The sequence below is a fragment of the Xenia sp. Carnegie-2017 genome, unplaced genomic scaffold (assembly GCF_021976095.1).
Source record: "Xenia sp. Carnegie-2017 unplaced genomic scaffold, XeniaSp_v1 HiC_scaffold_25, whole genome shotgun sequence".
NCBI classification, from domain to species: domain Eukaryota; kingdom Metazoa; phylum Cnidaria; class Anthozoa; order Malacalcyonacea; family Xeniidae; genus Xenia; species Xenia sp. Carnegie-2017.
Window position 1 is genome coordinate 1,281,774 of NW_025813488.1, and position 267,267 is coordinate 1,549,040.

Below are 267,267 nucleotides of genomic sequence, written 5' to 3' on the forward strand. Positions count from 1 at the left end.
TTTGCTTCTTTTCATGCAATGGGCAATGGCTTTTTTCGCCACAATTGTAGGATTTTTACTTGTTTCTTTAAAAAAGTACATATTAAATCTCTGGATATTTTCGGATTTTCTGTAATTGAGTTTCATATAAAATTTCAAAAAGACTCAAGTCTGCATAGGTTTGGTAAATGAAAAAAAACAATATTGTATCGAAATTACTTTAAGTAACCTTTTTGTGATGTTCTGAAGTGACACTACATCAAGTACTTGTAAAGTTGTAGCACATTTTGATTTTGTTGTATTAATATATATGAATTGGGCAAAATGCAAATAATCATCAAAACACTTATGCTTCCAATGGTGTTTATAATTCATTTGTAGTTTTAATACTTCTACCTTTCTTTTTCACTTTGTTTTGTTTTTCCTATATTTGCAATAAAAGTGCACTATAATTTGAATGATTAACACAGTTTTCACCTCAATAATCAATTTCATAAGCAGTTGGTAGTGCATTTTGTTCTCTGAGTATCCACATCTGGTGTTTTGTTCATACAAGAATGATGAAGTGCAAGTAGATATGTCATAGCAAGTATAGTGTACTCGTATCCTAGAAGCTTAAAAGCATTTTAGAAATTAGAAATTTATTGGATTATAGAGAATTATCATCAATCTATATAGAAAATCCTTTGATGGTATTACGTTCTGTAGACGAATAATATAACAACATTATAGGCTAGGAAACTGTATAGTAAGACTATGTAAAAGTAGACTTCCTCATTTCAAAGGTAATTACATATTTTATGCTACCATCATCTGCAATTGAGCATTACCATGCGTGTTTTCATTGAAACATTAAAATCAAAATAAATTAGTCAACGGCATTCATTAACAAAAAAACCCCAATTTTTTCATAAAGCTCATAACACTTTCATTACGCAAGGTTCACTCATCTGTAAGCTTGAAAATCTACAGTGGCCCGGGGCTCTTGCAAATTAGCGGCCTTGATAACTATACATCCCCCTTTGAAACTCTGCACCCTTCCTGTCAAATGAGTATTGACCCTCCCCTGAACTGAATACGAAAAAATTCAGTTGTTGATAAAAGGGAACTGATCGATTTATTGAGTATGAAATATTTATTAAGGGGAAGGTGCGTTTTTGTTTCCTTGTGACGTCAAGGGAGCCATGTTTGTGGATTACTTCTAATGTCTGATTGTGAACAGATGATGAAAATAATACTAACTAAATCTTTTCACTCTACGAATTTTTCTAAGAAAATGATGGACAGTGTAAATACTCCATTGACCGATATACCTATTTTTTGTCTAGGGAGCTCACTCATGTATAATATCGATTGTTTATCAATGAAATTGAATCGTGTCAGTCATGTGTAGAGTTGTAGATTATATACATGAACAAAACTTACTTAGCTAATATACTTTACATTAGTGTCGAAGATCACGATGATTTGATGCCAATATTCGATGAACAAAGTGAAACTTTAATAAATTCTTACGGTAAGTAAACACATACTTACATCTTTTCTTACTTGTTACGTCATAAGAGCAAAACGTCTATGTCTTATATTTCTTTTTGCTCCAGTTTTTTTGCGATAAACTAGCTATTTAAAGCCGATATTGGAGACAACAGGAGATATAACTTTAACACGAATGTCTTGATGGATATATTATATAGTTTATTTCGCTTTATGCTGTCTCGTTTTTGAAATTTCGTTTTTCTTTTTCATAAATCTTTCTCTGTATTTTCCACGCGTTTTCTTTTCTTTTTTTAATAAAATATCATGACGACAACTTCTGTAATGGTTATTGTTTTTGAAAGAAGGTTTTAGCGCATTATCCGCTCTCTGAAAGCTTGCTCTTACACACTGGCTGAATGCAACAAAGAAGTTGCACTCCCGCTAGTTATTGGCAATCTCATTTGTCCATCAACGAGGGAGAACTTTCTCGTTTCATGACCTGTTTTTCAATACTTTGTCTTTTTTGTTATTATTTGCTCTAGTTATTATAGACCTCAATGGCCATAGCCCACAACTCGCTGTAATTCTTACCCAATGAACTCTACAACAACTGGAATGCTAACTTGGCCGCCATCTTTGAAGCCTGCATGATCGCCGCCATTGAGGGTATGGAGGCGAAATACATCACTTCAAAATTGCCGGATTTTTTGCACAAAACAGTGGTCATCGAGCCAGATTAATGTCTAAAAACCTTAAGCAATGTTTGGACTTTAATATAAAACAAGTTTGAACGACATTCGTACATGTTTAAGCTTCTTTTTAGAAGGATAAAAAGCGAACTTTGTTTTGGGACGTGAAAACATGCCTTATAACTTGAATACCAATCTGACAACCCTCTTTTTTATCATTAAAAGGATGTAAAATACACTTGTCTATCTTTATAATATTGTTTGAATCTTTGAAAATGAAGCTGTCAGGGCAAAAAACGCTGTTTTTCGGTGATTTTTGTGTTTCCCAGCAAAATTAGCTCGCCCCAGTCCTTTTTGAAAGTTCAGAGTGTAAACAAAAAGAAAAACACTTTGCAAAATATTTCAAAAAGTTGGCAAAAAAGATTTTGATTTTGTTTTAAAAAACTGTTATGCCATATTAGTGTGTTATTATTAATTGCACAATAGGTTCAATACCCACTTAAAAAAAAGACAAAAACACAAATGACACTCCATATTCATAACTTTTCAAAAACTTAAGTAAAAATTGTACTGTAATACAGGAATGAAAAAGATTATTAGTCTAATATTATGGAATCATCATATATTTTCACAAATATGACCAAACATTTTAAACACACATCCTAAAATTTAATATATTACATATACATTTATCATCATCTGTATTACAAGAAAAAATCTAATTTTACAATCAATATGATATACTATAAAATTTTGATGCATGATATAGCTTAGCTTTTTAAAACCCTGGTTCAAACCACTGAGGATGAGGGTTGCTTTTTGGCATTTATATAGAGCAGGTTATATTTAGCAATACTTGTCATGTTGTACACTTGGCTATTTATTTAAAGGATGAACTTGCTTATAAAATGCTCAATACACAAATATGAATGCATGTCAAATCTTCCACCAGTTCTTAAGAAGTGGGAGAAGTAAATGATAAGAACCAACAATCACCCACAGTTCAAAATTTCAAATCATCACTTTCACACATTACAAGAGCATGTGAGTATCTTACAAAGCAAGTCTAACTTTAAAAGCAATAAAATTGTTATGAAACATGTTATATTAAGTTGATTGTGTGTATTTTGCACAGCATTCAAAGATACAGACTACCTGTTATCAGTTTTATCTTAAATTTTTGGCCTTTCGACGACAAATGAGAAATTCATATTTCGAAGCAAGTTCTCACTTTTATGTTTTATATAATACAGCGTTACGTATACAAAACATGTCTTGGAACGTCCACAATGCATCTTAACACATTAATACTCAAATTTTGCGAACGGTTTTGAAAGAAATAAAACATTTAGGCTAGCATTATATTTCCAAGTTAGCAGTTTTTGCGAAACAATCCGTCACGCAAAATAAACAGTCCATGCGACATACTTGCAAAGCGGCAAATCAGCTTCTAAGTCACTTCAGCAAAACTAGGCTTGTGTATATTGTGAGTTAGCCTTCCAGTTGTTGTAGAGTTTACTGTTCTTAACTCATAAACCATATATTTCCATATTACATGAAGTGGGCTCTATACTTTATAATTATGGCGGAACGCATAAGAAACTCTGATTGGGAAAATGATGAAGAGATGAGATATGATCTTGAAAAATATGTGCAGCGAAATTTCAAACGAAAAGAGATACTAGACTATATGTCTGCAGATTATCCCATATATGCATGGAGCATTCGCACTTTAAGTCGCAGGCTTCAACATTTTCATATTAAATACACATACTACGACATTGCATTGGAAGACGCTAAAACAGCTGTCAAAAAGGAATTGAACGGTCCTGGCGTTCTTCTAGGTTATCGAGCAATGCAGCAAAAGGTAAGAGAGGTGCATGGACTCAATGTTTCACTCGACTTAGTTTACGCTGTAATGGGAGAAGCTGACACAGAAGGACTGCAATCACGAGGTGGAATTGGAAAACAGAAACGACCACGTAGAACAAACGCGTTTGTTAGTCGAATAAGTCAGCAATCTTATTTTATTTGTGTTGCGATAAGTAAAATATCAATTGCTTTGTTTCAGAATATTCCCAGTATTTCTTTAAAACTATGCGGCTTTTTTGTAATGAAAATTTACATCATCTTAAGCTTTATTCTAAAAACCAGTATTGTGTTTCTACCATTTGATAAGTGCTGTAAGGAACAAGCTAAAAGAAATTTCTGTGCACAACAGTTTGCATTATGTGGGTGAAAAACTTGTAGTAAAAAATCACCATGCAAAGTGATTTTCAAAGTTTAAAGGAAGTGGGCATTTGAGGGTGGACAACAAAGTTTTATTGGGGCATGTATCTCCCCTTAGCAATGCCACGTCTGAAAACTGCTAGTTTGAACCTTCATTTTGTTAAATTATAACAGGGATCAAACTCTACAATGTCCTTGGATGGGCATGATAAGCTTTGTGGCTATCAGAAATCCTTGTTTTCTTTGTGCATCTATGGAGGGCTGTATTAGAATTATAATGTTTAAGTAACCATTTTAATATAACATAACCAAATACAACGTGCAGTGCAATAGAACAGAATAAGAATACAAATGAGATAGGATGTCAACAAGACAAAGAACTTAATATAAACATAAGTGTTAGTGCCAAAGTCCATGATCAATTATCCAATCATGTATCATCATTATAGATATAAAGTTCCGGTATCATATTACTCTAATAATACGTTTATATCCCAATAGGCTGGATGTATACAGTGGCAGGGTTAACTTTCTGAAAGTGTGGACAACTAACAGTAACCCATTGGTTATTGGACGATTCTATTTTGAATATCTGTTTAAGGCTAGGTGTAAGATATTTCGAATTTCAATTTTATATTGTTCACTTTTTTTATTCTATTTCACTCTATTTTACTTCATCTTTATCACACACATAAAAGTTATTCTTCATCCCATTTCTTTCTTTTGCCTTCAACTTCATAGCAACTACACTAATGCATCCCATGGGACTCCTGAGTCACCTGAAATAGTACCAAGTGTGGATTTTTGTAAGATGAAGAAATGCTAAACTAAAATTTAGCATGCACATAGTCATAAGCTTTACTTGAATAAAATGTACAATCTTAGGAGCAAGTCTTATCTTTATGTTATACAAAGCAGTTTTATATGTAGGTTTTAATGTATACATAAACTAGTTTACTGTAAAATGCATGAGCAGCATTTATAAGAGTGGCAGCATGAAGCAAACACTCCCCCATTATCTTTGTTTATAGTCTGGCAATAGTGTTATTCAATATTGTTGACAATGCATATGATATTACAACTCTATTCGTAACATTTTATCACATTTTTAGAAAAACAAGTCCTACTCTATTTGGGGGTAAACACGATTCATAGTAGGGGGGTTCGTTTGATACAGGTTATGTCTTCCCAAATATACGTTTCAAAATGAATTGGAATCTTTGCAGCATAAACAGTGTCTAAAAAAAATTAAGTAAACAAGAAAAATGTGTGGACAAACAAATCTTAGAAAAAAACTTAGTACTAAAAAAAGAGATGTTATCACACCTCAAGTATAGTAAAACATAGGAAAATAAACACTTTGAATTTTGAACGACAAATGATAATTGATAAGCCGATATCATAATTTTCTTGCACAACTTCGGCATCTGTATACCACATAAGTGTTTGCAGCATTTTTATTGGTGAAAGATTAAAAACGAGTTTGTAATAATAGTTTTTATAGAAAAAATTGGTGATCCAATATCAGGATTTTACATAATGCGGTCAAACTTTCACTGATATAATAAAAGTTCAATAAAATAAAATATTCTTTATAATCGTAGATGAAAGCTGGTTAAAAATCCGGAGGGAAGGAAAAGTTTTTAAATCACGAGCCTGTCGCCTTCTGCTGACATTTTCAATTAAAATGTGCCATATAAGGTACGGCGGCTTTCAAAATAATAAGATAATAACAATAGCTGACGTAGGTATATATTAGTGGTATAATATATGCATGTTTTAGCTGGTTATAAATTAAGTAGCTTTGGAGAAATAAAAGGGGGAAATATTTTTAAGTCACTTCTCGAATTATGAAATTATCCATTTGAAAATATGGTGGCAACCATTAAGTAGAAAGCCAAGAAAGAGTTGACAAGAGGTAAAGACAGGATCCGAGATCAGGAGATTCCACAAAGTGAGCATCACGTGAAGGAGTGATGCAATTGAAACCACCGTTACAGTTAGTTGGAAAGAAGAGATAGAATTGTGCATGGATTTGTCTATGGATGGCAAAAGCGAACAAATGAAGATAAAGGTATTTCTTTATCTTATAGGGAGCAAAGTGCGTGAAATCTTTGAGACTATGCAGTTTGAAACACCCACCGAAGAAAGAACTTTAGTGCAAATAACTGCTGCATTTGATAGTTATTGCAACCCAAAAAGAAATGAGACGGTTAAAAGATACAGATTCGTCTCTAGACTACAAGGAATAAACGAATCCTTCGAACAATTTTTAACCGATTTGAAGCTTAGGTCTTCATCTAAAATGATTCCCAGAAGCTTCTGGTGGGAAACCTGCTCTAACATATTGCCATTAATATGAACACACAATAATGTAGATGAATTTACCAGTTTCTTTGCAATTCTTTTCCAGTGATAAGCATAGTTTTGATTTTGTAGAGCTAAGCACCATTAAATTTTATTTGCCCATGAGTTCGAATTAGTTGTGTCCTCTTGTAATATGCGTTCAATAGGGAAACATCTGAATAATGATTAGATTTAACAAGAGTGGTATCATCAGCAAAAATATTCATTGAATGTTTTTATTGATTTAGGCAAATCGTTAATAAATATGATAAACAAAAGGGGCCCAAGACTGAACCCTGCGGTACACCACGATCAATAATAGTTGTAGCAGACGCCATTCACTGACACGTATTGATACCTGTTTGAAAATATGAGTTGAACCATTTAAGGGAATTAGTACTAAGACCACAGCTTTAAGTTTACCCAAAAGTAGTTTTTGATTCACCATATAAAATGCTTTTTTAAAATCACCAAACAGCAAGCCAATAGATTGTCATTATCAAAATCAGATAATATCTGATCAACAATTTTAATAAGAGCTGTTTCAGTAGAATAGCCATTTCTCAAGCCAGATTGAAGAACATAAAACATGTCGTTGGATTAAAATTCGAGAACCAAATAATTATAGACATGACGTTCAAGAACTTTGGAAATTATCGGTAGCGGAGAAATAGGTCGATAATTATCTGGATCTGTAGCATTTCCATTTTTAAACAGGCAACAAACATTAAATTTTACCATAGTCTGAGATCAAGACGAACTTAGTTGTAAGCTTGGAGTTATTGCTCGAGGAGAGATTAATAATCTCATCATCACTCAGGAAAGAGATGATTCAATGCATAGATTATGCTCATAGTGAGATCGTAAGTACGTTGGCAAAGCAAGAGAGTCCACATATTGGCCAGGTATCAGCAAGAAAGTTCGCCAGTTTATAGAACTATGTAATGTATGCAGATCGTTGGACTAACAGCAGCCGAAAGAAATTTTTGTCAACACGATATTCCTCATCGTCCGTTGACGAAGGTGGAACTGATCTTTTACCTATAATGAGTGTCAGTATCTTATTTGTGTCGATTACTATTCACCTTCTGGGAAGTTGATCTTTGAGAGAGCACGATCAAACCGTAATCAGGAAGTTAAAAGTACAGTCTGCACGGTATGGGATACCAAAGTAGTTATGTCGGACAATGGTCCTCTATTTTCTTTAAGAGATTTTAAGGAAGCTGCAAGAAATGGAATATTTAGCATTTAACGAGTTCAAATACATACCCAGGACAATGGGAAGATGGAAGCCATTGTCAAGTCGAAAGTTGTCAGCCACAAAGCAAAGCGCGCAAAAGATTTTCGCAGCCATTTTCTTGGTTGAATAAATACACAAACGTTGTATCAGTTCGTAATCCGGGATATTTATGCGTCTTTTGTGTATACGTATAAAAATTTGTGTCGCTTTTGGATCAAAAGTATTTTCAGAAGCTTGCCAGTAGTTTTTCATTTACGTATCTCTTTGGGTGGGCAAATAATTATTCAAAACTGTGACAAGCTTAACGATTGAAGAAAAGAAGACCAAAACTTGGTATTCATATAGAAACTTAGCATTTGGAATCAGACGCTTTTACCTATTGTGGAAGTTGTACGAAGAGTCTAAGAGAAAGTTCATCGTGTCACAGAACAAATTATCATAATTAACACGAACATAAACGAATAAGATCAGCGGGCGCGTTGTGTTGTGGTAGACAAAGATTCTTTAAATAGAACACAATATTACTAAAAGAAAGGGAAGATACTTAACCTAATCGAAAATGGAAAACTTTAATACTTCAATGGAAAACAATTGGCAACAGAATAACTCAAAACCAAAAAATATTTTGCGAAAAAACAAAAGCAGTGTTGTTATTTTTAAACCAGAAAAATATGATATTATATGTCTTTCAGATGAGGGTGACAACTAACCAGAGCATTTATTTTTATAACATCTCTAGCATTAGTTCCGGCAAAATTCTAGTGACGTTTTCAGTCAGCAACGCCAATTTCACATATTCTTGTACTAATTGGTCGGAAATTTAGCACAAAACATAAAATGTTTGACGCTGTCATAAAAACAACACAGTTTACACAGTTTTAACGCGTTAAATTATTTTTTTTGCATTATGTCGACACGACATTCATAGCTATATTTTGAAATAGAAACTACATCGTCAGTGGGAAAAGCTTCAATTAACATTTGCCATTAATAGATTATACAAAATAAAACCACGTAAAAGGACAAAGTATGTTAATGTTAACTGATAATTTTGGAAAAAAAAACAGAGAAAAATGAAATAAGTTTACCAAAATAAACGAGCACACAATGATTTTCAATGTAAAGATTAGAACCCAACAGATCGTAGCTTTTGCAAACGATCTGTTGTCTCTAATCCTTATAGTGCGAATTCGTTTCCTGCCTGGCACCTAACTGAGTTCACAATGATACAGCAGCGAAAAAGCAAACATTTACAGAGACACAGCTGTTACCTTGCGGTATGTTGAAGCGAAAGATAATATAAGTGAGTTAACGAACTATTATCGTCAAGCATTGTTGTCAAGATGCACATATATATATACTCGTTAATTACGTTTCCTCATTTTTCATTTTTCTCGTGGAATAGAAACAGCAATTTAGGACCACCTCAATGTATTTTCTTACTATATTGCCAATACATAAAGCGATATAAGTCTATATGAAAACGTCTTATCAAAATAAAAATCGTTTGACGTTCATCACAATGTTTGACAGAAAACAACAGGATGGCAACAAGATGTTGATGATTAGCATGACAATAGCTGACTGTACACTGTTAATATCTGATCGCTCATGTATATAAATAGGACGACACGACTTTAAAAGCCATCTAAAAGCACAAGAGCGTTTCACAGTAAATATACTCTTGCAAACATAAAGTGCAATGAAATACTTCTGGAGTTTCTTTTTTCTTGCTGTGTTGGTTTTTGAATGCAGGTTTACTCATGCAAAGGTAAAATGGCTGAAAGAGTATAAAGATATCACAAATCGTTGCTCGCCAACTGCAGTTAATCAAGTTGGATGCCAAAAAAATGGAAGGAGTATGAAAAGGAATAGACATATTTTTCAAGATTGGAAGAAGCGTTTCGATATCGAAGAAAAGCAAAAATAGCCACCGAACTGCCAAGCGCTTCATTGTTTCAAAAAATAAACTTAGAGTATGTAATTAATATCATGAATTATTGTTAAATTATGTGGCTTCATGTACAACAGAAATATACATTATATGAACAATAAAATTAAAATTTATGAGAGCGTCAGTAATGAAGAAAACTTAAGAAACACAACACCAACTCATCCGAGATTCATTATTGCCCAAAGAAATCTTGAATAAAACAAAACCTCACGAAATAGCATACTCTAAATCTACTCTACTTTAGCTTACTTCGATGGCTCTACATAAAGCTCTATGCTTTGTAAAACAATTGACAAACAAAATTTGATTCCACCTCAGCACTTTTCTTTCTACGATCTTACAGTCTATTTGAGTTTTCACGCTTTTGTATGAAAACAAAGCGCATGATAATTCGTTAATTGTGCTTGTTCATTCGTTCATAGCTACCAAATTTGAAAGCTTGATTTTTAAAGTCAAGTTTGAAAAAATAGCACTTTATCTTCTTCATATTCCAATTTAAATAAATTATCTTATCTCAATTTTGGCTTGTCTGTTTTCGTATGGAGGTAAACTTTTCAATGTGGGCTGCAGACCATTGCAATACAACAAATATTCATAGCTTTACTTTCTTCGCTCGTGGGTTTACTTAACAAGCTATCTCTACATCAATTAATCTTTCTTACACAATTCTCATACAATGCCACTAGCTAACAAGTAATAAAGCAAGATAAAGCAGATTCTCGAGCAGAAATGACATATGATGAAAAAATTGACAACTGCAAGCAAATTTGATGCAAAGGCGCCTAACCGAGTTAACAATGTTCCATTATCAAATGAAATTATACAACATTCAACTCAATTATACAACAATCCTTAAGGTTTTTAAACACCTCCACTACAAACAGCGTGGAAATTTTTTTTTAATGGAAATTAGTCAAAGGAATGGCCAATAGAAATTGTTTCGGGTAAATAGTGATCTCACAAATACTCTAAGACTAAAGGAGACAGTAATCCAAAGGCAGCAAAGGTTAAATTAGTAGGATGAGAAGGGCATGTTTGACAGGCATCGTCCAGGTTAGTAGAATCTTTAGAAGGAATGTTGTTGCTGGTTTTGTCGACAACTTTAGCGGCAGTCAACTTCAGAGTAAAGGAATCGAGCTTGACTCTAAAGATGAATAACGCTAAGATTATCGAAACGTCAGTCAACTTGTTTCTGAGGACATTACTAACGTGGACAATCTACATCTACAAACATGTAATGATATACTCCCAGGCTCAAACAATTCACTTTAAAGATATGCTTGTTTATGAAGCACATGCAATAGGGATATGCTTCACAACATTTGCGGTAATGAATTATAATCAACCCTACTCTCTGTTCCTTACGTCAACCTGATTTAACTGAAAGACGTGTCTCTGAATAAAAATTAGCATGAAGACCTAAAGCTTAATCATTCATCTTCACAATTATTGCGATTGATATTTCAAGGAAAACATCACATTGGCATATCAGTCAAGATTGCAATAACGCGGAGAAAAAATACCCATGCAATCAAATAAGACAACAAAAAGAACGTGATGGGTGCTTTTTAACAGTAACTTCAGAGCAAAGGTTAGCAGATGGTGTTCTCCACATGTATTTATTCCTGGTGTCCTACTTTCATATTTATGGAGATGGATTATTTCTTAATTTTATAACTTTAATTTGAATCAGCAGAATAGTCACAAAGGTTCTTTACCAAGGCTAATTTAGAAGCAGCATGGAATTGGACTAGACTGATCAAAAACTTTTACAACTTAAGCACGCATATTTTAAAACAATTAAAAGAAATGAAACATGAAAAATATTTGAACATCCGTTATTAGCAGACAATTTGAAAGGCAAAAAGAAAAATGCTCAATATTGAACTAAAATTAACGCAAAATTGAAATGAAACCAGTGTTTGAGAAAAGACTATTTTTACAGCATGCATGAACACGAAGCGATTTATGAGCAATGTAGTCTAATAGCGTGCTGTTTCTAAATCAGCGTCCTTTCATGTTTGCTCGAGCGCATGCATGCCGCTGAAATAGCTTTTAAAGGTAAAAGCTGCCGTTGTCATCCAACTGACTTATGGTAAAGTTCAATAAATAAATAATCCATTTCAAGGATGAAAACTTGAGGATAAAACACCTGCAGACCCTCTTGCTATAAAATGGTGATCATATTTCCTTGCCACACATCATAGTGTCGGTAAAAGAAGTATTTCAAGAGTCCGTGAAGAATCATGGTGTTGAATAAGAGCGCCAGTCTTATCCTACTGCTCTTTATTTTGAATGTTGGCATGAGTGTAGCAAAACCAAGATGGTTGTGGAATGTTGAGGATAAAGGAAACGAAAAAAATGAAATGAGAGATTTTGAGCAGCACAATAAACTTGTGTTCGATATGCACAAAAAAGTATAAGATTTGATTTGCAAAATCGACAATTACAAAAGAATTTGTAAAAAAAAAACTCGCAAATTAGCTAAGTCTTTTTTAAAAAATTAACGAACAAAAACGAAAATACTGCTTTAGCATGTGATTAGCATGGTAACGTTCACAAACGTTAAATGCCCTTTTCACCAGGGAAATGCCCGGACGTTTATGGCCTTCCCAACTTATATGTGTTTCCTATCATCCTGAGATTGCCTATATGATTTAAATTTTTAGCAAATCTTCTCCCCGGGATAAACAATAAGTGTAAAACTGTTTCGCCTGGCCTGGAGTAAATTTTCAGTTGAATATGTTTTTATCGCGCTCTTCTCGAGACTAAATGCATTGTCATCAACGAATTAGAAACTTTCAAGCTTCTATAATATGTAGAAAACCATTGGCACAACAAATTCACCTGATTGATAGGAAAGCATTGTCAACAACAAATGCAGCTGATTGAACCGATTTTTAAAGGTGGTTCTGACTACTGTCCATAATATCGAACATTTTAATTTCTTATTTGAATTGCAAACTGCTACCAGAACAAAACAGTAGTTATTTTTATTGATAACATACGATACTTTAAACAGTTATGGGTGTCTACTTTATTTCTCGTCAATTGCTTCAAAGGCGTAAGGAATATCCAATTTATATCAAAAATCCTTTACCTTTTTTCAATTCCTTTTGTTGATATAATTGATTTTTTTTATGTTTCTGGGTGAAAATTAGAGTGCAGTTGTAACGCATCTCTTTCATCCATGGGTCGAAGGGGATACACTGGCAAAATTAAAGGCTCGAAAAGAAATTTCTCACCTATAAAATAATGCAACTTATCATACGTAAAGAAATGAAAAGTTATTGAGATGTTTTACATCTATTCATGGTCTATTGTAGTCAGTGTTTGCTCAAGTAATGCACATGTTTTGAGGTTTTATCAAGATACTAAAAATAAAATTATTGCATCTATACGTTACTAGATATCACATCTTCAAGAGCTTAGAGTAATATTGTAATACACAAATTAAATCAATGAAATAAACCTAAACATATTCCTGCTATATATTTTCAGGTGGCATGTAATCCAACAACTCTGTCTTGCACAACAATTACAACTGCATCTTGAAATATGAAAGTTCAAACAAGAGATCAGCAAGAAATGAAAACGCTACCAATCATTTGGTGGTCTGTATGAAAGTTCAAACAAGAGATCAGCAAGAAATGAAAACGCTACCAATCATTTGGTGGTCTGTATGAAAGTTCAAACAAGAGATCAGCATGAAAATGCTACCAATCATTTGGTGGTCTGTATTCAGTATTGCCATTGCTTCAATTTCAAGATCTGCTTGCAAAATTCCATCTGGACCATGTGGAGTATTGCCAGTCTGTCCATTTTCAGATTAAGGCTCGTCGATATTGATTTAATTACAATGACTAAATACATGACCCATATAGCTCGAACTTGAGCTATGTATGTCATCGCCATCAGGAGTGGTCAACAAAACAGATATATCCAATGAAATATTTCAAAGAATTATGATTTCCCATCAATGAGATGTTAATAGCAGCTCTTCAGCTGGCACAAAGCCTTTACTATACATCATTAAGATGTCCAATTGCAACTCATCAATTGGCACAAAGCCTTTGGCTTACATCGATTGCCGTCCTCTTGATGAGAGGATTTAGAATTATTATTACATTAATGATGAGTGTATTTTACAGACTGAATACACTATTTGAACGAAAAACTTGCACGTTTGTGAAGTGCTTCTTTTCTTTTTTGTGAGAATGTAATATCTGCAGTGTCAATGAATTTAAAAATCACCTTAAAAAGAGAAATTGCCATGGTGAATGGACTGAAACCAAATAAAAACCACGAAACCCATGATAAAACCGAGTAAAAAACTAACCTGAGAAAACCAAGAAAAAATCAACAATTCTGAAAAGAGCTGTTTTAGAAATTTAAGACACTATGGCATATTGGCAAACAATTCGTCCGGTGCAGTGGCGCAGCCAGCCCGCAAATTTGGTTCTGTCATGTTCACTCACTGTAAAAACAACAGATTTCTAAAATTACATAACAAGACCAAAACTTGCAGGCTGCATGGCTACGTCACTGGTCAGGTGTCAACTCTGCTGTCTTTTAGAGTGAGTCAACTTGTATATTTATAATTAGTTTTATGATGACTCATCTAGTATGGAAGATGAGTCATCATCAAAATAAAGTAGTTATTTGTACAAGCGAATAATAGTTTTATTGCTTCCGCGAGTTATTTTGTAGTTTTATTGTAAATAGGAGATATGTTAATTCGGTAGGAAAAGAGAGGGTAGAAAAACTTTGTTAACATACAGAAAAGTACTGGGGACGTTTGTTATTATTTAGTTTATTTACTCAAAACAATTCGCGTGCTAAGGTCATTTCGAGTGCTAAGGTCATTAATTGCAGATGCTACAGGAGCAAAAGGGCTGTTTTCTACAATTAGTGTGTTCTGTTCACATGCACATAGTGTGATTCACTTGCACAGGGGATAGCATCATCGGTAATGCACAAACAAATCCCATGTCTTTCAGTAAGTGGCCATCGTTAAGTGTAGTTACACAAAAAAAATTCTCCCTTTCCTCCCTCCCTTTCTCTGTTGACTGTGCATGTACTGTCTTAGTCTTTTTTCTGTGGTGGCGTTTTTATGAGCACACCTTTTCTGTGGTAAACAGAAAAGCCTTGATCTTAAAGAATTTTATTAAATTGTGTAAAATAATTCCTGTAATTATTTCGTAATTTGTTATTTTATGGTATTAAACCGGCATGGGCTTTGACATATTGTCAATTTTTTATCCAAAAAAGAGTATTGATTCATACTACTTTATACGTCATGCATAAAGAAAACAGAGCACATCAGCTTCAGACCCCCCTTAGATCTTGATTTGCTATGATTGAGTGGAAGCGATACAGCCAATTTGAAAAACGAACTGCTTTTGTCAACAAAGGATCGTATCATTAAGCTTGATAAGGACTGCTTCCATTGTTTTGAGAGAAATACTTATACATTTGTGTAAGATACGAATTTTGGTATCTGTGTATGCATCAGCAAAGTTTGGTTGAAACAAGGATTAGTTTGCCACTATCAATACTTAAGTTTCGCAGTTCATCAAAAAAGGAAAAGGAATCTTTAAGAACTTTTGATGAAAACTTATTAAGAACCGGTTTAAGTAATATTGATAGTTAAAGAACTATGTTGTCAAAGAACTATGTTGAACTTATGTTGTGCAGATTTTATCATTCAGAGAATAGGACGCAGTGGTGGGCCCTGATTGTGTGTTTTTAGCAATCTGTAAGTTCTTGGTCGTTCTGATCGCATTGGGCGGACATTTTAGTAAAATTCTAGAGTGCTTTACTTTAATGCTTTTAAATAACACAGCAGTGTTTGTAAAGTTTATTTCTATTGAAGCTGTTCGATCATATGCTTCAATGTTTCGTATTAAGCAGAACTTATCCGTATCACTTGAAATTTTTATCATCTTAGGAAGAAGCGAAAACTTCAAAAGCAAAACTTAGCTACAAATTTTTTTAAGCGTTATAAGTCATTTTAGTTGTAGCTAATTTTCAAATCAAGCTAAATTATTTGTTTTCATTTTAAAGGTTTTGTGAATTTGCAAGGTCAGAGCATAGAGAAATTGCTAAAATACGTTTTTTTTGTAAAGTATTTAATCTTTTCCTTTTGCCAAAATGAACAACGCTTCGCTGAATCCCGGCTACTGGGCTCATGAGAACAGCAACATAGCATTATAATCAACTTTATGAAGAATCACAGCCCAAGATCCTTTGTCTGGTTTACAACTTACCATATCCTTATTTTTCCGTAAGTTTGCTAACGCGATGAGATGTTCCCTAGTCAATGAAAAGTCTCTACTATCTATTGGAGTGCCATTATATTCATGTGCAATATCAGAAAGTTTTGCTTTACAAGCTGCCATTGTCTCCTCGCTTTCAGAATTTACGTTTTGAAGATGTGACCACAGACAGGGACGGTGCTAAAACGGTAATTGAGGGGACGAGGTTTATTCAAATATTTAGTTGTAAGCGAGTGATTTATTTTGAAAGTGATTTGGTTTTCTAAAGAAGTCCGTCAGGCACATTAGTCTCCATATTTGACAGTTGGTACGAAGAAAGATTTGTAATGTGTGAATATGCGTATTCCATGCATATCTGCTTACTTGCAGTTTCTTCATTAATTCATGTTGTTCTTTAACTTGAGTTGTTGAGAAATTTGCTCTAAGTTGTTTTAACTAAAAAATTTATTTTATATCATGTGGAGAGATATGTGGCATATTCTCGGTTGCGAGGCATGTTGACTGCTTCTGGTAGACAAAGGATGGGAAGTTTTGGCAATGTATTTAGACTTATGTTGCACAAAACGGAATTGCTATACCACTGTACATTTAATGGAATAAGGGATAGGAACTTTTTTATAAGTATTGAAAGTATAAATATTATGTTGAGAGAAAAGCCTTGAGGTAAAAGTATTGAGTGGTGAGTCAACTGAACTATATGAAAAGGACACCAGAAAACAGAGATTTAAGGAGGGAATTGGTGTTATTATGAATACACCTGATGAGAAAAGGAATAACTTGAGAGAAAATTTAAAACAAGAATGCTTAACCGGGTAAAACGGTAAATGAAACAACGACATGAGGTCGATTAAACCAATTGTTAAGACAAAATATTTTACATTTAATTAACATATCTTAGCAAATGCAATATCAGGCTAACTCTTTTTTTGTAAAGTAGCTTGAGTCAATATGGGCAAAATGATCGGCTCAGGGGCGGATCTAGAGAATGTCAAATCGGTCGCGCGACTGATGTTTGAAATTCAAAAATTACCTATTCATATTAATTAAAAAATCACTAATTATTCTTACTTTATTATCGCATTTACTTCGTGATAAAAATCCAGCTTTATTTATTATTGAAAACTAATGACTAATGCAACGAATATCTCCTTGGTAACCAGATCAGTTGAATTTTAATTGACCTGGAATAACCGACTGATAAGCGGGGTGGCTTGACTGGTTCGACTTATAAAGGAGTCTATGAACGCCAGAAACGCTATTTTATTGGTCAATGGCCAGATCAGTGGACAGTCTGGAATAATCTCGACCGATAATAGGGGTGGCCGCACCTATAAGGGAGTCCAATTGCTATCTTACAATTGGGTTCATTTGAATTTTTGTCTTACTGTGATTGGTTTGACCGATTTCGACTGATAGCCAACTGAACTAAGATAGTCAAGCTCACTGTCTGAATTAAATGTTTGATCGTTTCATAGTAATTTTTATAAGCATGATAGAAACTAAACTACAATCAGATGGAATTTATGGAAATCTTTTACAAATTCATATGTTGACATGAATGCTGCTTTCCAAACTGGGAATTTTTCAAGAGGGTGAAAATTTATGGATAAATTGTAAATGCTTGGCAAAGACGATCTCGCGAGCGACATTTCAGTCATTGATGTTCAAAAGCAAGCCAACATTGTTTTGAGTTTTATCAGCAGAAATTTACATCGAAAATCGTAAGTAAAGGACAAGTGAAGTGTATGCATGAATGCAATATATCAAAGTCAATTTATGCGAGTGTGTGATGCGATTTATGTTAATATGGCGTATGGTAAGCAGATTGATGCTTCTAAAATTGTTGTTGCCGAAGGACTTTTAGCTATGATTTCTATAATGCTTGGGGAATCGTGGCCGTTATATGGCAGCGAAATCCTACATTTCTGCAAATATATTTCAATGGACAAAAAATCTGTAGCCATAAGGTGCCATACTATTATTTACTTTATCATAAACAAATGTTTGGGGCTTTTCAGTTTATGATCATTGATCATTCAATCATTGGACAGTTATACTACATATTGTTTAAGATTTGAGAAAACTAACATTGATTACATGAGAAGCTGTTTACTATAACCTGTGATTTTGAGTCTTATGATCCATGAAGCTTTTTATTTTGACAATTTGACTGGAATGGTATTAAACCTGAGTATTTCACATACATGAAATGTTGTCCCATGTCACATATTGTCTCCTTTTCTAACTGAACACCTCATGTAGAGATGTAAAGGTGTGTTAATCTACGGCTCATACCAGATTGTTTGCCATAAATTCCAAAGGGCTATTGATGTATGAATAGCATTTTCTATAAAGTAAAAATGTCTTCCAATGTATGCAGATAAACCTTGAAATTTGGCAAAACAGCAAAGTATTTTTCATGATCACTAGGTAATTTTTCTGATGATCAGTATAATTTCTAAACTAAATTATTTCAGATTTACATTTAAACGAGCTTTGATCATATGAAAAGATATTTATCATAACCAGTAAGCATGACACATGAACCAATTTTAACATTCATGTAATTATATAATTAAAGACATGTTGGTTACATTCTGTTTGTATTTGCAAATACAATGCTACTAGTGATTGCTATATAGCACACCTTGCATATACTTACAGAAGATAATAGTCTAGTGAAATGCCTAAGAAACATTTATGGCATTAAGCTGTCCTTAACTGCAATTTTTCACTTTGATGATTTTCTTAATCTTTGACAGAAAAAATTTTGAGTTTTTCTCAAAAGTGAATTTGCTGGCTCTGATGTGGAGATGGGTGAGGGTTACAATAAACTTGCATGGTTTGAAGTCTGAGCTTTTCTATATTTATGAACTGTCACTTGTAGTACCAAATTTCTAACTTAACTTATTACATAGAGGTTTGAATGGGGTCTCTAGGGGTCTATGCCTGACAACTTGGTAGAAATTTTAAAGACTATATCTGTTTTGAATAGCATTATTGTAAAATAAATTTTACGTTCCTAGACATGCTAATGAGCCATATATTTGGCATGATAATGAGCCTAATTATTTGGCAAAACATTCAAGTATTGTTCACTTACGTAAGCAAAATGTGTTGTTTTTACCGAAAAACGATGCCCACAAAATACATCTTGTATTGCTCTAAAACGCTGAAAATGGCATTTTAGAGGTTCTGAAATTCAAAATTTCTCAGGGGAGAATGCCTCAGACCCCCCCCCCGGCGCGGAGTGCCTCCGACGTTTTATGACTGATGTTTGAAAAATCCTAGATCCGCCTCTGGATCGGCTATATTCGATTCCCATTCTCTGAAATTTCTTATCTGATTTTTTAAAGGCATCAATTGACATTTTTCCCTTTTCTGCTTTTTCATAACCTTTCATTTTATTGTTTTCGTTTTCTCCATCGTCAACATTCCACAACCATCTTGGTTTCGCTGAAGTAAAGTCATCATTTAAAATCAGGACTAGAATAAAACGACTCTAACTTATTACGATGAATCTTTACAACTCATGAATTACTTCATATTACCGACTTCAAGATATGCTACAAGATATTTCACAAAACGTCCACTATTTCATAACTAAAGGTTTTCGCATGTGATTTTTCCATAATTTTTTTTTACGATAGAGGCATCCCTTTTGTGCTCATGGAGATGGATAGTTTATTTATTGAACGCTATTACAAGTCAGCTGGTTGATCACAACAGTCATTGTAACGTGCAACCAAAAAACAAATATGAAAGGACGCCAATTCAAAAAAAGCCTGATTTTTGGACTGCACGGATCATACAAGGTTTTATGCGCATGCATGCTCCAACTAAGCTTTCTTTGACCCACTTGTGATTTCATTTGTATCTTCAAATTAATAAGTATTCCAAGTCAAATACGCTTTCAAATTACTAGGAGTTGTTAACAGCTCTTTATGCATTCAGAACTCTACAGTTTGTCCTGCTTTGCTACAACGATTCTTAAAGGCACAACTCATTAGAATAAAAGTAAACCCACTCCGAAGACTAGGTACATATTGAACTCAATAACTAAGAAAAATACGCAAAGTCAAAAGAAGTTTTAAAAAGTTGTAATTCGAATTTATTGCAAATCCATCATTATTAGTCTTGTATGTGTTTCCTTAAATGTTGACTTCATTACTGATTCCATTAATATTTCCTAAATTCAGAACTATGTAGTTTTCAAAGATTAATGAAAGACAGAAGAAGTGCAATATAGATAATTCTTTCACTTAATATTTCTATAAAAATACTACCTTCGTAGCTATAAGTGTCAAGATCGCACTAACGCGGAGAAAAATTTACAATCAAATAAAGCAAAAAAAGAACGTAAAAGATGGTATTTAACTGTTATTTCCTAACAGATGGGGTTTAAAATATGTTTCTGCCTGGCATGGCTGTTTCAAATTTTTAAAGACTGATTGTTTCTTTCTACAACTTTTTATGAGTCAGGTAGATAACCACAAGAGCCTCGATATCTTTAACAGCCTTTTCAAATAACATAAATGAACGCTAATTTAGAAGCAGCACGTAATTGGACTACACGGATCTTGGGATGTTTCAAAACATAACCAAACACATTTTTTAGTATAATTGAATGAAGGGAAAGGTTGAAAAAGATTTAAGTATCCACTCCGAGCGAACAATTTCAAGTGCAAAAGGAAAAATTACTCAATATTGAACTAAATATTTAAGAAAACAGATGCATGACAATTGATGACAAATTTGCAATAAACTCACAAAAATTGTTTCTCAAATAATGAGACATATATGAAACTTTCGTTAAGAGTTTGTTTTAATCCAAATTAAACCTACTTTTAAAAATCGTTGTATAGTTACCACTTACCAGGATGAATTATACAGTGCATGAAAGAACATTTAATCACTCCCTCCTCCCCAATATTTAAACAGCATTTTAAAAGCTTATTTAACTTAAAAAACTAATTAACTTAGAAAGCTAAATAATTAACTTAGAAAGCTAAATATTTAACTTAAAAAACTAATTAATGACAACACTGAAATGAAGCAAGGGTTTGAAAAAGGTTATTTTGTTTTGACAGCATCCATATGCATACAAAGCGTTTAATTGTCCGTGTTGTCCAATACCATGCTGTTTCTAAACTAGCGTCCTTTAGTGATTGCTTGTGTGCATGTAATTTGAGAAAACCACCTGCAGAACCTCTTGCTATAAAATGGTGATCATAGCTTTTTTGTATCACATGTTCTTGTGCGTAATAAAAAGTATTTCAAGAGTCTGTGAAGAATCATGGTGTTGAATAAGAGCGTGAGTGTTCTTCTTTTGATCCTCATTTTGAATGTTGCCACGAGTTTGGCCAAACCAAAATGGTTCTGGAGTGTTGAGGATGAAGAAAACGAAAACAATGCAATGAGACGTCAATCGATGACTTTAAAAAAGAGTCCCCGACGAAGAGGAGACTGTGGTCGACTATATTGCCCACCTTGACACAAACTATTTCACAAAAAAGTACTTAGCTTGATATTTAACCAGTTGAAACGTGTCATTTAAACGCAAAGTGTCTTAATAAATGGTTTAGTTGTACTCATGATCATATCGTTATTTCTTCCTCTTTTCCAAATTCTCTCAAGTCGTTTGTTTTCTCAACATGTATGTATTTTATCAATTTCTTCCTTTGTGTTTTCTGGTTTCCTCTTCATGACTTGACTCGTCATCCCCAGTGTATTTTACCTCTGGGTGGTTTCGTATTAAATAACATGTTTTGAATTTCAAACGGTTTCTTTGATTTTTTGTTTATTTCACGTCTTCCTTCTGCCATACTATTGTCGCAACACATTTGTTGCTCTTTTTTTATATACCATCTTATTTTGTTATCTTTCTCCAGACTTATATCTCATGTCTCTTCATTGAATCATGTCCATATTTTAATCTACACACTCATACACTTCTTATCGCCGTTTTCAACGTTCCTCGCATTTCTCAATTAAAATTTTTCCTTGGACAGGTGAAACGTCGTAGTACTAAGAAAACATTTACAAGATTACTATATCACTAATGGTTTTCGCATGTGGTTTTCTCCATAACTTTTTTAGGAAGCCCTTTTGTGCCCATGGAGATGGGTGGTTTATTTATTAAATGCTATTATACAAGTGAGCTGGTTGATCACAACAGTCATTCTAAAGTGCAACCAAAAAACAAATATGAAAGGACGCCAATTCAAAAAGAGCCTGTTTTTTGGACTGCACGGATCATACAACGTTTCGTGTGCATGCATGCTCCAACTAAGCTTTCTCCGACCCACTGGCTTCAGTGATTTCATTTGCATCTTCAAATTAATTACTTGTCCAAGTCAAATACGTTTTCAAATTACTGGGAGTTATTAACAGTTCTTTATGCATTCAGCACTCTACAGTTTATCCTGCTATGCTACAACGATTTTTAAAAGAACAATTCATTGGAGTAAAAGGAAACACACTGCGAAGACCAGGTCAATATTGAACTGAATAGCTAAGAAAAACATGCAAAGACGAGAAAAGTTTTAAAAAGTTACAATTAGAATTAATTTGAAATTCATCATTATTAGTCTCGTATCTCTTTCCTCAAATGTCGAGTTCATTATTGATTCCAATAATATTTCTTAAATTTAGAACCATGCAGTTTTCAAAGATTAATGAAAGACAAGAAAAGTACAATATAGAAAATTCTTTCACTTTATATTTCTAAAAAAATATTTCCTTGGTAGCTTTAAGTGCCAAGATCGCGCTAACGCGGAGAAAAATTTAAAATCAAGTAAAGCAACAAAAAGAACGCAAAAGGTGGTATTTAACTGCTATTTCTTAACAGATGGTGTTCAAAAGGTGTTTCTGCCTGGCATGGCTGTTTCAAATTTTTAAAGATTGACTATTCCCTTTCACAACTTTCGTTTGAGTCAGCTGGATAACCACAAGAGCCTAGATATCTTTAACAGCCTTTTCAAATAACATAAATGAACGCTAATTTAGAAGCAGCACGTAATTGGACTACACGGATCTTGGGATGTTTCAAAACATAACCAAACACATTTTTGAATATAATTGAATGAAGAGAAAGGTTCAAAAGGATTTAAGTATCCACTACGAGCGAACAATTTAAAGTGCAAAAGGAAAAAATACTCAATATTGAACTAAATATTGAAGAAAACAGATGCATGTCAAATGATGACAAATTTTTAATAAACTCAAAAAAAATGTTTTCTCAAATAATGAAGACCAATATGAAACTTTCGTTAAGAGTTTGTTTTCATCCAAATTAAACCTACTTTTAAAAATCGTTGTATAGTTACCACTTACCAGGATGAATTATACAGTGCACGAAAGAACATTTAATCACTCCCTCCTCCCCAATATTTAAACAGCATTTTAAAAGCTTATTTAACTTAAAAAAACTAATTAACTTAGAAAGCTAAATAATTAACTTAGAAAGCTAAATATTTAACTTAAAAAACTAATTAATGACAACACTGAAATGAAGCAAGGGTTTGAAAAAGGTTATTTTGTTTTGACAGCATCCATATGCATACATAGCGTTTAATTGTCCGTGTTGTCCAATACCATGCTGTTTCTAAACTAGCGTCCTTTAGTGATTGCTTGTGTGCATGTAATTTGAGAAAACCACCTGCAGAACCTCTTGCTATAAAATGGTGATCATAGCTTTTTTTGTATCACATGTTCTTGTGCGTAATAAGAAGTATTTCAAGAGTCTGTGAAGAATCATGGTGTTGAATAAGAGCGTGAGTGTTCTTCTTCTGATCCTCATTTTGAATGTTGCCACGAGTTTGGCCAAACCAAAATGGTTCTGGAGTGTTGAGGATGAAGAAAACGAAAACAGTGCAATGAGAGGTTTTGAAAAAACAGACAAGAGAAAGACGTCAATCGATGACTTTAAAAAATGGGAAAAGAAAAGTCCCCGACGAAGAGGAGACTGTGGTCGACTATATTGCCCACCTTGACACAAACTATTTCACAAAAAAGTACTTAGCTTGATATTTAACCAGTTGAAACGTGTCATTTAAACGCAAAGTGTCTTAATAAATGGTTTAGTTGCACTCATGATCATATCGTTATTTCATCCTTTTTACCAAGTTCTCTCGAGTCGTTTGTTTTCTCAACATGTATGTATTTTTATCAATTTCTTCCTCTGTGTTTTCTGGTTTCCTCTTCATGACTTGACTCGTCATCCCCAGTGTATTTTACCTCTGGGTGTTTTCGTATTAAATAACATGTTTTGAATTTCAAACGGTTTCTTTGATTTTTTGTTTATTTCACGTCTTCCTTCCTGCCATACTATTGTCGCAACACATTTGTTGCTCTTTTTTTATATATCCATCTTATTTTGTTATCTTTCTCCAGACTTATATCTCATGTCTCTTCATTGAATCATGTCCATATTTTAATCTACACACTCATACACTTCTTATCGCCGTTTTCAACGTTCCTCGCATTTCTCAATTAAAATGTTTTCCTTGGACAGGTGAAACGTCGTAGTACTAAGAAAACATTTACAAGATTACTATATCACTAATGGTTTTCGCATGGTTTTCTCCATAACTTTTTTTTTAGGAAGCCCTTTTGTGCCCATGGAGATGGGTGGTTTATTTATTAAATGCTATTATACAAGTGAGCTGGTTGGTCACAACAGTCATTCTAAAGTGCAACCAAAAAACAAATATGAAAGGACGCCAATTCAAAAACAGCCTGTTTTTTGGACTGCACGGATCATACAACGTTTCGTGTGCATGCATGCTCCAACTAAGCTTTCTCCGACCCATTGGCTTCAGTGATTTCATTTGCATCTTCAAATTAATTACTTGTCCAAGTCAAATACGTTTTCAAATTACTGGGAGTTATTAACAGTTCTTTATGCATTCAGCACTCTACAGTTTATCCTGCTATGCTACAACGATTCTTAAAAGAACAATTCATTGGAGTAAAAGGAAACACACCGCGAAGACCAGGTCAGTATTGAACTCAATAGCTAAGAAAAACATGCAAAGACGAGAAAAGTTTTAAAAAGTTACAATTCGAATTAATTTGAAATTCATCATTATTAGTCTCGTATCTCTTTCTTCAAATGTCGAGTTCATTATTGATTCCAATAATATTTCCTAAATTTAGAACCATGCAGTTTTCAAAAATTAATGAAAGGCAAGAAAAGTACAATATAGAAAAATCTTTCACTTTATATTTCTAAAAAAATAATTCCTTGGTAGCTATAAGTGCCAAGATCGCGCTAACGCGGAGAAAAATTTAAAATTAAGTAAAGCAACAAAAAGAACGCAAAAGGTGGTATTTAACTGCTATTTCTTAACAGATGGTGTTCAAAAGGTGTTTCTGCCTGGCATGGCTGTTTCAAATTTTTAGAGATTGACTATTCCCTTTCACAACTTTCTTTTGAGTCAGCTGGATAACCACAAAAGCCTAGATATCTTTAACAGCCTTTTCAAATAACATAAATGAACGCTAATTTAGAAGCAGCACGTAATTGGACTACACGGATCTTGGGATGTTTCAAAACATAACCAAACACATTTTTGAATATAATTGAAAGAAAAGAAAGGTTCAAAAGGATTTAAGTATCCACTACGAGCGAACAATTTAAAGTGCAAAAGGAAAAAATACTCAATATTGAACTAAATATTGAAGAAAACAGATGCATGTCAAATGATGACAAATTTTCAATAAACTCAAAAAATGTTTTCTCAAATAATGAAGACGAATATGAAACTTTCGTTAAGAGTTTGTTTTCATCCAAATTAAACCTACTTTTAAAAATCGTTGTATAGTTACCACTTACCAGGATGAATTATACAGTGCACGAAAGAACATCTAATCACTCCCTCCTCCCCAATATTTAAACAGCATTTTAAAAGCTTATTTAACTTAAAAAACTAATTAACTTAGAAAGCTAAATAATTAACTTAGAAAGCTAAATATTTTTAAAAACTAATTAATGACAACACTGAAATGAAGCAAGGGTTTGAAAAAGGTTATTTTGTTTTGACAGCATCCATATGCATACATAGCGTTTAATTGTCCGTGTTGTCCAATACCATGCTGTTTCTAAACTAGCGTCCTTTAGTGATTGCTTGTGTGCATGTAATTTGAGAAAACCACCTGCAGAACCTCTTGCTATAAAATGGTGATCATAGCTTTTTTGTATCACATGTTCTTGTGCGTAATAAGAAGTATTTCAAGAGTCCGCGAAGAGTCATGGTGTTGAATAAGAGCGTGAGTGTTCTTCTTCTGATCCTCATTTTGAATGTTGCCACGAGTTTGGCCAAACCAAAATGGTTCTGGAGTGTTGAGGATGAAGAAAACGAAAACAATGCAATGAGAGGTTTTGAAAAAACAGACAAGAGAAAGACGTCAATCGATGACTTTAAAAAATGGGAAAAGAAAAGTCCCCGACAAGGAGGAGACTGTGGTCGACTACATTGCACATATTGACACAAACTATTTCACAAAATAAGTACTTAGCTTGATATTTAACCAGTTGAAACGTGTCATTTAAACGCAAAGTGACTTAATAAATGGTTTAGTTGTACTCATGATCATATCGTTATTTCTTCCTCTTTTCCAAATTCTCTCAAGTCGTTTGTTTTCTCAACATGTATGTATTTCTATCAATTTCTTCCTTTCTGTTTTCTGGTTTCCTCTTCATGACTTGACTCGTCATCCCCAGTGTATTTTACCTCTGGGTGTTTTCGTATTAAATAACATGCTTTTGAATTTCAAACGGTTTCTTTGATTTTTTGTTTATTTCACGTCTTCCTTCTGCCATACAATTGTTGCAACACATTTGTTGCTCTTTTTTTATATATCCATCTTATTTTGTTATCTTTCTCCAGACTTATATCTCATGTCTCTTCATTGAATCATGTCCATATTTTAATCTACACACTCATACACTTCTTATCGCCGTTTTTCAACGTTCCTCGCATTTCTCAATTAAAATGTTTTCCTTGGACAGGTGAAACGTCGTAGTACTAAGGAAACATTTACAAGATTACTATATCACTAATGGTTTTCGCATGTGGTTTTCTCCATAACTTGTGGTTTGGACTGCACGGATCATACAACGTTTCGTGTGTATGCATGCTCCAACTAAGCTTTATCCGACCCACTGGCTTCAGTGATTTCATTTGCATCTTCAAATTAATTAGTTGTCCGAGTTTAAATACGTTTCCAAATTACTGGGAGTTATTAACAGTTCTTTATGCATTCAGAACTCTACAGTTTATCCTGCTGTGCTACAACGATTCTTAAAAGCACAATTCATTAGAATAAAAGGAAACACACAGCGAAGACCTGGTCCATATTGAACTCAATAGCTAAGAAAAACATGCAAAGACGAGAAAAGTTTTAAAAAGTTACATTTCGAATTTATTTGAAATTCATCATTATTAGTCTCGTATCTCTTTCCTAAAATGTCGAGTTCATTATTGATTCCAATAATATTTCCTAAATTTAGAACCATGCAGTTTTCAAAGATTAATGAAAGACAAGAAAAGTACAATATAGAAAATTCTTTCACTTTATATTTCTAAAAAAATATTTCCTTGGTAGCTATAAGTGCCAAGATCGCGCTAACGCGGAGAAAAATTTAAAATCAAGTAAAGCAACAAAAAGAACGCAAAAGATGGTATTTAACTGTTATTTCTTAACAGATGGTGTTCAAAATATGTTTCTGCCTGGCATGGCTGTTATATATTTTTAAAGATTGACGATTTCTTTTTTACAACTTTCTTTTGAGTCAGCTGGATAACCACAAGAGCCTCGTTATCTTTAACAGCATTTTCAAACAACATAAAAGAACGCTAATTTAGAAGCAGCACGTAATTGGACTACACGGATCTTGGGATGTTTTACAACATAACCAAACACATTTTTGAGTATAATTGAATGAAGAGAAAGGTTCAAAAGGATTTAAGTATCCACTACGAGCGAACAATTTAAAGTGCAAAAGGAAAAAATACTCAATATTGAGCTATTATTTAAGAAAACAGATGCATGTCAAATGATGACGAATTTGCAATAAAATCGATAAAATTATTTTCTCAAATTATGAGAACAAGATGGAAAAAATCTTGTTCACGAAATTCACCATCAAGGAATCTACTGATGTCTTAAAGCAACTATTTAATTTTTGTTGGGGGCTAATTTTTGGGTTAATCCATTATATGTCTAAATTTTCGAGATGTACGTAACATATATATTAAAAACTGAATATTCATGGCAAACAGCATTCAATACCTTATACATAGGTAGAGCGTAGGATAAAATTCACAAGTTTTTACGACAGCAAAATTTTATATATATATATTTTTTTAAACTATATATAGTTCAGGAGTCGCCATTTTAATATGGTGATAGCCGGGAGGGCACATTGTATGCACACTTTGTATATTACGCTCACTGCGCGTGCGTAGTTTGAGCACTGTCGGATTGTGTAGAGAGTCTAATATGGAGACGTTCACCGTGTTCGCGATATGCAAAGCTCACCTTTATAGGTTTGAGCACTCTGGTGACTTTTCAATACAATCCATACAATGTGCAACCGTACGTCCTGTGTCCCAGTGTTGAAATCACCATTTTATTATGGTGATAGCCGGGAGGGCACATTGTATATACACTTTGTGTATTTTTTTAAACTATATATAAAACGGAAATTCAAGGGGTCACCATAGGGTGTTTTGTTTGTTGATTTTCCGTATAACAGTGCTTGATGCGTTAGAGCAGAGCGTAAATACTGTAGGAAATAAGAAAATTCACAAAAACTATATAGAAAAAAATTTTATAGACAAAAAGCATCGCCATCTACGAATACAAACGGCGTGTTACCTAAATTATGTAATTTCTCAGCTTCTACAATGTTTAGAAAATAATTTTCTGCAGCAAATCCCAATTGATTGTTAGCGTAAACACTTTAGTCGACCACTGTGCATGACATAAATTTAATTCGTGTTTTCTTTAACTAAAGGCAAACAACTACAAACACGATACTGCATGTAGGTCTTTTGAGTGCCAACATACGACACTCCACAGCGTGGTGGCACCTATATCTAAATCGACTTCTTTAAGAGCGCAAGGAAAATCCAATTTATATTGAAAATCTTGCATTTTATTTTTTCATTGCTCTTGTTGATGGAAGCAACAAGATATCCTAGAAATATCTTTACTTTTCTGAGTGTAGACACTGAATGGTAGAGTGCAGTTGTAACGCATCACCTTCACAAACCTGAAAGTTTTACTTTGACAAATAATAGAATCTTTTTGCCTCTTTCCTTGGGTTATAGACATATCCTGAATGTACGAGATGTAACATCGTACATTCAGGATGTGTCTATAACCCAAGGAAAGAGGCAAAAAAATTGTCATCGATAAAGAAATGCAATTGATCATAAAATAATGAATGCTTATCCAGATGATGACGTCATACCTACAGATATCGAGAATTATTTGCAGGTAGGTACCAATCAAAAGCAGCAAGGCTTAATAGGGAATAATAATATAAAATAACACATGTGTAATGCGTGCTCTAATTCCGTGTTTAAATAAGGCCATTCAAACACTAGCCTATAATTAGTATGGGTTTATGAGGTAGCTAGGCCATCTAAACACGAAAATTAAATTGCCATCGCAAAAATCTTAAACTTGTCTGAGATAAATAAATTTTTTTTTACAAAATAATGACTTAATGGTCTTCAAGAGGCGAGATCCACAAAAACTTGGAAATCTTGTTTAAGTTAAGAAAAGCGGTTCAAATTACCTGACATCCGCGCGTGGCTCACTCATTTTATTTAACTCACGCTTTATTCCCTTGGATCGGGCCATCCAAACTTTGACAATTTAATCACTTCTTTTGTGATTTTTTAATTGACGCAACTTTCTGACAAAAATCTTTTTAGCCTATACGCATTCAATTTCATCTGCATCATCTGGATCATCTTCCCATGTTAAGCTAAAGACTTGTCGTCATGGACATAATCATGTTGATAAAACACATGACTTATAGAGCGCCAACTTGTGGTTCACTCAGAATGGCATGATCGTCGGTGGATAACAAAACATATGTTTTCAATGAAATATTGCTCTCAACGGAGTAAGTTCCAGTTTATTTCAAGAATATCTATTTTAAGGATCTTTGCAGAAATAAAAGCTACAGAAAAAACGAAATAAAGAAAAAACTCAGGGAATTTGGCGATTCTATAGATAATATAAATCGATAGAAGACGCAAGTCGTGTTTTTATCTTATGACGTCGAAGGCATGACCATTTGAAAAGTTTGCGCATCGTGTCCTTACTCATCAATAAATGTAAACCAAACTCTACTAAATGGGAATAACTTGAATTTGCATAGATTGATTCGATAACTGTGAATTTTATTTTCGCATAAAGTAAAAATTCATTGCATATAAACACCAAGTAAAAGGCAAATAAATATTTAACAGGAACTCCGAGTGCGTAGTTGATGTAGTACCACTGTAGTCTGTCTAGTAGTCTATGTATTTTTAGGAAACGAGACTATAGCTATATACACACTCAGACAGCGCATTTTACAGCATTTGCCTTTAGACAAAGCTTGCAAATATGCATGCAGACTGACTCACGCAGAGGCTACAGGGACATTAAACACGAGAAAAAATACAGCCAAAAAAGACATAATCATGTAAGTGTACTTGTATTAAATGATTGTTTGGATACTGTCACTTTGGTATGATCTACATTCACGGCAGTTTAAACAGTTTTGCACACATTTAAAATATATCGAAGCTCGCATCTTTGTAACTGACTCTAGACTCTCGTTCGAATAGCTTAAACTGCAGCGATCATTTGGTATAAACCGTGCAATCACACCAGAATTTCGAACTGTTGGCTATCACATGAGCCCCCCACGTTGTGACAATTTAAAACACTTGAATATGTTAGTGAAGCTGCTGATTTATTCTCTGGAGCCATAGAAAAATGTTCCCGGAAGCTTTGAGCAAATGCGAATTCATAGAAAACACTAATTCAATACAATTGTTTGGAACATGATTTATTTTAATCGATATTTTGTGAGTATACAAATGATATGACAAAGGCGACCGTTTGTAAATCTGATATATTGAATATTCATAGCGCATCAGAAAATTATAGATCATGTTCTACTGGCACTATGACTAACACGCATGTATATATATGATCAAATTACGAATGTCCCTTAGAAATTTCATCATTTTAAAAAAATAACGTGTTCATTAATAAGAAAAACTGTTGACTGAATCAACGTCACACAATGTTCTATATCGTGATCGTTTTGATAACGCGAAGAACATTAATTTGTGCATAACGACGATCTTAGACTCTTTTCAAACGTTGCACTTTGATGCGCTGAACACAGTTAAAGACAAAAGAAAATGAGATAAAAATCCTCATTATCTCTTGTTTTAAATGCATTCAACTCATTTAAAATGCGACGTTTGAAACGATCCTTAATGTGCTACGCAAACTCATGACTTGAGTATGGATCGATTAATGATAAAATCGTGAAAATAAACAAAACAAAGTTGGCAAACGGAATTTTTTCTGCACACTTTTACCTTGATGTAATAGCTACTAATGAAATTTCTGCAAAAACTGCATGATGTCCATCATCTAAAACGATATATCAAATGATTGTTCACTGTCGAATAACTGTCCTGAAAATGCGGTCTTGAGAACACAGAAATTTCTAAAGTAATGGCCAAACTTCCACACGTTGTCACTCAATGACAATGGTTTCCGTTAAAAATCGCGACTAGTAGCAATATTTCTCAGTCAAATGCATGTTTTTTTAATATGAAGACATATGTAAACAAACAGGTTGTTGAATCATTTAGGTTTTTATTTTATTCATGACAGCTTTTCAAGCGAGCTATAGAAAAATCGTCAACGTTGATGTTAAGCGCTCATTCGTTTGCTTAACGCAATATATAGACGGTTTTCATGTCTTACGCAGTGGAACTTACTTGACTTCATTTGTAGAACGTTAAATTTCACTTCAAACTACACCCTCAATTTCTACTTATACGGGGGAGCGATTTAAAAAAAATTATCGTCATAGCCACAACAAAATATTTTTCATGATCTCAAATAAAGAATAATGATATGCAACGTCAAAATGTCTTCTCAAAATATAAAATCACGCTATGCTGTGTGCCGCACTATCTTTAAAACAATTAACAGCGATTTCAATAATTTCGGCTCCAGTTTGCGGATAGCATAAGAAGTTTAGTAAGCAATTTCTCATTGGCTGCATATAGGCCATACGTCACACGTATCAAACGTGTTTTCAAGTGCGAGAACATACAAAACGCAGATGTAGCAACGAATAAAAAAGTAACCTCATTGAAGTCATCGTAGCAAGCGTTACAAAAAGGTACATGATAAATGAACATGAAATCATTGAGCACTATTCTGTTATTCTTAGGCATTACCTTAATCAGAGGAGCCAACATGCCGACAAGAAACGCCACAAGTCCGATACGTAATGAATCTCAAATATTGAACAATGACAACGTTTCTATCAATGAAACAAACATCTCAACATCAAAGGTAAGCATATGGAGAAGTAAAAATATATGCGAGGATGTTTATATATATAACGGCAGTTGTTATTAATAAGCTGCGAGTCAAAAGAGAAGTATAGTTAGAAACTATAGTGTTGAGATTATTCTTGAAAGACGTAAAACTTGGAATAAGACATTCATTGTGAGATTTCATGAAAAAAACCTCGCCAGCCCTCAAAAATTAGGACGACGAAAGGACTCATATAGCCACATAAAATTTGACGAAATTTGAAATGCAACACTTTAATGAATTAATAATGTGAATCAACAAATGATGAATTAATAACGTGAACAATTTAGAAAGAAAACACTGAAATTAACGTGCAGCCGATGATTAGCATATTAGATAAAGAAAAATAGTATAGACAACAACGTATGTACGAAAACTGACTTTAGTGTATTTTTTCGTCTTTTCAAAAAGCAGACATAGCTTAATGCGAGTAGAAATTTGCGAAAGTCCTTATACTTCTTTTTCTTGCGGTGAAGCAATCATAAAGGGGTTTCGCAATTATATAGATATATGTAACTAAGAGCGATTGTATACTTAGTTAATTGATTTTCCAAAATTAATCTTTAAACTGGAAACGCCTCCTTTGGACTGAGAACAATGTTCAAAGAAGGCATCCCTTCTGTTCGCAAGTCAACTTTCTATGTACTTAAGGGCAATGTTATCAAGTTTTTGTATGGTTAATTCGTGCACTGGAATGTTATACGTACGATCGAGAAAATAGTATTGTAATAGATTACACAAATATAATTACACAACATGGTGCGCGCAAGAAAAGGATACAAATTATTCAGATAAGGGCAGCTAACTGATAGCTACGAACATTGCTAAGATAAGGGCAACTAATACTGACAAGTCACTTCAATTTTTGATTTTTAATAGAGCAAGGCTTTTGAAAAAGTGTTATTTCTTTCAACACAATAATTAAGTATTTTCTTTTCAAGAAAGAAGAATCCCGTTTTTTCAGCCACAGACAATTAACGATTCTACTGATCATCACTGTGTCGATTGCAGTACTCGGAGCTTTACTAAACTCAGCAGTTATTCTTGCTATGATATTTGACCCGTTAAAGATCTTGCGCAAGGGACCGTGGATTACAATATTAAACCTGGCTATTGCCGATCTCCTTTCGTGTGTTTTCTGCTTTCTAGATTGGACGAGTTTCCCCATTTTTAAAATCTTTTATTTATCTAACAGCGAAATAAAATTTGTCGCATTTGGCTGGTCCTTCAGTACAGGCGCCTCTTTTCTATTCTTGACGTTTTTTTCAGTTCAAATCTTTTTCCTTACGATGAACCCATTAAAAAGACGTTTTACGTTTACCACTTCCAAGGTCTTCTCAGCTTCAGTTGGGATATGGTTGTTCTCGATCCCAATTGGTTTTTGCTATGTCATAGATATCTTTCAGCCCGTCCACGATCAAGATCATAGCGAGCACATAAAGTTCTGGGTGATTCGCATAGCATTTCTTCACTTTCTCACGCTAGTTCAGCTTACCTTAAACATGCAAGTTGTCATTAAGATCATCCGCAGCCGCCGAAATACAGAAGATGATTGCATACAAAATAACAAACACAGAAACATCGCCAAAACGGTGGTCATTCTAACTGCAATTCTATTTATTACTACCTTTCCTTTTTTGTTACTAAAACAAATTGAATTTGTCAGCAGAATGAACAAAACGCATAAAAGTAAATTTATCGCAAAGCTAGGTAAAATTGTGTATTTATTTTATCCCGTTCTAATCATAAATTTTGTGGCGAATCCGATCTTGTACTCGCTGAGATTAAGAGACTTTAGACGGAGTTTACTCGCGTTGATTGGAAAGATTCGTGGTAACAACGCCCACATCCATACCAATAACATATCGTTTCGGCTTTCTAAAAGATCTTCAATGAACTCAAGCACCTCTCAGAAAAGCAAAGCTACGCAAGGGTTAATAAACAGCTCGTTACTTACTGCTACAACTCCTGTGTAAATTAGAGATTAAACCTGTAACTTTTAATTAATATAAAAATGACCTTTGTTTGAAATCATAGAAAAATCCTAATCGTTCTGTGCAACGTGTTTCCCATCATGGATTACTGCTGATAGAGTCAACAACAGGATTATAGCTGACTTAGTCCTGCAATACAAATTTTTCGTGTTCATAAACTGCACTAACAGTTAACTTTTACAAAAAAAAAACAGTTACATTTATTAGTAATTTATATGGGCGCCGTGCGTGACCGCGCGCTCGGCCCAATGTTTTTGCACCCCTTGCAATATGGCTGCGATAACCTTGAAAAGGTCTATTGTCATTATAAAGAAAATTAAAGTAATAAAAAAAAACACCTATTTCGAGCTTGCTGTATGGCGCACAGAACATATCTTTATTCAAATTACTTAAGATATCTAAATTTTCAATTAAAATTATTCTATATTGGATTAAAATATTCTATATTGGATTTAAAATATGCTATATGGTTAAAATATTCTTTATTCGCTTAAAGTATTCCAAATGGATTTACAATATTTGAAAGTCTCATTTCCCGCCAAAGTAAATCGTAAACAGGGAACGCTAACTGTCATGTGGTCTAGCATGGAAAACGTACGTCAACCATGGAGTTCTATAATATTTGGAGCGGCTATGTCAATCAAAAGCTTTAGATATTGGATGTTGTCAAAAAAATGGAGGAATTGAGCTATTTCCGCCATTATGGGGGGTAAAGAACCAACATGGCGGTTGTATAATTGCCATTGACTATTGCCTTGGTACAAATTTTTAACTGGTTTACTTAAGGAATTTTTAGTAATAGGGATTGAGAACCTCCTTGTGGTGACCATTTCGCACTAGCATGTTTGTGGGAAAAATATTGATAAGTTTTCTTGCTTATTTATAGCATAAATTTCTTACTTTGTCCATGTCGTTTGACTTTGTATCATCCACAACGTACTTGAGCAAACTTAATATTCTTTAAATTATCACGGACTCAAAATAAAGTAAAATTCTAAAGCATTGAGACTTGGACACTAAACAAACCACGATTTTTTATGAACTTGGTCAATGAAAGTCTATTCCATAAAACAATATTTTGTCATTGTATCAGTGTATTTTCTTCAATGGAAACTGAAAGCTTGTATGCTAACAATAGCCACCAAATATTTCTTGTGCAAAGTGAAACTTAAAATTGTATAATATTGTGTGTTTTAATACTCAAAATTCCCATCAAAATGCGTTATTGTATTGTAAATCTCGACTTAAATCAATCAACTAGTTACAAGTAATCAAATATTGTCTTGGTCAATTTCTGCAAGCAGATAAATATGTTCTCCCATGATCAAAGATATTTAAACTAATGTGATTAAACTCTACTGTATATTGCAAATACAAAAAAAAATTAAATTCTGGTAATCACAAATTGTCTAGTCAGATAAATTAACAACTCGTGCATACTGATACCAGAAAGAAGACTGTGCACAAAGGTAACTCATTCAAATTACTTTACTATAAATGCATCCTAGTGACAATGGTTCAAATAATCTCAGCTTTTAGACCCAATGTTAACCACAACAAGACGCTGTTGTCGAATGGTCATTGTGACGTTTTCAGCCTTGACCACCAAAACATCCACCTTGCGAAAAACCATTTAATAAAAATAGTAAGGATTTTTATAAGACCAAAGTATTAAAATTTCAAACTGTTTATTACTGGATATTAAATAAGTGTTATTACTATGATAAAACGGGAATGCATGGCATCAACACAGAACAAAGAAACCATTCTGTTCATGTATAATCTCATGCCAACAATGGGAAATTCATATCATAACAATGTTTCATCAATAATAAAAACTACAGTTCATTCAATGTTGAATGCCACATCAGTCAAATGAGTCAAGAGTTATCATTTTGTGAATGAAAGGGACAGGTCCTCCAAAGGTATGACAAAGTGAATTTGGTGGTAAAACTTGTTAAAGAATGATGTACTTCTGTCTCAAGCCACAAGAATTATATAAATGTGCATTCTAACTGTAGCTATATTTCTTGTCTTGTCTACATCAACAGAACCAGGTTAAACTTTTTCTTTCTGTCAGCATGAGCCATATATTGTTTAGCAAAAGTTTCTCAACCCAAAAGTGTAATAGATCTTCTCATTTGTCCAACTTCACTCGCAAAGCAAACTGCCCTTAGCACATTAAAGCCAGGTTCGTTAGGTTGTAACAATTTTCGTCAAGATTTCATCAATCATTGCATTCATCATACACATTGTATCTCTCGTCTATCTTGACATGGCTGAACAACACAACAATTAGTTTGCTAATCGTTTTCACCATTGTATTTAATGATTACAATAGACGATCCTCTTCTTTGCCGGCATAGAGAAGTACAAATTCCAGAGTGTAAATTTCGCTTTAAACACGATCGTTTTCGTGAGCATAGTGCGTTACGGCTTAAATCTCGGCAATGATCGTTCGAATTCGCAAGTCGCCACTTTACTTACTTTCAGATTACAAAATCCCCGTTTCTTTGTCGTATTTCCTTATGATTTGATGCATTTAACAAAAAGAATGGTTCTTTTGCTCATACCCTGTCGTTTGAATGGTTTAAAACCATGCAAATGATGCAATAAATTGAGAAAAAACTTAGTCGATGTAATAAACAGTAAATTGTATTACTGCACCACTTTTCACTCCCCCATACTGGCGGACAGTTAAATTTTGTGACGTAGTAGTGACGTCATTGCAAACCATTGAATTATAAATATTCTGGAATGATAACTCAGGGGGGGAAATTGAAGCCGTGTTTTGTAGGTAGTGCCAGTCCTTTGTAACCTTAGTTTTTCAAAATATACTCTTTTTATATCGCAAAATCCCACCCTTTTCTGTTTGTATAATACCTTCATTATTTAGCTTTGACTATAAAAGAGGCATTAAATTTTTCACTCAAGTAACTACATTGAACAAATCTCGTTTAGTTTCTGAAATATTATCTGACGAATACAAAAGTTGGCAAAAAACCGCGCAAAAATATTCGCTTTTTCTGAGCTATAAGAATTTCTAGACATGCCTACCTGTTTCTACTGCCAAAATATTGTAGTTCCCAAAATATTGTGGTTAAATACACAAACTAATAAAGTTTCCAAAATATTGAATAAACTAATAAAGAGAAAAATGTGTTTTTTAAGAGAAGCATCTTTCATATCACGAAAATACAAACATTGCAAGTACATATATATCTCAGTGTATCATAATGAAAAGTAAAGATTCTCGCAAAAAAAAACTATTTAAAAAGCCTTTTTCTTATCATTTATTAATGAAAATGGCATATTTCATGTAAACAATGTCCTATTTTTGTATGTTTTGTGTAAAAACCCAATAAAAAGGAAAACAAAACAAGCACATCGCATATCACAATTCACGAATAAGCTTGATGCGCAACATTAAAATATAAAGCCAAAAACGAAATAAACACAGGGAAACTGAAATATGTATCTTCTATTAAAAAGACCCAATGAACATTTTTTTAAACGTAAAAGACATCAATGATGCACGTAAAAGATGTATTTATAAAAAAGATGTGCATAATACTGAAAATATTCAAACAAAATGTTTTTATCTATTTTATTTTGCATTTTCTGTCTTGTAATAGTTTGTCGGATCAACCTCGATTCTTGTCGATTGTTTTTCCACGTGAATATCTCGCAAGGTATAGGCTAGGCATGGTACAATGCAGAAATATTGTCGAAAAAACGACAATAAATAAAATAACGTGATTGGATGGTCCACCCGTTAATCCAATTAGACGCTCTAAGCGTCTACAAATAAAAAACAACTGTTTATAACTTCCTATATCTTTCTGATGAAGGCTCGAAGCACCGAGTTGAAAGATCAATAAAATAATTTTAAACAATCCGGAGAAACTTTTATTTTTATACATTAAATATGCCTGGATTACCAATCTTTAAACTTATTAATAAATAAGTAGAAAAGTATATTCAACTTTATAACCAAAAACAGGAAAATATCAGCATATTTGGTACGCAAGTCAGTGTTTTTCAATACCGTCTTCCAGATTTTATGGCTTTTTTAGTGTAATTGCTTTTCAATCTTTGATGAAGAAACAAAATAAGCAAATATCTCACCAGTGAAAACAAGTGTTAGCATTGAAGAAATGCCAAAAAAGATCACGTGTATGTTTGTTTTTAAAAAATTCTATACAACTAACTATACCCACCAAGAGAAGGTCGAGAAAAATAGTTTTCTGCAAAGCGAACATTAAGCGGAAATAAGTCAATTGGTATCCATGTTTTTGACAACATCGTACCAGTCCACTTAGCCGCTCCTGTTATTATAACACTCAATGTCCTCATAAGCTGCACAAGCTCTGCTAACAATTCAAATTAGATCAGCTGAAGATCTTCATAGACTTGCTTCACCATCATCTTCAAATGTCCTGTTAAATGATAAGTCTTCAATGAGATCTGAGTTAGCTCAAAGATTCGCAAGTTATCGTACAAGCTCGGTTGAAATTACAGCAAGTCAGTCAAAGGCCCTTCTCGAAAAAGGCAAAGCATGTCAAAATCAACATCAAGGAATCCCTCGAAAAAGGGAAGACACTCCTCAACCATTGTTTAGAGACATCTCGTGAATATCCCTGATCAACATTACAAAAAAGTACCAACCCACAAAGCACGTTTGCCCGAAGAGAAAAATAAGCTCATTCTGTCTAGGTTTCCTTTCGATCGACCATGGAACAATGTTTCGCTTAGATCAAATATATGCAGACATCTCCCAAAACAGTATATGATGTTTGAGTTTGTAAAGGTAGATAACAAACATCCATTTTATGGTGGAAGGTGACTAATTTTCTTCTCATTCAACACATACAAAGTCATGATTTACAATTTTTATTGATATGCATTAAGACACGAAAACGTAAAGAACTAGGAGAATATTTATTGGAAAATATCTTATATTCTCTACCAGCTTTTGCCTCTTCTCTAATGTTTCATTGGAAATCTATTTTAATGGAATTTCACCTTACAAGACTAACTTTAAAGAAATAAGGCTATAGTCCATCACCTGAGATGGTTCCAATACTCATCTCAGGGAAGCAAACGAAATGGGTTGCGTATGAAAGCTCATCACTTAAGCTTTCAAAAAATGTCTTGGAGGACATTTGAAACGGTAGTTTTCATGTTGAATTTCGACTTTGAAATGACGCACTTTAATCCGTTAATGGTTGCCAATTTGTCCCTTAGAGAAAATCCCGCCTACGAATATTAAGTCATAAACAACCAAAGCAGTGATTAAAAGAGAATATATAATCTCAAAAATATTAAATGCATGTCCTATATATCTGTTATTACACTTATAACTACTAATTTAATTTTCGGATAACACTTATTTAAAGGTTTTAAAAATAAATATCTATTCGTCTTCTTCATCGTCGCTGTCGGTATAAAGAAATGTTTCACTGTCATCTAATGGCATATTTTCGCAATTCAATTTAAGCTGCACATCAAAGTGCATTTAATCCTGCTTTCATGCATCAGCATGTATCTTCTGTACACTTGGGTTTGCAAGTGCAACAAAGAGGCTGTAGCACCTCTCCAGGGGCAGGTTTGGAACTAAGCCACATAAATTCTAAGTTGGAAAAGTTTACGTTCCAGCCATGTACGTGCGGCGAGGGTATGTCAGGGCATGCTTCTGTAGCTCTCCTCCAAATAGCCGCCTGATAATTTGCACGAGACAAATGCAGCCTTAGTGATGACTGACATGGCGGCAATCCTTCAGGCGCGACCTTCCCTCCTTTCGCATAATGAAGCTCATATCGCAATGAATCCACATTCGTGCATTTCTTTCCATATAAATTACTTATGAACTCTCCAGCTGGGCTAAATGTATCCAGGCTTACATTCCAATCCTTGCCAATGTCTATCATTGTTTTCACGTAGGTATCATTCTTTGTAAGAATCTGCATTGGCCGATATTTTCACTTTGAAGAGAAGGCAGACACTGTGTCACAACCTGCTAATGCAAGTAGCCCGAGTAAAGCCTCGCAAGCTTCCAGCATAGGAATGCCATCAGCTAGCAGAGGCCGCAGAACCGGGGGGGGCATTGGGGGCAAGTGATCCCCACTTTTTGCAAAAGGGGAAAATGTGCCCTTTTTCATGGTATAGAAATGCCCTTTTTTTAGGTAAAATTGGACTGAAGAAGTTTTTCTTAGATACAAGTAGCCCCGAGAGTAGAACAAAGTCTGTCGGCATCATGCGAAATCAGCTATAGCTTAGTTTTTGATTTTGATTACCCAGATGGATCAAAAATCGCGTTTGTCGAGTGAGGTTGTCTTCGTTTGTCAACTGTTACTTGCATAAATGCCTTGAAGACAAACTTGCAGCGTCAACAAGACAAATTGCTCTTTGTTTTACGACCAAGTAGTTGCTTCAAGCAAGGCTATCAACTTTGCAGGCGATCCAACACAAACAAGACCGAAGAAAGTTCCGTGGCGACTTTAACACGGAGATGGCGAGCAACGCCCACCGTGCCCAGTATGTTGAGGCAATTGATGCGTGCTTGGCTTCACTACAGGAGCAACTTTCAGAAGTAAAAAAGGTGACATCAATTGAAACCATAACATCAATATTCTCAACCGAGGAAAATAACTCATCGCAGATTGTCATAACAATGTCTAATGTTGTCCGACTCTTGCAGATTTACCTTCTTGCTCCAATAAGCGCAGCCTCAGGAGAACGATCTTTTTCATGCCAGCGGCTTGTCAAGACACATCTCAGGAGCACAATGACGGCAGCACGCTACAATAATCTTATTGTTATGCATGTAAACAAGGCCAAACCTGACGAACTGGACTTACGTTTAATAGCTAAGGACTCTGTTCTGAAAAACGAACGTAGGGTTTGATTTTTTGGGAAATTTTAATGAGCTCGCATTACTTAATAAAATTGTTCATGTAGTCATCTTAGTTCAATTTGTTAGCACGCACGCCGAGCAGTAGAGAATACGCATAGCATTCTAAGAATGTCTACCAATATTTTGCAGACTTTGAAACTTAATCATGATTCATGAAACAATGCATATCTGTAATATACTAAAACAGTAAGCTGCAAACTCACATGCCCTTTTCGGTCGGTGCCCCCCCACTTTTGAGATACTTCCGCGGCCCCTGACAGCTAGCTTTCCTTCAAGTTTATGTGAAGTCTCGGATATTCACACAATTCTTGGCCTTGGTCCTTTACCTTTCTGCAGGTAACATTTGCCCAGGTTGTGGGCATGGTCAATCGAAAGTATCATGACATCTGTATCTTCTGAGTGGATGACGCACTTGCCACATGCATGCTTGGCGTGTAAAACCATGCAAGTATCAGCCTTTTCGTGGTTGCTTCTCAGTTTTGGTACCAGTCGGATATCGGAAGAGCAAATTTTCCAGCACATATTCTCCTCAGTTATGTAGAGTGTTTTGCTGAAAAGTCTGTCTCGACACTGTTTCTGTTTCCATTTAGCAACAAGGAACCACACTAGCTCAGTTTTGTTTGCTGAAACACTGAAGAATTTGCTCCAAGTCTTTACTTGGTGAACAGGCCAGCCAAGATATTTTGATAGGTAATCTCTGGTGTAGCAGCATGTTTCAGTTTTTCAGCATTCTTAATGGAGATATCTCAGCACACATCGAAAACAACGTCAGTTCGCTTGCTGGAGTTATTAGTTAAACTAAGAACAAACTTTCAGCTACAAATTCAAATGTATCTCCTGGCGGTGGTTTGAATTTTTGAAGCACAATCATTCTATCATATATACTTGTAGCATCATGTGGATAACAATCTTCAATGACAACTTGATTTTTAAGTAACAGAGCTAACTTAGCTTTGTTTGTTTTTCTTGGAAGACCATAAGGATCTGCTAGCGCCCAAGGTACTGGGCCAAGAGGATATGCAAACACCAGACGCATGTCTACTTTGCAAAACTGTCTTTTTTATGTCATCCTCGCAAATAATACTCGATCAAGTTTTATAGGTATAACTGCATCATTAGAACGAACCTTTCTTACAGTTTTGAGGTTCTTGAGATACTTAAGCTTACAATTTCTCAAAGGATCGAAAAAAGAAACAGTTCCATTAAAGAAAATCGTTCTTGCAAAAATTTTCTACATGCGCTTTTCCCTCTAAAATTAGCATTAGGTCATCTTTGACCTCTGGAGTAGCTGATAACCCAGTTGACAAGCTAATCAGGTTCACAGCATTTCTGCTCCATGGACTACAGAAAACATTTTTCAAAACGTCAATCACACTTGCAACAGCTTCCATGTCTGATTTTATACGTGAAGGTGTAAGTTCTTTATGGGGGTTGCTCTCAAGAGAAGCTAGTGATACATATTCCCGAAATAGTCGTCTGTATGAGTTGCATCTAGAATTAGTCAAGATTCACCTAGCTGCAAACTGGCACTGAAGCTGATGTAGCCGCCACTTGTCTTGCTGTGTCATCAGCTCTAAGCTCTTGAACACTATGCAGTTTCTCTTGTGTTTTGGTTCCTGGTTTGTATTTTGATTTTTTGAAAAATATAGACGTTTTTGGAAGCACTGCCGAATTGATTGCCGATTTATAAGCATCGCGACTGTCACCTTTAACCTGGCTCTGCTCTTCTCCTGTTTCGCTACTCTCTGTGGTTTTCTTTGATAGAGATTGAATTTTTTTCGGTTAACAAATTCTTTTCTACAAGACATACGACACTTTACAAGCGAACGAGGAAAATCATTTTTACTATTAGACAATTATAGATTTGGTGTAAATTGCCAAACTTCTGCTGCACAATACAACCTCGCCCAAGGTTCTGCCGTTTTACATTGTACCAAATTGCTATCTTTCTCGTCACTAGTACTGCAAATTATACAATTCTCCATTTTGAAGTTTTCGATCAAAAAAAATATAATAACAATTACTGATGTACTCGAAGCTTTTTTATAATAAGTTAGCCGTAGTTCATCATTTTAGTGCTGCTACACAACTACAAAGAATGAGTAAGCATTACAAAGCGCTGAAAAGGAATTTGAGTTATTCGATTGAAAATACTCCATTTAACTTTAGAATACTAACACGTGAAACAGCCAGCTTAGTAAGGATGAAAGAATGTTGTAAACTATGCGTATCTTAGTTAATACAGCTATATACACACTGGGCGTTTAATTTGCTAATATCAGCGATGTCTATTAAGGCAGAATGCCATTTTTTCGGTTATAATAAATGGCGATACGAGTCTAACAGTTGTGTCGCCGGACGTTCCAATTATACGCCAGTTTTAGAGTACGTACTACGTGTCTAATAAACAAAGAAGCAGTTCAAAGGTTTTCGCATTTCTTTCAACTTTCTGCAGCAGCGACAAGTAATAAATTATTCTGAATCTGACTCCAATTCTAATGAGGATTTTACATTAGCATCAATGAATTTAAATAAAACATATCTCTTTTGTTTCTGTAAATTTTGAATTCATCTACAAAAAATCTGTCAAAGGAAAATTTTCTGATATATTGTTTGAACTTGCTCACAAGGAAATTGCTCAAAGAACGAAGTATGTTGCGGATTGTTGGGAGCCCATTATCAAGTTAATGAAGATTCTTTTTCCTGCTAACAAATCACTTCTTGACAAGTATTAACACTTGAATCCTTCACCTGTTAAGGTGAGTCGTATGTTTGTTGCTACCCCAAGAACTCCTGCAAAAGCTGAATCAATGGTGTTTCTAAAAAGGTGGATAATGGGTTTGGACAACATTTCTTTACGCGAATTTTTGAGATTGGCTACTGGGGCTGATGTTCTCATTGGGAACTCTGTGCAAGTTACATTTACATCTGTACTTGGGTTTGGAAGAAGACCAGTATTCAATACATGTGGTTGTGTGCTTGAGCTTCCATCGTCGTATGAAGATTATTGTGATTTCCGGCATGAATTCAGCTGCATCATAAGTCAGAATGACGTGGAAAGGACACTTGTCTGAGCAGAAATGACAAGCATTTCTTCTAAGAACTTATTTTGGAATGTTGTGATTGTCATAGAGCACTTTTTTCAGAGCTGAATAACTATGCCTGATTTAGAGCATGTTTGTCTTTTTATAGTGTTAGAAGTTTTGCTATTTTTGAGAAACATTCATAAAACAGAAAATGTTTGTTGTTGCACTTTTGCTGTAAACTAGGTTAATGTTTGATCAAAAACTCTAGGATAATTATGCATGATACTTAATCCTATAAAAAGAAAACTAATCATTTTTAATGTAACATGTTTTCAATGATTTCTAGACATTGTTCATATTCGCTAACTCAGTAGTTTGAAATAGCGCTAATATTTGCAGCAATAAACTGTTCCTCATTGAACATGTGAAGAATTTCGAGAACTGTCACCTGGTTGTCAGACTCTTTAATACCATGCTCATTATAATCAATCCCTAAAACCTACTTCTCTCGACTATTGCTCAAAAAGTTGTCAATAGCAGTGTGATTTGAATTCAAGTTTCCATGCACTTCTTTCGTATGCAGTTGCATTGGTGAAAGATTATTTTCTGTTGACAAGGGGTAGTGTTGCCATTGCTGTAAAAATTCACGTAATGAATTGTTAATTTTTCGGTGTTAGATAAAATACAACACAAAACTACGTAGTTTATTTAAAGGATCAAGTTGTCCAGAATTTTCTAAACGATAAAATTGCTACCACGACCAGTACCTCGATGCTGTAGCATATAATTAGCCACACCAAAGTTTCCATCCCGTGGTCGGTTCGAACACTTGAAGGTAAACTAAATTGTGCTACTCCCTTTTTAAACAGATCAAGTACAGTTGAAATTTTATTGTTATTAGAACAATGTAGATAGATAAGTAAACGGGAGTAGCCATCTATGCAGCAATGTACAACGAATGGATACCGTATTAGTTTATGGTTTCCATCAATGTGACAAAGTGCATTTGGGAAAGACACTGAATACTTCCTCCTGTGTATTATAGGTTTCCATCGAAAAGCAACTCAATTAGGATCAAATCGCTTCAAACAATAACGTAGCTACTCTTCTTCGTTGAACACTGATCTTCCTCGAACGTAGAGCACTTAATACGTTCTCCAGTGTTAGGAGTTACCTCTTTAATTTCTTTAACTACATTATCTAATTTCGGATCAGTAATTAGGTTAGACATGGCGTTGTAAGCTCAGCCAGGTTTTTCCGGGGACTTGTCCTCAATTTCTTATATTAGTGCATGAGTCATTGAAATTTATCATTTTATTGCCTTAGTAGTAAATTCAATTCAGTGGGTTCGTCGAACAAAAAGTCGTTAATTTCACTCTTACAACTTTGATAATCACCATGGCTAAAATTGATGTATTTTTTCGGCTGTCATAGGTGAAACAAGTTTTTTGAGGCGACGACTTAAGACGTGTAGATATTTTTTTCATATTTGCAAATTATGCTCTAAATGCATCTTTTGATTCATCACAAAAAACATGTTATTCTGTGTCAGTCAAATAGAGTAGACGTAAGCAACGAGAAATTTAAAATATTGCCAGTTTATCAATCTTTGCTAGGACATTTAATGACGCCAAAAGCTACAGTCGGTACAGACAATTATCTACTGCTTTCTTTCACCCTAGCCTTGTTAAGCAACACAATAGATCGAGCATCTTGAAATAGTTTTTGGTAAATTTTGAAAGTATCAGACCTTTGTCGTAACTCTTCATCTATTCCATGTTGCTCTTCTTCGACTTTCCTCGTGTGCTCCCTTGCTTTTTGCACGATTTATTGCTGTTTTTCACACACTGACTTTTTTACAAGCGTTCGAGGTTGTTAAACTACATCAAAATTAATTTAAACAATTTGGACGAGGAACAGCTGACGCATAGAATTCCTCCCATTCAATAACCCTTTGACAATATTATCTAGCGTTTCCTTTACACCAGGGTCTGCTGATTTCAAGATTTCAGTCAATTTATTGACTAAACTCTTGTCAATAATTTTAGGATCATCTCCACGTAGCGTGGTTTTCAAAAAACCATTTTCAAAGTCAAATAAAGATCAAGACTATCACTTACTTGACAGTTGCTTCTCTTCAATTTCACTGTCCTTCTTTCTCGAAGTGTGAATGGTTTCTTTCAGAATTAGCCCAAATTCAAAGATCAATTTAAGAAGGAGAGATTTGCAGTAATTTGTTTCTTTATGACCTTATCCTCATAGTACTACTAGATGGGAAAAAGGCAAAGATTGTGTTAATGCGTTCATGACGACGAAATTTTATTACACAGCATTTAGATTACATTACAAGAACGTTAGAAATGACTTATATCTCATCTTCAATGAAATAATCATTTCTTGAAATATTTTGTACAAATTTGTATCTATCATTTTTATTATGTAAATATCATCACTATGACATTGCATAGCATAAAGCATCCCTTTTCACGTTAACACTGCATTATATATGGCCGGCGTCACTTGCGGAAAATATAGCGCGTTTTGATTGGTTCAGAAATATTTTTGACGGTTTACAACTTTTCCACAACGTAATTTCAAAAAAGTAAACAAATTTCCTGAAGTAAACAGACAAATCTTTAAAACAGTGAAATGAAAAGTCAAGTACGAATGCAAGTCGGAGAAAGAATACTTGGAAAATTGAGTTTATTGACCCGTCGTGACAATTTTATGGACGAAAAGCATAGGATCGAAAAAAACCCTTCAAAGCAGCAAGGACGAGAAAAGAAAAAAGAAAATTTTATGAAAATTTCCTAACATCTGCAACCAAAGAGAAACACGTTCATCCAATGCAGACATTTTTGTTTGACGTACAGAAATTTAAATGAATTGTCTAAAATAAACACATTCAAGTAGTAGTATGATTGATGATGATACCTAGTATGATCGTAGGATGATCGATGGTATGAGGGTATGAATATGACTCTCCCCTAATGATTGATCTTTCGAATGCCCTGCTTCTGAGGCATAAGAACGTTGCGCACACGGCTACTAGTTTGCTGTGTTTAGGCCATAGTGTTTTAAAACTTTTCTATAACTGACATTGCGTGGTCAATTTCAAAAATGATTTATACAATTATTACTCTTATTATTACTCTTAATAATTATTAATAATAAATAAGATGGTATCATGAGATGTTGAAACATGTTTACTTTAAAAAAGCTTGTCGTACTTATTGAATGCGCTTTATCAATAGTGCTTTTACGCAGTTACGGTAAAATACGTGGGTAATGTTTAATTTAAGACAGTAGATTTTGTAACAAGGCGAAACACAATAAAGACAAAAAAGATTCAACCTTCGCATACAATACAAAAATTAAATTAGCATAAAATCAAAGTCTTATTTAACGTAAAATATTCTCGAAAATACAATGGAAATATTTTTATTTGATTAAGTTTTTATAAGTCAAAAGAAGATTAATAATTTCTTTAATCAAGGTTGTTTTACAATTAAATATAGTTATGTTATTCACCGGCCATGTGATCCAGATAAAAAATATCTTCACGAGGTCTCAAACGTTTTTGAGACCGAGAGGAAATATTTTTCTATCCAGACCAACCTAAAAGGTAAATAAGGTATCTATTATTTCGCTTAAGGCAACAGTCTAATTAGACTGTGCAGTTAGATTCAACAATGACGGCAAAGCAAACAAACAAAAGTTTGCCATTCCTTTTACTTCAGAGAATTTTAAACTCAAGTAAAATAGATTATTTCAATCAATAGTTTGCTGGTAATTTCTTGTCTTTAACAACTTTCTTTTCAATAAGAATTAATAAAGCAACACAATGTACATAATGAAATACACTTATTGTGTTTAAATATATGCGCGCTTAACTGCATTGTCATTATAAATTAAAAAAATTGAAACACGTGCACTGATTGGTCGATAGGCGTATTAGTATTATCCTGAGCTCAACCAATTAATTAATCAATCAATCAAAGAAAATTTGCATCCCAATCATGAATACATGTTAAGGCCCGTTCACACGATCCGATTCTTCGGATCCTAAAAACAACTCATGTCACCGCATATAAAGTGAGCCTTCGACAGTCGGATCCATCAGTCTGAAACTCGGATGGAAATGGAACTTGCTCTATTTTCATCCGACAAGATCAAAGATTTGAAAGAGACTTGGAAGCAAGAACAAAAATACACAAAAGATATCGATATATGTTCTGAATAACATAAATAGCTGCTACAACAACTATAAATATTCAAACGAAAATAAATATCAACAAAATTATCAGACCGTCTGAACAAGCAACCAAAAGTCGGAACCGAAACAATCGGATCTTGTGAACGGGCCTTTAGAGGAAAAAAAAATTGTTTTAAATTTGCTGGTTTGCATTATTGTTAATTTAGAAAAGAAATACAAGATGCTCCCTGTATTGGCACTACCTTATGCAAACCTCGGAGATGCTTGTGAGACTTTCAAGCAGATGCAACCGTCGACGCTCGGTTGACTTTCGAGTTCTCCCAAAGGTCTCCTTGATTTTCATAAGCCTGTACAAACACAGTAAACATCTTTTGTTTCTTGTTTGTTAGTCGGTGCTAGAACGTTCTGAGTTGGCAGGTTGTCAATGAAGGCAATGTTTCGTAAAAATTTTCATATTAAATTCAAAATGTAAGTTATCGTATAGTTTTGCGTTCGTTCATTAAAAGCAGGCTATAAAACACAGTGAAAACGAAAAACTATGAATAAAGAAGTCTTTAAAAATAAAAGCGCACAGAATATAAGATCGGTGGAGCACACATTTAAAGACACACAGATGTAACCTTATGGTATGTCAAAACGAAAAATAATCTTAGTTAGCTCATTAGTGAAAAATAGTTATCAAGATGTACTCATTTACTTAACTCAATTTCATTTAGCATGATGTAAAACAAGAAACAACATTCCAGTATAATTGAGGACCTTTTCAAATAACTAAATAGCAATGATAAATTTGCTTAACAAACTGCAGTTCATAAACGTTTTGTCAGAGTTAAAATTGTTTTGCGTTCATCTCAATATGGGACAGCGAGCGGCTGGCAAACGACGAGATCATGATAATTGACAAGACGATCGTTGTCTTAACACCTTAGTCAAAATCTTATCACTCCTGTACAAATATATAGAATGACATAGTTTGTAAACCATCTAAAAGCACGAGTGCGTCTGAAAGCAAACAACATACATTCTTGCAAACATATAGTGCAGTGAAATACTCGTGGAGCTTTCTCTTTGTTGCTCTGTTGGTTCTCGAATGCAGCTTTACTCATGCAAAGGCAACATGGCTGAACGATCGTGGGGATCTCAGGAGATCAAGGAGAAATGACAAAATAAACATAGAAGAGTGCGGGCCACATTGCTTCAAAGACAACAGTCAAGACGAGGTACAACATATGAGAAACAAGATGAAAACAAATCGAGATATCTTTCAAGATAGGAAGAAAAGTTTCGACTTCAAAGATTTAAAAGTGTGGGCGAAAGAGGACGGCACGTGCAATCATTTCTTTAATTGCGGCTAGTGAAAAAATAAACATTACTGCCAGATTAGAAATATGTAGCTGAAATAAGTAGCTATCTTTATCAATGATTGATATGAACTAAACAGTAAAAAAGAGTTTCTGTCAACATAGTTCTGGTAACGAGTTTTCATTGTGAAGATACATTTTTAAAACATCAAAAAGAAAAAGAGTTTTAATACGACAAGCAGTCAAATTGAATTTAGCTAGGCATCCTTTTATCAAGAACATGTGAAGAGTTGTTCGAGATCAACTTTTTCCGAAAATTGCTTCAATAGGTAACATGCATATGAAAAAATTTAGGTCAATTGTTACGAGAATGGATGAAAAAAATGATAAGATCTAAAACAGGAGTTTCACAAGAACTAAAAATCGAAGAATAATGTTCACCAAAGGACAATATTTGTACATAAGTTTAAACTTCTAGAGCCACAGGTTTTTTGTCTTAAATAAGAAATCTTCTAAAACTGTCTTTAACCTTAATTTTAACATCAATCTTTGCAAGCTTACTACCCGAATTATTAAAGTTTCACTGACAAGTAGCTACAATGGATAATTTATGTTATGTCTTTACCTAATTTACACATCTTAAAATTAAGTTTTATCTCGTTGTTGCACAACAAACCTGCTTATATTTTATCAAAACTATTTTATTATTAAGTTACCTGATCAACTACACCTACTATAAAGCAAACAAATTGGCGAAAATAAATGCAAATAACGAATTTGTTAATCGTGAAACGACTGAACATCCATTGCTTAATTTATCTCAAAAACTTCAATAAATTGCAAAATAAGCAAGCATCTACACAATGATGTAAAAGAAAGTCCATTATACTTTTTAAAATCTTTTACTTAATTCAACAATTTTTTTTAAATACACCTTAACTTAACGCATCAAGAAGAAAAATAACACGTAAAAGAATGTGTCTTAACCAACAATAAAGCTTTTAAATAGCAAGATAATAAAATAATGAATGTTGTATCTTGTGAGCAAAAGAACCACTAGGAAGATTGTCAATGAGAAGAGTGTACCAAAAACGTACATTTACTAATAAATAAAAGAGACGTTCTCAACTAGCGAAGAAAAGTTTTTTAAAAGGTCTCAACGAATCTGTATAATTATTTTACATTTCACGATTACTTCTTGGACAGCTCCCCTTCCTTTCAAGATCGAAAACACGACTCGGATGACAAATGTTTATTTTGGTACACCATGTCCGGCCTTTTCGTGAATAACATGAATTAAACACCAGTTTTGTGTTGTGGTAATCATTGTACTATACTATAGGATGGCAGGCTCAAATGGAAGTTTACAAAAGTCAACATGGATACCATACATGCAGAAGCAAACACAAAAATATGAACTGTCAGTGAAAAAAATGGCACACAGCGTCACAAGAATGGAACACATGCACATGTTTCAAGACACAGATGTTACCTTGCGGTAAATTGAAACAAAAGATAACAATAGTTACTAAATAAAGTGTCCACGTCATGTTTGGTTATCGAGATGTGATAAGATAGTAATCGTTTCATCAAAGAAAAAATCGTTTTACATTCACCACAATATGGGACAAAAAGCGGCTGCATGCATGATAGCGATAAGATCTGGATACTTAGCATTATTATTTGCCTCAACATCTTGGTTGATAGCCAACTGCTTTTGTATAAATAGGATGACGCAAGTTTGTTAAAAATCTAAACGCACGAGTGCAATTGACAGGAAAGAAATATACTGTTTCAAACATAAATGGTGCAATGAAACACTCCTGGAGTTTCCTCTTTCTTGCTGTGTTGGTATTTGAATGCAGGTTTGCTTATGCAAAGGCAACATGGCTGGACGATGTTGAGGATCTCGGAAAATCAAGGAGAGGGAAAGAAATAAACATGAAAGAGTGCTGGCCAGATTGCTTCAAATACAACGGTAAAGTGAGAAACGAAGTCAAAACATATAGAGAAAACTTCCAAGATTGGAAGAAAAGTTTCGACTCCAAGGATTTAAAAGAAAACGATTATCGACGAAAGAAAACAACACATTGCCGCCGCCATTTCTGTCCTGAGGACTACTCAAGAAAATAAACAAAATAAAGTAATAAGCAATAAGTGTTGCATGATATGATTTGTTGAAATATGTAGCTTTCTTCATCAAAGATCGATATGAAATAAACAATTAAGAAGAGTTTCTGTCAAAATAACTTTTATAGGTGCTGCATGTCAGAATTTAGTAAAATGCTTAACTTTCTTCATCAATAAATTTGAGTTTTTGCTAACACAAACTTCGTCACGAGTTTTCATTATCAAATGTCAGCAAACGTCAGGAGTTGTTCAAGATTAGTTTTTTCCAAAGAAATAGCTAATTATCTTAAATAAAAAAATGCTTGCAAAAGATAAGAAGAACGGTTGACATAAATAATTTCCAAATCTTATCATGAAAATGGATGGAAGGCAATGATAATATCTAAGGACTTTAACGTGAATAAGAAACCCAAGAACAATGTTAACCAAACTCCAAAAGACAATCTCTTTAACACTTGTGTGTTTTAACTTTCAAGCAACACCGAGTTCCCTTTATATTTTTTCTTCTCCTCTGAACGCTTCAATTAAAAAGAAAACAACATGAAAAGAAAGAAAGTGTCTTAAGGCACAATAGACCTTTCAATTATGGACCTTGTGAATAAAAATAATTTGATATTGAAAGAGTAAAAGACATAACTATACCTCCAGTTAACTACCTACATTTCTGCATTCCCATGCGAAACTATATAATAAAACAAACATCCGCGAACTAGAAAATATGTTTGTATTTGTTGTTCATATTTAAGTGCGATTGAACAACTTCGCAGGATATAAATGTATAAATTTTCAATTTTCAAATTTCAAGACATGGATTTTCTCCCCAAGCCGGTTGGCAACATATATGACACTAGACATAGATTGCTAACGCATACGTAGCGCGCATGGAACCTGCATGAATAATAACATGGCGAAACAAGAGAGCAAAGGATGTGAAGATTATCCTACAAAAGTCAAGTTTTTCGTAGTTTTTACACTCATGTATCGTTTCGAAATTCATCTGATCGAGTTTTAAAAGAACGAGAAACATACATGCAGCAATCATTTTGACAATTTTGGGCGAATTTGATGAAAAAGTAAAATGTTCATTGTTTAGTTTCACAGCATTTTAATGCCAGAAATACTATGCTATCATAACATTTGGCCTCTTCAATAGTTTCCTGTACTTGGAAAAACATATTGAGTGTAGCTGTAATGCTACAAAGGATCGCAGTAACTGCTTTGCTTAAAAACTTCATTTTTGAGGAATCATCAATTATGGAGCAGACATTTTAATGTGTATATTAACTGGTGTGTTTAGTGCTCATTGTATACATTCTTTACTTTGTAATAATTGAATAAACTTTGACAGTTAATTAAAGTATCGTGCCTTTTGAAGAGTCCGAGGGGTGTAAACTATAAGCAACTGGTGACGCCCGCCTGGTTTTGACTGTTTTCTCTCGATATTTCGAATTTTTTCTCCCGACATTAAAATCACGCGATGCACAGCATGCTTTGATGTGAGAAGGGTTACGACGGTTGACGAGAAAAGCAATGCATGCAAAACAAACACCGCTCAATGAAATGTTCGTTCTTCAACTAATGGAGAAGTTTTTCTTATTAAAGGCGAGTGTCAGCGCATCAATGAAAAGTTTGAGCTACTCAGCTGTGCTCTTTCATCCAAGTGATCCGAAGTAATGCATTTTGCTGTAAGATCAGCAAGATTTTTATGCAAGAACGTGTCTCCCATTTCCTAAATTACTAAGTCATTGAACTTCCACCATTTTGTTGGCGCAAATATAGTTAAAAAAAGCACTTAAGATGAAACAGTTTTTGGTTAAGTTTGCAAGCATCAGATTCTTGTTGCAGGTCTTTACTTCTTAAGTTATTTTACGTGCCCTTCAACAATCCTCGTTTGCTTCCTTACTTCGTGCACAATTTCTTTTCGCTTTTCATTCATTGACTTTTTTTGCCCGAGAGTTTAGATGTTGGGCCAATACCTTTCAAGTATTTTTAATTTATTTAAACGAGAATTAGCTGCAGCTTGATAAAGTGCACTTATGGACAAGACAAAGTACATTTATGGACGAGTCGAAGTACACTTACATACAAGATAAAGTACACTTACGGACTAGATAAAGTACACTTACGGACTAGATAAAGTACACTTATGGACAAGTTGAAGTAGCTACACTTATGGACCAATGGAATAACACTTATCGATAAGTTGAAGTACATTTATGGAGAAGTTTATATAAATGGTCGAATATACACCATACAAGACAATAGAAGATAAAAGGGAAATGACAGTAGTAGATGAAGGAAAAAATGACAGCTGTATCTTTTGGTTAACAAAAAGGAGCTTTGATATTTTGCCACAGTTAACAATATACAATTCTTTACGTGAACACCAATTGTCAGACGACAATGATGAGTCGGTTATTACGATCTTTTCATGTATTCCACTTTGCATAAAGATGCAATTAAGCAATGCTAAAATAGGTTACAAAAGCTACATGTGTAATGTCTGACTTAAGCGGAAATACATAAAGACAAAGCTATAACAATAGCACTCAATGCGAATATTAAATTATCGATAAAGGTCTTCTTAACCCTTAAATATTGTGCAAAGTTATAATGAAAAGGCATGGAAACTTTCTTATTTGCTTACGTCTTTTTACATTAAAAGAAGATAAATATTTTATGAATCTAATTTAAAAAGTAAAAGTAACATAAATTTATGAGCATTTGACAAAAACTGAATCTTTTGCAACTTTCTAGTCATGCAATATATGTCTTATTTCATATAAGAATCAACAAAGCAGCGTATTTTTTTACAGCAAAGCAGCGTATTTATATAAATCGCTTTTCTTGTGTCTATAAATATACGCACTAATACCTGGATTGTTCATGTATGGTAGACGCGAGAGAGTTTCGAGTTTGCAGTTTGTTAATGAAGAAAAGGTTTCTTAATAATTTTGAAATCATATTTAATTCAAACGGAAATAGAAGTATATAACGTTAACACAGGTTTTCATGAAGCTCATGCATATGTTAAAGTTACAGATGTTGCCTTACGGTATGTTAAGACAAAAGATAGCATTAATTAGATAATAAAGTGTCCTCGTCATATTTATTCACCAAGATGTGATAAGTTATAGTAAATGTTTTATCACAGTGTAAAAATCGTTTTACGTTTATCACAGTATGAGAAGACAGCGGCTGGATAATAACAAGATCGTGATATGTAGCATGAAGATTGTTGCCTTAACATCTTAGCCAGTTGCTTTTGTATAAATATGATGACGCAATCTTGAAAGTCATCTAAGCACGTGAGCGTTTCACACACACAAAAATATATTCTTGCAAACATATATTGCAATTAAATAATTCTGGTTTTTCTTCCTTCTTGCTGTGTTGGTTTTTGCAAGCACGTTTGCTCAAGCAAAGGTAAGTAATGGCTGAACGATCTTAAGGATCTTGCGAGATCAAGAGACGAGGAAATAAGCAAGGAAGAGTGCAGTTCAACAATCAAGACTGGCTACAAAACATGAGAAACAAAATCAAAACGAATAGAGATACCTTCCAAGACTCGATCAAAAGTCTCGACTCTAAAGATATTAAAAATTGACTATCGACGACAAAAAACGACACAATGCAGCTATTTCTGTCCTTAAGGCAGAGAATAAACGAAATAAAGAAACAAAAAATATGTGTTTCATATAATATGTGTTAAGATTTGTTAAAATATGTAGCTTTCTTTATCAATGATTGATGAAAATAAACCATTCAGAGGCCGCACAAGCTCGATAATTGGGGAGGGGCGAATATTCATATATTCGCTTGTTTTAATCTTTGTTAATCCATAACCCAATTGATTTCAATAGAAGCTACTGAGGTAGAAAATGCATATATGAATAATTCTTCCACCAATTAGCGAGCTTGCTTAGCCTCTGACAATAATGGGAATTTCCGTTAAAATGCTTTTGCTCGCGAGTTTTCATTGTCAAGATACATGCTCAAAACATTTTATAAAGCAAGAAAGCAATTCTTAACCAAACAAGCATTTAAGTTGAATGAGCAAGCCTATTTTTTCCAAGAACAAGTCAAGACATGTATAAAATCAACTTTTTCCAGATCCCTATAATCACCTTAAATAGGAAAGATGCATGTCAAAGATGTGAAGAGATTGATCTATTTTATTTCTAAAACATATCATAAAACGAAGAAAACGAAATGCACGGTAATATCTAAAACAGGACTTCCACTTGACAGCTGAAAATCCAAGAAAAACGTTAACAAAAACAACATGCAATAATTCTTATGTGTTTTATAACTTCAACTGCTTCCAATAATATGGAACTCCTCTTATATTATCTCTTCTTCTCTTAACTTTACGTGTCAATCCAAAAAAGAAAGTGTCTTAACGAACAACAAATAGCAATATTATAAACACTTTGAATTGCGGATTTTGTGACCAAAAACGAGCGTGAGGAAAATTGTCGACCAGAAGAGCGTTTCGACACAAAATGTAGATTTACTCAGGTAGGGTTGATGGTAATATGTGCACACCCCTAAAGCCTTGGCTAAAAGGGGACAATATTTTGAACATTACCCTGCGAATACTATTAAAACAATTAATAAAGCAAAAGTTATTGTTGTTTGTGTTTAATGGAGCCCACTTCCAAAAATCTCCCATCGTAATAAAATGTTGCAAAATTTACTAAAATTTCTGACATGCTACGGAAGCACAAGGCCACCGAAATCTAATCACTACCAGAGCGCAACTCCAACAAAAATCCTGTATCAGTCCCTAGATTTACTAAGAACTTGAAAAAAGTTCTGATTGGGAAAATTGCGATGTTTGAAGGAATGTCGACGTACAAGTAAAAGATATGTACCGATCTAGTACAATATTCATAATAGAGGTTAATTAAGCCTTTAAGTGTTAAATTCACGCAGTGTTTTTATAAGTATTTTATCCTACTTTAAAATTTTTATCTGCAAATTTTCGAATCTGCGTTTATTGCAAGCTATACTCTTTGAGAAGTCCCTTATATAAATATTTTAAAACGCTCGAAGGCCATTTGTTTGATAGTATCAAAACATATCTATGTTTTACAGAGCTAGGCAGTTCGTTGCACCCATGCAGTGCAAATCGCTGGGTACTAAAATCTAAATTTTGGTTTACTAACGCAGATTTGCTAGCAACTGAATAACTCAACCTCATTCACGATCATATTTGCATGCGTATGGCATTTCGAGTGTAAAAACTACATATCCAAGTTCTATGACGGGTTGCTTCTCTTGTAGCTAATTTGTTGAAAATAATTGTATTTCTTGGAATGAAAATGTCAGTTCCACGTTTGATTTTGATAGGAACAACAATCACAATCGTTTCTCACATAACAGTGTAATCGTTCATACAAGTTATTATTGAGACTAGGAATGAAAGAAAGTGATGACTGCATGTATATGATTTCAACAACATCCAGTTTTCCCTTTTGTGGCATGACATAGATAGAACGTATTTCGCTTTTCAGTAAATCCGTGTGCTGGAAGAAGGCTCAATAGACTTGGGCGGAACGGGTTTAAGGCAGTGTACTAATAAATACTATATATCATACCTAGGCATTGCGTCCCATTGAATCAAATTGAGCATCTCCGCAAAAAAAAAGGCAACATTTCGTCATGGCTCATTCTCGTTTCGCAATTAATCCAGATTTTAATTCCATCGTCCATGGCTATGAAATATTAAAATATGGATTAGCTTTTTTTTAGATCTAGATCAATATGTAACTTGATTTATTTTTCTCAATTAAAAATAACAATAAAATTATGGGCAGGTAGTCAAAATATGGGTAGGATAAGGAACACGTCGCTAAAAACACCACAAGATATCACTATTCATAAAACACTAAATGCATCACATAGCTTCTCGATTCGTGAGTAACTGCTAATGCAATTCAAATTTGTAAGTTTTTTAAAAGATAGAAAAATAGACATGGACTTGCCATGTAAATTTTCCTGTGTTTACTAAGTGAGAAAACAATACATATCTAACAAAATGAGCAATTATAACGTAATGAAATTGATCAAGAAGTACTAAAACGTGACGGCTAAGTACGCTCAGATCTTTGTAAAACATCTCCGTGATGAAATATATATATAGCTATATAAAAATTACGGATTTCAACAAAAAGACGATAAGAACACACGTCCTGTTCTTCATCTTTAGTTTCAGCAAAACGGTTAAACGGAATGGTAAAGTAAAACGAATTGATAAACATGAAACAATGAGAGCACTTGAAAAAAGAAAACAAGAAGAAACGTTCGAATGGTAGAAATCCAACAGAGAAAACATGTATAAAACTGAGCCAGAGGCCTGATTTATTGTTAACGGAAGCGTCGCTAGAACGTCAATTAAGATGGGTAATTTTATTCATGTGAGTTCAAATGTTCCCGACTGCTTTCTTTCGAAAGTGAATTGGCTTTCAAAAATAATCAGTCGGGCATACCTCAATATATTATTACTCGCCCTAGTCCCTACTCCAATTAACACTCACATTACATTAGTTTAACGAAAACTTTGATACAAACACCCACGAACTAAAAAAAGACTTAATTAATATTTTTAGAACTTTTGTGTTGCCAACTGATAGTGCAACTCCAGAGGATAAAGAAAAACTTTCCAATCATTTCGCAGAAAGTATCAAGGTGCGCTAAGTTTAATATAGCCCGCTATGACTAGAGTCGAACTGTAGCGATCTTCATAGATATGTGATGAAGCCAAATGAGCAAAAAATTTAGATGAAAATATTGATAGTCTGATAATAAAATAGTAAATATTTATGAATTAGTGCCCCACTCTCGAGAAGTACAATTGATAGTCTTAAAAACAAGATAGCGAATGGTTAAGTAAACAGGCATGTAACAAACTCAAAAGAAAAGCTATAAAATGAAAATACATAAAGATGCACTTTGCATGAACTGGCCTCCTCCAATAATAACTGCTGAAGTAACGCATTACTTATCACCAATTACTTTTCGGGTAGTTAAGTTTTCAACATGTATGTTTTGCACGAAAGGAATTCCTACAACATTAAATTAATTTGACAGGTAACACGTCCATTTAACAAAAGTAATTTCCGTTACTTTTGGCTACATGCTAAGCATATTTCTTTTTGAAAAACAAGAGCAAAATTGACAATACACGCCTCCATGCAAATTTCTCACATGGTTCATAAAAATTTCGAACAATGAAAACGTGTTTAAGTGGTGTCAATTCAACACTCAAAACGCAACCCGAAAATAGAGCCATTCAAGCAAGGTGTTATTTTAGCATCTTATAGAAAAGATGTTAAACAAATAAGTTTTAATTTGCATATTTAAAATCAACAAGCCATCAAACGGTGTTAAATTAACACCAACATTGGCGCTAAAATATCACTTTTATTATAAAGCAATTGTCAGGTGTGAAATCGACACAAAAAGTATTACATTAAAACCGTGATATTAAAAGTGCGCACCTTATTCCTGACAAGTAAATTTGCAAAATAACAAAGTAAATATGATTAATTTTGCATAATGTTGTGTTGCTTTGCTTGTTGAAAAGAACATGTATAGAAATGAAATAATTGAAGTTACTGTCCAATGGGAGGAATTCAAGCATGTGAATCGAATGATATATGAAAGAAAAGCGGTACTGGCAAGGGCTCTAATTTTGCCAATGCGTTTTTAGCGTTCGGTCTTTCAGAAGATGAAATTAATTGCTTTTAACAGCATCCTATAATTGATGAAGCCGACCTCCATCTTCCCAACATATGTGCTACACACAATTTAGCTTGATTACCACAAAGAACGCGTATCGTGCTGAGTTGAATTATGCGAAAAAAAACTTATTCGTTGCACATTTACAAAATGAGAGTTGTTCTTCATAACGCTTGCATTTATAGCATAGTCAAAAAGTAATCATATTTTATCTAATGAGAAGCTACGCAGAACTCTTCTACCGTCCCACACACGACATGTAACTGACAGAGCATGTTTGTTTTTTATATAACGATGAATCGACTTTACTAACTGACTCCTATTTTTTCAAAGTTATGGTTCTCCAAAGGGAAAATCGCTTGGCAGATTCCTTTTCTTTATTCAGTTATTTGCAAGTAAATTTCCTAAGTTTCTCCGTAACGTATTCCAAATTCCTATATCATAACGACATTTGAGTTTTATATTTAAACTTACTGCCGTCTATTTTGCTCTTACAAACATTGCCTTGCCCTTATCATAACAGAGCATGAAAATGTATGTTAATAGAAGTGTAGTTCTAAAAAAACCTAAAATGCACATTTCTAAAAATTACGTTTTTGAAAAATATGTTGAATTACTCAAACGTAAAATTGTCAAAACATTCAATATTAATCATGATGATCTTGTTTATCTGTAAAACTAACTCAACAAGTTAAAAGGCCTTAATGTTTGAATATAATTAAATGAAGTAAAATTTGTACTTCAGACGAAAATAAAATTTGAGTTTCATTTAGTCGTCTTTATTTTTTGATTCTTTTCAGTTTGAAACCATTTTTTCTAAATAGTGTTCTTAAAACCATGAAAATGCCTTTTTGAAGGACTAGAATTTCATAAATTTCCACAGCCTTAATTTAATTCCAGTGCAAACACTAATCATGGACCTCCCTGGACGGACGACGTCGGATTGGGAACGTGGACAGATACACAATTCATAGGATAGCTCCTGGTTGAGAAGTTGTTTCGTGCGACGTGAAACAACATCTTTTTCCTAATAATCTTTTATAATCATGCGCTTATTTCGTAAATATCTACATCCACATAACTATAGCTAAAATAGCATTAAAAGTTATCCCTGATTTTGTTACATAGCTAAATTACGATAATGTAAATGTCACATTTTGTTTAGATAGTTTTTGATATCATTGTCTCCAAAATAAACAATATGTCAATATACTATTGATAGTGGACGAAGACGTAATTATTAGCAGGGAGCCAGGGCTGCAAAAATCTTACTCCGAAAAAGCGCCCTGTATATATAACATATTTCTAGTTAAACATACGTTGTAAGCAATATGAGATCGCAACTCAAATCAGGATACTCTACAAAATTCTATTTATGAAAATACATGAATCGTGGCTTAATGAAGTCGTTTGAAAATTATCGCTTCATCTTTTCATGCATCACTCATAACTATGAACATATGTCATTCACCTGCTGGTAAAGTGCATGGGTGACAAATGATAAAGAAAACGTGGCGGTACTTTTTCTATATATGTCATCAACAGGTGCACGATTACTCACAACTCAACTCCGTTTCACATAGAGCCACGAGGAGAACTTGTTTGATTTCACTTTACAAGAGAAAAATTTATAGCTTCGTGAAAACAATGAGCAATAGAAACCACGTGTTAGTGATTTTCCTCATAAGTTTGTGGTGTGGTTTTCAAAGTTCGCAAGGATCAAGCAATTCTACAGTCATACAGCAAAACGGCACGAAAGAAAACAGCACTGTTAACCATTCGCAGACAACAGAAACCAAGGTTCGTCACCAGATTATGCATATTTGTATGAAGTAAATGGTTTGAGTCCGGAAGTATAGTTAGCTACATTTTGTAGATGTAGATCGTCAAGTTAGTTGAGTCCTGAGAAGGACTGTTGGTGTTGATGTAGACTGGCGTTTCGACAACCTTAGCGGTAGCCATCTTCAGAGTCAAGTGATTCGCGTGTGATGTTCTTTATGCGATTTTTCGAAAATATCAACAAACGTTAAAATCTTTCGTGTAGCCACCATCGAACGCGCAACCCAACAACCAGAAAAAAATTGTCAAAGTTTATCGTGATGATTTCAACAAGTTAAATATTTTTCAACATGTCGACACGATTTTATCCAATGATATATACCCAATCCTCTAGATATCTAATAGCGTTGTCACGGTGAGGCAAAATAATTCACGGGCGCCATCTTGAAAGGTGACAAAAAGGCGAGACTCTTAATAAAGTCTAAGTAAAATGTAAGTTTTAAATGAAGAATTCTGTCAAAAATTTGGAAGCAAACCTATCACCTCCGCACTTATGTATAAACATAGGAGAAGCATGTTTTTGACCTAAATCTCGTCAGTTTTAATGAAACATGGTAAATCGTGCACAACCTATAATGAATGTACAACCTGGTAAGAAATTGATCATTATAACTACAGAATTTTGTTAATAAGCTTTTAAAGAGGCACATTAGTATGCATAGGCCTAAGATGAGTGTAAAAATTACAGAACAAAAATTTAGCAGCTTACAGCTATGTTACAAATGCCATAAAGTGCATGCCTTTCTGATTAACCTACTTTAAGTGATGCAAGGGCAAAAATAAAGTTTTAAAAGTATTGCTACCACGCTATTAGACTCACTAAACACATAAAATTGCTTTGATTCAATGTTTTGACCACTCTTTCCACAAGGTCACTCTACACAGGATGAGACATACATATTGCTCTTTACTTTGGAAGAGTAAAATTCTGAAATTTCTCTGTTTAAATATAGAACGACAACATTTTTCTGGTCTTGTAGAAGCTGCACAAAGCATTAAAGTGTTTGCTTACTTTCTTCTAACAGAGGAGCTTGTCTACATTAAATAACAATGTCCCAAAATCATCTTGAGTTACTTTTTGCATGCATTGATTATATAAAGAATGACTTCAAAAATAAATCAGATATTCTTTATTTTAAATCAACATTATAAACTTTATCAAAGGACACAGAGTAAATTAGTAGTTTAGTATGTACAGATCACTGAGATCAGAATCATCACTGGATTTGTTGTAGAGAAATGTAAATACAGGATCACTTTTTCAATCAATGTGCCAGAACTCTTTCACTCTCCTTTTCATGGTTAGACAAAGACAACTTTTATCTATGAAAGTCCTTGCTAATAAAATTTACAACAAAGTTTCAACTCAAGCGAATAACCTCAGCTTTCTGGCTTATGAAATGGCTCACAGAAAAATATTCTTTCTTGAACTGTAAAACATGATCTTGAGCATAAAGCTTTAACTGAAGATTTACAATCATCATAACCTATGAAAGAGATTGTTGAAAAATACAAAAATTTACCACTTCTGACATATTGTAAACAATTCGTAGCTACGTATGTTCTAAGAATCATATAACGTCCGATAAAAAAATCGGCCAAAACTTATAGTATGGCTGAAAAACGTTAAAGCAAAGACAAAAATTACCAAAAGTCCGCGCAATTTTTGTTACTTTTTCTGCAAGTTCCAGGCATACCAAACATTCAATCCACCAAAATATTGTAGTTCCATGTTAAATACACAATCCTACCAAGTTTGTAAAATTGAGCAATTTGCCGTTTTACGAGCAAATGTGAAAATCATAAATGTGTCAAAATATACACTATGTGTCTGTCCATAAATATATATAAAGAGAGAAAAAAATGAACACATTGCATATAATGGGGCGATAAACTGGGTATGGTATAAAAAATTGTTAAAAACCATCGTCCACGATTCTTGCCGATTATGTTTCTCCTCGAAATATTTTGCTGAGGCATACGCTAATTATGGTAGATGCGATTTTAAGGCACAAAATGTGTCGAAAAAAGAAAACAAATAATTTTTACACTCTTTTCAACTGCCAAAAAGCCAAAACAAACGTCAGTCGCCAAGAAAACATGCTTTGTTTCGGGGGGAGTTTGGCTTTAACCGATCATGAGAAAAACTATTGGATTTATCGTTCCAGTTGTTATTACAGTTCACTGGTTTATACTAATAAACATTGCAAAAATGGTCGTTAAAATTTTTGTATATGTATATCCACCACCTCCGTTTGATTATTTTGAAAAATCTCGTCCTAGAAATCGCTCTTGTAGCCCAGGCGCAACACAATGTTCGACATTGTAAAAAAGCTTTTCCAAATATATTAATTCTTACTGAAGGCAGAAGATTATAGTTGGGACATTTGACATTACGATTTAAACGATACTGCTATATAAATATAACATGATGTCAGTGTAATTAAAGTAAAATATTTCAAAATAGCAAATACCATGGTGAATGGTGATAATAACAATGTAATAGTTCTTAAAAGAACTGTTTTAACCAAAATACTAACCAAACAATTCAAAGGAACCGTTATTTACAGTTAGAAAGAGACACTATGCATTTCGGCAGACTACTCATCAGGTGTCAACGTCTGCTAAATGAGAACCTCCAAACCATGCTATATTTATAACGTTAGAAAAGGTCAATGTCATCCCTATTTTTAGAGATGACACTTAAAACAGAGACAGATTAAACACGTAATCCTTTTGTCGGCAAAGGACAGGATTAGTCAATTTAATTAATACCGACTCCATGACGCGTAGCTGGAATAACGAGCGACATTTTTTAAATAATTCTAAAGTTTTCATCAGAATAAGCATTGGCACAGCGAGTGTTGCTCAAAAGATGTTTTCCAAATCGCTGAATCACATAGAATCGGATTTTCACTTTTACACCCACGTTTTGGTAGTTGTCGTAAAGGAACAGTTTTATTCCTGACAGAAGCTGGTACATGCTGTTTTATTCTTTCACTCAACCTTTGAGAAGTCCTACCTACATAGCGACCGGTTTTGCGAATATTTTGTTGGCTATCATGAATGCAAAATGCTTGCATCTTCAGATTGTCCGGATGTGCTGTGGTATAAGCGTTATGTGGATGACACCTTTTCTTTGTTTCATAACGATTGAAATCGTGAACTTTTTCTTAATAAACTTTGCTCTCTTCACCCTGCACTAAATTTCACCTCTGAACTAGAGTCAAACAATCAATTAGCCTTTTTAGATGTTCTTGTACACAAACGCAATGGTCAGTTCTTAACAAGCATTCATCGCAAAGCAACTTTCACTGGTTTGTACACACACTTTGACTCTTTCTCTTCGCATAGAGAAAAGATTTCTTTAGTGAAGTGTTTGATAAAGCGAACGTATAGATTGTCCTCAAAAGAGTTTATTGATAGTGATCTTATCTCACTGAAGAATATTTTTGTGTTAAATAGATATCCGGAGAAGTTGCTAGACAAACTTTTCTTATCCACTAACAATGAACGGAATGAACTTTTCGGGCCGGCCAAGTGCCCTGTTTTCCTTAAACTTCCCTGGATGGGTAAGGCCTCTAATGACATCGAGAGGGAAACTAAAAATCTCACCGAGAGTTTGTTTTTTGCATGCAATGTGGTCTTTATATTCTCAAAAAGAACTATTCTTCCACCCACTCCCAAAGAGTCTCTCCCTGCACAAATATCAAGCAATGTAGTCTACGAGTTTAAATGTGAGTGTGATGCTCGCTATGTAGGTAGGACTTCTCAAAGGTTGAGTGAAAGAATAAAACAGCATGTACCAGCTTCTGTCAGGAATAAAACTGTTCCTTTACGACAACTACCAAAACGTGGGTGTAAAAGTGAAAATCCGATTCTATGTGATTCAGCGATTTGGAAAACATCTTTTGAGCAACACTCGCTGTGCCAATGCTTATTCTGATGAAAACTTTAGAATTATTAAAAAATGTCGCTCGTTATTCCAGCTACGCGTCATGGAGTCGGTATTAATTAAATTGACTAATCCTGTCCTTTGCCGACAAAAGGATTACGTGTTTAATCTGTCTCTGTTTTAAGTGTCATCTCTAAAAATAGGGATGACATTGACCTTTTCTAACGTTATAAATATAGCATGGTTTGGAGGTTCTCATTTAGCAGACGTTGACACCTGATGAGTAGTCTGCCGAAATGCATAGTGTCTCTTTCTAACTGTAAATAACGGTTCCTTTGAATTGTTTGGTTAGTATTTTGGTTAAAACAGTTCTTTTAAGAACTATTACATTGTTATTATCACCATTCACCATGGTATTTGCTATTTTGAAATCTATCTTTAAGTTTGTCACCACGACAAAGTCTCTGTTTCATTATTTAAGTAAAACATTATTGGCACAAACTAGAAGATTAGGTGTTAGTTTGGCGTTAACAGCAAAACGCAAAAAGTCGCGTGATCATGGCTTTTTTGGTTTGCGGCGCAGTTCGCTGTTCAGGTTTTCACTGCAAGAGGCCCTTCTAGAGGTGGGTGAAGTACTGCATGCTTTTTAGTACTTTCAATACAACCAAGTAACTTTTATGGCTGAATGGTGTATTTTTTTGTGTGAGTATACTCAAAACTACTCTGCAATAAATAACTTTATTTGGCTTGGAAGTTGGGGACGAGTTTTAGAGCTTGCACATGACGTGATGTCAATTTGTTTGCATTCAAGCTTTATCTTTGTTTAATATCGTGTTTTTGCAGCTAACCTTATTGAATGTTACTGCAGCGCAATATCTGCGGTCTCATCGTGTTGGTTTGTTAGTTTCCATCTTCGTTATTAGCTATCTCTTGCAAAGTGTAAACAAATTGACGTCATAAACGCAAGATTGACCGCGCGGTAATTGAACCATGCTATTGACTGAGATTCGAGTTAAGAAAAAGCTATAATTTTTGCTTTTGGAAAATTTTATTGAACTTTTCATCTAAATTCGCTTAGGTTGACACAATTCAAAGTAAAAATATCCATAAGCAAATTGGCTTCATGTCACCTTTAAGCCAAAACAACACTGCAAAGAATAGAACTGAGCACGTCAAAAGGTGGCTACCTTAGAACTTAGTTACATTCAGTTGAATGTAGCAACGTAAAATATATAAACAAAAGATAAATTGTGTTTGTAAATTTTCTCGCATCTTCTTGAAGAACTGGTTCGTGTTGAGCGTTGAAAACACGACAAGAATATTCAATGCGACAGCAATCATAGCAATGGTCGGCTCGTTGCTCAACTTGGCGGTTGTTGTTGCTATTTTGGTGGATCCTTTAAAAATTCTTCGTAAAGGACCGTGGATGTCCATAGTGAATCTATCCATCGCCGACCTCATAACTTGCATTACCAGTGTTTTCTTGTTTGGTAATAGAATTCTAGAATTGACTCAAACAAGACTCGACCTTGTAATTATTGATTTTTGTTACATGTTCGGGCGTGCTGGCTCATTCTTCGCCCTGACATTGTTATCATATCAAGTATTCATTGTAACCAAATACCCGTTTGAAAGCCAACACCGCTGCAGACGATCCAAAATCATAGTATACATTACTGTCCTGTGGCTTGTAGCTTTTCCATTGGGAATGCTTAATACGCTTTGGTATTTTAAAAAATACGACAACAAAGATTTATTGAAAGTTTACATCGCTAACATAGCAGTCTTAGAAATCGTAGTTGCCATCCAAATTTTCCTTAACATCAGTGTTATCAAGGAAATTCTTCGTAGTGGACAAAATGTGACTGTCGCGAACGCAAGGCATAAACAAATGGCAAATATGATTGTGTACCTGACAACCATTCTGGTGCTAACTGCCTTTCCACCTTTCGTTCTCACTCAAATACAGCTTTTGGTAAGACTGAAGGTTATCGGAACAAGTAAGTGGGCTAAAATTACACATGCCGTAGGCGTTTACAGCCTGCCAATCGCAATGTTGAATTATGTAATAAACCCCATTGTTTATTCCCTGCGTTTATCTACCTATCGAAAACACTACTATTCTTTCTGTGCTTCCGTATGAGGACTGGGCTCAATCATTCATCATCGAGACAAACAACTTCAGTTTCACTGGAAAGTTGGAAAGCGACTGAAAATTCAAGAAAGACAACAACTAATCGTATTGGTCAAGATAACCTTGGCTTGAAAAAACAAGAAGAAACTGACTATACAGGGACGAAATAACGACATGCATGGACCTTACTTATTCATTATGTAAGAGAACACGTTTACCATACAAAATTTTCACGTATTTAAATACATTTAATGTAGCTAACACTAAACACTTAGCTTTCGGTAAAAAAGCTTGTATCAATACATTGTGACAAAACCGCTTCGGTCACACTTTTCCTTTTACTGATGTTTTACCATACATAGCTATAGGGCAGAGAATCGCAAAGGGCAGATGGATTTTTCGAAAAGTTTGTTGAAAAAACATCGTTGAGGTTAAGTTTTACGTTTTTATTGGGATGGTAGAGAACTGTCCCAATCACGCCCTTCCTTTTACTTATGTTTTACCTTTCGTGATTTTGAAGTTTCTTCAAAATCTGTCATCATTGTACGGTGCGTGTTTCAGTTTGAATCTTATTTCAAAATCATCTTGATTTCGAAAAACTTGTGTCAATTAACACACTCTTTGAAGGCTATAACGAGAGAGAATCAGAAATGGCAGATGGAGTTTTTATAGAAGTTTATTAAATAAACATAGGCTTAAGTATTAGTTATATTTGTAGTGAGGTAGCCGCATCAATTCTTCCTCTGTACCATTCATAGTCTTTGAATTTTTATTCAAATTCTCTCATCAATGCATGTGCAGGTGTTTCGTTTTGTCTCTTCTTATCATTCCAAAATTATATTGGTTTTACGAAACTCGCGTAGTCTTTCACAAAACAAAGAAGACAAAACTGGACACTAAGACTTAAACAGACTCTTTAAAGACTTTAAAGAAAGAGAATCACAAATTTTAAAGAAGTTTAAGAAACCAGACAGAGCTAAGAGCTAACTTTATGTTTGTAGAAAGCATGATAGAGAACTGCATCAATCACACTGTTCGCTTAAGTAATGTCTCACAATCCATGGTTATTGAATCTTGAATTTTGTTAAAACCTCTGATCATTGTAAGTGTGTAAGTCTGTTTAGTTCGTCCCTTAATTCTTCTATCATTCCAAAGTCATCATTATTGTTATCATTCCACAGAACCAGGAGAAGGAAACTTGACACAAAGACGTCCACATACTTTTTACAAACTTTAACAAAAAAGAATCTTGAATAAAAGTGGTCTTATTGTATTAGGACAGCTGATCTTAAGTTTACCAGATGATAAACTACAAAGAACACTTAGTTGTTCTATTTCGAACAAAACCATTCTAGCTGCAAATGAATACGACAGCTTTAATTTGGTATAATGAATCTAAGCTAATATTAAAATGCTGTAGCTACCTTCAAATACTTAAACTATACACTATGTATAGCTTTTTAGCATGAACAAGCAGCCCAAGTGCTTGCAAACGCTCTTCATCAATGAACTTTTCTTTTAAAAAATTCGATTGACTCTTGTAATTTAGCAATTGAACCAAACATCAAGGCGCGACTCGCACATGAATTTCGCGTATAAAGAAATCGTTCACTAATAAGTACTCACTCAAGGAAAAATTCTTAAAGATAAGTTAGTCTTATCAATTATGGGATCTTAAGTTATGCAAAAAAGACCAGATCTCTTCGACTAAAACACACGAACACAGACTAAATGAGATTTTGTGTTTAGATTATCCAGTTATCAGTAACATTGATATTTGTCGCATTTACTGTGAAAACGCATTTCTTTGCACATATATAACGAAGTAAACGCATTTCTAGAATTCCAAAAGACGTTTAGGGGGTGCAAACCGCTACTACCTCTTTCCTACAGTAATATAAAAACAGAGCGTGATGAAAACCCCATACAATTTGTATAAGTAATTTTGAGTGCAATTTGGGAAAAACATGCACAAAGGAGTTTTCAAAGACTACCAAAATTGCACGACTCAGAAGGACAAGTGCGATTTGAAGTCTTTGAAAAACTCACGAGTGCTTGTTTCCCAAATTGCACGAGAAACCATGCTATTACATTTTATTATTATATGGCAAGCGTCACTTGTCATGCGTCAGTTGTCGTTTATATTAAATGAGTATTGGCAATAGTGCTTTTACGAAATTATGGAGACGATACATTTGTCGTGGGCTGGAATAGTGCGAATGATATAATAAACCTTTTAATAACCTCGCTTTCTCGGTCTTTACTAAGAAATATTGGACCTCTGTCCTTTTGTACAAACCTCCCCCTACGGGCTCGGTCTGTACAAAAAGACCTCAGTCCGTTATTTCTCCGTAAAGACCTCACGCTCGGTTATTAAGGGCTTAATAATATACATGAAAAAATTTCTCAATTCTGTTGACTTTTCAATTCCGTCGGATATTACTTTTCACAACAGCATAACTTCCGCACACGCAGCTAGAACAAGGTATCTACTTTTAGCAGTGTTGTTATTTTCATCCAGAAACACTTTGCAAACGGTGAACTGTGAACTGCTTCGCTAAAGAAAATCTACTTAAAACTTACGCCAGCCGTTGTAATTGCTTTGTTTACGATAATTTAACTTCCCGCTTTTAAAATATTTTATTTTGATAGGCTCTTATATTACTTCTTTGTTTGACTAACCAATCACGAGCAGCTTTGAAGTGAAATCAGCACTGGTGTTTTGCATTTTTACACAGGTGTTTCGCTTTTTTGCACCGGCGTTTCGCACTTTTGCACTGATATTTAGGAAAAACTGCACTGTTCTTAAGCAATCAGAATCGAGAAACTTTTTCATGTATATTATTACTGTCTAAAGCATTGCGATGTTTACACTAAGTACGAAATGTAAATGCACGAGGCACAGCGCTGGATATTCGTAGAGGAGGCTGCTTCGTCCAAATGCTGCTTCAGTTGTAAACACAGCAGCAAACGAAGAGAGGTTTAATGGCTACGCACATTAGGAATACATCTCTTGATCTACAACTATAGGACTCCATTTGACAATGTAATCATCGGTGAAACGGTAAAATCGATTTTCAGCGAAATGACTTATTTCTTACTTAACGTAGCAGTCTGTAACCACCTGCTGCAAACATTGGCGACACATGATGACGTAAGCTTTTAAAAAGTTTTTATCTGGTAAATCGGGAATATCTACGAAAGATAAAAAATTTGTATAAGTATAGTAGCTAGACTCATCCGAAACCGATCATATTATGATATGCAAATATCATTGCACTAATTCTCAGTAAACGCTAGAAGAGCCGTACAAGAAATTGAAAAACCACAAATACAATACAAATACACAGCACATGCACGGCTGTTACTGTAAGGTTAGGTGACAAGAAAGATTCACTATAGTTAATGCTATCGACATATATTCACTTGTGAAGACATGATCGTAAGCCATAATTTACTCAGCTCAATGCATTTTTATTGTAAAAGATAAAAGAAACGCGGAACAGCATAAGAAGCCAAATTGAAAGCTGTTTCAATATTGACTATTTTCATTTAATGTCCATCACAATAATGCGATCATGGTAACAGACGACATACAAGCACAGAAATCACGCTATTACTAAAGGAAGAACACGAATGCACGACACGTAAAAAGAAACCCATCAGGCAACAAGGGAAATGCTTTCTGGTGATACACATTGCTTGATGCACCGCACGAACCTCTGAAGTTTTCACAGTCGACAAGTCGTAAAAGCATTGCCTATTATCTTAGCAGATGATTTTCGTACATCGTCCATTAACAGACACTACTCGAGTGCTCTTTCAAAACACTTTTCCAATATGAGCACATTATCCATAAAATTAACGTTCAACATAGTCTTCTCTACAATGGATGACAACAGGAAATTCTTTAACTATAGCACAAGGCGCCATCTCATAGGACTGAAGTTCAAAGGTAGAGATTTTTTTCGCGTGCTAACGTTCTCAATCACATTCAAGAAAAAACAGATTTCTGGAGAATCGTGAACAGAAAACTCTATTTGAACTTTCGTATTCATTGCAAACTGTTGTTATTACTTCATAAAAAGTGTCCTCTCACATCTGGACTGTTTATCGCACTCTGTATTTTCTCTCGTTAAATCCCAGTTTTGTTAAGCAAGAGAGTTTTTGGTCTCCACATACAGGGGCGTATAAACTGGGGGGAGGCAAGGGCAACACGCCTCTACTCCAATGTTGAACTTAGAGGGGTCTCCTCGTTAATTTAATTATAAACCATTTAAACTACGTCCCTCTATGAAGTGACGACTCCTAAAAAGGACATACTTTTAATTACTTTAATGTTAGCTAATAAATTATTGTAGATGCAACTACCAAACGAACATTTGAATACTTATCCGAATATTTCTTTCTTCAAATGAATATTCGAAACTTTTGTTCGAAAGCATGGTAAAATCGACGGTAACTTTGCAGAACACCACAAAATACTTTAAAATGAAAAATTTCCGAGAAAAATAAATTTGAAACAAAAATGAGATTAATGCTCGCATAAAAATACGTGTTAATGTTGATACAGAAAGCAATAATGTATCCTGTATAATTGTGAATTCCTATCACAATACATTTCATTACATGCATTAAATTTCATTTTTCTAAAGTCCCGTAAAAACGAAGACCTCAAAATTGAAATATGTAATTCTAAGCAAACATAAAAGTAGCTACATGTAGGTGGAAGATAAGATTCGTCTATCGACTTTTATCTCAAAATCTTTTATCTCAAATTTTTATCTCGAATATTTTAAAAATAAAATTTGATAGACAAATATCCTTTATGCGGGATCTCTTGGAAATCTAGGAAGAAAAATTTTTCGCAATAAACATATCGCTCATATAAAAATTTCTCTGAAATATTCAAGTTTTTAAGACTACGTATGCACGAGTTTTCATTTCAAGGCAAACAGGGAAATGAAATGAATAACGATTGCGTCACGTTGACTGAAAACAAAAAAGGAACAAAACAGGTCGTGAATTTGGGCACGACATTATGCCAAACTGTTTAACGTTTTAAATAGCTAAATGACAATACACTGTGGCTTCAATAACGTCAAATTAAACTTTAGGATGAGGTACGAAAACGGAAAACCAACTTGACACGAAAGAGACAGATGTTGGGAAGAACAAAAATAGTTTTGAATAAAAAGAGAACAATTCAACTAAGTATGCACGTCATCAGCATCTTATCAACAAAACAACAACTTTGAAAATTCTTGGCCAAACACACAACACATAATTTACGCGAAAGAATATGACACAGATTAACTGAATGCTATAAAAAAAAGCTGGTTGGAACATATTTAAGTTCGCATGACGTGGAAATTAAGACGATTTTTGACGACAAAACATAGCAATTAATGTCTAAGCACAGCGCCTCTTCCTTCTTCAAAAAGCAATCGTTAGAGAGAGGAGTAAGCACATGATATGGAGAACAACAGAAAACGATGACATAAACATAGTAGCAAATAGGAAAACAAAAAGAGCACGCTATCTCTTGTATGAAAAGGTAATATTCGGTGAGCTCATATCATGGAAGATAATATTGGATCATATCTTTAATCCATATCCTCACGTTCACAGGCTGAAGATAATTGCAGCGTGATCCAGGAAGACATCAAGCACAATGGCACAAGTGTTGAAAAACACTTTATATCAAATAAGATGTTTGGCGTCTAAAATAACATTTCTTTGTAATACAACAATCAGGAATGTGTGTGGACTGCATTTATTAGCAAAGCAAGTTATTATTTGCAAAAGTATTGATGTTAATTTCACTGCAAAAAAGCAGTAATGTTGATTACTAAGGAGTTAGGACAACGTCAGCAAAAGAAAGAGAGAGGGGCATCTTTTCAACATGGCTACACGAAAACAAAAGTTTACAAGCCAGGACTTTGCAATACAATGGCACATTATTACTTCAACTCTTTCCCTTTTGTAAACTAAGACTTTCCTTATAACAGCTCGTATACATATATAACTATGATTTATAGTTAACGAAAATTTCAGATAAACCATTTTTTAATATAGTAATGTGACACTTCGTATGACGCCTTTGATAATTACGTTCTAATAAAAGCAACAATGTTCTTCAAACAAACACGATAAAAACAAGCAAATGAAATCCGTCGCACTCTTTGTAACAAATTAATAAAGAAAAATTGAACACCTGCTGAGAGCAGCACTTCAATAGGAGGAACAAGGCGCCGTTTGACAATGTGGCAATATTATTAGAAATGAATGAAGTATAATAAATCATTTGCGAGGAAAGAGAGCATGTGTTTGGAGACGCCAAGGCAATCTTGTATTGTATTTGAACAGAAGGAAGAGTCTCGACTACTTTATTTCCTAGGACAATTAACATATTCATTTCCGACTCCTTCAATTACGCCAGCCCCATCTTAGGTGGGAAGATAATGCAATAAAATACTTCTGTCAGAGAAAGTCCGTTGATCATAATTCAAAGAACAAAAAACGACATAATTCAATTGATTTTGTGATAAAACTATGGGTTGTTCAATGTCTTCGAAACGTTTCAAAAAAGTCGATACGAATAGTGCAGTTGCTATGTTTGAAGGAAAGCTTAACTTATCATTTCAACAAAAGCAGCTCATTAAGGATTCCTGGACGTTCTTTGAGCCAAAGAAAACTGCGATTGGAAGAAAAATGTTTGTAAAGTAAGTTCATGTTTTAATAGATCAATTTGACGGTTTATTATATTCAGGCCGAAAAAACCTGAGAAAACAGAGAACTTAAATATCAAAGAGCACAAACACCATGAATTAGCTATAGGAAACAGAAAACAGAAACATATTAGGAAACAGAGAACATAGCTGGCTATATCCTGACAATAAAACCTAAAAAGAATGAGCGAGAATTATATATTACTCGACATTCAACGGACAAATATCTAGTCGCATCAAAGAAGATTTACAGAAGTTGAAACTTAATTGAGTAATGAGCCATTTTGTAAACGGCAATAGTTACAAAGGGAATATGGGGTAGACAGTTATAAGAGTTGAAACAACGTGAAGCCGAAAAAATCTCTCGTAATAACGTTGGCAAGTATAATCTCACCGATAATATCTAAGCAAGGTGTATAGACATAAATAAAGTTGAAAATACACAAATGCTTTGTTCTAAAAACAACAAAAAACGCCCAGTGCGGAAGCTGACGAGCCATGTTTAAAATTCATGAAGAGACGCAGCAAAGTTGAGATAAATAAGTAATTGGCGAAGAAGACATTCATAAATAAATGTATAGATGATTCTATTAATACAAACTTCACACTCACCTTGAAGTTTGTAAATAGCTAATATTTGCCCTGCATTAATGGAAGACAGTATGATAAAAAATTTTCAAAGGAAAAAAAGGCTTGCTCTAATGAAAACAATGATATCTGTTCGCAATAATCAGTCTCTATAATGTGAGTAGTATAAATGACTCGTATACGACTTCTACATTTTGACTCTTCCAGGGCGAATTTATCATATTATAGGTTCGCTATATTATCTTGTCAATTCATCACAAACCGAAAATTCTATAATATTGTCAACATTTGACAATCTTAAGATCTTTCACTGAAAGTTAAGTTGACAGGGAACTCGGTAATAATGCAAATTTCATTTATAGCCCAAAAAGATTCTTTGCAGCAACAAGATGACTCGCTCTGCTTATTTTGTGATAATTTTTCACTTTGTGAAGATGATTGAAATACGTGTTTTTTATATTCTTTCAGTCTTTTCAGATCATATCCGGAAATGCAAAACTTATTCCCCGAGTTTCGAGGTCAGGGAAACGTCGATGTGCTGGAAGAAACAAAATTTTTAAACGGCCATTCGAGACGCTTAATGACGGCGGTCGAGAACAGCGTAAACTCGCTAAATGATTTCCAGTCTTGTTCCACATATCTTCAAGAGCTGGGTCGAAGACACAAGTCGAGAAAACTGAAACCCCACTATTTAGAGGTAAAACGCTAATCCATAAAAATTTTGCCATTTTAATTCCTAGCATTGTTTGTGTTCGCTGTACAACATGCCGCTTGTCCATTTAAATGACACAAACGCCAATTTATCAATGTTCACTGCGATATAAATACGGAGGGGGGGTGGGTATTCATATATTCAGTTGTGCCAGATCCGATTTTTTTGAAAGCGATTCACGGAAGGAATTGAGCAATTCATTTTCAAAAGAAATCAGGAAATCAAGAAATCATAAACATGTGAATGAACACGCGCTCCGCTCTCCATTTTAACCTTCTAGACGGCTGTCCATCTGAAGGACTTTAACACCACTTTATCAATGCCCACTGTGCTAACCATTCACAAATATACTGTCTTATTAAGGTAAAATTTGTCAATATGCCTAAGTAAGTTTACTGTTAGGAATGACAATATCAAAAGGCAACACGCTGTTGTTTATCGTGCACAGTGAACCATAACCATATCAAAAAGATAACACACTCCATTTTTTATATGAATTATGACACGACAATATAGAATGATTACATACCTGGGTTCACGATTAACATTCTACCAATAACCAGTAAGACGTAAGCGTAAGCTTTGTACAAACCACAAGTTTGACAAACGTTTAACCTAGTTAGACAAACATAGAAAAGACGTTTATAAAGACATGCAAGAAGAAGGGTTATAAATTCATCAAACGTAGAAGGCACTCTAAAAAAACTTTGTCTTATCGCTCAAAGTGTCTATGTCATGTTTTTGAATCTAGGTTACTTACATAGTTTGGACGATTTGAAACACTTTTGCAATATATTATAGAATTAAAAAATAGGGTTTTGTCGGTTTTTTGCCCTCTAAGTTGCTGTTTTTAAGTTTTTTAACGTTTGACCGCCAGTATGAAAAAACTGGTAACTAATATTATTTGCGACGTCAAATCGGGAACTCGTTTGTGGAGGCTGCACTATATTTTATATAGGACTCGTAGAAAATGGTTTTTATAAACAGATCTTTTTTTCATATATTGTTTTATAATATATAACCAAATGAAAACAAAATACAATGTGAAATGAGACAATACAACTGTGCTTTTATAGTATTATCTAAACGCGTGTTCTCGATTTGACGTCAGATATGGACTCTCGTCCTAGTTTTTTTTGTCATAACGGCCAAGCAAAAATTTATCAACTTTGAGGGAGCATCAAATTTTCCACGTATAAACTATATTGCAAATATGTTCAAAATCATCTGAACTATCTAAAAAGGAACTATCTAGACATGACATAGGCACTTTAACTAAAACTCGATTTTACAGGAATAGATGTATTCTTGAATGCTATTAAGGGAGGGGGTGGTAGGGAGATGCAGGGTAATGCTGTGAATACCTCACAGTATACACCAGCCATCGCGCACGTCCCTTAGTAAAGACTTAGGGGAGTCCCCAGGGGGGCATCCCTGAGAATACAAGCGGTAACAAATAAATCCCTATCTATCCAGGATATACACATCAAAGACTACTTTCCATACTTTTATTGATTTATAGAGAATGGGAGCGGCGATGATGTTGGCATTTAAAGAATTTTTCCCGAATTTGTGGACAGAGGAGATGGACGAAGCATGGAATAAATTATACAGATATATTGCTGACATGATGATCGCAGGATTAGATGCAAGTTAGCAAACTACTTGACCACGCAAAAAACGAGATTAGTTTGAAAGCGAATTTAGTACGCTAAAAATCTCAATTACTTTGATTACCAAACAAATTTTGCCGTCCTTATATATAATCGCACACTACAGTAACATTTATACTTCAAGTTGTTTCCAGGACTTTTACTTTAGTCATTACTTCATGTAAGAAAATTTCAAATATTCCTTCCAGGAAGTGCATTTATAAACAAAATCATTTATTTTGAGAAGTGAAATTCTCAGCATTACAAAGGTTTGAAATAATGCACAAATATTCTTGAATGTCTTTCACCATTCATACGGCTGAAAAACATAAAACAACAGGCCTTGAAGCCTGCTTTAAAATGTGAAACTATTATGATTACAAAATAAATTGTTGATATGCAAAAGGAAGAATGCTGAAGATTACACAACTGAATTTCAAAAGAAAGATTACTAGTCTAGATCAATCACTATATTCATGCTAATTTATGCACTTAGTCCGAAGCTCATTGTAAATAGGAATAGTACATTCAATTACATAAAATGCATATGAATGATAAACATATAATATATTATTATAATTTATGTTAATGCTTTAGCCATAAAACACTTAATTACTATATATTTTTTGCATCTCACCCAATCTCATCCACCAAAATAAAATATATAAGTAGAAAAAATAGAACACACATCATTACATCAATGATTCAAATTGTAATCACACTTATATATGTTTATTGATACAAAAATTAGCTTGTACATGACTGTTGGTTGACATTTAAAATGAATGAACACAAGTCAATGATAATTCTACCAATACTTTAAATGCAATAAAGTGACCCTAGTGTACTAGGCGTGAAAATGTGGAGGAAAAGATGGTTCCCCTATGAGAAACTCACTAAAGACGGCCACAATAACTATATTGAACCATTATCATTAATCCTACTGATAATTTGACACTCCATAAAAGACAATACCATGCAGCAATGGTTGATTTTACTATAGATAGATGGGGTACTGTCAGCTTGTGCTTAAGTAAAAATGTCTTCTCATCTTAATGATTATTAAATAAACAATATTTATTTCCATTGCATATTCAATTGAGAGGCCACAAAAAACTTTAGCTATGTATTGTACATACTCACAATTACAATTATTGGCTTCTGTTATATTGGGCTTTTACATATTCTGTTATTCTGTACAACATGGTCCAGCAAACAACAATATTTACCTTTGTTCTTCTGACAATGGTTTCAAAAATGCCCTGTAGGCTCTTTTCTTTGTTCACAAAACTACTTTGATTCATTTATTAAAAAACAGTTTTCGCTCATCAACAAGCTTTAACTGGCTTCCTCTTGGAACTCTCTTTACGAGAATGTATTTTGTTTCTTCTTTTACACGTCTTTCCCGAAAAATATTTTCATTTCTTGATTCCTCGAAGTGTTTTTCTGGGAATCTGGACTCTCAGCTAAAAATTCCGCCATTGGCCGACTTTCAATTTAGAGATTTTCGAAATTCCGCTTCTGTTTAGCAATTGGTCAAAGTCACCTCATGTGATTCAAAATCGCCATTCTTATTGCACAATGGTAAGTGACATGCATCCAATCAAAATGAGGTAATGAAACAGTGTTAGATGGATAAAAAGTAATAGGATCGACCGTATAACAAAATATTAACACGTGCTGTTCGACAATGGTTCGAATCAATTAAAACAGATCTGGAACGATAACACAGAGTGAAGTAATAAACTATTTTTTCCTGACTCTTTAAGTGGTCAAGGTTCTTTTGAAACTAAATATAGTTAGAAAATATTTAATATTACCTAATAAGGTTAATTTTATATCTCATATATAAAATACACCTGAATTAAATGAGCCGAAAAGAAGTTTTTCTTTTTTATTTTTTGATGATTCTATTCATGGAATATACACCCTATCTAATGCACTTACCTTCTACGGCTCAATCGGAAAAAAAGGTCAGTAATGGATGAAGCGATACGTGAAAACCAAACCCCATGAAATTTAAAACCCGTATTCGTAGAGATGTTCAAAATGTTTTTCAACTGACTACAGAACATTGGACAAGGAGTTATCGTTCCAGATCGATTTATGTTCAGTGGTACGAACGCCTGTCAATCGTGAATTCGATCAGGTCCCCCATTCAATAGTTTTGACGTGCAAATGTTTTAATCATTCATACTTTACTTATAGTAGACAACAAAACAAAGTATATTGTCCGGAGTGGAGGAAACGAAAAATAAAATTTTTACGTATTTGCTTTTGTTTTACCCTTACGCTTATTAAAGCTGCTGAGCTTGTGCTTTTGTCGATAATTGTGCTAGAAGCTTCAATGCATTCTTTTATAATTTCTTTTGTCTTTGTTTTTGCTTATATCTGAAGCAGTGTGTTGAGATTTGTCGTCTCTTTTAGCACTCGGCTGATTAATGATACACTAAACACACTCTTTCAAAAAATGACGCACCTCACAAGTTAACTCGTGCAATGTTTTGAACTGCGCATGCGGGAAGAAAGTAAAATTGGCGAATCCGAAGTAACACTTATTTTTCAGTATATCAGAGAACAAATGGGCTTGCTTGAAACTAAGACCCTATTCACACGATACCGCTTTTGTATTGTACCGGATTCGCTGAGCAATTCCATACGTAAAATGTTCATACAATGTCGGATTCGTAAGACGCAACATTAGTTCTTAGTTCGCCCCAGTGTTTGTATGTGCAAGCAATAACGATGGTTGCTAATTCAAATATTTCGTAAGAAAATGATAAATTTTTTTGACAGATAACAAAGTACAGCTTTTTTTGAGTTTTTTAAGGTTTTTGCATCATTTTGTACGTATGGGCGCAAGGACTGGAAGAGTATAAAGTCCAAATACGACCGAATATATGTTGACATTACAGTAATACTAGAAAGAAGCTTTTCACACTACGATAATACATTGTCAAAAGCTTAAACATGCCTTGCTGAAGATATATTATATTTGCTGGCGGAATTATTCATTGAAAACATAGTTTGTATCGCTATGTTTGCTTTCATTTTTGAAAAATCGCTGAAACTTTTTAGTTACCAAAGTGGAACGTATCGGATTCGAGCGTTCACACGACAACGGAACGGATTTACTGAGCGGATCGGATCGGTTTTCATAACACTTCCACAGCGGAGTCAGATCGCTCCGGAAACGATAGAAAGCGTATCGGATTGCAGCGGAGCCGTATAACGCAAAGCCTATCCGGTACGAAAAGTACTCCGGTATCAAACCAATGGGGTATCGTGTGAACAGGGCTTAAAACAAGATTTTATCTTTACAAACTACTTATAAAACAATGATCCCCACCTCAACCATGGCAAAAGATGAACCGAAACTCGTTTGGCGGCCATAATAGGCACCAAACTTATAAATCCCGCAAATCAAGTCCTCCTATGAAAATTTTTCCTGTGCTTAATCACTGTAGAAACAATAGATTTCTTTTAAAATGAATAATGTTAATGCTCTGAAATTTGCATAGCACAACCACCAGGGCTGGCTACGCTACTGATAGTACCAAAATAAGATGAATGGGTTTTCCCATTAGGTTAATCAAGCAATGGCGATGAAGATTAATTTTTCGCTCGTTAGACTTATTGATTTGTAATGCGTAATGCACTTCATTGTACTTTCAACCAATAACAAGCCATGGTTGCATCGGTAGAAACTGAAACAACATATAACGGAGAAATTCAGTAGTTTCTAGAAGCGTCTCCGTAAATATTCCATACAAGCTACCCGTTATTTTTAAACGCATGCACATTACATACGCATGTATTGTAGTTTTTGTGCATGCTAAGATCACGGAAAATAACGAAGAAAGTAGAAAGTACGCCAATTTAAAACTAATATCTTAACTATAACAATACTACAAAATCAATCATTACAGTTCGCGTGTGCGGCAGATTTTAGCGACATAAAATACGTATTTTACAGTAGTCGAGCGTAAATTCAGTATTTTTTAAAAATCTTACTTGGAAATCCGAAGCAAGAATAGGCTTTAAAAGAAGACATGAAATCGCATCTATTTAAGGTTTTTCGATTTTAAACATTCTTTGAACCCAGAAATTTTTGCTTTATCTAAGCGCCCAACCATATTGGAAGCAAACATACTCTGGGTACGAGATTATTTCATCAAAACCTTTTATATGAACTCAGACTAATCCGTTCAACATTCAGCATCATAGCATCCCATTTTTCATGTTCAGAATTCGCCTGAATTCATACAGTATACGTAAAATTTCTCATCACCAGGCAATCAGAGTGATGATATAAACAGACATGAGCTTCGATTGAGACCGATATCAAACGGCGTTCTATGAGCGATATTTGAAAATCCATGCATTAAAGAAAAGCAAATTTTCAAATGTTTGGTAGAGGTTAATGACTACCTATATGTAGAGAGAAATCGAAAGATCTTCATGTCTTTAAGCGAGAACAACAACGACTCGTTCTGCCGCATCTAAACCTATTTGAAAGAAAAGAATTACCATGGATAGAAAAATTGATGTGTTGATGTGATAGTTACACAGATGAGGTACGTAGTAGCTTTGGTTGTGGGGTGGCAATGTGGAGGGGGAATCAAATGTTCAACCTGAGGAAAGATAAGTCCACTTAGTCAAAAACACTGTAATAAGTATGCTGCTAAGCAAATTTCATCACCTGCGTAAAGGTGAAAAAAGCTACTACAAAGGCAAGGCTAACTATATGATAATCTAACCCTCACAAGTGGCGGTTTGCTAGTTAGGGGAACTGAAAGCCAAGACTAAGTTTTGGGACTTTACGTGATAATTATTCTTCCCACTAAGTTCAGTCCTTGACGAAATTTGAGCTCCTGACGTTCCTTTGCTTTTAGAAAATCATTAACATTGTCGAGGAAATTGGGAAAACCCGCTACTTCATAATTTCTAAGCATCACGCATTAAAACAATTGATATTACGAAAGTAAAATCTCCTTTGAATATTCAATCGCTTTATACGGTTTTCGATCGCATAAATAGTCGAAAATAGGCACATTTACCTATTCCGAAATGGCAAAAAGTAAAAACTAATTATGTCTAGATACCACGGGCCTCTCGAAATCCTGAGCCTATAGACTTTAGCCAATTGAATAAACTCCTTCAATACTGAAAACGTTCTCGCGTTCCCCAATATAAGCACAGTCAAGTATTCTAAACACACCCTCAAGTTGTTTCACTGTGGAATTTCAGCATCAGGATTTGTAAGTAAACTCCAGTCAGTACCAATACAAAAGCCTATCTTTCGTCGATGTTCGAGGTGTTTGCGTTCTTCAATATCCACCCAACGTACCTACAGTGAAAAAAAGAGATCTCATATTATATAACACCAATGATTTAGAACCCAATCCTCTAGATGTCTAACTACCGAGTCAATGTGAGAAATGTACAACATCTTGAAAAGTGGCAAAAAGCGAAACTCAAAATAAAAATAATCTAGAAGAAAGTTTAAAACTCAATCACATCAAACATTTTGAAAATTAAACCTTGACTATCCATTTTGCAAATGTATATCAAATCAGGAAAAGAAAATATTAATCGTAAATATCGTCCGTTTTAGATAAGATATCAATCAAGACTTGTAAGATATCTAGTAGATTCCGTTCTAGGTCATTGTACAATTGCAATTGAGATCCCTTCCACAGAAACGGTACGAAAAACAAAAAAATAAGCGACTAACTCGTTTCTTTCCAAGTCGCATATCCTCCTCTCTTTCGTCATACGGGTCATCTTCGAAGTCCTCGGGCAACGTGGAATGATGGGATTTCCTCTTTGTACCACGTGATTTGATGCCGTCCAACTTGTCTAGTAGAAAAGTAGACCAGCATGAAGAAAGCAAGAACGAATTTGATAAAAAATTTACATGTTGAGATGAGGGAAACAAAATTCAAATACGATTTGGCAAGAGCTAGCTATGCCATAGATACAAAACTATATTTTCATACAAAAGAAGTGGTTTGCACCTTACCTAATGTTTTTTCAGTGACATCAGTCTCATTCCAGCGACTCTTGAATAACGAATCTTCATGCTACAATATTGAATCATTAGTCTGCACTTTTCAAGGATAAATACACCCTTCGAAAGCATTTCTAAAGCATTTTCACATAAACCTTTCGCGATTTGCTGATGGGAAACATTTCTACGATTTTACTGCGCGTTATAAAAACGGTCGATGAATAAAGCCATGTTTGCCAACGTTGCACGCTTTATAAAGATGCCGAGACTCGACAAGCGGAGATGCGTCTCAAACGACAATATCAATGCCTAAATAACTACTCCGGAGAGCGGCCTAACTAACGATTACAAACCTCTTCGTCCAAATCAAGCGAAGCATCTTCTTTACTCGTACCAGGCTCGTCTACAGCCTCCATCTCAACCTGATTTTAAAATATCACATAATTTCTATTGTTTGTGTCACAATCATTTTACAACAGACAACAACGGCAAACTCTAAATAAATATGGCATGATTTAGGTAAATTTGATTTTATTTTATCATTAATCGATTGTTAGGCCGGATCAATTGATGCGTTTTTTCGATTAAACGAATCCGTATGCCTTTGAATCAGCGTTAGTGTGGACGGGCCCTAAGATGAGTTCATGCTGCTGTTGAAATAGCAATCATGCCGCAGAAGTTTTGAAGTTATTGTTTTTTATTTCTTATCTCATAGATAACGGAAATCATGGAATAACTGTATTCCTAATTTCAATCATTACTTGAATGAAATTCTTGATATTATAGCAACTTCGTAAAAAAACGGAACAGAATGGAAAAGTAAATGGTTTGAACCCCGGAGTATCGTTACATGTTTGTAAATGTAGATCGTCCAGATTGGTATAGTCCTGAGAAGGCTGTTTTTGTTGTTGTTGACTGACGTTTCGACAACCTTAGCGGTAGTCATTTTCAGAGTCAAATGAGGAGTGGAAAAGTCGTTCTCCAGTCAATCATTTCGCCGGGTAAGCGTAAAGTGCGATCAAGTGGTACAAGAATGAAACAAAACCGCAGAGAAGTAAAAATATGGATGCAAATGGTGCGCCAACAAAAACGCAATCTTTCACAGCCGATTTTGGAAGTATGCTACCACAATCGAAACCCAAATTCATCGCCACCACTAACCCCCACCCTAACCACACCCCTAACCCCAACCCAAACCATACCAAAAACCCCACCCTCACAATATATCAACCGTTAACCGTAACTTCAGTCTCAGCCCCATCCCTTTCACACATTCAACAAAGTTAATAAAATAGATCCATACACATTTATCATGCAATACCTCGGTAATAGCAGCATCTTGTAGCAACGAGCGAACATCAACTTGAATATAATGGCCAGGTGTATCTTCCCAAGAATCCATGATCTACAGGCAGAAGGAAAAAATGTCGAGCGAAATTGAAAGTTTAGACGTTTAGTTTAGCGTTAAATGGGCTGCAGTGATGTTGGGTTGTGAATCGAATAAATGGTCAGTTGGTGTAATGCTGACCATCTTGGTGTAAAAAAGTCGAACGCTGTTAGGGAAGACTTGACATTAGCCCAAACTACCTGCGTGAAGTCGGTAGATTTTGCTGATAGTGCAAGCCTCGAAATTGAAAAAAATATGATATTTTATTTAAATTTTTAGCTGCTGGTCAAGTGAGCTTTGCCCGCCAACTTTATTGAGCTTGCCAATCGCCAAAATTTATAACTTGCTACCTGGTATATTTGTTTCAACTACAATCGCTGCTCGAAAAATTAAAATTGAGTTATTACAAGCAAACAAAAGAAAGCAAATTTTTAGAATTTCGCCTTCTGTTTTTTCCACCAGGCAGTTCAATCTTTTTTTGCGCCTGCCATGACTAAATATGGCGTGCTTTTAGCCAATGGCACCCCGCTATTTCGAGCCCTGTAATAGGGTGAAGAATGAGTGGATGTGTGGTTAAAATTTGCTTTAAGTACCTACATCAGGGTCAGGGAAATGAATTTTGTAGCATTTGCAATATATTTGATAGGTCGAAAACTTTATCTTTATGGACATTTCGGGTCTAGAATAGGTGACTCGGAAATTTTATCTTTATGTGACTCGATGTCGGAAGTGACGTAAAAAGAACACGATAATTTCAAATTTACAGAAGAATGCACGATCATAAAGAATTCAGTGTGAGATAGCGTTCGAAAAGTTTTCTTTGATTATTCACTCAATCGATGTCGTCAAACAATACATGCATGCGCCATCTTAATTTAAATTGCGTTTTTTTAAGAAGATTTGCTAGAGCAGCATTTTTGATAACTATAAACCTATATGATGAAGCTATATCTTAATGCATGTGTGCTTCTTTTTACGTCGCATTCCGGCACAGAGTCACCGACCTCTAGGCCCGAAAACCCCATTAAGACAAACTTTTCATCCTTTAAATCTATTGCACTAGTTGTTGACATTGGTATAACAATGTTACTTCCGCGACCTTAATAAGGACACTTTAAAATACACATAGTTGTTGAAGACAAAAGTAAACTCACATTGTACATTGTGCATAACGGATGAAAGAAAATGATCACTTACTTTCTTGATATCATCAATTGAACGATTGTGAGTATTCTTTTTCGCACAGTCGTTTATATCAGCGGTTATTTCCGCGACATACACCTCGAAACCTTTCTGTTTAGCGGCGCTCCAAAAATGATCGAAATGTTTTATTTTGTTGTTGACACAATCAAGAATGACCATGGGGAAAAATCCATCGTCCAATGTTTTGTTAAAGGATTTGAACAAGCTTTTACGATAACTTTCTTCCAGTTCGGGCTCGTACTCGTACTCGGTTCTCTAAAAGGGTTGACATCAATGGCAGTTAAACATGCTGCAAAACACAACACTCTCGAATATTAAGGAAATTATTGCGTTATTACTAAATAGGAATGTAAGGGAAGTGTCAAACTGCTATGTAGAAAATGTCAAAAACATAATAGCTAGTACAGGATGGGAGTATCAATGTGTCAGTAGAGTGGATGGGAGTATCAATGTGTCAGTAGAGTGGATGGGAGTATCAATGTGTCAGTAGAGTGGATGGGAGTATCAATGTGTCAGTAGAGTGGATGGGAGTATCAATGTGTCAGTATAGTGGATGGGAGTATCAACGTGTCAGTATAGTGGATGGGAGTATCAATGTGTAAGTAGAGTTGATGGGAGTATCAATGTGCAAGTAGAGTTGATGGGAGTATCAATGTGCAAGTAGAGTTGATGGGAGTATCATTGTATATGTTTAATGAATAAGGCTATCAGTGCAGAAAGAAAATGGAAGGAGGTATCGCCGTGCATATAGAATTGATGTGGGTATCATTGTGCAACTACAAAGAATAAAGAAAAAATAAAATGTGGGAGTCACTCTGCAAAAAGCATAAGAATGTTTGGTAGTTGTTGAAAAATAAGAAATAGCAAGTATTAAGGAGTGACCTTAACACTGTGTTGACCATCTGTAATTTTGTGTCTAACCTTTACTTTAACTTTTTTTCCAGTTTCAGGATCTTTTTCCTCCTTAGTGATTTCTTGTAAGAAATAGTCATCTAGATTCAAAATGCGGGGAGCAGCCGCTCCACAAGCAACCTCTTTATCCTAGAACAAATATGACTTTCTAAGAAAAACAGATGACAACTTTTTTCAAGTGAACAAGCGAAATTACCTTGATAAGCCGAGCGATATGAGTTTTTCCACTACCCGGAAGACCACGGAATATAAACACAATCTAAATACGAATGTTTTTGTTTAGTGTATCTTGGAAGAAAGAATGCGTTTCGTTCCAGTCTATAAAAACGTATATTTCATTTTCATTCGTTGCAGAAATTCCAATACTACGTGTCGAAGCATGAGACATGAGTTTGTTCGCTGAAGGAGAGGGATTTGGAGGTCTGGGGTTGAGGGGATGGTTGGAGTTGTGTGTTGGAGGGGATAGTTAGAAATGGGGGTGAAAAACTCTCAGTTGCATTAAAGACCTACTAAGACAAACGCAAACCCTGTAAAGTGTTGACTGAGGCACTACAGAAATATTAGGTTATAAAAGGCTAACTTTCCTTAAAGACGGAGCAAGAACATCTATTTTTTCGTAACTTAATCATTTTGCGTGATTAAGAGCGAAAATTTTGACAATATGACAAATTTATGGTTTGCCAACTTTTTATACTTTTCATTCACATAAGCTACAGCATATATGAGAAAATAAAATGCTACACGTATTTGCGTTGGCTACATAGATTTGTCAAATGATTTTTGATAGCAATCTGAATTTGTATGGAGTAATACAAATCTTGTGAACAGACAGAATTTTATACACAATCACTGCAACAGAAAAATTTAGAAATCCAATAATATGCTTACCCTTTCGGGTCTGGTATCCCTCCCAGGTGATTCCAAGAGATCACCAATGGCAACCACCTCTAACGTAGGTTTCGATAGTCTTTTCGGGGGGAGATCGCGCTCATCATAAATTTCAGGATGATTCCGTCTCCTTTCTTCCTCTCGCCAGCCATGTTTGTAATCAATTGCCGTCGATTGATACAGTCCTTCACGTTCAGTTAACATAGCAACTTCCGAATCACGGATAAGACCATGCCTATAGTCACGTGGCCTTCCTTCGGGAAGTAATTCATCGTAACGACCTCTGCCGACCTCTCGATGATGATCGAATTCCTCGCGGCCTTCGAAAGCTCGATGTCTATCGTAGATAGGGTCTTCCCGATAGAGCAGTTCGTCATAGGGATCACCAGGCCTGAATTCCCCGCGATCCCTGATATCCCTCTCCAACAAGAAGCGATCGGCATCACGACGGTCGAAATCACGGTCCCATAACTCACACGGTCTATGTGGAAAATCATGTTCGAGAGGGCGATAAAATCTTTCTCTCTCGTAGTAAGGATCTTCGTAATCGTGCCTGATGGGTCGTCTGTCTTCGTCCGGGTGCCGAAAATCAATTGGATATCTAAATGAAAACTTTAGGAGTTCAATCATTAAAGAATAGACGTATTGACTTATTAAAGAATAGACGTGTTGACGCATGCGAGAAATTGTTCAATGTCATTATTACAACATCAATTATTTTCCAAATTGCGATCTTAGACACCGACGGTACTTTGTGGTCCCTCAGACAAAATCGAACAAATTTAAAAACAGCTCAGAAACATCTCACTGTCTACGACTGATGTTCCAGCAAAGACAATCGAATACATACAATCACAATATTTTTATTACAAGTAATTGTTAAAGAGGCCGCAGTTTATCGGTGACAGTATCTTGTAGCAACACGGCGTATGTAATTGCCCCAATGATTTAGAACCCAATCCTCTAGATGTCTAACTACCGTGTCAAGGTGAGGCAATGACGCCATCTTGAAAGGTGGCAAAGAGCGAGACTCTCGGGCAAAAATAAGTTAAGAGAAAGTTTAAAAAAATGAAAAGCAAAATCTAAACAATCAACTCTGCAGCTGTATATCTAGACAGAAGAAGCATATATTAGTCGTAAATATCGTCAGTTTTTGCCATCTTTCAAGACGGCGGCTAGCTTCACTCGGAACTATAGAATTTAGGTAAAGTCAGGTATCTAGTAGACTGGGAGTAGATTGGGTTCTAGATCATTGAATCGCAGCCTTAAATTATCGGTATGTCTGTCGCGAAATTTAAGTCACGCCAAATTAAAAATAATTAAAATACTTTCAAGTAAAGTACCTCTCTCTATCGAGAAATCTATCGCCACCAGGAGGTAGTCTCTCGTCAATAGGAAATCGCTCGGGATAATGTTCCACTTCAGTAGGATACCTTTCGTAGTCACGTGGAGGTGGGTACCAGTCCTCTATATAATCACGATCGTTGTAAGGACGGTCGTATGGATGCGGCGGATGAAGGTCTCGTTCGTCTGGTGGATGTCGAAACCGATAAGCCTAGAAAAGATACGATTGTTGACAAAATAAGTCTAGAGATTTTAGCCACGATTATTCCTTGTAACATTTCTGAAAGCTTTGGTAGTAGGAAAAACCATTTACATCAACACAAGAGCAACAAATTTCTATGTATTGTTGCAACAAATTTCTATGAATATTCACCTTCGCAGATGCACATTTTACATATGTTCTACAAGTACTTCAACTGCTAAATAATATTATTATCACATACTAATTTTCAAAGTTCATTTTTCTATTGCTTAATTGGTCGAAATTGTGTCACGTGAGAATGAACAAACTGAACTGTTTTCTCGCCGGAGCCTCGAGAGTAAAAATTATATGTTATTTACCAGTCGATGATAAAAAACGTGTGAACCAAAAAACACTGTTTCCCTCGGTCTCAGTCAATAAGTGACATTCTTCATATTTTTCTCGATTGTGATTGGTTGATTTTAGTGCAGTTTATCTCCAATTGCACTGTGAAAATGTGTGATTGCCCTTGTAAATACTGTAACCTGATTGGTTGAAAGCAGTGAAAGCCAAACAATTTTCTGTTGAATTTTAAAAAAAACAACAAGGCGGCAGTAAGTAAATAAACGTTTCTCCACAATTGCAATCGTTTGAAATTCAAGAATTACAAAAAAAAAAAAATGCAAATAGAAACAAAACAGCAAGTACACTGTTTTTGTGGTGAATGTTAGAAAAGTTGGGCCGCACAACGAGGCTTTTCTGAAGCGATAGATAGTTACCGAAGCGAAGCACAAGTAGACGCCACAAAAATTGTCAACGAACCTCGTTCCATTCCTCATCATGATATCGTCGCTCCTCATAATAAACATCCTCCTCGATACCATCTCCGTATCTCCAACGATCAAAATCATGAGGAGGATACTACAAGACATTAAAACCTGGATATTTTCTCTACGCATTATGAAAAATTCATTAAACATTAAATATCTTAACAGCAATATAGCAAAGAAGCTGACACACATTGAGTCCATTCAAAGTATTTTTTCCTTATCTGTAATGAGTTAAAGTAATAAAAAGCAAAAGTGTAATTTTGTAATAAAACAATATATGTAACGTATGCAAATGAAGCTATATCCGGTTTCAATTTTAGTAGTGTATACGTAATATAGATACGTGATCCACAGTGGCGGGGGCAGAATTTCATTTTGAAGGGGGATGAAAACACCCTCAAAATGTCACTTACATTCACTGTGCATTTTCAAGTAATCCTTATGAAGACTATAGTATGGAAGATATTAGTGGAGCAGTAACTAAACCCCCCCCCCTTGCTAACACCACTGGTCATCCGTCCGTGATAACTGGACAAAGATTTCATTCCTTACGTCGTTCCTTACCAAATGATCATCGTACAATCTTGGATCTTCTTCGTACATGAGGCGTTCTCTCTCCTCTTCGGCTTTTTTCTTTTCATTTGCTGCCGTCTTTCCTGTAACAATTTTGCAACTCCGTGATTTCTCGCAAAACGTTTAACGCGTGTGTTCTAAAAGCTCACTCAAAACTCGCTGAGCACGGCTTCAAATTCACCTCATAACTGTTGCAAGACGGTATTTCTACTCCATTGGTTAGTAAGATTAGGATTTCTGAAATACACTCAGCAATTGTAAGTGCGAGTGAACTTTTAGAATACGGGCGTGGATTTTCATGCTACTCTTAAATTCAGTCTGAATCAGTGAATTTTATCATTCCTGACTTATCCATGAAAGTGAAACAAGGGAAATAATTATAGAATTGCATTGTTAAAAGACGAAAAATATAATATACAATATCAAAGGTATTTAGCTACTGTTAAACATCTTCTTATTTCTTTTTTGCACATTCGATGTAGAACAGGTGATTCTAAACTCGTCAAGGACGCTTGCATCTCCTTTATAATCTGATCCGCAATTTCATGGAGCTCAACCTATTTGTTTTAACCTTTATGATCTGATCAACAATTCCATGGAACTCAACATATTTGTTGTAACCTTTAAGATCTGATCCACAATTCCATGGAACTCAAGCTATTTGTTGTAACTTTTTCAATTCTTGGGCATTTCGTGTGAACAAACACGAATCAAATAGTTGCACTAAAGTCCTCGATCCTAACAGCTCTATGAGCCGTAAGCAGAGTCAATTTAAACTTACCACAATCGCGTTCCTCCAATGGAACAGTGTGGGTAAACGGACAAGTTAATCGATTGCACCTGAAGAGAAAACAGAACAATGAACAATGTATCATAATTTCGAAATAAATTGCAATACCGTTCAAATTGTTACGGTTCTCGGAGTGGGGGTTAATAGATGCGGAGCTTTTAATAGAGAGAGGGGTGTTTGTATCATTTCATTACCTTGTACGAGCAAAATTAAGACTAATGGAAACGGGACGTTTATTAGAGACAAGCGTCTGATACCAACCCAGGTTTCAAACGAGGGTGTTTATTGGATGCTAGAAGTTTGTTTGATGTTGGGGAAGGGTGGGTGAGTCATTACATTATTTATTGTAATTCGACAGCTTACTTGGAGTCGTATTTACACTCTGGATGGAATCTACCACACTTTTCCGAAGGCCCACATCTTGGGAACTTTTTACAAAGGAATGGATGAGTTTGCAAACCTGGTGCTTTGACATCACTTGAAACATCTGTTGTAAATTGCATCATGTGGTTAGTTTGGTAATGTCACAGTATGTAGAACGTTAATTGGAGGAGGGGGAGGGTGCGTTTGCAAAACTTGTGCTTTGACATCACTTGAAACATCTGTTTTAAATTGCATCATGTGGTTAGTTTGGTTATGTCTTAGTCTGTAGAGCTTTTGGGGGGGGGGGTCATTCATACATTCAGTTGAGCGCGACTGGTTTGTTTTGAAAAGTGAATTGCTTTCCTAAAGAAATCATTTGGGCATACCTTAATATATCAATAACCCCCACCACCCCCAAACTAATGTTCTACGGAAGGACTTTATTACACCGAGGTGCTTAAAAATTAAAAAGAACGATATCTAAGTTCATATTGAATAATTCCAGGAATTTAAAGTGGCTGGATCCTTTTCTCTAATCAATTAATCAAAAAATTACAAAATTTTAGCTCTACCAATAGCATAACTTTGAAATAATTCTACAGTGTTGGACCCTAAATGATATCCTAGGCTTTTCAAATAACAAAGCATTTATTACATTTGGGTAATTGCTGCATGAGATATGACGTTTGCGCTGATAAGTAATTATTGTGCAATTAGCGTATCCTAATTTGGATAATTAGTGAAATGAGTGACACACTGATTCTTTTGCATATGTCATTTTAGTACACTTTAACCTTTCTCAAAATGATATTTCTATTTTAATAGCTTTAGAAATGAAAAAGACTCGACAGGAGACGACCATGGATTTCTAATGAACTAACTAATATACATAATGAAGAGTTTTAGTGTCGGGTTTACGGCACACGGCAAACCACAACTACCTACCAGTTTGCCGTTGAGGTTTGCCGTTTTGAAAAAAAATTCAATTTAGTTTGGCGTTTCGCATTTCTATTTACAATTCGCATTGTCATAAGCTAAATTTCATGTTGTGTTAAAAGTTTGTCAATGAAAAAGGCTTATTTATGATGTATACTCACATAAAATAAATACATTGAGCCACAAGCGTCACTAGATTGTATTAAAAATTCTAAAAAGCTTGCCGTACATCACCTACCGCAAGAATGGCCTCTTGGCGTTAGAACCTGAATCGCAAACCACAACGTAAACCGCAAAGCCACGAACACGTGACTTTTTGCGGTTTGCCGTTAACGCCAAACTAAAATTCTCTAATTAGTCAGTGGAGGCGGCAAACTAAAGTCGTCTGTTTAAGGTCAAAATATTTAATATTTAAACAACAAAAAAAATGAACTCAGATTCTCAGGATATACTTTACCTTTTGCTTCCTCTTCCTTAGAAACATCTGAAGCTTTTTTCGCCTTCTGTTGCTGCTGTATCTTTCCAAGCTTTTCCAAGCTTTTCAACTGCTCCTGTTGTCTCATTAACATTTCAATTTCGATTTTCTTTTTATCATTCGCGATGTAATTATCGCTTGCAACAGAACCGGGCTTATTTTCTTCCGTAGTCACGTGATCTGGACCATCGTCTTTTTTAGAACTAAAAAAAAAAACAAGTGAATCGTGTAAAAATGTCTGAAAAGCAACGTTTAAGGATGGCAAAATTATTTAATTTCAGTCATACTTATACTCATCGTTGGACGTTGTATTTCCCCCATCTTTCTGATCAACGACAGACTTCTCTTCAGCCACTGAATCATTTTCTTCAACATCATTGTTTCCATTATTTAATTCTGATGCAACGGACGGTGTATCAGCAATTTCTGATGACGCTACTGTTGAGTCAGCATGATGAACCGGTTCTTGAGGCTTCCCCTCTAAACTTTCATTTGATTTAAAGGAAGGCGTGTTTTCCTGTGTGTTTGTTGACTTAACCATGGGTGATAGACTATCTTGGCTTGACATAACAGGTTTTACATTTTCTTTGGGATGAGTTGTCTGAGCTGGCTCAGTTTGAGATGATGGAAGTGGAGGTCTGGGTAGCCGTAGAGGCGAAGGTGCTTGTGGACGAGGAACTTGTTGACGTGGGACATTACCCGCTACTGGTGAAGTTAGCCTCGGTCGATTTTCTTGTCTAACTTCGGATGTTGGTGTAGAATTACTTGCATGAGTAATTGGTATTGTTGGCCCGCTTCCTCTTAATAATGGCGGAGCAGCTCTTACTGCACCAGGAGCTCTTGTTCTAATGTCTAGTTGTGGCCCACTATTGGAAGGCTGGACTGCTGCTTTATGACCGAGTAGTCCTCTTGGTTGATCCATTCTTTGACCTGAGGGTCCTCGTGGTTGATCCATTCTTTGACCAGGGGGTCCTCTTGGTAGACCCATTCTTTGACCAAGGGGTCCACTTGGTTGAACCATTCTTTGGCCAGAGGGTCCTCTTGGTTGAACCATTCTTTGGCCAGGGGTTTCTCCTGCATGATTTATTCTTTGACCAGGGGTCCTCTTGGTTGATCCATTCTTGGTTGATCCATTCTTGGTTGATCCATTCTTGGTTGATCCATTCTTGGTTGATCCATTCTTGGTTGATCCATTCTTGGTTGATCCATTCTTTGACCAGAGGGTCCTCTTGGTTGATCCATTCTTTGACCAGAGGGTCCTCTTGGTTGATCCATTCTTTGATTAGAGGGTCCTCTTGGTTGAACCATTCTTTGGCCAGAGGTTTCTCCTGCATGATTCATTCTTTGAACAGGGGGTCCTCTTGGTTGATCCATTCTTGGTTGATCCATTCTTTGAACAGAGGGTCCTCTTGGTTGATCCATTCTTTGACCAGAGGGTCCTCTTGGTTGATCCATTCTTTGACCAGAGGGTCCTCTTGGTTGATCCATTCTTCGATCAGAGGGTCCTCTTGGTTGATCCATTCTTTGACCAGAGGGTCCTCTTGGTTGATCCATTCTTTGACCGGAGGGTCCTCTTGGTTGATCCATTCTTTGACCAGAGGGTCCTCTTGGTTGAACCATTCTTTGGCCAGGGGTTTCTTCTGCTTGATTCATTCTTTGTGCAGGTGGCCCTCTTGGTTGATCCATTCTTTCACCAGAGGGTCCTCTTGGTTGAACCATTCTTTGGCCAAAGGTTTCTCCTGCGTGATTCATTCTTTGACCAGGGGGTCCTCTTGGTTGATCCATTCTTGGTTGATCCATTCTTTGACTAGAGGGTCCCCTAGGCTGATCCATTCTTTGGCCAGGGGAACCTCTTGGCTGATTCAATTTTTGTGCAGGAGGTCCTCTTGGCTGATCCATTCTTTGTCCAGGCGGTCCTCTTGGTTGATCTAATCTTGGTCCTTGGGGTCCCCTTGGTTGATCTACTCTTAGTCCTTGAGGTCCCCTTGGTTGAGAAAATCTTTGTCCAGGGGTCCTCTTGGTTGATCCATTCTTTGTAGAAAGGGTCCTCTGGTCTGATTCAACCTTGGTGCAAGCATTCTTTGTGGTTGAACCATTCTTTGTGCAGGTGATCCTCGTGGTTGATCCATTCTTTGGCTAGAGGGTCCTCTAGGTTGATTCATTCTGTGGCCAGGGGAGCTCCTCAGTTGATGCAATCTTGGTGCTGGGGGTCCACTAGGTGAATCCATTCTTTGTCCAGAAGGTCCCATTGCTTGATGCAATCTTTGCACTAAGGGTCCTCTAGGTTGATCCATTCTTTGTGCAGGGGGGCCTCTAGGCTGATCAGTTTTTGGTCCTGGGGTTCCTCTTGGCTGATCTATTTCAGATCTTTGGAGTCCTATTGGTTGATCCATTCTTTGGCCAGGTGGTCCTCTAGCACTATCAATTCTTTGCAAGACAGCACTTCTTGGTTGATCCATTCTTTGGCCAGCTAGTCCTTGAGGTTGCCCTGCTCTAGGACCAGGCAGCCTCATGTTCCCTCCTTGCAACATGTGAGGTTCTCTTATTCCAGTTGCTTTATTTGGCTGGGAAATTTGTTGCCCTTGTCCAAGTGGTTCCCTTAACTGGGCCATCCTTTCAATATGTGGACTGGTTGCACCTCTTGGTGCTCCTAAGCTTTGCCCCTGGTGGCTAGAAAATCCCTTTTGTTGTCCCATTTCCTGTCCTTGCTGTGGTTGGGGAACTCGAGGCCAGAGCATCCTGTGCTCTTGAAAAGCAGGTGGGGTGACTTTAGCTACAGGATATCTATACTGTCCATGCTTTGCAGGTTGAGGTGATGGAGTTCGAAATTGTTGAATGTGTCCTTGTGGAGTCAATTGCTGTTGTTGCTCTCTTGGATATTGGTGATTAAAGTCACTTCTAGGACCATAAGAACTGAGGTGACCTCTTGGTCTTGGCTCACCTTCATTACTCGGAACATGTGGTATAGTTGAATGTTCACTGAAATGTGAAATGTTTTCCTTCTCAGTATTCGCTTCCTGATTCATTGGCCTTGGATCTTGTCGCTCATTTGATACATTTCCTGGTTGTATAGACTGCCTGGACTGTTGAGCTTGCTCATTGAAGTGTGTAGATTGCTTATGTTGGGAACTTGGTACACCAAGCCTTGTTCTATCCAAATGCACTTGAGGTGTTCTAGGATTAAGACTCATCAACGATTGATGACCTTGCTTATTTGGTTGCCTAACAGATGACGGTAATTGCATTCTTGGTCCTGAATTCTGAGCTGGTAGCGGCATTCGATTTAAGGTTTGTTGATTACCTGCCCTGACATTGTTGTATTGCCCTTGAGGTCTACTTCCACTGAATCTTGATCCTTGGAACTGGTCTGGAAATGGAGGATGACCTCTTGGCTCATTGTTTACCCTGACAACATCAAGAGCATAACCTGCAGGCCTGCTTGATGCAAGCCCTCCAGGAATACTTGATGATGGTCCTCTTAGTGAAGGAGGTCTAACTTGGGGCGAAGGGCCTCGTTGCCAAGAATTCAAATTCTGTGGTGGTTCACCTACATGAGGGCTTTTTGCATGGAAGCCTGACGTTGTGGCCTGAAATGATGAAGCCTGCCTAGGCATAAGGGATGGTGACTGTTCATAAGCCTGATGTTGGGAATTGGAAGCCTGCGATGAAAAGCTAGTTGCTGGCGGTTGTGATGGTGGCCCAGAATTGGGTTGGTTTTGACCATATGGTAGCTTGTTACTTTGTTGCCATGATACATTGCTAGGATTTTCTGAAAAGCTTTGTGCATTGGATGTAGTGTTATATTGTGAGGATTGATGACTTGGTAATGGTGGATGACTTGGAACAAATTTATTTTGATTACTAGATGATTGCTGTACATTTGTTACAGTATTTTGCATTCCCTGTTGTGGTTGGACTTGATTTTGATTCTGAGTTTGCATCTGAAAACCTTGTTGACCATACAGTTGGCCGGTAGAGCCAAGATAATTTGACTGTGTGTGATAAGATGATGCGGTCATATTAACAGGTGGTGTGGGATTGACCGTAGGAGCAGCAGCTGACCAAGAGTTGATACTTGCCACTGAGGCAACCGGAGGAGCTGAGTTGACACTTTGAGGTGAAAACATTGTTTGGCTAGATGGTACATTTGAGGTTCGCTGTGGAAACATTTGTGCCATTTGCTGTTCCCATTGTTGCATTTGTTGCTGCCATTGCTGAACCTGTTGCTGATCTGGATGGTTTTTTGTCTGCTCTAACCATAGGTCATATTGCTTCTTCCATTCTTCATATTGTTTGGCAAAGTCTTGTTGACCAGGCAAAATCTATTATGAAGGAGAATATTGTTGTTCTCATTGAATAAAAACTGGGAAGAATATAACAAGCATTGAATAAGAGGCTTTTGTCCAAAAGTTAATCAATGGTACCACACACAAAATCTTGTATTTGCTAGTCAACTTAACCAATGCCTTAAGTTCTTACAATAAACACACCAAACATATAGGTAGTAGCAAGAAAAATGAGAATCGTTGTGGTGATTATGAATTTTCATTAACTAAAGAGGATATAAGTAACTTGAAGATAGGAGTAAAGTAAAACCATGCAATCACTCCCTTATCACTAAAATGTGTTGTCAATATAGGTTTGTGAATGATGTCATGAGCTATTAAGCTTGAAATGTTTTTACCATATGCACATGAAATACAAAGTCAAACTTGAATAAACTTGTATAGATAATTTATATTCCTGCAAAAAAAATCCACCATTTTTAGATCAAATGCTTTTTATCACAAACACTAGGATTATAATCATAAAATGCATGATATATCTTAAAGACAAAAAAAATATCACTTTGGATTCTGGACAAGTGCGAAGATCATATCTTCATTTAATTTCAAAACACCGCACTGCATAAAAACATTCTTTCATATGACATTACTTTGGATTCTTTTGATTTTGTATGCTTGTCAAATTTTACATGTTTCATTGCATTTTCAATATTTAGAAAAATATCAGCAGTTCCAATTATTGCTCGAGAACTGAAATACATGAAAAATTTCTAATCTGCTTGAAGCCATGGGTAGACATGTTTTTGTGCTTGATTAACAAGACAACAAACTCACATGTGCAATCCTGAAACACATCATAATTGCAAATATTTTGATGCAGTGTTGATTATGTTCAGTGCTTCTATTGAGGCACATGAACTGCAATAAAATACAAGTTAATATGTCAAAAGTGGGCACTTGTTACAAGTGAAATTTAATGTTTGAAAATAAAATACTGCCCTTGGTTGCATTAGTCTCATTAGGTACATGTAATTTACAAGTAGATCTTATTCATCCCAGAAAAGCAGTCATTAAAGGCAGGTGGTTGCAAAGCTCAGGTTTTAATATGCATTGAAAACATCCATCTATCATTACTGTACTTAATCTCATTTCCATAAGTTATCAAAATAAACTCCCAAAGAGGCTCAAATCTTGATGACAATTCAAATATTCTACAACATGTCAAAATGGTAAAGGCAAGAGTGGATAGGTGGTATTACAATGTTTTGCTACAAATTGAGAGAATACCTAAATACCATTATGGTTCACTGTATTTCTTTAGAAAAATTTGCAATAAAAAAGTATATGCAAATGGAGTAAATCCAGTTTTGACTTTCCAGTCTGACTTCATTCGTGTATGTGGAGCTATCCCAGAGAAACATGACTATTTCGTGAGAACCGTAATCACAGAAGTTCAGTCTTTAGTGGTTCATTAAAACATTCCCAATTCATTCAATGATAACTGATTGTAAATTTTGATGACGAAACATAAGTTGAGTTAATATTTACCTGACTATTTGGTGCTGGGATAGCAGGCATGGGTGGTACTTGAGAGGGTATTGCTGTCATTCCATAATATGGATAACTTGCATATCCTGAGTAGCCAGGATAACCAGATGCCGCATAATAATTATTTTGTGCCGCAGTCGCCATGTAACCTGCATAGTGTTGGGCGTACTGCGTAGGATTTTGGCCCGTTTGTCCTTGGTTTGGATTCATGGCACCTTCAGAAATATTCAGGCATAAACAAGATGCCTAAAAAGAATTTTCAGCATTGGAATGGTTTAGAAAAGTGAACCATATGTTTGAGCAGTTTCAAGATGGCCGCTGTTTACGCGTAATGACGACATCACAATGATCTAGATCTTTTCCTTCCTCACCCCCTCATCCCCGTATGAAGGCGTTTTGTTTACAGCAAAATTTACGGAAAATAAACTGACGACACACAAAAAACGATGTAATGATACCTAATTGTAAAATAACGCAGTTTTCTTAACGCACGTGACAAAGGATAATCTTAAAACTTAGTGTTTTAATTAAGTTATAAGTTTTTACAACTGTCAATAAAATATAATCATATTATTGAGTAATAAAAAAACGAAAATTTCCTTTCAATGTGGAAGCATCTGTTAAACAAAATGGCAGACGAAATGAAAGAACGTTTGGAAAAAAGAAGAGACGAAAGACTGTTGGAGATAGAGAAAAAGAGAAAAGAAAAAGCCGATCAATTGAGGGAAGAGGAAGACCCGAAATTTATTCTTTTGAAATTTACTCGAGAAAAAAGAAGATCAAAGAAATATTACAAAACTGTAATGGACTTCGACAATGTACTTTGCAAGAGAGATTAGACGAAGCGACAAAACAAACTCAAAAGCTTCAGCTGCTCTTTACCGATTCCTTTGCGTTTTTGCCACCTTATGATACTAAAAATATGCAAGCAGAAATAAAGGATTTACAGCGAGACTTGCACGATAAAAAGACTAGCTTAGTTCCAAAGAAAAAGTTTGCTTTTAGCAAGAAACATGAAGTCGTAAATAAAAGTATAACAACTGATAATAGACAGGTAGAAATACACCTGATTTTATACATAAAGATCGAAGAATGGTCTGAGGAGTCTACTGTCGCGTGACTCGCGTCTCTAAGTGGGGGCCTGGGCTGGGGGCGCGTGCTAGCCTCATGTTATTATTTTGAGCTATTTCTTTCATGCAATTGACATGTGACATGTTGCGTATGTTATGCAAGACATTCATATTAATGATGTGATTGACGTTTCGAAAACTTCACACTGATGAGGCGATCTTTTACTGCAAGTTTGTGGTCCACCAAAGTAGCGCAAATTTTTGTCCTCCCCGTAAAATTTGTCTTTTATCTTGTGCCCCTTGTCCCTTTTGTAAATTCTGTTGACGCCATAGGGTGTCTCTTCTTGTTTTCAGGATTCAAGAAAAGGCAAAGTTGTAAAGAGTGAAGAAGGAAACGAAGTGTTAAAAGAGCAAAGTATCATAAAATTTGAGGAAGAGTTGACGGAGAAAGATATTCGCTTTTCTCATATGCAAAATTGTGTTTTGAAACTTTATGGTTCGCCATCAGCACTGCATCTTGAGAAATTAGAATCCTGCAAAGTATTCTGTGGGCCAGTTAGTGGCTCGGTATTCATCAATGATTGTAAAGATAGCGTATTTGTGTTTCCATGCCAACAGTTGCGAATACATAACACAATTTCTTGCCATTTCTATGTTCACGTGACCAGTAGGTCAATAATTGAAGATTCTGCCGATCTTGGTTTTGCAGAGTTCAACTGGTGCTATGAGAACTTGTCCTGCCATTTTCAGCGCAGCAGGCTGGATCCATCCAAAAATAACTGGCAATCCGTGGACGATTTTAATTGGTTAAGAACTGGAGAAAGTTCTCCCAACTGGTTTATTTTAAGCAAAGAAACTAAGGTTTCCTCGTGGGATTAACTCTGTAAAACGAAATTTTTCATGTAGCTACTCATGAAAATGCTGTTCTGCAAAAGATGGCAATGTCATATAGTCGAAATACGTGAAATAATAATGTTTTTAAGCAAGAGATCGCGGTCATCATATATGGTGATGGCATTGTTTTGTAGTTATTCTTCACGGTTGATGGACGACGAAGCGTGCTTATAGTTCGAGTGCAAGTGACAAAATCGTTTCATTTGACGTTTCATCTGGCTCAATTTCTCATTCTGTAAAATATAACGTAATATCAAATGACATGATATACATATTAAAGGACAGCAGAACAAAAATTTTGTTTACTTGTATTATATTTTCTTTAAGGAGTCTTAAAATGACGCTAGACTTTCAGAAGCAGTTTATTCATATATTTTTTCATTCTGAAGTTCATGAACTTTTGTAATGTCCGATTAACACAACCTGTGACGTCATATTGCATTAGGAGAAATTGAATGATCAGGATGTTTGCTGATCTGTTTGTTCGAGCAGACTGAGTTCTTGTCATTTTAAAGTGCTAATTGTATAACATACTTCGTGAGTATTTCATCCTAAAGTTATCGTGAAATTAGAGGACATATATAAATTTGCAGCAACTCATTATGCAATATGACGTCACTAGTGTGAATCCGGACATTACAAAACTTCAATGTCTTGAGAGTGAAAACGGATTAATAAACTGTTTTGCAAAGTCCTCTGTCATTTTACAAGTTCTCTGCAATGAAAATCAAATTTAAATAACAAAATTTCCCCCATGCCTTCGGTCCAGTAATCATTCCAAGAAGCTCAGATAACAGAGAGTTTCAGATTTGGCTACGAGTACGACTACATAACTGGACCGTGAGAGATCTGGGTTCTATAAGCAAGTTGTACTCGTTGTCAAATCTGAAACTCTCTATTATCTTTTTTAAGATTGTTAAAAATATCGTTGCATTTATGTGAAATTTATTCCAAAGCCATCATCAGAGTATATACATAATATATTAATCCTAACACGTTTTTTAATTAAAAACCATGTTAGGATTAATATATTATGTATATTCTCTGATGATGGCTTTGGAATAAAGTCGAAACACGGTACCATCCAGTAAACTGTTATAGTGGCGAGAATATCTCGTCCATACGCAGTTTAAAAGAGATTTTACTCGTCTCCATTCCCTGTGGGCATGGTAGCTCATCAGGTTGAGCGGCGGACTAGAATCCCGAAGGTGCGAGCTCAAATCTCGTCCAAGTCACATATTTTTTCATGTGCATATTAAAAACCGTGTTAGGATTAATATATTATGTTTATGTGAAATAAGTAGCTACAACTCGACATTTTTTGACAGGCGTTTCCATTGTTTTTGTTGCCGTCTTACTGTATTGAAATGTCATTTGTATGTCACGTGTACGTTTTTCTATTGTGCATTCTCTTGATCCATAAAAATTTTCGAAGGATTTCATTTATATTGTTGTTTACCTGAATATTAATGAAAGAGGCCAAAGTGTCGTTTTTAAAATGATGAAATTGTCTCACACCGAGGACAGAGTATCCTAAAGAAAGTTCAGTTTGTAGTGTAAGTGTTTTGAAAACAATAGCCTATAATGTAATGCTATAACCACTCGCCAAGTGATCCCTATAAAAGAAAACAACGTGGACAGCCTATCAAACGAGGCTCCTTTTTCCTCCTACAATAACAGAATTTTTCGCTAAGTAGAGTTGCTTCAAATTTTAAATTATGGTTTATTTAAAGTGAACACATTCACGGCGTTTCCTTTTTTTTATTAAGCAGACTGGAATTGTAATAATAGCGCAAAGTCTTGTGATATTTGCCTATGCGAAATGAAATCTGTGTGAGTTTGGGTGATAAAACGACGATTAGCTGAAGCACAAAAGATCCACACGAGTTGGAACCTTTGATGTACGTGTCCCCCCCACTTTGCTGAAGCAAATTCTAGGCGGACACGCCTTCCAGCGAAATACTTCAGCAAGATCGCAATAGAACATATACATGTTTTTACAAATACATCGTTTTGCACCACAAAAGCTTGGTACCTTATTTTCTTCCCAAGATGATAACTCTTGGTAAAAATTTCGGCAAACTTTTGCTTTAAACGTAAATTACTAGTAAAATAACATTTTCGTGCAATACTGTCCATATTTATTTCCTGAAAGTATCTTGCTGCGAAGTCACGCATGCGTAGTGAAAAAATACGCCTCGATTTTTGCCGAGTGGGTCTTCTGTTACATGTCTAGTCTGTGGCTGAAGGTTGAATATGTAAGATGATACTTCACGTAAACAGGATCTTGACGATTATTTTAAAACCTGGGCACAACATCTGAACCAAAATATTGAATTTTTTTTTAAAAAATGTAAAAAGTGAATGCCATGGTACACTGTAGCTTTTTACTGTTATATCTTAGATATTAAAGTAATAAGGTTTTGCAAAAGATCCGTTAGTTTTGCCACAGTATAGGAATATACAGTAGGGCCACTTCGCTGTGCAACTAGCTGCTGTGTATTGAATTAGTTTACGGGCTGCCGTTTGCCATATCGTCAATCCTATTGGTCACCAAATGCAATTTACTGGCTGCCAATATGGTAATCACATGCGTAATAACATATGCGTGGCACGAAAAAATTCAATGGAGTGGCCCTACTATATGTTCTCTATGCTGTGGTTTTGCTGCCATTCCGTGGACATTTTTTATAAACATCGACGACGTAGATTTCAGTGAATGTACTTGTAAATTGTGAGTGTTTGAAAGTTCGGCTAAGTAAGTAGTTACTTTTTGAAAAGTTTTAAAAATTTGTTAACATTTTCTTCAAAAAATTTTGCTTTCTTTCAATTTCATTGATGGTCGAATTCAAACCATAGTTTTTTGTGTGTTTTTTTCCACTAAAAAGTTTCAAAAACCAACGAAACATAACTATCCTTTATGAAGCAAGATTCAGGCTTCATGCATGTATTGGTCCTAGATAAAAGTATTACCGAGTCTAGCTGTAATGCATTCCTCGTACAGCAAAATGGCAACGACGGCATCATCTTCTGTAACCTTCAAGACATAAATCAGCTGCTACTCGAATTTCAGTGAATTTATAAAGATAATGTAGAAAAGATCTGAAGTTCAGGCAATATATTAAACTTACTTCGCTACGCAAAGACAGCTTGGCATGAGCTTCAGCAATTGATGTCCTACACACGACAAGCGATAAATAAATTATTGACGTCTCTGTATGTAGGAAGTTAAGATGATAGACGAAGTTTAGATGATAAAGGTTTTTTGGCATCAAACAAAGTCAAATCTTACATGGATTTCAAAGCAGGAAGAGGAAAGTTCATTCCATTTGTTAAACCAGAACTTCGCGATCGCCGGCTTGCAACATAAAATCCTTGAATCAAATTTGACGCTTCTCTGCTGAACGACGGTTTTATCTTTGCAGCATATTGAAGGAACTCATAAAAAAAGCATAAAGCTATTTATATAATAAACTGTTCCACATTAATCAAGATTTCAAAGCAACAGGTCCATTTCCTTAGCAGGCTATACAAATAGAATTGTCGACTCAGCATGACTTAAAATTATATGCAATTGTACAAAATATCTTTCAATCTCTTCTACATTTTACTATTTTTTGCTTTAAAACATTAGTTTCATCGATTTTAGAATGTCATAAGAACACAAGGCATTATAAATTGGGAAGTGTTTGCGGGCTCAGATAACTTCAATACCCCCTTTCCCATGGCATTAAAATAAGAAATATTTACAGGGACTCATTTTAGCCCCTTGATTTTTTTCTGATGAGTTTCTGTTTGCTTCCTCATTGTTACACTTTTGTCACACTAGTCTCACACCAGTAACGCGGGAAGCTCATTGGCAGTTGTTCTTCCTAATTCCTCTATATTCAAGTATAAGATGATTTTTGATATTGTAAATCCCAGGTTCCTAGGAGACGCTACATTGGAAGAAATTCAAGCAAAAGTTTAAGTTTGCAAAAGGCCATCACTGCCATTATGTGACAAAATAGAATGTATTATAATTCTTTCTAAACGAAACGTTTGTTCATTTACAAGGACGCATTTCTTATTTACAAGGACACAAAGTGTATACAAACATACCGAGCTCCCCACTGCATTTGCCAATGATGACAACATGCTCATTAAACAATAGTCGATACCTGTTTTGAGTCAAGACACGGTTTTACGTACCTGATAAAATTCTTCATCTGAAACGCAGCTTATAAGTGATCCATCTTCAGCCATTGCAGTACATTTCCGTAAAGTGTTTTGAACAAGAAGATCCTCGGCAAACTGTTCGTCAAATGAATCTTCAGTCATAATGTATACGAGACTGAAGTTGCTGGAAGTAAAATAACTGAGAATAAGGAAAAAGGAGTACACACATATAGAACTTACAAAAAAAAGGGTATATAGCTTATTGATCAACTTTCGTTACGTACTCGACGAAATTCTTGGATAGATGACCGCTTTCCTAGAAAATGCGACAAATTCTAGAGCACGACAACAATTGTGTTTATCAATTACATCGAAGATGAGAGCATATACCGTTGTATTAGGATTGCACTTTGGTCGCTGTTTATCTGCCGTTGGTTCATAACAGGCCCACAGCTTGCAGCTCACTGGAACAGATATCTGATTTTTGTTGTGATTGATAAGTTTCTTAGGGATATCTATTGTAACACATTCCGTTTGAAGTGCTGATGACAAAGAAATTGAAAAAATTATAAATTCACATTTAACGAACGAAAGACATTAGAAAGTATGCACGTATGTGTGCATGTGATTCTTGGTTCTCCCTGAGATATTTCACTGAGATTATTAGTGAAAACGTACGTTTTATTTAAAATAAGTCCTCAATAAATAATAATTCCAAGTTTAATTATGTATGTAGCATTACGACCATAGTTTTAACTCAAAAGATAAAGAGTTTAAATTATAGAGAGTTCGCCGACACAGTTATTTGAAAAAGTAAATTGTCGTGTACGAATCAGAACTTAGATTATCTTGAAATGAAAAACAACTTGAGAATTATTTCTGTCTTCTGTGTTCATTATAAAAAGTTTTGCAATTTAAAAAGTTTGGCAAAAAAAATTACCAAACGAAGTTTTTCTAAGATTTATTTGGTCGTAATTTTTTGCCTCTTGGGATTATATTTACTTTGCCTTATTGTAGTATATTAATAAGGCCATCAGGCTTAAAGATAGATTTTAGTGAGTTCCAACCGTTTTCAAGTTGCGTCATTTCTTTACTCTTCAATTGCTTCAAATTATTGACAAGACAAACTCCATCACTGGCTAACAACAGGCACCCACCTGAAAGAAATAATAACGTCACGTAGCACTCAGCGCTTACTTCAGTCAAAAGAAGTTATGAAGTAAAGAATGACGTAACCTTATTCAGAGGGGAATACACAAGTATAGTTTTGTGGACGTTTGGACCAAAACATACCGTGAATAATACACGTGTTATTGTTCCTCTGATCCGCAGATATGGAAAAACACAGATCATTGCAAGTGGAGTATGAAAGGGAATGACCTGCAAATGATTTTGAGTAAAAGAACAATCTTTGTAGAGGAAGGATATCTTTGGATATGGTTAGAATATGTAGATTTCCTCCCGAAACCTGCTGCTTGCTATTTGAAGAATGCTGGCTCACAAGACTTAACAGAAGAGCCAGCTTTAATCGAATAAAAGTACCACGAGGCGTAACCGAATCTGGAGTGAAAACGATTTGAGTAAATAACGAATCCTTTTTATCAAAGTAAACATTTTATCAAAGAATCCTACCACAAAAGATATAAGCGAGACGTGTAGCAAACGTCCATGGGTATTCACCACATTCTACAAAAAAGAAGAAAATTTTGACTTACAAGGTAAAAATCACTGCTTTGCTAAAGTCATTTCCGATCACTTCAAAATGTTTCTTTGTGCCTACATTCAATGACTTGTTTTTTTGGCAGGTATAGTTCTTACAACAAAAATTTAAGTGCAAATTAGCAACCTGGGGCCGGTTGCACGAAGCTTGGATAGCGTTATCCATTGGATAGCAATTTTTTTAAACTTTTATAAAACCTTTTAAAAAGCAAGAAATATATGATTCGAATTGAGCAATCACTGAAATGAAATATTGTTTCGAAGTTTACAAAATTTCTTTGTCGTAAGAAAAATAAAACACCTTTTTTAAAAGTTTGAAAATATTTGCTATCCAATGGATAACACTATCTGGGCATCGTGCAACCGGCACCTTACGGTTGGCTCCAAATGTTTATAAATAATACTTTTGCCTTTCAGAGCAATTGACCCTGTAGCATTTTTATGTGGTTCAAACCTTGATAGAGAGTTCGTATTGTTGATATCCTCTTCAAGTTAAATGAGACATTCAGCATAGAATAGTTGACCTGAAACAAATGTAGCAACACGCAAATGTCCACGAACCTTACTGAGAAAGAGAAAATTCAATGATTTGATGTGTGAATTTGTCAAGATATTTGTCAAAATCTAGGAGTCTTTGACTACATAGAATGTGATTATATGAAATCATTTAAGATACGTAAGTACATTTAATCAAAACATAAAACTCAGCTCGATTTCTTGTAGCCAGTAGTCAATGAATCCGGGGGAAGAGAGCATCTAATGTCGTTGGTGTACGTGAAAAGTGTTGGTGAAAACAAAATTCATTTGTTGCGTACCTTTGTTAGATTGTTAACCTGGAAAAAGTACAATTTTCCTTGAACATGAATCACTTTATATCAAATTCGGAGATTACGGAAAACATGTCGAGAGATACTCACTTCAAATATTATATCAACGTGAGTGGAAGGCGATGTGAAACTTTTTCGATGAGGAATCAAAGAAAATGAATAGATCGAGCCAAGTTGAACATCATCGAGAAGCTCATCTATAATGAAGATGAAAGAGAGTTAAAGGTAAAAGATGATATTTTGATAAAGAGGAATACTCATATACCTCTTACACAAACCAAAATCGAACGATTCAAATAACACGTTGAACTATAGCTCTTTAATTGATCACAACTCACAATACGAAGCTTGCAGTGTTCTATTGAAATAATGAAATAAAAATTTACATAGTAGTAATATGATACAGTGATTGTTTATACAATTCTGAGTATATCATAAATATTACAATGAAATGATGTGTGTATTTACACACTGAATATAGTGTTAAAAATTTGAACGTTGGAATAAGGGTTAGTGTTGTTCATTAACATATAACTGACACTAATCTCAACATTCAAGTTTTTGGTTTTAACACTATATTCAGTTTGTAAATACACTCATCATTAATTCTAACAAATATTTCATAGTATTTTTTATATATAATCTACTCAGAATTGTATAAACAATCACTGTAAAAAATAATGCCTTAAAAACGCAATTGCCTCATGTTGTAAATGGTTAAAAAGTTTTAGAGTTCCCAAGAGTACTAAAAACAAAGTATAGATACTCAAAAGTTCTGAAACCCATAAAACCCAAGACCATGAAAAATCAAGAGAAAACCAAGATTGTTTTAGAATCAAACCAAAAAGTTCTGAAATAAACTGTCATAGAAGTTTGAAACACATTACGCATAGTTTTTACTCGAGTTTTCTTTCCTAGACGTAGAAATTTTTAAACTTTTTCATTCCATACATATTTTGCTTCTGGCATACTTATGCTATCGTCAATCTCTTTTGTTTGTTCTGTTATGTATCACATGTGACCATAAATTAATCTGCATGTAAATGCATGATGTATATCATTTACTCTGTACTGAAAATGGCGTACGTCTGCCGAAACCACTGAACTGAAATCAACTGGAAGGTAACCTTTTGAAGCATTACAAAATTTACAAAATTTGAAGCAGACAATTAACTAGTCCCAGTCTTTTCATGCACGGTCAAAACAACGATTTTGGCTAATCCAGAATTCGACTCTCAGACACGCGTGTCTATGGGTAAAATTTTGATTCATACAAGTAAAGGCGTGTTTATCTTAGGGTAGTCTTCCAGTTATAGATTTAGTTTAATGTCCCAAACAGATGTACAATAAAAAAGGTTTAAACTAATTCGTCGTTAATTGTAAACACTAAATTCTCGTAACATTTTATAAATTGACGTAATTGACGTAACATTTTATAAATGAAAAAAACGCACAAAGAGCAAGAGGACACACAAGTTGAAATGATATGTTGGATAACTTACCACCAAGAATTCTACAGGAAATGTCTTCATCCAAAGGCAAACCACATTCAGTGCAAATCATATCACTGAAATAAAGATATAAAGCTTTAATTCCATTCATTGTTGGATCTTTCATTTGAGAATGTGACTGACAACGATTTCGGAAATCTTGAGGTGTCCGAATATGATCGCACCTCTGAAATTCGTTCGAGAATTTATCAAATCCAGTTCCAAATTCAAAGCTGCATAAACTGTTTTTACATTCAAAGCAACTGGTCTTTCTGCAAAAAAATTGAGCATAATGTCGTTTTTCACAATCAATGGGAAAAATTGGTCACTGCCGCAAGGATTCTCAAGTCAACACTTAAAATTATCATCAAATTTTCTATTTCTTTAACAAGGAATATATGAATCATGTGATCATTGTGACAATGTGCACACATTTCACAAGTTGAAAATAAACGAAAAGGACGAGGATTACTAAACTGATGGAAGATTTCATTCAATTTCTTTTTCGTAACCTCGAACCTAATTCCCTAAAAACTTCCATAAACCCTCGTCTTCGAACCAAACTCCCTAACATCCCCAATAAAGCCTCGTCTCAAATCTTTCTATCTACTAACATGTAAGATTCTGGAGTCGTCATGTCGATGACCAGACCAATGGTGGAAAATAACGGCATTTCTCCACTGTTGGTTTCCATGATTTCTTTTAACGAGGACAATGAAGAACAACTAAATTAAAAGCAAATGCAATGAACGTTGTATTTGTTCAAGGTAATAAAGTGCCAACGCAGACCGCTGGATTCTTGCCTGATGTATCGCGGTAAACATGTATATCGAATTTGAGGATTTATTTGAGATATTGACGTGACATGACGGTTCCAGTTGAGCGTTCGAATACAAACAAAACAGGCCTGAATGTAAATAAAAAAGATCTTGTACAACTTGTTTTCGATGAATTAATATCATAACTAAATTTACTTGAGTAAATATATATCACCTCTTGGAATAATTGTTTCGCCTTTTGTGGATGGTTACATACTATATTGCCAAGATGAGCTGAATGATGAGAGAAAGTTAGGTTGACAACGAAAGAAAAAAGTTGCTTTGTTAAAACTACGGACTTGTCTATTAAAATGAAGACACCGCGAAAATCAATATCAGAAAATAAAATCACAACAAATTCAAAAATTATTCGTAAATGTGACATTTCACATCATCAGCTAAACACCAGGGACCGAGGAAGATCGATCACGGATAATTCAAGGAGCAAGGGAGGGTGTATTTATATCATCATATGTTATGACTGTCATAAAAATTTAATTCAATGGAAACTAATTAAGTAGAACAAGCATATAAGAATATTTCCCCCATAAAACTTGTGTCTGAGTCGACCACGATAACTTATTCAACAAGTTATAGAATCATGCAAATTCCTGTCGCTCCTTGTGCTAGACTCAGTTTATAGTCTGATAGCTCAGTTTCCCGATCGTTAAAAGCAGGATTACTGTAACTGATCGTACCTAATAAATTCAAGCTCATAAAAATAACATGCATTGCGGCCTAGATCACCTACATAGCAAGCGAGATTTTTTCTTGAAAGACAGAACGAGCAGTTTGTCCCTTTTCCCCTGCTTAAGACCACGCAAAAAAAGAGATAGCGAGATTTAAGTGATTTTTAACAGGCGCTACATACAAGTTAAAACATAAGTAGTATTCTCAATATGAATGATTGATTAAGAAATGAGGTTATGAGGAAGAGTTATAACCATCTGCACTAACAGTATTATAGTAACGTCTCAATTCTAATTGGTTTAGAAAAGTGCAATTTCAAGAAATTCCAGTAATTCAGACTTCGACTAAAAGTGTGGAACATTTACGCTTGTTGAGTCTTTACGTGGAAACAGTTCTATTTTCGCAAGTTTGGAAAAAAGAAATGCAAATGTGCTCGGATTTTGTCAAGTAAATAGATTGTTTCTCATATAATTTTATGAAATAAAAGCAAAAAAGCGCGTGCGATGAGTGGTCTTTTGCTGTTTTTGGTATTGGTCTGTGCATATCGATCTTAAGAGAATATTACAAAACAATCACGAATACATGTTAGAAGAAAAATTAAAACGTTTGTTTTGATCTCTCCTGTTTCGCATTATTGTCATTTTATAACAATAGATGTTTTTCGTGTTTGCACTGGCTTATGTAAATCTTGGAGAAGTTTGTGAGAATCTTCGAGCAGGCTCAACCTAAACCTACGGTCTCGGGCTTGCAGAGATCTGCTTTTGAGTTCTCCAAAAGGTCTCCTCGGTTTGCATAAGTTTGCGCAAAAAAGCCAACATCTTTATTTGTACGTGTTTCTTAATTTGTGTGTATTACTAAGCCCTTAATAACCGAGCTCGAGGCCTTTACGGAGAAATATCGGACAGAACTTTTTCTGTATAGACCGAGCCTGTAGGGCGAGGATTGTACAAAAAGACAGAGGTCAGATATTTCTCAGTAAAGACCGAGAAAGCGAGGTTATTAAAAGGTTTATTATATGGCATTATTTGACCTGAAACGAGGCTTGCTTGCTTTCTCGTCCTTGCTGTTTTTTACCGGTTGGCTTTCACTCTTCTAGTTTTCGTACAAAAAAAATAAATCGTTTCAAGTTGTATCGTCTGGATAGTTTAACTGTTTTTTTCTTTTGTTTATTTTGCGTTTTGCAGTTTGCATTACGAAGTTTGTTTACATTTGACTGTAAAATTACGCATTTTGGACCGTGGTCGATTACGGGAAAACAATGGACCGACAAAAATGTTTATGAGCCAATCAAACCGCGCCATTTGGCCGGAAGTGACGCTTGCCATATAATAATAATGAGCAATAGCGTGGCTCCTCAAGTAATTTGGAAAAACATGCACTTCAACATGTTTTTTATCCAAATTGCAATCGAAATCTCGCTATTACATATACAAACACCTCGCACTTGCATCTCAAGAAAGTTCGTTAATTACGTAGAGGCATTCAACCACAGAACTATAACAAAAATATCTACTAAATTCAGTGGGTGATTTGACATCTTTGGCATTCATGACGCGTATTTAAAGTTTGAGGTAGCTGGGAATCTATTGCCGAGTCATTTGAATAACACACTTAACGGAAAAAAAACAGCTTCATAGTCTCAGTCTCGTCAAAGGTCTCGTAACATATCCAATATTTTTCTTAATGAATAACACTGTCTGGAGTTATACAAAAAAAAAAGATAAACAATGCAGTTTCATCTCATTTGCCAACAAAATCGAAACCACTTTAAACCAGAAATAATTGAAATGCTAACCGTCATATTCCAATAGATATCCGACATCCACATTTAATACAAGTGTAAAAATTTTTCTTTCCTATTGAATAAACACAAATTCACGCTTTTTAGCTGGATACATTGACCAGTTGTTGTGAAATTCAAATTCTTACCATTTTGCAGTCGGACGTTTCTGTATCGTAAAAATTACACTGTTCGCGTAAGCTTTCCAGAGCACCAGATATCAACAACCAGTTAAAGGCAGCTTCCTCCGGACAAACTTCATCTTTGTTTATAGCATCGTCCATTACTGATCACAGAACGCAATAAAAATAACGTTGTTGATGCAAAAACAAGCCTAATAAATATCATACATCAGTAAAAACAATTCACAAAGTAGTTTGTGAATGAAAACATGAACTCCTCGACAATTATTTCACACTGAAAGGCCCACAATAGTTTTCAAAGCAAGAAAACGATAAAACTTTGTTTTTCTATTAAACAATGAACTTGACTGAGATAAATTTCCCGCCACAATTTCTTGCCTTGAAAATTGAATTCCATCGCTCAAACGTCGTTTTTAAATAACCAAACACCAGTGGGAAATCAGTTTTGGAGGGGAAGGGGATTTCGAAAACACAACACACCAAACAATTGAAGAAATAGGTTCTTCTCAAATCTCTAGAACATTTCTAATCCAAATAATACAATTCAGTAGATACTTGATTTTCAACAAAATTATATGATCGATCCACTGAAAACTGCGATCGCTGAAGGCTGTCTAGCTTGTCTTAAGGTTTTATATAATAAAACAAGCCCGAAACGAGAAAACAGCTGAAGGTTATCATGTTTACCCATGATCTACCAAGTGGAATTGTCTAAAGATACGACATTTTTCAGAATTTCAGTATATTCAAATAAATAAATTTTTTTCACTACTTTCTCGCCATTTTCATGAAAGGTAAAGGGGGCAGCTCTCCCACCAAGATTTACGCCACTATTTGCCACAATTCAAGGCTTGATTCAAAAGCTTTGCATAAATCATTCCCAACACTTGCCATAAATCATGTCTTGCATTTTGTCTCGTTTGTCAGTGAGATAAACGTTATGAATAAATCCGTCTTGATACCAACAAAAGCCCCGTCACTAACATGATAAACGAATAAAATAGAAAGTCATTCGCTTTGACTAATTAATTTAAAAGTAGAGTGAGTGATAAACAATGCGTTGATAACGTAATAGAGAAGCTGCTCTGTTCTTTTATTTTCATTGTTGAGAGATGGACGTGGTTATTAAAAATCACAATCGATGTCTCGTAAGCTTGCACTCGAACGAACAAAACTTGAACGTACTACGTTAACTCTGGTAAACACCGCATTAGTAAAATACAGAAATTCTCAAAAGTTTCAAAAGTAAGTCAGAATAACATTAAAAAACTCGTTTGACTTAATTAATTTGAAGATGAGATGATTTGGACAAATACGTTTTTATCTTTTCCACATTCAATAAATAGCGTTATTTTTGTAAAAAAAAATGAACAAGAGGCATCGCATATTTACTTTATACATTAACAATGAGATTTATTCAACTTTTTACCGCAAACACAACTGAACAAATTCATCGCTACTGACATATTTGCAAATTTGAATTAACAGATTGCATATTGCCGTGTTTTAATTGAAGCAGTTGCTATGGTGACATGTACACTGGCGATTAATTACCCGTTTTTGACGTTTGTGGGCCGGGCATCGCGTAATGAGAAGCTGTGAAAGGCAAAGTTAAGCATACTGCATAGATAAAAACATCACAATGCTGTAAAACGAGTCCCGAATAAACTGAGGCAGTGAATCACAGAATAAGGAATGGGTTGTCAGTCCTCGCGAGAAGCACCGAAAGGTAATACTTGTAAGGAGCGCTCGGCGATCTCTTGCAGTAACAAAAAGATAGTTCAAGACACATGGAAAAGTCTATTTCCCGATCGCGAAAAAATCGGCATTGCAATCTTCATGAGGTGAGGGCGAAATCTTTTAAATTGAGCAGTCTACTGCGTGCAGGTCATGTTTCTCGTCTGGTCTCACTTTCATTTCGGTGCATAAATTGAAGCACATTATGTTCTCAAACTTTAAGTGAATAACGGCGTTAATTAACAACATTTAAGAATAGACAATCCTTACATGGGAAAATAGAAATGTACATTTGCTATATTTGATGAAAAAATAGATGACGAAGAACGAATGGTAAATCTTATTGACTAAATACAATCAACAACGGTTGATATCTTTACTACCATCTTAGCAATGTATATATGTGCTTATTGTGATTATAAAGCGATGGCCAATAGGCGAATAATCGTATAATGTTCAGATGCAGCATTTATCAAATCGTTCTAAGATAAAATGCTTCCACCTTATCCTCAAACTTTTCATTCATAAGAGATGTGCTCTGGATATGAAAACAATCTTAAAAAAAACGTAAACAGTTTAAAATCCGGTCTGACGACTTTTAAATTACCAGCGCATTTTTTTAATACTCCGGCGTAGGCGAGAGAGATGAGAAATGGACACCTTAATTGCTGTGATGCAGTCAGCCAGAGGTTTTAGTCCCTGGTACATGTAAATTTCACGTTATCGTTCATTTTATTTAGACATCTATTGTTTTCAGTGAGCGAAAAATTAAAAAATTAAATAGTTGTTTGATCAAAATACGCCAGAGGTTTTATTGATGGTCGTATTTTTTGTCGCAAGTGTAACAATGGTAAAATTTGATTTGACCATAAGAATTATCTTCCATCCATTGGAGCGGAATTCATTTAGGTTAGAAATTTTTTCACCAATAGCAAGCAAAGGTTATGAGTAAAAAAACAATTTCTCTATGCATTGGAGTACGCAAAGCGTGGTGTGTCAAATGTACCTTGACACAAGTAGACATTTCGTTTGAATAACATTTATGATTAATTATCGGACACCGGAGGTAGCGCCTGAGCAGGCATCTGGTTAAGTTATTGTCGATAGAAATTCACAGATTACATGACAAAATTCCACTTCTGTGTTAATTATTATACACCAAAAGCCAGCAGTTTCCCTCTTTCTGAGTAAATATAAACAGTATAAAAATAATAAATTGTTTTTATGTGACATCTGCATCGAAGAGAATACCGATTTTTGCACGTCACTACAAAAAACGTGTTTCTGTAATCAAAAGATTGCCTTCAAGCTCTTAATTGAAAAGTTAACATAAGAATTGTATTTCAACTCTTCAAGTAATGGATTTCGGGTAATTAAAGAAGTCTTAATGTTTTATTAACGCATAAATATATGATTGGATTCCACATGACGCACATTCGTCTCTCACATAAGATTCTAACTCGCTATGTTTCCACCCGTTAAGGTTATTCGAAGAAGTTCCCGAAGCTAAAGGATTATTCTACAATTTCAAGGATCTGTACAACAAAGACGAAGTATTTCAGGGCCTTCATGAATTAGATCACGTTGCTACAGTGATGAACGAGTTGGGGACTTGTATCGAGTTATTGGACGACATAAACAGGTTTAAGAACTCCGCTCAAGGACTGGGGAGCACACATAAACTCGTGGGGGTTAAGTCTGAGCATGTAGTGGTAAGTAAGTTAGTCTGAGCATGTAGTGGTAGCCATATTTAAACAACGTGAGAAGATTTCTATATGAAATTTAGCAAACACGAGTTTTTGCCCAAAACCGTTCTAAGGCAGTCTTGTCATCCTAATAATTTTTAGTCCGAAGAGTAAAATGTATCATCCAAAATAAATGCGAGAATAGCAGTTTGTTATATAAAACCTATATAAAAACTGAAAAAGTGGATAGTCCAATATGGCCGCCACCAGGCTTCAAGTCAAGCACTAAGTTGTGTTATCCAGTTTTATACATATCAGTGATAGTACTGTGGTGCTCAATAAGTTTGACGGTGAAATTTTTCATCTGTTCTAGATGTTCGGAAAAATAATCGTCGAGCTTTTCGCAGAACACTTCAAATCTTCATGGACAATTGAAAACGAAAACGCTTGGAAAGAATTTTTTGCTTTGTTATCAGACAACTTCGCAATTGGCCTAAACGTTGACAACAACAACGACAACGGCAAATGAGACAAAGACAACAGAAAATCCGTAGTTCTAAATGCATAATTGATGAACATAATGCGCGTTGATAACGTGCAAAATATGCCCGGTGCATAATTAGACACTTTCAACTACTGACATTCGCAAAAATTATTTCACGTTCTATTCAAAACAAAGTTAGTGCCTTGTTTGTTGCCAAAAACATGGCGATCGTAAAACCAGTTGTGCTTCTAATCAAAAAGTTAGTGCCCTGTTTGTTGCCAAAAACATGGCGATCGTAAAACCAGTTGTGTACAGCAAATTTTCTTGACAATGTAGGAACGTAAAATCTTTATTAGAAAACTCTTTTGAACGCAATACAATGACACAACTGTTTTCAAAATTTAGAAACCATTTAAACGCGCGTTTTTCAAAGAAAAAATCCGCAATGTTTTTTAGAACCCCACCCCCCTGCCCAGGGACCCTTCCACAGAAGCGTAATCAGCACGCAAGTTTTGGGGAGCAAACTCGTTTCACCCAACATAAATCCCCTTAGAACCAACCGCGTTGAAAAAGTAAGTGCTGTTTTTTGAAGTATGCAGTTTACTTATGTACAATAGATGTTGTTATTGCAGCATCTGGGTGATTCACATTTTCCATTGAACGTGTCTTAAAAGGAAAGAATCTTAATCACGTGGGTTACTTCATGTACAACCTAAGACAGATATAAATCTTCACCAACCAATCTGCAGTATATAAGGTAGTGGTCGGCCCTATGTGTTCGTTCATTTTTCCATGTTATAACTAACTCGACAACACGTAAAGATTCGATGGAGCTTTCAAGTCTTCGACAGGTTTATTCTCAACGACCACGTGACTTGAAAACGGAGAAAACAATAAATAATAGAACATTACGAAGAATAAAACGTCGTCGCTTATACTCTCAAAGTCCAACCTTAATGTAGCATATATTATGTAGCATATATCCTACATTATCGATGTTTGCTTTCAATGCAACATATATCCTACATTATCATTGCTTGCTTACAATGTACCATATATCCTACATTATCAATGTTTGCTTTCAATGTACCATATATCCCACACTAACATTGCTTGCTTTCAATGCAACAGTTATCCTATATTATCATTGCATACATTCAATGTTTCATACATCGCACATTACATAAATTATTGCTTTGCGAGTTGCTTTAAATGATAAATAAATCCTATACTATCATTGCTTGCTTTTCACCCATACTATCATTGCTTGCTACTATTGAAACGTACCTGTCCGAACAGAGCAGTTTAAAAATTCTATTTGCTTCGGTAACATTTGCCGTCAACTACAAAATCGACAAAATAAAAGAATGCAAACGAGCACTGTGAAGTTCCTAAGATATACAACAAAGAACACATAGCAAATGTACAAAAAATTACCTGTCCTGTATACAGATCCCTTCCTTCCATTCCGTGGGAATGAAAACCTAAGACACTTCCTTGAAGGCACACTTAAAAACAAAACACAAATTGGGATAGTAAATCATTCATGCAGTTGAAAAACAATCGTAAAAATACTCCATAAAAACAAAGTTCACACAGTCACACAGATATAAGTAATAAATTATACTAACTATAGTGGAGAAGTGTTTGATGTTTGTTGGCCTGTGGCGTGTGTGTGTGTGTGTGTGTGTCCGATTTATTGTTGTTTAAAGTAAAGAGTTTTTATGGTCGTTTTCGGTATTAGATGTTTTAGTGTACACTTTGCAGTTAGTACAATTTTTCTAATGAATGACAGTTCTGCTGGCGAAATATAGTGGGGAAGAGTTGCGTAACAGATTAAATGTGATGTTCCTTGAGTTTAGTTAAAAATCATTGTCGGTGTAGTTAATTTTACATGCTCTGTCTATGAGTGTGCGTATTCAGCCAGTTTTGTATAAAAGTGGTGTGAAACTGAAGTAGTTCATCAGAAGTCTTGCGTAAGTTGACAGTGAACAACCTATAAAAACTATTTATTTCAAACTAGCGTACATCTAACATCATCCGACAAATTTTCATATTATAACAACTATAATAATTATAATAATTTCGTAAAACAAAAAACAAGCGGGTTAAAATCGTTCAATATAAATTGCTTACCGACAAAATCCGGTTTCTCTTTGAAATGTATTGTGGGTAAATATTTTCGACTGTTTTTCACATTCCCCTCTATGCCGACAAATTGCGCGACATCTATAATATAAAATAGCCAAAACTTTATACTCCGCGTTTACGTTATACAATTGCACGTTCACATTCAGATTTCTACAATCATATTCAACTCAAGAACCTACTGTCATATGCAATTAAAATGCAATCCTTTTCCAACTGAGCAAAGGTTTTCAAATCTAACGCTTGTCCGGTGACTGAAGCAAAAATTGCAGGAAAATTTGTTGAGTGAGTTTTGTAACTTATATTCGTGGTTTAGCTGTGACTGGTAATGATGGTATTGATAATTATTAAATGGACATTATGATGAAGGTAGCGATGACCATTGTTGAACACGTCACTGAAGCACATAGAGGTAACGGAGAATGACGTTGATGAAAACAACACTGACGTCACTAATCATAGTAATGGAATGCTTTTTGGTATATCATTTCACAACATTGGACTAAAATGACACAACACGAGCGCAAAAAGCTTTTTTCAAAGGGCGATAGAGCGCAAGGAAAATTTTCATAGTAAAATCTTCAAAATGTTATTAAAATCGAAACAAATAAATGTTTTCTAATTATTCGAGAGCAAATGGTGTATTTGCATAAACAATTTAAAATTGGTAGGTTACTTCAAAGTTTTGACATCGACCATTCAACACAAGAGTTGCTTTTCGTGCAATAAAAGTTTAAGATACAATTGCAAATGCATTTTTGAAGAGAAAGCAGTGCAATGACACGTTTGCAAAAATTCGATCAAAAAATTTCGAATTCAAGCACTTTCAAGCGCATTTTAATAAATTCACGTACTTTAAGTTCAAGGACATTCATAAACATGGAAGTTTTGAACTAACCGCGTAGATATGACAATATGAACGAAAGTTATTAAAATTTGTCAGAACTTACCATCGGCTTTATCGAACCAGTTCGTTGTCGAATTCAAATTGACGGAGTCGAAATGTATCTGGCCGTTTTCGCTCTTTTTCGCTCCAATACAAATTAAAGGATACTCCATGTCACGCCGGATGATGGGTTCAAAAATTGTGAGATTACTAGGCAGGTCACATGACACATTCTAAAGACAGTAAAATCAAATAAAGTCAGACATACAAAGGACAATATCGGCGATCACAACTGAAGAAATAAAAACCATTTCCTATGTTTAAAGTACATTGTTTGTACTCGTGGACGAATTTTCATATTATTTTACAAGGGTGGTGGTAAAATTTGAGGGGGGGGGGAGCTGTTAAGTAAGTGGCGTAAGACAAAATGGTGTGAAATTTTAATGGCGGTCTGGTCAGCGTGACCATATATGAATAATTTATCATCAAAAACGCGTTGATCCGTGCAGAATGCTTTCCCATGTTCCAAATGTTGCAATTATTTAAAAGCAGGTGGGACTGTCTAAGTTCACCAGAGCGAATCTGATGATAAAAAGTACAAGTCTGGTCGCACTGGGTTTGGTAGCGCAGTACCACTAGTTTGTTTTGCTAAAAATTGGGGCGGGGGGAGTCAAAAGTTTATTAGAGGAGTTAACAATGTACTTGGGGGATGAAATAGGATGTTTGGGGGTAGGCACTCCCCCCAGAGAAAATCCGACAATATTTGTGCTCAATTACATTCAGCCATTGCCTGATTAAGCTAAGGGGATGATTTTACACGAATGACGTCACTGAAGTAAGTCTATCACGACGTCACAAGAATGATACACAAATAAACGACAAAACTAATACCATTGCCGTGAAAAGTTTTGGTGTGCAGTATACGTAGAAAAGATTTTCCACGTTGCAGTTTGGCGGCGCCATTTTGACTAACAAAAAGCAAACATAACGGGTCCATCGTCCTTACCTGAACTTTCATAAATTTCTCCAAAGGTCCATACCACTGCATCAGTAAAATGGTCTTCGGTATGGCGATGCAGAGATATACCTGCTCATCGTATGGATTGTGCACTAGAAATGTTAGTGACAAAAGCATACACTTCAACAGTCCGGTTTATTTCCGGCGAACTAAATTATTTAAAAAGTAATATTTTTGTTTAACTTTTCGATTTCAAGTTAAAAGCAAAGCATATCTTACCTATCCTCAACACATCTTACTAATCATAAACACATCTTACCCACAGCACATCTTCCTTACCCACATCATATCTTATTTACCCACATCCCATCTTACTCATCCACATCCCATCTTAATAATTAGAAACACATCTTACTCACCTACAACTTACCTTACACACATCCTACATTACTTACCTACATCAAACCTTACCCACATCACATCTTACTTTACAATAACAAGTCCATCTTACTTACCAAGAGCACATTTGTTACAACTTCGTGTGTCAGAAATCCGCGTAGTGTACGTGTCTCTGGATGAAAGCATTATACAACTTGAGTGAAACTGAACAATTAAATGTCGAGTTGAAAGTGCTGATTTGTACGACACAAAATAAATTTGAATGGCGTTGTTTGTACCTGGTTAGAGATTTGAGTGGGAAAAATACAGGCTGTCGAGAATGTAAAGCCAATAGATTATGCATATAAAGAAAAGACGGACGACCTGTGAAAAAATTGACGTGAAATAAATGTACAACCACACTTCTCCATTGCTATTTACAGGATAGCATATACTTCTCTGTGACTGACTACAAGATAGCATACACTTCTCCATGACTGACTACAGGATAGCATACATTTCTCTATAACTGACTACAGGATAGCATACATTTCTCTATAATTGACTACAGGATAGGATACACTTCTCTATGACTCACTACAGGATAGGATAACTTCTCTATGGCTGACTACAGTATAGCATACACTTCTCTATGGCAGACTACAGGATAACATACACTTCTCTATGGCAGACTACAGGATAGCATACACTTATCTATGGCTGACTACAGGATAGCATACACTTCTCTATGGCTGACTACAGGATAGCATACACTTCTCTATGGCAGACTACAGGATAGGATACACTTCTCTATGACTGACTACAGTATAGCATACATTTCTCTATGACTGACTACAGGATAGCATACACTTCTCTATAACTGACTACAGGAAAACAAACACTTCTCTATGACTGACTACAGAATAGCTTACACTTCTCTATGACTGACTACAGGATAGCATACATTTCTCTATGGCTGACTACAGGATAGCTTACACTTCTCTATGACTGACTACAGGATAGCATACATTTCTCCATGACTGACTACAGGATAGCATACACTTCTCTATGACTGACTACAGGAAAACAAACACTTCTCTATGACTGACTAAAGAATCGCTTACACTTCTCTATGACTGACTACAGGATAGCATACATTTCTCTATGACTGACTACAGCATAGCATACACTTCTCTATGACTGACTACAGGAAAACAAACACTTATCTATGACTGACTACAGAATAGCTTACACTTCTCTATGACTGACTACAGGATAACATACATTTCTCTATGACTGACTACAGGATAGCATACATTTCTCTATGACTGACTACAGGGTAGCATACACTTCTCTGTGACTGACTACAGGAAAAAAACACTTCTCTATGACTGACTACAGAATAGCTTACACTTCTCTATGACTGACTACAGGATAACATACATTTCTCTATGACTGACTACAGCATAGCATACACTTCTCTATGACTGACTACAGGAAAACAAACACTTCTCTATGACTGACTAAAGAATCGCTTACACTTCTCTATGACTGACTACAGGATAACATACATTTCTCTATGACTGACTACAGCATAGCATAAACTTCTCTATGACTGACTACAGGAAAACAAACACTTCTCTATGACTGACTACAGAATAGCTTACACTTCTCTATGACTGACTACAGGATAGCATACACTTCTCTATGGCTGACTACAGGATAGCATACACTTCTCTATGGCAGACTACAGGATAGGATACACTTCTCTATGACTGACTACAGTATAGCATACATTTCTCTATGACTGACTACAGCATAGCATACACTTCTCTATGACTGACTACAGGAAAACAAACACTTCTCTATGACTGACTACAGAATAGCTTACACTTCTCTATGACTGACTACAGGATAACATACATTTCTCTATGACTGACTACAGGAAAACAAACACTTCTCTATGACTGACTACAGGAAAACAAACACTTCTCTATGACTGACTACAGAATAGCTTACACTTCTCTATGACTGACTACAGGATAGCATACACTTCTCTGTGACTGACTACAAAACAACATACACTTCAAAAGTATTTTCCCCCTGGATTTATTAAATACACTACCTGCTATGGACAACAAAAAGTTCTTGAAAACATAAAGCCATGTACACCGCTTTGAAAATACCTGAAAAATTAATGGAACCTCTTTCACAAAGCGAGTAAAAAGCAATGAAAGAAATGATTAAGCAAAGCTCATACATACTTGTTCCATCTCTTTATCATTTTGGCTGATGTTCAAAGTGTATATTCCTTCGTCTGAACCAATTAATACGTGACGATCTAATGAAATAAATTCCGAAAACAACAACCTTTTTTTCTCTGAAGTTATCGAGGCGTTAGCTTTAGCGATGAAAATTTTCTATTACACAAACTATATTATTATTGTGAAGTTATTAATATCAGTTGCTTCATGGTTGGAAAAACTTGTAACTACAGTAAAAATTGGCCTCTATATGTTTGTTGATGTAGTTCATCCAGATTAATGCACTCCTGGGAAGTGCATTTATGTAGAAGTAGATTAATTTACGTTTTGGTCTAAATTCTTGTTTTATCTTGAATATCAAGAAAACGAGAGATGTCTATACTTGGAATCAGTTTCATTTCATACTATCTAAAGTTGTCGGCTTGTCCTGGTTATGACAGTGGCGATGGATTTTCCAGACGGGAATCTTAATCTTATCATGAACATTAGAGCCCAGCTTATTGCAATAATATGAGTTGCCATTGTAAAAATAAGAAAATAACGAAAGAATCTTATTGACGTTTTTTCGTGGTTATTAAACATCAATTGTGGACACCTAAATATTTACATAGCACGACCAAACATGCGGGCTGGCTAAGACACGACCAAACATGCAGGCTGGCTAAGACACGACCAAACATGCAGGATGACTAAGGCACAACCAAACATGCATGCTGGCTAAGACACGACCAAACATGCAGGATGGCTAAGGCACAACCAAACATGCATGCTGGCTAAGACACGACCAAACATGCAGGATGGCTAAGGCACAACCAAACATGCATGCTGGCTAAGACACGACCAAACATGCAAGCTGGCTAAGACACGACCAAACATGCAGGCTGGCTAAGGCACGACCAAACATGCAGGCTGGCTAAGACACGATCAAACATGCAGGCTGGCTAAGACACGACTAAACATGCGGGCTAAGACACTGCTCTTAGTATAACCTTACCTCCAGTCGTGGGATTCGTCCACGCAGACGCACAGTTAACGCGTAATGGACATTCATTGAAGATCTTCGAAAAACATTTAACCTGAACGTTAAAAAATTAAAAAAAATTGCCGTTTTATCTAGAAACCACGATATTAAGCATTTATACTTCAACATCAACGAAATGAAACCATAAATTTCCTAATTGACTCGATAGAAAAAATCAGGCATTAGCTACATACGTACTATTGTTGAATTGTCATTGAATTTTAGCTTCCTCTTAAACATAAAAACCTGCTTCTACTTAGAATTCCGGAGCCGGTTGGACGAAGCCTTGATAGAGTTATCAATTGGATGGTAATTTTTTCAAACTTGTGAAAAAGTGGTTATATTTACTTTACGACAGTGAAACCTTGGAATTTTAGTATCAATATTGTAATTCGTTGATTCTCCAGATTTTTTCCTTTTAAGAGATCTTAGAAGCGTTGAAAAATATCACTATGCATTGCATAGCAATATTCAGCCTTCGTGCAACCTGCCCCTGTATATTGCGTTCAACCATTGGCGGATCCAAAGGCAGGCAAGTTAAATTACAGCAGCCAATACACCGGTAAGATTTGATGATTTAGTAGATATTGCGTTCAACCAGTGGCGGATCCAAAGAAAGGCAAGTTAAATTACAGCAACCAATAGACCGGTAATATTTGATGATTTAGTAGATATTGCGTTCAACCAGTGGCGGATCCAAAGGCAGGCAAGTTAAATTACAGCAGCCAATACACCGGTAAGATTTGATGATTTAGTAGATATTGCGTTCAACCAGTGGCGGATCCAAAGAAAGGCAAGTTAAATTACAGCAGCCAATAGACCGGTAAGATTTGATGATTTAGTAGATATTGCGTTCAACCAGTGGCGGATCCAAAGGCAGGCAAGTTAAATTACAGCAACCAATAGACCGATAAGATTTGATGATTTAGTAGATATTGCGTTCAACCATTGGCGGATCCAAAGAAAGGCAAGTTAAATTACAGCAGCCAATAGACCGGTAAGATTTGATGATTTCGAAGTTAAACGCAAATGGCATTGTTATCTGTATTGTATTGTAAATTGTTTTATAAAATAAAAGCAAAAAAACGCGTGCACTGATTGGTCTATATTGGTCTGCATAGCCGTGTTTCCATTAGCTGTACAAACCATTCTAAGCTCAACCAATTAAATCAATCAATCAATCAATTAATAAATCAATCAATCAATCAATCAATCAATCAGTAAATGAGAATTTTCAAATAAATCATGAATAAACTCAATGTGGTATATGCTAAGATGAATCGTATAAATACTACTTGCTATAACAAACGAATTGAAAAAACGTTGACTCTTTATAAATGGAAGTGTTATGATTGTCACGAAAATATATTTCATGATTGAAATTAACGGTTATACATCATTTTGCCCAATCCTGGATACGCTCTTCGGTTCAACAACATTAAAAAATAATTACTTACAGGTGAATTTGAATGCCGTCTGTTTCCATGTCTTGGAGGAGGGCGCTGAAAATATCCATTGGACCAAAATGAACATTAAATGATTAAGTGGAGCACTGCATGTATAAGAAAGTATTCCTTCTTACCGGAGGAGGGACATTTGGGGGTGTTGAAGAACAACCACCATCAGTATATGAACGCGGGGGTAGTTTGGGTGGTTCACTAGAAGACGAGTTAGGGCCACCAGGTGACGTAGGTTCAAGAATCATCGATAGTCTAGCCGGTTTCGGTGGCAACCTCGGTGGAGCATTTTCATACGGTGATGGTACCTAATGTGGTTTAAAATGACATGATATAATATCATATACACTAAGTATTTGTGATGTTATATGAAAACGCACCTCGGGCAGCGGTCGAGATCTCTGTTGATTCTCATCACTTCGTTTAAGTGTGCTATCGTCGTCATTATTTGCCTCGTCAGGGTGTAGTACAATTTTGCTCAGTTTGGGGACGCCGTTTCTTTACAAGATGAAAAATCAAATAAGTATATTTGTACTCCAGATTGCAATAAGGCGATACAATCTCACTTTTCATCCCCCAAGTCAAAATCGCTTAAAAGTTTCTTGAGGCGAACTTCATCAGTCTGTAAGCATAGTAATAATCAAAATAAATACACAAAAGGAGGTTTTTCTCCAAAAGGACCAACTGTGGGAAATTTAGTGAATGAACTACTCAGATAGTTGTTTTTTTATGGATGAGAGAAGAAACAATGTCGTTACGTTGCTTATAAGTGTATTTCTTTTGTTATAAAAAATAAACCGAAAATATTAATCTGTGAATGTGAGTAAATTAGAAAACTTCGAAGAAACATTTCCCTGTTTCCGAAACTACAATACCACCATATCAATATTTTTCTAACACGTGTCTATTGTGAGAATAAGCACCGAAACACACTAGGTCTACAGTACTTATACCCTCCCCCCCCCTGGTGACCCAATGAGCATCATACCTCGGGACAAACTGGTTTATCGTCAGGTTGAGTTTCTCTTTTCATCAATGCACCTAAGTCCAGTTCTCCTACTGTAAAACAGAATAAATTTCAACCACTTCATTCAGTCGCGGAGAATTGGCGGGGAGACGAGGGGGATGGCCTCGAGCGCTAAAAATCTTTCGACAAATCCGTCAAATCACACCTACATAACATAACTGTGATGTCGAATAATGACTATTCTACAGACTTCTGTACTGTGCAAGTAGCAGTAGACGTATTAAATTTTTTTGTGGGTGTACGATTATGTGTAGGAATACAAAATTGAAAGAAGAGATTTCATAAGTATACCTATTAGCAAGCCCCTGGATGTCCCTAGAAATCTCATACCTTGAGGACGAATCCCCTCCCAAAGTGTCCGCCACTGACGCCATCGTAAGCACAGAAACAGGGGATTGATTAGCATGAATGTACAACAACGAATCATATACATGAACGAAATTCGTAAAAAGGATCATCTCAGACAATAATTAGCCAAATGACCGTCCTCGGCTTTCGCTATGAGTCTATAAATGATCTATATCAACCTTGCTTAAGTTGTATCTTTAATCAGTAGCGTAGCCAACCCGCACCTGCTGAGTAAATTTCAGAATATAGTAATCATTATTCAATTCTTAAGAAATCTATTGTTCTTGAAGTGAGTGGATATACAGAGAAATTTGCACGGTACGACTAAGCTAACAGGCTGACTACGCCACTCATTTCACTCAAAATGCTTAAATTCATACAGTTTATGTCGGAGTTCGCACGCGACGTTCGTTTGGACGTATTTTTCTTCGATTTGATGCGCGTCAGTACATTGATTTCCTAGCAAAAAGTAGAACAATCAAACGCAAAACTTTTAAGTCAAGAACTTTGCTCAGAAGTGCACGGTAATGCATCAAAAAAGAAATGAAACCTGTTGATCGTCTTCATTGTCATCTTCCTCATCGGTTTTTCGATAAAGAGTTTTATCTTCTTTTCTCGCTGCATACACATCCAACAAGGCTTGCCCCTGTCTTCGTGTCAAGTTTTGACAGCAGTATGGATGCTGGATAAAGACGTAAACGCAATGATGAGAACATTTTCATCATTTTCTATCCGTTTATCCTCGAATGTATATCTTTAAAATTTACTTATTCGATATTTAAATATCATCTTTGTCGAAGTATCAAATACCACCCAGAATACTGGCTTATAGAAAATCATCCTCATAGATTTGACAATCAGCCATTGAAGAGATCAGAGACAATTGCTCCCCTGATACATTGATGTTGCAAGGCTTCAGGGGCTACTTCAGTTTAGCGGACACCTCCAGCGCTGTCTAACAAATACAGCGGGCACGAGCGATAATTAGCGGGAAATTGCGCCTTCTAAAAAAGACATGCATTCATACCTGACCCAAACCCTAACCCCGTTTCGAAGACTAAATTTATGTTTTAAACTTTCTAATGCTCTTCGGACAATAAACACGAGCATGAATTTTTGGCCAAAATTACAATACGAGCCGCGCTCAGCATGTAAGCGTCTCTGGTGTCCGCTAAACTTTTACTTTTACAGTGATTGCTCTGCTTCAATTGTATAACTTTCCCTTTCATGAAGTTTTTACTAGTTTGAAAAAATCTAATATCCAGTGAATGACGCTGTTCGGCCTTCGTGTAGCCGGCTCCTGCTTTTTAATTTTTCATCATTGCTTGAAACGCAGTGATGCTTTTTCTAACCATTTACTTTCAAAACCAAATGTCCCAGGCAATTTTCCGTGGACAAGCAATTTATCGGATGAAACTCAGTGTCTTGCAATATATTATACAAAGTTGTCATACTGTTCTTCCTCCTCCCCTATAAAAAAAGGCTCCGCGGTCACAGAACTGACTTCAATGAATTTCAGAACGAAAATCATTCATATAATATACTTTCCACAATCTCAAATCAACAAAACTGTGAATGAAATAGAAAAGGTCACAGCGAAAGTCAAACCTGAAATCATAATACTAACAGAAAGAAGTTTGTCGGCCGGAGGTCTTTTTTTAGGGTTCTTTTGGAGAGACATTTTGATGAAATGATGCATTTCGTCCGTCCTTTGTTAAACGAAAAGAAGTAGACTTGTTTCAGATAAAATTCGTGAACAGCTTATGTGAATAATTGACTTTTACCATTTTGATTTGACCTTAAGTGTCGGCGAAGTGTAATTCTTCTTTGAGATAAGATGTAGAGCCCTTGAAGAAGAAAATACAGAATCCATATAAAAACGAATAAACGTACTCAAATTATCAATTCCAGTTGCTTAATGACTCACAGTTCATAATAAATGTCGAAGATTACTTAGAGAAAAAAGTGAGCTCGTGTGCACCATTTTAAATAATCGAACGATCGTCTCTAGTTTCGATTTAAAGAAACATGTACATCACACAAACACACACCAGTTGTATGTGAAAACACTTCATAAAAGTAATGCAAAAACGACAATTTCGAACATCTATTTGGTAAAATTTGATGCATTGAACCATAGCTCCTGCTGAATTATTAAGGATTGAGAGAAATTCTACAGCATATTTAATTGGCTATTAAATTCATGAAGTTTTTTACTAGAATTGGTTTGATGAACTTTGACTCTCCGATATGCTTTACATAGTTACAAAATTCATAACAGGGGGGAGTGTTTAATCCGACCAAATCTGGTAAAAAAATTTGCATTCGTAAATGATAACAGTATGTCGTCACAGTAATAATCATGTGATTTAAACAAACCTCATAGGATGAAGTTCGAACAAGGGTGGCTGCAACTCAGCAAGTTCAATCGCAGTAATACCAACGGCCCAAATGTCACACTAAACCAGAAGATGCAGCTTGTAACATGTATAATCGATATCAGGGTCGGGGAAATCAATTCTTTAGATAGTTGAATCGATTTTATGTGGATTTGCAAAATATTTTATAAGATAAAAATTTCATCTTCATGGGTCTTTCGGGTGTAGAAATAGATAACTCCGTACCGGATACAACGTAAAAAGGAGATAACTTGCATTAAAGACGTAGCTTCATTATACAAATTTGTGGCAAACAATAAAGCTGTTATGGCAAATTTTCAAGAACCGCAATACAAATTTATGATGCCGCACAGAGTGTATAGTTTGATTGCGTCCTTTGAATCATTCGGAAATTATTTCCCAGTAAAATTCAATGATATGGTACGGTGTTTATACTTTACGAAACAATCATTTTCTCGTTTTTACGTCACTTCCGGTCCGGAGTCACCTAAATCAATTTAACTACCAATCCCAAGGAGTTATTTCCTGATCTTTACATACGTAGGCACTTTAAGGTTGTAATGAGTTCGTACCTTTTGATCATAACCTCCAGTTCTTTCAACAGCAGCCACTTCAGGAGCCATCCTATGTGCAAAATATCATATTTACAACATGAAAATAGTCCATTTCTCTTTTCTATTGTCAGTCTCCACGAAGAACCAAGATTTTATTTTGAACTACGGTCAAACGTCCATTTGCGGACACCTCTTGTTCACAGACATTGCTTCTGGGTCCTTGGCAATACGTCACTACCTACGTTACTACCTAAGTCACTACGTCACTATCTCTCACTACTTCTCATAAACGGACACACACACATTTTGAAGCCCCAAGAATATCTGCTTACGGAAAGTTCGATTGCAGTTGTGTAAATGGAAAGCATACATTAGGAAAAGTGAAAGTCATTAAGTGCCAATGAAATGAAATCGATGAAGCCACGCAATGGCCCAATTTTATTTGCTTCAATTTAAAAAAACGTTTTCATTTATTTCACGTAACACATAGAGTATTGTTAGAAAAACATTAAGTTTCCTAACCTTTATAAAGTAACAACGCGTGCGCTGATTGGTCTATAGCTGTGTTTGCATTAGCTGATTGGTCTATAGCTATGTTTGCATTAGCTGATTGGTCTATAGCTGTGTTTGCATTAGCTGATTGGTCTATAGCTATGTTTGCATTAGCTTGTGCAAACCAGATTTGAGCTCAACAAATTAAATCAACCAAAGGGAATTTGCAAATCGATCAGGAATACATGTTAGAGGAAAAATTAAAATGTTTCCTTGATCTGTTGCGCACCATTTTATAAAAGAACTAAAAGATGGTTTTCGTGTTTGCACTAGCTTATGCAAACATCAAAGACGTTTGTGAGAACTCTCGAGCATGTGCAATCGTCAACCTTCGGTCTCGGGCTTGCACTGATCTGCTCTCGAGTTCTCCCAAAGGTCTCTTCGGTTTTCTGAAGACATTCGACTTTCACTTTTGCGGTCCACTCAAAACATAACTCGTAATAATACAACATGCAAAAAAGGTATGACAATGCACAACAGAAACATGAACAAACAATAAATATCACACACGCTGGTGTAAATACCAACCACACTGGTGTAAACACGCCACATGCTGGTAGAAATATTGACCTCTACCCAGCAATAAAAAGCGTACATAAAAATTTCATTGACTTTTTACATAAATTAAGGCTGCCATCTGCAAGCGCATATTTTCACCTACCAATAGGGAGTTCCAATAAAAGATTTTCGTTTTGCAATACTTGCTGTTATTTGAGCAGATATTCCAAAATCTCCTGCAAGTTTCATAGAAAAGAAGGATTAACTACAATAATATTCACTACCATTAAGAAAGCCTAATTATCCAGTTAATCATTTCACACAATTAAAGCCAGTTAATCATTCCACATGATTAAAGCCCCACGACATTTGCAATGATTAAAACCCCCAAAGAATTTGCCACGATTAAAACCCCATAAAATATTCGAAATAGTTTTCAAAATGAGCTGTCAACAATATTTCATGCTTATTGCTCCAGGATCCTTTTAAAGAAGTTCATTCATGCGCAATTTGTGCTATTTAGATTATATTTTCATTCAAAATAACTTCCTAAATGACAGTGTAATTTCGAAAACAGTTTATGCATATTTCTCTTCATTCTTAAGGCATTGTAGCTTTGTAATGTCTGAATTACAAAACTTGTAACATCATTTAGTAGAACGAGTTGCATCAAAATTTCCAACATCCTCTAGTTTCCTGTCAACCTTTGGTTGAACTGATCAGGCAATTTTTATACCATTGACTCTTCAAATAGCAGGTATATTTGCTGATACATTACTTCAACCACAAAAACTCTTTTAGGTTGACGTAACACATCAGCAAATATACCTGCCATTTCATGAGGTTGTGCAAGGTGTACATTACGTAAATTTCAATATCTTGAAAATGAAAAGTGATGTACTGTTTTAGAAAGTACACAGTCATTTTAAAGGTTATGTTCAATGAAAACATAATTTAACAAGCACAATTTTCGTGTTGTATGCCATTTAAGAATGCATCTTCAATGACTAAGTAAAATATTCATCAGTGTTTTTCTCACCTAGTTTAACATCTCCCATGTGAGTTAGCAAAATATTTGCTCCCTGATTACAAAAAAAAGAGCATAAAACAATGAAAAAGTTCATACGTAAGAATGATCCATTTCAAATCAAAATGTTTTTCTATATTATCAATTCAGATACCTTAATATCCCTGTGTATCAATCTCTTTTGGTGGATGTAATTAAGACCCTGTTGGAAGAACGGATGTTTTCGTCAGTCATGGCTTTTATCTAAATTATAAACTATTATCACAAAACTACCTTCAACGTTTCACAACACATGTATGCAATTTGCTTCTCTTCTAATGGTCCAGTAACTGAAAACATAGTATATTTAAAGCATCTTCAATTTTACATGCATGGGAAGATCAAAAGTTGCAAGGCACATATTCATATTTGAGTATCGCTTACAGTAAAAAATAATGGATTTTAATTAAGAAATAAAAGATGTTTACAGTGCTTGCACAAGCTTATGTAAGCCAATGGGATCTTTGAGAGCAGATCATTGCAAAACAAAAAGTTGAGAGTTCTCATTACAGACTCTGAGGTTTGCATAAGCCAGCAAAACATGAAAAATATCTCTTGCTTCCATAGGGAATTTCAAGTAACTGTTTTAGTTTTTACTCTAACATCTATTAATGATTGATTTGCAAATTGTCGTCCGTTGATTTAATTGTTCAGCTAATGCAAACTCTGCAATAGACCAATTAAAGCAAACATTGTATTGCTGTTAATGAATAATGGAGCTTAATGCATCATACAATGCATAAAATTATCAATCTTCATACAGCCCTTTCATGCAAAAAAAAAATTTCCCTTCATAAAATTTATAAAATAGCAATTATAATTCATAAAATAGCACTTTTGAAAAAAATTATAATTTATTGCAAGTAACATTTCGTCTTTACAGAAAACCTCATCAGACTAGTGATTAAATAGTCAAGGTGTGGGTTTATATAACATATACATATTATATATAAATGCACACCTTGACCTTTTTAATTATTATTCTCATGATATCTTATGTAAAGATGAAACATTACTTTAATTCAGTGTGCGAATTACTTCAGAAAAAACGATGTGCACTTTTTTTGCAAAAAGTGTTTCTTTAGAGGCATAATCAAATCAATATTACGTTAATTATTATATAGCGCTAATTGCTAAATTAATATTTTTAAAGTGAACAAATTCATATGATTTAAGACAGTGTTTTATGTTAAAACTGCTTATTTTTGCACATCGTTTGAAAAAGTGATGTGCAATTGTTTTCATTTTAGCTAAAACGATGTGCAAATTGCTTACTGTTAATTCGCACACTGCTTTCAATAAGTTATAATTTCTTACAAAATGGTTATGTAACTATTGTTTGGTTTCCATAATTGTACAATTAGAATTTTACATAGGGAAATTGTTTTCATAACACGAATCTGTTTCTTGCTGGTCAAGTATCTCACTATTATTCATACATCAGCCCAGTTTAATTTAATAAAAATTTGATGATAAGCACATGCATTTTCTTTACCGTGATAGATGTCTTGTAATGAGCCCCCACTGCAAAAATCCATTGCAATCCATAGCTTCTGTTTTCTTTTGTGAAAAGAAAAATTTATTCATGGATGAATTAATGATCAAACTGTCTTTAATAGACCACCTTACCGTAGGTAGCTACCAAGACATCTCACAATATTATGATGCTGACAACCTTGCATTAAAGCAATCTCTTGCTGAATTAAATCAAAATCGTCACCTAAAGATTGGTGGAGACAAACACTGACAAATCACTTCATAACCAAGCAGTCACATAGACTACCATATCATTACACGTGTACTGAACAAAAAACAAGCTTTTCAGGTAGCAACATGTATGTACATCTGTTTACAGCCTTACACATTCATCTTCAAAATTCAAATAAACTGAAAGTTAATTCATGTATATCAAGTTGACAACCATAACTAAATCATCAGACCGTATAAACGTCACTTAATCTTCGCTTATTTGTTGCCTAAACCATTCATGAAAAATAAATCACAAAGACTCCTAAAATTACAATTTCATGGAAAGAGGTTAGAGGGGCAATACTGAGAATGATAGTGCAATAACGTGCAATGGCACGGGAAATATTTGCGCCTCACAAATTATTATATAATATTCAAACAAAGAAACAAAAGACGGGAACGCAATGGAGGAGAAGATTGATTTCTTACCCGGTTCAATTCTAACGATTTTGACAGCCGAAAGTTCGCCCGTCGCGACAACTCTTGCCTACAGTAAGAACGAACAATAAATGAAAAATTATAGAATTTATAGTATTTAAAAATCCTAGAAAATATGGTTGACGATAGTTTAAAAATGGCTTGCAAAACCATTATTGGGAAGAAGCATTGGGCAATGACATTGAGCAATTTTAAACAAATGATGTACAATACGACATTTTGATACCATTTTCGATACAGCTGTTACTTAAACTAGTTTCTTCCATGAAATCGTGCCGATTATGTAATTTCGAGTACTATTAAAAAGTTACGCTAACACTGGTGTCAAGTAAAGCATGTTTACGTACAAGAACGGGAAATTTTGAATTCTTGATAAGCTGATAATTTGAAGACAGTGCATACCTTATAAACATCGCCATATGTGCCTGACCCGATCTTTTGAATCAAATCGAAGATTTTCGTAGGGTTTTCGCGCGATATGTCAGCACGCTGCATCTTTGAATCAGCGGTGAAAAATTCAGTTTCTGAGATGCATTTCAACCCATCCTCACGTCAAATGGGAAATGGTTAAAGAATGCATATAAGCAAGAAGACATCGATACATCATTGAAACATTTCCCCGTACGGTGAACTGGACCTCCAGACTCAGAGAGACATTTCCCCGTAGGGTGAATGGGACTTTGAGGGGGGTTTGTTTGGGGCTTTTAGGACGTTACGAAAATGGTGTCCAATCATTTCAGCAGAGCAGATCGTTTCTATCGAAAATTTGTGAGAAATACGTTCTTCTCAAAAGGATGGGGTAGTCTCGAAGCTTATAGAGGGCTACAGAAACTGAAGAAAGATATTTTCAACGTCGAGAAATTTCAAGAAATTGTTCGCTGCGAGAGCGTGAAACTCGATAGCGTCACGAATAGCACGAATGTCAATGATCCATTTTCTGTCATAAATGGGCATTTTGTCTCTCCTTTGACACGATATTACCCTGGGTTGTTACCAAAAGAAAGCGAGATAGCTTATTTCCAAGCCATAATTCCGACCAAAAGACGAAAAGATGGCAAAATTCCCATGTGCATACATTTGGCCGGAACAGGAGATCATCAGTTCTGGCGAAGAAGAAATCTTATTGCAAAACCTTTGATTAAGGATCACTCAATCGGATCCATTATCCTTATTAATCCATTTTATGGACCTCGTAAACCTCATAGTCAAACCAGGTCCAGTCTTAATCATGTCGTCGATTTGCTGTTAATGGGTTGTGCATTGATAGTTGAGACGTCCTTGATGCTAAACTGGTGTGGGAAACAGGGATATGGTCCTCTGGCGATCACAGGTGTATCCATGGGTGGTCACATGGCTTCCCTTGCCGGGACATTTGTTCCTACACCAATCACTATCATTCCCTGTTTGGCTTGTACTACTGCATCACCTGTTTTTACCAAGGCAAGTTTCCTTAATTTATTACTTTTAATAATAATTTGTTACTCTTGTTTCAAAATTGTCATACAGGAGTGTACATCCTCCAAATGAAACTGGGTAGTTCCACATTGTTCGCTTCACTTCGGAGCCGTAGCCAAACCTAAATTGTTACCTAGGCAAAGATTATCAAACTTGTTCTTGACTAAGGGGGGTGGGGTGGTTCGGAGGTCATATCTCCTCCCTCAAAAAAATTCTAAATTATTGTTGTTGGAAATGCGGTTTTCAAGACTTTTCAGATCTGTTTGGTTTTGAAAAATTGAGCATACATGCTGTGAATTTAAAAGGATTGAAAAAATAATTGTTTTTAAATGTGAAAATCATTTTCATTAGTTGACTTAGTAGTTTTCTGTTTTGATGAACATATAAAACATTTATGTAACATAATTGCTAAGTAAATACCTATTATATTTTTCACACATATCAGTCAAAACTTAATAAAAGCAAACATAAGCTAATTAATCATGATAAAGTTTTCAACTAAGAAAAAGTCACAACAATTCTACAATGACAACTGGCATTGCATTTCTTAAGAACTTCCTTTAGGTCTACGTCAATGCTTTTGTGGATGAACAATAAAGAAGTATCATTTTGTTTTTCTTCAGTCATAGCTGATCTGCATCATGTTTTACATACATATGTCCTCTTAAACTGCTGAAACTTTTTTCGCAATATAAAATATTGATAATAATTATTGAAATATGTTTAAAATATTCACCTTCTTAAATTTCAATACCCTACTCAAGAAAATTGACAAATTTTCTACTGAGGCAGTTGAGGCAGGTATCTTGCTTGCCTCATTGTAGCTATGATGGCACTGTCACTTTGGAGTATCTTTATTTCATAGAACAGCCAAGGTATTTTAGCCAGAGCGAGTTTTAAGATATCCAACAGTTTATGCTCAGACCATTTATGCATGTATCATAAAATACTTTGCTATCTGTAAAAAAACTTTGTTAATGTACAGACAATACATAATTCAAAACCAGCTTTCAATTGCCAGCTCAATTAAAAAGTATAGTTTAGATGGTGAGTTTGAACTGTTATATTTAATAACCACTTTCTTTTCCAACCTCTCTATAACATGGACAACTTTGTACTTAATTGTTATATTGCTGGGTTTATTGACTGGAAGTTTCATAAAGTGGCTCTTTTTACAATCAGGTGCTCCATTCTATTTGTGTTCTATACATAATAAATGTTCCCTTACCTACAGTGGCATAACTGCTATGAGCTCTGGGTGGATAGATCCACTGGCACCCAAGCAGCCAGCCTGCAAGGGGCCACCCTGAACGATGTTAGTAATAAAAATAAAGATAAAATAGTAGGCTTATATTTGGGCAAGTCTAAGTACTGGATATTTCTCATTTGAGATTATTCGTGAATTTCGATTCCTGGTAGTAAATGGAAAGTTCTAATTGGTATTTTTCTGTATATAAATTAAAAACCAAATACAAAATATTGTGTTCTATTAAGGATTTTTAAGAAAATATTTATGTTGTATAATTTTGGTATTGTATATAAGGGGCGGGGCTTCTAACTAACGCCACTTATGCAATTTCTAACGGGTCAATCAAGAAAGATTTTGATTGGTTTGAGCAACTCGTTTCAATAACGCGTGATTTATGTGATCTCTTATATTTCCTTAAATTTCTTTGTTACCTGCGTATAGCTTTCGTCACATGCGTTATTACAAACTTTGCTTATAGAAATGTGTAGCTACAACAATGTTCATTGCGTCCTTGATTCAAGATCACCATTAGCAATCATTTTTGTACGCGTGGTTTTAAAATTCACGTTCACATTCGATGGTAATAGCGTTCTTCTTTGATACTTTCTAACACGAATGTTTTGTTGAATTTTTCATGTTAGGGTGTCTTAAGCGACGCGGTTGCTTGGTCAGTCTTAGAAAGCCAAATTGAAAATGTTTCCTTCTTTGAAGATCTATGTTCCATCTGCAGGATGATTGAGGCGGATGGCTTAAATGCTACGAATCCTACAATGGACACTATTAGTTTATCCGCTTTTTCTCACGAGCTAACGAACGTAATGAGGAATTCAGTTAATTATTTGTCAATTACTGACAGGAGCAAAGAGTTGCTGCACGGAACTGATGAAAAATACCGCCGACCTCGCGACGAGTGCGAATCGATATCGTTTGAAATGCTTCTGAGATCGTTGAAAACACAGATAAAAGATAACATTAAAAACTCTTTTCCCAATGAGGTTTTCAGCTCGTATTTTTCGAATGTGAAACAACCGAAGCGATACGATAAAGCGCGAAGCTTCATCACGTATCTATTGGATATTACCACGCATCTTGCGTACTACAGGAAACCCGTAGATCCACAGAAAGCTGTGTTTGTTCAAGCTCAATTCGACGGCTACATTCCCTACTTGCATTGCCCCTCACCGTTGGAACTGTGGCCAGGGTCTCGGGTCGAATACATCAACTGCGGTCATATTTTGGAGCCGTGTACAAACAGGACATTTTTAGAAAGATTATATCAGATATGCTAAGTGATTGTCGAGATGTAGGTTCTTAGATTTATTTATGAAAATTGAATATTTATTTCGCATTAAGATTAATGCACAAAAACATTTGATCTATTTGATATACACTTCATACGAAGTGTCGTTAGCAACCGTTGTGAGGTATATAGAAGGATTTCGGGGCTAATACCTTTGTGTTTATCTTGGAATCATTTAGGGGGCAAAAGAAATAATCTTAATTAAACATTAAATGCATAGTAACATATTGGACGGAAGAAAATAACGGCAGGCCCCGTACTTGAAAGCTAACTTCGAATAACCTAACAGCAACATAATTAGATGAATCTCAACGATCAAAGTTGTGCCAAAGAACGAACCCCTACGGACTTCAGAAATTATTCAATTTTTAACACTGAGCAAATTGAGAATGCCATTTGTCATGAATCGAAGCTTAAAAAATGTGAGTCGATTTTTCGTGATAAAATGAACGAGTTTCATTGTGAAAGACGCAATGGAAGAGAGTCATTAAAGAATATGAATCATCAACCATCTCGACAAGTGATGAAAACTTGTTTCGACAATGATGCTGTTCGTCCATTAAAGGCATTCCCTCGTTCAAGAGGCACACCGAAGCTGGTATTTCCCTTCACGAAGGACCCGAAGACTCCACTGGCAGGTTGTCCCAAAGGTTTGCTTATAACAACTGAACGTCCAAGATCCGGGGAGACTTACAGACACAGGATTAATGTTGATGTAATGCGAACCTTTGATGCGGGTATTTCCAAGGAGAAACTTGGAAATAATGAAAGCTCTTTACACAAGAGAAATATTGAACGTAATCAGGTAATATATTGTGAAAAATGCAATGAATTCCTAAGCCTTATTGCCCAAGCCGAATCACATTCTTATCTACATCACATGACTAATAACACCTTATTGTTCTTACATGTCAATTACTACCATCACTGAATAACATTCTTATCTACATCACGTAACTTATAATACCTTATTCTTGAAAATCAAATACTACCACCCCTGGAATCACGTTCTTATTTACATCACGTGACTTATAATACCTTATTCTTGAAAATCAAATACTACCACCCCTGGAATCACGTTCTTATCTACATCACGTGACTTATAATACCTTATTCTTGAAAATCAAATACTACCACCACTGAATCACGTTCTTATCTACATCACGTCCTTATCGTTTCTTTACATAAATTAAAAACCCCACGTGACTAGGAAAGAGATGTGCTACTGGTTGAGTTAGAAAACATGAAAAGAGAACGGGAAGAACTAGTAGGGGAGAACGAGAGGCTACTGGAAGAATTAGAAAATCGCAACAAAGTCATTGATCATCTTGTGGACTTCATGGTGAGAAAGTCTTTGGTAGAATTAGTTATCGAAGTACTCTAACAGTTAATTTTTTATTTTCCAGAGGTCTCATCTGCCAAATAACAGCGAGCAATGGAGAACCAATCATTCGGTGCGCGAACCTGAGGAATTTGACAAATTTTAGTGTACTCTAAGTATCGTTGAAAAATTCGTAGATGTTCCTCTCTGTTAGTAGATTCATCAATATTGCCACAAAACCGTCGATTAACACATATAACATCACTGTAAGTTACATTCGAATTTCCCCTGTTACCAATGTCACGTATTCCAAGTGTTACCAAGTGTATTCCAAGTGTTACAAATGTCACTTATTCCAAGTGTTACAATTCCATGTTCATTTCTTCGTCTTCCCTCCTCATCCAACCATCTCTTCTTCCTCTTTTTCCTTCTTCATCATTTCCTCTTCCTCGTCTTTCTTCCTTCTTTCTTTCCCTCTTCTTCTACCTCTTCGCCTTCCTCCATTTCTTCATCCTGTCCTCTTCCTCTCCCTTCTTCCACTTCCTCTTTTTCCTATTCCTATTCCTTCTCCTCTTCAACCTCCTCTTCTTCCTTCTTCTTTCCCTTCGCCTCTTCATCCTCCGTCTCTTCGCTTCATCTCTTTTTTTCTTGTTTTGTTTATGTCCATTTTTCTAGGTCACATTTCCTCATTCTTTTTAGTACCTAACAACCATATTTTCCTCTTGTTTCGGGCTCCTCAACTTGTCAATTATGATTTTGGCTACTAATCTTTTAATAAGTCCGTCCACCACTGCAAAAGCCCTTGCTTTCTTAATCGTCAAGTGTTGGCTGAGCTTAGTTCTCATGGCAGATCAACATTATAGCAAGACCATCTGAAGAAATGAAAACCCGATATATAATGGATGTTATTTTTGGATGTGGAATCATTGAAGTATACCTTGTTTTTAGTTTCAAATTTTTTTCGAAGCTATAGCTCTCATTCTCATACTTGAACATAATCACATACCTAGAAGACCAAGGACTTCGGTGAGAAAGAAATTATCCGACAAAATATACTTCTGTAAACACCAGTGAACGGACATCCATTCGTGCGTTCTTATTGTTCAAAAACACAACGTTTGCACAGCAGCTGGAGTTCTTTGTGTAATTTTATATACTAATTTACAGATTTACTGTTCAACAATGCTCTCAAGTGTCAACGTGGTCTCAACTAGCTTTACATAAATCTTCATACGTAGGTGGAACTATCGTCGATATTTTTATTGTCATTGCTGTTTATTTAGGCATTTTTCAATAATATATTGTTAATGAAATCTTGTGAGATTCTGCAAATATAAATGCGAGGTTAATTTCAAGTGATTGCTCATGAAACTGGAGTGTACCATTACTATTATCGTGTGATTGCCTAGCAATAATGTTTACAAAGAGCTTTATATTGATAAATGTGTTCTGCATTGTGTCTACGAACCATTTAACAAAGGAAATAGTCCGAAATTGGGCGTCAACGATAGAAGAATACCTGATCGAGTTAGCCGAACAAGGATTAAGAACGAAAAATTGCAAACGTTGTACGACGAATCTACGTACGTAGAGGAACAAAGAAGTGGCTTGGCAACTGTAGAGGCTGTCAAGGAGAAACTGGGAGATTATTTCTCGAAAAAAGAACAAGCGGCTAAAGTAAGTGATCATCTCCATAAGTACTGACCACACGTGGTGTGTCGTGAGGCTTAGGTCCATCGTTGCTTCAATTAAAATTTAAGACTCTGGATTCTGGTTGGATCTTCTTTTCTACTTTGAAACTACTTGTCAAACTTTTCAACCTATTCGGGCTTCTTGCTTCTTGTTATTGAACAAAACTGTTGATTTTAACAAGCTAAAAACAATGTCAGTTTGTATTATTCAGAAAGGGGGTTTAAAACCTTTTTGTTTTATCACATGAAAAATTGTTTCAGAAGGTGTTTTATCACATGAAAGAATGGTTGCAAAGGTGTATTGTGACCAATGCCATTGTTTATTTTTTTTAACCTTTTATGAAGACATAAGAATTGCAGAGTTGCAGACAGGGTTTAATAAACACCAAGCAAGCATTTGTTGGTTATCGAAAGTCAAAGAAAATTTGTATAACATTGGAGAATATTGACTATTGAATAACTGTTATCAATAAATGTCAACTAACTTACAGATAATGTTGATTGATTCATCAACTGATTGATTCATTCATCCAGACCATTGACTCAAAATAGGAATTTAAAAGAATAATTGTGTTGTTATCATATTTTTAAAAGCTGTTTTTTGCATTTATTTTATAGACATTAGCATCAGAAACAGCAAGGCTTCTTAGTTCATTCAACCACACAACCTACGAAAATGCAACATCAGTTCAAGATTTGCCATCAGATATTTACTCTGATTCCGACCTGCAACAGTTCAACCCTGTTATTTCACCGAAAATATAACTTGTGAGTTGCTTTGACTTGATTACCATCCTTGTCATTGATGATTGATAATTTGATATGTTTTCTAAGATGTTTCTGTATATTCTTAGATTATTTAAGCAATCCATCAGTCTCCAACAGAGTGCAGTGAAGATCTCTGATCAGGCACCAAGAGATAATAAAGAAATTATTAACACCATTGCTTGGAGTGCCGGTCTTGATGATATATTTATTAAGAATTTGGGCAACGACTTAGATCTCAGGTTTAGAATATTTGCAATGAACTATCTCTTCTCCCACTTCCTCCTTCCTACTTCAACTTCTCCTTCCTTTCTGGTCTCACTTGTCCTAGCACTTTCACCCTCCTTCTCCCTTCTTTTCCCTCCTTTTCCTTTCTTCCTTCTTCTTTTCCATCCACTCATTTTATTCCATCCTTCTCCTCCATCCTCTCCCTTTTATCTCCCCCTACTTTTATTTTCACCTTAAGGTCTACTGCAACCTCTTCCTCTCACTCCCATTCCACTTACCTCCACGCACCTTCTTCTTGCTTCCACCTTTCCACCACCACCAGGGCGTCATTACACTGGGATAGTTAACTTTGGAAAATATCGGAAAATGGAAAAATAGAGTGATGCGATGTTTGAAATTTTGTAAATGATGATCGTCCAGGTTAATAAAGTCCTGAGAAGGACTGTTTTTGTTGTTGTTGACTGACGTTTCGACAACCTTAGCGGTAGTCACCTTCAGAGTCAAATGACCTTATTAACCTGAACGATCATCATTTACAAACATGTAACGGTACTCCCGGGTTCAAACCGTTTACTTTGTTTTAAATTTTCTTGAAAATAAAGAGCGCCACCAGTTTTCTTGGTAGAAAATTTGCCAAAGTATTAAAGAAAGTCGTTTTCCATGCGTGAAAGAAATTCTAACCTATTACCAAAACATTTCAAATTTTGATGACTGCATCTTTCACAAATGTCGATAACTTGCAACAAAACTTTGCTTTCCACTGCAGACATTGTTACTTGAAAAATTACAAACGATAACATTACTTGTTGATATTCTAGATGGCAATATTTTGGCTCCAACAATGGTTTGTATCGTATGTATCCGGGACGAGAATGGCAAACGAACTTCGTGGGTTTTTACGAGGATTACGATCCGCGGGTCAGACCGTGGTACATTGCGGCAACATCCGGGCAAAAAGATGTCATTATAGTCATCGACTGCAGTAGGTCGATGGCGGGAAAAAAGTTCTCGATGGCGAAGTCTATCGCAATCACAGTTTTGAATACCGTAACGAAACAAGACTATGTGAACGTGATCTGTGGCCAAGAACCGTATTATGATGCTGTTGGCAAGTGTGTGTTTATATATTCTTTTCCATGAAATGCTTCAAACTGTTTTCATTTACTGACGTTTCTGAAACGTCAAAACATCCAAAAACGTAGACTAGAGTCTGCTTTTGCATGTGGGATTGATAAGCTTTAACCGACCTTATCCATACTGCAGCTTTTTACTTGATGACATTTAGATTGATTGAACCGTACAGATTATAATTAAAACGACTTTTCCCTAAGCTAATGGCTTCATGTTTGATTAGATGAAATACCGCCCCTTGCCATTAACACAAAAATTTTAAACATTGAAGTTAAAGCAAAAGAGGAAACGTGATGTTTTTTTGAGACCTTCTTTGCATTGTTTCTTCGAAATACACGTGCCCTCTACCCAGTCCCCTTTTCCAGCATCAAAATGTCCGTTGCCTTGTCAAAATGACGTGCAATGTCAAAATGACGGTCTGATGTTTGGAACTCTGCTCGTGTTAAAAGAGTGGTTAAAAATACCCTAGCCTATGTGTCATAGTCCCCCAGCTAGGTGTGTGGTAAACGACGTTTATTGATAAGTAATTTGAAGTAATTTGTATTTGGCAGTCAATTTATCTAGAACAAAGTTATGTTTCACTTTCGATCTTTTTCAACTGTGGCGCGTTTTAAGTCTAATTATTGGTGATATTGGATTACATTTTCAAAATTCAAATACTCAAACGCAATTCATCATGTACCAACACTGTGTGATCCTAAATGTACCAACACTAAGTGATCCTAAATGTACCAACACTAAGTGATCCAACATGTACCATCACTAAGTGATTCAACATGTACCAACACTGAGTGATCCATCATGTACCAACACTAAGTGATCCAAGATGTACCAACACTAAGTGATCCTAAATGTACCAACACTAAGTGATCCAACATGTACCATCACTAAGTGATTCAACATGTACCAACACTGAGTGATCCATCATGTACCAACACTAAGTGATCCAACATGTACCATCACTAAGTGATTCATCATGTACCAACACTGAGTGATCCATCATGTACCAACACTAAGTGATCCAAGATGTACCAACACTAAGTGATCCATCATGTACCGATACTAAGTGATCCAACATGTACCAACACTAAGTGATCCAACATCTACCAACACTAAAAGATCCAACATGTACCAACAATCAGAGATCTAACTTGTACCAACATAAAATGATCCAACATGTACCAACGCTGAGTGATCCATCATGTACCAACACTAAGTGATCCAACATGTACCAACACTAAGAGATCCAACATGTACCAACACTCAGAGATCTAACTTGTACCAACATAGAATGATCCAACATGTACCAACACTCAGAGATCTAACTTGTACCAACATAGAATGATCCAAACATGTACCAAAACTTAACTTAATCCCATCAACTGTTTTGACTCAAGTACTATGTGTAAGACAATTTGACATCATAATTACACAAACAGTTTTATCAACGAAACTCGTGTTAATATACTGTTTATTTATCTCAGTTACATTAGCGATATAAGAACAAGAGCTTTGAGTTGTCAGCAAAATCGTCTTGTACCAGCCTCCACTTCACATCGTAAGGATCTCATTGCAAAAATTAAGGATTTACAGGCAAGAGGATCAACCAAACTGAGGTGGGCACTCAACTTTTATAGTGAAGGCATTCTAAATTGATAGGAGCTCGACTTAAAGTTTGGTTATTCAGTTCACGTCACTTTAAATTATCACCGCTAGAGTGGTTAAATTTTTAAGTGAACAAGCTTCCTACCTTTAGTTCAGTTCACGTCACTTTAAATTATCTCCACTAGAGTAGTTAAATTTTATAGTGAACAAGCTTCCTACCTTCAATTCAGTTCACGTCACTTTAAATTATTTCCACTAGAGTGTTTAAATTTTATAGTGAACAAGCTTCCTACCTTTAATTCAGTTCACTTCACTTTAAATTATTTCCACTAGAGTCGTTAAATTTTATAGTGAACAAGCTTCCTACCTTTAATTCAGTTCACGTCACTTTAAATTATCTCCACTAGAGTGGTTAAATTTTATAGTAAACAAGCTTGCTAACTTTAATCAAGTTCACGTGACTTTAAATTATCGCCACTAGAGTGGTTAAATTTTATAATGAACAAGCTTCCTAACTTTAATCAAGTTCACGTCACTTTAAATTGCCTCTGCTATAGTGGTTAAAGTGTATGGTGAACACAAGCTTACTAACTTTCTTAGAAACGAACTTCCTAACTTACTGAAATAAACTGGATTCTTATCATTCCAGCAACGCGTTCGAGAAGTCCTTCAAACTTCTTCATGGTAATACGGGTAGTGGTTGTCAGTCTTTAATCATTTTCATTACGGATGGCCAGGACACAGATGGCGATGAAGTTCGTTGTGATAAAGGACATTATGCAAAAAGTGACTACGTCCCTGGGAAGAAATGTCAATATGATTGGAACATCGTCTGGAATAAGGTCAAAACATGGAATAAAGAAGGGGTATGATGTTGTAAATAAAGTTCCTCATCAGTGAGAAGTTTTAGGCATGCTCTGTTATATTTCACTATATATTTTCTATAATGTAATGTGCGCACTGCTATTTTTTTCATTGTAGTTTGATTGTTATATTGTACTGTGGTTGTTATATTGTACTGTGACTGTTATATTGTACTGTGATTGTTATATTGTACTCTGGTTGTTATATTGTACTGTGATTGTTATATTGTACTGTGATTGTTATATTGTACTGTGACTGTTAAATTGTACTGTGATTGTTATATTGTACTGTGATTGTTATATTGTACTGTGATTGTTAAATTGTACTGTGATTGTTAAATTGTACTTTGATTGTTATATTGTACTTTGATTGTTATATTGTACTTTGATTGTTATATTGTACTGTGATTGTTAAATTGTACTATTACTGTTATATTGTACTGTGATTGTTATATTGTACTGTGATTGTTAAATTGTACTGTGACTGTTATATTGTACTTTGATTGTTATATTGTACTGTGATTGTTAAATTGTACTGTGACTGTTGTATTGTACTTTGATTGTTATATAGTACTGTGACTGTTATAAAATTTTTATGTTATTTCCATCACAACAGGACGTCAAAAGGACTCGTATATTTTCATATCTTGTTGTGGACGACGGTGAAGAATTTCCTGGCAAGCTTGCATGTGACAACCGCGGGTTCATGAAGAAGATTGTTGAAAGTACCAATCTCATTAGCCAGATGCAGGATTATTACGAATTTTTGTCAGCTAATACTCTGTCTTCCACACACATCACATGGAGTCCTCCCTATTTGGACGCACTAGGACTGGGACTAATGGTGACTGCTGCTATCCCCATAGTGACGAACAGGTGATATAAATTATATATAAGTATCTTGAGGTTAGCGTGAAGCTTTTGTCATGTGTAGTTAGAAGCATAGTATAGAGAATATACAGTAGGTCCACTTCGTGTGCAACTGGCTGCTGTATATTTAATTACATTGCTGGCTGCAGTTAGCCATTTCATTATTCCTACTAGTTAAAAAAACAATTGACTCGCTGCCACCATAGTAATCACATGCGTAATAAGATATGCAAGGTACAAAAAGTTCAATGGTGCGGCTCTACTGTATATTCACTAAACTGTGGTTATAATGCTTATCAAATTTTGTGGTACCTAACGTATAAGATCCCAAATTTAAGAACCGTGGGGTAAAATATCCGTTTCGTACATTCGGTATATAAGAAACTGTATCTAAGTAGGGGAGGGGAGTCGCGGAAGTTCGTGGGAAGTCTTGGAGAGGTCGTTGACGTAAGTGAGGGGGGGAGGCTGTTCGTGGAAGTTGGAGTCTTAGGTTCTATAAATGGTAATATTGTTTGTAAATATGTCTCAGTATCACGATATATAGATTGAAACTTCAGGTACGGTATCTACATCTGTGTCGATGATCGAAAGATTTAATATTATCCGAGGCATCTCTAAGATTATTATTGTCTTTCTGCATGTGGTGTTTCGTTCAACTTCATTTCAGGACAATCGGAGTGATAGGGATTGATGTGACACTTGATGAAATAGGGAACATTCTAACTGGTTACACATGGGGATCTGCTTACGCATTTCTCATTAATAATGATGGTGAAGCTATTTTCCATCCGTTACTACGAGCTACCACGCAGGTGGGTTATATGAATAGCGATGAAAGACTATCGAATTTATAACGTTTTAACACAATAAGTCTTTAATATCAAGTTTATGTGTGTAAAGACAAGCAGGGTCCTAGCTAGAACATTAATTGGGAGAAGGTGTTTATTCATATATTCAGTTGTGCCCGACTGACTTCTTTTTTATAGTGGTTTGTACAATATAAAAGTTACTAAGCCCTTAATAACCGAGCGGGAGGTCTTTACGGAGAAATATCGAACCGAAATTTTTTAGTACAAACCGAGCCCGTAGGGCGAGGATTGTACTGAAAGACAGAGGTCTGATATTTCTCAGTAAAGACCGAGAAAGCGAGGCTATTAAAAGGTTTATTATATGGCATTATTTGACCTGAAACGAAGCTTGCTTGCTTTCTTGTCCTTGCTGTTTTTTACCGGTTGGCTTTCACTCTTCTAGTTTTCGTCCATAAAAAATAAATCGTTTCAAATTGTATCGTCTGGATGGTTAAACTGCTTTCCGAGTTTTTTTCCTTCGACTCACATTCGTAAATAGTTTTTTCTTTTGTTTATTTTGCGTTTTGCTGTTTACCTTACGAGGTTTCTTTACATTTGACTGTAAAATTACGCGTTTTGGACCGTGGTCGAATACGGGAAATAATGGACCGACAAAAATGTTTCTGAGCCAATCACAACGCATCATTTTGCTGGAAGTGACGATTGCCATATAATAAAGTACAATTAACATATGGATGTAATAGGCAGGACATCTAGGTAAAAACATTGAGAGTTAGTGACAAATATTTTGAAGTTTTTCTTTTTTGAAAATACAAAGTCTTGATCATTCTGAACTTGAACCTTTTTGAACACACTCGAACTTAATCAGCTTTTAAACCTAATGGTTGTTAGTTGATAATGCGTTCTTGTCATTGTATGAAGTTAAAAATCAATGGACATTCTTGTTTACCAGCAATGCTTTTATCAAGGATTGCATAAACATATCTGGCTTGTGCATCTTTTAGTGGCGCCCAAAGTCTTCAAACGGCTTGTCTTTTATTGCTAGTCTTTACTTGAATGTTTTGTGAAAAATTTTTTACTTTCGAATTTTCTGCGACAATTTTGTTTGAGGTGTACTTAAGCTCAAACTTGACCAGTTTTCCTTCAACAGTTTCCTTCTCCCCTTGAGGCGTAACAAACTTGCTAATTGAGGGGGGGCAGAAATTCATGTATATATCTCCGTAGAAAATTTCGAAGGAACTTTATCCGGCAGAACTTGACTATATGAATATTGTTTCCCAACCCTCCATTTGTTGAGTTTGTTACGCATAAAAGCTAGTTGAGCCCGATGCTCAACCAAAAAATTTGTCGTGTGAAGCTTCAACCAAAAGCCAGTAAAGTATATATTTTTAACCTTTTCACTTCGTAAAAGTCGTCATTGAATATACTGTCAAATTAATTTAACAACACTAGCAAACACAACTGGGTCCATGCAAACTAGTCACCTCTCCATTCGAGAAGATAAACTTGCCAAGAAACGTGTGAAGAAAATATTGCTTGTTTATACAACTTTTTTTTAAATTTTACTTACATTGACTTATTTTTTATGCAGCTTGTTGATGATCCTATACTTGTGAACATCGGTGAACTCGAGCAGAAAGCTGGTACCCAGGAAGCAGAAGCCTTTCGCGAGATAACTGAAGAGATGAAGAAGGGTAATACTGGATCGCGAAGGATCGAACAAGCTGTGAGAGCAGTGCCCAAGGGAGATTTTCAAGATGGTCTTCAGTACATCAAGACACCCGTGACGTATTTTTATTCGGGAATACCAGACTCCAGTTATTCCTTTGCGTTCAGTTTTACGGACTCGGACCTCAAGTATAGACGCCCTGAACGTCCAAAGAGGTCACAAGCAGGCACTACAAGGAGCTTTTATGGATATATGCGGTCATATAATGATACATACGTACGGAAGGTGAGTTCATGTGGCGGGAATTTGCAACAATATCCTAGGATTAATATATTATATATATTCTCTGATGATGGCTTTGGAATGAAGTCGAAACACGGTGCCATCCAGTAAACTGTTATAGTGGCGAGAATCTCTCGTCCATACGCAGTTTTAAGAGATTTGACTCGTCTCCAATCCCTGTGGGCTTGGTAGCTCAACAGGTAGAGCGGCGGACTAGTATCCCGAAGGTGCGAGTTCAAATCTCGTCCAAGTCACATGTTTTTCGTGTGCATGTTAAAAAACCGTGTTAGGATTAATATATTATGTGTTTGGTTATATTTGCGTATTATAATAGTTCCCAACTATCAACGAAATGCGCGGCAATGCTATCTCACATGAGACAGTATATCATGTATAGAAATCATATTTTATTATACATGTCATTGGTGAAACCCACATGTGAAACAATCCAGTACTTTTGATTGATTTGATTTTGAAAGATTTTGATTGGTATAAAGATTTCGTGTTAGGCACGCGTGAATTTTGAAATCTCGCGACAGTATTGGAAAATCCGAATTTTAATGTTGCCAGTTTAGTAAAATCATAATGACAAGTCAATATAGGAAGCACTCGTAGAATAACGATGACTGTGATTTTATTGAGTACAATTCGAGGCAAGATAACAACAAAACAGTGATAACTAGAGAGTTATTGATGATACCATTGTTGGGCTACAGCTTTCTCGATATGATCACATACACACATATTAATCACATCTTGACTGCAAGTGATTGACAATAGTTTAACTATGGCGCTTAGTAATGAGATGAGTTTAAAACACCTACGACTCAAGTAAAATAAGGATGATTTTATCATCGCTCAACAGCCCTCCTCCGTCTTGTGTTTTGATGAGTATTGTGGCCAAGAACACGTACAGTCCTTTTTTTATTTACATTTAAAATTATTTTTACTTTATTTTACTTTATTTTTACTTTTGAATTCTTGTACTTCATTTTTAATTTTTTTCAAAACTAAAAATGAAAACCAAAATAAAATTAAAATGCAATGGCCCGGAACGCCAAGACCACAATGATTAGCGACTTTCAACCGTTGGCGTATTATTGATTACTATTCAACATGGCACATATATGGCAGATAACATTGACCTCGTTCTGAATAATTCTTGATATCATGCTCAACCTCATCCAACAATTGCTGATTATTTTTTAGCAACTCGGTCCACTGTTTGATATTTTGAACTTGGAATACGACGTCGAAGATTATCCCGAACTATACATCTCACGTAATCATTCGTCCGTGTTTATCGCAGCCAGAGCTTATTGTGATCCTAACAAGTACCTTTTTGACGACAATTCACCCCAACTTACCGTTGATATCCATAAACTTATCAATGATCTGGCGAACCTCGGTGAATGCAATACTGGCAGTACATTGATACCCGGAAGTGTAAGGTAGTTAGACCTAAGTTTAGACTGTTTTCATTTGTTTTCACTAAAAAGTGAATGTCAACCGTCATGCATTGCGAGCTTAGTTTATTTTCATATCAGAGTCTAAAGGCCCGTTCACACGATCCGATTTTGTCGGGTCCTAAAAAACAGATCGTGTGAACACATATAAAGTGAGCCTCCGACAGTCGGATCTGTCAGTCTAAAAATCGGATGGAAATAGAACTTGCTCTATTTTCATCCGACCAGATCAAAGGAAGCCGACTTATCAAATTAGATTGATTTGAAAAGACTTAGAAACAAGAATAAAAATGCAAACAATATATCGATAAATGTATTGGATAACACAAATGTCTGTTTCACGACTATAGTTATCCAAACGAATATAAATATCAACAAAATTATGGACAGTCTGAAAGAGCAACCAAAAGTCGGAAACGAAGCAATCGGGTACGACCAATTGGATCGTGTGAACGGTCCTTTCGTGTATCTTTGTGATTTGAAGAAGTTAGGGAAATTGTTTTCATAGCATTTTTGCTATCAAAAAAGCACGTGACTTCCTTTGCTACACAAGCAAAGTTATGGTAACGAAACAAATGTCCTGCAAGTAATCCCACTTCGAAACGTAATGGAGAGTTTCCCTTCAGAATTAATTTCGAAATATGATTATTTCTGAATTGCGGCTGGGAGGATATAATGTTTAGGAAATACAGCCATTAGAAATATTTTTCAAAAATTGTAATTGTGTCCGTATATTTGACGTTAGTACAGTACTGTAGCCAGCTCAATAGTTACGGGGGGGGGCTAATATTGCATGCATGTACATTCTGTAAAAAACAACTGATTTCAAAGGAACTGAAAAGGCAAAAAATTCACGTGTGAATATCCCCCCCCCAAATTATTGAGTTGGCCACGGCACTGTTTCAAAGCAAGTGGCAGTTTATTCATGGTTACTGCAATAAAAACTGTCCATTGTGAGGTGAGGATTTGAGAAATGCTAACACAGCTATAGACCAATCACCGCACGTGTTTTATCGTATTTATTTCATAAAGCTTAATGATAGGTGGAGGTTGAAATTAATATTCCATTGTCGATACTGTATTTTTCAGAGCTGATGTAGTCATAACGGCTCCTATTGAATCAGCATGGAAGGCAAGGAATGAGACGTTTTTAAAGGACGTCCGCTGGACATACGTAGCGACTACTCGTGGTGCTTTTCGCAGCTATCCCGGACATAGGACGCCTAAGAATTTTGATCCAAGAAGGTACATTTTGTTTGAAGTGGCTTAGCCAGCTCTCATGTTTTTGTCCTGCCGTGTAAATTTCATATCATTATCTTTATTAAGTTTTTTTAAAATCTATTGTTTTTGCATTGAGTGAACACAGCAAATATTACCCAACAGGACCAAATTTGCTTGTTGGCTACGCCAGTGTCTGTTTGCAATATGTTGAAACAGAGAAATGAACTTTTACGTTAGCTAACTGTACTAGGGTACCACTCAAACGAATACAAATCGTGATTTTCTACCAAAACAATTAAATCAGGAGTTCGATACTTCCATGAAATGATAGTTGATGAGGGCGACGAATCATAATGGTAGTCATAAAGAAAAAAATCGTTATTGTTTTACACAGTTTTATTATGCATTTGTTATTGTTGACATTGTTTATATTGAAAACGGAGCATGTTTACTTATTTATTTGAATTTTGCTTTTTTCATCTTTAGATGTCTTTACGTTGTATTTACTGGCAACTTTAGTCTTCTCTAAAATTACTTTCTGAAAAAAAAATCAAGTCTATTGTCAGAAACTCGAGTAAAACGCGAGACGGCATGCATGGTCGGGAGCCATGTTTTTTTATTCTTTGCAGCCTTCGCTATACTCGCTATCTTTAGCAAATCAGATAGCGAATAGCGTAGCCAATCAAATGTAATCAGGTTTATCAACTTAAACGACATGTAACATGTTTGTACATGTAGTTTGTCAAGGTTAGTGGAGTCCTCAGAAGGACTGTTGGTGTTGATGTTGACTGACGTTTCGACAACCTTAGCGGTAGTCATCTTCAGAGTGGTCGGCTCCTGTTTATCGCCAAGGCTATCTTGACGTCAGTGAATATCACTACAAACAGTGTTTCTCGTGACTTCACGAACATGCACGATCTACATCTACAAACATGCGAAAAAACTGCGTATTGTTATTATCTAACAGATTGACATTATAATAAAAATTAGTGAATTAGGAAATCTGTGATTTAGTACCCCGGTCTTTTGGGGTTGGAAGTGGGAGTTTGTTCTTGTAAACTGAGTCTTGCCAAACAGTTTGCTTTGTCGGGGATATTTTAAATAATTGACGTGAAAACGATCAAACAAGATGATGCGCGTTTACAACATGTAACGATACTCTGGCTCAAACCTAAAATTGGGTGGTATTTTTATCAATTTTGCTGTCATGTCAACCACGGGAAGTTCAACTACATATTTCGTTTCCACCAATGGTTTTTGCAATGTTGAGCAGTGATTGACTTGACATTGCTTTCAAATTGTGAATTTTTTTTTTACGCCCTGTACACAGAATAATGATTATACAGAAGCGTCACTCTGGTGTTCAACCCGTCCTCGCGTCGGCCATTATTCCAGCCAGTTGATCAGAGTTTGTCACTGGTTTCCAACCATAAAAATTACATGACGTCAATACTTAATAATGAATTCGAGAATATTTTGACTTAAGAAATGACTTCGGATCATTTTAAAGGTTGGGAACAAGTCAAAAACCCAAATCAACTGGCTGGAATAATGACGGCCACCATGCGCAGCGCGACATGCGCGAGGACAAAATCAACTAAGGTTCCGACACGAGTGAACCTTCTGTATATTCTTATTCTGTGCCCTGTATATGACAAGAAATTTACTACTGCTAAGAATGGTTTCTAGTTTCTGTGCTGTTTATTATGGCTCAGAGTAAAAATAAAATCATTTAAATGATTTGTATGTGCCAGTAGCGGATACAGCGTTCGTCAAAAATAAATTATACAGCTCATCGAATTTAAATTCAAAGTAGCTACTTTCAAAAAAACACTATTGGTTTTGAATTTCAAAAGAATATAATGTTACCAATACACTTGCCTCTAAGGTGCTTAGAAATGTAAATACATGCCATAATGTGCTACAGTAATTTATTTTGACGTAATATCTCAGACCCGCCAACGGTATGTACAAATTTCAAGCCATCCAATGCTTGATGAGAAGTTTAGAACGCGTGTTGTATGAAATGCTAGTAAAGAAAAGATAGTACTTCAAATTTTCTTCGTTTAAGACGTCCTTGGTACCATCGAACTATCGTGAACCCGTCGAAAATCTCCGTCTCGAATGCCTACATGGATTTAAATGGCATTGGAAAAGTGATTACAATGTCACAAGCAGTCTTTGAAAGCATCGACCCTCATTCGGACTGCACAGGAGTGATTAAACATGGCGGATGTCATTGTAACAGGTGAGCAGTTTACCTCTTCGCATCTTCAAAGAAAAGAAGCGCACATGACCAAGCGTTATGTGCAAGAAACCCTTGCCCGAAAACTGTGAAAACGAAGTATTTGTTGAATTCATGGCGAGTAATTATATGGGGGACTGGTTAGATAGTTATTACGAATGTTGAAAAATATTTGTACTGAATTCAAAAATCTTTTGCACGTCCCTCTGTTTAACCTGACAGTTTGAAGATTTGATAAAAACGGACGCTTAGCTTTGCTAGTCAAAAAACCAAAAAATTTATATTTTCAGCTAACTTTGTTTGAATCATGAAAGAGTTAGGAAAACTTTGCCTTCTGTTTTGATCGTATCTATATTTAGTCACATATTTTACTTGATATACAGTGGGCGAATAGTGCTATACGCTGGATGACAATATTTTTTAACACTTTGAAAATCTCGGAAAATATATAACATCCAAAAAGGGAGAAAATCAATAATTTGAACTGGACAATCAACGAAATGTAGTATTTGTTTTAGAATAACGAAATTTCGCTATTTTGAAGAAAATATACCACTTTTTCCACAAGTTTAAAAAAATACTCAACAAATAGATAACATTTAACCGTTGTCTATACAGTTATAGATACACAGATATGACGTCAATTGTGATAAAAACTTAAAAAGTGGCCACGAGCCACAGGGGCGATATAAAATCAAAAAAATTCCCAATTTAAACCGTCAAACAGTTTGTTTTCTTTGTCTCCCAACAGTTGGAACATTGAAAAGTCTTGATTTTACAAATATCATGCTTACGTGATCTATTGGATTGAAGAAATATTATTGGCTAGCTTAATCACGTGATAAAATGTGATTGGCTAACAAAATAAACAAGCAATGGCTGATCAATTTTGTTGAAGTTTTGTTATCGAAGACGAAGTACAAATTAATTTTTGAAAACCGGGTTTTTTCTTTTCTTTTTGCTCAAATACGTTAACTGCCTCAACTAGGTCTTTGTGAATATCTTTATTTTCTCATTCAGGAGGTATTGCGATAAATTTTGAAATAAATCCGCTATTTGTTTCTTTTTATAAACATGAAATTTTCTGTGACGTCAATTCCGTGTGTATGTCCTCTTATAGATCATAGCTCTCAACCAATGAAATTGCCCAAATTCGTCTGGTTATTATATAATATGCAATAGATAACGCTATCCAGGCTTCGTGTGACCTGCCCCAGCTGTACAAATTTTAGATCAATACCATAATCATTTCTTTAGTAATTTTGTTGTTTTCACAATGTGTGAACTCATAATATCCTTGAATGTTCTTTAATATCCTTGAATGTCCTTGAATTTAAATTGAAAAGTTCAATGCCTTGCGAATACTTAAATTCGTTAAGATGTGCTTGAAAGTGCTTGAATTCAATTTTTTGATAGAATATTTTTTAACATGCCGTTGCACTATGTTTGTTTTAAAAGTGCAGTTGAAACTGTATGTTGCACAAAAAAATAACTTGTTTGCTAAAGGGTTGATGACAAAACTTTGAAGTAACCTAGCTAAAAATATGGCGGCTTTCGATTGATGCTCTTTTGTTTTTGTTTTGATGTTTTTTAACGATTTCCTACTTTAGTTATGCTTTGTGTGCAATTCAAGGTCTTTCTTGCATTTAAATTTTTTAAAAATATGTCTTGGAAAGTACTTGAAAAGTGCTTGAATTTAATTATTTTGGCAATATACGAGCCCAGAAATAATCGGGCTGTCTTTTTGCCGCCTGCATGAAGGTTGTGTTTTCCATTGTATATTTGTCTGTTATTTATTTATGATCAGTCACCGTGATTGCTTGTCCCGATATTGTCTGAAGAAACGATGTACTGGAGACAGAGTCGAAGCTGTTGTTGCACTTGATATTAAGTATCCAGACTTTCATCAAAGTATTTATGAGCGGTTAAAAGCCACCGGGGACAAGAAGACGTGCGGGAATAAGTACCCCTGTCCTGACGGCATTCATACGTGTGAAACAAGGTAAAATCGCTTACATCAGTAGTGTAATGTATAACACCCCCTTTTATTAGAAAACAAAGAATAAGAATTTTATGAGAGGGTGTTTTCCATTTTGGTTGAGAAGCGGGAGATTTCGTTAATAAGTAAGAATGTGGCATGCCAGACTGCGTAAATAACTATTAGCCTGTTGAACGAGTGGTGGAATGTTGTTTAAATAACTCTTTGATAGTTATTCATAAAAAAACAATAAAATGCATTCACGTATTGGTCTATAGCTGAGTTTACATTTCCTGTGCAAACCAGGCTGAGCTAAACTAATTAAATCAATGAATTAATCAAAGAGAAATTAAGAATTATCATGAATACATTTTAAAAAATGAAAACATTTGTTTTAAAATAGTCTGTTACACACTATTGTTATTTCATAAAAGAAATAAAAGATGTTTTTCGTGTTTGCACCGGCTTTTGCAAACCTTGGAGACGCGTATGATGAGAAATGGTTGAAACTCTCTAAGGTTTCCTCGGTTTGCATAAGCCTGTGCAAACACAGTAAACGTTTTTTATTTCTTAATTTGTAACTGTTTGGTAGCTTGTTGATAAATATTTAACCGCATGTTGAGTGGTTCTTGATGACTGTTTTATTACTTTCATAGTGGGTTGATGACTGTTTTAAATAAAACAAAATAAAACCATTGATTGTTCTGATGTCTTTGGAATAAAGACAAAATATTGCCTACTCTGTGTCTAAACTCTAGCATTATCTTGAATATCAAGAAAACAAGATATCTGTATTTGGAATTCATTACTCGTTCTCTGGAGGGGCACGATCAGAGGTTTCGGCTTGTGGTGTCGAGAAATCGACTTTGTTGACCCAGAATGCATTGCCCTTTTACAATGTGGCGACTGCAAGGAGTGACAAATATAATTCTTCGAAAATACATAGATTGAAGCAATCCTTTAACAAGCAAAACAAAGGATGACGCTTATATACGCACAAAAGACAAAGCTACGCTACAACATATGGCATACTTTTAAATTCCTTTATAAAAGCAAGAAATATCATCGATATTTTGACTTTGTTGTTTACAAAATGCTATAGCTTCCTTTACTTGAGAGATTATAGTACTGCAATCACCGGTGCACGATTGTGCGCCTGAGCAGACGTCTTGTTTTATTTAAAATTGTCTGCATGACTGTTTTATAGATGGCTCATAGCAATTTGAAGACTGGCGAATGATTGGTTGATAACTTTTGTTTTCTTCGCTTTAGATGTTATCTTGTCGATAACGCTGCGAACCTCGTCACAGATCCCGACTTTCTTCACGCGAACATCACGGATGAACGAGAATACGAGAGAGTTTCCCTGGGAAGGAAAGAAGGCGACATCATGAAACAACTGATCCACGATCACAAAGTCTTTAAAAGAACACGACGTTCGGATTATCAAGGCATCTGCAGTGTGTCGCCGTATTTTCCAAAGGTATTCTCTCATGCCTCCCCCCTCTAACATGCTGGTTATACCCTACTTTTTGTACTAGCACAGGGGGTCAATTGTTCATTACAGTGCACAAGCAGTCAAAAAGAACTGTACACCGGCATGCAAATAGTTCAATGGCCATATAATGCCAAAATGTTCGAAAACAATCGCGCAAAAATGACAATAGTATATTTAATAACTGATGGGTTTTTCTCTTTTTTGAATTACTATGATTGTATATATTATAGTTTACTGCTGTAAGTAGGAATCTATGGGATTGGGTTCTGAACCATTGGAATTATTGTTGATTTGATGACCGTTGTTCTCAGTTTTTCCTCCCTATATCATAAAACACGTTTTTCCCTTCTTTTTCTACGGCATTCGTCTAGGTGACGTTAAAAGGTATCATTCAGACCCCGGAGGAAGAGGACGAGTACTATCGGAACAAAGGTCCCATCCCACCGTTTCAAAATGAGTACGGCTGCATACAGGACGTTGTTGGCTACAACGCGCTTCCATTTGAAGGTAGGAATTTTTGATTTCATACATGTATTCTGAGTTCCCATAGATGCAAGAAGAGGCGTAGCCAGCCCGCAAATTTCATGTCAATGGCATTATTTATTTTAATAGCAATGTGTTGTTCTTATAATGAGCGAATCCAAAATATTAACATGACATGGCTAAATTAACGTGCTGGCTAAGCCACTGTATTCAAGTATTTAATGTAGGAAAGAACTGGGTAATATTTCAATTTTAGGTATCTTTTCATTAAAGAAATAGAGAAATAGAGCTATTGAAACACGCAGGGAAATTTGGAAGAAACGAGAAATTGCGTGGTAAGCGAGTGCACGAAGTGCGAGTGTTTCCAAGCAAGTTCGAGTTTCTCCCAAACTTTCACAACTATTTTTATAACTCAATTAAAACACGTAAATATGTTTTTATTTCGTTTATAAAATAGCCTTTTAAAAACAATATTTAATAGATAAATTTATTGATTTGAATGACATATTATTTGTATTTTTACGTTTTAAATCTCCCGCACAAACCATGCAATCTGCAAGACATTTGCGAGACTAAAATTTACCGTGTTTCGTTAAAGTTGTGCCGAGCGTTCAACCAATCCTGTGTTTTTAAACATTGGCCTTCGCTCGTAATTCGTGGGATTACTTCGAAAATTTTGACAAGAAACATAAAACAATATTCCTCGTTTTTAGATGGGAAAGTTTTTGCGGGCAGTTCTTTTGGGCCTTGCACAACTGGCAATTACTTCTTCACAGCTTTGCCAAAGACCAATCTTTATCTTCTTGTGATTGAAGATTGGACCCGCTTTCGACAATCTTACTTCTACAACTTCAATTGCCGCATCAGTAATCGCGTATTTGATGCCGGCGCTTATCGTATTGTCAACGGCACATGCAAGCACATCGAAGTTAGGTCTCCAAAGGATGGATTGTGTCCTACATTGCGTAATATTCACCTCAAATGCTCTTACAATCAAAGTAAAACGCTTTCTCCAGTGACATTTTTGATCTTGTTAACAGTCCTTTTACTAATATGGCGATAATTTAGCGTCATTAAAAAGATGGCTCCGAGCAATGCATTGTGTTTCATTCTGCAAAATTCTTCCCGCCGCCATCGTAAACTCGCTTTGACTTCTTCATATGGATTTCTCCCGATGATTTAGAACCCAATCCCTTAGATCTTGAAAGGTGGCAAAAAGCAAAAGTCAAAATGAAAAATAAGTTAAAAGGAAGTTTAAAAACCAATCCTATCGAAAATTTTATCAATCAATCCTGGACTATCAACTTTGCAACTGTATATCAACTCGAGAAAAACAGGTTTTAGTCGTAAATATGGTCATTTTTGTCACCAGTCAAGATGGCGGCTTGCCTCACTTGTAAATATAGAATTTCGGAGTCGGAACGCACTTTTTCGTTACGAAATTCATCAATGCATTTCATAACATTACGTATATGTACAACAATTTTAATCATTTATTTTTAGCTATCAGGAATTATGGGATTGCTCATAAATTTATTTTCAAATACGATCCAATACTTTGTATGTGATCAAGACTTCGTATGTGATCATTGGATTTTCCTAATTCTCTCGTTAAGCGTTGTAAAATCTAATATGTATTGTTTATATGGAAAAGTATTTTCGTATTTTGACAACCGTGCATACCTTCCTAAAACACAAAATTTTTCCCTTCATGAACACTTTAATAACTTATAGTTATAGTTTAAGAATGTGAATTCAAGGTATTGAAGTTTTTGCTATGTTGATTCGATTTACGAAACAAGTGACGTTCTATTGCGCAATGAGTCGTCGTAAAGTTTCATGTTTTGTTGAAATAATTATGCAGCATTTTCTATGTTAAACATCGTGGAAAGCTTTGGAAGAACTCGAGAGCAGATCACCGTGTAAGGCCGAGGCCCAGGGTCAAGGACCTGTTTACACCTGCTCCCGGATCTCACAAACGCCTCCGGGTTTGGCAAAGGCATCAAACGAAAAAAATTTCGCTTTGTTTCGCAGACACTTCATTTAACTTTTTTGTTCTTGTCAAACTTTAACAACAAGCATATGCGCTTTTAGCACTTTACCAAATTATTAAGCCGTGACATTAAGATATTTTATAATGTATGTTCTCGCACGGCATCACAACTGCAAAGATATGTGTTCTGTCTTTTTATGGCTGATCCTTTTACCAGAAACGTGCATCTCTTCTCATAAACATAAGGATCAGCGGACTGGCGAGGCAATTTCCGTACAATAAACACGATGTAAAAAAATACAACGCGTAGTTGTACTTGAAATTCATCAGTACGCCTGTTTCGACCAGCAAGGCGAACAATGGAAACGGTAGAACACACAAAACGTAGACCAAGATGAGAACAGCTATCAAATTAGACAACGCAAGAGCTTGTTCGGATAATAAATCGTTCCTTATTTCATCTGCACTTTCGTCTTGGATTTTTCTCTGAAATTGTTTACGCATCGTGGCCAGATTTCGTCTGATACGGCAGTATACGATAATCCCAGTCATTGCGGATGCTCCGATCAACACGATCATGTAGCACAGAAAGAAATGTGCGACGTTTTTATTTGGCCAAATGACGTCACACATGACCATTTCATCATCCGAAATCAGTTGTTTATAAATAGCCATCGGCAAACCCATTGTCAAACATGATGTCGTCCAAATTACTGCTAGTACCTGAAAAATATTGGAAATTTATACAAAGCAAAGTGATTTCATTGACAACATTCTCAAACCCTGGAAACTATGTATATTGTGAAGCTTGACTTGAAGTCACTGGCTCAAATCCTATTTTAATCATGCTCTCCGGTAAATAGTGAACAGTACACAGTCTTTTTGTGGTGACAAATATGGATATTGCCTTGAGAAGCTTGTTCACTATGGTGAATAACGACTGTAAACAGATAGATATAGCAGCTAGGGACGTGGAAGATTGATAATTGGGGTATTCACATGTGCATGTTATGCCTTCCGTTTTTTAAGAATAATAACAGGAATATATTAATATCCCCTCCCCTCCCAAAAAAATGTTTATCTTCCTACGTCCGTCGTTAGTTTATTAAAAAAATTAGTTGAATGCAGCAATTGGCTGAATTAAGTTAAATTTAACGACATTAACTATTATTGGATGAGGTTGAGCATGATATCAAGAATTATTCAGTTTGAGGTGAATGTTGTCTGCAGAAGCGAAGCTGAGGGGGATAGACAAGTCTGAATAATTCTGGATATCATGCTCATTTTCAAAATTATTTCTATACGGTGGGTGTTTCTTCGCCCCTGGGACGATGAATATTTCGGCTTCCTTCCCTAATCAAACATTGAGTAAAAGAATAGTTAGTAGTTGTACATTTCATTGGCTTTGAAAGCTGTAGAATATCATGAAGTAACTTTGTTTACTATTTTGAAACCAAGGTTTTTGCATGCAACTATGGACTGGATAATTGGAAATCATCAAGTTAATGGAGGTGATTTTCTTCGAGTTTATTGATTTTGTTCTTTGCCGATTGAGGCATATTGTTTCTAAGTTAACGCTATTTTCATGTTTGTCCACAACAGGTAAATTAATATTAAATATATGTGGAGACACTTGCACAATTAGCAAACGTAAACACCAGATTAGATGTCTTCCAAAATACGTTATTTAATTTCGTTTAATTTATATTTGAGTTGTGGCAGTTCTTTACAAACCATTAAGGCGATAGTTTTCATTTCATGCAATTTGTGGTTTGAATTATTTTCCCGGCGTCTGTTTTATGTATAATACTGAGTGGAAAATAAATATTTTATTTGTAGTGTCTTTGATTAATGTTATTCGCCATAACTAAATATGCGCTTTTCAGACTGAAAAAGACCACATTGCCTTTGAACGTACAACATATGACGAACAATGGCTGTTTACATAATCCATTTAAGAGAAATTCCTATAATTGCCTTACTATTATCGCGTGCCTCTCATTGTGCGCTTTTCCTTTTGAGACGAAATAACGCTCCAGAGCGATGGCACTGAAGGTCAAGGCAGATGCTGTCAGGCATACGTCTTGAAGTGGAGACACAAACTTGCAGGCAAATAAGCCATACGGCCAGGAAATATGCTCGGGAACTATATCCGTTGGAATGCTAATCAACAATATCATCAAATCTGCCATGGTTAGGTTCATAACGAGAGCATGCAGACATTCGCTTTTAATACCGCCATGATTCATTCTTCGACGGTAGCGTCGAGCTATCCAGAGATTTCGTAGAACTATACTGTTGAATATTATTCCAAAGGTAAAAATGATTGCCTGAACTCCAAGTTCTGCAAATCGTAACAAGACCATTGTTTTTTGCGGCCAATGTAAAGATGTATTCGTTCAGGAGGTGTCAGCGTCTATATGAAAACGAATGAACAAAAAACTACTAAATGCTGCATGCTTTTTCTATAGTGATTTAGTTTTTATACTCTAAACTTCAGCTATAGTATTTTTTTAATAAATATCATAATATTGTTTCAAAATTAGTCTTCCGTGTACAAACATTTGTAAATGTGTTGCTTGCATACAAAATATTTCATCGCATGTCTTCTATTTATAGTTTCCACAATGCAGCACTCTTTCATTCATTCATTTCCACGCCTCCTTGTATTTTTTTAAGAAATATCAAACTAAGTCTTCGCGTTCCTTTTTTGCGTCACTTACAGCGCGTTGTAATTTTCTGTGCATCTACGAACACAACTTTCTTGAAAGCACCTGTTGTTTTTCGTTGTCATCATCATGGTCGTGCAGTATTTATGAGCGGCTAAATGCCACTGGTAGCGAGAGGAAGTGTGAGAACAAGTACTTTTATTGAGTAAAATTGTGTGCATTAATACTTATACACTTTTGTTACAGGTCCTGTTTATATGGAGCCAAGTTACCTATAGCTATGCGTCAAACTTGCTCAACCGGGTAACTCGGCCCTTATACCAACTGAATACATTAGTTGGTGTACCATTTTTGACACATCCGACAGTAAATATCCTTGCCGGCAACTCGGTTTGTGTTAGCGAGGAATTCAAGAAAGATATTTATAGTTGCTAGCCGAGTTACCTTAGCCATAAAAATAGATCGCTTGTTTTACATGGCTGAGCGAGATACTCAACTAGCCGGGTCACTCGGCTCCTTATAAACCGCTCTTGAAAGTGCAGCGTGTCATGTTTTTCGTTGATACGTCAAAAATATAGCATATCATGCTACGTGTTGTAAGTGGTTATTGTAACTTTTTGATAGCTTGTTGAATGATACGTGGTTAACTGTTTGATAACTGTTTGATATCGGGTGAATGACAGTTAGATGAATGGTTGATAACAGGGACAGCGGAAGATCGATAACTGATAAACTCATATCCTTACATTTACATGTTTCAATCGCTAATCGCAATTGGTAACTATAGAAACTTATAAAGTAGAACATTCGTATTTGAGCACGACCCCCACCCCCCTATCCACAATTATCGACCTTTTGCGGTCTCTGAATAAACGTTAGATGGCTAATATATCATACACCTAGCGTATGCTCCCTCGAGAAATAGTGAGTTTTGTTTTCCGAGAGTCTCGTTGTTTCCCGTGATGAAAAAATAAACTCACTATTTCCACAAAACAAAACTCACTATTTCCACAAAACAAATCTCACAAAAATGAGAAAAAACAAAACTTGCTCTTTCCTGAGGAAGCGTATACATTCCAATCAACGTCTTTCAGGGAAATTTAGTCAGCGAAATTTTATTGCAACATGCCATAAAAATGAGTATTATCTGTGTCTTTGTTTCTATTAATAGTCATGAATTTCGTGGCTTAATAAGCCGGAAAAATGTTTTTTAGTTTTCGGGTGTAAAGTCGCTTTATTTGTTATAAAATAAACGTGCAACAATTTTTTATTTGTTTCCCTGTGAAGAACTATTGCGTATTTTTCAAAGGCATGTGACTCTAAATTAACCAATCACATTTGACATATACTACACTTACGTAACAAAACAAACTGATATGTGGTTTATAACTCTGTGGTGACTGGTGGATTAGTACTGGTCGATGACATCATAATTATATGCAACTCATTTCACACCATCAGAAGAGTCGGATTCATCTTAATTATGTAGAATATGTTGTTACATTGCTTCTCTAGAAGGCTTACCTTAACCACGTGATGATTATTTATCAACGTAACTGGTGACGTGTCATATATGGCGACACAAAATTGCAGGCTCACCGCATGCCACGTGCCAAATTAGGCTTTCCCATGAAAGTCTTATGAATGTGGTTGCGTACAGGATGTTATCAGTTACAACTCAGAACAAGATATATACAGAAAGCCTTTTGGAGTCGGCCCGGAACTTTTGATATTTTTTCTTCGCGCATGTTGGGCTGCGCATATTGGCCGCCATTATTCAGGAATTTTGATTAGGGTTTTTCGCTTGTTTTAAACCACTATAATGCAGACCTGAAGTCATATCTTCATTCTAAATATTCTAGAATTCACTACTTGGAAATGACATCATTGGAAACAAACGACAAACCCTAAAAAGAGTTTACTATTTGTAATACGCGATGCTTCCATTTCATGTTAAAAGATTTCTGTTTCCCAATTTTAAAGGCAAACAATATTTCAATCGCTGCAACCAAGTATCTGTCGATTTCAACGTCAAAATAAGAACAAGGGGTCAAGGATTTCGTCCAGAGAGGATTGCATATGTTTAGAAATATCATGCAACATTAACGAACTCCGACTGTGCACCCCTCCTGTAATCCCCTTTGCATCCGTCACTAATGAACACGAGTTCTCTATTTATTCTGTATTCTCTAATAGATATTCTCTATTTCTCTCCGTAATTTCTACGAACAAATGAATATATGGTTTATGTAACAGAGTATTTTCGTATTTCGACATTCGTTTATCCCTCTGAGTAAGTAAGTTACTGAAATTATTGTTTTTATAAAGTTCTATGTATTACCGCGCACTCTTAGCGCTTTTCTTTAAATGGTTAAGCGGCATCAAGAAAATCTAATGTTATGCTTCTAAAACGCATCGTTGGCTAAATTCCGTTGAAGAATCTCCAAAGATACGTGTTCCGTTTTTCTTTTTGTTGGCGATTCTTTGACGAGGAACGTCAATCTTGCATCTCTACTCATGAACATAAGGATCAGCGGATTGGCGAGGCAATTTCCGTACAATAAACACGATGTAAACAGATAAATCGTGTAGATGTACTTATAATCAATCAATACACCCGTTTCGACGAGCAAGACGAACACTGGAAATGGTAAAGCGCACAACACGTAGACCGAGATGAGAATAGCCATCAAATTAGACAAAGCAAGAGCTTGCTCAGCCACTGAGTCGTTGCTTATTTCCTCTGCATTTTCATCTTGGATTTTTTTCTGAAGTTGTCTATGCACCATTGACAGATTCCGTCTGATACGGCAGTATACGACTGCCCCAATCAATGCGCATCCTCCGATCAACACGATCATGTAACCGAGAAAGAAATTTGCGACGTTTTTATTTGGCCAAATGACGTCACACATGACCATTTCATCATCCGAAATCAGCTGTTTATAAAAAGCCATCGGCAAACCCATTGTCAAACATGATGACGTCCAAATTACTGCTATCGCCTGAAGAAATATTGGAAATTAAATCAAGGAATGTTTGTTTTAGGAAACTATTTAAGTGACAAATTTCTCGAACCCAGTCAACTTTATACATTGTGCACCTTGGCTTAAGTCACTCGCTCAAATTATGCACACTGATGAAATTTCAACACATGATTAATTGCTACCGATGTCTGTGGGCATGTGTCTCTTTAGTAGGCAGCAGTATTTTGCGTCATATTTGTGAATGAAATTTGTCAGTTTTCCCTACCAGAATCGCGCTCCGCCTCTCATTGTGCGCTTTTCCTTTTGAGACGAAGTAACGCTCCAGAGCGATGGCACTGAAGGTCAAGGCAGATGCTGTAAGGCATACGTCTTGAAGTGGAGACACAAACTTGCAGGCAAATAAGCCATACGGCCAGGAAATATGCTCAGGAACTATATCCATTGGAATGCTAATCAACAATATCATCAAATCTGCCATGGTTAGGTTCATAACGAGAGCGTGCAGACATTCGCTTTTAATACCGCCATGATTCATTCTTCGACGGTAGCGTCGAGCTATCCAGAGGTTTCGTAGAACTATACTGTTGAATATTATTCCAAAGACAAAAATGATTGCCTGAGTTGCTAGCTCTACGACTCGTAGCAACACCATTTCTGTTTACAATCAGTAACAAAGACTAAAGATCTTCGTGCGAATGCTCTCTGTAGATGCGTTCGTGTCTATGAAAAGCGATTTGCAAATAGCAATTAACTCTTTTGGGGGTATTTGTGCAATAGTTTACCTGTATGAGTTTCATATTAGAGTTTTAGAGTTGTTATGAAACAAATTATAAAACTGTTAAGAAAGTTAGCCCTGTGTATGGTTAATTTTTTTGCATTTTTTTTACTTATCTCATTTACCCCCTCCTTACCCTCCGTTCCCCCTTCCCCAACATTTTGTTGCGTATGTCTTTCATTTATAGTTTTTATAATGTGGCGTTCTTTCTTAATTCATTTCCACACTTATTTATTATGCTTATCTCATTTACCCTCCTTACCCTCCGTTCCCTTCCCCAATATTTTGTTGCGTATGTCTTTCATTTATAGTTTTTATAATGTGGCGTTCTTTCTTAATTCATTTCCACACTTCCTTATCTTTTTAAGAAAAAATGGAATAGCAAAGTCTTTAGCCATAAATCTTTTTTACTTTACTTACAGCGCGCTTAATTTCTTACGCCTATAAGAATATCTCTTTCGTCAAAACACCTGTTGTTTTTCCTTCATCAGTTTTTACAATCGTTATCATTGCTTGCCGTACTTAATAACTTTAACATATTTAAATTCCAGCGGTCTGGCTGTTCTTACCGATATTCTGCGAGTCGAATCAATGCAGATCTCCAAGGGCCTTGTGACAAATGCTGTCTTGTTTGCAAAACTTTACGTTTAAGTTACTTCTTAAAGTACACTTCTTGCGTTCACGTCGACGTTTCTTCTTCGGATCTATTTACACATGCAGCGAATATATGCGTTTTTGTTGAGTTGTCCCAACATGAAAGATGCACATGGGTTTCAAAAAAGCCTGTGATTTTGGGATATGTCAATCTCAACACGGGCGATTAATAAGTTATGTAACAAAGCCCCGTAACAATAATGCTCTATGAAAAATACTATTGTGCATTAATAAAATACAAAGTATGCTGCTGTTTTAGTCACTAGATTAAGAATTTCCAACAGAGAATTACAACTGTCGGTATTAACGTTGTATAAATGAAATTTTGTCATTTTCTAGATTTTAAGGCACCCCGCAGTTGCTCCTTTCGTTTGAAATAATAAGACCCGATGTTAAGCTAATTTTTAATTAATTTGTTTAATACAAATTCAATTTATCAATTTGCTAAGAGGAGAGGAGCAGATAAAAAATGCTCGAGCATACCTCCCGACAAATGATTGTTAACGTGACAACTTCATTAAAGTCTCATGAACACTCAATTTAGATTCTATCTCAACGATATTTACGACAACAACACCGATGGAAATCATGCAATAATTTCATGTTTCTGTTAAGTTGCAAATAGAACTCGGACTGCGTTGGAATCATCTGGATTGTTTACATTCTCAGCACGACCGTGAACGAATTCATGTGTCTCTCATTTATTTGCTGATGAATTAAAAAAAAATTCACCACGAATGCCTCTGGGCTGTCAGATTAGATTGATTTATTTTCCCGTGTGTTGAACTCGACAAACTAGAATCGTTCTACTTTTTGACGCTAATTTCAGTTTTTAATGCTAATTTTTGCCAATATTTCCTGATTCTTTAAATGAATGAACTGATGTAATGCGTCACACGCGTTCCTATTTAATGCAGAAATGGCGAAAATCGGGGCAAAAGTCCATTAAGCATTACATAACAAGCGGCAGATCATTTTTATTAATCATGTTCTATGTATATGTGCAGACATGCTCTGACGACATATCTCAAAATTCTGTGAAATTTGCAAAATACGTATAGAGTCTAATTTTACCTTCAGCGAGAAACGACTTTTGCATGTATGTCTTAGTGTCTTTTACAGCAAAGAACTTGTGCTGTTGTTAGTTGTCTTCTTAAAAGGTCGCGCGGTCGCACAATGGAATGGCCTTCGTCAGCTTATGCTCGAGCTTTCTTATTTCCTTCGTATCATTTAATCTTAATTGAAATATTTTACCGTGTCAACAGCTATGTCTATAACAGCAATTTTTATTTATCTTAAGAGTGAAAAATCTTTTCCCGATAGTAAAAACAAAAGAGGCCCCTCTTGCACGTGAGTGTTAAGTGTGATCTTCGTCCATGAGTAATGTTCAAATCAAGCGATAATTTGTTGTCATTGGCCTACAACAAAGTTTTTCAAGATGGGCAACAAATCAGAGGAGTGGTCAGGGGGGGAGGTTGGCATTACCTCCCAAACATTTACAGTGACCGTCGGGAAATATTTGAGTATTTGTCTACAGATACTGCGTCGTATGTAATTATCAAACTACTATATGTGTGTTGTGTGCATTTACGTTTCACGACGATCACGTGTTAATCGGTATATCTTCACCCATTCCCCTTCCACCCTTGTCAAAAAGGTCAAACTACCCCCACTGCTCGTCGGATGTTTTTCAACAATATGCAAACTCCACATGAAACGGCGTTTTCTATGCATGAAATTTGCCACCGCTTCCCGTTACGTTGCGCGTTGTGTAATCGTGACGATTTTGACCTCTCATGCATGAAGTATTGGGTCGCGCTCTGAACGTTCTCCGTCTTGATTTTCCATTTGATAAGATTTCGACAGCTGTGGCCGTTCTACTGTTCCCCGGATTTCGCTATAGTTGCAAATTTTGTTGATTTACAACTGATTGATTTCATTCGAAAAATCAACGATTCAGATAGCGTGGAATATTCTGGTTCGTTAAACATTCCATATCTTGCAAACGCTATCATCTAGAACTCAGACTTGCAAGTGTTATCTGGCGTTCTTAATTTAATTGTTAATTTCGAAGAATTGAAGCTATTTGGGGCGTCGTTGATTTGCGGCAAAGTTGCAGCAGATTTACGATTGCCTCTTGCAGTATAAATACGTTCATGTTGATTTTAACTTGATAAAGGAAGGGCTGGAATGTGAAATTTATAAACTGTGAAATCATCAACGAAGCTTAATGATTGCATAATCGTTCACATGGAAGAAAATATTATGTACCATTCCTGTCTCTTGCCGAAGTGTTAAAAAGCAGTTTCAAAAACATTTCGGCATCTATATATATATATATATATTTATAATATTATCCCTGAAGAGTGAGAAATCACGAAAAAGGCTTGTCGGGATGAAATTGTAGTTTTTGTGTATTTTCTTCTTATTATCAATATATATAAACACAATCCACATAATGATGAAAATCGCATTCAGCTAAAACTGGTAGCAATAGACACTGCGTAGGGGTGTCCGAAATTAATTAAGGGGTGTTGTTCATATATTCGGTTGTGCTTGTTGGTTATATCCCTAAATTCAATTGCTTTCAAAAGAGATCAGTGCGGCTACTAACGTTTTATGGACTTCCATTATGACCCTGGCAATTGGACGAACGATATATGAGGAACTATGTATATATTGTATTATATATTTGACTGTAAAACAAAAGATATATAAAAAGGTAAATGTTATTGATCTAAAATTTACGTAGCAAAACCATGCAGGCTGGCCATGACACTGGAGCGATTCGTCGTTTCTAAAGAGGATGATTTTAACCAAGAGTATCATTAAGCCACATATGTTTGTAGATGTAGTTTGTCCAGGCTAGTGCATTCCTGAGAAGGACTGTTTGTGATGTTGTTTTGAAAGTTGAATCGACATCTTTAGCGGTAGAGATCATCAGAGTCAAGACTAACCTGGACGATCTACTTCCACAAACATGTAACCATATTCTTGACTTCAAACCGTTCACTTTATTAAGATCTTTTCTGAAGAAGGAACGCACTTTTTCGTTACGAAATTCATCAATGCATTTCATAACATTACGTATATGTACAACAATTTTAATCATTTATTTTTAGCTATCAGGAATTATGGGATTGCTCATAAATTTATTTTCAAATACGATCCAATACTTTGTATGTGATCAAGACTTCGTATGTGATCATTGGATTTGCCTAATTCTCTCGTTAAGCGTTGTAAAATCAAATATGTATTGTTTATATGGAAAAGTATTTTCGTATTTTGACAACCGTGCATACCTTCTTAAAACACAAAATTTTTCCTTTCATAAACACTTTAATAACTTATAGTTATAGTTTAAGAATGTGAATTCAAGGTATTGAAGTTTTTGCTATGTTGATTCGATTTACGAAACAAGTGACGTTCTGTTGCGCAATGATTCGTCGTAAAGTTTCATGTTTGGTTGAAATAATTATGCAGCATTTTATATGTTCAACATCGTGGAAAGCTTTAGGAGAACTCTAGAGCAGATCACCGTGTAAAGCCGAGGCTTAAGGTCAAGGACCTGTTTACACCTGCTCCCGGCTCTCACAAACGCCTCCGGGTTTTGCAAAGGCATCAAACGAAAAAAATTTCGCTTTGTTTCGCAGACACTTCATTTAACTTTTTTAATCTTGTCAAACTTTAACAAAAAGCATATGCGCTTTTAGCACTTTACCAAATTATTAAGCCGTGACAAGATATTTTATAATGTATGTTCGCGCACGGCATCACAACTGCAAAGATATGTGTTCTGTCTTTTTATGGCTGATCCTTTTACCAGAAACGTGCATCTCTTCTCATAAACATAAGGATCAGCGGATTGGCGAGGCAATTTCCGTACAATAAACACGATGTAAAAAAATACAACGCGTAGTTGTACTTGAAATTCATCAGTACGCCTGTTTCGACCAGCAAGGCGAACAATGGAAACGGTAGAACACACAAAACGTAGACCAAGATGAGAACAGCTATCAAATTAGACAACGCAAGAGCTTGTTCGGATAATAAATCGTTCGTTATTTCATCTGCATTTTCATCTTGGATTTTTCTCTGAAATTGTTTATATATCGTGGACAGATTTCATCTGATACGGCAGTATACGATAATCCCAGTCATTGCGGATGCTCCGATCAACACGATCATGTAGCACAGAAAGAAATTTGCGACGTTTTTATTTGGCCAAATAACGTCACACATGACCATTTCATCATCCGAAATCAACTGTTTATGAATAGCCATCGGCAAACCCATTGTCAAACATGATGTCGTCCAAATTACTGCTAGTACCTGGAAAATATTGGAAATTTAATCAAAGCAAAGTAATTTCATTGACAACATTCTCAAACCCTGGAAAATATGTATATTGTGAAGCTTGACTTGAAGTCACTGGCTTAAATCCTATTTTAATCATGCTCTCCGGTAAATAGTGAACAGTACACAGTGTTTTTGGGGTGACAAATATGGATATTCCCTTGAGAAGCTTGTTCACTATGGTGAATAACGACTGTAAACAGATAGATATAGCAGCTAGGGACGTGGAAGATTGATAATTGGGGTATTCACATGTGCATGTTATGCCTTCCGTTTTTTAAGAATAATAACAGGAATATATTAATATCCCCTCCCCTCCCAAAAAAAAATGTTGATCTTCCTACGTCCGTCGTTAGTTTATTAAAAAATAAGTTGAATGCAGCTATTGGCTGAATTAAGTTAAATTTAACGGCATTAACTTTTATTGGATGAGGTTGAGCATGATATCAAGAATTATTCAGTTTGAGGTGAATGTTGTCTGCAGAAGCGAAGCTGAGGGGGATAGAAAATTCTGAATAATTCTGGATATCATGCTCATTTTTAAGCAAAATTAGTTCTATACGGTGGGTGTTTCTTCACCCTTGGGACGATGAATATTTCGGCTTCCTTCCCTAATCAAACATTGAGTAAAAGAATAGTAGTTGTACATTTCATTGGCTTCGAAAGCTGTAGAATATTATGAAGTAACTTTGTTTACTATTTTGAAACCAAGGTTTTTGCATGCAGCTATGGACTGGATAATTGGAAATCATCAAGTTTATGGAGGTGATTTTCTTCGAGTTTATTGATTTTGCTCTTTGCTGATTGAGGCATATTGTTTCTAAGTTAACGCTATTTTCATGTTTGTCCACAACAGGTACATTAATATTAAATATATGTCGAGACACTTGCACAATTAGCAAACGTTAACACCAGATTAGATGTCTTCCAAAATACGTTATTTAATTTCGTTTAATTTATATTTGAGTTGTGGCAGTTCTTTACAAACCATTAAGGCGATAGTTTTCATTTCATGCAATTTGTGGTTTGAGTTATTTTTCCGGCGTCTGTTTTATGTATAATACTGAGTGGAAAATAAATATTTTATTTGTAGTGTCTTTGATTAATGTTATTCGCCATAACTAAATATGCGCTTTTCAGACTGAAAAAGACCACATTGCCTGTGAACGTACAACATATGACGAACAATGGCTGTTTACATAATCCATTTAAGAGAAATTCCTATAATTGCCTTACTATTATCGCGTGGCTCTCATTGTGCGCTTTTCCTTTTGAGACGTAATAACGCTCCAGAGCGATGGCACTGAAGGTCAAGGCAGATGCTGTAAGGCATACGTCTTGAAGTGGAGACACAAACTTGCAGGCACATAAGCCATACGGCCAGGAAATATGCTCGGGAACTATATCCGTTGGAATGCTAATCAACAATATCATCAAATCTGCCATGGTTAGGTTCATAACGAGAGCATGCAGACATTCGCTTTTAATACCGCCATGATTCATTCTTCGACGGTAGCGTCGAGCTATCCAGAGATTTCGTAGAACTATACTGTTGAATATTATTCCAAAGGTAAAAATGATTGCCTGAACTCCAAGTTCTGCAAATCGTAACAAGACCATTGTTTTTTGCGGCCAATGTAAAGATGTATTCGTTCAGGAGGTGTCAGCGTCTATATGAAAACGAATGAACAAAAAACTACTAAATGCTGCATGCTTTTTCTATAAAGATTTAGTTTTATACTCTAAACTTCAGCTATAGTATTTTTTTAATAAATATCATAATATTGTTTCAAAATTAGTCTTCCGTGTACAAACATTTGTAAATGTGTTGGTTGCATACAAAATATTTCATCGCATGTCTTCTATTTATAGTTTCCACAATGCAGCGCTCTTTTTCATTCATTCATTTCCACGCCTCCTTGTATTTTTTTAAGAGAAAATCAAACGAAGTCTTCGCGTTCCTTTTTTGCGTCACTTACAGCGCGTTGTAATTTTCTGTGCATCTACGAACACAACTTTCTTGAAAGCACCTGTTGTTTTTCGTTGTCATCATCATGGTCGTGCAGTATTTATGAGCGGCTAAATGCCACTGGTAGCGAGAGGAAGTGTGAGAACAAGTACTTTTATTGAGTAAAATTGTGTGCATTAATACTTATACACTTTTGTTACAGGTCCTGTTTATATGGAGTCAAGTTACCTATAGCTATGCGTCAAACTTGCTCAACCGGGTAACTCGGCCCTTATACCAACTGAATACATTAGTTGGTGTACCATTTTTGACACATCCGACAGTAAATATCCTTGCTGGCAACTCGGTTTGTGTTAGCGAGGAATTCAAGAAAGATATTTATAGTTGCTAGCCGAGTTACCTTAGCCATAAAAATAGATCGCTTGTTTTACATGGCTGAGCGAGATACTCAACTAGCCGGTCACTCGGCTCCTTATAAACCGCTCTTAAACGTGCAGCCGGGTCATGTTTTTCGTTGATACGTCAAAAATATAGCATATCATGCTACGTGCTGTAAGTGGTTATTGTAACTTTTTGATAGCTTGTTGAATGATACGTGGTTAACTGTATGATAACTGTTCGATATCGGGTGAATGACAGTTAGATGAATGGTTGATAACAGGGACAGCGGAAGATCGATAACTGATAAACTCATATCCTTACATTTACATGTTTCAATCGCTAATCGCAATTGGTAACTATAGAAACTTATAAAGTAGAACATTCGTATTTGAACACGACCCCCACCCCCCTATCCACAATTATCGACCTTTTGCGGTCTCTGAATAAACGTTGGATGGCTAATATATCATACACCTAGCGTATGCTCCCTCGAGAAATAGTCTCGTTGTTTCCGAGAAAATAGACTCTTCCGAGAGTCTCGTTGTTTCCCGAGATGAAGTCAGGGAAAACAAAACTCACTATTTTCTGAGGAAGCGTATTCATTCCAATCAACGTCTTTCAGGGAGATTTGGTCAGTGAAATTTTATTGCAACATGCCATAAGAATGACCACAGCATTTTTGGTCGACTTCTAAGTATTTTCTGTATCTTTTTTTCTATTAATAGTCATGAATTTCGTGGCTTAATAAGCCGGAAAATGTTTTTAGTTTTCGTGTGTATAGTCGCTTTATTTGTTATAAAGTAAACATGCAACAACTTTTTATTTGTTTCCCTGTGAAGAACCATTGTGTTTATTTCAAAGGCATGTGACTCTAAATTAACCAATCACATTTGGCATATACTACACTTACGTAGCAAAACAAACTGATATGTGGTTTATAACTCTGTGGTGACTGGTGGATTAGTACTTGTCGATCACATCATAATTATATGCAACTCATTTCACACCATCAGAAGAGTCGGATTCATCTTAATTATGTAGAATATGTTGTTACATTGCTTCTCTAGAAGGCTTACCTTAACCACGTGATGATTATTTATCAACGTAACTGGTGACGTGTCACATAATGGGACACAAAACTGCAGGCTCACCGCATGCCATGTGCCAAATTAGGCTTTCCCATGAAAGTCTTATGAATGTGGTTGCATACAGGATGTTATCAGTTACAACTCAGAACAAGATATATACAGAAAGCACTTTGGAGTCGGCCCGGAACTTTTGATATTTTTTCTTCGCGCATGTTGGGCTGCGCATATTGGCCGCCATTATTCAGGAATTTTGATTAGGGTTTTTCGTTTGTTTTAAACCACTATAATGCAGACCTGAAGTCATATCTTCATTCTAAATATTCTAGAATTCACTACTTGGAAATGACATCATTGGAAACAAACGACAAACCCTAAAAAGAGTTTACTATTTGTAATACGCGATGCTTCCATTTCATGTTAAAAGATTTCTGTTTCCCAATTTTAAAGGCAAACAATATTTCAATCGCTGCGACCAAGTATCTGTCGATTTCAACGTCAAAATAAGAACAAGGGGTCAAGGATTTCGTCCAGAGAGGATTGCATATGTTTAGAAATATCATTCAACATTAACGAACTCGGACTGTGCACCCCTCCTGTAATCCCCTTTGCATCCGTCACTAATGAACACGAGCTCTCTATTTATTCTGTTTTCTCTAATAGATATTCTCTATTTCTCTCCGTAATTTCTACGAACAAATGAATATATGGTTTATGTAACAGAGTATTTTCGTATTTCGACATTCGTTTATCCCTCTGAGTAAGTAAGTTACTGAAATTGTTGTTTTTATAAAGTTCTATGTATTACCGCGCACTCTTAGCGCTTTTCTTTAAATGGTTAAGCGGCATCAATAAAATCTGATGTTATTCTTCTAAAACGCATCGTTGGCTAAATTCCGTTGAAGAATCTCCAAAGATACGTGTTCCGTTTTTCTTTTTGTTGGCGATTCTTTGACGAGGAACGTCAATCTTGCATCTCTACTCATGAACATAAGGATCAGCGGATTGGCGAGGCAATTTCCGTACAATAAACACGATGTAAACAGATAAATCGTGTAGATGTACTTATAATCAATCAATACACCCGTTTCGACGAGCAAGACGAACACTGGAAATGGTAAAGCGCACAACACGTAGACCGAGATGAGAATAGCCATCAAATTAGACAAAGCAAGAGCTTGCTCAGCCACTGAGTCGTTGCTTATTTCCTCTGCATTTTCATCTTGGATTTTTTTCTGAAGTTGTCTATGCACCATTGACAGATTCCGTCTGATACGGCAGTATACGACTGCCCCAATCAATGCGCATCCTCCGATCAACACGATCATGTAACCGAGAAAGAAATTTGCGACGTTTTTATTTGGCCAAATGACGTCACACATGACCATTTCATCATCCGAAATCAGCTGTTTATAAAAAGCCATCGGCAAACCCATTGTCAAACATGATGTCGTCCAAATTACTGCTATCGCCTGAAGAAATATTGGAAATTAAATCAAGGAATGTTTGTTTTAGGAAACTATTTAAGTGACAAATTTCTCAAACCCAGTCAACTTTATACATTGTGCACTTTGGCTTAAAATCACTCGCTCAAATTATGCACACTGATGAAATTTCAACACATGATTAATTGCTACCGATGTCTGTGAGCATGTGTCTCTTTAGTAGGCAGCAGTATTTTGCGTCATATTTGTGAATGAAATTTGTCAATTTTCCCTACCAGAATCGCGCTCCGCCTCTCATTGTGCGCTTTTCCTTTTGAGACGAAGTAACGCTCCAGAGCGATGGCACTGAAGGTCAAGGCAGATGCTGTAAGGCATACGTCTTGAAGTGGAGACAAAAACTTGCAGGCAAATAAGCCATACGGCCAGGAAATATGCTCAGGAACTATATCCATTGGAATGCTAATCAACAATATCATCAAATCTGCCATGGTTAGGTTCATAACGAGAGCGTGCAGACATTCGCTTTAATACCGCCATGATTCATTCTTCGACGGTAGCGTCGAGCTATCCAGAGGTTTCGTAGAACTATACTGTTGAATATTATTCCAAAGACAAAATGATTGCCTGAGTTGCTAGCTCTACGACTCGTAGCAACACCATTTCTGTTTACAATCAGTAACAAAGACTAAAGATCTTCGTGGGAATGCTCTCTGTCGATGCGTTCGTGTCTATGAAAAGCGATTTGCAAATAGCAATTAACTCTTTTGGGGGTATTTGTGCAATAGTTTACCTGTATGAGTTTCATATTAGAGTTTTAGAGTTGTTATGAAACAAATTATAAAACTGTTAAGAAAGTTAGCCCTGTGTATGGGTAATTTTTTTGCATTTTTTTTACTTATCTCATTTACCCCGTCCTTCCCTCCGTTCCCCTTCCCAACATTTTGTTGCATGTCTTTCATTTATAGTTTTATAATGTGGCGTTCTTTCTTAATTCATTTCCACATTATTTATTATGCCTATCTCATTTACCCTCCCCTCCGTTCCCTTCCCAATATTTTGTTGCGTATATCTTTCATTTATAGTTTTTATAATGTGGCGTTCTTTCTTAATTCATTTCCACACTTATTTATTATGCTTATCTCATTTACCCCTTCCTTACCCTCCGTTCCCCTTCCCTTCCTTTCATTTATAGTTTTATATATCATTTCTTATTTATTATGCTTATCTCATTTTCTTCTATTCCCCAATATTTTGTCATTTATAGTTTTATCATGTGGCGTTCTTTCTTCATTCATTCCCACACTTCCTTATCTTTTTAAGAAAAAATGGAATAGCGAAGTCTTTAGCCATAAATCTTTTTTACTTTACTTACAGCGCGTTTAATTTCTTACGCCTATAAGAATATCTCCTTCGTCAAAACACCTGTTGTTTTTCCTTTATCAGTTTTTACAATCGTTATCATTGCTTGCCCTACTTAATAACTTTAACATATTTAAATTCCTGCGTTCTGGCTGTTCTTACCGATATTCTACGAGTCGAATCAATGCAGATCTCCAAGGGCCTTGTGACAAATGCTGTCTTGTTTGCAAAACTTTACGTTTAAGTTACTTCTTAAAGTACACTTCTTGCATTCACGTCGACGTTTCTTCTTCCGATCTATTTACACATGCAGCGAATATATGCGTTTTTGTTGAGTTGTCCCAACATGAAAGATGCACATGGGTTTCAAAAAAGCCTGTGATTTTGGGATATGTCAATCTCAACACGGGCGATTAATAAGTTATGTAACAAAGCCCCGTAACAATAATGCTCTATGAAAAATACTATTGTGCATTAATAAAATACAAAGTATGCTGCTGTTTTAGTCACTAGATTAAGAATTTCCAACAGAGAATTACAACTGTCGGTATTAACGTTGTATAAATGAAATTTTGTCATTTTCTAGATTTTAAGGCACCCGCAGTTGCTCCTTTCGTTTGAAATAATAAGACCCGATGTTAAGCTATTTTTAATTAATTTGTTTAATACAAATTCAATTTATCAATTTGCTAAGAGGAGAGGAGCAGATAAAAAATTCTCGAGCATACCTCCCGACAAATGATTGTTAACGTGACAACTTCATTAAAGTCTCATGAACACTCAATTTAGATTCTATCTCAACGATATTTACGACAACAACACCGATGGAAATCATGCAATAATTTCATGTTTCTGTTAAGTTGCAAATAGAACTCGGACTGCGTTGGAATCATCTGGATTGTTTACATTCTCAGCACGACCGTGAACGAATTCATGTGTCTCTCATTTATTTGCTGATGAATTAAAAAAAAATTCACCACGAATGCCGCTGGGCCGTGAGATTAGATTGATTTATTTTCCCGTGTGTTGAACTCGACAAACTAGAATCGTTCTACTTTTTGACGCTAATTTCAGTTTTTAATGCTAATTTTTGCCAATATTTCTTCATTCTTTAAATGAATGAACTGATGTAATGCGTCACAGGCGTTCCTATTTAATGCAGAAATGGCGAAAATCGGGGCAAAAGTCCATTAAGCGTTACATAACAAGCGGCCGATCATTTTTAACAATCATGTTCTATGTATATGTGCAGACATGCTCTGACGACGTATCTCAAAATTCTGTGAAATTTGCAAAATACGTATAAAGTCTAATTTTACCTTCAGCGAGAAACGACTTTTGCATGTATGTCTTAGTGTCTTTTACAGCAAAGAACTTGTGCTGTTGTTAGTTGTCTTCTTAAAAGGTCGCGCGGTCGCACAATGGAATGGCCTTCGTCAGCTTATGCTCGAGCTTTCTTATTTCCTTCGTATCATTTAATCTTAATTGAAATATTTTACCGTGTCAACAGCTATGTCTATAACAGCAATTTTTATTTATCTTAAGAGTGAAAAATCTTTTCCCGATAGTAAAAACAAAAGAGGCCCCTCTTGCACGTGAGTGTTAAGTGTGATCTTCGTCCATGAGTAATGTTCAAATCAAGCGATAATTTGTTGTCATTGGCCTACAACAAAGTTTTTCAAGATGGGCAACAAATCAGAGGAGTGGTCAGGGGGGGAGGGTTGGCATTACCTCTCAGACATTTACAATGACCGTCGGGAAATATTTGAGTATTTGTCTACAGATACTGCGTCGTATGTAATTATCAAACTACTATATGTGTGTTGTGTGCATTTACGTTTCACGACGATCACGTGTTAATCGGTATATCTTCACCCATTCCCTTCCACCCTTGTCAAAAGGTCAAACTACCCCACTGCTCGTCGGATGTTTTCAACAATATGCAAACTCCACATGAAACGGCGTTTTCTATGCATGAAATTTGCCACCGCTTCCCGTTACGTTGCGCGTTGTGTAATCGTGACGATTTTGACCTCTCATGCATGAAGTATTGGGTCGCGCTCTGAACGTTCTCCGTCTTGATTTCTCATTTGATAAGATTTCGACAGCTGTGGCCGTTCTATTGTTCCCCGGATTTCGCCAAAATTGCAAATTTTGTTGATTTACAACTGATTGATTTCATTCGAAAAATCAACGATTCAGATAGCGTGGAATATTCTGGTTCGTTAAGCATTCCATATCTTGCAAACGCTATCATCTAGAACTCAGACTTGCAAGTGTTATCTGGCGTTCTTAATTTAATTGTTAATTTCAACGAATTGAAGCATTTTTGGGGCGTCGTTGATTTGCCGCAAAGTTGCAGCAGATTTACGATTACCTCTTGCAGTATAAATACGTTCATGTTGATTTTAACTTGATAATGGAAGGGCTGGACTGTGAAATTTATAATCTGTGAAATCATCAACGAAGCTTAATGATTGCATAATCGTTTACATGGAAGAAAATATTATGTATCATTCCTGTCTCTTGCCGAAGTGTTAAAAAGCAGTTTCAAAAGCATTTCGGCATCTATATATATATATATACATGAGTTCACAAATAACGTTGGAATTTGTAATGTGCAATAGCTGCAATTCGTATGTCCGGTAAATTGAGTTTTGTCATTTAGTCAACGAAAAATCTATGTGTACGTTTCACTACAGTAATTCGGCACAACAAGTACTCGTTTTTATGTGCTTAGTCCACCCATTCGTAATCAAATTAATTGCCCGCCCAGGTTATTGTAATTCACTCAATTTACGGAATTAGAATGTTCTTTAAAATTCCTAGAGTATAAAAAGCTACATACAGACAATGAAATTGAGTTACTGTGCAAAATATAAGGTTGCAGTTTTATTCATGCACCCCATACTATAATCATCCTCATAAATAAACCAGTAAAAAACACGCTGACAAACTCTAATGACCCAAACCGAAAAAAATTGAGCATGGTGGTTTGCCTGTCACGACTGTTTCAAATATCTTTGGTTGTTCTTATTGAGGTTGTTTATAGAGGACGTCATCCAACAAATGGTTTTCAATCGGCTTTCTAACTGGTTCATAAATGGATGGACTGCAAATGGATGTCAGAAGAAAATCACTACCTGATTTTCTCATCAAACTCGGTGTAATTAGGAAATTTAACAATATGAAGATGATTTTCGACTAAATATGATGGAAACATCCCTTTCTTCTTGTTCCGTCTTGATGTCGCTATGGAGTAGCCATCCCAATGGTTGCCGGCAATTTTCAAACGATCGCCGCGCGTCATGCTAATTTCATTAGAATTCGTAGCGGTGTAATTGTAGACTGCTTGTACGTCGTTCACCGATTGACCACCGAAGTAATAAACGTCATCGAGTGATTGTGCACTATCCGAGGCGTCCGTTGGAGATTTTGCCTGCATCATCTCGTAAGCTAATCTGCAAACCTAAAATATTTTTAATAGCAAACAATCGTGTCAACAGTGTGCAATAAAATTATTTTACTTATTCTGTACTTGAAAAATTCACGAAGTGTAAAAATATGGAATGACGACCCCTTGAAATAAAGACGTTTTGAAATGAAGATTCCCATGAAATGACGACATTTTCACAAGTCGACTCCTTTGTTGAAGGACAACTCTTACGAAATGTTAAAAATGACAATTTTTTGTAATGCTGACTCGTGTTGACTTTTCGTGTGTTTTGTCTTGTGTGTTTTCCAACAAATTGAATGTTGTGATGAACTATAGTTGTTTGTTTTTTTTGTCGTTTTACACCATGCTATAGTTCAGCTATTTTTTTTCTGCAACAAGAAACTGATGACAATTTTTGGACAAGTTTTAAACGACCAAATAAACATTGTGGAGGAAAATCGTCCTCTTAAAAATGAGCAAGTCAACATTGGCTATCATGATGAACGAAATGGAAATCAATTGTACGTCGTTGATTATCATCGTCACGTTCCTAAAATATTTTTAATAGCAAACAATCGTGTCACGTCACGAAGGAACGAAATTGAGCGAAGGAACGAAGTGTCACGTCACGAAGGAACGAAATTGAGAATTTAAACAAAAATTTCCCGATTACAATTTGCCCAACATAACATATGCTCAGTATAGAGAGCTCCACCACCCCCACCCCCCCACACACACACCCCCACTCCGCCGCTAGACGAATCTACAACTGGCTTTTTTCATTTGGAAATCCTATTGAAAATCTTCAAAACGCGTTTTTTGTTTCAACCAATCATCTGACCGGCTTGAGTACATCAGCCATCTTTTGCAAATCTATTGTAAACTATACCATGTTTCTGACAAACTTAATCAGGTAAACAATGATGTCTTTATCTGAAGAAAACAAAAAGTTCAACAACTAAAGATTTTATACCTGGGAGGAAAACGTGCAGACAATATAATCGCATTCCGAAAGCATTTGAATATCAAATATGATACCATGGAGCGATGTATCGGTGTATCGTTGTTGCAGTCGAGCGGATTTGGAGATGTCGTTATCACTAACAAAATTGTACTTGGGAAATCTGCAAACGGAGAAAGAGGATTATAAATTGCTAAGGAAGATTTTTGAGCAAAGTATAATTTAACTAGCGCTTGATCTGCCATTGACTCCAAACTTGCAGTTAAAATAATGCTCAAGTCAATCCGATATTTGTGGGTGTTATATCTCTAATAATTTCAACTTCTTTTTAGCGATAAACTATCTTTTATTCAAGGGTTATTTTAACCCCATCTACAGTTGTCTTGACTCTACCAGATTTTGATTATAAAGTGTTTTTGACACCAAACTTTGCAATAGTGTTTTTTGTTTGCATTGTGAAGGCAATTAAAAATGACTTCATAACTTCTTCAATGGAATTGCAATATTTTATTTCTTTTCGTAGAAATGTAAGTTTTCTTCAACGTGCAAATGACCTCGTGATCACGTGATGAAATCTCGTTGAATAATAATTGAGAAAAAAAGCATCGGGAAGTTGTAGTTTTTGTCAACAGTACTAACACATCTATCATTGGAACCTTTACTAATATTTATCTACACATTTATTGATTAAACTGTTGTATTCGTCCGTAAAGAAATGATGAGGAAATTTGATGCGCTTAAAAATGTTATTATTCTCTGTGATTTAATAACCATGTTCTTTGCATACTAAATAAGTTAAATACCTCAAGAAAGAAGTGAAATAAGTCAATTCTCCTGAAAAACTTGGTTTAACAGCAATTTAGCTGTATATGTTGTTTGCAATACAATCAAATAAATTTGTGATAAAATTTCGTGTCATAAACACTTTAAATCTCATGCAAGACAATTTTAGGTTGAAAATAACTCTCTTACTTAAGCCCCTGCCTGCAGAAAAGGATCAATCAAATGTTCGACGAAGTCGTTTCAACTCTCTGAAAATAACAACGCAAGAAATCTTCACATCAACTTACTTTGTCATTGCTTCAGCCAAAACTGTGTGATCGTCAGTCGCAAGGTAAACGTTTTTCTTTTTCAAAGTTTCTTTTAAAGAAATTTTCTTAAAGTACAAATCGACCCAATACATGTATTCCTCCAGCGAATGAAAAGCAGCTTCGTTATTTATCTTGTCGGAGCGACGAACGTGAATCCTATTGAAAAAAAGTTGGACGGACAGAAAAAAACTGACGAGGAGATCTGTGGAAAGGCCTCTTCTTTCAAAGTTTGACAAAGATATACTCTGTAGAATATTATTTTCAGTAAAAGTTTGACGAACATGATAGCAAACCAGCTGTCAAGTTTTTGTCCTACTATGTAAATTTCAGGACACATTACATTGTTCATTTCTTTAAAAATCTATTGTTTTTGCAGTTAGGCATAAGTGAATTTGTGTGTACCCTCCCGCTCAAGTATCATTAAGTGTGAAACAGTTGTTTTTTCACAGGAAATCATGCATTTTCATGATGTTTATATCTCGAGTCTCGCCAATTTTGCGCATCAATTTACGACTGTGAATCAATTCAATTTTTACGCTGGCGCCTGAAATGAGGAAATGATCATTTCATTAACTAGAGAAAACATGACGGTAGTTTGAAGTTCTAACTAAGTCTGATAAGAAATTCAGAGATGAGAAAAAGTGTTCAACTGACATGAAATGTGATCATGTGATGTCTCTTACGAGAGACTCTACTAACTTTATACAACTTCACATAAGCATGCAGGTCGCGGATAAGTATAGCTAGGCCTCTTTGTAGTGCTTTATATGTGTAAGCAATCTTACATTAAGGAGATGTAAGTCCTGGTTCTTTTTTAATTGAAGGACTCCTTACCATGCAATCTGTTTCACAATAATCGTGCACCGATTAAACACAAAAGGGTAACACAAAAATACATTACCATTCTGTATTGTTATTTGTCAATCGTGCTTTTTTGATTGCATTGCCGATAGCAGGAATCAAAGTGATCCGGCAAAGATTTTTAAAAACGTTAAGAAGAAATCTCCTGTAGCTCTATTATTTGTTCAAAGCCTAATACATACCCTACAATGGGCTTTGCAAACCCTAGCATGGCTTTCTTATTTTCAATAGCCTTCTTCACAGCTGGTTGGTATCGAAAAAGGTATTTTGCAAACTGCCCAACCCACCAGACGAAGGGAAAGCCATGGAACGCTTGAATGCTCTTCGCTAAATCACTAGGAACAGCCATAGGTAAATGTTTCAGATTATGATCGATGGAGTCTATAATAGGAAGGTACACATTCTTTTCTTCAGAATACATTGACCAAGTCGAGATTGGTCCTTTAGCTTCTGTGCAAGTATCGCTTACGGGTAGAAAAACTCTCTCCCATCCTCTTGGCGAATATCGCCAGCCATTTGATTTGACAATTAAAGTACGTTTTGCGCCGTAAGCTGTAATGAAGCAGTATAATAAATGATGAATCTGGCAGCCGTAACCGCATTCTTTGTTTAGATTGCAAATTAGCTTGTCTGCATTTTCGCAATCAGATGGATTTTGCAAAAGCCTTAAGCGGTTCTGAACAATTTTGCTCATTCGAGTCTGTTCATTTCTACGCCAAATGTCCAAAGTTTTGTGGTTGTTTATAAAGTCTAAGTTGTTTCCAAGGGCTCGATGAATATCGGCAAATTTATCCAACATCGCTGTTAGTCTTTGTTTCATATTTCTACCCAAGAGCTTATTGATTTTCGTTACTTCCGCGCTAAGATAATACCACATCTCGCGATACTCCTTCATCGCTCGTCGTCGAGTAATTTCAAGCTGTAAATCATTTGACTTTTGTGCATATTTGATATTTGATAATTGTTGTTTTTTATTTGCGTCGTTTGTTTCAATTGTCGTTTTATCTAAGTGCTTTAATTTATTGTCTTTACGGCTGTTGTCTCCGACCGACCTAGTGTCTTGCGAATTAGGAAGCGACTTACTAATCTGTGGATATACTTTTTATATTTTCTCTTGTAATTTACAATTTTCGCCCGTAAGGATTTCACTTCGTGTTGTAATGCAGATATCGTCATCTTTGATTTATCCAGGACCCGCTTCGCTCTCTCTAATCGTATTGTCTCAAAACCGATGGATTTGCTGCGGTGTGTTACAACAAAATAATAAACCAACGCTGCCAACCAAACAGCCACAAAGATCAGCAAAATTTGTTTTAATTTTCGCAATGCCATCGCAACTTAAAAATTCATGATATTTATGAATGCTAGAAGAAATTAATCAATATACACTTCATAGTGCAAACGTTATTGTTGGCCTTCCACAATTGTTTGCAATTAAAACCTGCTACACTCAACTGGTATCAGTTTTTAATGATTTTGTGCTTTTGATAAATTATTGAACTTTTGAGTGAACAAAGAGGTGTAGTGCATCTTTGTGAACATAGCCACTTTTTAAATATTTTCGTATAAGAAGTTCCTTCATTCCTGAAATGCACGCCCACGTCAGCTTTTCTCATATGATGGATAAATATCGTAATTTTGTTATAAAAGTGTCCAAAATATCAAAATCCTGAAAATTATCGGAAAGTCTTATATTTCCATATTCTGATAAAGCTTCAAACTGATGCCTCACAACGTAAGAATGAATTTATTATAAATAATTGCTGTTGATGGAATTGACGGTATGTGAATTTTTGAATAATATTCCGGACGCCATCATTCGTATGATATTTGTTTTGGAATAATACGTACAAAACAAAACGTTAAACCTTATTGTAAGTTTGGCACTTTTTTTCGGATATTACGATACTCAAACCATTCGCTTTTGCTCTTTTTTGGTCTGCAAAAGTAGCTATTTCGAATAGACGTTTGAACTTGGCCTAATTGATCTCCAATTAAGAAAACTTAAAGCACCTATATCACCCTCAGGGAAAAAATGCATTCAGATAGAGTTGACCATTTTAAGAACATTTGCAATATATTTTAAAAGACGAAAATTAGATCTTCCTTGACTTTTTGTTCTCAAAGTTGGATTTCTTGGCCGTGAGGCGCTGTGACTGGGTCTAGCCGTCTAGTTCACCGGACGAAACTGCTTTATAACGCTGTTTTTTATAGTGATATTTGTACCAAAGTCGAGGTATTTATTTTTGTTAAACTCTTGTTGTATTGCCCACTTAATTATTTAATCACACTATAATTTTACAGCGTTTAAATCAGCGTGTTCACCAATCTACGTCACGTCCGGTGAAATAGACCCAGTCACAACATCTCGCAGTCAAACACGAAAAAAGCCAACTTTGACACCCAAAAAGTGAAGGAAGATCAAATTTTCGTCTTATAAAACATACTGAAAGTTTTCTTAAAATGGTCAACTCTATCTAAAGAGGTAATCACTCTGAGAGTGATATAGGCACTCTAAATGTTAGGCGTTTGCAATGTGCAGTAGCTGAAATATACGTATGTATTCTAGTATTCAAGTGCTTTTATGATCAATTATTGCTAAATCACGCAAATTCTAAGTGTCGCATGTTTTCAAAGATGAGCGCATTATTTCAAAAAACACTGATCATCTTTGAACTGGGCCGACGTTCAGAAATTTTAGAAATAATTGATACGAAACAAGCTGTAAACGCAATCGAAATGAATTCAATGCTTGTAGCCCCTAATGTAAAGTTGACGCAATTTGTACATATTATTGCGTTAAAAGGTCTTTAACTAAGGATAAATTACAGCTGAATCATGAAAATTGTTAAAATTATCATCGTACAACCCTACATCACACAAATTGTTACTCTCTCAAGAGGGAGTAACAATTTTAAAATAATGTTATACGCGAAACGTTTCTGTTCATAAATGCTGTTTCCAGTGCCTGTCTTTGAGTCTATTTACATAGGCTAAATAGTTCGTTGCCATCTCGACAAAAGGACTTCGTGCAATACTTATCCTTGTCCATTTTCATTCAGGCTGCCTTTACACTATACCGGATTCGCTCATCACGACATCTTCATTTGCTTTAAAGTGGTAACTGTACGGAGTAAAAGCTTATTAAGCTGATAGATTTAGTCTATTTGATTGTGCTTCTGACGTTGAACAATTTCACTGCCTTTTAATACAAAGAATAATCAACCTGCTACGATAGCAATTCGGTATAGTGTAAACGGGGCCTCAATGTAACTTCTTCCTGGAGATTACGTCATTTTCGATCTCATACTCTGCAGACATCGCAGGCGCTTGCCCAAATCCCCCATATAATCATTCCCCATCAGAAATTTAACGTGTTTGTGATACGAAATTTTATCCCTTTTATATGAAAATGACATCGTTATGACAGCACAGATCATAATGACCTTTTAAAGATCGCTAATTTTCAACATCGCTATTTTTTGTCAACAACAACAAAAACAGTCCTTCCCAGGACTATACCAACCTGGACGATCTACATTTACAAACGAATAAATGTATAGATGGATATTTGTAAAGATACGATTGAAGGCAAAACTAGTTTTTCCTAATGCTTACTATGCAATGCGATGTCATAACGATGTCATTTGTATATTGAAGAAAGTTTACATAGCTCCAAAACGAAATAAAACAACATAATTCTATTAAACAAGTTATCAAGTCATTTTAAATTGCCTTTACAAAGAAATCAAATGGAACTATGGTAAAATTTGGTATCTTAAACACTTTAAGGCAAGAATCTGCGAAACAGATTTACGAAACATAAAACTGTGTATACCCACGTATTTCAAAAGTATATTTATTTATCTAACTATACGCATTCTTCATTCGTTCCATCTGACGTCGTTGTTTTGCATTTTTCTTCACAACAGACAGTTTCCATAACAACGTCAGAAGAACTTTTTCTTATTCGCTGTAAACCTTTCCATGTACTGAAAACAGAAAAACTTGTTTAATTTGCGACTCAAACTTTTTGTTCGTCAACGACTATCCTACCTCATCATACCCATCTTTGTCGTTCAATTCTTTCGTTCGAAACAAATTGCCATCGACGGCCAAAACACATATTTGGGAAGACTTAAGAAAATCACTCGTTATCGAAGATAACTCCAATAGGTTTTCTTCAACCCGTAGGACCTTCAGTCTTGGACACGAACTCAACGAAACAGGCAAACTGCTCAATTGGTTAGCGTTCATATTCAATTCAATACACTGTAACTTCTCAATGTCTTGCGGCAGTTCCCGGATTTTATTTTCCGACAAATCGACAACATCAAGTTGTTTTAGTTCACATAAACACATTGGAAATGACCGAAAGTCGTTGCTTTGCAAGTAAACGGACTTTAAATTCTTCAATTGTGAAAATGATTTAGGGATCTCTCGAATCCTGTTGAAACCTAATTGCAAGCTCTCCAATTTTTTCATTCCACACATTTCATTCGCTAATTGATCTGAATGAAAGATAAAAAGAAAGAATTTCGTTCAAAGTACATTAAGTTATACTGCGCATGGTTTGAATCCGGGAGTATCATTACATGTTTGTAGATGTAAATCGTCCAGAGGTTAGTAGTGTCCCAAGAGGAACTGTTGGTGTTGTCAGTGAATGAAGTTTCAGCAACCTTAGAGGCAGTCATCTTCAGAGTTCTCTGCCTTAGATTCATCCATAAAGTTATAATGGCAACTTTTGAAATTCTTAGTCAAGTCAATTGACTCTGAAGATGACTACCTCTAAGGTTGTTGAAACATCAGTCAACATCAACACCAACAGTCCTTCTCATGACTCCATTAACCTGGAAAATCTACATCTACAAAGATTTGGTAATGCTATTTATTTGAAAGTTGTAAGACTGGACGATACAGAGGGGAGGTGGGTGGGCATGCATTTGTAGAAAATTACATGTATCAAATTTACAGTGATTTATTGCTTCCTGAAAATTAAAATGTTAAAATATTTCACAGAGGGGCATTGACCCTCTTAAAAAGTGAGATGAATACCCTTGTGAGTGATAAATTTATTTTTGATAGACAAACCTATTTCATTTCTCTCAACATTGAGTTGCTTGAGTTCTGTAAATCTTCCCAGAGCAGGAGGTATTTTTGAAAGCCTGTTTCTTGACAAATCTATGGTTCTCACAGTCGTAGCAAGACTCAATACAACCACTGGAACCTATTTACGTATAAACATAACGCATGCATCAGTTAAACCATAGTCAAGTTGGTTGCACAAAGTTTATGGTCAGCTTACATATTGGAATACGACATAAAGTTGCTTTCTACGTAAAAATGACGTCATCCAACATTGAGAAATGTAATTCTTCGTTAAAAAGGCATTGTATACTTTAAGAATACCTCAACAAGAAGACTTTCAACAACAATCAAGGTAATTTATGATTAAGAATAATGTAAGGATTGGGATAGCCATTAAAGTAAAGTAAGCAATGGAGATGATTCTACCGATACAGCAGTCAGTCTAGGAAACTAGTCTATCATCACAATATACTTTATATAAGCTTGTCAGCTTCTAACCTCTTTAAGTTTTCGCCCAGAGCAATTCAATACTCGGGTTTTTTTAGCTGTTTCCACGTGTGCTGCCATCGTATCCACATTGTTACCCATATCTTAGGAGTTTTAGCAATCACAGAGGCGTAAGTTACGAAAAAACAAGGAAAAGCCACACATATTTTCTTATTATAATGAGAGCTCCAGTGTAGTGTTTATAATAGATCAGCGTGATAAATTTCCATTATCTAGGCAGCTCCTTAAAACACAATAAAATGTGTGAAAATTCTTGGTCAGATTGGTCAGATTCTGTTCAGATGGTCCACCTGTCGAAATAGGGGGTTTTCAAAAAAAATTGAAAGTTGCTACAGCATTATGAAATAGAGGTCATAAGAGAAATCTTTTTTTAAAAAAAAATAGTAAACAGACAACAGACAGGCCATGATGAAATTGAACTATACACAAATGGAAGTTTGACAAAGGTGGAGCATGCGCAGAAGACTCAGATGTTACAGCAAGTCGTAAAAAATTGAAAGTTTACAAACAACTTCAATTTACAACGTGAATTAATCTTTTCACTATGCCTTCAGACGACATTTCGAAGGTCGTAGTTCATCCGCTAGTCCTTCTTAGTGTGGTCGACCATTTTAATCGTGTCAGTAGTGGTGGAAGTCAGCGCAGAGTTGTCGGCGTCTTGCTCGGTGCCAATCGTAAAGGCATTCTAGATGTCTCCAATAGTTTTGCTGGTAAAAATTATGAGAATTTGTTTGTGTACCCTATGTTGTGAAAACTTCCATATTTTCATGTGAAGCTTTATGAAGTCGGCCAGTCAGTCATTTGTGTTATGATTTATGATTGAAAGACATTAGAGTAGATGTTCAAACTGCCTAGGGCTAAGGCAGGGATTTTTAGGGCCTGTTTACATGAAGGTAGGATAACCATAGCAGAAGGTTTACCCTTTAGAGCGAGTTATCTAACCTCAATATGTTTTCTAAGTAGCATCTACATGATGTGCTCAAGGATAACCTGGGGTTAAGGTTTCCTTATCAAATTGACAGGGTCACCCTAGCAGTAGGGCTATGTTTTTCTTTACATAAGCCTTTTAAATGTGTGAGAAAGGGTTACTCTACCAAGTGGGCTATGTTCACATCACATCTCCTGAATATATTTGCATATGTTTAGCAACATTAGGAGAAAATAAATTGCTTGCTACGTAAGCATATAAATACATACAAGATGAATTGCAAGACTCTACATTCTACAGAGTCAAACAATGAAACTAGAGCCCATGTGCCATCGAAAAGGAAGTTTTTGAAATAAAAATGAAGACTTTGATTTCTTTGTATGCAAATTCTTCATTGAAAAAATGCTCAATGGGAATATAATAGAACTGAATTTGAAACAATTTTCAGAGGCTGTATACCAAATTATGGATGTATACATATATGCCTCATAAAAATAGGTTAACCTATTTCATGTAAACTCTTGCCAATTTTGAATGGCTTGTTAGGGTCACCCTTCTGCTAGGGTTACCCTTCTGCTAGGGTTACCCTTCTGCTAGGGTTACCCTTCTGCTAGGGTTACCCTTCTGCTAGGGTTACCCTTCTGCTAGGTTTACCCTTCTGCTAGGGTTACCCTTCTGCTAGGGTCACTTTTCTGCTAAGGCCACCCTTCTGCTAAGGTCACCCTTCTGCTAGGGTTACCCTTCTGCTAGGTTTACCCTTCTGCTAGGGTCACTTTTCTGCTAGGGTCACCCTTCTGCTTGGGTTACCCTAGTGCAATGCAAACAGGCTTGTATTAGTTTCAATTACTATGTGGTATTGATTGTAATTGTACAATAATTATATGTAACACAAATTACTGTCATAGTATGAATTAGCATTAGCAAACACAGCAGTGGTGAACAATTTATTTGTTTAGTGGGTTAAATCTGATGTTTGGTGGCCTGCCCCCCCCCAATGTAAATCCGTCCATTATTTGGACCATAACTGATTAATCAGCCTATGACCATGCTTTTGTTGTTCATGTCTTTAAATGTTTGCTAAAACTTCGTTCTTTCCCAGTTCCTTTGATGAGGACGATAAAGACAATGATGTTTGGTATCTCGATCATGACTACCTTGAGAATATGTACACCATGTTTAAGAAAGTTAATGGTATGAATTTCAAACCTCATCTCTGTCATATCAGAAAGGAAAAAAGTTAAGTTTGTTCAATGTATTTCACAGCACGAGAGAAAATTGTTGGATGGTATCATACAGGTCCAAAACTTCACCCAAATGATATTAAAATAAACAATGTTGTTCAACAGTATTGCAGCAACTCAGTAAGTTCTATCTTGATGTGAATGATTTTAGTGATGTGAAGGAATTGGCTTTTCTTCATTTTCATCTCATAAATTATAAACAAATAGGGTAGACCAAATTCAATTTTCATCTCAATGGAAAAGTTTTTAGGATTCCTACATTTCTTCAAGTCTTTAATATAGGAATCCTAAAAATCTTAACTTACTATGTATAAAGATTGTTTACCAAGGTGCAACTGCATATATGTAGCATTATGACTAAAAGCAATTTAAAAAATTACGCAATTATTTTACATGTGCTTCTGACACCAAATTTAACTATAGTGTTTTTTGATTGTATTATAAAGGCAATTTAAAATGACTTTATAACTTCTGTAAAAGAACAGTGTTATTTTTTTTCTGAAGATATTTAACTTCCTTCAATATGCAATTGACATCGTTACGACATCACATTGCGTAGTTGGCATTTGAAAAAACTAGTTTTTGTTGACAGTTAGCATTAAAATATCCAACTTTGCATCTTTCCATTCACTCATTTATTCGTTGAACTGTTGTGTTATTTATTTATTAAACGCTTTAGCGATGTTGAAAATTGATGATTTTAAAAGGTCATCATGTCTGTGATGTCATTTGCATAAAGAAAAAAGTTAAATTTCGTAAAATAGTTCAATAAGTCTATTCTAACGAAGAGATTATAAACTCATTTTAAACGTTCTTTGCAATAGAATTCGTTTAAATTGTTAATCATGTAATGTGATGATCCCCCCCTGAAAAATGGGTTTCTTTGACAGGTCTTAGATAGAAGAGTATTGTTTATTTATTTCAACATAAAACTAATCAAATTACATTTTAGATTTTAGTTATCATTGATGCTAAACCGAAAGATCTTGGTTTGCCTACTGAAGCATATATTGCCGTGGAAGAAGTTCATGATGTCGGTGTTGTCGATGCTCAACTTATACAATAATGATCTCAGAGATGACTTTGTTTTGCTTGTGTTTTAGGATGGGACTCCAACTAGTAAGACATTTGAACACGTACCAAGTGAAATAGGAGCGGAAGAAGCTGAAGAAGTTGGCGTTGAGCATTTATTAAGGTGACAAACTGAACTTTTCAATCGTAGATTAGGTTTTTTTGATAAGCGTAGTAAATATCCATAAGTTGATGTTTATTGAAATCTTTATAATGTTATTTATGATGACACAAGATGCTAATTGAGTTGAAAAGTAAGACATGCAGTACTCTTAATTCTTGCCTCCAATAAATACGTAGCCTCAAGTTTGGGCTAAGTAAATTATTCCTGACTAAACCAAGGTTGTTTTTTTTCTAAGTTCAAAACTATTATTAGAGCTTCCAAGTGTTGTAGCTGCTCTAAAAACCTGCGTAAACTCAGGTCATACTCACAATTGGCATTCAAATGTAAATCTTTTGGTTTATTCCTGGGTTATAAATATTTTATTGCCAACAGAATTGCAGTTACTGGTACCATACACCTCTGCCTATAAGCCCTGTGCTTATATACAGGGGGCTAACGCATAGAGTATATTGTAGTGCTGTGATCTGTGAACATTATGTACATTATTAAATGCGTTAGTGCTGTTCACCGGAGGCCGGAGCTCCGGTTATTTTTGCTTCCGGAGCAGTTTGTTTATCTCCCGCAGAACTCCGGCAGCAGTTCTTTATGCTGCAAAGTCCTGTCAGACTTTGGTAAACGTATCCGATTAAAACATTTTTGTATCAAAGAACGATAAGTATCGGCTCATATTGAAAAACTTGCACGAAGTGCGTAAATTTAACATCGCATATAAAAATATTACTAATAATACACCTAAAACTATTAAACAGTGATTTGCAAAATTAACCAGCCACAAGCAGATATTCGCGTTGGAAAATAGCCGGAGCAGACAAAGGCTGGAGCCTGAGCTGAAAAACCAGAGTTTACGCAGCACTAAAATATGTGAGCTTATATGCGAGTGGGTTTATTTGAAACCAGTTGAATGTAATGATTGTTGTTGGTTTATTCACTAGGGCTTATGAATACGGGGGAGGGGGTGCTTACGTATAGGCGGAGGTTTATATAATTTTTTGTCAAATTTCAGAGATATAAGGAATCTTACAGCAGGAACATTGTCACAACGTATAACTAGCCAACTGATGTCTTTGAAAGGCTTAAACAAACATCTTCAGGACATTAGGAATTACCTGGAAAAGGTCGCTATGGGTCAACTACCAGTGAATCATTCCATCATCTACCAACTTCAGGATGTGTTCAATCTATTACCAGATCTCAATGTTGTCGAGTTTGTGAAAGCAACTTCAGTGAAAACCAATGATCAAATGCTTGTCATGTATACAGCCTCGATTGTTCGTGTTTTAATAGCCCTACATAATCTCATCAACAATAAGGTGACGAATCGTGATGCAGAACGAGAAGAAAGTGGGAAAAAGGAAGATAAAATTAAGGACAAAGAAAAGGATAAAGACACAAAAGAAGAGGCTAAAGTTAAAAAAGATGAAACATCTAAGATGGAAGATTCAAAATGACCAAGTTGACAGTCATGGGTAACCGATAACATCATAATTTTCTCTAAAAAGATAACTTATTAATAAGATATACCAACTGTATATGTTTATGATAATGGTTCATGACTTTGTGTGAATGAAAATCTTTCATATTTTTAAGTTGAAAAATTCCATTTCAGTTGTGTTCAAAGTGTAATTCATATCACATTTGATTTGAAATCAATTTTCTTTTTAAAGATATAAAATAATTTACTTTTTCTCAGTCAGAATCAGGATCTGAGTCCTCGGCAAGCACTACAGTCTGACTCAATTGTGTATTGTTCATACTATTGTTGTGTAATGCACTGAAAAATATGGACTTAAACTTCTTGTTCGGTGGTGTTCCATGAATGTTCTCTGCTAGGTCATCTTCATTATCACTGACAACTGTCTCATTTTTACTCCTCTGTTGTTTTGTTTTAAACTTTTCTTTCTGTTTTCCTGATCTCACTTCAATACCTGATGGAAAGATTGTTTAGTTATAATCATTGCTTTGTTACGCTAACTTTGAAAGGGAATTAATCAGACAGGCAACAAAATAATGTTCATCCAATCATGAAAAGCAATGTGCGTTGCAAAATACTTGAATACTAAGTATCTGTGGATGAAATTCTCTATGGCAAAAGGATGTAAAATTAATGAATTTTTTAGAAAAAATGTGTGATCCAATATCAGGATTATACATAATGTTCACTGATATAATATTTTATCAAACAAGCTTTTGGCTGTCTGTCTACAGCCATCGACATGGAAAGATTGTTTAGTTATAATCATTGCTATGTTACACTAAATTTGAAAGGGACGTAATCAGTCCATAAAATTGTTTTATAAAGTATTATATCAGTGAACATTTGATTGCATTAAATATATTTTATGTTGTTTGTGGAAACCAACAGTTCCGTGAAGTATGTGGCAGATTTGAGCTGTGTGATAGAAATTTACAGAAAATTTGACAGCTGCAAGGGGTAAAAACAGAATTGATGCATGTTATAACTCTTGAATACCTGGTGACTTTTCAGGGTCCATACGAGAGAAGAGTGAGGATTTCTCTTTCATAAAATCATCGGCAAAATCATTAGATGTTGTGGGTTTCTGCTTGGTGTAATTTTCAGTATTCCTTGACATTTGGGACATTTGCTGTTCGACAGCAATTGCTTCATTTACCCAATCTTCTTCTCCATCCATCGCAAAATCGTCATTCGAATTTGACTGCCTTTGTCTCATGCCCTGCTCATCATTTGTGGTAGACCTTTCTCCATGCATCTGCTCAAGCTGTGAATTAGTAACATCCATCAATGTTGCAAACACAAAGTTTGCTTCAAATGTCAAATCCCCGTTCAAACTAAATACAATTGGCTTTCCAGACGATTCGAAATGAATGCTGACATTTTGGTCAAGAGTTTCGGCAAACAAAATGAGTGCCTTGAGTTCTTTCAAACAAAACGTCACCTCTGTATCAACTCCTATTTGAAACTTCTCAAATTCCTCGCTCACCAAGATCATTTGTGTGCTAATCACCTTGGCTTTGTCCTGATTTTCATCAATGTAGTTTGAAACAACCATTTTCTGTGGAGTGACTGTAAAGGAGATCTCTTCTTGGTTATTCTGAAAGTTGACGACAACATCGTTTAAAATACGCGGTTGCACATTGATTAAGTTTGGCGAAAGATCTTTCGTGAAAATGGCTTGCAAACTCTCGCACTCCTGGTATGAAAGGTTGTAGGTCTTGACAATGCCATGTTTGCAGAGAAGTATGAAGGTCAGTTGTTCTTCAGGGTCGTTTAACTTAATCGTACAACGATCTACGACTCTTGCTATGACACTGGGAGATTTAAAAACAGCCAGGCAAGATTTTGCCGACAGCTTGCATTTAACGCCATCTTCGGATGAACTTTCCGTTATGCCATCGTCAAAAGAGAGAAAGAAGTCTTTGTGGAATATGAAACACGAGTAAGCAGATCTAGCTGAGTTCACCGTTCTCAAAGATAAACCTGTTTTGTGGGGTTCTAGATAAACTTCAAATCCGATCTTAGCCAAGCAATGTATGGCTCTTGCGAACACTTTTACAGATTCTCTTACCATCACACAGCGCATCGTAACTTTCTATGTTGTTGAGACATTCATTCGCGTGAATTTCAAAGATTGATGTAGAGATAAACCAAAAAATTCACTGTTTTTGTTTACAAATTTTACCGCCTAATTGCAGTTTAACAACTTCACAAACTTAGTAACTCGTCTCCTCCGGAATCGTCTTCTTTAAATTCAAAACAATAGTTAAATCCATAACGTACCAGGGGAAAGGCTGATATGGTGAAACAGGCTCAAATACATTGTAACAGCGGTTTTCGAATGTGAAACTATCTGGAAACTAAGAGATTGAAATGGTATGAAAGTTATCTGGCTTCCTAAGCGACGGTAAACATGGGCTCCTAAAGTTATCAAATTTTACAGAAATTTTCTTATTATAGAATGATTAATAGCTCGCGTGGGAAAACTAGAGTGAGTTTCGTATGTCAAAAATGTTCACAGCCCTTACGACTCGATCAAAGTTCGTTCAGTTTAATTGATGATGAAACCCTCACAGAACTTACTCGTAAGTTATTATAACAATGGTTTATTTTGCAGTAGAATAATTGTTATTGTGCTACTTTGTGCAGGCCACTTTACTCGTTGAAGTTTGCATGTCTCGTTCTTCAAAGGACAAAACGATCAAGTAGACGGTTATTCTGTAATTCAGTTGGCAGTTGACAGTTGACACTTGATGAGCTTCATTTTTTGTTGATAGCTAACTAATTTTGTACCATCAATTAGTTAATTGTTGCTTATTTAGTTCCTCTACCAATTTTTCCAAATGTTTCAACTGAAAAGACAGATGCTGATAAAGCCATTAGCGATAAGGTATTAGAAAACGTTGTTGTTTTCTTATGTCCCCCTTTTTTCATATGTTGAATTTTATCTACAGGGGGAAAACTTACCTACAGTGGATGATGATGAGGTAGTTCGGAAAACAATAACATCCAAAAGGTATCAAAAGAGGTTTAAATACATATTTAGATACCTACTGCCATTATTATGTAATTATATGGCAACACAAGCATCACTTCCTTTGATAGCAGGCTTTCGTTGGCTCAGAAACATTTTTCTGGTTGATTACTGTCCTGTAATGGACCATTGCTCCAACACGTGTAAATTTTCCACAGAATGTTAACAAATCTGCTAAAACAAACAGCAAAAGTTTTGTAAAATGCAAAAAGCAAAACATTTGCTACAAAACATTGAAGGTGAGAAAAGAAAGAAAACTTCTTTTCAGGTCAAATGTTACCATATATAAAAAAAAATTATTTACCTTGCTTAAGACGGAAGAGGTCTGATATTTCTCTGTATAAAGGCATCGTGCTTGGTCAATAAAGGCTCAGTAGTAACAGCCCTGGAACATTATTGCATAAGTATTTATGTGTATACATTCAGGTCCGTGGATGGCAATGGATTCATGCTCATTGATGCTCAAAATGTTCATTCGGACAATCTTAGTCATCGATTAAAGGTAGCAATGATTTTCATGTAGTTTGTTTCATGTAGCTGTGATTTTTTGTAGGGGCTGAAGATGCAATCACTGGAGGGGTGTATTCCTCCCCCCCCTGCTTCATGGAATTCCAGTCCAACTCAATAGAAATTATCAGTGATATGCTTGCTGGTTTTCTGCTGTTTTACTTAGGGAAGGGAGTGGTTTCAGTTAAGTATTGCAACCACTGGCACATTGTGCTTATATTCAGTCCTGCTATGCTAAATTTTCTGTGTTCACTTATGGTGAAAACTAGGGAATGCTTCAAAATTTACATAGTCGGACCAAAACTTACTGTTTTTCTAATGCCACTGTTTACAACCCTTTTACCCTGGTACAATCTGTATCCTCCTCTCCCCCCCCCCCGCACCCGGCTCAAGTGGGCTTATGTTAATGAGGTGCACACTACCACTCCCGCCCCCAGTAACCCCCACACCTTCTTTGCTGTGCCTGACTCGATCATTCACAAAAGTTGTGATTATTGCAACAGGTTACCAGTCAACTGTTTGACATTATGTCTGCCCAATCAGACATTGACCACCCGCTGTGCGAGGAATGCACAGATACATTATTGGATCAGTTGGATCATCAACTTAAAGTGACAACGGAGGAACTCAATGATTACAGCAAGCAGTTTACTGAGAAGCTTGACGACACAGCCGAAGAAGATCCAGCAATGCTGGAAAAAGAATTAGATGATTTGAAACTCGAAGAATCACAGTTGATGCAGGTAGACATAAGCATATCACATAGAAAGGTTGCGAAGTGTGAGCCGTTAATTTGTATCCAGGCGACTGCTGGAAAAATTCAGTGTACAGGTTGTAGGACCGAACGTGTATGTACATTTGTGGGAACATGTGGTTAAATGGGTACAAATAACCAGTACGTATCATGGTATGAAGAACATATAGGTATATAGGTTGTTGTGTGAAGTAAACGAAAATCATTACTAAGAAAAGTTTTCATTTAAATCCCAAACGCATTTGGTAGACTGATTTGCAATGATTTGCACTCATTCTACTTCCGTGAATATTTTTAGGAGTTGGAAAAAATCGAAGTGGAAAGTAGCAAAGTGAAGCAATCCATTGCAAAGCAAAAACAGGAATCCGAAAAGTTATTTAAAGAGGAGGAGAAATACTGGAAACAGTACAACGAATATCAAAAACAAATTCTCGATTTCGAAGAAGAGCAACAAAGGTTTGAAGCAGTGTGATCCGTTGTTCTATTTTTTCGTATTGAAGAGTTGTAGATTTTTAAAAGTGTTTTAAGAATTTGCCCTGTCGGAGAAAGTAGAATAGGCAAGACAAAGTTCGTTCTGAAAATTGCATAGTTTGTTTGATTTGTGATTTTTTCATGATTACCGGTCGGGCAAAAGAAATGGTGTCATAAGCATGGCGGATTTTAGATTATAAACCACGCTAATCCTTGCTCATCAAATCCGAAAGATATCCCTTAAAACTCCAATAAAATATTGAAACCTCCTCAGAGAATCAGAATATGAATTCATTTTCTTAGCATCTACAATGTTATGGTTGTGAAATGGTCAACTTTATGAAAACACGCTCTATGATTTCATGTGTTATTTTTATCGATTCTCGTATGTTACAACCGTATGAGCTTTACGCTCCGTGCAATCGAGCTCAATATTTGTATGTAAACCACATTTTTGAGTGCAATTTCTTGTTTTTTATTAGTGTTGAAAACCAGCTCCATTATGCTCAAATGCAGCTTGATAAACTGAAGAAAACGAACGTGTTCAACAGCACATTTAATATTTGGTTTGTGAACTAAATGTTGTCTCTCGTTAATGGTATTTTTTCTTATGGGCAGAAAGGGTGAGGGCGCACTACCCTAGCCGTGTCTAGAAGCACAAACTAGACTGACTGAACCATATCTTATAAAAACTAGATGACCCCCCCTAAGCCTTTGCTGTAGAATCACTTAAAAATACCCACAATCAAGCCACTGAAATCAAATCTAAACTAGACTGACTGAGTTACATGTTATGAAAACAAGAGCACCCCATGTCCTACAAAATCAACCAGGATCCATCCTTGTCTCTTTTTTTTTCTTATCTTGTGCCTAACAGAGTAAGAACATGTTTGTAAATGTAGATCGTCCAGGTTGGTATGGTCCTGAGAAGGACTGTTTTTGTTGTTGTTGACTGACGTTTCGACAACCGTAGCGGTAGTCATCTTCAGAGTCAAATGAGGAGTAAACGTCAGGTTAGCCGTATTTGTTATCTGGTTCTTACGTCATTGTATTGTGTGTACAGGAAATGTGTATTGTCATTGTGAATTAGTGTGAAGTGTAATGTTTTTAGTTGATCGTTTGTTTGTATTGTCAACTACAAACATTACACTTCACACTAATTCACAATGACAATACACAATTGACACCCACACATTACAACTAAAAACATCACACCTAAATCACACACCACAACTAAAAATATTTCACTTCACACTAATTCACAACGACAATACACATTTCCTGTACACACAATACAATGACGTAAGAACCAGATAACAAATACGGCTAACCTGACGTTTACTCCTCATTTGACTCTGAAGATGAGTACCGCTAAGGTTGTCGAAACGTCAGTCAACAACAACAAAAACAGTCCTTCTCATGACTATACCAACCTGGACGATCTACATTTACAAACATGTAACGATACTCCCGGGTTCAAACCATTCACTTTTGAGTAAAAACACGTGTATATTTGTACAGGTATAAAGGACATTTTGGTACAATCAATAATTTCCGTTTGGGACGTCTTCCAAGTGTTCCTGTAAGTGTTGGCTGCATTCAGTGATAATGTTAAAGGGGAACTCCACCCAAAAATAATGTTGGTCTTAAAACTTTGTCTGTCCCGTGAAAATAAATATGCGGCAATTTTTTTGTTTGTTTGATTCAATATTTTCACAAAAAATGAGTTGAAATGCTGCAGCTAGGGCATCCGGTGCGTGGGAGCAGAAATATGTCAGCGGCTTGTATTGACGTCATATCGTCAATTGCTCCTCAAAGCTTTATGTAAAGTCATTGCACAGTCATAATAAACTTGCGTCAAAATGCTTCTCCTAATCACAAAATGTTTCTTTTCGAAACGTCAGAATTTTTTATTTGTAGGTATATACACAAGCAACTTTTATAGCTTACATGCAAGTATTGAGCTGGTTATTTGTATTCTGTTTTAATAAAACGTTTTCACATCCATAAAGGCCATTATCGCACAGTTTCCGCACTACATATAGAACTTGAATGTCGATTAATATTATTTTTTAAAAAATACGAAGGTTTCTTTGTGTGGAAACTGTGCGTAATGCCGTTTGCTTGTCCTCCGAATTCAACCTTTACATTTTACTACCCACCATTCAAGATTGTCGCGCCGAGATTCATCGTCAATATACAAAAATTCCTGTTCTTCGGTCATTATAGATTGTATGTTTGAGGAAATATTTGTCGGGTGATTTAAAAATATATTACAAGTCTTTGTCGTATATATAATGTAGTCATGCAGTGTGGGAAACTTGTGTTTCAAACGATTTCAATCTACGCAATAAAATGTAGGAAAATGCTGCATTTCTTTATATTTTACTGGTTATAATATAGTTTGAGTCGGAGGTTTTACCCAAGCTAGGCTGAATATCTTATGACAGTATCACTTAACCCTACAAGGATCTAAGACTTAGATTCTAAGCGATAGTTGTTAGTTCATGTAATGCTTCATTCAATAAATACCTCACTAATGTCCCTGTGAGGAGATGAGGTCTTTGTTGTCATGGAAATTTTACTAATGTTACTTTTGGGGGAGGGGGGCTTTTCTGTCATAAAACCTTTAATAATGCGATTAAGTTTTGAGGGTATAGAAATCACCCCTGATTACCTACCTCTGACTAGTGAGACAAAAAATTTCGATGCAAAAGTTTGTTCTTTTATTTTTCAATTGCAACGAAAGACGCATCGAAAATGAAAGCAACGCGAGCGAAGTATTGACGGTCATGGGTTTTTAGCCAATCACAATCGACGTCGATATTTCGAATAACACCATTGTATAAATTACACTTTTCAGGTCGAGTGGAGTGAAATCAACGCGGCTTGGGGTCAAACCGTTCTCCTTTTGCATGCTTTAGCACGCAAAATGAATCTAACGTTCAAGAAGTAAGATTTTGTCATTTTTCTTTGCAACTATTGTTGGAGGTTTGTACCAAGCTCTGAAATTATCTTTTTTTGCATTTTCTTCCAGATACCGTCTCGTGCCGTTCGGAAATCATTCATATTTAGAAAGTCTCGAAGATCGATCGAAAGAGTTACCGTTGTAAGTAACTTGCATTCGTCACATCTGCTTTTTGTTCAGTATCAATACCAAAGAACGAAATTTCTGTTTACGTTTAATTTGTATGATATCAATGCCAAAGAACGAAATTTCTGTTTACGTTTAATTTGTATGATATCAATGCCAAAGAACGAAATTTCTGTTTACGTTTACTTTGTATCATATCAATACCAAAGAACGAAATTTCTGTTTACGTTTACTTTGTATGATATCAATACCAAAGAAAAATTTCTGTTTACGTTTACTTTGTATGATATCAATACCAAAAAACGAAATTTCTGTTTACGTTTACTTTGTATGATATCAATACCAAAGAACGAAATTTCTGTTTACTTTTACTTTGTATGATATCAATACCAAAAAACGAAATTTCTGTTTACGTTTACTTTGTATGATATCAATACCAAAAAACGAAATTTCTGTTTACGTTTACTTTGTATGATATCAATACCAAAGAAGGAAATTTCTGTTTACGTTTACTTTGTATGATATCAATACCAAAAACGAAATTTCTGTTTACGTTTACTTTGTATGATATCAATACCAAAAACGAAATTTCTGTTTACGTTTACTTTGTATGATATCAATACCAAAAACGAAATTTCTGTTTACGTTTACTTTGTATGATATCAATACCAAAAAACGAAATTTCTGTTTACGTTTACTTTGTATGATATCAATACCAAAAACGAAATTTCTGTTTACGTTTACTTTGTATGATATCAATACCAAAAGCGAAATTTCTGTTTACGTTTACTTTGTATGATATCAATACCAAAAACGAAATTTCTGTTTACGTTTACTTTGTATGATATCAATGCCAAAAACGAAATTTCTGTTTACGTTTACTTTGTATGATATCAATACCAAATAACGAAATTTCTGTTTACGTTTACTTTGTATGATATCAATACCAAAAAACGAAATTTCTGTTTACGTTTACTTTGTATGATATCAATACCAAAAAACGAAATTTCTGTTTACGTTTACTTTGTATGATATCAATACTAAAAAACGAAATTTCTGTTTACGTTTACTTTGTATGATATCAATACCAAAAAACGAAATTTCTGTTTACGTTTACTTTGTATGATATCAATACCAAATAGCGAAATTTCTGTTTACGTTTACTTTGTATGATATCAATACCAAAAAACGAAATTTCTGTTTACGTTTACTTTGTATGATATCAATGCCAAAGAACGAAATTTCTGTTTACTTTTACTTTGTATGATATCAATACCAAAAAACGAAATTTCTGTTTACGTTTACTTTGTATGATATCAATACCAAAGAACGAAATTTCTGTTTACGTTTACTTTGTATGATATTTGTTGTTGTTTCTTTGAAGATACGCTGCTGGAGGCTTTCGATTTTTCTGGGATACAAAGTAAGTATCATTCTCATTCGGGATGGACACAGGATGATTTTATGTGTTTGTGTGAGGGGGTAGGAACTTGCTAAACAGGATGCACTATGATTGTGTGTTTCATTGTCTATTCTTTTGTGTAGGTTTGACCACGCTATGGTCGCTTTTCTTGAGTGTCTTCAAGAAGTAAGAGATCTTTTTGAAAACGTGAAGCGATATTTTTTATAATGTTTTAGTGATAACCGACGTCTTTATGTTTGTTTAGTTCAAAGAGGAAGTAGAGAAAGTTGATAAACGTTTCTGTTTACCTTACAGGTGCTACATTACACGCTTTTTTAGATACACTAGGGATTAGTATGGACAGTTGGGGGTGTGAACATTTCTGCTTACTTTACAGGTGCTACATTACACGTTTTTTAGATACACTAGGGATTAGTATGGACAGTTGGGGGTGTGAACGTTTCTGTTTACCTTACAGGTGCTACATTACACGCTTTTTAGATACACTAGGGATTAGTATGGACAGTTGGGGTGTGAACGTTTCTGTTTACCTTACAGGTGCTACATTACACGTTGTTTAGATACACTAGGGATTAGTATGGACAGTTGGGGGTGTGAACGTTTCTGTTTACCTTACAGGTGCTACATTACACGTTTTTAGATACACTAGGGATTAGTATGGACAGTTGGGGTGTGAACGTTTCTGTTTACCTTACAGGTGCTACATTACACGTTTTTAGATACACTAGGGATTAGTATGGACAGTTGGGGTGTGAACGTTTCTGTTTACCTTACTGGTGCTACATTACACGTTTTTTAGATACACTAGGGATTAGTATGGACAGTTGGGGTGTGAACGTTTCTGCTTACCTTACAGGTGCTACATTACACGCTTTTTTAGATACACTAGGGATTAGTATGGACAGTTGGGGGTGTGAACGTTTCTGCTTACCTTACAGGTGCTACATTACACGAATTAGTAGGGACATTTAGGGGTATAAATGTTTCTGTTTACCTTACAGGTGTTACATCACAAACTTCTTTAGAAACTCTGGTGATTAGCAGGGACATTTAGTGGCAGGGGCGGACGCCAGGCTCAATGACTCGTTTGAGCTATTACCACGAAACAAAAACAATATTTAACTGCATTTGCGGCGTAGTTTTGTCAAGAAAACATTGAAAAGTTTGCTTTATATTTTTCTCTAATGACGTCAACTTCCAAAGTGCATTTTATTAAAGTGTAGTTTTATGCAAAATTTGCTGATTTAACGAAAGCACATTTGAGAAAATTAATACAAATGAAATTTCTGTATCAATGACTGTATGATTACCGAATGAGATCTTTGGAGTTTTGAGAGTTCATCTTTTTTTTTATGTTTAGAATGGAGAATGGAAAAATGTACGACTCTAGTGGAACGGGAGGATCTTATTCCATCAAGTAAGTTTTGGTCACTTGTGTACGTTCATTCCTATCGCGTCACTATTTCCCAATCTTCTTCTATCTTTACAGAATACAGTTTAATTCCGAAGAACATTGGACTAAAGCTTTGAAGTTCATGTTGACGAACCTGAAGTGGGGATTAGCTTGGCTTAATGCTCAATTCTCTGAGAAATAGCGAGAGACGATGAGTAGTCCTTGTATCCTAATCATTTTCACTTTGCAAACATAGGCGTACGAGAGGGGGAGGCAAATTTTAACCTTATTATGGCGGGAAAAATACGATTCACTTCCACAAACCATTGAACTAAGTATTTAACTGTAGGGCTATCTTTAAACTGTAAACATGCGTGTGCGTACTTACATAAAGCCAAATTTTACCCACAAATGTCATTACTGAATTTTAATTGTGCCACACGTGATAAGATTTCAGCTAGTCTAATTGCTGGCTTAAAAATTTTGGCTGAAAGTAGCGTTCCAGTTATATTAAAGCCAATGGACTAACCTAACCTAGGGGGGGGGAGTGTAAAGTTTATTAAATGGCATTTTAGTGTGTGAAGAGATATCCACACACACACAGAGACACAGACACACACCTTCATAATAGCTGCCTTGCGTCTATGTTTGCGAAGTTCGTTTCAACCACCATAACAACGTAACATATAATTTTGACTCCTTATCCGTAATATACTTTAGAATCTGATTTTTAGCATGTTAATAATATTACAAAACATCCGTCCTTTGCTTCAACTTATATTATTGACATAGTAAGATTAATTCCCTTGAATCGGGATAAGTTAATCCGAATCGCTTTCCTGTCGATCGTCATAATTCGGCCATTCGCTCCAGGCCGACTCGCTTGCCGGTAATCTAAAACAACGAGATACAATTTTTAATTAGTGCAATCCCGACTAGCAACTTTTTTAGTTATAGTTTATTTGCTAAGACCAAAGGAAATGGTCTTTCCACGCATAAGTTTTTTATTAAGTTATTGTCAATTTCTGAATGATTTTTCCAAACTGTGAAACTATATAACAATCTTTGAAACAACGATCCGCTTCAACCACCTGCTACGTTATTCATTGGTCATTTCTTTGTGGTTGCTTGCTAGAACTGACCAATGAGCGTGAATTTGAGCGGATTTTGATCAATTGAAAAACACAAACACTGAACTCATTTTCAACACAGCTTTACAAAAAGGGTCCTCATGGCACGTGGAAATCAGGGAGTCGCGGGTTATGGGAGTGTAAATGTTTAAACGTCTCCATCTTTTTAATTTACATATGTGTAGAAAGTTGGTCCGGAAACTGATAGAGAAAACAAAAAATTGCTCACGATAAAATTGTTGGCTTTATATCAAAAGCAGGAACTACAAAGTCAATTTCAAAACCTTAACACTACCACACATTCTTTTCCGAAATATGTGCCCTTGAAATATGGAGGGCGCCCCCGAGCAAATCGATAACAGCATTTCAAAAGATTCACGAGTTTACGTGCGCGCTCTCACGCGATAGAAACGTGAGAATCGGGATGCAAGCGTGACATTTTTCTTACCCTTTCATAGGTAGCGGGTCGTCGAAATAACTAGTGCTTGCCAATAACATTTGCTGCTCTTCGGTAATCATTCCGTTACCCATCATCGGCTGTGGCAGCGTTTCCTCGTCTTTAGTTTTTTTTCGGCAGCGCCTGCAAGCGAAGAGAATTGTACATTATTTGTATTGTACATTATTTTGGTCTAATCAAATTGTAATTGGATTTTTTCCACATCCAAAGTTGTGATCGAAGAGAATTTTTTAAAAAAGTGGAAAGTTTGCATTCGCCTACACAGAGGCCCAAATATCGTAAATAGTTTAAACTCGCACTTACTGAATGTAACATAAAAGTGTCAGTGTGAGTGTGAGTCTGGGTTTGACTTTGAGTGTCAGTGTCAGTGTGTGTGTGTGTGACTTTGAGTGTGTGTGTGACATAAGTGTCAGTGTGAGTGTGGGTTTGACTTTGAGTGTCAGTGTCAGTGTCAGTGTGTGTGTGACTTTGAGTGTGTGTGTGACATAAGTGTCAGTGTGAGTGTGGGTTTGACTTTGAGTGTCAGTATGAGTGTGAGTGTGTGTGTGACTTTGAGTGACAGTGTCAGTGTGGGTTTGACAGTGAGTGTCAGTGTGAGTGTGGGTTTGACTTTGAGTGTCAGTGTCAGTGTGAGTGTGGGTTTGACTTTGAGTGTCAGTGTCAGTGTGAGTGTGGGTTTGACTTTTGAGTGTCAGTGTGAGTGTGGGTTTGACTTTGAGTGTCAGTTTGTGAGTGTCAGTGTCAGTGTGAGTGTGGGTTTGACTTTGAGTGTCAGTGTGAGTGTGGGTTTGACTTTGAGTGTCAGTGTGGGTTTGACTTTGAGTGTAAGTGTCAGTGTGAGTGTGGGTTTGACTTTGAGTGTCAGTGTGGGTTTGACTTTGAGTGTAAGTGTCAGTGTGAGTGTGGGTATGACTTTGAGTGTCAGTGTCAGTGTGAGTGTGGGTTTGACTTAGAGTGTCAGTGTGAGTGTGGGTTTGACTTTGAATTTCAGTGTCAATGTTGTTAAGCTTTTTGAACACGGGCGATGGTCTTTCATTTGCTAAATTATTTTCTCTTTAACTTGAATAGTGACTGTATATAAATAGTGACTAGTCCATGGCACCTGAAGTAACCACTTCTAAAAAACCAATTCTTACTTCCTGCAGCAGTATAAAACCAGGGCTATCAAAATCATCGCAGGAATCCCGACGATCAAAGCAACCAGAGGAAACTCCTGATTAGCTATGATGATAGTCTTTTTGCAAAGTCTGCCCTCGTTGAATTGCTTGTACCCACTTCTACAGCGACAACTATAACCACCATTTTCGTTAATGCACATTGCGTATTTGTGGCACTTGTTGTCTTTTTTATTAAGACACTCATCTTTATCTGCAAATTTAAACAATGCTCTGTCGTTCGTTCATTCCTACTCTTGTGCAGATTAGGGTATTCTGTTTACAGTTAGACACATCAAAATTGTCAATAAGAAAATGAGCAATAAAGTCAAAGGTTTGAACACGGAAGTATCGTTACATATTTGTAGATGTAGATCGTCCAGGTTAGTAGAGACATGAGTAGGACTGATGCTGTTGATGTTGACTGACGTTTCGAGAACCGTAGCGGTAGTCATCTTCATAGTGGTCGGCTCCTGTTTACCTCTAAGGTTGTTTAAACGTCAGTGAATATCACTACAGACAGTCTTTCTCGTGACTCCACGAACATGAACGATCTACATCTACAAACGTGTGGGAAAAAAACTGCGTATTATTGACATTTATAGCTTGACCATAGAATAATGATTTTACACAAGAGTCACTCAGGTATAAAACGCGTCCTCATGTCGGCCATTAATCCTGCCAGTTTATTAGTGTTTGTCACTTGTTTTCAACCATCTAAATTACATTACTTTATTATTGAATATTGAAATTAAGATTAAGAAATGACTTCGGATCATTTTAAAGGTTGGGAACAAGCCAAAAACCCAAATCAACTGGCTGGAATAATGGCGGCCACCATGCGCGGCATGACATGCGCGAGAACAAAAACACCAAAGGTTCCGACATGAGTGACCCTTCTGTATATTTTTATTCTGTGGCTTGGCATTAGAAAAAAACTATGGAATTAGGAAATCTGTGAATTAGTACGCTGGGGGTCGTGGATTGAGGGGGAGTTGAGAGTTGCAGATCGAGTCTCGTGAAGCAGTTAGCTTTGTTGGAGACCTGGTGCCGATCGTATGAATCCCGGGTGGCGTTGTCTATTTTGCAAACTGGTATTTCCTGTTTTTTCGCCTTTTAGGAGATTTTGTGAAAGTCGAAACATAAATATCCAATGGAAATCGCCATCCAATACACTACTCATTGAGATATTCTTCGAACGTTCCGTATTACACCACGTACCTCGACATACCCGTCCATCTCCAGTGTAACCGGGCTCGCAGACGCATTTGTACGACCCAATTTTGTTGATACATCTTGCGTGTAGGGAACATGTTTTTTGCTCCTGACATGGATCGAATGCTAAGGAGATAGATATGCGGATTGAATGAAAACTGAAGCTTTATTGTAAGATTCGTCGACCTATTTGTTTGATAATATTTATACAGCATTGAGGGCAAATGCCGCTAAAATGGAACCAGTCCGAGCATGCGCTGTCTTGTGTTTTTTGTGAACACAAATGTAAGTTCAACATTCTTATTTTTTTATTACTGAATATGTGGTCTTAGACTTTTTAGTGTATATATAAGAACCCCATCGTTGGTGTGTCTAGGGCAGGTCAAAGAAATGACTGAAACTTATTTTTAATTCAAAATACTTTTATAACAACGTCGTCGGTTATAACTTTCAGAAGAACGTTTCAAAGTAAAATACTCCCGGTAAGATTCGCTCTAAAGTGTTTTAAAATAAAAGTGTATTTCCATTGTTGTATTCTGACATACCCTGGATCGCTACTGAGCAACATCAAATTTTCAACGATGCACTTTCGTTTATTAATCAGAAGTTTTCAACTAAGTTTTCATCCATTTTAAAATTCTGAAAACAAATTTTATGCCGGTAATATTCTTTTGCGATTCATCGATGGAACGATCAACATAAAAAGTGATATTAGTCTAATTGTCCTTTATTTTGTTGATCGTTAGACTTACTTAGGATTTTTCTTGCATTGCGTCACGAAGGCGGTATTTCTCTTTTGCCTAGAATCTCGCGTATCACGAAAACTGAAAGAATGCGTGTCAACCAAGATGTATTGCGGGCTTTTGTTTTGTTTACATCGTTATTTTTGAGCTCGCGGCACATTGAATTCAAATTCGTCAAAAACTCTATTTTACGGTATTTATTATCCTTTGTCAAAGTTGCATTAACTGCAATAACAAAATCCGCCATTTTCTCGACTTACAAAATGGCCGCCACGCTCTGATTAACGCGCAATGCATCTTGGTCGACAGAAATTCTTGAATCATCATAAGTACAACATCATAGACATACATGTACCAAATGTTGTCTACACTTCAGCCAACGATCATTACATAATTCCACGCAAGGGCGACGGAACATTGATAATTGGGGGGGGGCTATATTCATATATTCATATGAAATAATCCGTAAATACAATTGATTTCACTAGAAATTAATAAAGTAAAACATGCATATATGAATAATAGCCCCCATATATCAATGTTCCGTCGCCCTTGCGTGGAATTATGTAATGATCGTTGGCTGAAGTGTAGACAACATTTGGCACATGTATGTCTTGATGTTGTACTTATGTTGTCATGGCTACTATGACGTCGTACTTATGTTGTCATGGCTACTACCTTGACATTGCTCGCTTGTCGACTTTCTTCTGTATCCGGGTTTACAAAAACAGTCGTATCCTTCGCCTTTTCTCTTACAAACTTCTCGCTCCGGATCACATTTGCCGAACTTTTGTAGATTGCACAAAAGTCTAAAGGAGAAATTGACAAAGGATGATTGTTGAGACTTGATACGAGAACTCGTGAATTAAGTGTCATTTTTTACGAATTCTTCCAGTTAACGGTGTAGCCAGCTAGGCATGTTTTGCTCCCGCTATATAAGTTTCAGAACATTGTCAGTGCTCTTTTTTTAAGAAATCAATTGTTTCCACAACGATGAAGGCTATTTCCCGGAAACTAGGTGGAATTCTCAGCGCGTAATAGCTGATATCGCGCGTGCCTGGAAAATAGGCGGGCTGGCCACCTCACTCGTTCTACTTGTCTTTATAATACTTGAGTTGATTTTGATATTAAATAACTTCTGACAAAATGGATTGCATTAATGATTATATAAGTATTGCTTTGAAAACCGAGATCGCCATGGTGAGCTGTCTTAGAATTAGAAAACTAACCCTAGAGTTCTAAAACAACTGTGTTACAATTAGAAAACTTATTAAATAGTTCTGAAAAGAACTCTTTTAAAATTAGAAATCTAACAGGAAAGTTCTAAGACGATCTGTTTTAGACTAAGAACATTGATACAAGAGCTCTTATTCAAAACTCCTGTTTTACAGTTTTGTGTTAGTTTTGTGTTAGTTTTGTGTTAGTTTTCAGAAAATATGGATGGGGGTTCGTCATTCACAAAGATAATTGCGCTTTTCATATTAGTGTTAATATTTGTCACCACGACAAAGCCATAAATGCTTACGTGTTGTTTTCGTACCTGTAAGGTTGGATGCAGACCTTGTTTTACGAAGATTCAATCTCTCAGGTCGCGAGCGACACACAATCTTTCGGTTTAACACCACAATATTCTTGGAACGAAGATTTTGCGGTGATGCGCATTTTATGTCAGGTAAGTCGATCAGACGTCGAACGTTCAAGCTACTTTTTATACTTGTCAAAACCATGATATACTACAGTTACATGCGAAAGGATTACCACCAAGTTTGCTGGAAAAAATAACCAAAAAATATCAACAATTACCTCGCTCATCGCGACAGCATGTGGCGTAAAGCAAGTTCACAAATTTGGTCATGCTTTGTAAATGTTTATTGTTCAATCACAATGAAAACAACGAATTTCTGATGAAAAGAAAGCTGCTAATGATTTGAAATTTCCATCACGCCGAACCGACCAAACTTGCCGTCTCGCTACGCTACTGTACTGTACTGGCAAGCGTGTTACTTTCTACCACATGTTGCGCACATTTTGTCGTATTTTGTCGCGAAAATATCCTCTGGTATTTTCGTAAAGTTCAAATGACTACAGTCAAGTGTTTCGCCGCTGTCGTAAATGCGACATCTCTCCAGGTGACTTGGTGCTAAACTGCGACCTTTTTCTAAAAACACTAATGCAACGAGGATTGCAAGATAACCCGTGAACTCGACCACCATAGCACGATTCTTACCAACACTTGTGACGTCAGATGTTCATTTTTGACGTCATCAATAGGAGTGCCACTGAACATGAAATACAAATATTGTTTAGTCAGCGGTCGATTTGGAAATACTTTTAGAGACGGTATCGAATGAGCGCGTCCCAATGCACATGCGCAGTCAACATGGATTCTTTTGTAGATTGCAAAAACGCGTGACTGTACACAAGGAGCCTGGGCGGAAGTTTCTTTTCTTTCGCAATTTTGGAATTTTAAGATTAAAGCTTAATATCGAAAGCGGTAATACTAAAACCAGTTATTATTGAGGCGATTTTGAGTCTAAAAAAAGTTTTAGACTCCAAAGTGTTTCCAATACATGGCAACTTTTGCTGTTTGCGGTTGAAAAGTAAGCTGAGTTGAAATAGTTGATTGAAAGTTTGGGTTGATCAAAGCCAAGGTTTTTAGTTCCCTCGCATATGACATGAAAGAAGAACAGTCTTGCAAAAAATTGTGATGTGATTGGCCAAGGACTTTGTATCTCCACCGGGCCGTTCAAGAAGGGACGTGGAGCACATACCAATTTTGAGAGGACGATACGTATGAAGTTAAGACTATTGTTAAACTAGTTGAGGCTGTAGTTACACGAAATTGAGACTATAGTTGCAGGAGTTGAGACCATAGTTACACAAGTTGAGACTATAGTTACATGAATTGGGACTATAGTTGCACGAGTTGAGACTATAGTTACACGAATTGAGACTATAGTTGCACGAGTTGAGACTATAGTTACACGAGATAGACTATATTTACGCGAGTTGAGACTAAAGTTAGTTACACGAGTTGAAGCTGTTATTACGTTTGCTTTGCAACTACATATACTGCTGGATGTCAGTTTAAACATCCTTACTCTCGCCGGCCGTCATTTCATTCACCAATGAAACGTAATTAAAAATACAATCGTCATGAATTATGAGCAAAATTAATTGGTGCGCGCAAGTAAAGTTTGCTCTTTAATTAATTGAGATGCGGTAATGATGAAACTGGGGCAGAAATGAATTTTGTATTTTTTTTACTTGTTCTAGGTGTTAGGTGTTTTTTTGTCGTCAGCGCAAATTCAATGTTAATGAATCTTTGTGACCTGAGGAATCGTAGTCCTTGTCCAAAAGGATTGAGTTGCGAAAAACTTCGACATTGGGCTGGTCGAGGTTACTGCGTTGGTGAGTAGTTGTGAAAACAGTAAAATCCTGGCGACAATTATTCGTACTCTATATAAGATTTAATTTTTTCGCCATATCAACACTGTTTACTCAAAAATAAGTAATCCAATGTAAAACTTTATCATATTCCATTGTTATGACTATCCCCTTTCTCCAGTCAATATTCATATATGTTTTCAAGCAGGAGTCACTTTAAGGCCACAGTAACATAGTGAATATACAGTAAAGTGAATATACAGTATATTGAATATACAGTAAAGCCACTCCATTGAATTTTTTGTGAATTTTCAGATCTTATTACGTGTGTGATTATTATAGTGGCAGCCACTCAATTTCTTTTTTGACCAATGGAAATCATAAAATGGTTTACCACAGCCAGTAATCTCATTTTAAATATACAACAGCCAGTGGCAAAGTGAAGTGGATCTACTGTATATTCCCTATACTGTACGTAAAGCCTGGTTCTCATATAGTCGTCCGAGTCGTTTCAGTCGTGCCAAAATTTCACAGCAGACCCGTGCGACTATATGAGAATATTTCAGAGGCGACTGGGATGACCTCAAATGACTGAAACGACTAAGATCGCTTGAATAGAACTTTGCTCCAGGAGCAGAAAAGCTTTTCAAAAGTGCTTGAAACAAAGATAAGCAGTATATGCATATAGCTGAAAATGCTTTATGTACCCGTGGGCGTAGCACAGCGGTATAGACATTGAAATTATTCCATTACGTTTTTTTCAAAAAGCGGGCTTTTTTATTCATAGCGTGTACAAACGTTCAACAGTAATATGGTCATTGTACTATTAAGATTTATGTGATAAATGTGTTAGAATAAAACTCAATGTTGTCTTTCTTTACGAGTTTTCAGACATTGACGAATGTATAAAAGATCATAGTCACAAATGTTCGTATTCTGCTGGTGAAGAATGTTTCAATATAAAGGGAGGATACAAGTGCGTTTGTTTGCCAGGATTGAAGAGAGAAAACGGAAAATGTGTTGGTTTGTATCGGACAAGGAATTTTAAGTCCAAGTGATATTGACAATTAAGCCTAATTTTCTCTAACGTCATAAGCACAAGCTCGAAAACAAAACCAAACATATTTTACAAAAGTTTGATGGAACAACTCAAAGGAATTTGCTGCGCTTGTCCTATGCTTGGTAAACACCAGGCTTTAAACGTGGTTTGCACGATTAAAATAAGCACAAGCGAAGACAAAAGATTATGCCAAAACGATCAACGAAACATGCGAGAAAGCGTAAAGGATTGACATAAGTGTGACATTAAGAAAAACAGTTTAGAACAAAAATGAACATAAGAAGATTTCAATAAAATCCCGAAGTATTGTCTTTATAAACCTCTAGAGCAAAAAAAACGAAACTCTTGTCGCTCATTCTTATTTTTACTCGCGTTTATCGCTCGCAAAGTTCATAATGTTGATGTTTCTGTTAATACACAGCCAAGACTGATAAATGCAAAGTTAAGCCTCCTGTCTGTAATTTGAAATTTGAGAGGTGCATCTCAACGAAGTCCAAATCGTACAAATGTGTAGGTAATGATCTTCTTTATTGTCATTCTCTATCTTCCTTTCCTCAACAAACTTAAGACAAATTTATTCATAGATCTTGATGAATGCAAAACTGGGAGACATGATTGTGATCCCAATGCAAAATGTAAGAATTTACCCAAACGTGGTTATGAATGTCATTGCAAACCTGGTTTCAAGCAATATAACAATGGCAGAGTATGTCAGGGTAGGCAACTTTATTTTTAATGGTACAATATAAGACCATTTTCACTTTTTTGTGTATTTCGGTGCCATGGCTTAAATAAAAGGCCGAAATGTGCTTGCTTAAAGTTGTCATGAAACAGAATTCTTATCAGTTTTCATGAATTAATTTCTTTGAGAGAATCTTACACCATTAAACTTTCTCTCCACCGTCCTAACTCCAGGCCAATGTGTTGTTTTGTTAAAACAATAAAAGCCTTTTCTTGTATTCAAGACATAAATGAATGTTCTAACAGTTCGAAATGCTCGCCCTATGCCAACTGTACGAATCTTCCCGGATCATACGAATGTTCAAGATGTGGTCCAGGTTTCACGGGTGATGGAATAAACTGCAATGGTATAACTTTTGTCTATCATAATTTACCTTGATGCTCATTTATGACCATAAACAATATGTATGTATGATCTTTTAGATATCGATGAATGTGAAGAACTACGTCCATGTTCTATCAATGCAATGTGCAACAACACTTTTGGATCTTATCAATGCACTTGCAATAAAGGATTTTATGGAAATGGCGCAGTGTGCACAGGTATTACTGTCATACCAACTTGGTATTGCTTGTTCTTACTATAACACGTTGTTGTTATACCTAGATATCAACGAATGCTCAATGCGCACCGACGAATGTCCATATACATCAAAATGCATCAATACACCTGGTTCCTATATGTGTAAATGTCCTGAGGGTTACAATATGGTAGACGACGCTTGTGAAGGTATCTTTTTCGTTTAACCTTTTTTCCTTTTTGTCTCAAAAATAACCCATTTTTTCTTTGTGTTGTTTCTTCTTCAATTATAAAATAATGCAAAAAGTCACATATTTGTTTTTCATCCAGAAGATATACATTCTCTACCTTCAATTTTACGTGTGTCTCCTGCTTATAGTTCTCTATACCGAGAAACCCAGATATTTATTTATTATTTTATGTAAAATGCCCAAGAAGTCTCTTTATTTTCATAGATATTGTCTTAAAGTGTTACTAGTTTTGCGTAAAGAACCTCTTTTCCTCGCAGGTTCCCGTGTATTATCATGTGTAAACTTTCCCTCGAAGGTTCCTGTGTATTCTCATATGTAAATATCTACTTTACATCGCAGGTTCCCGTGCATTCCCATGTGTAAATATCCTCTTTACCTCGCAGGTTCCCGTGTATTCTCATATGTAAATATCCTCTTTACCTCCCAGGCTCCTGTGTGTTCTCATACGTACATATACATTTACTTAAAGTTTATATCGTAATGATAAATAATACTATCGCCTGTAAAGCATACTTGCCGTAAGTGTATGACGTCTGTAGCCCACATAGATCCATGGGGACGCACACCATTTGGGAGATCAGTAAATTTGTTAGTATTAATTGCTTGTCAATAAAATAATATTTTATTTCCATATTGTCAGATGAAGCACCCATCCCTAAATAAAATCCTGAACACCCGTGAAAGAAAAGTGGATTTTTACCATGTTGAGTGACGCTAGCCTTGTGAAAATCATCCAACATGGCGGCTATGACGTAATGTGCGCACAATGAATTGAATAACAATTGCTTTATGTATTTTCTCCAGATATCGACGAATGCGAAACGAGCATTAATAAATGTCACAAAAATGCTCGTTGCACAAATTTTATTGGCTCATACAAATGTCGCTGTGAAGATGGCTTCAAACATTTGAGCAATGGCAGATTCTGTTTAAAAGGTAAAACATTTCACTTTGATTGTTGTCAATGGATCATTGATGGATTGCACTGACTACTTTGAATAGATTCCTCCAATAGAGAGATCACTTTTATCATTTCTGTTGTGTCAGCTTTTATATTATTCGTTATTTGGATACTTTGTTGCTTTTGTTTAGTACGGTGAGTCAACATCTTAGTATTCATTCTTTGAACAATTTCGTCACACGTCATGTGATGTGATTTGTTACAATTTCTGATTGCTTTGAATGCAGGAAAACAAAAACTTCGAGTAAAAAAAGGGTAAAAAAAAGTGATGACCGAGAACCACTTATTGATAAATCTCATCGAGCAACACCAGTCTTTATGTTTCATTCAAACGACAGCAGGAACACAAAGTAAGTCATGTTTTTTTCAGCTCTGAATTATGGGATCAAGCGTTTGTCAAAATATACAACAGCAGTTCAACCTTTAATTCGAAATACCTTATTCTTGGTTTTGAACTCTAAAGACGGAAATCATGATTGTTGAATTTCTTTCGATCTAAGTATACTCGAAATTAATTGTTAAACTTTATTTTTCATAAATGCTAGATCCGTCACTACATCACTTTTTCGTGTCAAGTAGTTTGGTTTGTGGTAAACCGTTCATTCAGTTGGTGATTGTTTTTCTTCAACTTAAGATCTACGTACATCTCAATTCATCTCTCGATTTCTTTATCTGTAGTTCTTTGATGTTGGAGTAGCTAATGTTCGTATCAATCATATCGCCCAGAATAGAAATAATTGAATGAAGAAAGATAGCAGACTCCACGATAAATGAATTGATTATTGGTGATCACTTTATTTTTAGTAAAATATGAGTACTATTTCAATTATTGTGCAGCACTATCAATTCTTTCTAGAAAAATAAATACGTCCTCAATAGCAAAAATATATATGATTATGAGTTAATCACATCTAAATTCCGTACACTTTTTCTTCATTTTGTTCGTATATCTACCGTATGAACAGAATTCTTCACTGACCTACAATATGGACAGAACATAACTGACCCGCCAAACTCTATAGTTTCGAGTGAGGCAAGCTGCCATTTTGAAAAGTGAGAAAACTGACGATATTTACGACTAATATCTGCTTTCCCTGAGTTGATATACAGTTGCAAAGTTGATAGTCTAGGTTTAATTTTTAAATTGTTTGACAGGATTGACTGTTTAAACCGTGTTTTAGCTTATTTTTTATTTTGAGTTTTGCTTTTTGCCACCTTTCAAGTTGGAGTCCTTGCCTCACCTTGTCACGGTAATTAGACATCTAGAGGATTGGGTTCTAAATCATTGGAGCATGATCACGTGCGTTTTATTGGATTTAGATTTTCGAGCATGAGATGGAAACTCATTATGGTGAACCCTCTTAGAACGTGGCCAAAGCCACGAGGGTGTTAATTTAACTTAATTAATATTTTCTATTTAGAGAATACTAATAAGGAAATGTACAATAACTAAATAATATCCAAATCATTCTCCATATAGAGATTACTATTGAGATTTAGAGTATACTAATGAGCTATCGTATTCCATTGTTTTCACTTCACCTGTGCATTTTCTTTAAGCTTTGAATTCCACAACACTTGTTAATTTTATTCACTATGAGGTATAGAACATCAAAATACTGGACGCCGATCGGCCGAGTGGCTTTGGCTGTGTTCTAACATGCATCACGTGTAGTATACGTCACTGCATACAACGTATGCAGAAATGTTTACAAATGCAATCTCCATGTTTGACGATAACAAATATTTCTGGAGGCACAAATGTTTTAGTCATAGCGTAGTTATACACTTACTCTACCCTATGAATATGCGTAAACCCCTTTTAACATCCTTACTTTTTGCTGATTGACATTTTAGCAGCTAATTAAACGTAATTAATTTACAGTCGTCGTCATCAATTATGAGCAAAATTAATTGCTGTGCGCAAGTGAAGTATGGTATTTAATATTGAGATGCGCTAATGGTATAACCAAGAGCAAAATGAATTTTGTATTTTTTGTACTTGCTCTAGGAGTTTGGTGTTTTTCTATCAAAAGCTCTGCTTCTTTTAAAACTTGTGACCCCATTAGCCTCAGTGCTTGTCCAAGAGGATGGACTTGCACAAAGCTTCGACGTTCGGCAACTCGTGGTTATTGCGTTGGTGAGTTGAAGACAGTAAAATCCTGGGGACAATTATTCGTACTCTATATAAGATTTACTTTTTTCGCCAGTCTTAACTCTTTACATGCAGGGTCGTAGCTAGAACGTTGATGGAGTGTGTGTGGGGGTATATCATCTAGTCAGTTGTGCTCGACTGATTTCTTTTCAAAAGTAGTCAGTCGGGTACAACTGAATGAGAATATACATATGACAATACACGGCACTTTTTACATGATAATAAGTTCTTAGCTGTGGTTTCATTAGCCTGTGCTAACCGACCTGTGCTCAATCAAAAGAGTATTTGCAAATCAATGATGATTTCATTTTAGAAAAAAAAATTAAAACTTTTTTATAGATTTGTCTGTTTCGCATTATTGTTTTATATAAGAAGTAAAAGATGTTTTTTGGGTGTTGCACTGTTGTATTGAAACCTATCTTTCAGACGTTTGGGAGAACTCTCGAGCAGGTGCAAACCTTTGACGTTCTGTCTCAGACTTACACTGATCAGCTCAAAATTCTCCCAAAGGTCTCCTATTTTGTCATTCAGTGTAAAACTTTATCACATTCCATTGTTATGACTACCCCCTTTCTCCAGTCAATATTCATTTATGTTTTCAAGCAGGAGTCACTTTAAGGCCACAGTATAGTGAATATACAGTAAAGCCACTCTATTGAATTATTTTGTGAATTTTCAGATCTTATTACGCATGTGATTACCTTAGTGGCAGCCAGTCAATTGCTTTTTTTGACCAATGGAAATGATGAAATGGCTTACCGCAGCCAGTAATGTAATGGAAGATACATCAGACAGTTGCACAGCGAAGTGGATTTACTGCATATTCCCTATACTGTACCTAAGGCCTCCCATTTTCCAAAACGGGATTGCAGTTCTACATGGTGTATCAGAAAAAGAATATGATTGGAAACTAACGTATTGTGATAATTTCAATGCCTCTATCACAATATGCTAATCGCACGGGTGTACAAGAGATTGTCGACTACATCCATAAATTACTTTAATCACAAGCACAAAAGCTTTTCTGCTTCTGGAAGTTTCACTGAACTATCAAAGCAAGACAATTGCATAAATGTACCAATGTCATTGTGATCAGGCAATAAAATTTCACAATAGATTGATATCAAATAGAGAGAAAACTTTAAGAAATTGTCTTATTGTGAAATTTTGATGTCTCTATTACTAGCTAATACAACTGCATGATGTTTTTCCATTATGTCAATGTCTAAAAGCAGTTTTCTTTTTTTACACCATGTACTAACTTTCAACAGCAATATGACTACTGTGCTATTAATAAAACTCCATGTCTCTTTACAAATTTTCAGATATCGACGAATGTACACGTCAAACTCATAACTGTTCACATCCTGCTGGCGAAGAATGTTTCAATTTAGAATATGGATTTAAGTGCGTTTGTTTACCGGGTCTAAAGAGAGAAAACGGAAAATGTGTTGGTTTGTATCTGTTAAGGAATATTCAATCCTAAGTGATAATAATAGTTAAGCCTGATTTGCACAATTGAAATAAGCATAAGGACAAGCGCAGACTAAAGATTAAACAAAGACAATCATTGAAGCTTGTGACATACATTAAAATAAATACAAGCGTAAAGAATAGAGTTAAACATTTAAGCCTGGTTTCCACTATTGGTTTAACACGACAAACGCGACAACGATTAACTTTAATCACGATAATCCCATATGAGAACGTGGTAATAATCGCAATAAATGGCGACTAACAATCGCGACAAAATATCAAAAATTGTTGATATTTATTCGCGTTAATTGCCAAAATGACGTCATCTTGAATGAAAATTATAAAATTAAACGAGACTTACCTGGCAGTCGAAGTTAGATTGAAATTCTATCTTGGTCATCAGTCCGGAACGAAGGAGTCACATGAGATGCGCATGCGCATTTGCTAATCCGTTTTCAACGTGAGTAGTGCTGGAAAAAAAATTTACTAAGATATGGGACGGGAGGGTATATTGGACATGTGATTCCTTCGTTCCGGACTGATGACCAAGATAGAATTCCAATCAAACTTCGACTTCTCGGTAAGTCTCGTTAAATTTTATAATTCTATCTTGTCATCAGTCCCTGTCACGAAGAAGTCCCTTGAGATTTCAAAGTCCTGTGCTACGAACCACATAGAATGCCACATTGACCATATTGGTGTCATAAACGTCATTTAATAACATAAACAATTTTAAGTCAACTGACAAAACAAATGTTTCTATTTTAACACATTACTGCCAAAATTCAGGTGTTTATTTTCAGTTGGTTTTGAATAGAATGTTGCAAATGTTCCTGCTCTTGACCAACCTGCTACTGACATTATCACTTTTTGAAAAAGGCCTTTGGCTTTACAGTTTGATGTGGATGCTGCCCAACTGCTATGTGCTGTGTATTCTGAAGTATTAATCCCTGCAGATTTGAGCCATTTTAACCCAACGAGCAATTGTCTCTTTAGAAACGGATTTAAAGGGTATAACTAAGGAGTTGTTGTGAGTGTAAAGACTCAATCTTTTTGTGCTGCAATCTTCTCTGTAGATATACTTTGCAGACTGTTGTGCTGCAATCTTCTCTGTAGATATACTTTCAAGGTCTTCACAACACATATGCTTTCGTCTTCGGGGAATTCAAACAAATCAATTGGTTCCAAGTGTTTGCCAGGTTTGGTTGTCTTGAGCTTTTCACTAATCGTTATTCTGTATCTGTCTGATAATTCTTGTATCTCATGAACATTCATCTTGTGAATTGTTTCTCCTCTTTGTCCAGTCGTCAAACAACAACATCGTCAATTTTAGTGTGAGTTCCTTAATTGTTATTTTGTCAACTTGGTTGTAAGTTTTTAGGTAATTTAACACCACATTAACATCCCTTATTTCTGAATATTTTAGTAACGCAGGCCTTACCTCAAATATTCCTTTCATGTATCGTGTAACGAGGGATGTTCTCCAAACTTTATACCATTTTCTAACGTAAGAATACTTGACAACGCTGATCGTGCCGTGTTAATTGCACTGTATGCATTCCCCTTTTTGTACAGCGTAACTAAAAACTCGATTGCATTCTGCAATCCATGATTGAATACATCCAATTTCTTTTCTCTACAATAACTCTCCCATTTATCTAAACATGTTTTGTATTGTTTTGAAGTGCTTGTCTCCACGATGGCATAATGACGTCTTTAGCATCTTCAGATAGATCATACCTATCTAAGTTCTCCCAGGTAAGAGGCAAAATATGAGCTGAATTTTCTCCCAAATGGGATGAATGTCTTGTAGACTGCTTGGTAGGGGTTGGAGTTCTTTGCTGGCTTTGATATAAATTGGTTCCTTTATCATCATTTGGAGGGCTTTTGCATACCAGAACTGTGTTGACCAGTCCAGTTGAACACATATTCCCAGAGCTCCTTCTCTTTGAATCTTTCACAACATAGCAACTATGACACTAAATGCTGGAAAAGCGTAGAGTCGTATGTCTCCCCGTGATAAGGAAAATGCGTCAATTGCTCAAGCGTTAGGGTCTGGGCAGCATGCCACATATTTGGGGAATTGCTTGTTTACCCTACTGGCAAATAAATCTATCTCCGGAGCATATTCTAGCTTTGCTAGGGACTTCGAGAGCACTGCTTTAATTAGCATCCATTCAGATTCCCTCTTTTGTCGCCTTGATTCGAAATCAGCGACAGTATTTTGTTTCCCTGGTATGTGAGCAAGGCTAATCCAGATGTTTTTATTTATACACAACTCCCAAATGTTTTGTGCCATAGTATTACATATGTCCGAATGACTTGTACCAAATGGGGTTCCTCCCTTGACTTGTTAATAAGAAACCTCAGGGTAATGATTTCCTGTGATGGAATTAGACAGGATTTGGTTGGATGTATGATAAATCCTAGATTCAAAACGTATCAATAATGTTAAGGACACATTTCTCAAATGTTTGACCATGAAGATAGCAGTCATCAATGTGTGCTAACGAAATGTGTCCACTTGAGTGCAAATTTGCTAAAACTGGTTTCAAAACCTTAGTGAATATCCTAGATGCACATGAAAGCCCATTTGGCAAGCGTGTAAATTGATAAATTTCTTCACGCCATGAAAATCGTAAAAAATTATTAATTCGATGCCTTTATCGGTATAGAGTAATACGCATCTTTTAAGTCCAATGATGCCATAAAGCAATTTTTTGTAACTAGCTTGGTGACCCATAGAGTCCATCTTAAAATGATGATAGACCACTGACTCATTAAAAGCTTTCAAATTCTGAATTAGTCGGTGTGACCAATCTAATTTAGGTCCTAACAATATACTAGAGAGGATTTGTCCAGCTTCATAATGTACTTTGTGTATTACACCCTTTTTAATTAACTTTAGTATCTCCTCATCAAGCAAGGAGCATTCCCGTGGGGAAAGTTTTTGGAGGGTATAGCTTATGTTGTGCTGGTTCCTCAGCGCATTCGATTATAACTCCTGTTATGTGTGACAAGATTTCCTTGTCATTAGATATTTCAGTCCATGCGGAGAAGTGCTGTGCAACTCTCCCTGCACTGAAATTTTTGCATAAACTCTGTAGGTAATTTTGAATTTCAAGTACAAATTCCTCAATCTTATTTACCGATTTTTTGATTTGATTTAAAGTCTCTAATATTTTGTCTGTTGTCTCCCTTTCCATTGAGGTTTCTTCCTTCTTTGCGGGTTCGTCTGCTGGCTTTGCCATAAAAAATTTTTGTTGCTAGAAGAATGTCCCTGTTTGTAAGAAGGCATTGGTTTTTTGGCAGTAAAGTACGTTCTGTGATTTCCACTTCTCATAGAAGAGCTGAATGACTCGCCTCTTTTGCCTCTTTTAAATTTTCAGCCTAATCATTTCCAAACAATAATTTGCTGTCTGCTTGGTCCTCGAGTGCACATATTGCTGCATATTCCTGTTTAATTGCAGGTTTGATCTGCTCTTTTCGCGCCAATGATATCTTACTGTGTACATGGGCCATCAACGCTATGGCATCAACTAAGTTGGAAAATACCTGAGAGTTTTCTCTGCTACAGCCTGTAACAACCAACGAGTGTGTTAATTGTAAAATTGCCAACGTGGCTTTGAGTACTGTTTTTTGTATGTTGAACATTTGTAGATCTGCCTTCTTTTTCTTTGAATTTAACAGTTTCAATATCTCTTGGTTAATCTTCTTGCACCACATTCCTGGGCAGTTTTTCGGACGTGTGTATTTCTCTAGGATTAGCTTTAATTTTTCGGGGTTCATCGTTTGCCCCATCGTTTTAGCACTATATCGGCCAACTTTTTTGTAATATTAGGGCCTGTGCTTTCCTCGTCTGACAAACCTTTAGCGAGTCGTCTAAGAAGTCATGCTCTTACGCGTTGGGTTCATTTCCACGCGTTTTTGTTATCTCACCGTCGGTATTTTTGCCAGCAGTGCCCACAAGTTTTGCTAACTCGTCCTCGCTATCGCCAGAAAAAATGTTTATAGTATCAGGAGACTTCTTGCGACGTTGTCGTTTGCCTCTTCTCCTCCCAGAAGATGTTTCTAACTCTAGCTCGCTGTCAGAGTCATTGTTGTGCTCAGTTGATTGTCGTTTCCGACTGCCTGTTGGGCTTTTACCTTGTGAAGGCTTTTTAGCGAGTATATGTTCAAATAATTGGGCCATTTTGCCCATCGTAACTTCAATGTTGGCTATAGACTTATGGATGTCTGGCGTAGCCTCTTTAGCTCCGTCTCTTGGCTGTCTATTTGGCGGTTCAGATGTCTCTTCGAGCTGAATGCCCGCTTCGTTCGCCACATGTTCATATTTTATGTCTGCTGAAATCCGATAAAATTTTGTGAAATATCAACCCAATTTCGGTCCTAGATAAAAAATAATCTTACAATTTGTGATACTTACTTTTCCGTTTTGCTTTTATTTCCATTTATACACTCTATTTAAATGGATGTATTGCATTTAAAAGGATTTTTACTCCATTAACTTACCCGTTGTAACTTTTCAGCAAACTGCTTGAACTGATCAGTAAATGCGCATGCGCATCTCATGGGACTTCTTCGTGACAAGGACCGATGACAAGATAGAATTTAGGAATTTAAGATGGCGAATCCAAAAACGTTGTTTTCTTTCCTACGATGCTTTTCTACGGCGTCTCCGTCGCCTCCATAAAACATAAGCTACTGCAATTACTACCAGATCGTGTTTTTTACAGACGCCATTTCACAAAATAATCGACATCCGACATAATGTAAACAACACGTCTGATCGCGCAACCATTGCGAATAAAAGTTATCGCTATCGCTTTTATCGTGATAAACCAATAGTGGAAACCAGGCTTTATGAGAGAAGAACAATAGAAGATTCAAATGTCTTTTTTTTGTAAACCTCTAAAGCAAAAGAAACAAAAAGATTGTCGTTAATGCTTATTTTCACTCTTTTTAAGCAGGCATTATATTCGTCACATTCATAATGTTTATTTTCTGTTAATACACAGCCAAGTTTGATAAATGCAAAGTTAGGCCTCCTGTCTGTAATATGAAATTTGAAAGATGCATTTCAAAAAACTCCAAATCATATAAACGTGTAGGTAATGATCATCTTTATTGTCATTCTCTATCTTCCTTTCCTCAACAAACTTAAGACAAATTTATTCATAGATCTTGATGAATGCAAAACTGGGAGACATGATTGTGATCCAAATGCAAAATGCAAGAATTTACCCAAACGTGGTTATGAATGTCACTGCAAACCTGGTTTTAAGCAATTTAACAGTGGCAGAGTATGTCAGGGTAAGTATCTTTGTTCTTAATGTTACAGTATGAGGAATAAGCGAAAGGACCACTTTAATTTTGTTGTGCGATTCAGTGCCATGGCTCAAATAAAAGGACGAAATGTACGTGCTTAAATTTATCATGAAGCAGAAGTTGATCAGCTTTCTGTTTGTATTGCATTAAACGTGTAAGATGGCCAAAAACTTTTTCTATTCTATGTCTATTCACGAGTTGCGCATTCCAAGTTGTTTTTTGTCATAGAGAATAAGTAATTAACCAATTGATTAATTTCTCCGAGAGAACCTTACACCATTAAACTTTCTCTTCACCCTCCTACCTCCAGGCCAATGTGTTATTTTTTCAAACCAATAAAAGTCTTTTCTTGTATTCAAGACATTAATGAATGTTCTGACAGTTCGAAATGCTCACCCAATGCCAACTGTACGAATCTTCCTGGATCATACAACTGCCACGGATGTGATCCAGGTTTCACGGGCGATGGAATAAACTGCAAAGGTATAAGGTTATGCTGGTGTGTATTCATAATGTACCTCGATGTTAATTTATTACCATAAACATGCAATGTGTATGTATGATCTTGTAGATGTTGACGAATGTAAGAAACTAAGTCCATGTTCTATCAATGCAATGTGCAAAAACACTTTTGGATCTTATCAATGCACTTGTAATAAAAGATTTTACGGAAATGGAACAGTGTGCACAGGTACTACTGTCATACCAACTTGGCATTGCTTGTTCTTACTATAACACATTGTTGTTGTTATACCTAGATATCAACGAATGCTCAATGCGCATCCATGAATGTCCATATACATCAAAATGCATTAATACACCTGGTTCCTATATGTGTAAATGTCCTGAGGGTTACAATATGGTAGACGACGTTTGTGAAGGTATCTTTTTTGTTTAACCTTTTTTCCTTTTTGTCTCAAAAATAACCCATTTTTTCTTTGTGTTGTTTCTTCTTCAATTATAAAATAATGTAAAAAGTCACATATTTGTTTTTCATCCAGAAGATATACATTCTCTACCTTCTCATGGTAAATATCCTCATTACTATCACTGAATGAAATTCTAGACCCCCCTGAAGGAAAGTGGATTTTTCCTTCAGGGGGGTCTAGAATTTCATTCAGTGATAGTTGTGTGACGCTTGCATTGTTAAAATCGTCCAAATTGTGTTAAAACACAATTCTCACACCATGAATTGAATGAAAATTGTTTTACTCTCTCCAGATATCGACGAATGCGATGAAAACACTCATAAATGTCACAGAAATGCACGTTGCAAAAACGTTATTGGCTCATACAAATGTCGCTGTGAAGAAAGCTTCAAACATATGAGCAATGGCAGACTTTGCTTAAAAGGTGAAACATTTGAAATTGATTGTTGTCAGTGGATCATTAATGGATTACGATGGTCATTTTTTAATAGATTTCTCGCATGGAGAGATCACTTTCATCATTTCTGCTATATTATTTTTCGCTTGTATACTTTCCTTGCTTTGTTTTGTACGGTGAGTCAACATCTTACTATTCGTCCTTTGTACATGTATACGTCACACGTCACGTGATGTGATTCGTGACAATTTTTGATTGCTTTAAATGCAGAATCACAAGAACTTCGAGTAAAAAGACGATCAAAAGTGATGATCAAACGCCACTAATGAATAAATCTCCGTAAGCAAAATGAGTCTTTACGTTTCGTCCGGGCAAGAACAGGAAGACAAAGTAAGATTTGGTTTTTGTTATCCTTTTGTGTGATCCAGCGTTTGTCAAAATAAATTAAATCAGGTCATATTCAAATTGAAAATATCTTTGTATCTTTATCGGTTTTAAAATCTTGGTTTTAAAAGGAAATTATAATTAGTTAATTCTGTTCTATCTAAGTATGTTTGAGATAAGGTGTTGAAGTTCAGTTTGATGAACGTTAGGTCCACCAATTTATATCTTCATTTCTTTATGTGTAGTAAATGAAGAAGGATGGCAGTCTCGACGATGAACGAATTCATGATTGGCGATCGCTTTATCTTATGTAAAATATGATTATTTTGTGACGTTAACGAAGATTATTCCAAACATTATGCACAGCACTAAAAAGTTCTTTTAAGAACATAAAAACGCCTTCCATTACAAAAATGTAAGATGATGGATTATTTCATCGAAGTATTTTGTTGTTAACGTCACTAGTGGTTCCGTGGACTTTTCAGTTTGTTCTTATATGTACATGTACAGAAAACGTGAATCACTGACATTCAATATGCACAGAATATATTATATAATATACTGGCAAAACGACAGCATTTTGCAGACACAATCACCACGTTCAACAATTACAAAATTTTTATGCGTCTTCAAGTGGCTTTTGCGATTTCCAAAACCTAAAGAACTTTTGGCATTTGAGAGGCATAAATCTTTACTTGTAAAAATTACGTTTCCATTCTAACATCTTCATTTTAGCTGGTTGCCATTTCAGCTGATAATGAAACGTAATTAATACTGCAATCGTCATCAATTATGGTCAACATTAATTGGCTTGCGCAAGGAAAGTTTGGTCTTTCGTGGAGATGCGCTAATGGTGAAAGAAAGGGAAAAATGAATTTTGCATTTTTTGTACTTGTTCTAGGTGTTTGGTGTTTTTCTATCAAAAAGTCAGTTTCACTCAAAACTTGTGACCTGAAAAATCCCAGTACTTGTCCAAAAGGATGGACATGCAAACGGCTTTATTCATGGACAAAGCAGACTTATTGCGTTGGTAAGTAATAAACACATGACGTTTACCAGTTAAAGGGGCAGTAACACGAGAATTTTTGCTTCATAAATAACATTTTCTTAGAAGAAAATACTCAAAATGTCCGAAACAATTTATTTGATATGTTTTTTCATTCTTGGGATATTGAAGTTTTTGTAGCTAATACTTGCATGCATGATTTACTCAACCAGTGACCTCACATTGCATAACAAGTCAAGGAAAATTTATAAATGTATAATAAATTTTTGCAAAACAAATTTTTTGAATGAAATACTTATGGCGGGCTTTTTTACATCATGAGCATTTTACAACGACAGGAACTCAGTTTAGTTGAAGCAACATACCATCAACGATATCTGATATTTCAAGTTCATTTTGCAAAGTGTCGTCTCTCAGTAATTGTGTCAATCAGACATTACAAAATTTCATTATCATGTTAAGAAAAAGGGACACGAATAAAGTGTTGTAGAAAGTTCACTGCTTGTTATTTTAAGAGTTCTCTTGAATGAATTTATCATTTAAATGAGCAAAATTTTGGTTTTACTGTCCCTTTTACTTGAGAAATAAGCAAACTAGTAGGAAACTTAATCACATTACTTTTTTATGATTGTTCCTTTCTCCAGACACTATTCATATCTGTGGTCAGATAAGGATTATTCTATATTGCTTCTTTCATTTGAGCATAATACGCACGAACTACAAGTCTTGTTTCTTTTTCTCTAGACGTTTACAAAGACATTGTATTCGTGATTAGTATTCAAAATATTTTTTGTTTCTTCTTTCAGCACATGCTTAACTTTTTATTCTTGTGCTTTTGCAGCCTTGCACTTATGTCAATGGTTTTGACACAAGCTTGGATGATTGTTTTTCTTTAATCTTATGTCTTCGCTTGTGCTTATGCTTATTTTACTCTTGTAAACCAGGTTTAAAGTCTCTTATTTTTCAAAACAATATGCAGCTCTGGAGTGTGTAAAAAGTGAATCGAACTTTAATAAGCAGTTCTGGAGTGTGTAAAAAGTGAATCGCACTTTAATAAGCAGTCCTGAAGTGTGTAAAACGTGAATCGAATTTTAATAGGCAGTTCTAAAGTGTATAAAAAGTGAATCGAACTTTAATAAGCAGTTCTGGAGTGTGTAAAAACTGAATCGGACTTTAATAAGCAGTTCTGGAGTGTGTAAAAAGTGAATCGAACTTTAATAAGCAGTTCTGGAGTGTGTAAAAAGTGAATCGAACTTTAATGAGCAGTTCTGGAGTGTGTAAAAAGTGAATCGAACTTTAATGAGCAGTTCTGGTGTGTGTAAAAAGTGAATCGAACTTTAATAAGCAATCGTGAGTGTGAAGTGGTGTATTGCGCTTGAATATAAGTATTCAGATGATAGAGCTCTTTATCTTTCCAATTATATGTTTTTATTTCATAAAAATCAGTAATGATGAAGTACTACTTAAACAAAAATTGCGAGTCCAATTTGTATTTTTCCAAAGTTGAGAATTGAGTACAATAATTAAAAATTCTCAAGCGTATTTTACAACACTGAGGGAACAACCGTGTGTTGTATTTCATTCGTGTTTGGTTTTGTTTTTGGCAGTGAAACCTCAATGATTGCGCTCAATTACGAACAGTCGAAAAAAATCTTATTTTTCGACTGACAATTTTTATTCGAGGAGATTCGATCATTTCCGATTGTTATGAAATGCATGAAATTCATAAACGTAAAGCTAAAGAGCTCCGCTTTTTACCAGGTAGAAATCAAAGCATTAAACACAATGTCAAAAACACAATAGCATACTTTGATAAAGTTTTGATACTCAATGTAGTTGAGAAATGGCCAGTGCCGTAGCCTGCTGGATGATGGCAGGGAGTCATAGTGAAACATTCATGCTCTTCGAAATCAACTGTTTTTTTCCGTATTGTAACATGCGTATATGAGTACTTTTCCTCGCTCCCCCCCCCCAATTATCGAATCTAGCTACGTCTTTGAAAAAAAAAAAAAGGAAGTTTTCCAGAAAACATGTTGGGCTACCCAAACGTAATAATTTCCAAGCATTCAATATTTATGATATTTTTTTTAACTACGAAAAATTGCGGGGGGGTTTTGACTTCTTCCTCCTTTAGAAAAAAAATTACATTTTGTGTTTAATTTTGTCTATACTTATTGTCACAAGTTGTGTGTTGGTAAAAATGGTATCTTAAAGACTATATTAATACACTATTAATGTTTATGATTAATTTGTTCTAAAAGAAAAACTCATATTCTCTTACTTTACAAATTTTCAGATATAGACGAATGTGCGGAGTATCGCCATACTTGTTTCTCGCGTAGCGAAGAATGTTTCAATAAAAAAAACGGATTCAAGTGCGTTTGTTCACCAGGATACAAGAAAGAAAACGGAAAATGTATTGGTTTGTATCAGTTATAAGGAATTCGAATGATGTATGTTTTTCGTTTACATGAGGGAAATAGGCTCAAGAACAAGAGAAGACAATAGATTGAACAAAAACAATCAACAAAGTATGTGACATAAGCATTAACATAAGTGCAAGCGTTAGAAAAAGAGTTAAGAACAAAAGAAGAACGAAGGAGATTTCGATGTCTTTGTCGTTGTAAACATCTAGAGCAAAAGAAACTAAAGTCTTTTCGTTCATGCTTATTTTTATACTCGTGTAAACCAGGCATTATATGGCTGATGTATATAATGCTGATGTTTCTGTTGATACACAGAGAACACTGATAAATGCAAAGTAACACCTCCTCTCTGTGACTTGGAATTTGAGACGTGCATTTCAACGAACTCCAAATCGTACAAATGTGTAGGTAATGATCTTCTTTGTTGTCATTCCTTGTCTTCCTTTCGTCAACAAACTTAAGACAAATTTATTCATAGATCTTGATGAATGCAAAACTGGGCGACATTATTGTGACCGAAATGCAAAATGCGAGAATTTACCCGACGGGGAGGGTTATAAATGTCACTGCAGACCAGGATACGTGGATTATAATAATCATGGAAGATTATGTCAGGGTTGGTAACTTTATTTTCAATATTAATGCATAAATAATAAACAGTAGAGCCACTTTTATTTTGTTGTGCAATAGGTTTAGTGCAACCACTTCCCTGGGAGTGAAAAACAATGTTGGGGTCCCCAGCATTCGCCATGTTGGAGGACTTTTGCATTTTAAACACAGTATAGAGAACATATAGTAGGGCCACTCCATTGAATTTTTCGTGCCACGCATATCTTATTACACATGTGATTACCATATTGGCAGCCAGTAAATTGCATTTGGTGACCAATAGGATTGACGATATGGCAAACGGCAGCCCGTAAACTAATTAAATATACAGCAGCTAGTTGCACAGTGAAGTGTCCATACTGTATATTTCTAAACTGTGTTGTAAATAGGAAAATCGTTTGTCGAAATCATCCAACATGGCGGCCATGATATAATTTGTCCATCAAGATCACTGATCAAGATTCGGTGCCGTCATGGCTTAAATTAGCGCCCGAATTCTGTTTCGCAAACACTTTTGTAACGGAATTTCATCAGTTTATTTTATTGTACTTCATTGAACATTTCAAATGGCTGAAAACTTTGAATTGTGTCAGTTAAATTTTTTCAGGAGATACGTAACTTCGTTCATTTCAAATATCCTTCATTTTCAGCAGTAAACACACGTACATTTTCTTCGCACGTACAACAGCTAAACCCATGTGCAGATGTGTCTAGATGCAAAAGTTAGTTATTTTACGACACACTGTGGACAAAAAAGTTGATATCCCAAGTTGATATACCTCCAGAAAGAAGGAAACTAACCTAATTCTACTGAAATCGTCATTAAATCGTTTTATATGGTCTTTGCATGACAATGAAAAACTACGTGGAAAGTTTAGTTTCATAAGCACTTTAAGAAGACCGGTGAACGTCATTTTTGTCGGTCAAAGTCGGGTTTTGATATGTCTAGTTTCAACGTACTTTGCATAAAACGACGTAAAAAATAATTTCTTTTGAAACGGGCATCTTGGAAATGAAATTGCATGGCAAGTAAATTGGTTTTAATTCGAAAATAAGCAGTTCAATTTTGTCCAGATGTCGCTATGTTCTGTGGCCGACCAATAACAATCCTGTAATATTCTTACCTCCATATCTAAATGACGCACTCCTTGTGTTTTTTTATCCAAGAAAACAATTGATGAACTCATTTATTTATTTAAATGATGGGGGAGAACAAGACTCCCTTAAACCACCACCCATGTTTTCTCCTCTATGTAGCGTTTTTCTACTGCTGTTCCGTCGAAGAGAAAATTAAAATCAACCACTGTAAAGACTGATTGGTTACAATAACCATATGATTGGTTAAAGTAACCATAAAAATATTGGTTAAAGTGGTTAAATGCGTCTGAGGTAACGAATTTTTATCGCTATTTTAACCAATCAGTTTTTACATTGCAATTAACTAATTAATCTTTCACTCCGCCCTCCTACCTTGTTTTGTTAAAGCATTTAAAGTCTTTACTTGTATTCAAGACATAAATGAATGTTCCGACAGTTCAAAATGCTCACCCAATGCCAACTGTACGAATCTACCTGGATCATACAATTGCCACGGATGTGATCCAGGTTTCACGGGTGATGGAATAAACTGCAATGGTATAACTTTTGTCTATCCATAATTTATCTCGATGTTCATTTATGACCATAAACAATATGTATGTATGATTTTGTAGATATGGATGAATGTGAAGAACTACGTCCATGTTCTATCAATGCAATGTGCAACAACACTTTTGGATCTTATCAATGCACATGTAATAAAGGATTTTACGGAAATGGAGCAGTGTGCACAGGTATCAATGTCATACCAACTTGCATGGTATCGCTTGCTCTCACTATAATATATTATTATTAATATATACCTAGATATCAACGAATGTTCAGTGCGTATCCATGAATGTCCATATAGATCGAAATGCATCAATACATTTGGTTCTTATACGTGTAGATGTCCTAAGGGTTACAAAATGAAAGACAATGCTTGTGAAGGTATCTTTTTTGTTCAACTTTTTGTCTTTATTTTTATAGTTTTGTCTTTGACTTTAGGTGTAACTGTTGATGTGAAAATCCCGTTGTATTTTAATATGTAAATATCCTCTTTTCCTCCCAGGTTCCCGTGTATTCACATTTGTAAATATCCTCTACACCTCCCAGGTTCTCGGGTATTCTCATATGTAAATATCGTCTTTACCTTCCAAGTTCCCGGGTATTGTCATGTGTTAATATTGTCTCTCCTTCTTTCGATGTATGTGTAGTGCCAGCCCGGTCTATATTACAAAACAGAGTTTTTTTCGCAACAACAAATTCAGTCATTTTCCCTGTGAAAAAGGGACTTAAGGGTCTGGGTCCAAGCAGTTCTGAAAATAGTTGTTGAAACTCAACAGATAAACAGTTTAACAGCTTAATATTTCTTTTCACGACGGTCTATGCTTTTGGGATGATTCAATAGGTCAAATACGCTTTTCAAGGCAGTATCAATATCAAAAAGCTTAAGTCCTCACTTGAATCCGAAACAATTATACCCATCAATTCCCTTATGCATATTTCGAGCTATCCTATGTAGTCTTTGTTTACATCTTGTGTTTTCAAAGTATCCATCGGCTGTGAATTCCACGTATCTAGTCTTTACCTTTAAAGTATCCATAATATCGTTCACGACATCTTTTGACTTAACTGTGTTTTTTTATCTTTCATCCAAATGAGTCTAGCACCAATCAGAGCAAGAGACAGAGAGGGGTCTAGAGGGTTTCGGGGAGATCAGATAATTCATTCAAACGATAGCTCGTCAATAAAGATGATATTAGATTTCGTTATTTTCTGATAAGGCACTCATCCATGGTGGAAATCCTCCCCCCCGTCCCATATGAATGAAAAGTGGAAATTTTCCATTCGCTTGCACTGTGAAAATCATCCAACATGGCTGCTATGGCGTAGCGTGCTCGCAATGAATTGAATAAAAATCGTTTTACTTTCTCCAGATATCGACGAATGCGAAACGAGTACTCATAAATGTCACGAAAATGCACGTTGCACAAACTTTATTGGCACGTACAAATGTCGCTGTAAAGATGGCTTTGAGCACATGAGCAATGGAAGATACTGTTTAAAAGGTGAAGCATTTGACACTGATTGTTGTCAGTGGATCATTGATGGATTACGATGGTCATTTTTTAATAGAATCCTTGAATGGAGAGACCACTTTTATCATTTCTGCCGTGTCAGCTGCTATATTCTTTGTTGCTTGGATACTTTGTTGCCTTTATTTTGTACGGTAAGTCAACATCTTACTATTCGTTCTTGTACATGTTTACGTCTTACATCACGTGATGTGATTTGGGACAATTTTTGATTGCTTTAAATGCAGGAAAACAAAAATGTCGAGTGAAAAAATGGTCAAAGGGGATTATCAAAAACCATCCGAAGCAACACCAGCTTTTACATTTCAGCCGGGCGACAGCAAGAAGACAATGTAAGATGTGTTTTTTCATTTTTTGTGTGATCCAGCGTGGATCAAATAAACAACATTTGGTCAACTTTTTATTCAATTAAGAAATAAAAGATGTTTACTGTGTTTGCACAGGCTTATGCAAACTGAGGAGCCCTTGGGAGAATTCGAGAGCAGATCAGTGCAAGCCCGATACCGAAGGTCGAGGGTTGCACCTGCTCGAGAGCTCTCACAAACGTCTCCGAGGCTTGCAAAAGCCAGTGCAAATACGAAAAATATCTTTTATTTCTTTATAAAATAACAGTAATGTGAAAAGACAAACATTTCAATTTTTCCTCTAAAAAGTATTCATGATCACTTTGCAAATTCTATTTGATTCGTTTTGATTGATTTGATTGGTTAAGCCCAGATGTGTTCTGCACAAGCTAATGCAAACACGGCTCTAGACCAATCACAGCACGCGTTTTATTGTTTTTGTTTTATAAAATCTTTTCATAACTCCAATGGTTTTGAACTCTCAAGGCAAAATCATAATTATTTAATTCTATTCATACCTGAATTTATATTTATATTTCTTTATCTGTAGGTCTTTCAATTCGTCTACATCACAAACGTATTATGCAAAGAATAAAAATAAGTTAACGGAGAAAAAGTATGGGAAACATTACTATTAATTGACTATTGGTGGTCACTCTTTCTGTAAAATATGAGTCATTTTCTGGCGTTAAACGAGGATTATAAAAATGTAAACCTCTTCAATAAAAAAATATATAATTGTGAATTATTTTGTAGTATTTCGTCATTAATTTTATGTCGAAGTTCAGTTTTTCAGTATACTTGCATGTACAGAATACGTTACTGACACTCACTGTCATACAACATGTAAAGAAATGCTTAAATAATTAGTTCCAATGTACAGAATGCGTTACTGACATTCACTGTCATACAACATGTACAGAAATGCTTAAATAATTAGTTCCAATGTACAGAATGCGTTACTGACACTCACTGACATACAACATTTACAGAAATGCTTAAATAATTAGTTCCAATGTACAGAATGCGTTACTGACATTCACTGTCATACAACATGTAAAGAAATGCTTAAATAATTAGTTCCAATGTACAGAATGCGTTACTGACATTCACTGTCATACAACATGTACAGAAATGCTTAAATAATTAGTTCCAATGTACAGAATGCGTTACTGACACTAACTGTCATACAACATGTACAGAAATGCTTAAATAATTAGTTCCAATGTACAGAATGCGTTACTGACATTCACTGACTATTTGACTAAACGCTTTCTATGGGGAGAAATGACGTCAGCATTATATAGATTCAATCTTCATGTTGGACTATTGCAGATATGTCTTCATACTTAGCATTAACAAAAATTCCTTAACTGTTCAAATACGTACGGAGGCTTAGCCCTTTATGCGTCTTCAAGTGGCTTTTGTGATTTCCAAAACTGACAGAATCTTTGGCATCTGAGAAACTTTAATTTTTTAGTCATACCGTAATCATACGTTTCTTATGGAAACTACGTCACCATTTTAAAATCTTTACTTTTTCTTGTTGTCGATAAGGAAACGTAATTAATACTGCCGTCGTCATCAATTATTGGCAAAGTTAATTGGTTGCGTGCAAACGGAGTTTGGTCTTTAATGGAGATGCGTTTGTAATATAACTGGCAAAAATGAATTTTATATTTTTTGTAGTTGTTATAGGTTTTGGGTCTTTTTTTGTTGTATGTTCTGGTTTGACAGTGAAATTTTGTCTTTGGCGTCGCTGTTCAAAAGGATACGAATGCAGAAGAATTGAGATCCGTAGAAAAATGAGAAGGGTCTGTCTTGGTAAGTTGTAAACACTGGGAAATCCAACAAACGATTGTTCATACTCTACAGGATGTATGACAAAACTGCTCAACTTTGAAATCATCCAACATTTAAATTCTGCATGATTTTCAAATAACACAAAGACGTGGAAATGTATTTGAAAACAACAATATTCACATACGTATATTGCAACTACTGCACATTGCATATCACTAGTAAGAAACTCAGTTCAATTTGCGTTGAAAGTCTTCTGAATCCAATGGCGTGTACTCAAGGAGTGTTTACATGAATCTGGGATGAGTTTCGTCCGGAATGAACTCATTCCACTTTAAAAGAAATCCTTCTGCATGTTTACATGAATCCGGAATGAGTTTCGATCCGGAATGAGCTCATTCCACTTTAAAAGAAATCCTTCTGCATATTTACATGAATCCGGAATGAGTTTTGATCCGGAATGAAGTCATTCCACTTTAAAAGAAATCCTTCTGCATGTTTACATGAATCCGGAATGAGTTTCGATCCGGAATGAACTCATTCCACTTTAAAAGAAATCCTACTGCATGTTTACATGAATCCGGAATGAGTCACAACTCGATCCGGATCGAGTTCATTCCTGTTTTCATTACGAATCGAAATTTACTTTTAATCTCATGTAAACGCGAATTGAGTTTCATTCTGGAATGATATTGTGATTAATGACGAAGCACGCATGTGCCATGGGTATTGCCTTCTGGCAAATTAAAGCTCGTAAGTAAATAAAGCGGCTAAATGGACTAAAATGAGTGCGAAGAAAAACAACAATTAGTTTCACGCAAGCATTATTAACGCAGGAGCAACAGAAAAAAAGGGTTGCTATAATGTTTATGTTCGCCATCTTCAAATTTCAATATTCCCGCAAAATGTCAATCGTTCTGTTGATTTCCCATGTAAACACGGATTGACATCACGTTTCGATCTGGATTGAAAGTCATTCAGGATTCATGTAAACACCCCCTTAGTAGGCTTAGTAGACTGAAGACTACAGGCCAGGGCTTTTTAGAGGCTTGTTGTATCTAAACATTATTAGTTTTTAGTTATTGCCATTCCAGACTATTTAAATGTTTTTAAATTTTAAATACCTTTATGCAGTTAAGAAGCATACGATCTATCTACTGTTCAAATGCACGATGCTCAGAACTCATGAAGTACTTGGTTTTCCAAGTTTGAACTTTAAATTTATTTCTTATTTTGATGCTATGAGTTACAAAAAGAAGATGGAAAATGCAAAGGTAAAGGAGCGTAAGGAGCGCTAATGTCATCAAGAGACTCAACTTAGTGAGAGGAATAGATATCCGACTTAAAAAGTCCAACAACTTTTTCTTAGCCTACAGGCACCGTAATTAGTAGTCCGCCACTGTCTAAATCATGCAAATTTCTAAATATCGCCTGATTTCAAAGATTTAAATTTTTTTGAGACACCCTGTTTTACATATCTTTTTTCAAGCCCAAGTCAAAAGCGTTTCTGCTCCTGGCAATGTAACATAACTTCTAAAATAGACAATAATAAACTTGTGTTGTTACCATAGTAATCTGGCAAAGAAATTTCACCATAGGTTACTTTCTGAAGATGTTTTATTTTCACCTTGTATTCACTTATAAGATTGCTTTTCTTACCATTCTAATAAGTCTTGGCACAAACTCTCTCAACATGTTCAGAGCATTTTCACTCTATGTTAAGACATAGTTTAGGAAATACATTAGGCCTGCTTCGTGTGAAGGGGTGGTGCCAGAGGGGGGGCTGGGGGGCTACAGCCGCTCGTCGGGAAATCCTAGTCCCCTGGCGGGGGAAAATTTAACGATTTGTCGAGGAATGAATAACGAAAAAATATAATTTCCAATGTTGATTATTGCCGCTTGTTTAAAATAGTGTGAGCACTTTGCATCGGCAACAATCTTCATACACGCCAGCTATCCGACACCATCTTTAAAAAAATAGTAAAGTTACTCTGAAATACTTATTTTTGATTGCTCATTAGAGAATAGATATGCAAATACAACATGAGATATATTTGCATATGCAATCGCACGCCTGCCAACTATTAGTTTTCAGTCGTTTGTTTTTTGCAACCCGACTTTCGAATTTTGAAAGGAAGTTTTTTGTAAAAGACCTAAAAAACTCTGCTGTTTTAGTTTCAAATCAGCAATGAGCATCAGATTCTGACAGTTTTACAAGTATTGCGGCTATTGCCTTTGATAAATCACCATCAAGCGTCTGGACAGCTAATGTTGTTAGGAATTCATTGTGGTCGAGGGAGCAAACTGGATTTGGTTACCTTAGTGAACAAGTTCAACGCTAGGTTTCCCAACTGTAGAATTGCTCTCTTAACATCAAACAATCAAATCAATTGATTCAAACAATCGAAGTTATATCTTACTCGTGAATTATTAGTATTGCCTCTTATGTTTATAAATTATTTCTTAGTACACCACTGACTCATTATATACATGCAGTAAAAAAAACTGCTCACCAGCAAATAATTTGAACAGGATAACATTGAGATAAAGTGCAAAAAAATAAAATTTAAGTTAAACAAGAGAAAATGTTAGTATCTCTAATAACTAATGGATCCTCGTTATGCTTTCATTACAGCTTTGTGTAGGTTAAAAAAGATGTTCAATATATTTATAAAGCTTTCACGGCGATAATTATTATTTCGTTATTACTATCCAAAATTACTAAAAAACCCAATGAATTCTTTTTACTAACTGTGTAGCTTTGTTATAGCCAATCATATATAAATCCAGTGGCGGATTTCTAATTACGTGGCCTGTAGGCTAAGATGAATTTGTGGGCGTTTAAGCGATATCTATTTCCTCCCACTAAGTTCAGTTTTCCTTTGCTTTGCATTTTCTGTTTGTAACTCCATCGGGTAAAAAAATGGGAAAAGTTCATTTAAAAGTTCAAATGAAATTTCGAAACTCATTGACATGGTCAGGGAAATGGGTAAAGCCAATACTCCATGAGTTCGATACTTCTGAGCAAACAAGACAGAGACACAACACCAAATCAAACAACAACAAAAACTTGAACGTTTAAAACAAACTAAAACACGTACAAGACATAAACATGACGATAACTGGGTGAGGAATATTTCTTCCCGCTCATTAGACGAAACTGAAACGCGACTACTATCTTACGGACTAAAACATTCCATAACACCTAGACAAATCCCGACTGAGACGATAGTATCAAGTGTCGAGGCTGTCCTAGCGTATCAAAGAGACTTGTCAGAGACAACCAAAGACGAGATCAGAAGCAGGATAGCCTCCACTTTACAATCGTCCTCTATACGTGACAACAACTTGACAAAAGACGAACAACAAGCATTCAAACGACTAAAACACGACAACAACATCGTCATTTTACCAGCAGACAAAGGACGCGTGACTGTGGTCATGGACAGGAATGATTACTTTAACAAAATGGACACCCTTGTTAACGACAGACAAACGTACGAACAACTCAAACGAGACCCAACACCATCACTAGTACGCAAACTTAACAGCAAGATCTTCTATGAGAAAATCTAACATTATATCTGAACGTATTTACTATCGACTCAGATGTTCAGTACCACGACCACCCAGACTATACGGACTACCAAAACTTCACAAACCACAAATACCCATGCGACCAATTGTATCATTCTGTGGTTCGCCTACTTACGAACTTTCAAAGTACTTGACTAACATACTGCAACCACTTACAAACAAATCAAAACACAAGCTACAATCCACTGAAACTTTCATTAAAAAACTGTGCACTATACAAATACCGGACAACTATATACTAGTGTCTTTTGATGTGAAATCACTGTTCACCAGTATTCCACTTAATCTGGCACTTACTTGTACAAAAACCCTTATTACAAACACCACGGACGTACTGCCATTACCGACAGAAGACATTATGGAGTTACTAGAGCTCTGCCTCACCTCGACTTACTTCCAATACAAAGGAACACACTACAAACAATTACATGGGACAGCAATGGGCTCGCCCGTTTCTGTTGTAGTTGCTGAAATTGTAATGCAATCTATAGAGGAACGGGCACTCATGACTTACAAACATGCACTACCTTTTTGGTTTCGCTACGTAGATGACACAATCACAGCACTACATGCAGACGAGATTGATGACTTCCATACTCACATCAACAAACAGAACAGCCACATACAATTTACCAAAGATGTTGAAGAAAACGGAACTCTTCCTTTTCTCGACTGTTTGGTAAAACATGACAATCAAAAACTAGGAACAACAGTTTATCGCAAGCCAACACATACTGACCGACTACTAGACCAATCATCTTACAACCCTACATCACACAAAGCCACCACAATCAGAACATTAACAAGACGTGCACAAATCATATGTGATTCACCGGACGCTCTACAAAACGAAAACAACTATCTCAAACGTGTTTTGACAAAACAACTATAACTCTGACTTTATCAAACGCAACACTTACAAACCCAACGAACCCAACGAAACGAACAACTCAGTGACAACAGCAACGATACCTTACATCAAAGGTACGTCTGAGACTATCTCGCGTATCTTACGACCATACAACATACGTGTCGCACATAAACCAATCACAACGTTACGACAAGTACTAACGAACATAAAGGACAAAGAACAACCCAACGAACGACAAGGTGCAGTTTACAAAATAAATTGCTCCGACTGCCACGCCTCCTATATCGGGGAAACTGGCAGGAACTTAAACATAAGACTTACTGAGCACAAACGAGCTACTAAGAAACAAGACAAAACTAATCACATTGCCGAACATCACCGAATCACAAAGCACAACATTGACTGGGACTCGGCAAAATGCATCACTTACAGTACTGACTATAGACAACGGCTTACATTAGAAAGTTGGTATACCAACTTGGAACAAACCCCCCTGAACAGATCACAGCAATTACCGGCACCTTACAAACGACTTATTCACAATACAAACAAACGATCAACTAAAAACATTACACTTCAAACTAATTCACAATGACAATACACAATTGACACCCACACATTACAACTAAAAACGTCACACCTAAATCACACATCACAATAAAATATTTCACTTCACACTAATCCACAATGACAATACACATTTCCTGTACACACAATACAATGACGTAGGAACCAGATAACAAATACGGCTAACCTGACGTTTACTCCTCATTTGACTCTGAAGATGACTACCGCTAAGGTTGTCGAAACGTCAGTCTACAACAACAAAAACAGTCCTTCTCAGGACTTTATTAACCTGGACGATCATCAATTACAAACATATACTTTTGAGCATTACGCATTTAAACAGTAGATAGTACGAAAGCCATTTTTTCTCTGCATTTAATTGCACGTAAGGTTTTTAAGGGCATAAATGATCTAAGTTAAGCTCATTTAGCTAGCCCATAGTAGCAAAAACGCCCAACCAAGTTCTAAAAATTTCTTCACGCAACGGGCCTCTCGAAAACCCAGGCCTGTAGTCTTAAGCCTACTTAGCCTACTGGATAATCCGTCCTTGTGTATATCCTCGGATTGCATGCACGACTAGCAGGGCTGTTAGTACAACGGTGATTGCTGAGGATATTCATATAATCTGTTGTGTCAGACTGACCTTTTTTAAAGTTAAATTTCTTTTCAAAACTGTCTTTAATATAAAATTTCAACAGTAATATGGCCATTAGCGCTATGTACAATTTGGATGAAACTCCATACTCTCTTGCTTGACAAATTTTCAGATATCGATGAATGTGTGCGTAATAGACATAATTGTTTACCGGCTGCTGGAGAAGAATGTTTTAATATAAAGGGAGGATTCAAGTGCGTTTGTTTGCCTGGTCTAAAAAGAGAAAACGGAACATGTGTTGGTTTGTATCATTTAATTAATAAAGAATTCTTAAATTCGAGTGACATTAGTAATTAAGCCTGGTTTACACGAGAGAAATAAGCATAAGAGCAAGAAAAGGCGAGAAAATGAATAAAAAGCATTTAACGAAGCTTGTGACATCACCATTTAAATAAGAGCAAGAATAAAGAAAAAGAGTTAAGAACAGAAGAAGATTTCAGTGTCTTTGTTTTTTCAACTAAAAGAAATGGAAGATTTGTGATTCGTGCTTATTTTTACTCGTGCTAAGCAGGCATTACATTCCCAATGTTTATAATATTAATATTTTTTTCATGTATAGCCATTAATAAATGCAAAGTTAAGCCTCCTGTCTGTAATATGAAATTTGAGAGATGCATTTCAACAAACTCCAAATCATATAAATGTGTAGGTAATGATCTTCTTTGTTGTCATTCTCTATCTTCCTTTCTTCAACAAATTTAAGACAAATTTATTCATAGATCTTGATGAATGCAAAACTGGGAGACATGATTGTGATCCAAATGCAAAATGCAAGAATTTACCCAAACGTGGTTATGAATGTCACTGCAAACCTGGTTTCAAGCAATATAACAATGGCAGAGTATGTCAGGGTAGGCAACTTTATTTTCATCACAAAAGTATAAGAAAATGGTGTTTTTCATGTTATCCAGTTTGGAAGTGTGATACAAAAGAATATTTCATCAACGATATTGCGTTGACTCCAAAACCACCGATGATATAAGTTTATTTTTTAATAACTTTTAAAAGATTTCTTGCAAAATTCATGAAGAACGAACGAAGGAAATATTTTCATTTTCCTGTGCCTTTCGGTACCATAGTACCCTTCCTATACTACTGACTAATGTGCTGTTCTGTCAAAGCAATACAGGTCTTTTCTTATATTCAAGACATAAATGAATGTTCCGACAATTCAAAATGCTCATACTATGCAAACTGTACAAATCTACCTGGATCATACAATTGCCACGGATGTGACCCAGGTTTCACGGGTGATGGAATAAACTGCAATGGTAAGACTTTTGTCTATCCATAATTTTTCTCGATGTCCATTTATGACCATAAATAATATGTAACTATAATCGTGTAGATATCGATGAATGTGAAGAACTACGTCCATGCTCTATCAATGCATTGTGCAACAACACTTTTGGATCTTATCAATGCACTTGCAATAAAGGATTTTATGGAAATGGAGCAGTGTGCACAGGTATTACTGTCATACCAACTTGGTATTGCTTGTTATGACTATAACATACTGTTGTTAACTTGTTATTATACCTAGATATCAACGAATGCTCAATGCGCACCCACAGATGTCCATATCAATCAAAATGCATCAATACACCTGGTTCTTATACGTGCAAATGTCCCAAGGGTTACGAAATGGAAGACAACGTTTGTGAAGGTATCTTTTATGTTTAACTTTCATCATTTTGTCTAAAACAATCTATCTTTTATTTGTATCTTTCCCAATTGTAAAATAATATAGCATCTCAAGTATTTGTTCTTTATCCAAGATCGATCTTCTCTATCGTCAATTTTATGTGTTTTGTTTATAATTGTTTGAACTGAGAAACTCAGATATTTATGTATTATATTATGCTAAGTATATCTTTTTTATATCTTTTTTATGTTTTTCTTTAATGCTGTTACTAAGTTTGTGTAAATATTCTCTTTACCTCGCAGGCTGCTGTAAATTGCGATACGTAAATGTCTTTTGTACTTGCTGAGATGTATGTTTACTGCTGACCATTTTCATTATACAAAACAAAAATTTTATTGTGATGTAAAATGCAATGATCGCCCTATAAAGCATATATGAGAAGAAAAATATCGCCGGTAGCTTAGGTAGTTCTGAATTGTTATTTTACAACATAAGAATTTGACAGTTTAACTCGTTAACATTTCTTTTAGCAAACTACCTAGGTTTTATTGGATTTTCACCATTGCAAATAAAATTTCCAAGCACTATCCTTATGATGAGTCCATATCTCAATTGGCAACAATTATCCCTAACAATTTCATTATACATAATTAGTATATCGTATGTAGCTATTTGTGCATTGTATTTATGTACAAAGTATCCAAGTTTTCTGTCATCCTATGTAATCTTTATACTCTCGTGTCATCCTCCCAAGTCCCTGGTAACCCCCATATTCTGTAGTACATCATTCTACTTGTAATACGTTTTCATGTTTTTTATACTTAGGTGTCCCATTTTACTATCATATGCCGTAGATGATATACTGCTACATCTATGAGAGCAAATGAAGAGCAAAAATTTCGCCATGTTGGATGACCTTAGAAAGAAAAATTTTCTGACAAAATCATCCAACATGGCGGATATGACGTAAAATATACACACCATGAATTGAATGTCAATCTTTTTACTTTCTCCAGATATCGACGAATGCGATGAAAACACTCATAAATGCCACAAAAATGCACGTTGCACAAACTTTGTTGGCACATACAAATGTCGCTGTAAAGATGGCTTCAAACACATGAGCAATGGAAGATACTGTTTTAAAGGTAAAATATTGAAATCTGATTGTTGTCAATGGACCGATGATGGATTACGATGGTCATTTTTCTATAGAAATCTCGAATGGAGAGATCAGTCAGTTGACTTTAATCATTTCTGGCGCGTCAGCTTTTATATTATTCGTTATTTGGATACTTTGTTGCCTTTGTTTAGCACGGTGAGTCAACATCTTATTATTCGTTCTTCGTACATGTCGGTCAAACAAAAAAATAAAAGAAAATATCCATTGCATGCATAAACTTTATATATTTAATATTTTTATTTTTAAATAACTCATACTTTGTTGTTTTTTTTGTTTATTATTTTTTATTTTATACCTAGATGCAGTATCCTTTTTAATTTTATTTTATCACACGGCTATCAACTTTTTTATTTTTTATATGTAGTTGTATTTTAGGATCCAAATTGAGATACTACCGTCTTTAAATAAATGTAAATAAATAAAAAACATCACGTGATGTGATTTGTGACAATTTCCGATTACTTTGAATGCAGGAACACAAAAACTTCGAGTAAAAAAAAAGTAAAAAGTGATGATCAAGAACCACTAATTGAGAAATCTTCTCAAGGAAAACAAGTCTTTATGTATTATCCAGAAGACAGCAGGAACACAAAGTAAGATATGTTTCTTTCATTTCCAAATTGTGGGATTCAGCGTTTTTCAAAATAAGCTACGTCAGGTCACATTTAAATAGAAAATCTTTTGTAAATCCTTGTAAAATTATTAAAATCTTTTACAATTAGAACTGCAGAATTTAGAAAATGAGAGGCCTTTGTATGACCCTTGTTTAGTTTGATCAACGCTAGTTCAGTCTCAGCAAGATCACTTTATCTCGTTAATAGTGCGTGGTTTGATCAAAATTTTTAAGTCAGCTGGCGTTTTCATTTTTCTTCAATGTGGAATCTATGTATGTCTTAATTAATATTTCAATCTCTATATCTGTAGTTCTTTGATGATGAAATCAAGACCATAAAGCATAGAATAGAAATAAGTTAATGAAGAAGGATGGGGAACTCGGCAATGAATGAATTTGTGATGGTATTTTCTGGCGTCAAACGAGGATTATTCCAATTACTGTGCTGCACTGAAAGTTCTTTTATGAAAAATAAAAACGTCTTCAATAACAAGATTACATGATTATGAAATAATTTAGAAGTACATTGTTGTTAACCTTATACTTCTGGTTCCGTACACTTTTAGATGTTTGCACGTACAGAAAACATCACTGACGTGAAAACGTTGCAATTAACTTTAGTTAATATTGACTTTGCATCTTTATTAGCATAAACGCCAGCATTATGAAGATTCAATTTCCATGATTGCATTGTGAAGATACGATCTTCATGTTTGGCAATAGCAAAAATTTATTGACAAATTAAATACGTACGGAGGTTTAGCTCTAGCGTCTTTAAGTTTTTGTTGCGATTACCAAAACTGACAGAATAATTCGCATCTGAGAGGCATACATTTTTTACTCATACCGTAGTCATGCGTTACGTATGGAGACCACGTCACCATTTTGACATCTTACTTTTGCTTTAGCTGATAATGAAACGTAATTAATACTGCCGTCGTCATCAATTATGGGCAAAGTTAATTGGTTGCGTGCAAATAAAGTTTGGTCTTTAATGGAGATGCGTTCTTGATACAAACTAGCAAAAATGAATTTTAAATTTTTATTAATTGTTCTATGTTTTGAGTCTTTCTTTGTTGTATGTTCTGTTTTGCGAGTGAGATCTTGTGTTTGGGGCCTTATTTGTTTCAAAGGATACAAATGCAAAGAAATTCTGATCAATAAAAAGAAGAAAAAGGTCTGTCTTGGTAAGTTGTAAACACGGGAAATCCACTAAACGACTGTTTATACTCTACGGGGTGCATGACAAAACTGCTCAACTTTGAAATCAGCCAACATTAAATTCTACATGATTTTTAAATAACACAAAGACGTGCAAATATATTTGAAAACAACAATGTTCACATACGTATATTGCAACTACTGCAAATTACAAATCACAGGTATAAGAAACTCGGTTCAATTTGTGTTTACCGGTAGTCTTCTGAATCCAGTGATGGATTACTCAGTAGGCTAACTAGACTGAAGCCTACAGGCCCGTGCTTTTGTTAGGCTTGTTAAATCTAGACATTATTAGTTTCTAGTTATTGCCATTCCGGACTTTTTAAATATTTTCATTTAGATCATTTATGCCATTAAGTAGCATACGATCTATCTACTGTTGAAATGCACGATGCTCAGAACTCATGAAGTGCTTGGTTTTCCAAGTTTGAACTTTAAATTCGTTCCTTATTTTTTATGCTGTATGAGTTAGAAAAACAAGATGGGAAATTCTAAGGTAAAGGAGCGTAAGGAACGCAAATGTCACCAAGACACTCGACTTAGTGAGAGGAATAGATATCCCACTTAAAATCAAACAACTTTTTCTTAGCCTACAGACAAATTAGTAATCCGCCAATATCTAAATATGCAAATTTCTAAATATCGGCTGATTTCAAAGATGTGAAGTTTTTTGAGACACCCTGTTTTACATATCTTTTTTTCAAGCCCAAGTCAATAGCTTTACTGCTCCTAAGATTGTAACATAACTATAACATAGACAATAATGAACCTATGTTGTTACCATAGTAATCTGGTAAAGAAATTTTACCACTTTCTATGCATTTATAAGATTGCTTTTCTTACCATTCTAATAAGGCTTAGCACAAACTCTCTCAACGTGTTCAGAGCATTTTCACAATCTGTTGGGGCATAGTATAGGAAATATGCAATAGGCCCACTTCGTGTGCAGCTGGCTGCTGTGCATTTAATAAGATTACTGGCAATACTTAGCCATTTCATTATTCCTATTTGTGAAAAAAGCAATTGAATGGCTGCCAATATGGTAATCATATGCGTAATAAGAAATGCATGGCTCAAAAACTTCAATGCAGTGGCTTTACTGTACATCCACTATACTGTGGTTGAAAAGTGGTAAAAGGTATCGAACTGTGTTGACTGGTATTGAGCAGTGTTGGGCGTTGTTGAGAGAAGTTTGAACTTGTTTAAACGTTCTTCGTAAGCTAGCCTACGTGCAAACGCTCTCAATGTATTGACTAAACATGTTCTCAACAATGTATACTCAACATGTTGAGTTCGTTTGAATGAAGCTTTAATGGCGATTAAGATTAACTTTGTTCTGTTGTAACCAAAGCTTATACCTCAACATTGATTAGTGCATTGAACAGTAGATGCAGCATACTCGACAATGCTCAGCTAAAGCATGCGCTCTGTGCAATGCATTTTGTTGTAATTTAGCTGGTCACTGAGCCGTATATGTAACTGTATAAACAGAGGTTATTATAATAATGGCTCAACATCTTAAGAACTTATGTACACATCGCTAATGTAACTAAAAAAAAGGCAAAAACAATGCTTACTTGTTAATTTCAAAATGCTTTTTCTTGCATTCCATCATTATGACTGTCTCTTTTCCAGACACAGGTCATATCTCTTGTCAAGTTTTTTTATAAGTGTTGTTACATTTCGTTTTATATTTCGAAAATATCGCCATGAAACAACTCGCCGTATATTTTTAAACGAATAGGCTACATAAACTGTCTTTAATATAAAATTTCAACAGTAATATGGCAATTAACGCTATGTACATTTTAGATAAAACTCCATACTCTCTTGCTTTAATAATTTTCAGATATCGATGAATGTGGTCGTAATAAACATAATTGTTTACCAGCTGCTGGAGAAGAATGTTTTAACAAAAAGGGAGGATTCAAGTGTGTTTGTTTTCCTGGTCTAAAAAGAGAAAAGGGAAAATGTGTTGGTTTGTATCATTTAATTAAAGAATTCTTAAATTCTAATGACATTAGTAATTAAGCCTGGTTTACACGAGAGAAATAAGCATAAGTACAAGAAAAGAGGAAAGATTGAAAAAAAGCAATTAACGAAGCTTGTGACATCACCATTGAAATAAGAGCAAGAATAAAGAAAAAGAGTTAAGAACAGAAGAAGATTTCAGTGTCTTTGTTTTTTTAACTAAAAGAAATGGAAGATTTGTGATTCGGGCTTATTTTTACTCGTGCTAAGAAGCAGGCATTACATTCCCAATGTTTATAATATTAATATTTTTTTCATGTATAGCCATTGATAAATGCAAAGTTAAGCCTCCTGTCTGTAATATGAAATTTGAGAGATGCATTTCAACGAACTCCAAACATATAAATGTGTAGGTAATGATCTTCTTTGTTGTCATTCTCTATCTTCCTTTCCTCAACAAAGTTAAGACAACTTTATTCATAGATCTTGATGAATGCAAAACTGGGAGACATGATTGTGATCCCAATGCAAAATGCAAGAATTTACCAAAACGTGGTTATGAATGTCACTGCAATCCTGGATTCAAGCAATATAACAATGGCAGAGTATGTCAGGGTAGGCAACTTTATTTTCATCACAACAGTATAAGAAAATGGTGTTTTTCATGTCATCCAGTTTGGAGGTGTGATACAAAAGAATATTTCATCAACGCTATTGCGTTGACTCCAAAACCACCGATGATTTAAGTTTATTGTTTGATAACTTCTAAAACATTCTTGCAAAATTCATGAAGAACAAACGAAGGGAACATTTTCATTTTCTTGTGCCTTTCGGTACCATGCTCAAATTAATGGCCGAATTATGCTCGAAAAAGCTTAATATGACCTAAGTAACCTCCATCCTCCATACTCAGGAGGCACGTTCCTTATAGTATTTGTTTAAAAGAACATTTAATTATAATTAATTAATTTGACGGAAAGAACGTACCACCTTATTAGTTGTTTAATTTTCTGCAAGAAAACATGACATGTCCTTAAACCTTTAGACACTCCCTCTTTCTCCTGGCCAATATGTTCTGAGCATTAATTGACTTATTAATTATTTAATAATTAATTTATTTGAAAGAGCACTACAATATTCAACTTTCCTCTCACCCTTCCAATCCTACTGTCCGATTATTTATTCTGTCAAAGCAATGAAAGTCTTTCCTTATATTCAAGACATAAATGAATGTTCCGACAATTCAAAATGCTCAATCTATGCCAACTGTACGAATCTACCTGGATCATACAATTGCCACGGATGTGACCCAGGATTCACGGGCGATGGAATAAACTGCAATGGTAAAACTTTTGTCTATTCATAATTTTTCTCGATGTTCATTTATGACCATAAACAAGATGTATGTATGATCTTGTAGATATCGATGAATGTGAAGAACTACGTCCATGTTCTATCAATGCAATGTGCAACAACACTTTTGGATCTTATCAATGCACTTGCAATAAAGGATTTTATGGAAATGGAGCAGTGTGCACAGGTATTACTGTCATACCAACTTGGTATTGCTTGTTCTTACTATAACATATTGTTGTTGTTATACCTAGATATCAACGAATGCTCAATGCACACCCACGGATGTCCATATCTATCAAAATGCATCAATACACCTGGTTCTTATACGTGCAAATGTCCCAAGGGTTACGAAATGGAAGACAACGTTTGTGAAGGTATCTTTTATGTTTAACTTTCATCATTTTGTCTAAAACAATCTATCTTTTATTTGTATCTTTCCTAGTTGTTAAATAAAATAGCATCTGAGGTATTTGTTCTTTATCCAAGATCGATCTTCTCTGTCCTCAATTTTAAAAGTTTGTGTAAATATTCTCTTTACCTCGCAGGCTCCTGTGTATTGTAATACGTAAATGCCTTTTGTACTTGATTCGATGTATGTTTACTGCTGACCATTTCCATTATACAAAACAAAATTTTTATTGCGATGAAAAATGTAATTATCGCCCTCTAAAGCATATATGAGAAGAAAACTTTCACCCGTAGCTTAGGTAGTTCTGAATTGTTATTTTACAACACAAGAATTTGGCAGTTTAACTCGTTAACTGTTCTTTTAACAACTACCTAGAGTTTATTGGTTTTTCACCATTGCAAATAAAATTTCCAGGCACTATCCTTATTATGAGTCCATATCTCAATTGGCAACAATCATCCCTAACAATTGTATTATACGTAATTAGTATATCGTATGTAGCTATTTGTGCATTGTATTTATGTTCAAAGGATCCAAGTTTTCTGTCATCCTATGTAATCTTTATACTCTCGTGTCATCCTCCCAAGTCCCTGCTAACCCCCATATTCTTTAGTTTATCATTCTTCTTATAATGCGTTTTCGTGTTATTTATACTTAGGTGTCCCATTTTACTATCATATGCTATAGGTGATGTACTGCTGCATCCATGAGAGCAAATGAAGAGCATAAATTTCGCCATGTTGGATGACATTAGCCAGAAAATTTTTTGACAAATTCATCCAACATGAAGGCTATGGCGTAGCGTGCTCGCAATGAATAGAATGACAATCGTCTTACTTTCTCCAGATATCAACGAATGCTATGAAGAAATTCATAAATGTCACAAAAATGCACGTTGCACAAATTTTGTTGGCACATACAAATGTCGCTGTAAAGATGGCTTCAAACACATGAGCAATGGAAGATACTGTTTTAAAGGTAAAATATTGAAATCTGATTGTTGTCAATGGATCGTTGATGGATTACGATGGTCATTTTTCTACAGAAATCTCGAATGGAGAGATCGGTCAGGGGACTTTAATCATTTCTGGCGCGTCAGCTTTTATATTATTCGTTATTTGGATACTTTGTTGCCTTTGTTTAGCACGGTGAGTTAACATCTTATTATCCGTTCTTCGTTCATGTCGGTCACACAAAAAAAATAAAAGAAAATATCCATTGCAGCATAAACTTTATATATTTAATATTTTTATTTTTAAATAACTCATACTTTGTTGTTTTTTTTGTTTATTACTTTTTATTTTATACCTAGATGTAGTATCCTTTTTAATTTTATTTTATCACACGGCTATCAACTTTTTTATTTTTTATATGTAGTTGTATTTTAGGATCCAAATTGAGATACTACCGTCTTTAAATAAAAGTAAATAAATAAAAAACATCACGTGATGTGATTTGTGACAATTTCCGATTACTTTGAATGCAGGAACACAAAAACTTCGAGTAAAAAAAAAGTAAAAAGTGATGATCAAGACCCACTAATTGAGAAATCTTTTCAAGCAAAACAAGTCTTTATGGATTATCCAGACGACAGCAGGATTACAAAGTAAGAGATGTTTCTTTCATTTCCAAATTGTGAGATTCTGCGTTTTTCAAAATAGGCTACGTCAGGTCACATTTAAATTGAAAATCTTTTGTAAATCCTTGTAAAATTATTAAAATCTTTTACAATTAGAACTGCAGATTTTTGAAAATGAGAGGCCTTTGTATGACCCTAGTTTAGTTTGATGAACGCCAGTTTCTCAGACAGATCACTTTATCGCGTTAATAGTGTGTGGTTTGCTCTAAATTGTTAAGTTAGCTGGTGTTTTTATTTTTCTTCAATATGGAATCTATGTATGTCTTAATTAATATTTAATCTTTATATATGTAGTTCTTTGATGATGAAATCACGACCATAATGCATAGAATAGAAATAAGTTAATGAAGAAGGATGGGGTACTCTGCAATGAATGAATTTGTGATGGTGATCAAATTATTTTAATTAACGAGTATTTCCTGGCGTCAAACGAGGATTATTCCAATTATTGTGCTGCACTGAAAGTTCTTTTATGAAAAATAAAAACGTCTTTAATAACAAGCATACATGATTATGAATTGATTTAGAAGTACATTGTTGTTAACCTTATACTTCTGGTTCCGTACACTTTTAGATATTTGCACGTACAGAAAACATCACTGACGTGAATATGTTGCAATTAACTTCAGTTAAATGTGACTTTACACCTTTTTAGCATAAACACCATCATCATAAAGATTCAATCTTTATGTTTGCGTTATGTAGATAGAATTGCGTTATGTTGTCGTAGACAGATAAGTTTATAGTATGCTGATAATTCTTTCTAATAGCTTTCTTTAACTTAATAATAATATAAAAGTAGTTGGAGTCTTGTGTTCTTAAATCTTTCTTGTTACGGTGGACACTAAAGATAAAGAACTCTTTATTCAGAGCTACACAGGTGAACAGCCCTACAAAGAATGCATCTGTAAACAGGAATGTTTTACAAGACAATGGTCACAGATTAGGTATTTTAACAGAACGTCGACTGGTGTTGGAATCTTTGACGTTCGTGTCCCCCAATTTTTTTGAAGCAAATTCTAAACAGACACGCTTTCCAGCAAGATACTTTCGCTAGATCGCAATAGAAAATATGTTTTCACAAATATATCGTTTTGCAAAAGCTTGGAACCTTATCTTCTTCGCATGATGATAACTCTTTGTAAAAAGTTCGGTTAAATATTGCTTTAAGCCTAAATTGTTAGTAAACTATTATTCTCGTACAATACTATTCCATATTGATTATGTGAAAGTATCTTGCTGGGAAGTCACGCATGCATAGTGAAAAATATGGCACGATTTTAGCCGAGTGGGCCTTCTGTTAAATGTCTATTCTGTGCAATGGTCTTAAGTTGAACTGAGTTTCTTACATTTGATTTCTGATGTGCAGTCACTGCAATATCCGTTTGTGTATTATTGTTTTCAAATGCGTAGTTTTCTTTGAGACTTTGTATGACATGTCGTTGTTTCAGGCACAAAAAATGTTTGTGCATACATTAATACTATGCCTGTAATACATTAATACTACGCCAGTAATTTATATTTACAATAAATACATTTGAACAAAATTCCATTCTCTTTCTTTACAAATTTCCAGATGTCGACGAATGTATGCGTCAACTTCATAACTGTTCACATCCTGCTGGCGAAGAATGTTTCAATTTAAAATATGGATTTAAGTGCGTTTGTTTACCGGCTCTAAAGAGGGATAACGGAAAATGTGTTGGTTTGTATCTGTTAAGGAATTGTCAAGTACGATTGATTTTGGTAATTAAGCCTGTTTTACACAAACGAAATAAGCATAATGAAAGCAAAGACGATCGAAAGATTGAATAAAAAGCAATCAAGGAAGCTTGTGACATAACCATTGAATTGAAATAAGAGCAAGAATAAAGAAAAAGAGTTAAGAACAAAAGAAGATTTCCGACATTTCAAAATGCTCACCCATAGCCAACTGTACAAATCTACCTGGATCATACAAATGTCACGGATGTAATCCAGGTTTCACGGGTGATGGAATAAACTGCAATTGTAAAACTTTTGTCTATTCATAATTTACCTCGATGTTCATTTATGACCATAAACAATATGAATGTATGATCTTGTAGATATCGATGAATGTGAAGAATTACGTCCATGTTCTATCAATGCAATGTGCAACAACACTTTTGGATCTTATCAATGCACCTTTGATAAAGGATTTTACGGAAATGGAACAGTGTGCACAGGTATTACTGTCATACCAACTTGGTATTGCTCATCCTGAGGTTAATATATCAATTTTTTTAAACTTAGATATCAACGAATGTTTAATGGGCATATATGGATGTCCATTTCGGTCAAAATGCATCAATACACCTTATTTGTGTGAATGTCCTAAGGGTTATGAAATGAAGACAACGTTTGTGAAGGTATCTTTTTTGTTTAACTTTTTTCATTTTTGTCTCAAAATAATTATACCCAATTGTAAATAACATATTTTCTCGTTTATTTGTTATACAAGATCAATCTTCTCTACCATCAATGTTATGTGTCCTGCTTATAGTTCTCAGCACTGAGAACCTTAGATACTTATTTATAATTTTTTGTGAAAATCATCCAACATGGCGGCTATGACGCAAACTGCACACCAAGAATTGAATAAAAATCTTTTTACTTTCTCCAGATATCGACGAATGCGATGAAAACACTCATAAATGTCACAAAAATGCACGTTGCACAAACTTTGTTGGCTCATACAAATGTCGCTGTGAAGAGGGCTTCAAACATTTGAGCAATGGCAGATTCTGCTTAAAAGGTAAAACATTTCACTTTGATTGTTGTCAATGGATCATTGATGGATTACGATGCTTCTTTTCAAAAGACACCTCACATGGAGAGCTCACTCTTATCGTTTCTGGTGCGTCAGCTTCTGTGTTATTCGTTACTTGGATACTTTGTTGCCTGTGTTTTGCACGGTGGGTACATATCTAATTCATTCTACTATTAGTTCTTTGTGCATGTCCGTCTTATGTCACGTGATTTGTTACAATTTCTGATTGCTTTGAATGCAGGAAAACAAAAACCTCGAGTAAAAAAAGGGTGAAAAAAAGTAATGATCGCGAACCATTAATTGATAAATCCCCGCAAGCAACACCAGTTTTTATGTTTCATTCAGCAAGCATATTAATTATTTCACTTACAAGCATATCGGACATTGAAAGGGCAAGCATTCTACTAGCCTTTCCTCAACCATAGAAAGGTGGACTTTATGCCCACAGCTTGGTGGGCAAATCAACCATAGATGGCAGTGTTCACACTGGCCTAAAACAATGAACAAAATCACAACTTAAATTTTCTAAAGTTATATCTAACATTGAAATTGTATTCCAATTCAACTTACTCAAAATTGGCGTGATTGTGTTTTGTGTAGCCATTCTAGATGGTATAGATTCGCCGTTTCCTGAGACTTTGCCTGAATACAAAGGCTCTTTTGTTAGCAGTAATTTTCCAATGGATCGATTATTTCCTTGGCATGCGTGGGTTTCAGATTGAATGACGGCATTAAAGTATCAAAACAGTAATTTGCATCGTATGTCTGCAGGCCTAATGTATTTCAAGCACCATCAATTAAGATTGTGAAATAACGTTCAAGGTCATTGTCAGTTTTGGTTTGGAAAAAATATTATGCATCATAACTGTCTTAAAAATTATAGCTATGAGTCTTAACAATTATTATCTCTGCTATTTTTGACTTGTCATTATACTATGAAAACAAGCAAGAAGAAATTTTTCATCATTCGTGTGGAGAAAGAATTTTGGAAAAAATTGTGGAAAAAATTGATAAATCTGTACCTGGAGAATGGTTGTCCCAGGATCCACCAAAACCTTTTGATCATCTATGAAGACATCAATTTTTTCTGGGGCAGCTTCAGCACTGTAGCTGCGAGCTAGAAGTATTTGAAAATTATAAAAAAATCATGTGCAATGATTATGGATAAAACAGACAATAACAATCACCAAAACTGCTAATATACACATGACTGCAAAATTCAAGTACTTGAACAACATTTCAATAAGTTAAAAGAGTCCATAACATGAATTTTGCTTGAAATTAAAAGTTCTCTCAAAACTTTAATAAAACTTTCCTTACAACATAAGTGCTTGCATGCCTACTTTTGATACTAGTGAAGTCTTTGTGAGATGTAATTTTGAGAATTTATGGCGAGTCTATTATGATCACCATATTCAAGATTCAATGTAGCTTATAATAAACAAACTTTCTTTCACATCATATTTGTGATTACGCCCATAACAATAGTATAGCAGTGAAAATTAATAGAGTTGTAAGATATGTAATGTTGATTAAAAAGCAACTGACCACAAATTCTATAATTTATGTATTACAAAAACTTCACAAGTTCCAAGAGTAAGTCATAAGTGTTGAAAAAAATGCAGTCAATAATGTTGAAAAAAACTCCATTGCAGTTTTAAGAGAAGTTTAATAAAAAAGAATTAAAACTTTGAGTCATTGGCACTTTAAAATCCTGTTTTTTGATACAATTTCCATATAGTTAAGTTGCAAACATTTAGCCAACATAAGCTCAAATATCCTAAACAACAATGAACTATTTAGTAAAAAAGATTTGTACCATTTTGCCCATTCATGTATTTCTGTAATTATCATTTAAAAAGAATGCACTTTTTTATGCAACTGCAATTCCTGATGTTAGAGTGTTATTTATATAGTATATAGTATAAGCTGTTCTAAAATAATTTCAAAAATGGTTTGTGATTTGTTTACAACTTGGCCTGTTGGCAGTACAATACATGAAAGTCCAGTGACCACAAAGCCTGTTCAAAAGTAACACAAGGCAGGCGAGAGGAGGGCAGAATATCAGGAGAATATAATTTATATAGGGAAATGCTGATTTTTACCCAATAAAATTACATGTCCATGGAAAAGAGCAGGAGGCAGTAGCTTAACAGCCAGCAAATATAGGGGCTGGAAGCGCAGTGCAACAAAAGTAAGTTTCAGGAGCACCAAAATATTTAGTATGAACAAACTTGTGGGATTGCTATATTAGTGGTGGGAGGCCATGCCTCTCTACAGTCTGCAACCTAGCTGCATGGTCTCACAAATCCCAAAAATTTAACAAAATCTAAGTTTCAATTACAAAATTGAAAATTCATGCCAATTACTTTAATCAGAACATACATCGATGCACTATGATTTGGGGCAGTGTACAAATTAGTTGAGAAAAAATGATGTGCACTTTTTTCGACAAAAATGTTTCCCCAGAGGCATGATCAAATCAATACTATATTAATTAATATGCAGTGCCATTTACTAAATTAATATTTTTAAACATGCATAAATTCATATGATTTTAGCATTGATCCAGTAATAAATGTACAAAAGAAATTTTTGGCAAATGTTATTCTCTCCTCTTTGTTTCAGCAAACTTTACAGCAAAATAAATTCATCACTTGGCCATCATCCTCATACTCAAACTAGTCAGCATTTAATGTTTCCATCAATGTTTTTCCTGTATTACCTTTGCTGTTAGCTACAACCTTTCGATGAAGATGGCAAGAAAGACAAAAGTGAAATAAGAAGTTTACACCAAATATACTATTGCCTTCTGATTACTTACAGTAACATCCTTATGCTTTTATTAATGTTTCTTATTACAAAAAATATTATATTGATGTCATATTACAAACAATGTGTAAAAGCAAAAAGTATGGTTGATCAAGATTGCCAATTTAACTTAATATTTGGAGCCAAATATGGCTTCTTTTTCTGACATTTGGCTTATTTAAAATGAAAATTCCTCATGGCTTATTTTTCAAATTTGGCTTATTTAAGATTTTCTAAGAATCTTTTAAGAAAGTCGTATGAATGTTTTATGCAGTGCGGTATTTGAAATTAAATGAAGAAATGATCTTCGCACTTTTGCTGGACAATTTAAGCAATCGTCTCACCTGATTTTTTCAGGTCCTGAGACGATTGCTTAAATTGTCCAGCAAAAGTGCGAAGATCATTTCTTCATTTAATCTTTTAAGAATCAAAATGAAAACGTTTCCCAATTTTATCAAAAATAGTCAAAATAGCTATGATGCCAAAAACAGTACGAAATAGTGTACAAAACAATGCAAAGCAAAAATTAACATTAATAAATGTATTACATTCTTATAGTCATAAGCATATAAGCAACATGTATGTCGACTATTGACAGACTTCTCAGTCTCAGAGTGACCATGTCTTTGAAGTTGATGACATTGTGTTAACATGGTTTAAGATTTTAATGTCGTGCAGCGAACTAGTTTATAAAGCAAAATATCAGTAAAGACTAAGCTTGAAAACTTTCTATTTATGTGGTAGTAATCAATAAAGATTTTTTTTTTGCATATCGTTTGAAAAAAAAAGGTGTGCATTGTTTTCATTTTAGCCAAAACCATGTGCAAATAGCACATTGCACACCGTTAATTCGCACTGATTTGGGTGAAGCATTGCCAAATTGAGTTTTCATTATTCAACAAATCTTAAAACAAATAAGTCATTATGATTGCTTAATAAACATAAACGACAATGAAGTATGTGTGTGTTGGAAACATTAAAATCAATTCCTGCTGGCCATCCAAGGCTCATTTCACCTAATCTAACCGCAATATTTATTATAAGTACATTGAAGAAAGAGATCTCCACGCCGGTGGCGGTGTCATTTCTTCTACTGGCCTTCAAATGCTATAACTAACATACCTGCGATTTCATTCATGCAGGCTATGTATATGAAACGACTAAAATATGTCTTACCTGATGTTATTTTAGGTACACTACGTGAAGAGGAGATGAGCATCGACCATGATCTGATCGACGATGACGAACGGAACATTGGCCGACGATGACTTAGAATGAAGAAAAATCCGTGGGTAATTTAATGAAGATTTATTTTATGTTAAGTGATCAGGTAATACACAAGAAAAAACTCTCAACAGACAAGACAGTATGATTGATTATGAAGACAGTTCAAGTCACAATCAGTCGTTTTGTGTTGTCGTTAGTTATCGCCGTGACGGCTTCCTACGACAAGCAACGAAAAATGCACGACGAATAATTGAATGAATTATTTTCAACACACACAAAACAACAGCCAAATAGCGTTGATTGTTCAATCTTTGCTTTAACCGTCACTGATGAAAACCTGAACGGTGCTACCAAGCAACATTTTTCAACGCTTGAAACAATTTTTTAGAATTGGAATTTTCGTCGTGCATTTTTCGTTGCTTGTCGTAGGAAGCCGTCACGGCGATAACAAACGACAACACAAAACGACTGATTGTGACTTGAACTGTCTTCATAATCAATCATACTGTCTTGTCTGTTGAGAGTTTTTTCTTGTGTATTACAAGATCACTTAACATAAAATAATTTTCATTAAATTACCCACGGATTTTTCTTCATTCTAAGTCATCGTCGGACAATGTTCCGTTCGTCATCGTTGATCAGATCATGGTCGATGCTCATCTCTTCAGGGATGGATTAAAGGTGTATTTGAAAATTTTTTTCTTTATTCTTTAATTCAATTAAAGACAATTAAAGAAAACTTTTCGAGAAAACCATTAAAACTTAACAAATTTCAAACTAACTGAATGGATAACAAAGGATCCCAATAACAAAACATCTCAAAATGTTCCAAATTTAAATGTCCCCTTTACACAAGTGTTTTTTTATTTTAACTAGATAAGATCCTTAGTGCCTTGCTAGACCTCTAATCTTCCAAAATAACTTCTTCGTCTGAGTCGTAGTCGTCGTACATTTCCTTGACCATCACATCTGACATCTGAAGGGTGTTTGTTTTAATATATACCAGTTTCCGAACTTTCTCGGGTCCAAGACGATTTCTTAATTTGGAATGGATGAATCCAAAGGTGGAAAAATTCCGCTCTGAGGCAGCACTCGATGCTGCCATAGAAAAAACACGCACTGCTAGATTTGCAGTAATGGCCAATCTGTGCCGTCTGCTAACCACCCTTGGAGTACTGACTTTGCTTTGACAATCATTTTGAAGTGGAATGTTTTCTGATGTCTTTCGCTAAGCGCCTAAATCCGAAAAGCAGTATACTCTTGTGCCATTTGGTTCATCCGTTCCTCACTTGTTGTGCCATCCTTTTTTGGAAACTTAAAAATGTAACTTCAATCTCGTTTCGAAGAGTGCGCAGCATTCCAACATCCAAGTATCTTGAATCTAGAAGATAGGCCACCCCATGCGCATCTCCATACATAAAATCAAACCGGTTATGCACCAATTCTACCAAGTAAGCCTACTTGTCAGCATCAACATTCTTCAGGCTGCGCATCTCCTCCTCTAGCTCAATAAATGCCTTGTACACATCAGAGCTTGGGACTGCATCATTTTGGAAGAACTTTGTGTACTTATCGATTGGTGCCAGTATTGTTATGCATTTTTCAAGCTTGACAACAAAATTGGGATCTGTGATTACTGCTTTAATTGCCACACGCTTTTCTCTTATTTTGACATTTCCTTGGTAACGAAATCACGCTCAGATACCAAACCATTGAGGATATTGTCAGCCTTTCGCAACGATTTTAAGCAGCCATCCAATGTGCCCCAACGTGTTGGTACAGGCTGTACCAAACCACTCAACTTAGCTGCAGCCAATGCTCTCTTTAGCTTTGCCTTAGGGACATGATGATTATAGAAAAAAGAAACAACATCCTTACACTCTACGGTAAACTGGAGTAGGTCTTCAAATGGGTAACCAGCTGGATACTCTGAAGGACCACCATCAGGGGCATCTTTAATTTTGACTGCAAAGATGTCTTTTACTAGAAGGTGTAGCCCATGGGACACACAGCCATGGAAAAAGAGGTTAGGGTATTGCTTTTCCAATTTACTCCATGCCTTTTTGTTGGCTGCTGTATTATCTGTAACTGCACCAACTACATTGTCTCCGAGTCTATCTATTACCCGACCTAGGTCTGTGAAAAGCCATTCAGTTGTATGGCTTTGCCCTTCTGTGTGTACTGCTTCCAAGAATAATAATTTTGTTGGACACACGGCCATGTAATTGACAACAGGGTCATTCGCTACATTCGACCATGCATCACTTGTAATGCACACAAAGAGATCATCAGTGGAAAGCACGTTATTGACCTCTTTCTTTACCCTCTGGTAACATTCATCAAGCAGGCCTCCAGGACTATCATCTGCTAGCTGCCTGCGCGTTGGCAATTTAGCAATTGGGCGTGCTAATTGATCAGCCCGAAGAAGAAATTTATTTTCAACCCTCTGAAAACTCAAATCTGTGCAGTAAAAATATATTGCCATTTCATGATTGAACCTTTTTTGTTCTGAAGCAGTGAACGAGGGTATAGTGAATGATCTTACTGATGATTGTGACTTGGTGCTAACAGACGAAGAGCTTTGGCAGGTTGCTGACCCAACAGACTTCTTCGTTGTGCTCTTTTTCCCAATCCACCATTCTGGGCGATCATTGACAGCCATGTCAAGCATTACTTTTCTCAACTTGGGCATTTTAAAAGGTGGGCTTTGACAGATGCAGTTTTGTGGTGATGGCGAACAGATGTTTTGCAGTTTTTGCATACAGCATTGTTAGGGCTTTTGATGGAGAAACAAGTCGGATCATCGAATGCGTAACTCCATATTGGATGTACTGGTGGGCCACGTTTGGGTTTGCTGATAGTAACCTCCTCAACCTTCATATTTTCAATTGGTGTATTGTTGTCAATCATTTCAATGGCATTGTCGTCATTTGTTTCTACAACTGTTGTACTTGTAAGCTCAGGTTCACTGTCAGTCATGATGGCCTCAATTAACTCCAAGGCTGCAAGTAGCATCAAAAATATTGTATACCAGTTTGATAAATCTCATATATTTTAGTGATATAAATAATAATTAATTCAAAATAAAATAAACCACGAATTACTTCATCGATGAATAAATTTCGATGAAGTAATTCGTGGTTTATTTTATTTTGAATTATACCGCTCTGCTGTGGCATTGAGCACTCTATCCGTGCGATTTTGTTTGCGATAGTTTCTATCACAAAATCCTATTATATTAAATAATAATTATGTATATTTAGTTCCCCTTTACAAAAAACAAAAAGGTAGAGTGTAAGGCAAGGCAGTCTTTCGTAATCATACTCCTTACAATTGTACAGATTTGCGGCTTTGTAGGTATCCTTGGAATTTTTAATTGGTTGCAAAAATTGATTGTTTTAGTTTCTTAATCAATCTGTTGGCACTAGTAGTCTATCTAATATTCTATCTAATATTCTATTTGCAACAGAAAATTAAAATAAAAAATAAACAGCAAATAGCAGTTGATCTCAAATAGCTCTAAATAGGAAATAACAGAAGAAAAGTCAAAAAGGAAATATTTATTCCTGAGCTAAATACTCAATAGTGCTAAAATGCAAATATGAAATATAAATTGTTACCTTGCGCGCCATCTTGAGACTTTAACAAGTCACCAGGCTCTGTATTCTCATCAAGAAATCATCATATTACATAGTGAATGCACAAGTGAACTATGGAGAAAATACTCTATTATTTATTATTTTAATGTGACATTGGATAAACACTATTTCAGACGTAAGAGAATAAATAAGGAAAATTAAAGACAATTTTTAGTTTTGATTCAAATCTTCTTTAATCATTAAAGAAGATTAAAGAGAAAATGATTAAAGAATAAATGCCATCCCTGAATCTCTTCACGTAGTGTACCTAAAATAACATCAGGTAAGACATATTTTAGTCCTTTCATATACATAGCCTGCATGAATGAAGTACGAAGTCCTTAGAATTGCAATTCTTTTTTTCTTACTAAGTTGTCGAAATCGTTGGTATGTTAGTTATAGCATTTGAAGGCCAGTAGAAGAGATGACACCGCCACCGGCGTGGAGATCTCTTTCTTCAATGTAATTATAATAAATATTGCGGTTAGATTAGGTAAAATGAGCCTTGGATGGCCAGCAGGAATTGATTTTAATGTTTCCAACACACACATACTTCATTGTCGTTTATGTTTATTAAGCAATCATGATGACTTATTTGTTTTAAGATTTGTTGAATAATGAAAACTCAATTTGGCAATGCTTCACCCAAATCAGTGCGAATTAACGGTGTGCAATGTGCTATTTGCACATGGTTTTGGCTAAAATGAAAACAATGCACACCTTTTTTTCAAACGATATGCAAAAAAAATCTTTATTGATTACTACCACATAAATAGAAAGTTTTCAAGATTAGTCTTTATTGATCTTTTACTGATCGATTAAAGTTTTGAGAGAACTTTTAATTTCAAGCAAAATTCATGTTATGGACTCTTTTAACTTATTGAAATGTTGTTCAAGTACTTGAATTTTGCAGTCATGTGTATATTAGCAGTTTTGGTGATTGTTATTGTCTGTTTTATCCATAATCATTGCACATGATTTTTTTATAATTTTCAAATACTTCTAGCTCGCAGCTACAGTGCTGAAGCTGCCCCAGAAAAAATTGATGTCTTCATAGATGAGCAAAAGGTTTTGGTGGATCCTGGGACAACCATTCTCCAGGTACAGATTTATCAATTTTTTCCACAATTTTTTCCAAAATTCTTTCTCCACACGAATGATGAAAAATTTCTTCTTGCTTGTTTTCATAGTATAATGACAAGTTAAAAATTGCAGAGATAATAATTGTCAAGACTCATAGCTATAATTTTTAAGACAGTTATGATACATAATATTTTTTCCAAACCAAAACTGACAATGACCTTGAACGTTATTTCACAATCTTAATTGATGGTGCTTGAAATACATTAGGCCTGCAGACATACGATGCAAATTACTGTTTTGATACTTTAACGCCGTCATTCAATCTGAAACGCACTGATGCCAAGGAAATAATCGATCCATTGGAAAAATACTGCTAACAAAAGAGCCTTTGTCAATATTTTGCATTTAAAATGACTCACGTCAAAGTTTCAGGCAAAGTCTTCAGTAAACGGCGAATCTCTACCATCTAGAATGGCTACACAAAACACCATTACACCAATTTTGAGTAAGTTGAGTTGGACTACAATTTCAATGTTAGATATGACTTTAGCAAATTTGAGTTGTGATTTTGTTTATTGTTTTAGGCCAGTGTCAAGACTGCAAAATGTCATTAATTTGCCCACCTAGCTGTGGACATAAAGTCCACCTTTCTGAGGTGGAGGAAAGGCTATTGAAATGCTTGCCTTTTCAATGTCCTATTTCCTTGTAAGTCAAACAATTAATATGCTTGCTTAATGTTGTAGTCGTTCTTTTATGTAATGTCCATGGCTTTATACTCTAGTTGTTTTGACGAAGAAGTCGACAGATTTCTCGAAGATTTTTTTGAGTATGTATTTATATAATTCTTTATCTTTTGAACATTGATACGGTAGAACAGTCAGTAAGAATGATTTCTTTTTATTTCAGAGTGGTCGTTGATAGTTTTTTTAATTAAAAATGTTTTATTTCAATAAAATTTACTTACGAATATCAACGTCTCATGTTCTAATTTGTTCTTTTTTTCTGTCAAAAATATTTTTCTCCAATCATTGCAAGTGGACTTGATAAGTTCTAGCCCATTTACTAACGGAGTCATGTCTTTAAATGAAGATATGATCTTCGCACTTTGCTGGACAATTTAAGCAATCGTCTCAGGACCTGAAAAAATCAGGTGACTCAACGGATTCGAACCCATGACCTCTGCGGTGCCGGTGCAGTGCTCTGACCAACTGAGCTATGAAGTCACACAGTGGTGAGCAGGTCAATATTGTTGGGCTCATGTTTTCTCGTTGAGTCACCTGATTTTTTCAGGTCCTGAGACGATTGCTTAAATTGTCCAGCAAAGTGCGAAGATCATATCTTCATTTAATTTCAAACACCGCACTGCATAAAACATTCATACGACATTCCTTTCACGAGAAAACATGAGCCCAACAATATTGACCTGCTCACCACTGTGTGACTTCATAGCTCAGTTGGTCAGAGCACTGCACCGGCACCGCAGAGGTCATGGGTTCGAATCCCGTTGAGTCACCTGATTTTTTCAGGTCCTGAGACGATTGCTTAAATTGTCCAGCAAAGTGCGAAGATCATATCTTCATTTAATTTCAAACACCGCACTGCATAAAACATTCATAGGAGTCATGTTTTGTAAACTATCAAAGAAGGATTTCATGACTTCTTCCTCATCAATTTCTGATACTGCATCATCAAAGTATATCGATACCCTTTCATCATTCGGCATCATCAAACAATCGTGTCGCCTTTGTGAGGGATGATCAACGCGACAACCGTCACAGTCTTTTGCCACAAGTTCGTATATTTTAAAACCAATTTCAGTAGCATAGCACTTTAACAATTTATTCTGTATATTGCTTTGGCGTTCATCTAAAACATGTCTCTCATCTTCAAATTCGAAGGACGATTCCTTCACTTTCTTTGCTTGCTCAATGTCTGCTTTTAAAGCCATTTTCGTTTTAGTTACACAAAAATTACCAAATAACTTTAACTCAATAAAATTGTAACGTGTTCTTCTTTTTCATATTTGCAAAGGAAACAAGAAAACGGATCTAATAATACTTTAAGAATAGAAAACAATTGACAATTTTAATTAAGTTTTATCGTGTTTCAATTAATCATGTCATCCAGTAGCAACCTTCGTTCATTTTATGTCGTTTCCGGTTTACACGCGCGCGCCCTGTTTACTTCCTAGGACTGGAAATTAATTGACAAGGGTAAGAGCTCCGTTTACTTCCGGGACCATACCTGCACCATAACTACTATCGCCCGGCTTGTATATTTCAATTCCATCGGATCAGTGCTGTAGAACTAAATTTATCAAAGGGAGGGGCTCTCTTGACGAAGCTGAAGCCATGAAATTATGAAAAACTACCCATTTCAAAGATAGAAGGGGGCTCCTC

The 267,267-nt window shown here is 35.5% G+C and overlaps 25 protein-coding genes, 1 long non-coding RNA gene and 1 other non-coding gene across 39 annotated transcripts; 15 read left to right on the forward strand and 12 right to left on the reverse strand.

Moving 5' to 3' along the window:
* Positions 1-3,726: 3,726 nt before the first annotated feature.
* LOC124453411 lies at positions 3,727-6,532 on the forward strand. Its single transcript, XM_047004233.1, has 4 exons — positions 3,727-4,143; positions 4,548-4,633; positions 4,875-4,974; positions 6,467-6,532. Exons 1-4 carry the CDS (start codon positions 3,727-3,729, stop codon positions 6,530-6,532), a joined length of 669 nt encoding a protein of 222 aa, XP_046860189.1.
* A 13,074-nt stretch (positions 6,533-19,606) lies between these two features.
* On the reverse strand, positions 19,607-21,116 carry LOC124453377. The gene is made up of 2 exons (XR_006951072.1): positions 21,068-21,116; positions 19,607-19,677 (listed from the first exon to the last, which is right to left on the reverse strand). It is a non-coding gene; the product is annotated as an uncharacterized LOC124453377 (long non-coding RNA).
* An 11,462-nt stretch (positions 21,117-32,578) lies between these two features.
* On the reverse strand, positions 32,579-94,724 carry LOC124453372. 8 transcript variants are annotated; one of them, XR_006951067.1, is made up of 22 exons: positions 93,898-94,724; positions 93,593-93,813; positions 92,200-92,323; positions 91,828-91,886; positions 91,038-91,129; positions 90,466-90,564; positions 89,462-89,673; positions 88,119-88,719; positions 87,427-87,489; positions 87,240-87,359; positions 86,313-86,573; positions 85,050-85,133; positions 84,082-84,150; positions 83,741-83,801; positions 83,453-83,577; positions 82,937-83,065; positions 82,147-82,223; positions 76,593-76,678; positions 58,022-58,138; positions 46,892-47,038; positions 46,522-46,651; positions 32,579-32,779 (listed from the first exon to the last, which is right to left on the reverse strand). XR_006951067.1 is itself a non-coding variant. In XM_047004193.1 (17 exons), the coding sequence occupies exons 1-16, from the start codon at positions 94,662-94,664 to the stop codon at positions 82,949-82,951; spliced, it is 3,075 nt and encodes a 1,024-aa protein (XP_046860149.1). In that variant the 5' UTR covers positions 94,665-94,724; the 3' UTR covers positions 81,579-82,223; positions 82,937-82,948. The 8 variants fall into 8 exon arrangements, 1 of the variants encoding a protein (XP_046860149.1); XR_006951068.1 differs by lacking the exon at positions 46,522-46,651; XR_006951065.1 differs by lacking the exon at positions 32,579-32,779 and having other exon boundaries at positions 46,370-46,651.
* Positions 32,647-35,287, forward strand: LOC124453374 (2-oxoglutarate receptor 1-like). The gene is made up of 2 exons (XM_047004196.1): positions 32,647-32,811; positions 33,777-35,287. The coding sequence occupies exons 1-2, from the start codon at positions 32,647-32,649 to the stop codon at positions 34,809-34,811; spliced, it is 1,200 nt and encodes a 399-aa protein (XP_046860152.1). The 3' UTR covers positions 34,812-35,287.
* Positions 61,665-68,373, forward strand: LOC124453375 (type-1 angiotensin II receptor A-like). Its single transcript, XM_047004198.1, has 2 exons — positions 61,665-61,964; positions 67,181-68,373. Exons 1-2 carry the CDS (start codon positions 61,812-61,814, stop codon positions 68,039-68,041), a joined length of 1,014 nt encoding a protein of 337 aa, XP_046860154.1. The 5' UTR covers positions 61,665-61,811; the 3' UTR covers positions 68,042-68,373.
* LOC124453376 (neuroglobin-like) lies at positions 75,793-78,120 on the forward strand. Its single transcript, XM_047004199.1, has 2 exons — positions 75,793-76,048; positions 77,586-78,120. Exons 1-2 carry the CDS (start codon positions 75,842-75,844, stop codon positions 77,718-77,720), a joined length of 342 nt encoding a protein of 113 aa, XP_046860155.1. The 5' UTR covers positions 75,793-75,841; the 3' UTR covers positions 77,721-78,120.
* LOC124453413 lies at positions 94,697-95,542 on the forward strand (the record flags this gene model as incomplete). Its single annotated transcript, XM_047004234.1, has 1 exon — positions 94,697-95,542. A coding segment is annotated over one exon (846 nt), but the record flags the coding sequence as incomplete, so codon positions are not given.
* LOC124453373 (chromatin modification-related protein eaf-1-like) lies at positions 95,101-99,794 on the reverse strand. Of its 2 annotated transcripts, none has more exons than XM_047004195.1 (3): positions 99,445-99,794; positions 96,060-97,932; positions 95,101-96,026 (listed from the first exon to the last, which is right to left on the reverse strand). In XM_047004195.1, the coding sequence occupies exons 1-3, from the start codon at positions 99,652-99,654 to the stop codon at positions 95,578-95,580; spliced, it is 2,532 nt and encodes an 843-aa protein (XP_046860151.1). In that variant the 5' UTR covers positions 99,655-99,794; the 3' UTR covers positions 95,101-95,577. The 2 variants fall into 2 exon arrangements, with proteins under 2 accessions (XP_046860151.1, XP_046860150.1); XM_047004194.1 differs by having other exon boundaries at positions 95,101-95,546; positions 95,580-97,932; positions 99,445-99,793.
* Positions 99,795-99,924: 130 nt separating this feature from the next.
* Positions 99,925-101,704, forward strand: LOC124452874 (tubulin-specific chaperone C-like). The gene is given in 3 exon segments (XM_047003503.1): positions 99,925-100,215; positions 100,218-100,498; positions 100,869-101,704. Coding segments are annotated over 3 exon segments (972 nt in total). The 5' UTR covers positions 99,925-100,049; the 3' UTR covers positions 101,394-101,704.
* On the reverse strand, positions 101,312-104,752 carry LOC124452875 (minichromosome maintenance domain-containing protein 2-like). The gene is made up of 5 exons (XM_047003504.1): positions 104,701-104,752; positions 104,540-104,585; positions 104,382-104,445; positions 102,868-102,941; positions 101,312-101,641 (listed from the first exon to the last, which is right to left on the reverse strand). Exons 1-5 carry the CDS (start codon positions 104,730-104,732, stop codon positions 101,543-101,545), a joined length of 315 nt encoding a protein of 104 aa, XP_046859460.1. The 5' UTR covers positions 104,733-104,752; the 3' UTR covers positions 101,312-101,542.
* Positions 104,753-109,809: 5,057 nt separating this feature from the next.
* On the reverse strand, positions 109,810-113,300 carry LOC124453305 (minichromosome maintenance domain-containing protein 2-like). 2 transcript variants are annotated; one of them, XR_006951044.1, is made up of 5 exons: positions 113,040-113,300; positions 112,906-112,966; positions 110,596-110,654; positions 110,217-110,509; positions 109,810-109,874 (listed from the first exon to the last, which is right to left on the reverse strand). XR_006951044.1 is itself a non-coding variant. In XM_047004094.1 (4 exons), exons 1-4 carry the CDS (start codon positions 113,172-113,174, stop codon positions 110,333-110,335), a joined length of 432 nt encoding a protein of 143 aa, XP_046860050.1. In that variant the 5' UTR covers positions 113,175-113,300; the 3' UTR covers positions 110,200-110,332. The 2 variants fall into 2 exon arrangements, 1 of the variants encoding a protein (XP_046860050.1); XM_047004094.1 differs by lacking the exon at positions 109,810-109,874 and having other exon boundaries at positions 110,200-110,509.
* Positions 113,301-114,620: 1,320 nt separating this feature from the next.
* Positions 114,621-117,200, forward strand: LOC124452757 (neuroglobin-like). The gene is made up of 3 exons (XM_047003364.1): positions 114,621-114,877; positions 116,254-116,482; positions 116,829-117,200. Exons 1-3 carry the CDS (start codon positions 114,729-114,731, stop codon positions 116,982-116,984), a joined length of 534 nt encoding a protein of 177 aa, XP_046859320.1. The 5' UTR covers positions 114,621-114,728; the 3' UTR covers positions 116,985-117,200.
* Positions 117,201-117,503: 303 nt separating this feature from the next.
* LOC124452755 (mitogen-activated protein kinase kinase kinase kinase 3-like) lies at positions 117,504-135,297 on the reverse strand. The gene is made up of 31 exons (XM_047003362.1): positions 135,085-135,297; positions 134,674-134,731; positions 134,125-134,215; positions 133,991-134,055; positions 132,730-132,785; positions 132,611-132,658; positions 132,469-132,511; positions 131,593-131,665; positions 130,398-130,449; positions 129,806-129,885; positions 129,211-129,273; positions 129,054-129,135; positions 127,977-128,108; positions 127,807-127,885; positions 127,040-127,110; positions 126,618-126,673; positions 126,432-126,549; positions 126,177-126,359; positions 126,052-126,096; positions 124,568-124,649; positions 123,574-123,650; positions 123,435-123,495; positions 121,609-121,693; positions 121,447-121,502; positions 120,980-121,083; positions 120,038-120,206; positions 119,270-119,341; positions 119,076-119,168; positions 118,377-118,447; positions 118,227-118,282; positions 117,504-117,813 (listed from the first exon to the last, which is right to left on the reverse strand). The coding sequence occupies exons 1-31, from the start codon at positions 135,175-135,177 to the stop codon at positions 117,741-117,743; spliced, it is 2,487 nt and encodes an 828-aa protein (XP_046859318.1). The 5' UTR covers positions 135,178-135,297; the 3' UTR covers positions 117,504-117,740.
* Positions 135,298-135,326: 29 nt separating this feature from the next.
* LOC124452756 (protein ABHD18-like) lies at positions 135,327-140,326 on the forward strand. Its single transcript, XM_047003363.1, is given in 4 exon segments — positions 135,327-136,122; positions 138,028-138,619; positions 138,622-140,028; positions 140,093-140,326. Coding segments are annotated over 3 exon segments (1,392 nt in total). The 5' UTR covers positions 135,327-135,402; the 3' UTR covers positions 138,702-140,028; positions 140,093-140,326.
* Positions 140,327-141,150: 824 nt separating this feature from the next.
* Positions 141,151-159,906, forward strand: LOC124452379 (voltage-dependent calcium channel subunit alpha-2/delta-2-like). The gene is made up of 16 exons (XM_047002904.1): positions 141,151-141,684; positions 142,317-142,466; positions 142,553-142,705; positions 143,510-143,803; positions 145,307-145,438; positions 146,077-146,293; positions 146,907-147,166; positions 147,828-147,972; positions 149,561-149,923; positions 151,130-151,371; positions 152,476-152,631; positions 154,679-154,855; positions 156,660-156,854; positions 158,103-158,313; positions 158,700-158,835; positions 159,525-159,906. The coding sequence occupies exons 2-16, from the start codon at positions 142,375-142,377 to the stop codon at positions 159,872-159,874; spliced, it is 3,123 nt and encodes a 1,040-aa protein (XP_046858860.1). The 5' UTR covers positions 141,151-141,684; positions 142,317-142,374; the 3' UTR covers positions 159,875-159,906.
* Trnat-agu lies at positions 150,103-150,174 on the forward strand. The gene has a single exon. It is a non-coding gene; the product is annotated as a tRNA-Thr (tRNA).
* Positions 159,907-165,630: 5,724 nt separating the features above from the next.
* LOC124452383 (galanin receptor 2b-like) lies at positions 165,631-169,464 on the reverse strand. 2 transcript variants are annotated; one of them, XM_047002910.1, is made up of 4 exons: positions 168,964-169,464; positions 167,805-167,928; positions 166,726-167,180; positions 165,631-166,478 (listed from the first exon to the last, which is right to left on the reverse strand). In XM_047002910.1, the coding sequence occupies exons 3-4, from the start codon at positions 167,110-167,112 to the stop codon at positions 165,879-165,881; spliced, it is 987 nt and encodes a 328-aa protein (XP_046858866.1). In that variant the 5' UTR covers positions 167,113-167,180; positions 167,805-167,928; positions 168,964-169,464; the 3' UTR covers positions 165,631-165,878. The 2 variants fall into 2 exon arrangements, with proteins under 2 accessions (XP_046858866.1, XP_046858863.1); XM_047002907.1 differs by having other exon boundaries at positions 167,805-167,939.
* A 2,359-nt stretch (positions 169,465-171,823) lies between these two features.
* On the reverse strand, positions 171,824-174,276 carry LOC124452387 (prokineticin receptor 2-like). Of its 2 annotated transcripts, none has more exons than XM_047002915.1 (3): positions 174,225-174,276; positions 173,482-173,915; positions 171,824-172,221 (listed from the first exon to the last, which is right to left on the reverse strand). In XM_047002915.1, exons 2-3 carry the CDS (start codon positions 173,863-173,865, stop codon positions 172,015-172,017), a joined length of 591 nt encoding a protein of 196 aa, XP_046858871.1. In that variant the 5' UTR covers positions 173,866-173,915; positions 174,225-174,276; the 3' UTR covers positions 171,824-172,014. The 2 variants fall into 2 exon arrangements, with proteins under 2 accessions (XP_046858871.1, XP_046858870.1); XM_047002914.1 differs by lacking the exon at positions 174,225-174,276 and adding an exon at positions 174,086-174,195.
* Positions 174,277-176,308: 2,032 nt separating this feature from the next.
* On the reverse strand, positions 176,309-177,644 carry LOC124452385 (galanin receptor 2b-like). The gene is made up of 2 exons (XM_047002911.1): positions 177,401-177,644; positions 176,309-177,152 (listed from the first exon to the last, which is right to left on the reverse strand). Exons 1-2 carry the CDS (start codon positions 177,623-177,625, stop codon positions 176,553-176,555), a joined length of 825 nt encoding a protein of 274 aa, XP_046858867.1. The 5' UTR covers positions 177,626-177,644; the 3' UTR covers positions 176,309-176,552.
* A 3,269-nt stretch (positions 177,645-180,913) lies between these two features.
* LOC124452381 (alpha-(1,6)-fucosyltransferase-like) lies at positions 180,914-186,464 on the reverse strand. The gene is made up of 4 exons (XM_047002905.1): positions 185,016-186,464; positions 183,952-184,128; positions 182,894-183,044; positions 180,914-181,953 (listed from the first exon to the last, which is right to left on the reverse strand). The coding sequence occupies exons 1-4, from the start codon at positions 185,726-185,728 to the stop codon at positions 181,624-181,626; spliced, it is 1,371 nt and encodes a 456-aa protein (XP_046858861.1). The 5' UTR covers positions 185,729-186,464; the 3' UTR covers positions 180,914-181,623.
* Positions 186,465-187,600: 1,136 nt separating this feature from the next.
* LOC124452386 (leucine-rich repeat-containing protein 57-like) lies at positions 187,601-190,822 on the reverse strand. Of its 2 annotated transcripts, none has more exons than XM_047002912.1 (4): positions 190,420-190,822; positions 189,925-190,060; positions 188,890-189,344; positions 187,601-188,825 (listed from the first exon to the last, which is right to left on the reverse strand). In XM_047002912.1, the coding sequence occupies exons 1-4, from the start codon at positions 190,507-190,509 to the stop codon at positions 188,784-188,786; spliced, it is 723 nt and encodes a 240-aa protein (XP_046858868.1). In that variant the 5' UTR covers positions 190,510-190,822; the 3' UTR covers positions 187,601-188,783. The 2 variants fall into 2 exon arrangements, with proteins under 2 accessions (XP_046858868.1, XP_046858869.1); XM_047002913.1 differs by lacking the exon at positions 190,420-190,822 and adding an exon at positions 190,139-190,254.
* Positions 190,823-190,881: 59 nt separating this feature from the next.
* LOC124452388 (26S proteasome non-ATPase regulatory subunit 7-like) lies at positions 190,882-195,464 on the forward strand. The gene is made up of 6 exons (XM_047002916.1): positions 190,882-191,163; positions 192,456-192,547; positions 192,620-192,717; positions 193,550-193,630; positions 193,701-193,792; positions 194,796-195,464. Exons 1-6 carry the CDS (start codon positions 190,973-190,975, stop codon positions 195,238-195,240), a joined length of 999 nt encoding a protein of 332 aa, XP_046858872.1. The 5' UTR covers positions 190,882-190,972; the 3' UTR covers positions 195,241-195,464.
* On the reverse strand, positions 195,393-197,537 carry LOC124452382 (cell cycle checkpoint control protein RAD9A-like). Its single transcript, XM_047002906.1, has 2 exons — positions 196,263-197,537; positions 195,393-195,717 (listed from the first exon to the last, which is right to left on the reverse strand). The coding sequence occupies exons 1-2, from the start codon at positions 197,350-197,352 to the stop codon at positions 195,479-195,481; spliced, it is 1,329 nt and encodes a 442-aa protein (XP_046858862.1). The 5' UTR covers positions 197,353-197,537; the 3' UTR covers positions 195,393-195,478.
* A 68-nt stretch (positions 197,538-197,605) lies between these two features.
* Positions 197,606-206,720, forward strand: LOC124453173 (beclin-1-like). The gene is made up of 15 exons (XM_047003925.1): positions 197,606-197,851; positions 198,089-198,156; positions 198,221-198,282; positions 198,727-198,802; positions 199,311-199,550; positions 199,860-200,017; positions 200,515-200,598; positions 201,554-201,614; positions 202,896-202,984; positions 203,070-203,141; positions 204,511-204,549; positions 204,672-204,714; positions 204,794-204,843; positions 205,910-205,966; positions 206,039-206,720. The coding sequence occupies exons 1-15, from the start codon at positions 197,728-197,730 to the stop codon at positions 206,142-206,144; spliced, it is 1,329 nt and encodes a 442-aa protein (XP_046859881.1). The 5' UTR covers positions 197,606-197,727; the 3' UTR covers positions 206,145-206,720.
* Positions 206,721-213,958: 7,238 nt separating this feature from the next.
* LOC124453414 (fibrillin-1-like) lies at positions 213,959-218,446 on the forward strand. The gene is made up of 10 exons (XM_047004235.1): positions 213,959-214,052; positions 214,860-215,051; positions 215,673-215,804; positions 216,054-216,176; positions 216,253-216,372; positions 216,437-216,559; positions 217,405-217,536; positions 217,603-217,696; positions 217,789-217,911; positions 218,107-218,446. Exons 1-10 carry the CDS (start codon positions 213,959-213,961, stop codon positions 218,138-218,140), a joined length of 1,167 nt encoding a protein of 388 aa, XP_046860191.1. The 3' UTR covers positions 218,141-218,446.
* A 7,860-nt stretch (positions 218,447-226,306) lies between these two features.
* On the forward strand, positions 226,307-236,539 carry LOC124453415 (fibulin-2-like). Its single transcript, XM_047004236.1, has 14 exons — positions 226,307-226,505; positions 226,881-227,003; positions 227,092-227,211; positions 227,279-227,401; positions 227,742-227,873; positions 229,051-229,260; positions 231,533-231,658; positions 233,784-233,906; positions 233,984-234,103; positions 234,177-234,299; positions 235,289-235,420; positions 235,488-235,581; positions 235,675-235,779; positions 236,342-236,539. Exons 1-14 carry the CDS (start codon positions 226,307-226,309, stop codon positions 236,427-236,429), a joined length of 1,818 nt encoding a protein of 605 aa, XP_046860192.1. The 3' UTR covers positions 236,430-236,539.
* Positions 236,540-244,676: 8,137 nt separating this feature from the next.
* LOC124453416 (fibrillin-1-like) lies at positions 244,677-256,125 on the forward strand. Its single transcript, XM_047004237.1, has 12 exons — positions 244,677-244,749; positions 244,825-244,947; positions 245,943-246,074; positions 246,142-246,244; positions 246,583-246,702; positions 249,399-249,436; positions 249,793-249,921; positions 250,398-250,529; positions 251,135-251,257; positions 251,335-251,454; positions 255,593-255,708; positions 255,963-256,125. Exons 2-12 carry the CDS (start codon positions 244,842-244,844, stop codon positions 256,068-256,070), a joined length of 1,227 nt encoding a protein of 408 aa, XP_046860193.1. The 5' UTR covers positions 244,677-244,749; positions 244,825-244,841; the 3' UTR covers positions 256,071-256,125.
* Positions 256,126-267,267: the final 11,142 nt, after the last annotated feature.

Coding starts and splice junctions, on each gene's coding strand:
- LOC124453411 (XM_047004233.1), top strand. CDS start 3,727: ATGGCGGAACGCATAAGAAACTCTGATTGGGAAAATGATGAAGAGATG. Junction 4,144..4,547: donor CACGTAGAACAAACGCGTTT/GTTAGTCGAATA, acceptor AAATTATAACAG/GGATCAAACTCTACAATGTC. Junction 4,975..6,466: donor ATTTTGAATATCTGTTTAAG/GCTAGGTGTAAG, acceptor TTTATCTTATAG/GGAGCAAAGTGCGTGAAATC.
- LOC124453374 (XM_047004196.1), top strand. CDS start 32,647: ATGAACATGAAATCATTGAGCACTATTCTGTTATTCTTAGGCATTACC. Junction 32,812..33,776: donor CAAACATCTCAACATCAAAG/GTAAGCATATGG, acceptor TTTCTTTTCAAG/AAAGAAGAATCCCGTTTTTT.
- LOC124453375 (XM_047004198.1), top strand. CDS start 61,812: ATGAGCAATAGAAACCACGTGTTAGTGATTTTCCTCATAAGTTTGTGG. Junction 61,965..67,180: donor CGCAGACAACAGAAACCAAG/GTTCGTCACCAG, acceptor ATCTTCTTGAAG/AACTGGTTCGTGTTGAGCGT.
- LOC124453376 (XM_047004199.1), top strand. CDS start 75,842: ATGCAAAACTTATTCCCCGAGTTTCGAGGTCAGGGAAACGTCGATGTG. Junction 76,049..77,585: donor TGAAACCCCACTATTTAGAG/GTAAAACGCTAA, acceptor ATTGATTTATAG/AGAATGGGAGCGGCGATGAT.
- LOC124453372 (XM_047004193.1), bottom strand. CDS start 94,664: ATGGTTCAACCAAGAGGACCCTCTGGCCAAAGAATGGTTCAACCAAGT. Junction 89,674..90,465: donor ATGATGAGGAATGGAACGAG/GTTCGTTGACAA, acceptor TATCTTTTCTAG/GCTTATCGGTTTCGACATCC. Junction 83,066..83,452: donor TGCGACTTGGAAAGAAACGA/GTTAGTCGCTTA, acceptor TTTTCACTGTAG/GTACGTTGGGTGGATATTGA.
- LOC124453373 (XM_047004194.1), bottom strand. CDS start 99,654: ATGAATCCAAACCAAGGACAAACGGGCCAAAATCCTACGCAGTACGCC. Junction 97,933..99,444: donor TCCCAGCACCAAATAGTCAG/GTAAATATTAAC, acceptor CCTTCATAATAG/ATTTTGCCTGGTCAACAAGA.
- LOC124452875 (XM_047003504.1), bottom strand. CDS start 104,732: ATGAACTTTCCTCTTCCTGCTTTGAAATCCAT. Junction 104,586..104,700: donor CTTCCTGCTTTGAAATCCAT/GTAAGATTTGAC, acceptor TGTCGTGTGTAG/GACATCAATTGCTGAAGCTC. Junction 104,446..104,539: donor AGCTGTCTTTGCGTAGCGAA/GTAAGTTTAATA, acceptor TATGTCTTGAAG/GTTACAGAAGATGATGCCGT.
- LOC124453305 (XM_047004094.1), bottom strand. CDS start 113,174: ATGGACGATGCTATAAACAAAGATGAAGTTTGTCCGGAGGAAGCTGCC. Junction 110,655..112,905: donor ATATCTATTGGAATATGACG/GTTAGCATTTCA, acceptor CTCATCATTCAG/CTCATCTTGGCAATATAGTA. Junction 110,510..110,595: donor CGAAACAATTATTCCAAGAG/GTGATATATATT, acceptor ATTTACATTCAG/GCCTGTTTTGTTTGTATTCG.
- LOC124452757 (XM_047003364.1), top strand. CDS start 114,729: ATGGGTTGTCAGTCCTCGCGAGAAGCACCGAAAGGTAATACTTGTAAG. Junction 114,878..116,253: donor GGCATTGCAATCTTCATGAG/GTGAGGGCGAAA, acceptor CCACCCGTTAAG/GTTATTCGAAGAAGTTCCCG. Junction 116,483..116,828: donor TTAAGTCTGAGCATGTAGTG/GTAAGTAAGTTA, acceptor CATCTGTTCTAG/ATGTTCGGAAAAATAATCGT.
- LOC124452755 (XM_047003362.1), bottom strand. CDS start 135,177: ATGCAGCGTGCTGACATATCGCGCGAAAACCCTACGAAAATCTTCGAT. Junction 123,496..123,573: donor ATGATAAAGAGATGGAACAA/GTATGTATGAGC, acceptor TTAATTTTTCAG/GTATTTTCAAAGCGGTGTAC. Junction 119,169..119,269: donor CATTTTAATTGCATATGACA/GTAGGTTCTTGA, acceptor TTTATATTATAG/ATGTCGCGCAATTTGTCGGC.
- LOC124452379 (XM_047002904.1), top strand. CDS start 142,375: ATGCAACATCAGTTCAAGATTTGCCATCAGATATTTACTCTGATTCCG. Junction 151,372..152,475: donor TTGATACCCGGAAGTGTAAG/GTAGTTAGACCT, acceptor TGTATTTTTCAG/AGCTGATGTAGTCATAACGG. Junction 156,855..158,102: donor ATTCATACGTGTGAAACAAG/GTAAAATCGCTT, acceptor TCTTCGCTTTAG/ATGTTATCTTGTCGATAACG.
- LOC124452383 (XM_047002910.1), bottom strand. CDS start 167,112: ATGGTGTTGCTACGAGTCGTAGAGCTAGCAACTCAGGCAATCATTTTT. Junction 166,479..166,725: donor AGAGGCGGAGCGCGATTCTG/GTAGGGAAAACT, acceptor ATATTTCTTCAG/GCGATAGCAGTAATTTGGAC.
- LOC124452387 (XM_047002915.1), bottom strand. CDS start 173,865: ATGGTCTTGTTACGATTTGCAGAACTTGGAGTTCAGGCAATCATTTTT. Junction 172,222..173,481: donor ATGAGAGCCACGCGATAATA/GTAAGGCAATTA, acceptor AATATTTTCCAG/GTACTAGCAGTAATTTGGAC.
- LOC124452385 (XM_047002911.1), bottom strand. CDS start 177,625: ATGAACCTAACCATGGCAGATTTGATGATATTGTTGATTAGCATTCCA. Junction 177,153..177,400: donor AGAGGCGGAGCGCGATTCTG/GTAGGGAAAATT, acceptor ATATTTCTTCAG/GCGATAGCAGTAATTTGGAC.
- LOC124452381 (XM_047002905.1), bottom strand. CDS start 185,728: ATGAAGGAGTATCGCGAGATGTGGTATTATCTTAGCGCGGAAGTAACG. Junction 183,045..183,951: donor TTGGCTGAAGCAATGACAAA/GTAAGTTGATGT, acceptor CTCCGTTTGCAG/ATTTCCCAAGTACAATTTTG. Junction 181,954..182,893: donor TCTGCACGTTTTCCTCCCAG/GTATAAAATCTT, acceptor AAAATATTTTAG/GTTTGCAGATTAGCTTACGA.
- LOC124452386 (XM_047002912.1), bottom strand. CDS start 190,509: ATGGGTAACAATGTGGATACGATGGCAGCACACGTGGAAACAGCTAAA. Junction 190,061..190,419: donor CTGGGCGAAAACTTAAAGAG/GTTAGAAGCTGA, acceptor ATACGTAAATAG/GTTCCAGTGGTTGTATTGAG. Junction 188,826..188,889: donor ACAAAGATGGGTATGATGAG/GTAGGATAGTCG, acceptor TTCTGTTTTCAG/TACATGGAAAGGTTTACAGC.
- LOC124452388 (XM_047002916.1), top strand. CDS start 190,973: ATGCCTTCAGACGACATTTCGAAGGTCGTAGTTCATCCGCTAGTCCTT. Junction 192,718..193,549: donor AACAGTATTGCAGCAACTCA/GTAAGTTCTATC, acceptor ATTACATTTTAG/ATTTTAGTTATCATTGATGC. Junction 193,793..194,795: donor GGCGTTGAGCATTTATTAAG/GTGACAAACTGA, acceptor GTCAAATTTCAG/AGATATAAGGAATCTTACAG.
- LOC124452382 (XM_047002906.1), bottom strand. CDS start 197,352: ATGCGCTGTGTGATGGTAAGAGAATCTGTAAAAGTGTTCGCAAGAGCC. Junction 195,718..196,262: donor GGACCCTGAAAAGTCACCAG/GTATTCAAGAGT, acceptor TCTTTCCATCAG/GTATTGAAGTGAGATCAGGA.
- LOC124453173 (XM_047003925.1), top strand. CDS start 197,728: ATGATTAATAGCTCGCGTGGGAAAACTAGAGTGAGTTTCGTATGTCAA. Junction 199,551..199,859: donor AAGAATCACAGTTGATGCAG/GTAGACATAAGC, acceptor GAATATTTTTAG/GAGTTGGAAAAAATCGAAGT. Junction 200,599..201,553: donor AACAGCACATTTAATATTTG/GTTTGTGAACTA, acceptor ATATTTGTACAG/GTATAAAGGACATTTTGGTA.
- LOC124453414 (XM_047004235.1), top strand. CDS start 213,959: ATGAATCTTTGTGACCTGAGGAATCGTAGTCCTTGTCCAAAAGGATTG. Junction 214,053..214,859: donor TGGTCGAGGTTACTGCGTTG/GTGAGTAGTTGT, acceptor TGTACTATTAAG/ATTTATGTGATAAATGTGTT. Junction 217,537..217,602: donor TGGCAGATTCTGTTTAAAAG/GTAAAACATTTC, acceptor TACTTTGAATAG/ATTCCTCCAATAGAGAGATC.
- LOC124453415 (XM_047004236.1), top strand. CDS start 226,307: ATGATCATCTTTATTGTCATTCTCTATCTTCCTTTCCTCAACAAACTT. Junction 227,874..229,050: donor TGGCAGACTTTGCTTAAAAG/GTGAAACATTTG, acceptor GGCTTGCGCAAG/GAAAGTTTGGTCTTTCGTGG. Junction 229,261..231,532: donor AAAGCAGACTTATTGCGTTG/GTAAGTAATAAA, acceptor ACAAATTTTCAG/ATATAGACGAATGTGCGGAG.
- LOC124453416 (XM_047004237.1), top strand. CDS start 244,842: ATGCGCACCCACAGATGTCCATATCAATCAAAATGCATCAATACACCT. Junction 244,948..245,942: donor GGAAGACAACGTTTGTGAAG/GTATCTTTTATG, acceptor TACTTTCTCCAG/ATATCGACGAATGCGATGAA. Junction 250,530..251,134: donor CAATGGCAGAGTATGTCAGG/GTAGGCAACTTT, acceptor CTTATATTCAAG/ACATAAATGAATGTTCCGAC.